Source organism: Taudactylus pleione, unplaced genomic scaffold, assembly GCF_031769625.1.
Source record: "Taudactylus pleione unplaced genomic scaffold, aTauple2 ptg000043l, whole genome shotgun sequence".
NCBI lineage: Eukaryota > Metazoa > Chordata > Amphibia > Anura > Myobatrachidae > Taudactylus > Taudactylus pleione.
This window is the reverse complement of record NW_028284445.1, coordinates 1,196,317-1,484,674: the sequence shown is the minus strand read 5'-3', so window position 1 is coordinate 1,484,674 and position 288,358 is coordinate 1,196,317. Positions and strand designations below refer to the sequence as shown.

General features: G+C 44.5%; 1 protein-coding gene across 1 annotated transcript; it reads left to right on the top strand.

The window, feature by feature from the left end:
* Positions 1-95,827: 95,827 nt before the first annotated feature.
* On the top strand, positions 95,828-232,841 carry COG6 (component of oligomeric golgi complex 6). The gene is made up of 19 exons (XM_088460136.1): positions 95,828-96,064; positions 96,863-97,006; positions 102,799-102,870; positions 114,437-114,495; positions 163,480-163,591; positions 166,401-166,483; positions 168,079-168,149; positions 168,836-168,929; positions 178,243-178,371; positions 180,561-180,652; positions 185,313-185,377; positions 187,899-187,990; positions 189,819-189,936; positions 210,644-210,775; positions 213,588-213,755; positions 215,844-215,951; positions 218,973-219,026; positions 219,883-219,962; positions 232,637-232,841. The coding sequence occupies exons 1-19, from the start codon at positions 95,948-95,950 to the stop codon at positions 232,782-232,784; spliced, it is 1,938 nt and encodes a 645-aa protein (XP_088316262.1). The 5' UTR covers positions 95,828-95,947; the 3' UTR covers positions 232,785-232,841.
* Positions 232,842-288,358: the final 55,517 nt, after the last annotated feature.

Sequence of the window (288,358 nt, the reverse complement as noted above, 5' to 3'; positions counted from 1 at the left end):
TGGCATTTGTGGCCTCTCCCCCTCCGTATGACATCACATGGAGGGGACGTGGCCTGCACCGGGAACACAAGTTACGGCTCTGTGTCTACCTAAATATTATATGAAAGTAATGTTAGATAGTAAGGTCATATTAATGCCTGAGTGGGCCTCTGAGTGGCGCCGCCCCCCCCCCCAAGCCCCATATCTTATCTTGTGTCAGTTAACTGGTCCTTCCGCAGCACCATCTTCCCAGTGATATTCGAGCAGATGGTGCATGCGCACAAGAGCCAAGAGTCTTTGCTTTCATTTTAGGGCACCTTCTTTCCAAAGAGGTCACTGGGAAGATGGCATCAAGGAGGAGAAAGAACCACTTGCCAGCACAAGGTAAGTGTACTAAGGGTGCATGGTGTGCGGTGCAGGCCACTTTGGACCCAGGGGCCCATTTGCACTGCACACCCTTCACCCATTATAAATATAGATAGATATCAGTGTTGAAATGCAGGCAGTTTAATATTTACCACCATAGTAGGCTGATTATGTGACTGGCTAACATTATAAACAGCCTTTGTGATGTCACTCAGCTTTGGTATAAAGTCACTGCTTATTATAGAACTGTCATGTATCTGATGTTATCATACTGTTAAGGTCAACTTATTTCTACCTAAATGATATATCAAAGTAATGTTAGAGATAGATTGATAGATAGATAGATAGATAGATAGATAGATAGATAGACAGATAGATGATAGATATTGCCGATGCCCCTCCCTTATGAAGTTTCCAGTTGCATGAGGATGACCACTGACAATATCACAAGCTAAATAAATCAGCTAAGCTCCAATAGAAGAGATGAGAGCACCAGAGGACTATTCTGAATTGACATCCTGAATATTGTTTCAGCTCACAAAATGGCTGCCTCAATTACGTCTAAATGGGTGACCTTTTAATAAATATTTATTTGGAAGTCTTGGTGCATAATACATCATGGTTTGATGTCTGATAAAAGAATCACAGTTCTAAGTATGACTTACTCTAGGGTCTTAATATACAAGCCCAACCATCTCATTAGAAATAAGAAATTTATGACTGTATCAAATTAATTAATTTTATAGCTGATTGTTATCCACCCATGCTAATTTTCCAGCTGCTGATTTATTATCATGTGTTATTATATTTGATATTCAAATCAACTAAGAATTGCTAAAATGAAGCTACCATGACAACAAAATGGATTTCATAGCTGCTACACACAGACTTTTTTGTTCAGTGCAAAGTTCCTGCTGTAAAGGACCTATAATTGCAATTTAACAAGTTGCTTTTAAGGGTCACTATCATGAAAAAATAAGATAATATTGTATAGGACATTAATCATGAAATCTCTGTCTCTGGTGGAGCACAATAAGTATACAAATAGGGTGGGTATGGTATGTCCCGGGGGCTGGTGTTGTTCTGGAGGCCGGGAGGGGGGGCAGGCGGGGGGTGTACGGCGGGTTACAGGTTTGTTCCAGAGAGTTTGGTGGGGTGGCCTCTGGAACAAACCTGTGCCAGTGCCACCGGTGCCAGTGCCTGGAGCACGACGATACTAACAGCACTCGGAGGTGTCTGGTACCTGGAACAGATGCCAACTTCCATTTTGCGTTCCACAGTGGAATGCAAATCCCGGAAGAGCGGCAGCAGGAGGGCAGACCTATGAATCGGCCTGTCAGGCAGTGTGAGCCCACCCAGCAGGTAGTGTAAGCCAGCGTGGCAGAAGGGAGCATGGGACTGGCCCTGTGTGAACTTTCCAGCTTTCCTAGTGGCCCAATCTGCTCCTGTCTGTACATACTCCCATAAGATAAACATTTTCCAGCTTGAAGATAGTGTGACTGGTTATAATACAATGGACTTTGGGCCAGATTCAGACCCGGTCGCAAGCGCTGAGCGCTCGCAACCGGGTCAATGGTTGCCCAGAGCGCATGTGCACGACGGAGCCGGCTCCGTCGTGCGCATGCGCGAGACCCGGATAGCGACGGGCAATCCGTCGCTCCGGGTCTCGCACCAAAGGGGCCGTGCTGTCGATGTTGAGTGACAGCACGCCCCCTTTGGTGGGCGGGCCGGGGGGGGTGGCTGCCCAGATGGAGGCGTTCCCATGAGAGCGCCTACCATTTGGGGGCGGCCCCACTGACATCACAAGTGATGTCAGTGGGAGAGCTTTCGGCTCTGTTTGAGCTGAAAGCTCTCTGGGGCTTGCGGCAACGAGACCCTACCACAAGGGTCTCGTCGCAAGCCTGATAATCGCGATGGTCTTGACCATCGCGACCATCATCCTGGCAGCTCGAAAAAGACGCGCTGATTCAAAGCGAGCGCTGTCAGAGCGTCCGGCTCTTAATCAGGGCCTTTATTCATATGGTCACCTGAAATATAATCATCGTTGTGTATTTCTGTAATCAAATTAATGTTTAACTATTTATTTATTTATTTATAAGTTATATCATTTTATACACTTTTTTTGTTAGATTTAATTTTTAGCCGAAAAATTACTAAAAGTCTGGAAATTTTTAACTGTATAAATGTTTGGATGAATTACCACAATGCAATGCAGTTTATTGTGGTAAAAGTGTATTTCGCTTTGAACACAATATAACTTTCTAAATAAAGTAAATACTATTTCCCTAAAGCACAGGCTCACTAACAATCCTCTCAGGTCTCCCTCACACACACAACGAGATGCAATTGCTATTTATAAGCTGTGGGCGGAGCAAACATGGCAGAGTTAAAATCTTCCTAATGTAAAAAAAAGGGTGGCAGCGGGAGCACGGAGGGTGCATGGTCATGGGCACAGATCAAGCCCACTGTCTATGTCAAAATAGGCAGGAGGCGGCATGAGTGTGGAAGCCTGACCATGGGCGGAGCCATCTGAATGTGACTGGGCCTAGCTGTATTATGGATGGAGGGTGTGTGGCTATAACACTGTGGACAGAGGCACTCCATTCTTCTCGTAATCCCTAACTGACAAGGGTACAGGAGAAACGGACAATTTCTTCAGTCAGCTGAAGACAGACAGGTGAGTGCGCTTACTGTGTGTATCATGTGTGCTGCACAGTATGGTCACATGACTTCAGTGGGTGTGGTCATGGACAGTTGTGGGAGGAGATTTTTCTGTATGGAAGGGGTGTGTTTTTGTCAGCAGAGTTTCAGTGCTTGTAACTGTTTACATGGATTTGGAGGGGGTATGTTCTCCTCAACAGCAGAAAGGGGGCGTGTCCATGGGCGGAGCCTCACATTAGTATGATGAACGTGATGACATAATAAAAGTAATTCATCAGTTTTATATAGTGGACTAGCTGATGTACCTGATATTTTCATTTCCTTCATACCATCTTAACTTAACTTATATGCTTAGTTTATTTAGCCACCACAGCACGGTGCACAATAGGATTAATCTGCGGATATTTCCTTGCCGCATCCTGAAGTTGCTTCCTCCTCTTAGCGTGGGTGTATCTGGCAGAAGCCGTCTTGGGGACAGTTAGAGGTGATGCTTGTGAGAGGTGTGAGGCAGAGTCTGGCTGGAGGAGGGGTGGTGTGGTGCACACTTTTTGAGATTCATGTGGCAGGCATGCACCACAATCACCACTATAGAGGTCCTGCGTAAAGCGTAGCCTCCTCAAGGGGTGATGTTCAGTACCAAAACTCTCATAGAGCTCACCATTGCAGTAAACCTCAAAGATGAACTCGAACAGTTGCCCAGCCACCATCATATATGCATAAACTACCATAAGTAAAGGGTTGGGACATGTCAAGGAGGTACTTAGCGGAGCTGGTGTAGTTGTCCACCTTGCTGTCGTGGTGGAGAACTCCTTCCAGTTGTCCACCACGTGCCTCACAATTAGTTCACACACCTCCCTAGCTATTAGCTGAGTTTCATACATTAGATAGGAGAAGGACCGGAACAGGCAGGCTCTGTCTCCGGTGATGGGGACAATGGTGTGAGGCACCATCTCCCCCTTTAACATTCAAAAACTCAATTGCCATGTTTGAGAAAATGAAAAATCCAAATATAAAAGCCAGTGAAGTATTCAAATGAAAAAAAAAAAAAAGTCAAAGCGCTAGGTCATTAGCAGTGGCGACTCCAGTGGTGGAGCAGCAGCGCAGTACAATATTCAAATAGGGGAGCCACACCAACTGTCACCTCAACTGCTGCCAAACATCACTGGCAGTTGGTGTGGTTCCTCTATTTGAATATTGTACTGCACTGCAGCCCCACCTCTCAAGCCGCCACTCAACCCAGACAATGAGCTTACAGCCCCACAACACTTGGGATATGTTTTGTCACCGAATCACCTCGGTCACCCAATCACCACTTTTCACCTCCTTAAGGGGTCGAATTTAGAAAATCCCTTCTTAGTGGGTGCTTACATCATGGAAGGATTATTCTCCCTGAATTTCATGTTTCTAGGTACAGGGTTTGGGAAGGGTGTTGATGAGTCAGTCAGTCAGGATATTTGTTTTCATATATATATGCATATAACAAACAGTACTTATCTAGGGTGCAGTGTTACCCTGAATTTGACAGATCCCCTGATTTATCCTGTCCCATAATGCACTTCTCACAACTCCTGCAGCACTAGTGTCATTTTGTGACATCACGTATCTATTTTTTTCACATTTATACTGTACACTGAAAACCTACCTTACAATGAAATGAAGTGTGTAAAATTGAGACATGATGCCATAATTCTCACACTGTCTAGCAAGCCCACACAGATGTATCATTAGGGTTACCACCATAGTTCTGGCAAAGTACAGGACGGGAAGGGGGCGAGGGCAAATCGGAGAGGTGTGGCCATGTCTCCTCCTGGAAAAGATAGGGGTGAATGAGTACTTGCTGGGTGATGATGTATGCATAAACTGATGAAGGTAAGCAGTTAAAGTCAAATAATCCAACAAGCCCAGTTCCCCAGTTTAGGAGTATAGAGTTAATGCCTTATAGAGGTAAACTTGCACCTGCACCAATTATACTGTAGTGTGGTAATTCAATTGATTTAAGAAAGTCAAATATATATTCCTCGATGTCTTGTCAAGCTCTCCTGGTAAAGCAGGGTATGGGGGCGGGTGCTCAATAGCTCCTGTTCACGCTAGTCTGTTAGTATTGCTGGGGTCACTGAAAAGTTGAGGTTGGTGTTTGGGTTGGATGGAGGAGGTGGGAGTGCTGTTAGGTTAAGCAGGCACTTTTCACTAGTCTCCGTATATGGGCCCCGAAATGGATCTTGCAGTAAAGATGAGCAGCTCTGGAGTGCTAAGAAACACTGCTACTTTGATGTTACTGATCGCGGGAACAGCTGTATTACAGATCAGCTGTCCCCGCTTTGGAGCAATATTGAATTGCTCTGGTACTTAAGTTTCCACCGCCCCCAATGATGAATAGGCCTCATGTACATTTAGCTTTAGGTTTTTTTTCCTAGATGTACGATAGGCTTTTCACTTTATTACTAACCACATTGTTAACTTTATGTGTGAAAGCAAAAAGGAACAAAATCTTTAAAGATGTTGAATAAGATAATCAGTATTTCCATGTGACTACACATCTAACTATATTCCACTAAAGAGGTATTGTCTGTGTCAGGCCAGGCAAAATGATGTCCTACAAAATGGATGCCGGGGATCTACAATGTGCGTAGTTCTATGACATTTTAAAGAGCCTGTTACAGGATCAAGTGCTATTTTTACCAAAGTAGCCTTGAAAATGGCCTGTGCTTATTGACTCTGGTCTTTTGCTAAGCTGATATTTGTAATTTATTTATATTTGTATTGATCCCAAGGAAGGAAGTTAATCCTGAGAGCAATTATATTTCAATGAGCAAAATACTTTTTTGAGAGCCAGTAGATAGCAGAGTGTTTTGTTGATCAATATTCAACGTACATTTTATCTTTCCACTGAGCATTAATATGCTATGTAAAAATAGCTCCTTACTTAACCTGTTTAATCTATGTATGGTGTGAGCAGAATGCCTATCAATCAACTCTTCTAGGACAGAATTGGGTAATGAGTGACTTTTTTAAATCTTGTAATTATCATTTTTGCAATAAAATAATAAAGACAGGAGAAAGGTATTACAACATATTTGTTTATTGTCCCGGAATGTCTGTAAGACCACCTGAATTTTGGGGAGTTCTCCACTACTTTGGGGAAGTACACTAGCCTCCTGGATCATGACTTGATTTCACCACCGCCAACTAAATGTATCATGATGGCCCCGTCCCCATCCTTCATATTGCGTCATTGCACAGTGAGGGGGCCACAAGGACAGGTTGCATGGAGCTATGTCCCCCACAGCTCTCACCTTCACCACCTGTCCATGATCTCCCAGATAAAATAACAATGGTAGGTGCGCCTCCCAAATGGTCAATATATCTTTCAAACTAGCTGCCTCAATAAGTAGGAACTGCAGATACTACTAAAAGGTGCACAATACAGAAATAAATGAAAGCGCTTGGTTTTAAATGAATAGAATAATCAAGAGTCAAAGTAAAAAAACATTTATTCATACAATATATTCAGTGCTAATAAAAAACTGTGTGGTGTCTCTCAATCCAGAAATATCCAGCAGGTCTGTGCCAGCTATAAGTCACTCTATGCTCGTTAATGGTGAGACCTCCCAAATCCTTCATACTGAAGCAGAAACTCTCTTAAAGTGCAACTATACACAATAAATGTAACACCTCATATAAGAAGCAACTACTAATTGCTTTCAAGTCATAAGTAGCTAACGCACTATGCAATAATGTAAATCAAAATGGTTTAATTAAACCCCCACTATCTCAGTAAGGTAAAACAAATGAGAATATACATTATATCTCAATGTAGTATCTCTTCAGCGCTTCACTTATAGAGGGTTTTCCTCCTTTAGTTGTCTCTATATGTTATCTTCCTGCAGCTCTTACTAAATACATTCATTTATCTATCTGGCTCCATTAAAGCCATAATATCTTATAGATTTATATTTTTTTGCCTCTTCCTACCCATGGGCACTTCTTCTGTAACAGCCAAACCCACGGGCACTTCTTATGTGACACCTAAAACCACGGGCACTTCTTATGTGACACCTCAAACCACGGGCACTTCTTCTGTAACAGTCAAACCCACGGGCACTTCTTCTGTAACAGCCAAACCCACTGGCACTTCTTATGTGACACCTCAAACCACGGGCACTTCTGTAACAGCCAAACCCACGGGCACTTCTTATGTGACACCTCAAACCACAGGCACTTCTTCTGTAACAGCCAAACCCACGGGCACTTCTTATGTGACACCTCAAACCACGGGCACTTCTTCAGTAACAGCCAAACCCACGGGCACTTCTTCTGTAACAGCCAAACCCACGGGCACTTCTAATGTGACACCTCAAACCATGGGCACTTCTTATGTGACACTTCAAACCACAGGCACTTCTTCTGTAACAGCCAAACCCACGGGCACATCTTCTGTGACAGACAAACCCACGGGCACTTCTTCTGTAACAGCCAAACCCACTGGCACTTCTTATGTGACACCTCAAACCACAGGCACTTCTTCTGTAACAGCCAAACCCACGGGCACTTCTTCTGTAACAGCCAAACCCAGGGGCACTTCTTATGTGACACCTCAAACCACGGACACTTCTTATGTGACACCTCAAGCCATGGGCACTTCTTCTGTAACATCCAAACCCACGGGCACATCTTCTGTAACAGCCAAACCCACGGGCACTTCTTCTGTAACAGCCAAACCCACGGGCACTTCTTATGTGACACCTCAAACCACAGGCACTTCTTCTGTAACAGCCAAACCCACTGGCAATTCTTCTGTAACAGCCAAACCCACAGGCACTTATTATGTGACACCTCAAACCACGGGCACTTCTGTAACAGCCAAACCCTTGGGCACTTCTTATGTGACACCTCAAACCACGGGTACTTCTTCTGTGACACCCCAACACATATGTTCTTCTTCTGTCAGACACTCAACCCATGGGCACTTCTTCTGTGGCACTGCAACCCATTAGCTTTCTGACTTAAGCTGGGTACACACTATACACGGTATCGTACGATATATCGCTCTGACGCTGATCTAAATGATATATCATACACAGCGTATAGTGTGTGTGACTGATACATCATCCATTGCATCGTCCCTGTCTGCTGTTCTGAACGTCAGATGAGATGATGCAATGAATGACGTAGTGCTGTTACATGCAGCGTGTAATATACATTGTGCTATCGTACATTGGATTGTGCACGTTCCATACATCACTTGCCACAGTACTGGGTTGAACAGTTGTATGGTGTGAACCCAGCTTTACACTAGCTACATACAGATTTTTCCCACCACCATCTACATTTGTTATTCCACTACCTTATTTATCAATTTCAAGTAAGAAGACAAGTAATTAAAATGATAATAACAATAGTAGTTCAGTTTGTAATGTATCTTCTATAAATTACTTTTTGGGGGTCTATGAGAAATATTTTGGGCAACTACCTTTATGTCAGGAAAATGGTGGAACAAACAGAATTAAGTTTTACACTTTAATGATCCTCCTTTTTTACTTCCTAATGTGCATTAGCTATATTGTTAGCTGATACTCACACAGTTTACCAGTATTGAATGCACTACCTCAATGAAAGCATATATACCTAATTCTTATATTAAGTGGCAAGGAACGGGAGCATGGTAACGTGACTTGCATTACCTTGGCCCCACCCTTAGCTGCACAATGCAGCAATTCCCTGTAAATTGCATCATAGTACCCTGCCAAATCCAATAGGCGCACTACTCTCCCAGAAGTCCGAGAGAGCTCAACAAAATTTGGGAGTCTTCCGGACATTCCGGGAGAGTAGGCAGTTACGACATAAGTTGGACCTAATTTTTTCATTGTGTATAAGTTTTTGCACCATTTCAACTTACAACTCTGTATATCTCTGGAGAGACGGTGCAGGGGAGGGAGGGTCTGATGAGCGTAGGCAGAGTACAGAATACAGTATGTAATTGCGACTCAATTAGATGTGAATGCATACAACTGCCTGGAGACGTATCTCCTGCAGCTGCTGGGGGGCTGGTACAAATATATGCAATGATGATGAAGATAGTCTGCAGCTCTGTCTAGTCTCTTCTGATCTTGCAGACTGATTCATTAGCATTGCGGCTATGTTAGTAGCTCAGCTAATTAAATTAATTGGTGACCATCCATTCGCATCACTTCATTTTGTTTTCCATTAGTACTGCTGCATGAAAGACAATTCTCATTACATTTAAAGGGATAAACAAGTACGTGAAGTTGCATTTAATCATCTTAAATATGGGGAATGTAATTTCCGCTTTTATTCATTTAACTTATGTATCTCTTTTGTATCTTACGTATCTCTTGTGTATCTTATGTCTCTCTTGTGTATCTTATGTCTCTCTTGTGTATCTTATGTATCTCCTGTGTATCTTATGTATCTCCTGTGTATCTTATGTATATCTTGTGTATCTTATGTATCTCTTGTGTATCTTATGTCTCTCTTGTGTATCTTATGTATCTCTTGTGTATCTTATGTCTCTCTTGTGTATCTTATGTATCTCCTGTGTATCTTATGTATCTCCTGTGTATCTTATGTATATCTTGTGTATCTTATGTATCTCTTGTGTATCTTATGTCTCTCTTGTGTATCTTATGTATCACTTGTGTATCTTATGTCTCTCTGTGTATCTTATGTATCACTTGTGTATCTTATGTCTCTCTGTGTATCTTATGTATCACTTGTGTATCTTATGTCTCTCTGTGTATCTTATGTCTCACTTGTGTATCTTATGTATCTCTTGTGTATCTTATGTATCTCTTGTGTATCTTATGTATCTCTTGTGTATCTTATGTATCTCCTGTGTATCTTATGTATCTCCTGTGTATCTGAGCACATTATACTATTTGCACAGAAGACAGGGCCTGATTTAGAGATGGATGGAATTGCAGAGCAGCACACAAGAGTCTGTATACGAAATGCTACGATGCAGTGGGCGCAGCTTTTTCCCACACCAAGTTCCCTTGTGCTTCGTATACTGGCCCTGATTCAGAGCCGGACGCTCTGACAGAGCGCTCGCTCTGAATCAGGGCCGTCCCTCTGAATTTAAGAGCGGCCTCCTGGCCGCTTGCATAGCTGTGGGTGACCACCCACAGCTATAGCAAGCGGCTAAAATGATGGTCGCGATGGTCAAGATCATCGCGACCATCGGGCTTGCGACGAGACCCTTGCGGTAGGGTCTCGTTGCCGCAAGCCCTGGAGTGCTTTTGGCTCTTTCAGAGCCAAAAGCACTCCCACTGACATCACTTGTGATGTCAGTGGGGCCGGCCCCAGACGGTAGGCGTTCCCATGGGAACGCCTCCGTCTGGGCAGCCACGCCCCCGGCAAGCCCACCAAAGGGGGCGTGCTGTCAATCACCATTGACAGCACGCCCCCTTTGGTGCGAGACCCATAGCGACGGCTTGGCCATCGTTATTCGGGTCTCGCGCATGCGCACGATGGAGCCGCCTCCATCGTGTGCATGCGTACTTGGCCAACATCGACCCGCTTGCGAGCGCTCAGCGCTCGCGAGCGGGTCTGAATTAGGCCCACAGAATCATACATGCACACATTCATGTGAAAAAGACGCCTGGTGTTAGCAAAAAGATGCCCGGCGTTAGCAAAAAGATGCCCTTACGTTACCAAAAAGAAGCAGATGTCAGTCTAACGCCACATGGAATATTGAGGCTAGATGTATGAGGACACATCTGTAATGTATTAAAAAATGTTTGTATTGAGTGCTATCACATACACCTGATGCTTGTGTATCCTACCTTTCCATCATGCGATCATACACACACTGGTATACCTGGCGTAAGTACTACACTCTTTGGGCCTGTTTCTCAGTCTCACTTAATGCAGTGACACTTTGGGACAGCGTTGGTTATTCTAAGTACTATGCGACTACCTGGCCGCATTCTTTGTGATCGTACTGCCCCCATGCCTTCCAGCCTCATGAGCAGTCATCACCACTAGTAAAGTCACTTATACCCCTTTTCCTCCTAAATTCCGGGTCTGACCCGGAGTTGGAACAAAGGGGGTCATTCAGACCCGCTTGCGAGCATCTCCCCCACTGCGCATGCGCACGACGGAGGGAGTTCCATCGTGCGCATGCGCGAGACCCAGCGAGCGACGGCCTCTACATCGCTCCGGGTCTCGCACCAAAGGGGGCGTGCTGTCGATGTTGATTGACAGCACGCCAGCTTTGGTGGGCGTGCCTGCCAGACGGAGGCATTCCCATGGGAACGCCTACCGTCTGAAGCCGGCCCCACTGACATCACTAGTGATGTCAGTGGGAGTGATTTTGGCTCTGATAGAGCCAAAATCACTCCAGGGCTTGCAGCAGCGAGACCCTACCGCAGGGTCTCTGTCGCAAGCCCGATGGTCGCAATGGTCAAGACCATCGCGACCATCATCATGGACGCTCGCATATGCTGTGGGTGGTCACCCACAGCTATGCGAGCGGCCAGGAGGCCGCTACATTTTCATGGAGGAGGGGCCTGATTCAGAGCGAGCGCTCTGGTCAGAGCGTTCGGCTCTGAATCAGGCCCAAAGTTCCTATCCGGATCAGACCAGGAATTTTGCCGGCGCGTCGGCGCCGCTCACACCGGAGTCGGGTCTGCATAGACCCGGCTTTTCCGGAGTGAAAGTGGTCGCTTGGAGATGACGTCATCTCCAAGCGCCACTGAAGCCGGACCAATCGGCCGGCTAGCAGCGCACAGCGCACGCCCGTGTTAAACCCTGCTAGTTACCTCGGTTGGGTTGCTGGGTCGCTCGTCCCGGCGATCCAACCCCCTCCCCTTTTACACCAAGGAGCTGCTCAGGTTAACCCTTCAAAAACCTAAAGGGGTATTACACCTATCCCATGCTAGGTGTGGACTGTGCTTCTGCATGATTTAGAATGGGTATACTCCGACAGGACTTTTACGTGTAAATGCCCCATTGCCACCTAGTCGCTACTCACCAACACCTATTCAGATGCCAATGAAAAAAAAAATGAGATGTGAATGACTCGCACATAGCTGCTCTATATGGCGCATGTCTGCTGCTATATGAAGCAGTTGCATTCGGACTTTGCATGTGACTTAGAAAGAATCAGGCCCTTTGAGTTGTTCGCCTTGCAAGCTATGTCTGACTGCACATCAGTGGTGCAGCAAGGAGCAGCGACAAGTGCGTGTTTCAGGCAAGATTCTAAGGGGTATATTTATTAAAGTGCGGGTTTTTAGAAATGGAGATGTTGCCCATAGCAACCATTCAGATTCTATTTAACATTTATCTAGCCCCTTCTAGAAGATAATAGCTAGAATCTGATTGGTTGCTATGGGCAACATCTCCACTTCTAAAATCTCTCACTTTAGTAAATATACCCCTAACTGTCTGCAGCAACAATTCAACAAAATTGTCACCATAGAAAAATAAATTGAGCCCATTAAAAATACAGGTATATTAGTGTCAGGGCCGTAACTAGGGTAGTGCGACCAGTGCCATGGCACAGGGCACCACGAGGCAGGGAGCGCTGTGTGGGCTTGTCAATTTCCCTGTTTACTATCATTCTCACTTGTAGCTCGCTCATTTTTTATCCCCAGCATCTCCTGGCCCTTCCCATGAGACCATGGCCCTTTTTCAGGTACACTATCTTATGTCACCATTTCAAAAATTTACGGAGGTGGGTGCCAATGCTCTCTGGCACAGGGCACTAAAACGTCTAGCTACGGCTCTGATTAGTGTCATCCCAGCTGTTGTACAGTTGTACATGCATTACTTACAATTAATTATCCCCAATTTCCTCCAGTTGCTGCATCTACATTCAGTTTTAGATACACCATGGCACTGCACAATAACGCAGCATTAAATGTTTATAATATCGGTGACATATTATGTAATGTGTGGCAATTTTGCAAGCATGGTATGAATGCAAATGACACTTAATTGCCTTTAGGAAAATTGAATCAGATGGTTAATGTAAATATTTAAATATACATTATTTTTTCCACTGCAATTTAGAATTGGTTTTACTGCAATAATATTGTCTATTACGCTGCTATGAACAAGGACAGCCAGTTAGAGGAAACCAGTTAGTTTCACAGGGAACAATCCTTAGGCAACACACAATGGTCACAATTTTATCATAAGTGACCACTTTCTTGTGTGAGTTTAATGATCTAAAATCCAAGGCATACAATTGTCCTTGGGAAAATCTGTGTCATAGGCAAGAGAAAATAGAGTAAACCACAAAGCCACATTAGTCTGATGGCTGAGAATCATTCCTGCATTGCTCTCATTATGCCTGCAATTACAGAAGACTATTTTCAGCAGAATTGACCCTATCTCATTACTACTGAGCTATACTATTCTGGCGACCACATTCGCATGATCCTGCCTGCAACATGGGGGCAAAAAGTTATGCCATTAAACAGTGTATTATGGTCCCTTAAGATCTAATAAGGGTAAAAATGACTGTTATGTTAGCGCTGCTATTTGTGAATTGTCTCTTAAGTATCCTAACACCTCTTTAATCAAAAATAAGCATCTGGGGGAATATATACTATTATACAGAGTAGTAGAACCGTGTCAGCTAATGTTTTAGTAGTTTGCAAACTTCAAGATGTACTAAAGGGAAAACCGCTGAAAAACTGCTGGAAAATGTATGTTTTACAAATCAATAAATTAGATGCAGATTGAATTAACCGCAGGACTTACTGCACATCTGCAACTCCCAGGTTTTACGTCTGAAGCTATTCAATCACTTGCTACTTTCCACATTTGGTAAGCCCGCAGCCAACACGTGTTATCTCATAGCTCACAGGTTATGTGCCTGGTGCTATGGAATTACCCCATGCGGTAAGCCCCAGTGGGTGCACTTAATGTGAAAAATGTTGCAGCTCCTCAGGATGTGAGGAAAAAAAACCCTCAGGTGCTTACTGTGCAGGGTAACGGCAGTAATGGAATAGCTCAGGGCAGAGCTGCCGCCTTGCTGTAAGACCCGCTGCTAATTGAATCTGCCCTAGAAATCACTGTTTCAATTTTTTGCATGGTAAGAATACAAAGCATGACATTTATGAAGCTGTGGTTTGATAATCTGCAGGGAAAAAATTACAAATAAAAGTGATTGTGAAATTGCAGCCCATTGGCCTATAATACCCTATTTTCGAGGGGCATGGGCGTTCACGAACCTGGCGTTCAAAATCCCAATGCCGGCATCCCGACAGGGTTAGTATAGCAACTATACTATATATATATAGTATAGTATAGTATAGTTGGTTGGTATCCAAACCCCCCCCCTCTCCCTACTCTAACTCTCCATTCTCTGTGCCTAAACCTAACCTCCCCTTATAGTGCCTAAACCTAACCTCCCCCTCACCGCACCCTAACCTCACCTTCACCGCACCCTAAACCTAACCCTCCCCTAGTACCTAACCCCACAACTTACCTTAAAGATTCCGGCGGTCGGGATGCCGGCACCAGGATTCTGGCAGGTGTCCGTGTCAGGATTCTGTCGCCGGCATTCTGACTGCCGGAATCCCATCTACCGGGAGATTGAATGTATCCCTAACGAGGACAGAAGCAGCATCAGCACCAGGGTTCAAGGAGGCCCTGCAGACAGTGTATTTTGAGAACACATTGCCCTAGATTCTCTTCCAGCTCAGAAGGTTGTGCAAGTGTTTGTTATCAATGACATAAACCTCCTGCATCTTTATGAGTCAGTCAGAGATGATTTGGTTCATTTAACATTACACTCTTATGCAGTGTCTGGGATGCACAAATTATCTTTTTCACCATTTATAGCATACTTGCTGACTTCTTGGTTGTACTGTCCGGAAGGTAGCAGCTAGGTCAGCTCAGTGGGGATGTGGGAGTCTCGGGAAAGTAGGCAGGTCGGTGAGCGTGATGTGATGCCGTGATTACCGGCATTGTGAAGCAGAGGGTGGGGCCACGATAACACAATTCAGCGCGAAATGCATCATCGGCCACCCGAGCTGCCCACTTTCGCTTGGTAAGTGGCGGCTGGCTCCAGGAGACTTCCCCACTCTTCCGGGTGGCCACCTAATTTCTGTAAACCTCCCGGCCATTCCGGGAGAGAAGGCACGTATGATTTATAATCACAGGTACCTTCCAATCTGTCTGCACATACGTAGTAGGCATTACACATCTGACATTTTCAAGGCACTTCTCTTAAGTTGTATGTACTACAAAGACTGTTGCATACATATATCTGCTTCCCCAGTGTGGAGTCACAGTGGTGGGAGCTCATGGTTATCTTCTATAGGCTTGCTGGACTTAGGAGCTATAGACTGCACATACATTATATTGGTCTGTGATAACCTCAGCATAGGGCAGACACACTTATGTCAACCACTGCCACTCATTAGCCATGAATGTGCAGGAGGTCTGTGACGTAAAACAAGTGTATATGAGTTTTGTTGGCAGTTGTCCTGGTTCATGCCATTGCTCCAATTTCATGAGTCCTCTGTATAAAGTTACAGTGAAGGCAATGGTGAGGGTTAATGGGTATCAGAGCCGTCACTAGACTTTTTGGTGCCCTATGCCAGATAGAGATTTGGCGCCACCCCCCCCTCTATTTTTTAAATGGGGACATAAGATAGTGCACCTGAAAAAATGGGGAAGGACCAGGGAAGAGATAGGGGTACTCCTGGGGCAGCCGGGAGATACTGAGGATAAAAGAAGAGGAAGCTACAAGTAAGAATGATAATAAACAGGAAAATTGACAGGCCCAAACAGCGCCCCCTGCCCTGTGGTGCCATGTGCCATGGCACAGGTCGCACTACCCTAGTTACGGCCCTGATGGATATGTAAAACAATCAGTACACTGCTAACTGCAATATATATTGACTAAGGGGAATATTTACTAATTATCAGGTTTCAGGCCCAATAATTATAATTTGTTATCACCACTATTTTCATCAATAAGAAATTATACATCGCCTGAATGTACTATTCATCGCATGCAGGGACAGTGGCTCCAAAAATAGCCTGCCCCTGCGATGTGTAAGAAGTGAAATGATGGTAGAAGCGATTATTTCAGTTCTCCATACGGGGTCTGCTGACCACGCGTGTGCTGCATCCATTGCCAGGAAGGGTTCTGGAGGAACCCTCTCCTGGTGATTTCTGTGATCTGTAGCCCACGGGCTATAGTGGCTAATGCCACCTTCGGATGGCGTTAGCTCTCGGGGCCAAACTCCGGAGTGCTTTGCATGCTCAAGCCTGGTAAATCCTACTGCTTCGCAGCCCCCATAGAAATCTATGGTGGCTGCGGCTGCTGTTGGAAATGGAGGGACCGCAGCAGATCGGGAAATATCTGCTGTGGACCCTCCTTCATAGATTTGGGGGATCCAAAATATTTCTGGTTACCATCAGAAAACTGATGTTTTTGGGGGATATGCCACAAATATTATTTTAAATAGCTTAAATAGGGAGACGCCCGCATTTCCCCGACGCCGGGAGACCGGCGCCCGGCATCACGATCGTAGTGATGCCGGGCGTCGCGAGCGGACAGCCGCGGGGGGGGAGGGTTAGGTTTAGGGCTTCCGGGGGGGACTTAGGGTTAGGCACCCCCCGGGAGGGTTAGGGTTAGGTTAGGGGGAGGGAGGGTTAGGGTTAGGCACCCCCGGGGGGGACTTAGGGTTAGGCACCCCCCCGGGGGACTTAGGTTTAGGTAGCGGGGAAGGGGGTGGTTAGGGTTAGGCACTTAGAGGGGGGATTAGGGTTAGGCACTTGGGGGGGAAGTTAGGGTTAGGCACCCCTAAGGAGGGTTAGGGTTAGGGGGGTTAGGTTAGGTTAGTGGATACTTACCTATCCACGATCGGGATTTCCAGCGCTGTCGGGCTTCCGCTGCATCGCACTCTGCTCCTGTCGGGCTGCCGCTGACGGGAATCGAACCGCCGGCCATACGGCCGCCGGTATTTCATGCCCATTCCATATATATATGTGTATATATATATATATATATATATATATATATATTATTTCTACAAAATCTAACTTGTGCAGTGATAGCATATCTCCCAATGTATCTGTGTGTTTGTGTGTGAGGGGGAATGAGAGAATAATGTGCGGCTGGAGTAAGGTTAGAGGGATGGAGAAGATTGGCGGGAACCCTCGTTCCAGTCTAATATACTAGTAAAACTAAAGCTTCATGTCTTCTTTGAGTTTATTCATATCTTGTATCAGCCTTGGTGCTCCTGCTGTCTGTACAGTGACCACCATAGTCCTGATTTATCTGTGTGTTCAGTATCTAACAGAGTAAAAAGAACAAACTCACATGCAACATTATATATTATGGATAGTGTTGTTTTCTAGGTAAAATGAATTACTTATCATTGAAAGGAAACTAATTTTAGAGCTAGTCATCCACATGGAAGCAGTAAATAGAGTTCTAGAAGCAGAAAAATCTGCTGAATCTCACCTGCAATAGATCTTGTGTTTTAGAAAGTCCCGTGGGCAATGACATTTAGTGTAGCAAGTAATTTGGTAATTAGGTGAATGGCAACCGCAGTAGAGATTTTAGAGAGCTAATAAACACACTTGAAGACAAATATGGGACGAATATTTGAAACTCAGCACAATCCGGGTCAGGAATGAAAAGTGAATCCCCGCCACACTCTCTAAAGCCTTCTCAATCTTCTGTTATTTCACTCTGCAGACAGTTATGTGGTTAGAGATCAAGGAGATTTACTTCTTGGCTAAGAAAAAAAATCAGCTCCACAGTAAACGACTACAGCCTACCATAGCGAAAGTGTAGGGCCTCATTTCTGACAAGAAACAAAGGCAGACGTGCAGTCCGAAATCCTCTCTGGAGATGTCACAAACCTTGATTAGTGTTGGTGCTCCTAAATTTCCACCAAAAGTACAATGGTTGGCGGCATTTACGGAGGAGCACCAATTTGCAGTGGCTGATGAGAACAGTTGGGTGGAATGAGAACAGTCCTCTAAGTGGGGCATAGTTTTTCGGAGCAGTGATAAAAACAAGATTTAATTTTGGAGATTTTTAAAATGAGATAATGGGGCAGAGCACACATTGTTTAGTCTCAAATGCACTTGATTTTTGCACCAGCTCTGAGCAATAGAGACTATACATAAAATTTGGACATGTAAAGCACATTTAAAGTTCACAATTTAGCATGACTATATGCATCTTCATAAAAAAAATTTGTCTGCAAAACAAATAGAAAACATTTTTAAAATCTCACATGGGGGTCTATTCATCATCCCTTAATATCTACAAAAGTGGGTGAAAATTTAAATTTTCCCCTATTTTTGTAAAAATGAAGGATCAGGGCTATTCATTAAGCATGTAACAGGAGATATCACTGGTTCCAATTCTCCTCCGATAATTAACACAGTCCCCACACTTTAGTATGGGGACATAGAAATTATGTAATTCATAAAGTTTCGAAAAAGCTATTTTTTTATAACTCTTGTTGATACTGTACGCCATCCTGAGATGGCGTACAGCACCCGATACCATGCACAAGCCCACTATCTGCAGATGGCGTTATCCTATCAGGGCCAAGCTCTGGAATGTGATGCATTCCGGAGCTTGGTAAATCCGACAGTTTTGCAGCTCCCATAGAAACTCGGAAATGGTCCCTCCTTCATACATTCGGGGAATTCTTAATATTTGTGGGTATCCCTCAAAAACGGATGTATTCGGGGAATATCCTGCAAATATTATTTCTAAATAGTCCCCTATGTATAATATACTTATATAGCCTGTGTTGACACTGTTTGTCTGTCTCTATATCTATGCTCTCTATCTATACTCTCTGTCTCTCTATCTTTCCTCTCTGTCTATCTATGCTCTCTGGCTCGGTCCAGGTCTCTGGAACCTGGTCTGGAAAGAAATTATCCTTCCAAACCAACGCCAAAATGCATTTGGCCCGCGCACCGCAGCTGGTGGCATCATAACGGGGACCGACTCCACGGCACGAGACAAAGCAGGAGCATCCTACACTCCTGCGTGGTTTATCTTACGCCCTCCACCGGCTTCTCTTACTTTCTCCTATGTAAACTGGGACATTTGCACATCCCTAACACAGTTGTCGGTATGCCGGGATGAAAGCCCAAAAAGCAGTATGATCCCGGGAAATCCGGGATGTAGAACATAGCTATTTTATTTTATCATTTTAATGAATGCATCTCATGGTATACAAAAAATTCAAACACGCAATAGTGTCACATGTAATAGATGTCCCCTCATTAATTCATTTAAGCTATAAATGATGCTTATTAAAATAATATTTACTTAATAAAAGTGGTGATTCTTTTGGAGGTAAAATGTTGGACTTTGATGTAACAATTACATTTTTACACAGTAACTCCTTAGCTTTTTCTGCTTCTCTACCCACCTTGGTGCACTTCTTCCAGTTGGCGACAGAGTCTCCAAAGACATGAAAAGACGAGGGGAAGTGATTGGGATCATACTTGGAGACTAAAGTGATTTATGCTGTATAACTTGTACATACCATCGTACATACCATTGAGAGGTCCAAAGCTTTTTTGTGATAACACTTTTGTACTGAATAATTACTTTTTTCATCCCCTCTCCGGGAGAAGCCGGGTGACTTCAGAGGGCGGGGCCAGGATCTTATGTCATTAGACTACGCCCCTTCATGGCAAAATGTCACAATTCAGTAGTCCATAGGGAGCGTGCTGGTCTAAATGATGCGGTTTTACATCATGTATTCTCTGCCCCTCCATACGGACCAGTGATTCCCGTTTTTATATCCCCTATTCTACCCACTTGACTAGGGGGAGGGCAGGATGAGGGAGATCCAGGCACTCTTCTGGGAGTGCAGGGTACTTTCCGAAAAATCGTGAGCCTCCCGCAACTTCCGGTAGGTAAGTATGAGTAGGTCACATAAAGTGTTTGGGCACATTGTACATCTGCCTCCTGTGGATGATAACACAAATACATAACATAGAATAAATAAAAAACAGAAGGCAAAGATGGCCCTGACCAAATGAACTTTTCATCTAAAGGTGAACACACACATACCGATGTCCTCACGATATGATTTTATGGCCAATTTCCTCATGAACTTTCACGGGAGCTCCCTTGCCGTCGTGATCACGATTTTGGAAAAAAGACACCCAATCTGTGTTACGATCTCAACATCTATCGGATCGTACACATCATGAGATTGGCCATAACAAATCGTGAGTAATTAAAAAAAAAAAAACAGGCTCTTTACTATTGGTGGGAAATTTAAATAGCCATAACAATGGGAGGGGCTATCTAGGGAGTATAAAAAGCAGGCACCCTTTAAACTCTGTGTACATTCTGCTCTGCTACTAGATGAGGCTAGGTGTATTCCTGCTGAATCCTGTACATTGCTACTGTGCTCTTTGTATTTGGCTTGCCTTTTACAAAGTTTATTCTACCTGCAAGTGTATGCTACCTACCTGCATTCTATCCTGTCCCTCAATTCTGTACTGATGCATCCCTATCGGTATAGAGTGTTGGTCACTGAAGCTGGGGTCCGGGAGATTAGGAAGAGGGCCCTGCGAAGGAGGACGAGAGCATGCTGGACCAAGGAGTGGCTGCTACAAAGGGATACCCGCTCTCACATGTCCCTGCTGATGGAGATCAAGGAGAACAACCCGGACGACTATCGGAACTACCTGCGCATGGATGACACCAGCTTTCAAGAATTGCTGCATCTGGTGACCCCCCACATCCAGAGACAGGACACAAGATGGCGGAGGGCAATCCCTGCTGAAGACAGACTGGTGGCTACCCTAAGGTACCTCGCTACAGGAAGGTCACTGGAAGACCTGAAGTTTGGGACACTCATCTCACCTCAGTCCTTGGGCGTCATCATTCCGGAGACCTGCAAAGCCATCATAAAAGTGCTACAGTACCAGTATTGCAAGGTAAGTTAAAAAAAAACACCACACATTGGTTTCTTGTGCAAAGAAAAATGTTTATTTTTATTTTTTACTCAACATAAAGCAAAAAATTGCCTTCTTTTAGTACAATGTGCACTGACCTGCAGGCAACTGAAAGTGTGCACTAAACTGTACGCAATATACATTTTTTGTAACAAGTTCACAAAAGAACATTATCACCAAATTTTATGAATCCCAATAGGTAGCCGGCTGTATGTGATAGAGTGGGTCAGACGCCAGTTTGAACAGGCCAATACACATACAGCACAAGAACACATTGTGGCCCAAGCTTCCAGCAATGTGTACTTGTGCCATGTGCGTAGTGACCTTGTCCAAATGGCATCATCACTACCCTATCCCATGCAGCAAGCACCTATTAGAATTCATAAAATTTGGTGACATTAAAAGCAAGACAAAATTTACATCTCTGTATATTGGGGCGACTCATCTGCTGCATCCAGCAGAGCATTATACAAGGTGGTGCTGGTGCTTGGGGTGCTTGGTGGGGGAGTAATATCTAATTGGGCAGGGGGGGGCGGACATACCTATTTGGGGCAGGGGAAAATAGCATTGGATCTGCAATGTATGTAGAATTTGAGATATTTTTGCTCATACAGCGACTCAACAGGTCGTAGTTTAACCTTAAAAAATTTCTTTGGATATCTGTATCCAGATTTCTCAATGTGCTGTTCACATGAGCTGTGAAATCATCTATTGCATCTGGGGGGTTCTGCAGCAGCCGTTCTGCGTTTTGTAAAAAATGGTCCTCACGTTCAGTAAGATTCTCCTATCTCCCTTGTTTTTTTTTTCTTCTTTTTTTGGGGTTGTTGAGAAGATGAGGGTCTAGGTGGAAGTTGAGTTTCCACTTGTGTGGTATTCTCCGGATCACTGTCACCACCGAGCAGACTGAGGTCCGGTGTGGATGCTAAATCAGGGTCTTGAGTGGGAGTCTATATAGGAAAAAAAGATATAAAAAATATTATAGTCATGTTTTAACCCCTTTTTTACTATTTTTACAGTTTCCTAACACTGTGGAGGAGTGGACCAGCATCGCGGAAGATTTTGAACAACGTTGGAATTTCCCTAACTGCGGAGGAGCCATCGATGGGACACACATCCGCATCAACCCAACTGCCAACACCGGATCATACTACGACAACTACAAAGGATTCTTCAGCATCGTTCTAATGGCAGTGGTGAATGCCAACTATGAATTTCTTTTTGTGGATGTCGGCAAGAATGGGCGTGCTTCGGATGGTGGGTCCTTCAAAAAGACTGCTTTCTACCAGAGACTCGCCAACAAAACCCTCAACCTGCCCTCACTGGACCAGACAAAGCACGGCCTAAATTACGTTTTCATTGCAGACGCGGCTTTTGCATTACATGAACATGTGATGAAGCCATTTGCACACAGGGGCCTGACCAGAGCGAAAAGGATATACAACTACCGTCTATCCCGGGCACGGTGCATTGTGGAAAATGCGTTTGGAATAATGAGCAACCGCTTCCGCATTTTCCACACCACCATCAATCTACATGTGGAGAAGATAGACTGGGTCGTGATGGCGTGCTGTGCTGCACAACTTTCTGTGAAGAAAATCTACTCAACGAGGACCAGTCCCAGCTAGAGCAGAAGATGTAGGACTCCTGGGGGACATTGAACATTTGACATCTGTGTCTGCACCACCAACTACAACAACATCCACCGCACATGCCAAAGAAGTGAGGGAGGAGTACATGACCTATTTCAATGGTCCAGGTGCTGTACCATGGCAGGAGGACTGTCTGTGAACTACTGACTAAATTGGACATTTGGGATTTAACAACAAAAACATTAAGGATTTTGGTTTAAACTGTGTCACTACTTACCAAGACTTCTGCAACCTCCTCATCTCCCTCATGCTCAAACATCAAGATGATTGATTCCCTTTGAGGCTCTTGTTCACTGATGAATGACATCATTTGGTAGTACCACAGCGCAGGACTATATATTTCATCTGTGGCCGCTCCTGATTTTTTGGAGTCATCCACCTTCTTTTTTTCTTTGATGTACACTGTCCTGAGATTTTGAATCTTTTGCCGTTTTCAGGTCTGCATCAGATATATATTTTTTCGTATTCACCAAAAGTTCCCCTAGTGCGGCCAACTTGTGCGACTTATTGTGGTACTTCCGAGAACTGATCTTCCACAGACACTCTTTTGAGTGCAGGATTTCAATGAATCCTGTAACTAATTCACGTTCAGAATGCATGGACATTATCTATAAATAAGAAAAAAAAGGACATTTAAATATTTGTGTATATAGGCCCTCATTCAGAGCCGCACGTTAACAACAGTACGCTCGTTGCGTTCCGATGTTGACTAACCGCGCATTCGTCGGTGTTACACTGCGCATGTGCGTACGGCAGATTGCGAGCTTTTTTTCTCTCGTTCCTAAAATAGCGTACAGGAAGTGACATGTCAAATGTGATTGACAGAACAGGGCGTTTTTGGGTGTTGACGGGGGTGGAGATGAAAAAACGCAGGCGTGGCGAGGCGTTTTTGGGGCGTACATACATTAGCAGATGCGAACGTCAAATGTGTTCGGACCGTCTCATACGTCACTGGAACATCCGCTTTCCCTTCAAAATGCTCGCACAGCTTAGGGTCAGGATTACTCGACCACATTGGCGATGGCCTTCTCCTCCGTCTCGGGACTCAACGATGGTGCTGTGATTAATCGCGGCTGGTCAGTAAAGTAATTAGTGTTGGATTGAAAACCGGCTTGGTATGTGTTTGGAAAGCAGTTTATTGGGATAGCACAAAAGCGTACGCAGGTGGAAATCAGAGCTGCTAAGGTCATGATTACACAATCAATTAGCGTACATTTTTGGTGTTTTACTTTGGCCACAATTTGTTGGTTATGGCCTATTGTAACAATAATGTCATCATGTTTTAATTAGCTCCCCTTTTTTTTGGTTTACTGTGGAATTTGCATCGCTATGTGATTTTTTAAACGTTCCTTAAAGAGGCCTTTTTTTTTTTTTAAGAGGGTCAGTTTTTGCCTTTAGGGCCAGGATTAAATGTAACCCATTTGTACAATAATGTCACAATACAATCTCAGTTTTTTGTTTTAAATTTATTGTTTAAACACAAACAAATTGGCCTAATATTTTGTTGCCTTTTTTTTGTGGCAAAGATATTTGTTTAAAAAAAAAAAAAAGCCATAACTGGTAACATAAACGTAAATACCAAAATTAAAAACATTTCACAAGAAAGGAGAGGGAAGTTTTGACCAGAAAGGAATATGAGCCAAGCACAGAAGGAGTGTGGGAAAAGTCGCCATTGCTGTCACCGTTTTCTCGCCCGTTTGGCTGGGTGAGGGTGGGCGCCAGACCGGGTCCGGGATGCCATCGGGCTGGCCTGTCCAGAGGCAGATGTTGTGGCCTCTGGACTAGGCACAGGGCTAGGCACATTTGGAGGATTGGCTGATGTTGTGCCAGAGGTGGAGGATCCGGATGTTCCGGCAGGAAGGGAGGTCGGCTCCACCATGTGCTGGCGAACGAGCTGCTCCAGGGCATCGGCGATGCGGATGTTGGCCCTGGTATTTTCCGCCAGGGCCTGAGCAATGGTCACGTTGGCCGCAGCATTTTGCTCCAGGGCCTCAGCCACCCGTATCAGACTGGCGTCCATCCTCTGCAGAATCTCCGTATGGAAATCCGATTTAAAATTGAGTTCTGTGAGGAGGCCCACTGCCTGCGAGGGGGCACGCCCTGGACTGGCTTCTGCAGGGTCCTCGGCCGGATGTACTGGTTCCTCCCCTGCAGAGCCAGCAGAAATTCTGCGGCCAAGGCTCCCCTCTGGAGCAGACTCATCCGCCTCTGTCTCTGTTAGGAAAAATGCGAAAAGACTCACATTAGAATCTACATATTGGCACAATAGCATTTCAGAGTTGGTGACATCACAAGACTTACCTTGGCCAACATGAGGAGCCGCAAAGTCTGGCATGTCCGTATCCATGTTGGACACGCCAAACACCTCCACAGCCTGCACACACCCCTGTGCCAGCTCTTCTAAGTCTGTCAACTCCAATGACACAGGGGTGGGACCCCCACCTGACCCCCTTGCATGCCTAGCCCTGTCGGCAAGTTTTTGCTTGAGACGATATTTGAAGTCTGCCCATCTGTGGAATGAAATTGGAACCATTATCCTTTTTTTTACAGTGGGGTTTGTTTATAGGATGGGAAAGTGTTTACTTACCGCCGTTTGACATCCCGGGCTAGACGGACATAATCACCCACCCTATTGACAGCAACGGCGACCTCCTCCCACATTCTCCACTTCTGGCTTTGGCTCATATTCCTGGCTGCCTGGGGCAGGATGTCAACGCACTTCTGGATCAAAACCTCCATCTCCTTGCTTGTGAAATGTGGCTGCCTTTTTTTTTTGGCAGCTTTGGCGGGTTGACTGGGGCCAGCAGTCTCTTCCATGTCATCCTCCTCACCTATTTGGGTAAATATGCAGATTTAGCCACTTCACAACTTGCTCAATATTATGTTTTTAAAGAATCATTGAGACAAAATGCATGAAGGCCTTACCGCCGGAATTTTGGCCATTGTTTCCCTGGTCTGAAGCCATGTCTCTGCTTCCAGAATGAAATCAACCAGAAATTAAATGTGATTTCGTGACGTATTTATACATGCGTCCTTAGTTTGTGGCCGCATCATTGATTGTGCGTCCCTATGATTCATCCTTAATTTGTGCGGGAAAATAAACACTATTTATGGCTTGGTGTGTGTGGAGTCGAGGTTGCGTTGTTGGATTGTTGGCGGTTAAGTTGGTTGGATTTGGTTGTTTGCGGTTGGAGGATTTGGCGGTGTTTGTATTTTTTTTGGTTTGCTACAGTTGTTTTGGTTTTCCGTTCGCATTTTTTTGGTTTTTTTTTTGCCATCGTTTCCTGATTTGGTAAGTTTTGTGCAGTCTAATTTGTGGCCAATTGGTGTCTACTTCTGGTTTTTTTTTTTTTTTTTTTTTTTTAACACTAATTTCATCTATTTTAGTTTGTTTTGGCTTTCGGACCCAAAGACCTTTTTGAGGGAAATCTTATATATTCGATTTTGGTAAGTCCATTATTTTTCTTGCATTTGCGAAATAATTAACGCATTTTTGACTGTTGGTGTAGTGACTTGCATTTGCGAACTAATTAACGCATTTTTGACTGTTGGTGTAGTGACTTGCATTTGCAAAATAATTAACGCATTTTTGACTGTTGGTGTAGTGACTTGCATTTGCGAACTAATTAACGCATTTTTGACTGTTGGTGTAGTGACTTGCATTTGCGAAATAATTAACGCATTTTTTACTGTTGGTGTAGTGACTTGCATTTGCGAAATAATTAACGCATTTTTGACTGTTGGTGTAGTGACTTGCATTTGCGAAATAATTAACGCATTTTTGACTGTTGGTGTAGTGACTTGCATTTGCGAAATAATTAACGCATTTTTGACTGTTGGTGTAGTGACTTGCATTTGCGAACTAATTAACGCATTTTTGACTGTTGGTGTAGTGACTTGCATTTGCGAACTAATTAACGCATTTTTGACTGTTGGTGTAGTGACTTGCATTTGCGAAATAATTAACGCATTTTTGACTGTTGGTGTAGTGACTTGCATTTGCGAAATAATTAACGCATTTTTGACTGTTGGTGTAGTGACTTGCATTTGCGAAATAATTAACGCATTTTTGACTGTTGGTGTAGTGACTTGCATTTGCGAAATAATTAACGCATTTTTGACTGTTGGTGTAGTGACTTGCATTTGCGAAATAATTAACGCATTTTTGACTGTTGGTGTAGTGACTTGCATTTGCGAACTAATTAACGCATTTTTGACTGTTGGTGTAGTGACTTGCATTTGCGAAATAATTAACGCATTTTTGACTGTTGGTGTAGTGACTTGCATTTGCGAAATAATTAACGCATTTTTGACTGTTGGTGTAGTGACTTGCATTTGCGAAATAATTAACGCATTTTTCGAGGCTTATTCATCATGTAAACCAGTTTTGCTTTTCCCTTTTCCATTTTTGGGGTCCATTTGACCCCTATTTGACGTACGGTGTGCAATGTCGTTTTCATCGATGGCCAAATGTGTGTTTCGCCTATTTTATGTGTTGGCTTGCACCAATTTGACAAACATAAAATCACCCTCTAAATTTTTGATGTCTCATTTTTGGCTTTTTTACAGTTTATACGTATCATGACAATACCCCGGCATGTAAGCAGCTATGGATGGTATCATAAAGCTAAGTTGTTTTATGTTACTTTTGGGGTGGCTCAAAAGCCTTACATTGTAAACTTTGAATTTCAGGTAGATCTGGGGCGAATTGTTCTGGCCCTGCTCCCGGAAGATGACCAACCTCAAACTCGTCCCAGGCGTAGGCATCGTAGGCATGCAAGGCCCCAGATATTTCGAACACGTGTCACCCTTTTTGGAATGCCCGATGATGAGGTTTTAAGACGCTACCGTCTACCTCCCAAAATCATCATAGACACTCTCTCATTAATAGAAAGTGATCTTGAGCGGCAAATTGACAGTCCAACAGCAATACCACCACTGACGCAATTTATGGCGGTGTTACATTTCTGTGCCTCAGGATCGTTTCAAACAACGGTGGGAATAGTGGCGGGCATCTCCCAATCCTCCTTTTCCCGGATCCTGAGGGCAGTGATGGAGGCACTTTTCAAGCACCTCCATCATTTTATTAAAATGCCTTTGGATATGGGTGCCCTTAGTGTGGCCAAGGCCAATTTTTACCAAATAGCTGGCTTCCCACACATCATAGGGGTTGTGGATGGTACTCACATACCACTATTTAGAAACCGTAAACACTATCACTCCCTGAATGTAATGGTGGTATGTGATGCCTCCCTCCAGATCCTGTCCCTGAATGCTAAATTACCAGGAAGTGCTCATGACTCCTTCGTCATCCGGCAATCAGGGATATGGCAGAAATTAACCAACCTACAAGCTGGTGATGCGTGGCTTCTGGGTAAGTGGAGACCTTTAGTACATAACAATGTTAAGCTTGATACACAGTGTTCCTGATGTTGTCTATTTTTTTTCACAGGAGACAGTGGATACCCTTGCATGTCCTGGCTGCTCACTCCTTATTTGGCTCCCACACCAGGGCCACAAAGTGCGTATAATTCCGCACTTACAGCCACCAGGCAAGTGGTGGAGTGCTGTATCGGCCTTTTAAAAGGCCGATTCAGATGCCTCCACCGCTCTGGTGGCGAGCTCATGTATGTGCCGGATATGGTGTCTAAAATTGTGGTCCTGTGTGGGATATTTCACAACATTGCCATAAGGAGTGGTGTCCCAATGCAGCCAGAGGATGCCTTACCTGAGGATGGCCCCCCCGAGGTTGGTCGGAGGTCAGTATGTGGGGGGGCCATACGCGATGATGTTGTGGCCAGATTTTTTAGGTAAGTTGTAACAAAACTACACTGTTTATACCTAATGTGTTTGTGTTTGTTTGCGAACATTTAATTTTGTGTTTTTTTTCTCACCATCTTCTGTTTGTTCACATAATCTTTGGCACTCCAACGCTCACTACTTCCTGCTACCCTTACCAAACCTGGATCTGGTCCTTTTGGGCATATATTCTGGAACCCATATCGCAACGCCATGTTTGTGGAATCATGTTGGCATGGTCCTTCGTCAACCAGTTCTTGATTTTTTTGTTTTTATTTAATTATTTCTTGGTATGTGTTGTATTTGAATTTATCACTGTGTTCTTTTTTTGGGAGTGACCACTTTGTTTTCTCTGTTATGTTGTGAATAAATGTTTGGAGAGTGAAATGGTCTTCCTTTTTTGGGACGTTAACAGCAAGTGTAACCAGGTTAACACAAGTTACATTTGACTAAGGGGTAATCCAGTACTGACGCCAGTTGAGCTAAACTGAAATATGTTTTCAGCTTCCCAACCCACACCAAAAGGAAGCCTGGCCCAACCTTGGGATTTGTAAGATTGGCCTAAGCAGCTTGCGCACCAACTAGGAACCTGTAAAATGTAGAGATATGTAATTGACACTACACCCAAAAAGGGAAATGACATTGTTACTGTTATGTGTTTCTTGTGTCTGTTTGACATACAAAGACAAAACACAATCTAACTTTTAAAAAAGGGAAATCCTTGCAGGAACAGTCTACTTATGTCATGCTAAACTATCTTGGTTTTGGATTTAAAAAATGAGCCAGAACGTATATTTGTATGAAAAAATTTATTTTGAAAAGTTAACAAAAAAAAAAAAACTACTGGCGAAGGAGGCCAGACAGCCGGTCGAGGGCCACAAGAATGCCAATTACATGTTGGCGCATCTGGCCAACACAATCCGCCACCTCTTGCCGACGCCTCTGTTCCTCTGTGGGTGAGAAAAGTGTGTGGGTTAATACAACAATAGGGAATCCACATTAAAAAAACAAAAACACAACGAAATCACTCCTAAACCTAAAAAAAAATAAAAAAAGGGGGTGCTGCCAAAAATACAAGGCCTATGTACAAATTCCCACAGGTGTGATATGTGTATGTTGAAATCACCAGGAAGAGGTAAAGGCAAACTGCGAAATCACCAAAAGTCAAGCCACAAAAACACGAAGAAAGGCATGACACATGATTACATACAAACAGTTTGTGCTTTAAAAAAAAACAAAATAAAAACATACCGGGAGCCAAAACGGGAGCTCCGGAAATGCCTCCATGATCCTCCTCGGAGGATCCGTCATTCCCCAAAGAATGGGGAGGAGTTATGATGGACTCCGGGGAGGGGGTAATTGGAAGAGGGGTGGGTGGAGGAGAGGGGGAAGTGGGACGGAGGGGAAGGAGGCCCGACATTTCCGGGAGAGGGTCTGGGAAGGATGGGGAGGAGTGGGGAATAGGGGAAAGATTTGGGGTGGAGTGTTGGCTGGGGGTTGGGGATAGTGGCCGGGAACGCCGTCTGGACGGACGGTGACGGCGGAGTCTTGGCTGTCCCCCTAAAATATGTCAAAGAAATTGCGGTTAGTTTATGGACAAATCCGGGGACCAAAACTAAAAAAAAAACACAACCCAAAAAATAAGCCAAATAGGAGTAGAATGAATAAATCAGAAATAGAGGGAAAACATGCACACGCAGATATGAGTACAAATAATAAATAGGACAGACAGGAAAACATGCACACGCAGATATGAGTACAAATAATAAATAGGACAGACAGGAAAACATGCACACGCAGTTTGCCCCACAAACACAAACATTAAAACCACAATACATAACACTTACTTTCCTCGATCTACATGCGAAAGCATGCCAGCAAGCGGGGCGTTCGCCGTTGCAGGTCGGACCACCTGCGCTCCAGCTGCCCGATGTTGCGGCGTGAGCCGAAGGACCGCAGGCGGGACCGTGCCTCCGCATACGCGGAGCGCTTCTGCCGGTTGGTGATGGGTAGAGGCTGGCTGGTGATCCGGCGATCCATGACCTCCGTAAGCACCAGCAGCTCGCGCCTGGTGAATGCGGAGGCTCTCATGATGGCAATGGTGTTTTTCTTAAAAATAATTTTTGATAAAGTGTGTAAAAATTTTCTGATTGGCTAATGTATTTTGGAAATTAACAGGAGCAATTTTATTGGTTAGTGTATGAGTCATGTGTTCGACAGGGCCAGAAATCTCTGGAGAGTTATGATAGGCTTGATGCAGTGACATGCGTAAGCAAATTTAAATAAAGAAATGAACCCAGGGAAATATGCGGGGATCCACAGCAATAGAACAATTGTTTAATTGTGGTTCACATGTTTTTTGAACAATAAAAGCGAATGTTTCATCCGTACGTATTCTGCGGGTAAACACAAACACGGACAAGAGTAAAGTTTCTTGCATTGTGTTGAAAAAAAACAAACAATTAAGCTAATTGATACATTGATTGGCATGATACGATTGATGGAGGTAGGCAGAATAAAGGAGCAGGTAATCGACATCTGACAAGGCCACTTCCTGTTTATACTTGTGCGTGCGTTCCTTTCAAGCCATTTCGGGGATGTACGCTCGCTATTTCGTACGCTCGTTAGTTAGAGGAGGGGTCGTCAGAGTTTAGGGAGGAATTTTAGATGCGAACGAAAATACGAGCGAGCCATTGAATTTAAATATTTTTGTACGTACGCCTAACGTACGTGCGCCCGCTTGCGAGTGGGTCTGAATCAGGGCCATAGTTTTGTTAAATGTAATGTTGTTATAGTTCACATTTTTAATGTTTTAATATTTTCTTTTTTACAGGTTTTTAAAGGTTTGTTATGGTATTCTAATCATGTTTTCTTTTACAGGAATGTTATGTGTTTATTGCTTGGTAATATAATGTTTTTCTTTGTTTGACAGTATGGGTTTTCCACCTTTGGGCCTGTCGTTGTGGTAGAACTACAGGTCCCAGGATGCCCTAAAAACAGTTTCAAAGGTGAGTGGCAGGTCATCCTGGGATCTGTAGTTCCACAACAGCTGGAGACCGAAAGGAAGACCCCCAGCTTTAAATAATGTGTGTTTTTAAATGTAATGTATGGTGATTTTTTTGTAAAATATGTGTTTATTTATTTATTTTTTTGATGTATTACACACATTGGTGGGCAGTGGGGGAGCTTAATGTATGACCCAGCCACCGCCCGCCTCAATACGGCGTGCGGTGGCTGGGTAATGCATTTATTACCTGGGGGCACACATTGGTGGGCAGTGGGAGCTTAATGCATGACCCAGCCATCGCCCACCTCAATACGGCGGGCGGTGGCTGGGTCATGCATTTATTACCTGGGGGCACATATTGGTGGGCAGTGGGGGAGCTTAATGCATGACCCAGCCATCGCCCACCTCAATACGGCGGGCGGTGGCTGGGTCATGCATTTATTACCTGGGGGCACACATTGGTGGGCAGTGGGGAGCACATATTGGTGGTCAGTGTGGTTGCATTTAAACTGTACAAATACTCACCAAATATCCAACAAAACAAGACTTCAGTGTGCAGGCTCCCAAAGTGCGACTGTCTTGCTCCATACACGATGCTGCACAAGATGGCGATGGGGCGTGTCCGGACTTCTGTCAGTCAAATTCCGCATTGTGTGATGAATCGTACGATTCATTGAGAGGGAAAAAACCCTCATGATCTGCTTCCATTGTGTTCATGGTTGGCTAATCTGCCCTACAGCACGGTAGATCAGAAAATGCGATGTACGACGAGCGGGGACGCGCATCGACATCGTGCTCGTGAGTATAAACTCACGATTTGTACTTTTATTTACCTGATTCGTCGTCATGATTCGTCAAAATCGGCCAAATCGTGTAAAATGTCGCTATATGTGTGGGCACCTTAAAGGTGCCCACACACATAACGATGTCCTCACGATACGATGTTATGGCCAATTTCCTCATGAACTTTCACGGGAGCTCCCTTGCTGTCGTGATCACGATTTGGAGTTAAAAATGTCCAATCTGACTAAAGATCTATCTTGCAGCCAATGCATTGTATCCCAGATTGGCTAATCTGCCCTACAGCACGGCAGATCGGAAGATGCGATCTACGACGAGCGGGGACGCGCATCGGCATCGTGCTCGTGAGTTTAAACTCACGATTTGTACTTTTTTTACCCGATTCGTCGTCACGATTTGTCGAAATCGGCCAGATCGTGTAAAATGTCGCTATATGTGTGGGCACCTTAAGAGATGTGGGAAACAATGATACATAAGATAGTGGAATACGAATTACAGCTCTTACATTATTACGACTATCATATGTGAGGGCACAGAGCTGTTACACAGTATAGTCATCTCTAACTGCTGCCAGCCAATGGCATGACTAACCGTTTGCTGCCTGTATGCTCTCTCCCTTGCTCAGTGCACCAATGTCTTACACCCCCAACGTTTTTTAAGCAGAGCTGTGTTGTATGTCTGCCGCTGTGCCCCTCCCTCCCTCTCTTACCTGTCAGTAGCATCTTTCCTAAGCCTAGCAAACGCTGCTGTGTCCTTGGCTGGAGTGGAGCTAGGAAGGATGTTGCCGCTGGGCAGCAGGAGTCTTCTCTGCCTGTGGGAGTTGGGGGGAGCGATCACTCTGAGCCCCCTGCCTCTGGATTTGCCCCTGGCTGAGGGGCTCACAGCACCCTCCTCTTCGCAATAAAATTTTTTAAAAAAAATTTCCGGAAGAGGAAGATGGCCATGCCTCCCATTATTAGGCCCCCCCCCCCCCGAAAATAACAGGGGACCGGCCCGGCTCTCTACTGGCCTGTCTGTGTCTCTAACAAGATATTAGCTTTTTAACTGCTCTTTCCCAATATACAACTCTCCTAACTGTTAATTGTGCTTAGTGGTGATGTACAGACAGCTGTACCTGGAGGATAAATGCATCAGAATGGTCGTTTTTGTGTGTGTGTGTGTGTGTGTGTGTGTGTGTGTGTTTGTGTGTGTGTATATGTGTATATATAAATATATATATATATATATATATATATATACACTAAAAATAAAAACTAAAGCTCCACTAACTATTGAATTTATTCTGTGCTAAGTCTGATTCCTAATAAGCTGCACCTGAGAAACCAAATAAGCTGTATTTGGAGAATATAAAGTATACAGCCTGGGATTTATTTATACATACAGTATATTAAATCGCTTTGTGCTGTGTCTCATTATCAATAGGCTGTTCTGGGAAAATATATACCAACAGTATACAGCACGGAGGTTCAGCTTTACTAACAACTATTTATGTGCAATAGACTGGTGGTATTGATAGTCAGCTATATTGGAAAGTAATTATTTATTTTCCTAGACCATATCGATTTAAAATTATTGTTGCGTATTTCATCGTATCATTGGCCATATGAATTTTTATATGGTATTGGTTTAAATAGACAGCGCTTCTATATTTTTTATTTGTTTTTGTGTTTTATTTCTGCTGGACTCCGCTGTGCTTCCTCTGTGCCTGCTGTTGGTGATACATTTCCTGCCGCAGACGGTGATCCTGTTCGGCAGTGTGCTCAAACGTATAAAAACGGGAGTGAGAAATGTCTGTATTTGTTTTCTTTGCCAAATAGGCCATGTTTTAAATATTGTATTAAAAGAAAAAAATGCAACAATTCAAGCACATTATTATGACTGATAAATCCCTGTTTTTTTCCAGTCTGACAATTCATTGGTTTTATCTGAAGAGAAAAAAGATGTAAGAGGTTAATAACTGTACCAGAGAATGAATAAAATGATCAGGATCTCATTTTCTTATGCGATCTGGAGAACGATAGTCACACAGAGATGAATTTTAATAAACCACATGACACTTTTTTGAAGCTTTAAGCACATTAGCAATTGATTGAACACATATTGATATTGCTTTTCTTCAACATGTGCACCAGCAAAGCAAAGGCTCTGTGAACATATCGGTGCATGAAAAATTAGGCTTGTCGGATGAATATATTGTTATTTAACATTGTGAGATGGAAAATGCTGCATATTTAAGTAATATTTTGATATTTAAAGCTACAGGGATGGGGAACTGGGAACCCTGGACATGGATACACTCAACCTTAAATAACAATATTAAAAAAATAAAAACTTTAGTGACAAATGGTAATAAATAGCATAACTTGGGAATTAGCACCCTTCGACCTTAATACATGGCACAGAACCCCCTATTCTCCTCAGGGTATCCAGACTTTAGATAGACTGTAAAATGGTTGACAGTGTCTAGACAGACACCAGATGTTAGTCAATAGGTTAACAGGGACAAAAGTTCGACACAGAAAAGGTCGACAGGAATGAATGGTTGGCATGGTCAAATGGTTGACACAAAAATGGCCAACACACAAAAAGGTTAGGCACCAGGAGGGAGGCACTTACCGGAGGGTTAGGGTTAGGCACTACCACGCCATTCAGCACTGATGCCGACGTGCACTAGGTGCAGGGCAGGTGCCTATTTAGACACTGTAGACCTTTTTACTGTCTATCTTTTATACCATAAGCCCCCTCAGAACACATTTGCTAGTAAACTGCACAGACAAACCTGTTTCACTGTGGCAAAGACCCACCAAATGCCCAGTCTTGGTACAGCACACACACTCTGTTGCCCCTTTAAACCTCCACCTTGGCAATTTACTACTGAGGTAACCTTTGGCACAACACAGGGTTCCCTTATACATACCGCAAATGTTTTCCCTCTCACACCTTAAGTATCTTTACACTATACTCAGTCTCTTGTCAAACCAATGCAAACGCCCAAGCAGGGCGTCTTTAGAGAGGAGGGGACACGTGTGAATCCCCCGTCACGGGCCCCCTCCTCTCACCCCAGCGGCTGGCAGCCAACTGACGCGGCTGGCCGGCCACTGCAGAATCAGTAGGCTTTGGGCACTAGAGTGTGCCCAGAGTCTACTGCACATGCGCAGATCAGCGGGGAAATGGCGCGGCCGGCGATTTCCTCACAGCCATGCACAATACGCCGGAAAAATGGCTGCGGCGGCCATTTTCCGGCGTTTTGAGCAGTGCTGAGAGACCCGACGTGAGACCTCGGAGAGGTAAGTTTTAGATAATATGGGTGCACGGTGTGTTTGGTGAGGGCCCCTCCCTGGACCCGAGGGCCTGTGTACACCGCACACCCTGCACCCTTTATAGATACGCCCCTGCGCCCAAGCCTTGCAATAATCATGGTAAGTTAGTCAAAGGGGCAGCCTCCAACATTTGAGAGGGGCGCCAGTCAATGTATCGGGGCACACTGAGTGTGTGCACCTTTAAGTCCCATGAGACTTAGCACAAAAGGTCAAAGAGGCATCTGATCCATGAAGGAGATCAGCAGCAGCCTCATGGAATCATTTGCCAAATCGCAGTACATACTAATGTGCAGCTATTCATATCCTACTGAAATCTGTGTTTTTTTTTTAATAAGAACGTATTTTTGTCTTTGGTCTTTCCTCATTATAAGGTGAAGTCTGAGTCGCGGTAATTAATGGGCACCCAATATTGCAGCTCCCATTAATTATCAAGATCTTCACGGATAAAACAACTAAACCTGTCTAAAGTCCGGGTTAGGGCGCCCAAACCAGGATTTATTGTGGATGATTGGTACTACTAGATGCTGGCGAAAAGAAATTAATTGCTCATGAGCACATCTTCCTTTTCTGGGTTAACCATCCCACCATAGTGTGTGTAGGGTTGTCTAATAATATTCCCATTTGGTGCATGAATGCAATGTGTACTGCACCTATTGTGCTAAGCTTAATGCTTTATTAGTTGCTGCATGTATTGCTGGATTGGAGGTATTAGGGGTACACATGTCTGTATTTAGGTGGAGTCTGATATTGTAGTCACTATTTGTGCATGTTCATGTCTGTACATAGGGCACCCAGATGAAGCAAAGTTAGTGGCGTTTGATATGTATATTTTTTTTTTACATCCTTGAATTATTACCTACAGTAAAACTGGTAATAGCAGGGTGCATACATTGGGCTCGATGTGAGTAGGGTCCTGCGAGCCGTTCTCACAACGAACTCACATTGCATGATGGCCTCTGTAGTCCTAGAGCCAGGTTCAGTACTCTGTAGCAAATGCTAAGCTCCTACGCCTATGCCAAACTACAACTCCTGGCACCACACTGGTAACCGTCCTCCTCCTTTGCCGGTACTGGTTGGATAAATTGTCTGTAAGGGACACGCTATTGGCTGCATGTGCTCCTGCGCGGTAGCACTGTGTTAGTGTTGTGTTGTGTCTGTGAGTGAGGAGACTGGGAGAGAGCGGTGAGGTATACTTACAGATGCCAAATCAGCAAAAGCAAAGACCCTCAGGCTCACTGATCTCTGTCATCAGGTGGGTAGTGTGGTGGGTTACTCCAGCTACCCCTGTGGGGGGTGTAATTCAGCAATTTAGGGGTGCCATAATAAAATTATATCTTGGCCCCCCAACCTAAAAACGTTGTGGCACCCCTGTCTATTTTATTTCTCGCCTCCAGGAGAAGCCCAGTGGAGAGATGCAGCTGACCGCTGATAGGGGCAGAGCCAGGCGTTTCTCGCCTTTAGGTTCCATCCCTACGTACCAGAATGCCACCAATCATTTGTCTATGAACAGTGGTCTGACCCCTCCTCATAGTCCTGCAAACTGTCATTATGCTCCCTGTCTTGTGCAGGAAGGCCTCCTACCCTTCTGGGAGACTCCACAATAATTTGGGAGAGTAGTTAAGTATACTATGCACAATACATGAATATACCTCTGCTTTTGTCCAGAGCTTCTCAAACTTACTCCTCAACAGTCCACTGTTTAATTATATCAATGCGGCCTAATTTAGACACAGTAGTTACTAAAGAGACAGGACAGGATTATCCACAAGGCAGTAGAGGCAGCCACCTAGGTCCCGGTGGACCCCAGGGGGCCTTAGGTTTGCCTTAGGTCTGATTCTGCTGTACAGGGTGAACTTACGACTGTCCAATGGGTGGCAGGGTGGGATCACCCCCTAAGCCCCTGAAACACAGTGACAGATCCGTGCCTCCAGGCTCCGCCCACACCATGCTTCCTTCCTGGAAGCACTGATCAGCAGGTGATGGCCCTGTGGCGGGGTGAGATCTGTGACAGTGAGGAGGAGACATCTGTGTGGAAGATGGAGGAGCTGTGTGTAGGTGGGGCTATGTGAGGGAGCAGAGTCTGTATGAGGGGAGGAGAGCTGTGTGAGGGGGCGAGATCTATGTCAGTGGGAAAGCTTTGTGAGGGGGATCTGAGTGCCTGTGCCTGTCTCCCGTCTAGATTTTAGATGCCGGTCATTTATCCCTAGGCGGGATAGAGGATTCGGGAAGCCGGCGATCGGGATTGCGGCCACCGGCTTCCTAAACGTATCCCCCCTGCACATATCACAGGCATACACTGTGAGATATCTCACAGTGTATTGGCCCCGATATCTGTGCTTTTTCCCTGGGGAAGAGACATTTCCCTATTCCTTCCCTTGGAAGGAACAGGGGAAATGTCTGTCGGTCGGCCACGGCTGGGCATACAGTGCCCGATGCAGATGACATTTAACTTACAAAATATCGCACAGACAAGCATACTGGATGATCCAGCATGCCCGACCAATCGATATTTTAGCATCATCAGCCGCATACACAATGCAATTATCGGGGCGAAAATTGTATAGTGTATGCCCAGCATAAGGGGGAAAGCTATGTGAGGGAGATATACTGTTTGTATTCATATATACAGTACATAAATATAAAGCCCCAGGGCAGTTTCTTGCCTATGGCCCTGAGTATTAATCCAGAGCTGTATAGAGATCATTGCTCTCAATGGTAAACCAAATCCACATACTCACTGAATGCAAGCTGCACTTTAAATACAGCATGTTTTGTTTAAGTTTATATTGCCCTAAACAGATACATTGAACACTATTTGGGCTGTGCATTAAGTAGGAGAACGCAGAGACATGATCTCACTACAGAAGTTTATTTATTAATGAACAGTTATTTATATAATACACATGTACTCCATAGCGCTTTACAAAGAAAGAATACAGAGGTAACTTTATATGACCGGCATATCATAAACCTCTAGGTTATGGGTCAGGTCACATTTAGGCACATAAGGGGTTAAGTTGTTAGTTTGGTGTTAATTTTCCTTGGTGCTTTTCCGGTGGGTGAATTGGTGGCTCCTTTGAGGATAGTCCATTCACCTCTGCTTGCATCACATATTTTTTTTTTTTTCATTTCTTTTTTATTATTAATGTTTGACACAAATTCACATTATTACATTTTTACAGAATTTCTTTTAAACAAATTAAACCATTGTACAATCTTTGGACATATTCGTTGACTGTTAAATTATGAATAAATTACTCCAACTGACATCTGGAGTTATAGGGCCAAATGTAATAGGGTGTCAGTTTTAGTAACAGTACAAACTCGCACTTTCTCGCACTTTTAGAAAGTGCGAGTTTGTACTGAAACTCGCAAATTCAATAGCCTGTGAACTTTTCAGCTCGAGGCTACTGCATTTGCGAGTGCAGGCGAGTTTAGGACTATGTAAACTGACACCTTTTAATGCGAGTAGCATTAAAAGGTGCGAGTTTTAGAGAAGCCATCACAGATCAGTGAGATCCGTGATGGCTTCTGTGTGTGTTTAAAAAAAAAACATGCACCCACTCCCCAAAAGCATAACCAGCCCCGAGCTTTATAAAGCCTGTTCTGGTTCTAAAAATACAGGGGCCAAAATGCGTAGGGGGCCCCTGTATATTAAGAACCAGCACAGGGATTTGTTGAGCTGGTCCTGGTTCTGGAAAATCAGGGGACAAAACGAGTAGGGGTCCCCTGAAAATTCCTGAACCAGCACTGAACTCTTTCTAGCAGGGGGATAATGCCACAGCCAGGGAAAACCTTTCACCGGTTTCCCCGGCCAAAGCATTATCCCTGACTGCTAGTCAGTCCAGGCCGGGGATCCCTGGGGAGTTGGGTACCCCCCCAATAAAGGATGTACTCGCTAGCCTGAAGCAGGTCTATTATTTGGGGACTTTTGGTAATCTTTTTTTTGCGAGTCTGAAACAGACACTCTATTACATTGGGCGAGTTGATTGTTTTCAATGTGAAAACATCTGGATGCGAGTTTGAGAATGGAGAGTTTTAGTAACTCTGAAAAATGCGAGTTTTAGTGAACAGACACCCTATTACATTGGAGAGTTGTGAAAAATTGCGAGTTTAGCACCAAACTCGCAATTTACCAAAACAGACTACCTATTACATTTGGCCCATAGTGTCTTATTTAACCTTTATGTTAATCAATGGCTTTATTTGTAAATAATTTCCTCGTAAATCTACCAAAGAGAAAAAGAATAAAAACAAAAACCATACAAATTGTTAAAACTAGGGGTGTGCACCGGCCAATTTTCGTGTTTTGTGTTTTGGATCTGGATCTTTCTTCGTGTTTTGGATCTGGATTGGTTTTGCCAAAACCACCCTTCCGTGTTTTGGGTTCTGGGTTTTGTGTTTTGGATCTGTATTTTTTTTTAAAAAAGCATAAAAACAGCTAAAATCACAGAATGTGTTGGTTTTTCTGCTCCTATGCTATTATTAACCTCAATAACCTCAATTTCCACTAATTTCCAGTCTATTCTGAACACCTCACAATAGTGTTTTTATGTCCAAAAGGTTGCACCGAGGTAGCTGGATGACTATGGTAAGCGACACGAGTGGGCGGCACAAACACGTGACCCATCTAGGAGTGATACTGCAGTGGCAGACAGGATGGCAGTTTGAAAAACTAGGCCCCAAACAGTACATAATGCAAAGAAAAAAAAGAGGTGCAAGATGGAATTGTCCTTGGGCCCTCCGACCCACCCTTATGTTGTATAAACAGGACATGCACACTTTAACAAACCAATCATTTCAGCGCCAGGGTCTGCCACATGACTGTGGCTGAAATGATTGGTTCGTTTGGGCCCCCACAAAACAAGCTGGCAATTGATCTGTCCCTGCACAAACTGGCTCTACGGAGGCAAGATGTCGTCCTCATCCTCCTCAACCACCGATTCCTCACCCTCTTCAGTGTTGTGTACATCCTCATCCTCACAGAGTATTAACTCGTCCCCACTGGAATCCACCACCACAGGTCCCTCTGTACGTTCTGGAGGCTGGTCTCCCTGGAAGAGTTGATCATTCATTTTGATGAACATCATCTTCTCCACATTTTGTGGAAGCAACCTCCTACGCCTTTCGCTGACACGGTTCCCGGCTGCACTAAACACTCTTTTGGAGTACACACTGGAGGGGGGGGCAACTCAGGTAAAATAGAGCCAGTTTGTACAGGGGCCTCCAAATTGCCTCTTTTTCCTGCCAGTACAGGTATGGACTGTCTGACATGCCTACTTGGATGCTGTCACCGATGTAATCCTCCACCATTCTGTCAATGGTGACAATATCATATGTAGTGACAGTAGACATGTCAGAAATTGTTGCCAGGTCCTTCAGTCCGGACCAGATGTCCAAACTTGGTCCTGCCTGCCCTGCATCACCGCCAGCGGGTTGCTTAGGATAGCTAAGTTTTTTCCTGGCAGCCCCAGTTGCGGGAGAAAATGAAGAAGGAGCTGTTGACGTGTCACGTTCCGCTTCAGCTGACAGTGTGTTCACCAGCAGGTCTTTGCACCTCTGCAGGCTTGTGTCGGCCGGAAAGACAGACACCACATAGGCTTTAAACCTAGGATCGAGCACGGTGGCCAAAATGTAGTTGTCTGATTTCAACAGATTGACCACCCTGGAATCCTGGCAAAGGGAATGAAGGGCTTCATCCACAAGTCCCACATGCCGAGCGGAATTGCTCCGTCTTAGCTCCTCCTTCACTTTCTCCAGCTGCTTCTGCAAAAGCCTGATGAGGGGAATAACCTGACTCAAGCTGGCAGTGTCTGAACTGACTTCACGTGTGGCAAGTTCGAAGGGCTGGAGAACCTTGCACAACACAGAAATCATTCTCCACTGCGCTTGAGTCAGGTGCATACCCCCTCCTTTGCCTAAGTCATAGGTGGATGTATAGGCTTGAATGGCCTTTTGCTGCTCCTCCATCCTCTGAGGCATATAGAGGGTTGAGTTCCACCGCATCACAACCTCTTGCTTCAGGTGATGGCGGGGCAGGTTCAAGAGTGTTTGCTGGTGCTCCAGTCTTCGGCATGCAGTCGCTGAATGGCGAAGGTGGCCAGAAATTTTTCGGGCCACCCAAAGCGTCTCCTGCACACCCCTGTCGCTTTTCAGAAAATTCTGCACCACCAAGTTTATTGTGTGAGCAAAACATGGGACGTGCTGGAATTTACTAAGATGTAATGCCCGCACAATATTGGTGGCGTTGTCAGATATCACAAATCCCCAGGAGAGTCTAAGTGGGGTAAACCACTGGGCGATGATTTCCCTCAGTTTCTCTAAGAGGTTGTCGGCGGTGTGCCTCTTACTGAAACCAGTGATACACAGCATAGCCTGCCTTGGAACGAGCTGGCATTTTCTGAGATGCTGCTACTGGTGACGCTGCTGTTGTTGCTGCGTTAGGTGATACATCTACCCAGTGGGCTGTAACAGTCATATAGTCCTTAGTCTGCCCTGTTCCACTTGTCCACATGTCCGTGGTTAAGTGGACATTGGGTACAACGGCATTTTTCAGGACACTGAGGACACTTTTTCTGACGTATCTGTACAGTCTCTGTATCGCCTGCCTAGTGAAGTGGAATCTAGACGGGATTTGGAATGGGGGACACACTACCTCCATCAATTGTCTAAATCCCACTGCACTAATGGCGGACACCGGACGCACGTCTAACACCAACATAGCAGTCAAGGCCTCAGTTATACGTTTTGCTTCAGGATGACTGCTGTCGTACTTCATCCTCCTCGCTAAGGACTGTTGGAGGGTCAATTGTTTAGTAAAAGTAGTGGTGTTCCTACTTCCTCTCTGGGATGATGAACGACTCCCAGCAGCAGCAACAGCAGCAGCGGCAGCAGTAGGCGTAGCAATGCAGGATCCTCCGGAGGAATCCCGGATAGGAGAGTCAGTCATGCCAGTGACATGGCCTGCAGGACTACTTCCGATCCTGACTAAGGAGGAAATTGACGAGGAGGGAGTTGACGGTGTGGTTTGCAGGCACTTGGATACAACAGGACAACGGGATTTAGGTGTCCCTGGACTGCTTACGGTCTTAGCCAAAGTTTCTGAACTTGACAGTAACTTATTATGAACGCGCTGCAGGTGCCGTATAAGGGAGGATGTTCCTAGGTGGTTAACTTCCCTACCCCTACTTATTCCACCTTTACATATGGTACATATGGCAAGACAGTTGTTGTCCGGATTTGGATAGAAATATTGCCAGACCAAAGAGGTGGAATGTTTGGTCTTCTGCCCAGGCATGACCGTGATGGGCTTTTTCATCCAACGGACAACAACTGTCTCCCCCGGAGCCTGATTTAAACAAACCACATAACAATCAGAATCCTCCTCGCCCAACTTCCTCCTCAGCCCCAGCTACACCAGTATCCTCATCCTGTACTTCAACAGTGACATCTTCAATTTGCATATCAGCAAGTGGACTGTGGGTGCTCCTTTCAGCACTTGCAGGGGGCGTGCAAATGGTGGAAAGAGCCACCTCTTCTCGTCCAGTGCTGGGAAGGTCAGGCATCGCAACCGCCACCACACTTGGACTCTCCTTGGGGATTTGTGATATCTTCTTAGAACGCACAGTTCTTTGCTGTGCTTTTGCCAGCTTAACTCATTTGATTTTTTTAGCGGGAGGAGGGCTTCCATCGTCACGTGAAGCCGAACCACTAGTCATGAACATACTAGTCATACTAGTATGACACACACTAGTCATAGGGAAAGACCTTAGCCGTTCCTTGCCACTCCGTGTCATAATTGGCATATTGGCAAGTTTACGTTTCTCTTCAGATGATTTAAATGTTTTTTTTAAGGTCATTTTCCTGAACTTTGTCATTTGGGATTGTATGTGGCTTCTACTATGACATTGGGCATCGGCCTTGGCAGACGACGTTGATGGCATGTTATCGTCTATGTCATGACTAGTGGCAGCAGCTTCAGCACTAGGAGGAAGTGGTTCTTGATCTTTCTCTATTTTATTTTTATCGGAGAAAGCTTGGTCCTCCATTTGTTATATCGATTTGATATATACGTGCGGCTAAGGCGCACACAAACACAGAAAATATTTTATTATTTTTGCTGGAGAGTAGTGCACTTTGTGGGTTACACCACCCTTTAAGAAATGAGCCAGCCGGCTCTTTACTTATGGGACACAGGCGCACGCTTGGCGCTGCTCCTTTGTTGATGCACGTGCGGCTACTGCGCACACAATTCACAAACACAGAAAATATTTTTTTATTTGGTTTGGAGTGTACTTTGGGGGTTACAGCACCCTTTAACGGTGAAGCCAGCCGGCCCTTTACTTATGACACAGGCGCACGCTTGGCACTACTTTGTTGATGCACGTGCGGCTACTGCGCACACAATTCACAAACACAGAAAATATTTTTTTATTTGGTTTGGAGTGTACTTTGGGGGTTACAGCACCCTTTAACGGTCAAGCCAGCCGGCCCTTTACTTATGACACAGGCGCACGCTTGGCACTACTTTGTTGATGCACGTGCGGCTACTGCGCACACAATTCACAAACACAGAAAATATTTTTTTATTTGGTTTGGAGTGTACTTTGGGGGTTACAGCACCCTTTAAAGGTCAAGCCAGCCGGCCCTTTGCTTATGACACAGGCGCACGCTTGGCACTACTTTGTTGATGCACGTGCGGCTACTGCGCACACAATTCACAAACACAGAAAATATTTTTTAATTTGGTTTGGAGTGTACTTTGGGGGTTACAGCACCCTTTAACGGTCAAGCCAGCCGGCCCTTTACTTATGACACAGGCGCACGCTTGGCACTACTTTGTTGATGCACGTGCAGCTACTGCGCACAGAAGTCACAAACACAGAAAATATTTTTTTATTTGGTTTGGAGTGTACTTTGGGGGTTACAGCACCCTTTAATGGTCAAGCCAGCCGGCCCTTTACTTATGACACAGGCGCACGTTTGGCACTACTTTGTTGATGCACGTGCGGCTACTGCGCACACAATTCACAAACACAGAAAATATTTTTTTATTTGGTTTGGAGTGTACTTTGGGGGTTACAGCACCCTTTAACGGTCAAGCCAGCCGGCCCTTTACTTATGACACAGGCGCACGCTTGGCACTACTTTGTTGATGCACGTGCGGCTACTGCGCACACAATTCACAAACACAGAAAATATTTTTTTATTTGGTTTGGAGTGTACTTTGGAGGTTACAGCACCCTTTAACGGTCAAGCTAGCCGGCCCTTTACTTATGACACAGGCGCACGCTTGGCACTGCTTTGTTGAAAAAATATTTTTTTTTTTAGCACTTGGGGGGAGCACCCCTGACAGACAGAGAACCCCCTGGACAACACTACAGCACCCCTTTAGGACTGGGACACTGCACAGGACTTTGGAGTGGACACAGCCCCTATGGACAACTGACTGCACAACACAGTCCAGCCAGCCCCTATGGACTTTGAAGTAGTGGACACAGCCCCTATGAACAACAGCAGCACAGCACAGCACAACACTACTCTGCACTACACTACACTACACTACACAGCCCAGCCAGCCCTAACTCCCACCCTCCCTCTTCACTGTCCACAGCCGAGTGAGAAAATGGCGCCAACGCGGGTACCTTATATAGGATCCAAAACCCGCGAGACCCGGAAGGCGGGATGATGACGTTTTGCCTCGATTTCAGATCCGAGTCAGGCGGATCGGCCTCGGATCGGGGGGGGCTCGGGGGGGTTCGGATTTCAGAAATCCGAACCCGCTCACCCCTAGTTAAAACATTAACATATACACTTGTCTTGTCCTACACATTAAAAAGGTGACTGACCTTCCATAACTGCTAAACTATACCAGGTTGTCCATTGAAAGCTGCGCTTAAGAGATGCCTTCAGTTCAGGAGATAATGTATGAATGAGAGGGAGCCATATTGAAAAAAATTTCCCTGACAATTTTTCTTTGTCAATAGATGTAGAGGACCAATCCATGTTAAACAGATAAATTAATCTTGGCAACATTAGATTAATAGATGGTACATTAGGTTCAACCCAGCAGGATAAAATAGTTTTTTGGCTGTAGCTGCTATTTTAGTCAAAAGACATTTCTCTGATTTAGTCAGTGTATGTGTTGAGGATAATTCGTATCTATTCCTAAAGGCCCATTCGGGGTCATCACAAAATCTATATGTAATGTATTTTTAACATACCAATAAACCTGTTCCCAAAATTGTTGAACATATGTGCATGACCACAGACAGTGATATATATCAGCGTTGGAGCTTACACTTAAAACAATTGGCGTTTGCAGATTTCCCGGTTAAATATTGTAATCTAGGGGTATAGTATGCCCTGTGTAGGATTTTATAATTCATTTCTGCGTAAGAAATTGATATCAATTCTTTGTTTAATCGTCTGGTGGCTTGAGCTAAGAGGGATAAATCCAGCTCTGGAAAATCCTTTTTCCATTTGGCAAGACCTCCTGTTATTTTAGATAAATCTATTGTGGGTCTTATATATGAGTATATATCGGAAGAAGAAAAGGGATCACCCAGTTTTAAACGAAGTTTGTCATCTAGTTTAATTTAAACTGATTATCTGTCTCCATAAACCCTCTCTTTGTTCTTTGTAAATAGCTAGATGCTTGTAAATAAGGAAACATAGGGATAGATAAATTAGGAAATCGCTGTTGAAGTTGACCATGTGAGTAAGGCTGCTGAGTATCAACATCTATCATATGACATAAGTAACGTAAACCCTGAAGGGACCAGGTTTTTGAGTAGGGGGATGTCCATCCACCAGGGAAAAGAGGGTTATCTGATAATGGGAGAAAAAATGTGTGGGACCAAGATATCTTTAACATAGAGCGAGTTTGTCTCCAGGCCACACATGTGGTAGATAAAAGTATATTCTCTTTGATATCTGACGGGAGAGAGGATGGGGACATATGTAATAAAGTTACCAAATGAGTTCCAGGACTAAATGCTTGTTCAATGCCATAATTACTATAATGACTATGACCTCCTAAACAGTCCATGGAAATACGATAATTAGCCGCCAACGAATAGGTTTTAATGCATGGTAAGTTCACCCCACCTAGATCAGTAGTTTGCTGGAGTTTAAAAAGAGAGATTCTGGGTCTCTTTCCAGCCCAGATAAATTTCCTCATCTCCTTGTTCAAAAGATTGAGATCTTTTTTCTTGATTAATAAGGGCAGCATCTGGATTATATATAAAATGCGAGGGAAACTCACCATTTTGATAACCTGACAACGTCCAATGTATGATAAAGGTAGATTGGACCATAACCTGAAGTCATTCAGCATTTGAGTGGCAGCTCCCCCATAGTTAGCTGGGGCGGTAGGACGAAGTTAGAGTAGGATCTCGATTAGGTTTATGGAGGACAATGATACGAGCCACATTAAATTGTGGTGGAGCTGCGTTACCATTCAATATGGAACTAAATAAATCTTTAAGATAAGGGGTAATGTGCGGTAGCACCATCTTGTAATATTCTGCACTCAATCCGTCGGGATCTGGGGTTTTACCTCCTGATAAAGATTTGATAATAGATTTAATTTCCTCTTCAGTTATTGGGGCATTTAAGCTAGAGCGTTCCTCCTCAGTGAGCCTAGGTAACCCTGCTTGACATAAGAAATCTATTCCCAGGTTTTGGTCAGTTGTTGGGGCTTTGTAAAGTTGTTGATGATATTGAAGAAATTCTTCCGCTATTTTATTGGGATCTATAAGGGTTTCTGAAGCAGTAGAGCGAATTGTAGTAATGTGTTTGGGAGACGTGCGTTGTTTAAGCATACTAGCTAGCAATTTGCCAGATCTATTACCCCATTTGAAATACCTATGTTTTTGGAATGTGACATCTAATAAAGCTTGTTCCGTACAGGCATTGTAATATAGCAATTTGGCCTCTTTATACCTATTTTTGTTGTCTTCCGTGGGCTGTCGTAAGAAGCAGGAGTATGTTGCTGATAGTGTCTGTCACATATTTTTTTAAGCAATGACGCTGTGTTGTGTAAGATGCAGGGGTCCAAGACCGACCAGCAGGTTACAGGTCGTTGGATCTCCCTGTATCATTGTCCCGATGCTTGGATTTGTCCGGTGTCTTTGGCTTCGTCTTACTTATAGCATAGAACAAAGTTGTATGGGGCCTGGTTGATGCATTTTGAAGCTTTCCCAATTACTAGATATCAGTCTGGTTGGGTGTTGAAGGGCTGAATCTTGGCTCTTGATCTTCTCCAGTTGAATTTGGTACTCACTAGTTTTGCATTGGCGTGGCTACATCTGCCACGGCAGCAAGCTTGTCCATTCCTGGGCTTGTGCACTTGGCAGATCGAAATCTAATACTTATAGATTCCGTTAAGGTTCTAGTGTCCTAACTTGAGGGCTAGCCACTCATCATCTTTGCTGGGGGTCTTGAGGATTTTTTTTTCCTGCTGGTTTTACTTATCTTATGGCTTGATACCTCTAAGACAGTTTTTTTGTGTTTTACCTCAGGTCAAGTTATGCCCACTCCTCCCCGCCCAAAAACACACTGCCCACTGTATGTTCATATTCTTTGGTTTGCTTTGTTTGATTTGACTGTTGCTGTTTCAATTTGATTTGGGTTGTATTAGTTCCTTTTGAGTTTTATCATCTTTCTTATTAATATATTATTGTTTGTTCCGTTGAAGGGTCTCATGTGGATAGTAGCTTTGTTTAGGTGCTGGGGCACTGTTATGTGTATTGGGCAGTGCAGTCTTCTGTGACAGTGGATTTTGGGGGGTCCCGGAAATTACATTTCTTTCCGTGGATAGGGCATAGAAGGATGCATTGGGATTCCTTTCAAACAGTTTTTAATTGTTAACTTCAGGGGGTATTGATCTTATCTTCTGTACGTCCCTTGAATTTCCGCTCTACCATTAGACAGTATCTTGTGAACTTGGCAGAAAGGTGGCCTTTGTCGGGTGTTCTGGTCCAACATTATTCCCGGGCAAGTATGGTGTTAACGGGATAGTACTGTGGCCCTTGATTTGGAGCGGAAGCACGTGATTGTGGTGGTGGGTCATGCAGTAGCGTCTTTTGGTGGAGTAGTGATCCCTCACCCATTCCTCAGGTTTAAAGTTGGGCATTTGTATTGGCCTGATGGTGTACATCTACATGATGCAGAGATGTCTTTGTTCAGAATGTATTTAAGAGTTTTAGGTTTCAGTAAGTTGTTCTGTATGGTGGTGGCTGTGGTTTGTTGATGGAGTCTTAGTTGGCAGGAAAGAACGGCCCCTTCTTAGCATTCAGAATTTGTACCTAAATTGAAAAAAATAATGGATCAGCAGGGCAAAGGAGACTGTGGAAGACATGCCCCAAAATCCTGCCTTCTATAGTAGTTTGTCATGTTAAGAGGGAGATTCTTCAATCCAAGTAGGGTGAGAGGAACTTACAGGCTTGGATACTTGCTGTGCAGAATGCAATGTGTGGATATGTAGACTCATACACAGGGAGAGTAATGCCACTACAGCTGAATTCATTGTCTTTATTATTTCGACCTTCACCGGATACTATTCAGACATTGGGCCTGATTCAGACCCGCTCGCAAGCGCTATGCACTCGCAAGCGGGTCGATTGTTAGGCAGTGCACATGCGCGGCTTGCGCACTGCACGTACGCAAGCCCCGGAGCGAGAGAGAAATCACTCACTCCGGCGCTCGCATCCCAAAGGGACAGCTGTCGATGTTGATCGACAGCTCGTCCCATTTTGGAGGCGGGCAGGGGGGTGTGGCTGGCCAAACAGAGGCGTTCCCGAAGGAATGCCTGCCGTTTGGGGGCGGCCCCACTGACATCACGAGTGATGTCAGTGGGTGAGCTTCCTGCTCTATTAGAGCCGAAAGCTCACTGGAGCTTGCGGGAACGAGACCCTACCACAAGGGTCTCGTCGCAAGCCTGATGGTCGCGACCATCGCGACCATCACCCGCCCGCTCGCAAAAGCTGTGGGTGGTCACCCACAGCTATGCGAGCGGCCAGGAGGCTGTTTTTTTTTAAAAAAAGTGGCCGCCCTGATTCAGAGCGAGCGCACGCTTTTTGCGTGCGGCTCTGAATCAGACCCATTGTCCCAAAGATGTGGGCGAGGGTGCAGAGTAATACTTTACTTTTTAATAGAACTGTTAATATCCCCGCACATGGGAAGCCGGCGCTTAGAATACAGGCGCTGAAATCCCAACACCTGTCAGAATCTGGGTGCTGGCATCCTGACCATCGGCATCCCAGAGGTAAGCAGCGGGGTTAGGGGGAGGGTTAGGGTTTAGGGTTAGGCACTAGGGGGAGGGTTAGTGTTAAGCACTAGGCAGGGAGGGTTACGGTTATACACTGGGGGGAGGTTAGGTTCAGGGTGCGGGGAGGGAGGGTTTAGAGTTAGGGGTATGAAATGGGTCAGGATACCAACTGACAGGTGTCGGTATCCTAACCCTGTTGTTATGCCGATATCGGAATTTTGACCACCAGGATCCCGAATGCTGACATCCTGTACCCAACCTGTATAGGAAAGTCGAGATAATATAGAATAATGTACAATATTTTACCTTCATTCTTCATATCTGACAATGTCAGTTTATTGGTCATTTAATTTAACCTTTCACTGCACTATGTAACCTTCTCCTCCATTATTGTCAGACCAGTAAAATTAAATCCCATTGTGGATAATCCCATTCCCTACTACAGCAGTTCTCATTCCATCCCTTCACATACTTCAACAATACGTATATAAATTCAATTATTTTCTATTTCATAGCTAGTCGTGTGTATCAATATTATTTCAAGCTCTTCCAACCTATAAAAAGGTTTGCCGGAAGAAATTAAATGTCATATTTGCAGTTGGCAACTACTTTTATTAATATATTGGATATTCAGAAATTGTTGCCTTACTAGAGTATGGGGAAATACCGGAAAAACTGAAGCCTTGCTATAGACTTATTTTTTTATCATTTGTTGATCACATTTTGCAATCATAAAATAAATTTTTTCTTACAAAAAAGGTTTATAAACATTAATCAATTATATGACTATTTTGTGAATGATTGATTACAGACAGAGGGCCTGATTCAGACCCGCTCGCGACGGCAGCTCCGTCGCAAAGGGTCTCGCTACAAGACGGGATGGCTGTCGATGTTGATTGACAGCTCGCCCCTTTTTGTAGGCGGGGAGGAGGGGTGGCTGCACAAACGCAGGCGCTCCCTTAGGAACACCTGGCGTTTGTGGGCGTCCCAACTGACTTCACTCGTGATGTAAGTAGTGGACTTCCTGCTCTATTAGAGCAGGAAGTCCACTCGGGCTTGCGAGAGCTGAGACCCTACCACAGGGTCTCCTCGCAAGCCCGATGGTTACAATAATCGCGACCATCGCCAGGCCGCCCGCAAAAGCTGTGGGTGGTTACCCACAGCTTAGCGAGCAGCCTGGAGGCCGAAAAAAATAAATAAATTCCCCACCCTGATACAGAGCGAGCGCCTCTGAATCAGGCCCAGAATCTTACATATTAATTTCAGCTGCATTACTTACAAGGGTGTTCTCAGACCTGCCACTGAATAAGAACAGGTCTGTACCTACTCTCTACTTCTGTTTTCGGCTATGTGGTTGCATGTTGGGGTCAAATAGTTTAATCCATTACTAACCATACTTTTCTTCGACCACCAGTTTCATCTGCAGGGCTGGCTCTAGCAGGAGCTGCGCCCTGGGCAGAGAGGGACTCCTATGCCACATAACCCTACTTGCGTCTAAAAAAGGGCGTGGCCTAATTAGCGTAGGTCATGCCCCCTAAATGGCACAATTTGGGGGCCGTACTCGTATGGGACGCCTCCCATTTAACGTCAGGCTGGGGGCGAGCCCAGAACTTCGTCAGTAGCTCAGCTGCTCCCAGCCCTCTCCCTGCACTGAATGGATGCCAGGCCTACACCGGTGCCCAACCTCCCGACACTGGCAGGACACTTTGACCTGTGGGTGGAACAGCGGGGCAGTGCCCGAAAAATGGGACTGTCCTGCTGAAATTGGGGTGGTTGGTAGAGGTGCGCACTCTATGGGCGATGCCCCTGTTCAACCGCACGCTCCCACCGCTCATTGCCCCATCCCCTCTCCCCCCGTGAACAAGAATAATAATTTAAATTAAAAAAAAAATACAGTGGGCAGCCTCGTTAGGCCACCTGCTCCTGTGGGACCCTGGTGAGAGCGCAGTGACACCCCAGGGAGCAGTTTGGGAACCACTGCCCTTGGAGGTTTATTTACAATTCTCACTGGGTTTGAGATCAAAGCACGCTGGCTTTTGCACTTAATATTTGTGCCACTTAAAATTTCAAGCTCATACATTCCAAGAAGCAGTGGCTGGTAAAAACCGGCACTCCATAACTACACCCCTCAGTCTTCAGGATTTTCCTATGTTGGCTGCAGACTAGCTTGGCAAACCTAGCAGCTGGGATCTGTGTGAGCCTGACACAAATCCCAAAGCCTCTGGTAAAGACCAAACATCCAATAGACTCACTTGTCAGTCACCTCTCATTTTAATAATGTCCTGGATACATAGCATATAATTGTTATTTAATTACAAAACAAAAGGCACAATGTGGTTTACAATGGCGCAATGTGTTGTTCCATGCGGCACAGCAGATGGAATGATGCGATGAACGACCCGAGGACATGCGTGATTGGGCGTACATACTATGCGATACGCACAATATATCTTTCCGCATAGTGTGTAACTAGCTTTAGTCTCAGGGGTGAGAAATCTGTTCAGCTAATTCTGCAATTTGTTGAGAAAGTATTTGAAGGAGAAACAGCCACCTGTGGATCTTTTAACATGTCAGCCAGTAATGAATACACCTGTGCACCAACCAGGAGATCTGGAAAACATGCACTGTTAGGGGTGCACTGCTATAGAGCATCTATATTAATACTGTTTCCAGTGCATAAGGAGATCAATATGTACATATACTGTATGTCATACTTGCCTACCCTCCCGATTTGGTCGGGAGCCTTCCGAAAATCGGGTGCCGCTCCCGATCTCCTGGGAAGGCAGGCAATCCTCCCGGCTGCCGCCCACTCCTCCTTTCACCCTCGCATTTACCTTAGAAACCCCCACAGCAGGGGGGGCTGCCCCCGCACCGCGCACAAATACACGTCATCTGGCTGGCCCCGCCTTCTCACGATGGCCACGCCCCTTTGTCATGCCGATATGGCTGCTCCCTCCCGGAAGGGGCAGCCAGAAAGTCGGCAAGCCTGCTGTATGTGCAGAGCAGTGCTAGGTTCTCCTGCTGCTCCCACAGACTCCTGTTTTGCTCCCCTGCTCTGGAATGGTGCCTACATGTGAAATAAAAACATTTAGCTCAGGCAGGATGGCCCTACTGTCACATCTAATGACTTACTGTGATCGCTGGTCCTGTTACTGTATGCGTTGGAATGATGACATACACTACACTTTGTATGACGCATATTAAAGCGCTAATTATGTCCTCTTCATGGATTAGCCGCACTCACTCTAAAATCAATCATTTCAAAACCCCACTCTAGAAATGCTGCATTTGCCACTGAGACATGTACAACAAGCTACATCCCCAAGTTTAGTGCAATGTGCTTTCGGACCATAGGAGTATGGCAGGATTTGTTTCTCTAGACCAGGGGTGGCCAACCTGCGGCTCTTTCTTTGTTGTGAAGTGGCTCGGCAGTGGTGTAACAACGCCCCCCGCAAACCCCGCGGTTGCTTGGGGGCGCCGGATTGAGGGGGGAGCACGGGGGCCGTTGCTACACCACTGCAACTGTGAATGCTGGCCTCTGAAGCAATCAGAGGATAAAGAAGCCTTCCCAGTGATGCAGTGCGCATGTGACATCATGAAGCACTGCATAATGGGCACTACTACAGGGTGCATTGCATAATGGGCACTACTAAAGGGTGCATTGCATAACGGGCACTACTACAGGTTGCATTGCATAAGGGGCACTATTACGGGGGTGTGACACAATGTCATGCTCCTGCAAATGTCATACCAAAGGTGTGTGTACAAAAATGGGGCATGGCCTTGTGACAGCTAGGCATGATATCAGCTCTTTAACTTGACTACAGATATATTTTGTCTCTTTGTCTCTGACTGGTTGGACACCCCTGATCTAGAGCAAGCTTAATTTGGAATACATTTTGAATATCAGGGTCTGTACATACAAATCAAATGAAGGTTATGTCAAGCCATATACTGAAATATTTCTAATTGGATACTGATGTCAGATGAGCTTTGGAATTTGAAAAGTTTAGCCTTTTGTCCCTCATAACATGAATACTGTTTAATCGGTGTTCAAAAACAGTTTGTTTAGCGTTATCCAATGTTAAACCTGAGAGAAATCAGATTGAATTGCATTTTTAAGGTCAGAAAAGTTTGAGTACACAAGATAGTTGTTACAACTCACAGTGTGGGTTCCACTCCGGTCCTCAGAAGATCCAGGCGTTCCAGGTAGCTTCCGGACTTCCCTTCCACGTGATTGGTTGCTGGTCCTATTTCTAGGCTTTGGACTCTCTCCGCCATGCCGGCTATAACTCATTCCTCCCACATCCCAGCTGACTGTGTTGTGACTCTGTAGTTCCAGCGTGCTGCTTCCTCAGTTACTGGCTCCGTGGAATTCCTCTGGCATGCTAACTACCTGGAGATGCCTCCGGAGCCTGATCTACACCGTTCTGCTGCTGCTCTCATTCAGCTATACACATTCATCATATGTTTAGTGTGTGAGTATAACACACTATAACTAAACCTGCATGTATAATTATACCAGCTGTACCTTCATTAAGCCTGAACTCACCCTGCAAGTTTGTAATCCCACTTTACTGCTGCAGTTGCTGCTTTAATTTCATCTGTGCACATCCTGCATGTGTTTAGTGACTGAGTGCTGCACACCAGGGCCGAATTAAGGTCTGTGGGGGCCCCTGGGCAACAAACTTGTGGGGGCCCCTATATACCACCATCCCCTGTAAGTAATGCCCCTTATGCAGTGCCCCCAGTAGTGGTCCCCCTATGCAGTGCCCCCAGTAGTGCCCCTTATATAGTACCCCCAGACCCAGTAGTGTCCCCCCCTATGCAGTACCCCTTATATAATGCTCCAGTAGTGGTCCCCCTATACAGTGCCCCCAGTAGTGCCCCCAGACCCAATAGTGGTCCCCCTTATGCAGTGCCCCTTATATAACTCCCCAGTAGTGGTCCCCCTATACAGTGCCCTCAGTAGTGTCCCTTATATAGTGCCCCCAGTAGTCCCCCCTTATGCATTGCCCCAGAAGTAGTCCGCCCCTATACACTGTCCCCAGTAGTAGTCCACCCCTATTCAGTGCCGCCAGTAGTTGTCCTATGCATTGCCCCCATGAAGCGGCCCCCCTTATGCAGTGCCCCTTACACACACACACAAACCCCCCCCCCACAACTTACCTGAAACCTCGCTCCTGACGCGACCGCCGCTGTCCGCTCCGGCTCCTCTTCCTCAGTATGGGAGAGACGTCAGCGTCATTACGTCACTCCCATCATCACCCGGGGGGGGAGCCGGAAGACGGAGCTCACGAGTGAGCTCCAGCCGGCTCCCTCCGTTGAAGCAGCAGCCAATGAAAGTCTGTGTGACTCTCATCGGCTGCTGTAACACACACACAGCTGCCGCCGGCGGGTGTGTGTTTGTCACTGTGTAGTGTGGCCGCGCTTACTGCGCGGTCTACACTACACTAGCAGCGGGTGAAGCCACCGGCTGCACCACTGCTAGTGGGGGACCCTCTGTGTGTGGGGGCCCAGGGATGACCGCCCCTGTCGCCCCCCCCCCCCTTAATCTGGCCCTGCTGCACACCATTACTAAACCTGCATGTTTAATTGTATCAGCTGTACCTTCATCAAATCTGAACTCACTTTGTAAGTTGGAAACCCCACCTTCCTGCTGCAGTTGTTGCTGTCATTTCATCTGTGCACACCCTGCATTTGCTTAGTGACTGAGTTTTACAAACCATTTCTCAACCCACATGTATATTTATACCAGCAGTATCTTCACCAAGTCTGAACTCACTTTGTAAGTTTGTACCCCATTTTACTGCTGCAGTTGTTACTCTCATTTTATTGGTACACATTCTGCATATGCTTAGTGACTGAGGCCCTGATTCAGAGCCGGACGCTCTGACAGAGCGCTCGCTCTGAATCAGGGCCGTCCCTGCTCCTTTTTGGAGCGGCCTCCTGGCCGCTCGCATAGCTGTGGTTGACCACCCACAGCTATAGCGAGCGGCCAAAATGATGGTCGCAATGGTCAAGACCATCGGGCTTGCGACGAGACCCTGCGGTAGAGTCTCGCTGCCGCAAGTCCAGGAGTGCTTTTGGCTCTCTCAGAGCCAAAAGCACTCCCACTGACATCACTAGTGATGTCAGTGGGGCCGGCCCCAGACGGTAGGCGTTCCCATGGGAACGCCTCCGTCTGGGCAGCCACGCCCCCGGCACGCCCACCAAAGGGGGCGTGCTGTCAATCACTATCGACAGCACGCACCCTTTGGTGTGAGACCCTTAACGACGGCTTGGCCGTCGTTATTCGGGTCTCGCGTATGTGCACGACGGAGCCGCCTCTGTCGTGCGCATGCGCACTTGGGCACCATCGAACTGCTTGCGAGCGCTCAGCGCTCGCAAGCGGGTCTGAATCAGGCCCGGAGTTATACACATCATTTCTTTACCTGCATGTATTTCTGAATCAGCTGCATCTTCAAGTCTGGACTACTTTACTAGTTCCTTCTGGGAGTTCAACATACTTGCACTTTCAGCTTCATACTACAGGTACGCACACCTGTTCCGTGAATCTGTTGCTTCCGGCTCAATAGCCACAACTCGGCCGTGCCGCACCAATTGACCCTCAAGGTCCTACGTCCTCACTGGCGCGATCGCCACTTTATTCGGCTTACTAGCCGCAACCCGGCCCGTGCTGCACCAATTGACCCTCAAGGTCCTGTGTCCTCACTGTCACAATCGCCATTTCTACTGGCTCACCAGCCGCAACTCGGCCAGCGCCGCATCAAATTATTTTCTATTTTCAGGACCTTTTGTTTCCTGTACTCTTTTGCTAACTAACATTACCTTTTTATGTTTTACTGCATGTGTGTTCTATTTGTTCATTTATGCCTGTGTTACTCTATATTCATTAAACCTTTATAGGGTTCCAATCACCCTGTGCCTCTGTAAAGCTTTACTCGGTCTACGTACCAGGTAGATCGTAACAACAGTATCATCCACGTAGATATGGGTAGAAGATACTGGAAGAAGATTGACAAAACAAGACACGGACCTGATGGATTGTGTGAGCTGTAGACCAATTTCTTAATCGACACAGATATTAGTCGCTAAATGAATTGGTCATCTCCTGCAGCTATTCCGCCTGGATCAGGTTAGTTTTTATATGCATTATTACTATACGTAACATGTATAACTGCAGGTTAGCTCAGCTTCATACTTACCTCCCACATATTCTTATACAAATATATAAAGCATTTCATATGTTTGAGGAAAACGTGGTAAAGAAGGCAGAATGGTAATGAGTGTCGTCACACTAAAAACAAAGTTATTATGAGGATCTGCTGCAGGGACGTAACAAGGGGTATGGACGTTGCCCCAACGGTATTTGTTTACAGCTTGTGGGTGCATTGGAAGGCACCCTGCTACATAGCAAATGTGGGCCATGCACCCGACTTCCAGGTGTGCCAGTACCCTCGGAGCCCTGCTAAGCACTGATTAATCAACCCTATCTCTATTTAGCTGCGAGACTCACTTAGCTCACATATGATTACTGTTGCCATACTGTATATGTTTATCTTGTCTTTTCACCCCCCAGCTGTTTCCCCATCCTTGCAGCTCTTGGGCAGGGCCCTCTTCCTTCTTATTCCTCCCTTGCACATCTTTTCCATCTGTGCTCCTTGCAGTAGAGTATCTAGGGTCTCTGGAGCCCAGGGCAAGTTGATAAATAGCAACCCCCCCACCACCACCACACACACACAAACACAATGCAAAATATATAAAAAATGGGTGTGGCCACTGAAAATACCAACATGACACGCCACCCATTTCTCATCACTCTGGGAACATTCCTTTCCATTCTATATGCACCATACCTATACAGTAGTTTCTCACAACATGCAACCTCTGAAGAAATATATCCTCCCTGGGAAGACGGCGTCTTCAGTTGGTATTCACTATTTGTGTAGGTCACAGCCTCCGAAAGATGCCTGTTTGTATAGGAATATTAAGAAGGTCATCATCATACAGCAGCGGTTCAACCGGACTCGTTCCCCCTGTGTAACTTCCTGCCACCTGCGTCATCTCTCAGCCACACAATCTCCCTCTGCGTCATCTCTCAGCCACACCATCACCTCCCCCCTGTGTCATCCCAAAAGCCACACCATCGCCTCCCCCCTGCATTGTCTCTCAGCCACACAATCGCCTCCCCCCGGGTTGTCTTTCAGCCACACCATCACCTCCCACCCATGCATTGTCTCTCAGCACACCATTGCCTCTCCCCCCCACATCGTCTCTCAGCCACACCATCGCCTCCCCCCTGTGTCATCTCTCAGCCACACCATTGCCTCCTGCCGTGTCGTCTCAGCATACCATCACAGATACACACACCCACACACACTGACAAAGATACACACACTGACACAAATACACATACAGACACTGACATAGATACACATACACACTGACAAAGATACAAAAACCTCTTTCAAATTCACACAAATGCCCCCCCTCCCTAGGCAGTCCGTGTGGTATAGTATAGTTGCCCTATAATTTACCTGTATATGTCACTCCCTGACTGTGGTTTTACTGCAATGTTTGTAGGTATGATGTGTTCTAATTTTTGTGCATTGTATCTATGTATACCTTGTTTTTACGTCTACCTCTCCTATGGCATTGTATAATAATAATAACCCATCAACACATTTTAAGTATTTGGTACAAATGTACTAGCTACTGTGGCCAATCCCACTGGGATCTCATTGTTTTCTAATAGACAATCTAGCAAGAATGAGGGCTAAGATCTCTTTAAAATATTTAGAGTTTCTGCTGGAAAAATCATCCAAGCTAGGTGGCTTCTTATTCTAAGTACACACTTGGCGATACTTAACTCGATCTATCGATGACCAATATATAGCTAGTACATCGGCAGGTGTATACACCTGATATGTCGTTCAGACATATCAGGTTGGCCCTGCAGCATATCTGCATAGTGTATGGGCGACATGCTGACCGCCAGTACACTGGCTGCGAGGACTACCGACACTGACATCTCAACTGGGCGGGCAAATTTAAATACTGTCAGCTTTTCCAACTGTATTATGTATGGTTAGGTCCTTAAATGCTACTCCTGTCAGACTAGCCAGGTTGCAATTATCTACTGTAGATAAGTGTGGGCCAGCATACTGTAGATGGCTCACCGTTCTGATATACCTCTAGGATAAGTTTCCAAAATGCTGCAGTCGGGTTTTGCCTTTAATAAAATTGCCGCTTTAAAAATTGCTGTTAAAGTTGCATAAAATCTGCAACTTTGCTAAATCTCTACATCATTTACTACATGAAAAAGACCTAAACTTCAAAACTGATTTTCAAATAGGAATTAAAAAATGAATGATACTCTGTGGAAAGTTTTGACATAATTTTTTCTTTACATGTGTTGCACTGATCTGCAGTTGCTTTAAGTGATTGCTGCTACTGTTTAGGCAGCATCAGATTTGCTTTACGTGTCACTCATGCTCATGTTGTTGATACAGAAATAAGTCTTTGGAGTCTTCTGCTGGTGAACTCACCTATAGCAATATATGAAAGGAAGCAACATGGGTTAAATGCAATTTGAAGACCCTTTATTTGCTGTAATTATACACAATAAGCACTGTCAAGGCTTGTTTAATACATTAGTGACTTTTGGGCAAAAATCACAGTAGTGGATCCCCCACCACTTTGTAACACAAAAGGGTTAATTAGCATCTGAATTCCAAGGCTAGAGTATACCACATTTAAGTAATTTAGCAATGCAACAAAAGATGCATGTTTTCTATTTAGTTATTATTATGAATCAAGCTTTTTAGAGTACTGATCTTTTAGCTTCTACTTATGCACAAGTAAGACTATTAATCTCAGCAATTTCCTACAGTGAGCTATATGAGACACTAGCTAATGTACCTGACATTGCCCGGGATTAAATCTTCAAATTATTAAATTTTATTATGTGATTTTTGTCCAAATCCATTCATTGGAAGGCCCAGAGCAGGCTCACTGGGTCAAAGTTCTGCACGGTGCACTCCGCCGTGAGGTCCGACCGGGACCTCAACCACTCCCATTAGGCATCCCAGACCAATTACCACCCCTCTGTGAAGTTTTTATCCAAATCCATCCAGTGGAAGGCCCAGAATAGGCTCTGTCCATCGTCCCTGAGTCAAAGATCTGCCCAGCGTACACCAACGGGAAGTCTGACCGGGGCCTCAACCCCCTAGTATGTCTTCTGGGATCCAATGTTATCACTCTGTGAAGTTTTCGTCCAAATCCATCCAGCAGAAGGCTCAGAACAGGCTCCCCAGGTCAAAGTTCTGCCCAGCATACACCAATGGGAGGTCCAACCAGAGCCCAAACCCCCATAAAACCTGGTCAGGATCCAACTTAACCACCTCGAGTTGGTTTCATCCCAAATGGTGCAGGGGTGTCTGAAAGCATAACCAGACAGACAACCAAACAAACAAACAAACAAACAGACTAATAAATTTTATATATAAGATAGGCCCGAAGTCTATTATAGGGAAGTGGTGTTGGATCTTACTTTTAATTTTTATTTTTTATGCAGGGACAAGAAACCCTTAGCTACTATGGGAGACATTTTGCAGTAGATTGTAAGGTCACACGATCAGGACTTGCACTACCGTACGTCACATTTCTGCATACACTGTTAACCTGCTTGTAACTTTTAGGCTGCGAATTGGAATATTATTCGGCTATGTTCTATATATATATATATATATATATATATATGTATATATATATATGTGTCGAAGCTGATTAATTGGCTGAGACAAGTTCAGTTTAAAATTTAATCGCGGCGACGCCATCTTGCGAATGGCCGCAAGACGCCATCTTGAGAATGAGATCGCAAGACGCCATTTTGCGAATGGCCGCCTAAGCGCCATTTTAGATAAACTCACATTTTAGTACATGTGGCGATAATACTAATAGCACCATGCGATTGCATTTATCATCAATTCCCATACGCACATTAATACACACATTGCGCTGTTAACTAGTCGCATATTAGCGAATGCATAGGACTTTGTTTGAAACCGCTGTTTTATTAGCTTTATGCGCACGCATCTGCCCCAAGTTAACTAGCGTCCTTATTTCAAACCCTGAATACCCATACATTACATTTTCAAACATGAGGTTCAATAAGCTCTAAAGTATATGATTTAAGTTGGTTCAGTTAGTTTAAATGCTGAGATATAAAGATATTTGATAACTAAGGTATTATACATGCTAAACAAGTCATGTTTGGAGTTGTACTGATGCGTATCCTTTTTACAGTATTCCGGTATTATCGGTGGGGAGATCGCATCATGCATTCCCGAGTTATGGATCGCAGAGCCTACAAGCAACAAAATGTATATTTTAGAAACAACTGTTAGGATGCTACGAGAGGCGTGAAGAGGAAGACCCCCAGCTGTTAGAGGCAGGGAGAGTCTGTTTGAACCAGCCTGTTAAATGTGTTGTAACAGATTCTTCACCCCTGAGAACCAATGATATCAGCAACAGACTTCCCTATTGTCCTGTATATTCTGGGGGGTATAAATATGAGTGCACGAACATTGGTTCTGAGTCTTCGTGCTGAATGCTGAATGACGAGGGGTCTCTTGCTGATGCCTATCTCTGAGTCCGGAAGCGCCTGCGTATGTATACTGTACTTGCAGTCTGTATAATTTCCTTTTGCGCCTAAATTGTGTCTTGATCAATTGCGCGTAACTGTCTGAACTTTTACCTGAATATCACTTGTCCTTTGGAACCACAGATTCCACGTCTAAGTCTTTATTTAAGGTATGACTGCGTACGCAAATTAGCATAATCCTTAGAAGGTATAGGCAGGACATTAGAAGGTATAGGCAGGACATTAGAAGGTATAGGAAGGTGTGTGTATAAGGTTCTGATCAATTATCGTTAATATATATATATTATTGTAGTTTTTTGTGGTTTGTGCTTGTCACTGTACCTGTGCAACACATGCTTACATTTGTATCACGTTTTAATTTTTTCAATTAGTACCTATGTATTTGTATGCTGAATGTTCACTGCTTCCAAATTTGTAGTGCCTTACAAATAAATTGTGTGTGTATGTGTGTGTATGTATATGTATATATATATATATATATATATATATATATATAAGCACTTACCTGCATGATCCGGGGCCTCCGGTGCTGTCCTCCATGCGTCCGGTCAGGTGGTATCCCATACTGCACTGGGACCCGATCACCTGATGACCGGGCCGCAGTGCAGTATGGGAGACCAGCTGAACGGAGGGGAGACATCACCGAAGGCCCGATCCCTGGTCCCTGGAGTCAGGAAATTAAAAAAAAATGTTGACAATTTTTTTTCTTTTTTTTACAGTAATCAGCTTGCGGTCTGTTTAGACCACACAGCTGATTACTGGAACCGACTCCCGGCTCTGCTCTCCCCGTTAGAGCGGAGCAGGAGTCCGGTAACCGGGGGAGACCCTGGATAACGCCACCTCCAGGTGGCGTTATTATCACAGGGCCTCCCTAGGTATTTTTTTCACATTTTATTTTTAGTAACTCTGGTCGGATCACATTTCCCATTACAGTTATGGGAAATGCGATCTGGTTACTAAAAATAAGTGATACTTAGGGGTTGGAGTAGAATTTTACTAATTCTACTCCAATTGCCCAGTAATAACTATAGGTGATACTGAAATAATGTGAAAAGAGTGTGAAAACACCCTTTTTCACTTTATTTTAGTAAAAATAATGTTAATAAATAGAGCCCATAATGTTAATATATCAAGCGATAAAAATTAGACCTTGAAAAAGTACATTCTACAGAGTTTTTCTAGTCAATATCCTGATGTTCCTCTGTACTGATAAATGTGCAATATAAATGCATGCCTGCTTTCCGGATTCAACCACTTGATGGAATTTTTATTAAAGTGTACCATGCATTAAAATGAACTAATTCTTGCGATGCTTCAATTTGCTGAATGTTGAGAGCATATGTAGGAGGAAATTCGTATTCAAAAATCCACTATTCAAACCATGCAGAATGCTCGGCTTATTCATTCTTTTCACGTGTAACTTCCTCAGCATTGGGTAAATCAGTAGGACTGTCACATAAGGGACATATGGCTGTTATCAGAATAACAGAGCAGGATACAGATACAGTACATCATTTCAGGGTTTGGTATTTTATTTGCTTCAAACATAGAGGGCCTTGTTAAAGTATTCGTACCCCTGATCAATCATCTTGTTGTGGTATATAAAATTGCTATTAATTTGACATTTGGTTACAAAACATCATGAATAAAAAAAAAATTGTTTATATAGATATTGTATAGTTTTATATTTTGCAGAGCCATTTTTGCAGCAATAACAGGTGTTAAGTCTATTTGAGAGTGATTCGTCCATACTTGTGTACTCCATAGATTCTCAATTTAATTGGGTTTTACTGAGGCATTATAGGATAACCATCCCAATGTTAATTTGGCCTTGTGTCCATCTATATTTGTATAATGAGCTGATGCCTAGGGGTATATTTACTAAAGTGAGAGTTTTTAGAAGTGGAGATGTTGCCCATTGCAACCAATCAGATTCTAGCTATTATCTTCTAGAACAGGGGTCTTCAACCTTTACACAGTGTGGGCCACATTAAAAAATTAAACGAAGCCCGAAGGCCAATAAGCTATACGCCACACAGTAGCACTATCTTGATTCACCCAATTCACATTACACCACATAATCGTGTCCCTTATTCATGTATGACACACAGCAGTGCCCCTTATACACAATGCCCACATTAGTAGTACCCCTTATACAATGCCCACAGCAGTAGTGCCCTTTACACGTAATGCCCACAGCAGCAGTGTACGTAATGCAATACCCACTGTAGTGGTGCCACTAATGCAATGCCCCTTATGCAGTGCCCCCAGTAGTGCTAGTGCCTCTTATGCAGTGCTCCCAGCAGTGGTGCCTCTTATGCCATGCCCTCAGTAGTGATAGTGTCCCATGTGCAGTGCCCCCAGTAGTGGTAGTGCCCCATATGTCGTGCCCAAAGTAGTGGTAGTGCAGTGCCCACAGTGGTAATGCCTCCTATGAAGTGCCCCCAATAGTGGTAGTGCCCCATATGCCGTGCTCCTAGTAGTGGTAGTGCAGTGCCCACAGTGGTAATGCCTCTTATGTAGTGCAACCAGTAGGGGTAATACACCTTATTCAGTGCCCCAGTAGTGGTAGTACCCCTTATTCAGTGCTGCCCATTATGCAGTGCCCACAGTGGTAATGCCTCTTATGTAGTGCCACCAGTAGTGGTGGTACCCCTTATTCAGTGCCCCAGTAGTGCTGCCCCATATGTAGAGCCCACAGTTGTAATGCCTCTTATGCAGTGCCCTTAGTAGTTGTAGTGCCCCGAGGAGTGGTGCCCCCTATGCAATGCCCCCCATTAGTGGTGCCCCATTAGTGGTGCCCCAGTATTAGTGCCCCTGATAGTAATGCCCCCTAGTATTAGTGCCCCTAATAGTAATGCCCACAATAGCAATGCCTCTAGTACTAGTGCCCCTAGCAGAGATGCCCACTAGTAGTAGTACCCCTAATAGTTTTGCCCCCTAGTAGCAGTGCCCGCAGTAGTGAAGCTGCTTACAAAGAAAAAAATTCTGCTACTTACCTTAAACCCTGCTCCCGCATCTTCTGCCTCCGGTCCGCCCGGTTGCTCTTCTGTCTGAACTATGGGAGAGACGTCATGACGTCTCTCCCGTAGTGCACTGAACACACTGCGGAAGCCGGAGCTCAGGAGTGAGCTCCAGCCTCCGGCTGGCGGAGCGGTGCACGTAGGGTGCTGGACGCCCGCTGGTAACAAAATCTCATTGGGCGACCGGCAAATGGAGCCTGTTGGCTGGCCGCAGGGAACAGCTCCTCCTGGTTGGCGGGCCACCCGACAGAGCTCCGCAGGCCACCAGCGGGCCACGGGTTAAAGACCCCTGTTCTAGAAGGTACTAGTTAAATGTTAACTAGAATCTGATTGGTTGCTATGGGCAACATCTCCACTTTTAAAAACTCTCACTTTAGTAAATACAGTCAGGTGCATAAATATTGGGACATTGACGAATTTTCATATTTTGGCCACTATTCACCACCAGAATGAATTTGAAATGAAACAAACAAGATGTGCTTTACCTGTAGAGTTTCAGATTTAATTTGAGGGTAATTACATCCAAATCAGGTGAACGATGTAGGAATTACAACGGTTTCTCTATGTGCCTCCCACTTTTAAGGGGCCATTCCCTTGTTATTTCATTATCAATTAAGCAGGTAAAAGGTCTGGAGTTGATTCTAGGTGTGACATTTGCATTTGGAATCAGTTGCTGTCGACTCTCAATATGAGATCCAAAGAGATGTCACTATCAGTGAAGCAAGCCATCATTAGGCTGAGAAATCAAAACAAACCCATCAGAGAGATAGCAAAAACATTAGGTGTGGCCAAATCAACTGGTTGGAACATTCTTAAAAAGAATATGAAAATTCTGTCAATGTCCCAATATTTATGCACCTGACTGTATACCACCTAGTGAGGCTAGTTCTGGTAACCTCGACTTGTGGGTTCCTCACGGCAGAGTTCATCAGTCCCTCGTGCAGGCAGGGCTGCTATGAGCAGTGGCATCACTTACCTTACTTGTACCCTGTGCAGTGGTCGGTCCCGGGATCCATGTTCTTGTGCGCCAGAGGCGCGTGCGTGGGTGGAAGGGGGCGTGGCTGGAAGGGGGCGTGGCTTCATCCGCAAAGCCACGCCCACTCATGGGTGCACTCTTAGGAGTGTGGCCGCATGTCACGCCCTCCCCCCATTCAATTATTATTATTATTATTATTATTATTATTATTATTATTATTATTATCCTTTATTTATATGGCGCCACAAGTGTTCCGCAGCGCCTTACATAGTACATAGAACTAATAGGTGAACAAGAAACAAGTAACTTACAGTACATTACAGTGCAGGACAAGGACACAACTTATATACATTACTGAAATAGTGATTAAAGCACTCACAATAAGCTGCCGGGAGTTGGCAGTCACGTGTTAGGTGCCCTATGGGGAGTAGAGAGTAGAAGAAAATGTAAAGAGAAGCACATGAGGGAAGAGGTCCCTGCTCATGAGAGCTTACATTCTAAGGGGAGGGGCAGACAGACAGGCGTGACACAGAAGGGGAAGATAGGAAGGAAAGAGCATGAGGTGGGTTAGGATGAGTGCTGGAAGGCCTTGATGAAGTAGTGGGTCTTGAGAGCCCATTTGAAGATTTGTAGAGAGGTGGAGAGTCTGATGGGGAGAGGGAGAGCATTCCAAAGGTAGGGAGCAGCACGGGCAAAATCTCGGATGCGGGAGTGGGAGGAAGTTATCAGTTGGCAAGAGAGGCGGCATGCATTAGTTGAGAGAAGTGGGCGGGCGGTAGTGTGAATGGAGAGAAGGTCAGAAATGTATGCGGGAGAGGATTTGGTGAGGGCTTTGTAGGCGAATGTAAGAACCTTAAATTGGCATCTGAAGGGGAAGGGGAGCCAGTGTAGGGCTTGAAGGAGAGGGGAAGCAGATGTAGAACGTCTGGAGAGGAAGATGAGCCGAGCAGCAGCATTAAGAACAGATTGTAGTGGAGAGAGGTGAGAGACTGGGAGGCCAGCTAGGAGAAGGTTACAGTAGTCCAATCTGGATATGACCAGTGAGTGGATGAGGGTTTTAGTGGCATCCTGGGTGAGGAAGGGTCTAATCCTGGAGATATTTTTTAGGTGAAAACGGCAGGACTGCGAGAGGTGCTGAATGTGCGGTTTAAAGGAGAGGGAGGAGTCTTGGATAACTCCAAGACAGAGCACTTTGGGGCTAGAGGAGATAGTTGAGCCATCAATAGATAATGAAATTGTGGAAAGTGATGTAGTGGAAGAGGGTGGGAAGATGATCAGCTCAGTCTTAGACATGTTAAGTTTAAGAAAGCGCTGGGACATCCACGAAGAGACAGCAGAGAGACAGTTGGAGATACGGGTAAGGAGCTCAGGGGTGAGCTCAGGGGTGGAAAGGTAAATTTGAGTATCATCTGCATACAGATGATATTGGAGGTCAAAGGAGTTAATGAGTTCACCTAAAGAGGATGTATATAGGGAGAAAAGGAGAGGTCCAAGAACAGAACCTTGGGGAACTCCTACTGTTAGTGGAAGTGGAGGGGAAGAGGAGTCATGAGAGGACACAGCGAAGGAATGATCAGAGAGGTAGGAGGAAAGCCAGGAGAGGGCAGTGTCACGTAGACCGAGAGAGTAAAGGATTTGCAGGAGGAGAGGGTGGTCGACAGTGTCAAATGCAGCAGAGAGGTCAAGGAGAATGAGCAGAGAGTAGTGGCCCTTGGATTTGGCAGCAAGGAGGTCGTTGCTGACTTTCGTGAGGGCAGTTTCAGTAGAGTGGAGAGTTCGGAAGCCAGATTGAAATGAGTCAAGGAGGGAGTGGGAGGAAAGAAAGGTGGTAAGGCGGTTGTAGACAATACGCTCAAGGAGTTTGGAAGCAAAAGGGAAAAGAGAGATGGGTCGATAGTTGGAAAGTATGTTAGGATCAAGGGTAGGTTTTTTAAGAATGGGGGAGACAAGAGCATGTTTGAATGCAGAAGGGAAAGTGCCAGATGATAGGGAGAGATTAAGGAGGTGAGCCAGATGGGAACAGGCAGAAGGAGACAGGTGGGAGAGGAGACGGGAAGGGATAGGGTCAAGAGGGGAGGTGGAAGGAAGGGAGGACCGGATGAGGGCCATGACTTCCTCTCCAGAACAAAGGGAGAAGGATGTCAGAGTTGGTGAGACAGAAGGGGAGGGGTGGTAAGGGCAAGGAGGGGGAGGAGTGCTGAGGGTCTGATGGGATATGATGTCCACACGTATGGAGTCAATTTTTGATGTAAAGTAGGTGGCAAAGTCGAGGGCAGAAAGCGAGGAGGGAAGGCAAGGAGGGGAAGGGCAGAGTAGGGAGTTGAAAGTGGCAAAGAGACGGCGGGGGTTTGAGGACTTCAATGGGCAGGGGAGAGGCCAGGCTGCCCAGTAGCTGCTGTGCTGCTCCGCTGAGTAATCCCGAGTCAGCGCAGCAGCAACTGCTGGACAGCCAACAGCCTCTCACTGCAGTGTGGCTGGCTGCTCGGTGACACCATCCGAGGGGGGGACACCAAAATAGCAGAGCAGCTCTGCTATTTTGGTGTCACCCCCTTGGATGGTGTCACCCGGTGCACCCCCCGCACCCGCCTTGTGACGCCAGTGGCATGAGAAATATTGGGCCCCGGTACACCGTGGGTCGTGGCCATGCCACACTGTAAATTTCAGCTCCCCTCCGTAGATGCTGAAAGGGACATGGCAGACTATGGGTCTGCTTCTGAGTTGGATGCTGCAGTATCGCGTGTGCATCTTTTGCCGGTACTGCGTCTGCGACTTTATACAAATACAGCTACAAGCCCTTCCCTGGTGTACAGCTGTATGTCTGACTGTGCAAGGACTGGGATGCCCACTTTGAGTGTCTTTAGATGCTTCAATCCCGCTTAGTGCATCTTTAAATGCAACCATCGATCTCGCCATCAAAACAGCCCCACAGTAGTTGCAGATTGTCTGTCATAGTGTGGCCTCCAATGTGAGTAATTTATGTGTCTGCGTGCGCAACCACTACAGCATCACACCAGGGACACCCCATAACACGCCCATAAGATGGACCATCTCTGCTTAGCCACCTCATGGTCACCACCCAGGAACACTGAAGACATTTCCGAGAATGTGCATCTCAATTGCAACTGCGCACAGACTCTGTATGAATGCACAGTAAAGAAATAAAATCACTTAACTGCATGCGGCATTGACAATTCTCTGACTGAGAATCAAGAACAGTGTTGGGGACAAGGCAGGCCTGGGCTGCCAAACAGTTCTAGGATCTAGAAGGGATGGCCATCGACGGGTCTACCATCGCTGGTGCCATGGGTGGTTTACAATGTGCACAGTTACATTAGTATAGTATTAGCATAAGTGGGAGTGTTTCAGATAAGAAGCACCCCCTAGTACCTCCAACCAGACACATTCTGCATATTTGTTTTGTGGTCAGCATGACATGCATTAAGCGCAAACACGCCCTAGTTGCTACAGTATACTTCCGCTCCCGTTCCTCTTTGTCCCTTAGCACAAGAGGTCATAAGCGCAAAATGTATGCACAACTGAGAAAGTACAATTTGTGGGGGAAAAAGGTGCAAATGTTCTTCAACTATACATGAGCAGGGGCGGATTTAGGGGGTCGACATTAATGCCTGCTGTGCACCAACATAGATGGCTTTAGTTACAAAATAAAGACGTAGAGGCACTGCCACTGGGATATCCACCAGTGCCCCTATGTCTTTATTTTGTGACTAAACGTTACTTTGTCAACCAATGTACTGAGAGGCAATGAAACGTGAACCTAGCTTAACTATGGGCCTGATTCAGCAAGGATCGCAATTGCGATTATAAACGCATTTGGCCGATTGTTGCCAACTGCGCATGCATCGTACTGCGCTTGCGTGAGTTAGCATTGTGACTGCTCTGCGATGAACTACGCAGACAAAAAGACAACTCGGAGAAACGTGCGTGGGTGGTGACAGAGGAGTGGTCCGAGAAACGCAGGCGTGCCGGGCCATTTGAATGGCATTTTATGGGCGTGCATAAATTAGCCACAGCAACGGCATACACAGCTTGAGTACTCACTGCGTGCAGAAAGGTTGCAAGTTATAAGTTGCCTGACTTGTTGCAAGTGTGTGTGGGGGTCTGATGGTTCTCAATGGTACCGATGCGAACGCACAGCTAAAAGAACACCAGTGGAAAGAGCCTGAGAGGAGAATGAGAGCAAGTGCTAACTATCACAGTGACTGTAGGAAGAATGGACCACCGATTACTGCAGAAGAAAAAGCTTTCTCACCGAGGTCATGGACCGCCGTCTGGGACATGCGGTGCCCTATGTGGGTAACCGCACCAAACTTTAGGCGTATCTCCAGCGCATCGGATGCCGCCACACAGTAGTCCAGCTGGAGAGGTGGTGGTCTAACGTGAGGCCCCGCCAGTCGGACCTCCTGACCTGCTTATGGGCCCTCAACATATGCAGTAAGTATGTATAACTAGATGTATGAATGTAAGTGTGAGGTGTGAATACATGCGTCTGCTTATGTATGTACGCACCTCGCGGGCGTACTGCTGATTGCTAGTGTATGCATTTGTGTGCTTTTGGAGCTGTCAGTTGGGTGCTTCCATTTTATGTTTTCTGTGGCCATTTTGAAATTTATTTAGATTGCGGTACTGTGTAGTCCAAATGCAATTTGGGTCATAACACATTAATGGCAGCTATAATAGGCTGTGCTTAATGACATATACGTGTGTGTATATGTATAATTTATAATGAATTTGCATCATACTTGCCTACTCTCCCAGGACTGTCGGGAGCCTCCCGAAAATTGGGTGCCGCTCCCGACACCCCGCAAGACTAGGTAAGTCCCCCGGAATAGATGCCAGCTCCCCGCTAACCCCCGCGCCAGCAACAAAAGTGGGCGGTGCGGGGGTGTGATGATGCGATTCAGCGTGAATCGCGTCATCGTAGCCACGCCCCCTGCCTTATAATGCCAGTAATATTGGCATTACAAAGCGGGGGGCGGGGCCACTATGACGCGATCGCGCCGGCACGCCCCCGCTCCGCCTCTTTGACCCGCCCCCATCCTCCCTGCTGGACGGACCTGCCAGCTCCCTCCCGGATTCCCCTGCCGAGATGTCGGCAAATATGATTTGCATGATATGTAACATTTTATTTGTATATATTTATATATACTGTACACACATAAAAACACCTTTTTTCACATTGATTATTTGTTGTCTAATTATTATAACTTAGATTCGTATGAGTGAGTAGATATTGCGAATACACATTAGACACAACTTTTATATGACATTTTTTTTAATAAAAAAACAATACACTTTAATTAAAATAAAGGCATGTAGGCAGTTATCCAATTTATATAATGCAAATATGCAAATACAGCAGGAGGTGTCTGACACCCCTTGGTGCATTTGCAAGGCCAAGCACTGCAAGCAAGGTCACAGGCTGAGATCAGCATAGCGACCATTGGTTGCAATGGTGTACGGCGTCAGGCCGCCAGCTGAGTAAGACTCCCCTTACTCAGGCTGGCCAGCTTGCAAGACCAAAAAACTGTGTGAACGCAGTTGCGGCCCTTGATACTCTCGGAAAAGATGGTGGACAAATACCCCTTTGGCGGCACACCGGCCAGTCCCATCACCGGAACACCTCTTAAATGCCTCTGCCTGTTAATCAGGCAGAGGTATCAAAGAGGCTGCATTTGTTTATGCACATATGCAGATTTAGGATTATCAGGAATATCCCTAATACTCACAGGGAGGGGAAAATGTATTTATTTTATGAAAAACACTAGACTTTAAGTTAAATAAATTTGTGATTTTGTCTGTTATGGAGCATACACACGGTCAGATTTGTCAGACTTGTCAGATTTGTCAGATGAACGATTGAACGATTGAACGATTTGAACGATTTGAACGATTTGAACGATTGAACGATTTTTGACTGCATTAAAATGAATGGAATCGTCCAAGTCTGACTGCAAACACATCAGATGTCAGAAATCGTTATCTGACAAACGGGAACGCGCATCGTTGATCGTCCATTGTTCAGGCATGTCAGATATGAACGATTTTCCATCAGATATGAACGACTGAACGATTTTTAAATCGTTATCGTCCATATCTGAAGAAAAAATCTGATCGTGTGTATGCACCATTAGGGTTCAGGGGAGGGGGACACCTTTGATGAAGTGATCGCTATTGTCGTAGGAATAATATATAACAATAAAAATTAGTTTTTTTTATAATATCATTGGTCATAATATAATTTAAAATAGGTCTTATGTGTACATGTACATATATATATACACATATCTATCTATGTATGTGTATATATATATATATATTATACATATGTTGTTCACATTTGCACACAACAGATTTATAGGGGGGAAAAAATGGCCTTTGTACAACTAATCTATTCATGTAGGTCATTATCCTATAAATGACTAAATTAGCCAGATCTAAATTAGCATTAATGTGGGTACAGCAAGCATTCATTATAACAATGATTGTTGTGAAAAGCCTGGCTCAGATCCTTAGCTATACAGGGTCTGTGACCTATTCTGATCATTCCTGGTTGCAATTGCAATCGCTATTCTGTTGTAATTGTTATTGCATATGCAACTGCATAAGCAATCGCAAGCACTGCATATGGTGGGTGTGCTCAACATTCCGTCGCAGTCCTGCTGATTATCGCACTTTAGTGCGTGCGTACTCGCAGTTGCGATCCGTAATGAATCAGGCCCCATATTAGATATTTATTTCTATCCTATAAACTACAAATATTTAATATTACTCTAACTGTAAGGGATCTATTTACTAAGCAGTGTTAGGAGACAGAGTGAAAAGTTATAAGGTGCCGGCCAATCCGCTCCCAACTGTCATTTTTCAAACACAGCCTGTGAGATGGCAGTTGGGAGCTGATTAGCTGGCACCTTATCACTTTCTTATCACTTTTTACTCTGTCTCCTAACACTGCTTAGTAAATAGACCCCTAAATGTCTATTTTTGATACAACAACTTTCTCTACCATGGACATTTTCGAATCACCTGCAACAGGGAATGTTACAGATTACTATATCATTCAATAACTTGGAATTCCCACAGTACCCTTGGAAAAACCTTTGTAATAGATGGGATCTCTGGAGGTTATATGTAGATTAGAATTATTCCTCTTTTATGGTAGTGTTCTGCATAATGGACAATTTTACTTATTTATAATACCCAAGTCTTTATACCCTACATCTTAGAATGTCCCTGCTTCAGCATCATGCTCAAGTTGCAGTGCCATGCAGTACTGAGTCCTTCCCTCCCCCCCTTTACTTGCCTACTCTCCCCAAATATTCTGGATAAAATTCTGGTGAATTCTCCGTATACCCGGAAGAGTAGCCCACCCTCCTGGATCCTGTCCTATTCCTGAGTGAAATGGGTGGTATATGATAACACAATTCGCAGTAAATTGCATAATTAAGCCTGCTCCCGCTGTATGATGCTGTGGATCGCTGAATTTTGCAGCGGGGGTCGGGGCTATGAATATGTGCAGCTCATCACCACACCCCCGACACTGGCACCCTGGACATCCCCCTCCAAGAGCTCCCAGATGGGAGCAGCAAATATTAGATAGGTAGGTTCAACGCCATCGTCAATATGACTGTGGCATCGACCTCTTCCAGGATTCCTCTCCTTCTGTGGTCCGAGTATGTCCGGTATCTAGTCCAGACATCCACATTATATTCAAATATAATGAAAATATGGACAGAAGTTTCTGCTATGTAGATCTCCTGCAATAGACTACAGAGGCCTTAACAAATTCATCATTAAAAACAGGCTTTCTGTACTCTTGACTTCTGACCTTCTTGGAAATACTCATGGAATTCTAACAAGTCTTAATTTACATGAAATGTATCATTTAATCCAGAGAAGGAGAAGAATGGAATAAAGGTTTCAATAATTGAGATGGGCATTTTGAATATGTCTTGATCCTTTGACCTCTGTAATGCACCTTTATTATTTCAAACTTTTCTTTCCTATAGTATTTGCCCTCATGTACACTTGGACGTACATCATTTTTTATGGTTTAAATGTACATATTTCTGTAATGTACAGGCATACCAAAATTAGTCTGTGTTAAGACTTGTGCATGTCTTAAGATGGGTACACATTAGGCGATGTGTATCCAGCACGACATCGCCAGCGGCGGGACCCGGCATGCGGCAAGTGCATACACACTTGCCAATGCCAGTTCCGATGGGAGAGAGGGACGTGTCATGCTGCAGCATGACAGCGTTAGCGACATCCCCGTAGGCCCTGCAGTAGGGCGGACTGTTGCTAGTGCCCACAGGAGCGTGCATATCATGGGTACACACTAGACAATGTACACGATATGTCGCTCCGATCCATGTACCAGGGCCGGCAATTTCTGCCCTCAGCCCGCATCACCTTCCCCTGCCCCCAACCCCCTTTATCTTCCTCTGCCCCTTCATCTTCCTCCATCCCCAGGCACCATCACCTTCCTCTGCTTCCAGCCCCTGTCACCTTCTGCCCCCAGCCCCCATCACCTTTCTCTGCCCCAGCCTCCTTCATCTTCCTCTGCCCTCTTCACCTTCCTCTGCTTCCAGCCACTGTCACCTTCTGCCCCAGCCCCCTTCACCTTCCTCTACATCCAGCCCCTGCAACCTTCTGCCCCAACCCCCATCACCTTCCCCTGCGGTCAGCCTCCTTCACCTTCCTTCGTCACCAGGGACCATCACCTTCCTCTGCGTCCAGCCCGTCACCTTCCGCCCCCAGCCCCTGTCACCTTCCTCTGCATCCAGTCTCCTTCACCTTCCTCCGTCACCAGGGACAATCACCTTCCTCTGCATCCAGCCTCTCACCTTCTGCCCCCAGCCTCTGTTACCTTCCTCTGCCCCCTGTACCTTCTTCCGTCCCCAGCCCTAATAGCAGCCTCAACTACTGACCAACTGATGGCAGGGCGGGGATCCATCCACTTATGCCCGGGCAGGGAAGACGTGCGGCTACGTGACTAATGATGTCACGCCACCGCGTTGCAGATGTAAAGGTCATCCCCGCCCGGGCCGCAGCTGAGCCACCTGGAAAAGCCCGGCTACAATGGAGTTGGGGCTGGGCGGCGGTGGCTATGGTTCCCGTCTGGACCTCGGGCTTGCTACAGGTGTCCCCTTAGCCCCCCCTTCCCTGTCGCCGGGCCTGCCATGTACCCAATATTACATTTGCACCTTACCCATTACACCTGGATCGGTGAAGCGTGGACAGGCAAGTGAATGTGAAGTACAGTAAGAGGTCACATAAATGCAACACACCTCCTTGAGATGCAGCATGACCTGGACGCACATCCCCAGAAATAGGATGTTTATCTTTTGTGGATACAGGTTACCAAGTGATGGCATCAGCAGCAATATCTCAACGATTTTGATTGGCTGCTTGTGTTTTGAGATATACTGTACTTCATTAATTTACGTCTGAAATATTCTAGAGCTGTGTCCTTTTAAATGGATTTCTTATTCACCATTTCCATTTGGATTGCTGCAGGAAATTTTTTTTTTTTTTTATAAAGCAATAAACAATGGATAAAGGGGTGTTGGTATTTCATAACATTTTGTAAAGAAAATCCCATTTTCAGAATTAGTAATAATTATTAAAAACACTACTCTCCCCTGTGTATATGACACTCCATGACATTATGTGATGTACAAATAGGGAAATGTGACTTCTGCATTGCTTGCTACTACCCCTACCTGCACTTCTTGCGCTGTCTCTGGCTGAACATATGCAAATATGACTTTTTCTTGCATGCAGCTTTTCCCACATAAGTCCAGGGTGCAAATGTGTCCAGCTCTGAATTAGCCCTATTATGCTCTGCGGAAATACAAATGGAACCTTAATTAAATTAACAAATATTTTAAGTAATCAGAGACAGCATGATTATAATATTATTTAATCAGACCGTTTTCTGTATGGTCAGTGATATAATGGAAATCAATGCTATATTATGGAGTGGAAAGCACTTCTGCTTTTCCATTACATAGAATGCACTGTGACTATAACTTTGAAGTGGACGTTAGCTGTAGAAATCAGTAGCTTCATTTTGTGGTGAAATAAGTCTCTTTCATGTCATTATACACATTGGAATAACACACTGTGCCGCCAATTTGTTACACTCTGCAGAGGAAGACAGGTTTTCTGCCCTATTGTATATGGTGTATAAATCAGACTTCTTATTTACTGTATTCCTGACTGTGATGCCTATTTAATTTTTCCATGCTTTACCTCTGCACAGTACTATGGCGAATTGACGGCCATATAATGATAAACTACCATTTATACTGTAAATAAACTCCCAAAGCTTGGATAATTTATCATTCTCTGTACTCCTCTGTTCTGTGATATATAAATATATATGTGTGTGTGTATACATATATATATATATATATAATATACAGTGGCAAATGCAGGATTTCTAGAGTGGGGTTTCCAAATGCTTGATTTTAGAGTGAGTGGCTAGTCCATGAAGAGGGCTTAATTTGTACTTAACCAACTTTAATATGTGTCATACAAAGTGTATTGTGTGTCTTAATTCCAGCAAATACAGGACCAGCGATCACAGTAAGTTATTTAGATGTGGCAGTAGGGTCATCTTGCCTGAGCTGAATGTTTTTTTTATTTTAGATGTAGGCACCATTACAGAGCATTAGAGTCTGGAGGAGCAGGAGAAGAACCTAGCACTGTCCTGGACATATATGTACAAATTGGTCTCCTTATGCACTGGATAGTGTATTTTATATGGTATTAATAATTAACCCTATTGATGGTGTATAGCAATGCACCCCTAACAGTGCATGTGTCCAGATCTCCTAGTTGGGGCACAGGTGTATTTCTTACTTGCTACACATGTTAAAAGATCCACAGGTTGTGCTAATTATTTAATTTGTGATACTGAGAAGAACATGCAGCACTAGTAAAATTCTATATTACTATTTATATTGTGGTCATGGTGTGGGCTGGGGAGGGGGGTTTCCAGGCAACTGGAAACCCTCCTGCATTTGCCTATGATATATATATCTACATATATATAAATATATACACACATATATATATATATATATATATATATATATATATATATTATTGTGACAAGAATCACATAGACCGGAGTAAAATCCAAGATAAGGTTATTTTTCCACAGGTCGTTTCACAGGCAAGTGCAGGGTTAACAGGACAGGTCAGTTCTCACAGCCAAAACAATGTTCACAGAGTCTTCACAAACAGCAAATACTAGTTCTTCAGTAGACCCTAAGGTCCAGGACCCCTAACACTAGCCACCCCCTGGCCTATCACCTGGGTAACTTATCCACCATCAGGAGTCCTGTTCACACTATGTGACACAGTTTTAAAACAAGCTGACAGATGTTTGCAATCTGCTGCTTCTCAACACTGGCCAAAAGAAACGCCTGGCCTGGATTCTCTCCAGCTACAAGCCTGCACACTCACACACACCTCAGGCATGCTGTCTCTGCCACACACCTTCCCCTTTAGCTTTAACCACCCTGGTGGAGATACTGGTTCTTTAGTCGAACACCTTGATTCGCCTACACCAATTATTACCAAGCATCCCCCTTCCAAAGTTCCTCATCTTAAACACCTCCTTCCCCATCCCCTAGCTTCACCACATGGTTGACTGTGGGATCGGGGTTCAAAAATTTCCTTGACAGGGCATCTGCATTGAAGTGTAGCTTCCCAGGGCAGTGTTGAACCTCGATTTGAATAGTTGTAAAGCCAAAAACCAGCGGGTCACACAAGCATTCACCTCTTTGTTTGTGTGCATCCACTGTAGGGATGCATGGTCTGTAACTATCCAGAATTCTCTCTCCAGTAAATAGTACCTTAGGGACTCTACTGCCCACTTAATTGCCAAGCACTCTTGTTCGATAGTTGAGTACTTGTGCTCCCTGGGTAACAATTTCCTGCTTAAGTGCAAAATGGGTTTTTCCTCAGCATCTACCTCCTGGGAAAGGACTGCACCCAACCTTGTCCCAGTTGCATCAGTCTGCAACACAAACAGTTTTCGAAAGCCTGGAGCATGCAACACAGGTTCTGCACATAAGGCTTGTCTTAACTCTCACCAAGCAGCTTCCGCTAGCTGGGACCAGATTATTTTGTCTGGTGCCTGCTTCTTTAAACACTCAGGCAGTGGAGCTGCTCTATTGGCAAAGTCACGTACAAACCTGAGATAATAGCCCACTAACCCGAGAAATGTTCTAAGCTGAGACTTTCGTTCTGGCTTAGGCCATGTTGCTACTACCTCCACTTTACTGGGTTGTGGTTTAACATGCCCTCTACCTACCAAATATCCCAAGTATTTTGCCTCTACCATTCTGATAGCACACTTTTCCGGGTTAGCCGTAAACCCTTGTGCCCATAGAGACTGCCTCTACCTTCGGAAGTTGAGTTTTCCGGTCGGAGCTAAAGATGACGATGTCATCAAGGTAAGCCACTGCATACTCCCAATGAGCCCTAAGCAACTTGTTCATAGACCTCTGGAAAGTTGCAGGAGCCCCATGCAAACCAAAGGGCAGCATTCTATACTGAAACAATACCTCTGGAGTAGAAAAAGCCATTTTTGCCTTGGCAGCATCAGTTAAAGGTATCTGAGGGTACCCATTTGTCAAATCAAGAGTAGTCAAATATCGTCTTTTTGCTAAATTTTCCACTAGCTTGACAACCCGTGGCATAGAGCAGACATAAAACTGTGAGACTTTATTTAGTTTCCTGAAGTCATTGCAAAACCTCAGGGCTCCCGATGGAATTATTCCATTCACTGTTTGACTCCTCTATGACCCCTAGGCATAGCAACTCTTCTACCTCTTTTTTTTACCGCAGCCCGTTTAGCCTCGGGAATGCAATATGGTCTTTACTTAATCGCAACTTCTGGTAGAGTAACAATATCATGCTGTATTATTTGGGTTTTCCCAGGGATGGCAGAAAAAACATCTTGGTTCCGTACTACTTTTGGTTGGGACTTAACGAGGCTTCAATGGGCACCTGCCAATCCGGGGTTTTAAGGGCCAGCAGAGAAGGTTGACTAACACTTCCCTTCCAGGGTTTTAACAAATTAACATGATAAATATGTATCTCTTTTCTTCTACCCTCCTGGCACACATTATAATTAACAGGTCCCACAGTCTCTATGACCTCATATGGCCTTGTCAGTGGGCATATAGTTTGCTTTCAGGGGTGGGAACTAAAACTAATATCTTGTCCCCCGGTTTAAATGAGCGGTTGACTGCTGTGACATCATAATTACGTTTCTGAAGTTGTTGGGCCCGGTTCATATGCTCTTTTACTAGTGGCTCAATTTGCCTTAGGCGACCATACAACTGTGACACAATTTGCCTTAGGTGACCATACGACTGTGAATAATATTAGGCTATTGAATCGGTTGCTTCTCCCAGCCCTCCTTTAAGAGACCCAAAATCCATCTAGGCTGCCTACCATAAAGGAGATCAAATGGGATAAACTCTGTAGATGACTGATGTACCTCCCATACTGCATTATCATCTGCTTAAGGCAGTGGTTCCCAAACTGGGTGCTGTGGCACCCTGGGGTGCCTTGGGACACTTGCAGGGGTGCCTCAGGATGGTGGTCCAGCACCAAGTCAAATTATTTATGGTCAATGTAATGTAATTATGTGAACAAACAGAAGTGCAAACTTGTCCACGACCGCATAACTGAACCTAAGGATGACAAGTAAGCACAATTGACTTCACTTTACTACATTTTTTCTCAATTTCTCAATAACAAACTGTTGGCTTAGTGGTGCCATGAAAAACACTCTAGGGCGCCATGATTCAAAAAAGTTTGGGAACCACTGGCTTAAGGGTTTGGTTATATAATTCTACCAGTCCGTCTGTTTGTGGGTGATACACTGAGGTGGTAATTCTATCAACCCCCAACAGGCGGCACAGACCCTTCTTTAACTTAGACATAAAAGTGGTACCCTGGTCCGTCAAGACCTCTTTTGGGATTCCCAATTGGGTATATAACATTACCAGCTCCCAGGCGATGGTTCTAGACTTAGTATTCAGTAGCAGTATCGCCTCTGGGTACTTTGTAGCATAATCAACCACCATTAATATATATTGGTGCCCACGAGCAGACTCTTCCACCGGACCTACCAGGTCCATACCAATCTGCTCAAAAGGTATGGACACGATAGGCAGGGGAACCAGGGGTTGCCCTTTTAGCACCACCAACAGTTGTACACAGGGGTACTCTTCCACATCCTTATGGATACACAGTACTTTCACTGAGGGTAATACCTGATCAGCTCCTTTTGGTACCAGGTTAGCCAACACAAGGGAAAGTTCACTACCCATATCAATCAAAGCACAGACCTCCCGGCCTTCAATCTTTATGGACATCCGGAATAAGGTGGTTTCTTCCGGAGGGGCAATGCCTGCCAACATACTGATAACAGGACTTGCCGATTTACCGATGCTACAGTCCATCGGTTCACCCTGGTTTGGGCAGTCCCGGCGTACTTGACCGGGTTCACCACAGTTATAACACACAACTGGAAGCGGGTTGTTTGGCCTAACAGCTGGGACCTGGGTCCTAGGTTTAGGAAAGGGCCTGTACCCTTGCTTGGGTTTATTCAATTTCTCCAGGGTAATAAATTGTTGAAGTACGACTACCAACTCCTCAAATGTTTGGGGGTCAGACTGGACAGCCCATTGTTGAACCCTACGATCCAATGTACAGCATGATCTAAAGCAACTACCTCCACAATACGCTGAGGGGTGATCTCATCCGGCTGTAACCAAGCTTTACTTTGCCGAGCCAGTTCAGCCAGTTGAACCCTTGGGGTCTTCAGAGGCGGTCAGTCGCAGTTCAGGCGCCAAATGTGACAGGAATCACATAGACCGGAGTAAATCCAAGATAAGTTTATTTTTCCACAGGCAGTTTCACAGGCAAGTGCAGGGTTAACAGGACAGGTCAGTTCTCACAGCTAATACAGGTCCTGGACCCCTAACACTAGCCAGCCCCTGGCCTATCACCTGGGCAGCTTATCTACCATCAGGAGTCCTGTTCATACTATTTGACACAGTTATAAAACAAGCTGTCAGGTGTCTGCAATCAGCTGCTTCTCAACACTGGCCAAAAAGAACACCTGGCCTGGATTCTCTCCAGCTACAACTCTGCACACTCACACACGCCTCAGGCATGCTGTCTTTGCCACAATATATATATCTGGTGTTCCGGACGAAGGTGGTTGTTACCCCCGAAACGGCTGTTGGGCTGGCTACTACTGGGATGGCGTGCATTTATACATGGACATGATGAGTACTTTCCTATACTTTATTGAACTGATGCTGATTTATCATGATGCTTTAGTTTGGGATTACATGAAGAGACAGAAGGATTTCAGCAAGCCTAGATCCACAGAAGATCTGTGGCTTGTTTTCCAAGATGTTTGGACCAACCTACCTGCCAAGTTCCTTCAAAAGCTGTGTGTAAGTGTACCTAGAAGAATTGATGCTGTCTTGAAGGCAAAGGGTGGTCACATCAAATATTGATTTGAGTTAGATTTGTCTACTGTTCATTCACTTTGCATTTTGTTAATTGATGAAAATAAACTATTAACACTTCTATTTTTGAAAACATTCTTACTTTGCAGTAATTTGCACAGTACTGTATGTGTATATATATATATATATATATATATATATATATATATATATATGTATATATGAATATATTGTGATAGGATCACTGGTAAAGTGGTCTGTGGCAGGTACATTTGTCCCAGATTCCTGTCTTTTGTGTTTTAAACCCCCAGGAGAAAGTCTGCAGTGTAGCAGGCTTGAGTTTCGGTTTTTTGAAAAGCCGGTTTGGGACCTGGGGGTTGTGGGTGAGAGGAGAGGGAGGGCTCCACCCACGGCCACTCCAGGTTTTGGTTCTCGCAGCCTGGTAACAGGCTTGTTAGTTTTCCACCTGAGAGTGGCCAATATAAGCCTAGTGTGTTTAGGGCGGGGTGTCTCACCTGGGAGAGCAGGCAGGGAGTTTGCTCAGAGACACTTGAAAAACCTATTTGTGAGTACTGTGCTGTGCTTTGTTGCTGGCGAGGGCATTAGGCCCTGCCAGGTTCTGGTAGTGAGGGAACTACCTGTGAAGTTAGTGCCCCGACAGGGCTAGGATTTATATTTATGTTTTCTTTCTATTTCTGTCATTGTACAATAAAGACTGGCGCCGACCAGCTTGTACTTGCATCCAGACTGGTGTGCTGCTTCCCTGCTGCTGTGTGTGTGTGTGTAAGGAAGGAGTCCTCTACCCAGGAGAGGGACCCCCTAACCTAACTGTGTCACAATATGGTGGAGAATGCGGGCAACCACACACACTGAAATTGCAGCAAGAGGAAAACTTTCCGTTTAAAAATTAAAGGGACAGACACCCAATTTGTGAGTGTGGAAATAACACTGTGTCCTTGGAGTCCCATAGAGGAGGCGTCAGCCAATGCTCAGAGAGGCAAGGTTCAGCTTCCAACCTACACCCCAGGACAAAATGGAGGACATGATTAAGGCCTTGCTCCAAGCTACAGTAGCTCAGCAGGAATCTACCAGAGCTCAGCAGGAGACGAACAAACTTCAGCAGGAATCTACCTGGGCTCAGCAGGAATCCACCAGGGTGCAACTGTTGGCCTTGGAGACAGCCCAGAGGCAACAACAGGTCGCCATCGAGGAAACCCGCCAGGCCTTAGCGGAAAACAGCCAGGCCATAAAAGAGGTGGTACAGCACCTGGTCGCCAGGCCCAGAGATGTTGCTACAGGTCCTCCCACCACCACTCACTCCGTACGAGCCAGTCACTTCCTCCAAAAGATGACTTCGGGCGATGATGTGGAGGCCTATCTCGCCGCATTTGAAAGAACGGCCGAAAGGGAGAGCTAGCCCAAGGAGCAGTGGGCAAGTCTGGTGGCACCTTTTTTGTCTGGGGAGCCACAAAAAGCATATTTCGACTTATGCCTGGCTGATGCCAAGGACTATAAAAAACTAAAACAGGAGATCCTAACTCGCTTGGGAGTCACCACCTTTGTTCGTGCCCAACGGGTCCACCGCTGGAAGTTCCATAAGGACAAGCCTCCACGTTCACAGATGCATGACCTTGTCCATCTGTCCTCAAAATGGCTACAGCCCGAGACGCTGACAGGACCACAGATCGTGGAAAGGGTCGTGATGGACCGGTACCTGCAATCATTACCTGTGACTCTGAGCAAGTGGGTGAGCCATGCAGACCCTAAGTCCGCGGACCAGTTGGTCGAGCTGGTGGAGAGGTACGTGGCGGCTGAGGAGCTGATGAGTATGCCCCACCAAGCCCCGATGGCGCACCGGCGAACTCCCAGAGACACTGGTAAGACTGTTCCAGGGGAGAAGGGTGCTGGGCGGTGGAATGTACCTAAGACTGAGGGTGTAGAACCTGGAGACAGGCCTGCCAGGCCGGGAAGGTTCTTGCCCCGTAAACGACTAGACATTAATATGACTCAGTGTTTCCGATGTGGTGGCTTCGGCCATATTGCCGCTAATTGTGCACTTACAACTGAACCTATGCAATGTGATACTGCTCATGTCTACCGCAGGGGGTCTTTCTTTGCACAGATAACCTGTACGGCTGACCGGCAGGCTGAGACTGATAAGCACATGTGTGTACTCACTGTAGATGGCAACCGAGTAGAGGCACTGTTAGACTCTGGTAGCTTGGTGACACTTTTAAAAGCTGAGCTGGTGAACCCCTTGAGGCATACAGGGAAAACTGTTGGTGTGACCTGCATACATGGGGATACTCATGGTCATTATGTTAGGACCGAGGTGAACATCGAGACACCATGTGGCTCTGCTATAGTTTCTGTGGGTTTGGTGCATGGTCTGGTGTACGATGCAATATTGGGGAGAGACTTTGCTCACTTCTGGAAGTTGTGGGAAAGCTGTTTTGTGCCAGAGGTGAACAACCCCGATCCATTTGAGAAGGTTGTCGATGTAGTGGAGGAGGGAGTTTCTTCTGAGTCAGAGTTATTCCCTTTTTCTACTATGGTTGGCGAACTAGAGAATGCGGAACGTGACGGTGGCCCGCCAACTGATGTGCCTCCCATGAGGTGGGAAGTGTTGTTGGGCCAGGTGATTGTCTGCCTGATTTAGAGGTCAGAAGAGAGGTCTTTGCCGTGGAGCAGTTGAATGACCCTACTTTGGTAAAAGCCAGGGAGAATGTAAAAGTAGTTGATGGTAAACCCGTAGACCCTGATAGTCCTTTGTCCTATCCCCACATGGCAATGTGTCAGGATTTGTTATATTAGGTGACTAAGAAGGGGGAAGATGTTGTGGAACAACTAATAGTTCCCAAAGCCTACAGAAGAACAGTGTTGGATCTGGCCCATGGTCATATAACGGCAGGCCATCTAGGGGTAGAGAAAACCACTGAGCGAATAATGCAGAGGTTTTTCTGGCCCGGCTTCATAAAGAGGTATCTGACTTTTGCGCATCCTGCCCTGAGTGTCAGTATCATGCTCCCAGGCCACATTTTAAGGGCCCACTAGTTCCATTGCCTATCATATAGGTGACATTTGAAAGAATAGCGATGGATTTGGTTGGACCCTTAATGAAGTCTGCCAGGGGACACCAGTATATTCTGGTCATAATGGATTACGCTACCAGGTACCCGGAAGCGATCCCGTTGCGCAATACGTCAACCAAGACCATTGCCAGAGAGCTAGTTCATGTCTTTAGCAGGCTGGGTATACCTAAGGAGATACTAACTGACCAGGGTACACCGTTTATGTCCAAAGTCATGAAAGAGTTATGCCGCCTGTTCAAAATCGAACAGTTAAGAACTTCGGTTTATCACCCCCAAACCGATGGGCTGGTCGAGAGGTTTAACAAGACGTTAAAGCACATGCTTAGGAAAGTGGTCGACAAGGATGGTAGGGATTGGGACTACTTATTGCCGTATTTATTGTTGGCCATAAGAGAAGTTCCCCAGTCCTTCACCGGGTTTTCACCCTTCGACTTGTTGTATGGGAGACACCAAAGGGGGTTACTAGACATTGCCAAAGAGACATGGGAGGGGCAGTCTAGTCCTTACAAAACGGTGATTGAGTATGTTTCTCAAATGCAGGAGAGAATTGCTGCGGTAGTGCCGATAGTGAGAGAGCACCTGGAACAGGCTCAACAGGCACAGCAGAGGGTATACAACCGCAATGCTCGGTTACGCAGCTTTGCTCCTGGGGACAGAGTGTTAGTATTGGTTCCCACTGTGGAAAATAAACTTTTGGCTAAATGGTAAGGGCCCTTTGAAATCTTAGAAAGAGTGGGGCAGGTCAATTACAAAGTTTACCAGCCGGGGAAAAGAAAGCCGGAACAGATATACCATATAAATCTGTTAAAGCCCTGGAAAGATAGAATGGTACTGTCGGCCGTCCAAGACCCTCCAGTAAGTCCAGGGCCCTTAGTTCCCGAAGTCGGCAATTCAACAACAAGAGGTCAAGGAGTTTCTGATTAGAAATAGGGTGCTGTTCTCTGACGTACCTGGGAAAACCTCGGTCATTAAACATGACATCATCACTGACCCAGGGGTTAAAGTTAATCTAAAGCCCTATAGGTTACCAGAAGCACAAAGAGAATCGGTGTCGAAAGAAATTAAAAATATGCTAGAGTTAGGGGTTATTGAAGAATCACATAGTGAATGGTCAAGTCCCATTGTGTTAATTCCAAAACCCGACGGGAGTGTGCGTTTCTGCAATGACTTCCGAAAGTTGAACAGTGTTTCAAAATTTGATGCCTACCCGATGCCAAGAGTGGATGACCTGATTGAGAGACTAGGGACGGTAAGGTATTTAACCACTCTTGACCTAACCAAAGGGTATTGGCAAGTACCGTTAACCGAGAGCGCCAAACAAAAGACAGCTTTTTCAGCGCCAGAGGGCTTGTTTCAGTACAAGATGTTGCCCTTCGGGCTACATGGGGCACCTGCTACCTTCCAAAGAATGATGGACAGGATCCTACGGCCCCATAGACGGTATGCGGCTGCTTATCTGGATGACGTGTTCATTCATAGTCCTGATTGGCAGTCTCACTTACTCAGGGTACAAGCAGTGTTGGACTCCATCTATAAGGCAGGTTTGACAGCCAACCCAAAAAAGTGTTGTCTAGGCATGGAGGAAGTAAAATATCTGGGATACACCATTGGCAGAGGCCTGATAAAGCCTCAGCTCAATAAAGTTGATGCCATACAAAACTGGCCACAGCCTCTGAATAAGAAGCAGGTGAGAGCCTTCTTGGGAATTACGGGGTACTACAGGAGGTTTATACCCAACTTTGCCACCATGGCAGTCCCACTGACTGACCTGACCAAAGGCAAACAAAAAGTCATGGTAGAATGGAGTCCTGAGGCAGAGAAAGCTTTTCAGGAGTTGAAAGTAGCGTTGTGTTCCCAACCAGTCCTGATGACTCCTAATTTTGAAAGGGAATTCATAGTACAAACCGATGCATCAGAAGTAGGTATAGGAGCGGTCCTGTCCCAGAACAAGGAGGGTGAGGAACACCCTATTTTCTATCTTAGCAGAAAGTTGAATGTACATGAGAGAAACTATGCCACAGTGGAGAAGGAGGCGTTGGCCATAAAGTGGGCGTTAGAGGCTCTCAGGTACTACTTGGTCGGAAGAAAGTTCAAATTGATCACTGACCATGCCCCTCTGAAGTGGATGTCTGAAAATAAGGACAGTAATGCGAGAATTACAAGATGGTTCTTGGCGTTACAAACTTTTACATTTTCAGTGGAACACAGGCCAGGAAGCCAGCTGGCCAATGCTGACGCGTTGTCACGCGTTCATTGTTTGGGGGCTTCAGTTGTTCCGCCCCACAGGTCGAAACAAAGGCGGGGATATGTGATACTATCACTGGTAAAGTGGTCTGTGGCAGGTACATTTGTCCCAGATTCCTGTCTTTTGTGTTTTAAACCCCCAGGAGAAAGTCTGCAGTGTAGCAGGCTTGAGTTTCGGCTTTTTGAAAAGCCGGTTTGGGACCTGGGGGTTGTGGGTGAGAGGAGAGGGAGGGCTCCACCCACGGCCACTCCAGGTTTTGGTTCTCGCAGCCTGGTAACAGGCTTGTTAGTTTTCCACCTGAGAGTGGCCAATATAAGCCTAGTGTGTTTAGGTCGGGGTGTCTCACCTGGGAGAGCAGGCAGGGAGTTTGCTCAGAGACACTTGAAAAACCTATTTGTGAGTACTGTGCTGTGCTTTGTTGCTGTCCCCTGTATTGTGCTGTCCACCTAATAGACCTGTCCGTACACGCCTGAACGAAGCAATAATTGAATTGCTCCATGAGGCATACAGTGGTCACCGGCGTGCAACACACTTCAATTCCCCCCATAGAGGTGAGGTGCAGTGTTAGCCTGAACATTGGCGCGGCCAAGAAAAGTCCTGTTTCAGCGCTCAAGTGGGTCATTTTTCGGTAATATGTGCTCGCCAGCTCGGGTGGCTGCGAGTAGAAATGTCAGTGCCAGCGGCTGTGCATGCGCGAAACGGAGCACCAATTGAATTTCTCCATTGGGAGTCATCTAGTGGCCGCAGGTGAGCAACACACTTGAATTCCCCCCATAGAGGTGAGGAGCAGCATTAGCCTTTTATATATACAGTATACATACATATATATATATATATATATATACAGTATAAATATATATAAACAGTATATATATATATATATATAATATATATATATTTCTTTTTTTTTTAGTATGTATATAGTGCTAGAACATCAAAGGTACTTCTATTGTGGAAACTTTTGCTATCTGCAAAACCCACATTTACTGTGGTGTCACATCTCCAGGCTTTGTCAAAAGTGCTTCCGTACAAACATTTCCATGGGAAGAGATATAAATCGCTTTCTCCAACCTGTCTTATCTCCTATTTCCGCACTTCTACAGTCAACCAAAGTGTTTGTTGACCGGAGTTTGCCATGATGATCTCTCTCTCAAAGTGGCCAATACTGCAATTTGTATGATGAAAACAGAAAAAAATCCTGACAATTGAAGTGCTTTCCTCTTACACGGTACTGAAGTGAGGCGCAAAAGGCTAAAAATAAAATGAATAAAAATAGAATGCTGCTATACTGTAGTAAACTGTAAGGCTGAAATGGGAATTTACTTATTGCATTCCTCCCGACACTGTAAAGAAAAACAAAAATAATCCTTTGACACCTGTAACCCAATTCTCCCACATTCTGTGAAATTAGCCCTCTGTCCAAGAGGGGTCCGTGACTTGGGACAATTCTGATTTCTGTTAACCAATGTAAAACTATTGTTTCAGTGGCATGGCCTGTTTTCCCCAATTCTTCGTGTTGCAACTTCACACTTGCCAGTTCTCCTACACCTAGAACAGTGGTTCTCAAACTCTGTCCTCAGGCTCCCACACAGGTCACGTTTTCTAGGTCACCCAGCAGGTGCACAGGTGTAGTCATTACTCACTGACACATTTTAAAAGATCCACAGGTGGAGCTAATTATTTCACTTGCGATTCTGAGAGGAGACCAGGAAAACATGCACTGTTTGGGGTCCTGAGGACCGAGTTTGAGAACCTGTGTCCTAGAATATACCTGAGACTCCTGAATTTCACTTTGCTTTCTTTTGAAGTGGGCGGCATCCTAATATGCAAATTGTGTCATCATGACCTGTGAATCGTGTCCTCACGCCCTTACACTAAAAAAAAACCTTTCAATTTATTATTCAATTTCAATTACATGAGTTACCGATAAGCTTCACAAATATATATTCGGTGCACCCTGAGGAAATGTTATACATAAACATTTGAACACACATCATATACTGGATCAGCATTGAGTGCCACCGCGTAATTATGTTTGTTTGGACCACTTAGTGAGTTTAACTTTTGGAGGGCATCTGCATTTATATACTTAAATACAAAAGAGGAGTGCTGCCTTATTATATGTATAGCTTTGTGGAGCTCCCTGGGACTGCAGGGAGACGAAAGGTGAGGCAGAACCAGCTCAGCTTCGCTTCTGTATAGTCAGACACTGTTTGCAGAGATGGGGGCAGGGTCACACCACATGCACTAAGCTGCACAGAAAGAAAGCTAATAGAGGCATACCTCTGAGTATGGAGGATGTACCTTTGAGCACTGATGGACACCTGGGATGTGTCATGTGACCAGGAAGTGCACTGCAGTGTTCACAGGACCTGATTCAGCATGGATCACTATTCTGCTTATACGCACGCAACACAGTTGCTAATATCAGCGGTGATCTATAAATGTTTGCATTCGCATTGCGATCGCAGCCTAACATAAAGATGCCCACTTCCCCTAACTCACATCCGTATACTTGGGCAACATAGCGAAACAATTGGTAACATTGAGTAACATTGGACCCATACGCACAGTTAAGGCAGGTCAGACCTCACTCAGGAATTGCTTACTTCAGCGCACGCTATGAGGCCTCAGGCTGTGTATGGTATAGCAGTGGATAATTTAAGCACACCCCTGAAATGGCGTGCAAACGCCCTGGCATGCATGCGTTCGGCCGACCACCCCCCGTCACCATCCACAAACGCCACTTCCTGTCAATCACTCTGGGTCTGCGTAGCCTCTGTGATCGCAGTCCTGATTGCAGTGGCTAGTGCGCACAGGCACACTGCGATACATACGTATGCGCAGTACGCAAAGGCCGATTGCATGAGCATCAGCAACTGCGATCCTTGCTTAATCAGACCCATAGATCGGAACTCAGTCAGCAGCAAGAGAAGACATAGTGATGCAGGTAGGAGAATCAATGGACACTGAAGCTTAGTGTAGTGAGGGGAGAGTTACAGTAAGACAGGCTCCCAGCACTCAGACCCATCTCCATGTGTGCCTCCCCAGCCATTGACCTCACCGCACTTCACTGTCTTCCTCCCACTGGCACAAAGTTGGCATGCAGTCCTGGAAATGTACTACCTAGAACATTAGCTAATTAGAGAAGTATTTTAGGTGATAAGCTGAGGTGGGTCTACAACACATATGGTCATAGTTTATTATTTATTCTGCATTTATTAACCTTGAGCAATAGCTGCTTACAGTGCTTGGCAAAGGTAAACTTAAATATAGTCAATGTATACTAGTCACTTAGATTGGCTTAGTTATCACGGACAAACAGTCCAATGCTTTTTCGGCTTATATCAAATATGACACTGCACTTGCTTTGTATTATTCTGCGAAACAAGGTTCACCCAACATACTGTAACTTGTTTTAAAAATGTCACAGTATAACATCACAATACTATATAAGGTGTAATTTACACAGTGCTTTTTTCTGGTGATACTCAGCTTTACGTAATACTGGCGCATTTTTTTTTCTGGTGTAATTTTTCATTCTTATTACAAGTTCCAGAAACAGGAAAATCAGTGATTTGATATCAGAAATTAATAAAATGGGCATTTGAACATTTCATCTAGAGTGTGGAAACTACTGTAATCTTGTTCCAGCTGTAACTCTAGGGCAGTGGCTGTTCTAGGGGCAGGTAAGCAGGGTTATTGCCTGGTGCTCTGTGGTCTAAGAACGCGGCCGAAGTCTATGCCGTGGCCCTACTGTTTTTGCCCGCCGTGGCACCACCATCTGGGACATTAATCCGGTGGCACCATGGTGGTAATTTGTTCCTTCCCACTGTCTCTGGGACAGTGAGTAACCGAAGGGGGGGGGGGTAGTCTTTGGGTGGGAGGGAGCATTACAGTGTGGCATTATGTGTAACGTGCATTACACTGTGGCATTATATATGACGGGCATTACAGTGTGGCATTATATGTAATAGGCATTACAGTGTGGCATTATGTGTAGTGGGCGCTACTGTGTGGTATAATTGTAAAGGGCATTACAGTGTGGCATTATATGTAAAGAGCATAACTGTCATTATGTGTAAAAGGGCATTACAGTATGACTTAATGTGTAAGGGGCATTACTGTGTGGGGCATGTGTAAAAGGCATTACTGCATGGCATAATGTGTTATAAAGGGCACTACTACAGTGTGGCATTATGTGTATAAGGAGTACTACTGTGTGGCATAATGTGAATGGACTCTGTGTGGCATAACGTACAAACTCTGGTGGCATCATATTCACAAACTGTGCTGCGCCTCCCATTCCCTCCCAGTCTCCCAGCAGCGGCCACGGGAGAGGATGGGGCATTCCCCCACGAGTGATGCACAGGAGGTGTGTCACAAAGCCACACGCTCTTTTCGGCAGAAGAACACCCGCTTTGATTTTTAAGTGTTTTTTTTTTGGGGGGGGGGGGGTTGCCAAAGGGAACTTTTGCCCTGAGCTACACAAGGTCTAGATCCAGCCCTGCTCTAGGGGAGTACATACACCTTTCTCATTGAAAAAAAACACTGAATATACATATTATATAATGGTTTCTTTTCAATTTATTGCAGTTTCCTTTATTATACCTTCTGTCAAGCCATGGAAACATTTAAACTAGAGATGTGCGCCGGACCATTTTTGCTGGGTTTGGATTTGGCTCTGAATCGTCGTCCGGTTTTGGATTTGCCAAACTGCCGTGACTGGTTTTGGATTTGCTTTTTTTTTAAAAAATTAACAAAAAAAGCAAAAATCACATAATTTGGGCCTTTTTTTGTCCCTAGAGTGTTATTAACCTCAATATAGTTAATTTCCAGTCAATTTTGACCACCTCACAATATTGTTTTCACCAATTATGGCCAAGGGCTGCAATGAGTTGGCTGTTTACCAAGTGACAGAGCAGCGGCACAAACACACAGCAGTTTATAGCACATCTATAAAACATTGCCACATAGCAGAAAAAAAGTGGTGCAAGATGGAATTGTCTTTGAGCCCTCCCACCCACCGTTATGTTGGATATTAAACAGGACATGCGCAGTTTAGCAAACCAAGCACTTCAGTGACAGGAACTACCACTTTGTGGCTGAAATGCATGTTTTGTTTGGGTCCCCACAAAACAAGCTACCAATGGGCTTAAGGCAGCTAAGCTAACAGATCTACTGTGGCAAGATTTAATTGTCTGCCATCCTCATCCTCCTCATTAATGTGTACATCATTCTCACACAATATTAATTAATCCCTGCTGGAATCCACCATTACAGGTACCTTTGTATTTTTTTTACATAATTGGCGGCAAAGGTCTTCCTCATGGAATTTCAAGTTCATTTTGATGAACATCATCTTTTCCACATTATGAGGAAGTAGCCTCCTATGCCGTTTGTTGATAAGGTTCCCAGCTGTGCTGAAACCCTTTCTGAGTACACACTGGAGGGTGGGCAGCTTAAGTAATACAAAGCCAGTTTGTACAAGGGCCTCCAAGTTGCCTTTTTGTCTTTCCACTAGTCCAAGGGACTCTGGACCTTATTCAGAGTCGGTCGCAAGCGCTGATGCGCTCGTAACCGACTCGATGGTTAGTCCAGCGCACGTGCAGCGGCCGCACTGCGTGTGTGCAAGCCCTGGAGCGACAGAGCTCGCTACCAAAGGGGGGCTGTCGATGTTGATCGACAGCTCACCCCGTTTGGTAGGCAGGCCGGGGGGGTGGTTTCCAAAATGGAGGCGTTCCTTAACGAACGCCTACCGTTTTGTGGGCGGCCGCACTGACATCATCAGTGATGTCAGTGGGGAGCTTCCTGCTCCATCAACATAGAGTCAGACCGCTTTTACGCACAATCACTGGGGTAATACAGCGTACTGGAGTGCAGTGCACAGTACAAATACCACAATTTTTATTTTTAAAACTGGCAGCTTGGCTCACTGCGTAGAGTCAGACCGCTTTTATTCACACACTCTGGGGTAATACCCTGCGTGGAGTCAGATGCTTTTACGCACACGCTACGGGGTAATGCAGCGTACTGGGGTGCAGTGCGCAGAACACTACAAATACAACAATTTTTATTTCTTTTTTTTAGTTTTTTTATTATCTTAAAGTTATTTTGCTTGACAAATATCGAGTCACAATATGAACGCATTAGGTGGGGCCTGCGGAGTTAGTGCAGCACCACTGTGATGGAAATTAATTAGACTAAGGGGACTGTACTCAGCTTGCCACTTAGATGGACATAGTGACAGCACAGCCCCTTAGAGATGGACACAGCCCCACTTGGACACCATAGAGCAGAGTGCAGCATGCAGAAGAGTGACTGGACTGGAGTGAATGGCGCTGAGTCCCGGCCACGGCTCCTTATATGGAATCCAAACGCCAGGACAATCCGACCCCGGGAGGATGACGTTCAACCTCGACCTGGCTCGGGAAACCGCAAGCCAGGACTCGGATGTGGCTCAGATTAAGACGTTCAGAGCGGTTCAGATTCAAATAATCTGGACCACTCTTCTCTAATTTAAACACTCTTCTGTTTAGCAAATCCCAAATTTTCAATGGCCATTAGTTGAACAGATGCAGTTTCACTTGTGTTTGTGAACATTGGGAGACATTCCTGGTGGGCTTAGCCTCTGAGTGTTTGCTGATCAAAGCAGCGAAGCTGCACTCTGGAAGACATAAATACATGAAATTAAAATTAAGCCTATTGTACACCTATGCAACTACAATGCAACCAATATAGATACAAAGTAGATGTCAGTAGGTGCTTGCTTAGCTACAAATATCACATGTAGAAATCACTTATTTATTACTAGCTATTTGTAAATCATTTAAAATGTTATATTTTTCTACATTTTGAACTTTTCTATATAGATCCAGAATCCAGTAATATAGATCCAGAATCCAGCCATGTAGCATAATGTATGTTAAGGCCATTTTTTTCTTATCTTGAAACACCATGGATCTAGCTTATTGGTTTATACAGTAGCAGTGGTTCTCAAACTTTGTCCTCGGGACCCCAAACAGTTCATGTTGTCCAGGTCACCTTTACATCTTTAAATTGAGACAGTTGGTAATACACCTGTGCGCCTGCTACATGCTTTGAGAAATGTGACCTGTTATAACCCTTTCACATAAATACCAGGTTGCACCCAGGATTTTGTCTACTGTTCCATCCTGGGTGCGACCTGGCTGAGACCCCTTACAGACTGGCGTCATCGGCCTGTCTTATTTCGGGTCGATGAAGTCACGTGCTGAGCCGATGCTTGAAATTGAGATCATCTCCAAGCGCCGGCTCTTCTTTTGCAGTGAACAGTACCAGGGTCACATTGACCTGGGTTACCCATTCATAGGGCCGGATTAAGGGCTGTGGGGGCCCCTGGGCAACAAACATGTGGGGGCCCCTATTACGTGCCCTTTATGCAGTGCCCCCAGGAGTGTTGCCCCTTATGCAGTGCCCCCTATGCAATGGCCCCTGTAGTTATACCCCCAGTAGTAGTGTTACCAATAGTAATGCCCCCTGTATAAATACCCCCAGTAGTAATACCCCTGTAGTTGTGCCCGCAGTAGTCATGCCCCCTGTGTATGCCCAATAGTAATGCCCTCAGTAGTAATACCCCTGTAGTTGTGCCCCCTGTGGTAGTGGCACCAGTAGTAATGCCCCCTGTGGTAGTGGCACCAGTAGTAATGCCCCCCCCGAGTAATGTCCCCTGTAGTAATGTCCCCCTCGAGTATTTCCCCCAGTAGTAATGCCCCCCCCCGAGTAATGCCCCCAGTAGTAATGCCCCCCCCAGTAGTAATGTCCCCCCCGAGTAATGCCCCCAGAAGTAATGTCCCCCCAGCAGTGGAAAATCTGCTTGCGTTAAAAAGAAAAAAAAATCATAATTACCTTAAGCCCCGCGACCGCTGCCTTCTGATCCGCTCGGCTGGCGCTGCTCCTCTGCACTATGGGAGAGACGCAAGATGTCTCTCCCATAGTTCACTGCCTGAGCCGGAGTTCACTCTAGTCTCTGGCTGCCGCTGCGGGGAGGGAGCCGGGCGCCCGCTGGTTACAATCTCAGCGGGCGCCTGGTGTCTCCGTGTGACACCGGGGTTAGGTGTCCGGAGGAGGCGGACTGGTTCCGTCTCCTCCGGTTCACTTTAACCCCGATGGCTGGGTGTGGGGGCCCTTCAGGTGTGGGGGCCCAGGGATGATCGCCCCTGTCGCCCCCCCTTTAACCCGGCCCTGCCCGTTCACACTACATCACGAGCCTGGGTGAACCCATGTTCAGCCCTTATTGTGACCAGGGTTGAAATGCTCGACTTGGCTTATTTCAACCTGGCCCTTTCACACTGCACAGTAACCTGGGTTGCTGCACGTTCAGGTAATAACCCGGGTTATTGTTTGTGGTGTGAAAGGGGTATTAGTGACCTCAGAGCCGTAACTAGACTTTTTGGTGCCCCTTGCCAGAAAGAGCATTGGCGCCCCCCTCATTTTTCAAAGGGACATAATGCACCCAAAAAATCGCCATGGCTTCATGGGGAAGGGCCAGGAAAGAGACAGGAGAGGCCAGCAGATGCTGGGGATGAAATAAGAGAAAGCTACAAGTAAGAATGATAATAAACAGAAATTTGACAGGGCCAAACAGCGCCCCCTGACCTGTGCGATGGCACCGGCCATACTACCCTAGCTACGGTCCTGAGTGACCTGCTCCGTGCCTGACTCCTGAGAACTGGGGTTGAGAAACACCAGGACTGAGTCAGCGTTGTACACTATAGCTGCTGTAGCTTCGATTTTTTTTCAGCTGAGAATTTGCGAAAATATGCTAATAGGAAGCCAATGGGACTTGTACTGAGACGCCCACCGGAGCCATCGCAGCTGTCTGCAACTGTGTACACAGATGCAACGGACGCAGATCATGCTACCATCGACTCCTTGGTCGCCATAACCGAGATGCCAGAGATCGCAGATAGAGGATGTGATGCCCCGAAACGGTTGAGACACTCCCTGTTGCCTTCCCAAAATGCTCTCTGCCTGTCATAGTGTATGTACATGAATACAGTGTATGTTCGTGAATGATAATTGTACAACACTGCTTGTGTTCGTTTCATTTGATCATCAAACATGTTCGATTGTACTGCTGGTTTCATGCATACAGTGAACTGTACATTGTGCCCACACAGTGTTCTGTGAATAGAAACACGGCTATTAGCAGACCATTTCTCAGCCCTTCTAAAGTTTAGTAACATTTATATAAGTATTTCCATAATTTGAAGATAGGGCTGATTTTGCAATGAGTTCTGCTTTTTTCTTGATGATAGGTGTAAATCTTTGACTTCTCTTTAGTGATGGCTGGCAAACCTGTCTTATGCTAAGCAAAGTGGGTTATGCTGCAGGCCAGAGAACAACACAGCTGCCAGCCTGACTCTTTTACATAATGTCAATGATGTGCCTTCTTGCCCCACTTATCGCTTTGCCTCTGGCGCATGCGCAGTTCGCCCCTACCAGCCGGCTCTGTTTATGGGAGTGACGTTGCTGTTGTGACGTGTCACCTGATACATCCCGGAAGTCCGCGTCTCTCTGCGTTCCACGGCTGCTGTACACGGGGAGGAATTGCATCCTACAGTGAGGGGAGATGGCTGAGGTTGAGGTGAACGGTGCCTCACTCTCCACATCCTCATCCACTTCAAACTCCAATCCCTTGTCCAGGAAGCTCAACAAAATCTTGGAGACCCGGCTGGACAATGACAAGGTGAGGGAGGGAGGACAGCATAGGCCACTGTCAGTTGGCTGTCTCCAACTAGTGGGGAACGACAGGTCCCAGATCGCTTGCCCAGGGCATTCTGATACTTGTAGTTCCAGAACAGCAAAATGGCGACATGTTCCCTAATCTCCTGTAGGAAGAAGGTTTCCCACATGATACATGTCATTTACATGTTCATATGGTGGAGAGAACAGCAGGCTCTGTATGTGAGGGGCTGTATACTGTATATACTTTCATGAGGATGCTACTATTGACAACATCCATTAACATGAATGGCCCCTGCAATAGGACTCCCAGGAAATGTGGGCAATTTGGGGGCTTGATGGAGTGATTTGCAGTGAAATGTGTCATTGCTGCTGCTCAGTGGCACAGTGGCAGAGCAGCAGGTAGGTAGGGATGCATTGACATAAATCATGGCGGCAAGCCTCCCCACAACTCCCACCTGAACTTTGCTCCGGGTTCTCTCAGAAGGGAAAATGACAGTGCAGACAAGTCTGCCATGCACATTTTGGAGGTTGGTGAATGGGGCACACTTATAAATATGGTGTAACCAAAGATTTGTAACTTGGAATGCACCAGAGAACAATTTGGCGCACTTGCGCACAGAATAAAGGTTTGTAAATGTGCCTTAGTGTAATTGTAATATATCTTTTTTTATTAATTTTAATGCCCACAGAAAACCTGAGCTCTCTGTGGGGTGCTTCTTTAGTAAACAATCGCACAAATGTTAATTGTCTGTTAGATTGGAACCATTTTAATGTTCATTGTTGGCATTTGTTTTCACAGGAAATGCTGGAAGCTCTTAAAGCCCTCTCCACTTTCTTTGCTGAGAACAGCCTGAGAAGCCGGAGAAACCTTCGGGGAGATATAGAGCGCAGGAGTTTATCCATAAATGAAGAATTTGTGTCTATATTTAAAAATGTTAAAGAGGTTAGTTGTATAATTCCACTGGTTTTGCTGTCATTTATTTCAAAGCAAGTAGAATACAATATAGATTTTTTCAGTTTTAATTGTTTTTAATTAAAAACAATTAAACTTGAACTTAATGTTAACACAATATCATTGGGTTCTTAAGGTGTTTATACCTCAGACAAAGCATAATTTAAGATAACGCCTTATGTACCAGTAAAGTAAGGGATGTAGTCGGCATCCTGGCGTGCGGGATGCCGAGGGTCTGAACACCGGCGCCGAAATCCCGACAGGTCGGGATACCGGAACCAGTATCCCGGCCGACGGCGCCCTGAAGGTAAATATCGGAGTGTTAGGGGGAGGTTAGGGTTAGGCATCTGGTAGTGAGTGTTAGGATTAGGGTGCGGGGAGGGGGAGGTTAGGTTTAGGCACTAGGGGTGTTAGGTTTAGGGTGCGGGGAGGGGGAGGTTAGGTTTAGGTACATGGGGTGTTAGGTTTAGGGGGAGGGGGAGGTTAGGGTTAGGCATCGGGGAGGGAGTTTTAGGGTAGGGGTTAGAAAAATACTTACCTGTCTTCTTATGGGTGCCGGTATTCTGGCCGTCGGGATGCTGCTGTCGGTATTCAGACCAGCGGCATCCCGAAAGCCGGGATTTCATACCCAACCCGTTAAGTAAGTATATCAGGGATAGTGCCTACGTTGATGCAAATTATCACTGAAATGCCAGTGCTGGCAAATTTACGTATTGGAACATATTACTAGTATATGTCACGACCGTCATTCGGAGTTTTCCAAAGCATGGGATGCTTGGCTTGGCCCACTTTGGACCCCGCATCACTTCTCATAACTAAAGGTGCCTACACACTGTCAGATATTTTGCACGATTTGCCGAATTTGACGCATCGGAACGACAAATCGTGCAAAATATGTGCAAATCGTGAGTGTCCACTCACGATCACGATCAAGATGCTGATGCGTGTACCCGGGGGTTGTACATGGCATCTTCAAATCTTCCCTCTTGCAGGTAAGATCTGGCAATCTCTTTAACGATGCACTGGAAATTGTTAAGGATGCACAATAGGTCGTTAGAACACTTTATGCACGATATCGTCAGTCCAGGACTGCCGGGGAGTTCAAGGGAAATTGTTAACGACATTGCATTGTTTGTGAGTCGTTCAGGCTGTGGACTCCTTCAGCTACTCTCCTTCCTATAGTTTTTCTTTATAACCGATTTGAATGCCAGAGGGTCCCCCCCATTTCTATCCTGTACTAACATGTCAGTGCGTCCCTCCCCTCATAACCTGGTCCCCCCACAACCAATCCTAATCTTGCAGTACATTATTGAACAGTTTTTTGTGGTTATCATTACCGTTACTCAGTGACGTGTGGTGAGGTAAACTGCCTAGTATCAGAGCCAGATTTACAGATACATATATGAACCTGAGAGTTCATATGGGCATTATACAAAAGGGCAGCAGTATAAAGTGCTGGAAATTTTGGTGTGTTTTGATCAGGGTTGTACAGAAAAGGTAGACAGGGGAGGCAGTGCCTCCCCTGTCATACACATTTTGCTCCAGAGTTTTGACTATAAAAATTATTTGAATAATACAAAGAAGAGATTTATAATATTTTCTTTACATTTTTCTTATTTTTATAGTCAAAACTCTGGAGTATGCCTAAGTAGACAGGTGAGGCTCTGCCTCACCTGACCACACATCAATGCCGCTACTTATATGTGCCATACATTGACTCCACTACTGTTCAATCTATGCTGTGCTCCCATCCCCCCCTCTTTTTCCCTTATGTCTGTATCCCCTTCCCCTCCTGACTGTTTCTGCAAAAAAATAATTAAACTTATAGTAAAACAAGATTAAATGAATTTAAGCCATGACTTGGAGAATACGCATTCTGATAAAAGCTCATGGGGGAGATGTACTAAGCCTTGGAGAGAGTTAAAGTACCAACTGATCAGCCTCTAACTGCCATTTTTCAAACACAGCCTGTAAAATGACAGTCAGGAGCTGATTGGTTGGTACCACCCACATTCTTAAAAGGAGGACAGAAATTCTGTGTGGAGCAGTTCAATTGATGCCCCCATACAGGTATAGCATACTCCGCTGTTGTCATCTGCACCATAGTTTACAAATTGTGTATTTCCTTTATTAATGGTTTTCTCCATCAACTTAGGGTCTCCCCATGGAATTTACATCTGGCGCAAACTCAATACTACATTACAAAACATTCATTATAACAGTGCATATAGATTTGTATCATTGTGAAAGATATTTATTTATGAAACGGGAGATGGAGAGATTGGCGTAAATAATGTGCATCATGTAAAGCACATGACAGTTCACATGCTTTAATGACAAAGGGTTGTGGTGGCGTGTCATAGACTGTTGCAGTTATTAGAATAAAAGTGGAAATGGGACATAACATGATGTTGGTAATGGTTATGATATAGGGATGGCCATTGCAAGATGGTTATGGAGTAATGGTGGCAGCCATCGGAACATCCATGTAGCCATCGATGGTTATTTTTTTGTGCAGTCGGAGTTGGGAGTTTGTACATGCACAAAAGGTGCTGCCCTGAAGATATGCACCATTGGATGGGCATCGGAAGGACTCTTGTGATGGTTGGCAACTATCAAATGGAAAAACCTTTTTTATGAAGCTGGAAACATCGATTGTTGATAACCATCGGTTTCTGATGTCCATCCCTTTTATGATATGTAGCGTTCCCGCTAGGATGTTTCAGCGGGGCGCTGCGCCCTGCCCTATTTCTGAAGGGCAGAAAGCATTCTGCCCTCCTGCGCGGCACCCCGCTGAGACAGACTGCGGGTTCTGTCTCCACCTGCGGGATGCAGTTTCCCGCGGGTGGTCAAAACGGCGGCGCAGCGGTCACTGCCGGTGAATGGATACTGGGCGTGTGCGCCCAGCATCCATTCACAGTGATCGCAGCGCTTGGGGGCTGCTCAGCATGTCCATAAGTGCCGGGCGCGCCTCCAGGAGTGGTGAAAAGGGGAACGCGTCATAAAGACATGCCCACTTTTTGGCCACGCAGAAGTGCCCTATCTCTAGGTCCTGCGCCCTGCCTGCTGCCGGACCTAGAGTGAACACTAGATATGCCGAGGTAAAGTGGATGTTGATTTTATAGCATTAATACAATTACAGCATGGGGATAAAGGCAATGAGCAGAGATAGTAATTGGCAGGGTTGGCTGGTTAAAGCCACCTTGGTTTAAAGCATGGTTTAAACAAAATGTTGTTTAAAAAAAAAAAAACACTGGTATTTTTAATATGCTGTGACTACCGGCACTGCACCCTGACTTAAAAAAAGACTATTATAAGGGAATCCCTCTCATATTATTCAACATTCTTGTTGCTTGTGGTCTTCATTTGAGTGAGATGAACCAATACAGTAAATTCACACACACAACAGAGACATATTGAACCAGATCAGAGAGAGACTACATTTGCACTTCTCCCCTAACAATCCTATAGGACAGGAGAAAACCACAACTAACATTCTCAATCTTAAAGGTTAAACAACTCCAACACATTAAAGGGGCAATACACAGATAAACTTCTCATGGTTTAATCTCCTTCAAGTTTATTTCAATTTAAAACCTTCAGTCCTACTGAGATGAGTGGAAGTAAGAAAGGACGAATTGAGATGACATATCGTCAAAATCACCTAATGTGTATGCACATTGTCAGGCCAATCGATTTCATGTTTAGTAGTCAGTTGCATCACCAGGTTGGTCCTACATGCAGCTCAATCTGACAATGTGGGGTAAATTTACTAAAGTGAGAGTTTTTAGAAGTTTTAGAAGAGATGTTGCCCATAGCAACCAATCAGATTCTAGCTATTCTAGAATGTGCTTGATAAATGTTAAGTAGAATTTGGTTGCTATGGGCAACATCTCTTCTAAAACTCACTTCTAAAAACTCTCACTTTAGGAAATTTACCCCTGTGACTGACAAACCCATGCAGTGGGATGCGGCTGGTGCCGATATGTCGGCCCGTCACCAGCTCGGTTTTCTGTTGAAACGCTGGGTACACACATTGGACCTCATTCAAAGGCGGTCGCAAGGAGCGATTGGATGTAGCGAGCGATGTTTTTCTCAACTTCGCATGCGTAAACATGGCAGTGCACGTGCGCAAGCCTGTCTTTCCGACCGCAATCCTCTTGCTCGTTAGTCACTACGAGGTCGTAGCTGTGATTGACATTTCGTGCCATTTGTGGGTGGTTACAGGGGAAGGTGCTTGTGAACGGGGGTGTGGTGGTGCGCACGCAGACGTGGTTGACTTTAAAAAGGGCGTGCATATATTACTGAGCGATTCATCACACACGTCATCTCGTTGCAATAACGGTGCTACTGCTGGTAGTGCTAAAGGTAGTCCAGGGTCTACCTTAAGCTTTGCGAGTGCAGGCGATGGTTTCTGCCTCAATCGATGTCTGTAGGCAATTAACACTGTAACAGGTGTTAATTGTGCTGATGTAGGTTGCCGCCTGCGACCGACTCTGAATTAGGCCGTAGAGATAGGAGGTGTGCTTTCATTGATGTGGGTGTTTCTGCGCTTACGATGTGCGTTGCGATTGAGCGCTCGTTTTGCATATTCTCGGTCACTTTGGGTGCAACCGATTGCTCCCGAGCGACCGCCTCTGAATGAGGTCCATTGTTTAATGTGTAGAATTATTATGTTTTTTTTTTTTAATATTTACGCAGCTTATTCTGGCTTTCTTTGATGAGATAAAAAATCCTAATAATTTTTGATTGCTTATGTTAGAAGCATTAAAACATTGTTGAGCAAGGTTTCTAATACAGAGCAATGTTTCACAGTATTAATATAATACGTAGGATTAATTTTTCTTCCATTTAAACAGTAATGCCAAAAAAAAAAAAAAATGGTTCAAAAAAAGAAAACACTGGTTTAAACCAAAAAAAACAGTGTTGTTTTTTTTTTTTAAGTTATTTTTTTCCATCCCTGGTAATTAGGATATCTGAGGTGTAGTCACTGACTGAGGTTAGTGGGAAGCATATGAGCATGGCAGGTATAGGATAATGGTATGCATTAAGGTTAACTCATTTCTTTTTACCTCTATAATTGCAGCTTGTGCAAGGAGTAGACAATCCTTCAAATAATCAAAAGATCTAAAAACACAGAAATACCAGTGCTAAAATAAACAAACAAAAGATGGACGGTTTCAAAATTAATCAACCAGAATACATTTATTCATTAGTTAAAAGTATGACCCAGGGTTTCGCTGGGTAAAGGGGCACCCAGATTCCTCAAGGGTGCCCCTTTACCCAGCGAAACGTGTTGAGGTGATTTTTCTTGACTCTTGTGAATAACTGGACTTTTATTTGGACTTCAATATCCTCCCTGGGAATGATTGCAGAATTGGAGAAACTCCAGGTGGACTACATACAGCCTATTCATTTCTCCTTGGATGCTAAGGACTGTTTTGGAATCATTTGGCCCACCGTTTGGTAATTTCTTGCTGCTTAAACCTAACTCCATTTCTGGATACAGTGAAGAGAGTCCTAGGTCCAGTTTGAATATACAGGAACAGAGTTGTGTGTTTATTTCCATTCAGTGGACTTTTTATGCTGCTAACATTTTAGGATATTACTTTTGCACAGTGCATACTTTTAACTAATGAATAAATGTATTCTGGTTGATTAATTTGGAACCGTCCATCTTTTGTTTATTTCAGCACTGGTATTCCTGTGTTTTTATATTGTCTGATATAATAACATGGATAACACAGATGTGATAATAATACAACCTGGTGTTCTGTTTTCAGGAGCTAGAGAGCATAAATGAGGATGTGCAGGCGATGAGCAGCTGCTGCCTGGACATGACCAGTCGCTTGCAGGTAACAATCCTACCTCACACAACAATCCATAGATCTATATTCTCACTTGTGTACACTTCCGGGTAATGAATCCTAATAATAGGAGTCATCAGTTCTTCCCTTTTTTTAATTTCATATAAATTCCCATTATGCAGATCCCAGAATTCAGGGAGCTAATGCACATAAGAGAGAACAAAAGTAACTGACTTGAATGTCTAGTTGTTTCCTTCCTTTATATTTGTTGTCAGCTGCTCTCTGATCAGGTGGCCTCAGCCCCCGTGCGGTACAGAATTACTTGGAGGGGTTCAAATGTATCATTTGTTCCCCTCTGAGCAAATGCTGTGAGCGGCGCAGCTTTGGGTGAGAGCTTATTAATAATTACATGATAGAATGACCGTTTATTATTATTATTATTATCATTATTATTTATTTATATGGCGCTACACGTGTTCCGCAGCGCCTTACAAAAGTACATGAACAAATAAGTAACCAGTGACATACAATACAAAGCAGGACATGGACATGTATAATAAACATTGCTATATTAGCGACCTTTACGCCCACATAAGCAGCCGAGTGTTGGTTGCCCTAGTGGGGAGTAAGAGATAAATTAAATTACAGTAGGGAGAAGCACAAGAGGGTAGAGGGCCCTGCTCCAAAGAGCTTACATTCTTTAAGGGAGGAGCAGACGAACAGGAGTGACACAGAATGGGGTAGGCGGGGAGGAAGGAAGGTGTAGCAGCAAGTTAGGATGAGAGCTGGAAGGCTTTAATGAAGTAGTGGGTCTTAAGAGCTTGTTTGAATGATTGTAGAGAGGTGCAGAGTCTGATAGGGAGAGGGAGGGAGTTCCAAAGGTGGGGAGCAGCACGGGCACAATCTTGGAGGCGGGAGTGGGAGGAAGTAATCAATTGGCATGAAAGGCGGCGTGTATTAAGTGAACGAAGAGGGCGAACAGAAGAGTGAAGGGAGAGGCGATCAGAGATGTGAATGGGAGAGGGCTTTGTAAGTGAGTGTGATAGGGGAGGGATGATTGTTATGGTGGGACAGGGTAATGATGATGGGCTAATGGGGGCATCAGTGATTTTGGGGACCTGTTGATTAAGTAGAGATTAGGATGATGAGCAGAGGAGTTACAGAAGAGGAGTGATTGGGTAGTTTTTTTTAGACTGTGTCGTAGATTTGAAAAAATCCTGTTGAAACCCCTGCTATAAGTTATTGGAATGCATCCAGTAGTTGGGTTTTGCCCCCCGTCTCTTTAGCTGTTTATAGCTGGTTTACTGTTGACAGATTTGGGGCTTTTAATTCAAAAAATAATTCATTGTATCATGGCATTCTTATTTAATTGTTTTTAATGCTTAAACTAAATAAAACCCCTAGATACAATTAGTATGGAGGATGAGATCAGTGGCGTAACTTCATCCCAGGTGCCCGGAGGCAAGATAAATGTTGGTACCACCCCCCCAGCACCTATGCCAGCCCCAGCTGCCGCCGCCCCCCTTATGCAGTTCCTTTTATATAATGCCCCCAGTAGTGGTCCGCCTATGTAGTGCTCCCCAGTAATGGTCCCCCTATGCAGTACATCCAGTAGTGAGCCCCTTGTAGTTGCCCCCAGTAGTGAGCCCCTTGTAGTTGCCCCCAGTAGTGAGCCCCTTGTAGTTGCCCCCAGTAGTGAGCCCCTTGTAGTTGCCCCCAGTAGTGAGCCCCTTGTAGTTGCCCCCAGTAGTGAGCCCCTTGTAGTTGCCCCCAGTAGTGAGCCCCTTGTAGTTGCCCCCAGTAGTGAGTCCCTTGTAGTTGCCCCCAGTAGTGAGCCCCTTGTAGTTGCCCCCATTAGTGAGCCCCTTGTAGTTGCCCCCAGTAGTGAGCCCCTTGTAGTTGCCCCCAGTAGTGAGCCCCTTGTAGTTGCCCCCAGTAGTGAGCCCCTTGTAGTTGCCCCCAGTAGTGAGCCCCTTGTAGTTGCCCCCAGTAGTGAGCCCCTTGTAGTTGCCCCCAGTAGTGAGCCCCTTGTAGTTGCCCCCAGTAGTGAGCCCCTTGTAGTTGCCCCCAGTAGTGAGCCCCTTGTAGTTGCCCCCAGTAGTGAGCCCCTTGTAGTTGCCCCCAGTAGTGAGCCCCTTGTAGTTGCCCCCAGTAGTGAGCCCCTTGTAGTTGCCCCCAGTAGTGAGCCCCTTGTAGTTGCCCCCAGTAGTGAGCCCCTTGTAGTTGCCCCCAGTAGTGAGCCCCTTGTAGTTGCCCCCAGTAGTGAGCCCCTTGTAGTTGCCCCCAGTAGTGAGCCCCTTGTAGTTGCCCCCAGTAGTGAGCCCCTTGTAGTTGCCCCCAGTAGTGAGCCCCTTGTAGTTGCCCCCAGTAGTGAGCCCCTTGTAGTTGCCCCCAGTAGTGAGCCCCTTGTAGTTGCCCCCAGTAGTGAGCCCCTTGTAGTTGCCCCCAGTAGTGAGCCCCTTGTAGTTGCCCCCAGTAGTGAGCCCCTTGTAGTTGCCCCCAGTAGTGAGCCCCTTGTAGTTGCCCCCAGTAGTGAGCCCCTTGTAGTTGCCCCCAGTAGTGAGCCCCTTGTAGTTGCCCCCAGTAGTGAGCCCCTTGTAGTTGCCCCCAGTAGTGAGCCCCTTGTAGTTGCCCCCAGTAGTGAGCCCCTTGTAGTTGCCCCCAGTAGTGAGCCCCTTGTAGTTGCCCCCAGTAGTGAGCCCCTTGTAGTTGCCCCCAGTAGTGAGCCCCTTGTAGTTGCCCCCAGTAGTGAGCCCCTTGTAGTTGCCCCCAGTAGTGAGCCCCTTGTAGTTGCCCCCAGTAGTGAGCCCCTTGTAGTTGCCCCCAGTAGTGAGCCCCTTGTAGTTGCCCCCAGTAGTGAGCCCCTTGTAGTTGCCCCCAGTAGTGAGCCCCTTGTAGTTGCCCCCAGTAGTGAGCCCCTTGTAGTTGCCCCCAGTAGTGAGCCCCTTGTAGTTGCCCCCAGTAGTGAGCCCCTTGTAGTTGCCCCCAGTAGTGAGCCCCTTGTAGTTGCCCCCAGTAGTGAGCCCCTTGTAGTTGCCCCCAGTAGTGAGCCCCTTGTAGTTGCCCCCAGTAGTGAGCCCCTTGTAGTTGCCCCCAGTAGTGAGCCCCTTGTAGTTGCCCCCAGTAGTGAGCCCCTTGTAGTTGCCCCCAGTAGTGAGCCCCTTGTAGTTGCCCCCAGTAGTGAGCCCCTTGTAGTTGCCCCCAGTAGTGAGCCCCTTGTAGTTGCCCCCAGTAGTGAGCCCCTTGTAGTTGCCCCCAGTAGTGAGCCCCTTGTAGTTGCCCCCAGTAGTGAGCCCCTTGTAGTTGCCCCCAGTAGTGAGCCCCTTGTAGTTGCCCCCAGTAGTGAGCCCCTTGTAGTTGCCCCCAGTAGTGAGCCCCTTGTAGTTGCCCCCAGTAGTGAGCCCCTTGTAGTTGCCCCCAGTAGTGAGCCCCTTGTAGTTGCCCCCAGTAGTGAGCCCCTTGTAGTTGCCCCCAGTAGTGAGCCCCTTGTAGTTGCCCCCAGTAGTGAGCCCCTTGTAGTTGCCCCCAGTAGTGAGCCCCTTGTAGTTGCCCCCAGTAGTGAGCCCCTTGTAGTTGCCCCCAGTAGTGAGCCCCTTGTAGTTGCCCCCAGTAGTGAGCCCCTTGTAGTTGCCCCCAGTAGTGAGCCCCTTGTAGTTGCCCCCAGTAGTGAGCCCCTTGTAGTTGCCCCCAGTAGTGAGCCCCTTGTAGTTGCCCCCAGTAGTGAGCCCCTTGTAGTTGCCCCCAGTAGTGAGCCCCTTGTAGTTGCCCCCAGTAGTGAGCCCCTTGTAGTTGCCCCCAGTAGTGAGCCCCTTGTAGTTGCCCCCAGTAGTGAGCCCCTTGTAGTTGCCCCCAGTAGTGAGCCCCTTGTAGTTGCCCCCAGTAGTGAGCCCCTTGTAGTTGCCCCCAGTAGTGAGCCCCTTGTAGTTGCCCCCAGTAGTGAGCCCCTTGTAGTTGCCCCCAGTAGTGAGCCCCTTGTAGTTGCCCCCAGTAGTGAGCCCCTTGTAGTTGCCCCCAGTAGTGAGCCCCTTGTAGTTGCCCCCAGTAGTGAGCCCCTTGTAGTTGCCCCCAGTAGTGAGCCCCTTGTAGTTGCCCCCAGTAGTGAGCCCCTTGTAGTTGCCCCCAGTAGTGAGCCCCTTGTAGTTGCCCCCAGTAGTGAGCCCCTTGTAGTTGCCCCCAGTAGTGAGCCCCTTGTAGTTGCCCCCAGTAGTGAGCCCCTTGTAGTTGCCCCCAGTAGTGAGCCCCTTGTAGTTGCCCCCAGTAGTGAGCCCCTTGTAGTTGCCCCCAGTAGTGAGCCCCTTGTAGTTGCCCCCAGTAGTGAGCCCCTTGTAGTTGCCCCCAGTAGTGAGCCCCTTGTAGTTGCCCCCAGTAGTGATGGCCCCCACCGCGCGCGCGCACACAGGCACAAAAAAAACAAACAAGCAAACACTTACCTTTATCCCCGCTCCAGTGCTGCTGCCGTCCATCCCCGGCGTCCGCTCCTCGGCACTATGGGAGTGACGTCATTACGTCAGTCCCATAGTGCACTGCGGGACCCGGAAGAAGGAGCTCACTCCTGAGCTCCTTCCCCAGCATCCGCTCCTCGGCACTATGGGAGTGACGTTATGACGTCACTCCCATAGTACACTGCGGGACCCGGAAGACGGAGGGAGCTCCGTCCTCCGGCTGCCGCCGGGGGTTTGAATAGGAGCCGGGTGCCCGCTGGTAACACACTCAGCGGGCGCCCGGCAAATGGAGGGTGCAGGGGGTGCGACCGCACCCCTTGCACCCTCCGTAGTTACGCTAATGGAGGTGGAGCGCCGATCAGCGGCGCTCCTTCTCCATGCAGCTCCCGGGGACAATGGAGCCAGGTGCCCCCTTCAGGGCTGACGCCCGGCGGCAAATGACTCCATTGTCTCCGGGAGTTCCGTCACTGGATGAGATGCTCTTTTAGATAGTTTATTAGGTTAGTAATGTACATACAGTAAATACACCCAAAACGTGTGCAACACTGTGTCTGGTTATAGTAAAATAGTTATATGTACATAGCTTGCATGTCCCTGATCCGCCTATCTAGTCACAGGGGCCGAAGGTGCAAATCACGCAGATATCATATATCTGTGAAGTAGACTTTGGTGACCTGCAGTTGGTTGTACTAAGAGGCCCTCAGTAGATATTTATATTTACCTCGTATTTTCTAATTTTCTTTTATACTCTAGAATACTCTATACTATCAGACTCTCCACCTTTCTACAAAACTTCAAACGCGCTCTCAAAACCCACTTCTTCATCATTGCCTTCCATCTCTCATCCTAACCCTCTGTCTTATGCCCGCTGTCTACCCCATCTGTGCCACCCCTGTCTGTCTGCACCCTCCCCGTTAGACTGTCAGTTCTCACGATAGGGCTCTCTTCCCTCATGTTTCTCCTTCCCTTACTCATACTATCATGTACTGCACGCTCCCTACAGCAACACCTTACCTTTCATTTCTGCCACCCTGCTGCTTATTTATGTGTTATGAACGCTGTTGCAGCAATGTTTTATACACTATGTCCTTGTCCTGCAATGTATTGTAATGTAAGTCACTGTTTTCTTGTTCTGCTCATTTGTTTACTTACTGTATTAGGCGCTACGGAAGTCTTATGGCGCTACATAAATAAAGGATAATAATAATTGTTCCAATGCACAAAGCACCAGATGGAGACAATGAGCTGTTCACATCACATATGATACAATGAGTACACAACATGTTCAGTAAAATATATGATCTCATTTTCATTATTGTGAAATTACGAAAGGATTTGAGTATAAACAATAATAATAATAGCAAATAGTTGCCTATAGTAAGTGATAATATACAGTATTATAAGATGACTGTCCATGTAGCACATTGTATAGACTGCCAGTTATGTGACACCAATGTTTACCAGGAAATTCCAGCTGTGTTATGTGTCTGCGACATCCCAGGGGACCATCATTTACGCTCATAGCTTTGCTTCTGAATGGAATTTAGCAGGTGAGACCTGTTTCAACATCTAAGCGAATAGGCAGCAACAGCTGAAAGGAAAACATATGGTGGCTGCATCAGTGCAGGGGATACTTGCGTTATCTTTTTAATGATGTCTGTCTGTAGAGTTGTTTGCACTTATCAGCCAAGGGACAAATCTAATGGGGATGTTTCTTTAAAAGCAAAACCAACCTGGTTTTGACTTTAAAAAGTCCAGCTGCAAAATCGTTAAAAAAAATCTTTGACAAATTGTAACCTTACATTTTCCTCCTCGATAGTCCTTGTATATAGACAGTCTTTGTATGGATAGATAGTCCTTGTCTGTGGCGTAACTAGGGTATTTGGAGCCCAGGGCAAATTTGAACATCCCGAGATGTGCGCGGGAAAAAATGGGCGTGGTCACTTAAAAATGGGACGTGTCAACATGACACACCCCTTTATTTTCACGCTGAACATTCCTATCCATATGCACCTTAACCCCAGTAGTACCCCTTATACAGTACTCTCAGTATGAAGTTGTGGTCCCTCTTATGCAGGCCCATAGTAGTGCCCCTTATACAGTATCCCCAGTAGTGGTCCCACAGCCCCCAATTAGTTCCCCTTACTCAGTACCTCCAGTAGTGTCCCCCCCAAATGCAGTGCCCCACGTAGTGTTCCCCCTTATGCAGTGCCCCCAGTAGCAGTCCCCACAATGCAGTGCGCCCAGTAGCGGTATCCCCTTATGCAGTGCCCTTTATATGGTGCCCCCAGTAGTAGTCCCCCCCCCCCCCCATGCAGTGCCCTTTATATAGTGCCCCCAGCAGTAGTCGTCCCCCCCCCCCCCATGCAGTTTTCCCAGTAGTGGCCCCCTTATGCAGGCACCCTGTAGTGATCCCCCCCTATCCAGTGCCCCCTGTAGTGGCCCTTCCTATTATTGCCCCCAGTAGTGGTCCCCCGAGTGCAGTAGTAGTAGGCCCCCTTTATAATGCCCCCAGTGGTAGTTCCCCCCCAAGTAGTAGTCCCCAGCAGAGTAGGTCCACCCAATGGCGCCCCCAGTAGTAGCCACCCCTCCCCCAGTAGAGGTCCCCCCAGTAGTAGCCACTCCCCTCCCCCGTTGTGCAGATAGGTTAAAAAAAAAAAAAATATATATATATATATATATATATATATATATAATATATATATAAAAATATACTTTCCTGAATCTCTGCTCCTGGTCCTGCTCGCGCCGCCGCTCCCGCCCGGGCTGGCGCGCTCAGCATTATGGGACAGACGTCATGACGTCAGTCCCATTACCCACTGCAGGAGCCGTACGGAAGTCCGGCTCTTGCAGTGGGTGCTGCAGCAGTCAATGAGAGTCTTTCTGACTCTCATTGGCTGCTGTTTAACACACGCATCGCCGCCAGCGCTGGCGGCGATGCGTGTGTTATGCACAGCCTGAGCCCGCCTCCTGGCGCTATTGGGCAAGCGTTCAGGGGGAGGGAACGGGCTCAGGCGTGCAGCACAGGACCGGCGCTGGAAGCCTAGCGCCGGTCCTGTGTAAATGTGTAGCGCTGACCGCACTCATTGCGGTTGGCGCTACACTGGCTAACTAGGGCGGGCCGGTACCGTGGCCGGCGGCGCCCCCCCGCGCTGCCGGTCCAACGGCGCCCAGGGCACGCACCCCGCTCACCCTGCCCTAGTTACACCACTGGTCCTTGTATGGATAGATAGACGTCAAGGGCCCTCATTCAGACCCACTCGCGAGCGGCTGTCCACTCGCAAGTGGGTCGATGGTCTGCACTGCGCATGCGCACGACGGAGGGAGCTCCGTCGTGCGCATGCGTGAGACGCGCCGAGCGAAGGATTTTCCTTCGCTCGGAGTGTCTCATCAAAGGGGGCGTGCTGTCGATGTTGACTGACAGCACGCCCCCTTTGGTGGGCGTGCCGGGGGCGTGCCTGCCAGACGGAGGCGTTCCCAAGGGAACGCCTACTGTCTGAAGCCGCCCCCACTGACATCACTAGTGATGGCAGTGGGAGTGATTTTGGCTCTGTTAGAGCCAAAATCACTCCTGGCCTTGCGGTTGAAAACCTCAACCGCAGGCTGTTGCTCGCAGTGGCGATGGTCGCGATGGTCAAGACCATCGCGACCATCATCCTGCACGCTCGTATATGCTGTGGGTGGTGACCTACAGCTATACGAGCGTCCAGGAGGACGCTCCGTATTACTGGAGGTGGGCCCTGATTCAGAGCGAGCGCTCTGGTCAGAGCGTCCGGCTCTGAATCAGGGCCAAGGTTCCCAAGTCTTTGAAAAAGCCTATATTCTGTTGGTATCTAGAACAAATGGACAGCCCATCTGCACTTATATTTCCATAAATGTGCTTTGAGACATACACGTTAATATATGTTGAACATTACATCTAGTTTATAGGTGTCCGGAGCAAATATATTGCAATTATAACCAACAACTTAGAAAACTGCACCCATCTTGCGCAAATGCTAAATGTCATGGTAAGGAATATATTTCGGAGATACGTGTACTTAGAATAAGGTGCAGCTCGCTCAAAGGGCAAAGTTTGCTAAGCGGCAGGTTCTAAACCCTGGCGGTTTGGCGGTGGTTTCGCTATCCGCAGATCTACTAAGGCCAAAACCGCCGTCAAAACACATTTTAGAATAGAACAGGGCTGTCATTTAGAAACCGCCACCAAACCCTCGGGGTTTAGAACCCACCGTCAAACCACCACGAAACTGCCGAGGTTTAGAACCTGCCGCTTAGTAAATTTTGCCCAAAGAGGCTGACTTATCATGCACCTGCATGCCCTCACTGTACTGCATTGCCATGGCCGCTGCTCCTCCGTCACAAGCTCAGCGGATTACAAGGGTCACATCCATGCTGCTCTACAAACCAGTGCAAACTGGACGACTAATTGTATGTGAAAAATGATGTGTTCCATAATGGGATTTAGCCAAGCAAACATGCTGCCTTTTATATGTAGGTAAAATAAAACTTGTCATTTTGGAGGTCTGCAGTGCTGTCATTCTCATGTAGGCCACAGATGGGGAACACATTAGAAGGCTCCATTGTATTGTGTCCGCCTTGCAGCACCTCACTTCCAGATCCTTAGCAATCCTTTGCAGCATACAACCATCAGCTATATAGTTTCTAAGTTAAACTGTTCAAGAATTCACATATTGTGTACCCAGATAAATGTTATATATTTCATAATGCTAGAGTGAGGATGGCGGGCACAAGGTACCAGGGCCAGCCAAGGAGGCGCAAACACACGCACAAGTTAGTGTGGCCATGCCTCATCGAGTTGTGCGCAGACTGCTCAGGTACTACATATTCACGGCAGAACATGGCCACTCGCCACGCACATTCCTGCCTCACCCACTTAAATACTGGGCCGATATTAAAGATTGCTGTTTTTTTTCCCATATAATCCATTTCAAGTTATTTTCATTGCTTAAAAAAAAAAAAAAAAAAAAACAAGGAAAATCCCACTCTGCACCCAGAATTACAATATAACATTAACTTTGATAAAGTAAAAAAAAATATTTCCTGTGTAATAAACATATTGCATAAATCCTTGGACAGCACGGTGGCATAATGGCTAACTTTGTTGCCTCACAGCACTGAGTCCATGAGTTCAGTTCTAAAGATGGCCCTTTCTGAATGGAGGTTGTATGCTCTCCCCAATTTTTTTTTTTTTTTTTTTTTACGTGGCCACTCCAGTTTCCTCCCACAATCCAAAAACGTACTGATAGACATATAGGGTTTGATCCAATTAGTTGCAAATTACTCGTACTTAAGATGTTGTATAGAGGGAGAATAGGAGTGGTCCAAGACAAGAACCTTGGGGCGGGGGCCACCTACCTTTAGTTGAAGTGGGGGGAATCATGAGAGAAGACAGAGAAGGAACGGTCAGAGAGGTAGGAGGACAGCCAGGAGAGGGCAGTGCCACGTTGACCAAGGGAGTGAAAGATTTCCATGAGGAGAGGGTGGTTCACAGTGTCAAAAGCAGCAAAAAGGTCTATGACAATGAGCAGAGAGTAGTGGCCCTTAGATTTGGCAGCAAGGAGGTCATTACTGACTTTTGTGAGGACAGTTTCAGTGGAGTGGAGAGGATGGAAGCCAGACTAGAATGGGTCAAGCAGGGAGTTGGAAGAAAAGAAAGATGGTAAACAATACGCTCAAGGAGTTTGTAGGCAAAAGGTAGGAGAGAGATGGGTCGGTAATTGGAAAGTGTGTTAGGATCAAGGGTAGCTTTTTTAACAATGGGGGAGACAAGTGCATGCTTGAATGCAGAAGGAACAGTGCCAGATGAGAGGGAGAGATTGAAAAGATGGGCAAGATGGGAGCAGGCAGAAGGAGAGAGGTAGCAGAGGAGGCGGAATGGGATATGGTTAAAAGGGGATGTGGAATAGGGGGACTACTGGATGAGGGCCATGACTTCCTCTCCAGATACAGGGGAGAAAGATTTCAGGGTTGGTAAGATGGATGAGGAGGGGTGGTCTGCGAAAGGAGGGGGCGGAGTGCTGAGGGTCTGGTGTGATGCTATGTTCTGACGTATGGAGTCAATTTTACATGTAAAGTAAGTAGCAAAATCAAGGACAGAGAGTGAGGAGGTGGGCAGAGGAGGGAGTTGAAGGTGGTGAAGAGACGCTGGGGTCTGAGGACTGGGAGAAGATGAGGTACTTGAAATATGACTGCTTAGCGAAACAAAGGGCAGCACTGTAGGATGAGCGCATACATTTCAAATGAAGGAAGTCTGCCTTGGAGTGTGAATTCCTCTACTTTCGCTCTGTGGTTCCTGAACACTTTTACAGATATCTGGTACATATGGAATGCCAGGGTTGAGGTGTGGATCTGCGGGGGTGAGTAGTGATTGCCGGAGCAACAGAGTCAAGAGCAGAAGTAAGAGAGGCATTGTCTAGGTAAGTGTCTTGTTTAGTGTAGTAGAAAGAAAGAATAGGGGAGAGAAGTGAGTGGAAAAGGGAGGATAAGGATACGGTGTTTATAGCCTCAATGTTACGCTTAGTGATGTAGTAGAGAATATAGATTGTAACCTCCATTAAAGCATGGACTAAAGTGATTATTCTCTACATAATGTGTCTGCTGTATAAATAACTTAATACATGTGTATGGTCTTGATGTGGGATCAAGGAAAACTGAAGCAGAGTCTAGATTGTCTTGTTCTGTGACCCCTTGCTGTTCAACACTGTTTATTACCTCTTTTTAGGAAAATAAAAATAGGCTCATTCGAAAACCTAGTATTTTGCATACTGGACAACTAACTTACAATCAGTGTAATAAGGGAAACATCATATTTCAGGCAGTGTTGGCAAGTAGTTTTGCAGTTATTTACATGAATTCATATTTTTAATGAATAATTCATGCTGCGTTCATTAAAAAGAGGTAAATAACACGGTCCCCTGATAATGTGGCAGGTGGCTGTAATATGTTTTTGCTCATCATAAACGTATACGTAATTATGTTTTGTTTTTTTCTATTCCCTAAGAAAGCTGAATTTATATATCATGCATTTATTGAAATGATTACTCTCTCTGTTTAACTTCATGTTTTTATTCTTAATACTGAATTTAATTGAATAATTCCAATCATCCTGTGATATATACATTGCAGTGATGCATTTTCTCAATTGTTCCCAGGCAGCAAAGGAACAAACTCAAGATTTGATTGGGAAGACCACAAAACTTCAAGCGGAAAAGTATGTATGACCTTAAATGGCTAATGTTCACAGAATATGACAGTGTCTCCTGGTGATTGTACTGCCGGAATATGAATTAGAGAAGGCAAAGCTGCAAAAATATAAATAGGATTAATACCATGGCAGTGAATGAAAATACGGGAGATGAACAGATTCTGAACCTTTTTCGATTTTCTTTGTAAACTGCAGAAATAAAGAATCTTAGGGATGTTTTTATTGCCGTAGGCCCGAATGACTTCTCTTACTCATTTTAACAACCCCCCCACCCCAGCTGTGTAAGAAATCAGACCTGTGCTTTAACTGTGTTGTTTAACTGTAGTTGTTGTAAGACAACTAGTATTTTATCTTGCAGATGGTCGTAAGTGCAAAATGGGATGGGTACACGGGATGCCGGTGTCGGCATCCCGACAGGGTTGGCATACCGACACCTGTCTGCCCATCTCTCTCCCTATCCTAACGCTAACCCATCCTCCCTGGTGCCTAAACATAACCTCCCCCCTAGTGCCTAAACCTAACCCTCCCCCTAGTGCAGGCCTGGCCAACCTGTGGCTGTCCAGCTGTTGTGAAACTACAAGTCCCAGCATGCCTTGCCAGAGTTTTAGCATTCCCTAATAGCAAAACTGTGGCAAGGCATGCTGGGACTTGTAGCTTAACAACAGCTGGAGAGCCACAGGTTGGCCAGGCCTACCCTAGTGCCTATCCCTAACCCCGCTACTTACCTTCGGGGTGCCGGTGCCAGCATTCTGACCGCCGGGATACCATGTGCCGGGATATTGAACGTATCCTGTACAAAACAATTGGTCACGTGACACAATTGCTGGAGCGGCATCAGTACCGCCCCCTGACCCCTGTGTAATGTCATGCCCATTAAACTGTAACTCTCGCTTCTCCAGGCTGTAAAAGCAGCCAGATTGCAACGCAGTACTATGCTGCATGGGGCGTGCAGTGGTATGTCCATCCTTAGGTGCTGGGTCTTGTAAATGAAACCAATGTTGTGCACTAGTCTCCAGGATTCATGCATTAGTTGTCACATTTCTTATCCCTTCCTGCCACTGTTGAATTAGAACTGATTGGTGGAGTTATTGAGGAAAGATTGAGGGGCATATCCAATTGCAGGCAAAGTATTTAAAAACCCTGAAACTTGGGGTTTTTCCCTCAGCCGCAGGTTCTTTATATTCAGTTGCCGGGTAGAAAGTCAGCTGCAGTAATTTTATATAGGAATTATCGCTACTATAGTCTTGCAGCCCCAGAGCAGGTCTGTAAAAAAAAAACAAAAAAAAAAACCTATAACCTATTGTAAGATTAACATGTCGGGGACCCTTTCAGCATTAACTGGTCACCCCCTAATGACTGATTAGGCAATAGGAAGTTTTCAGTTAGTCTCTAGGTCCAATAATTACATTCGTAATTGTTAAAGCTAATAATGACTTTAAATGACACCAAAATCAACTTTTTTGGTCATTTATTCAATCAAAATTTAATAAAAGCAATTATTTAAATGATAAATAATTGCTTTTTTTTTTTAATAAAATGAAAAAGTTTGCTCTGTTTCAATTTTTACTAAAAAAAAAAAGTAATTTACAAATTATCCACTTGCTGCACTATTTTAAAGAACAATCTATTTTTCTTTGGGACAGTAATAACCATTATTTACTGTTACTCAATCTTTTTTTTGGGGTACAGATAGTTTCCCAAGTTGTTTTTAATTTTCCGCTGGGTTTTGCCCCACAAAATTTTGCAAGCGTTTCTTTTTTTCTATTAGACACCGCAAGTATCGGGCGCACACTTACCCGCGGTAATAATAGATAGAGAATTGGTTGAGTTGCCCATAGAGGGAAAACCGTGCGGAAAACTGGATATGTCCATGAGACTCTGTTGTGGTCATCATGTTTCGGTATAGCCAGTTCATACCACTTGTCTAAAAGAAAAGTGTATTTATAGTAATACAGTATACTGCTTGCAGGTGATATATACATATACATTATTTATAGGCTACACTGACTGTTCACATCATGCTCATAGGCATATATACTCAGATGTATACATGCTGTTAAAAGTCAGTCCCACCCCATAGGCTTGTGGAACCAATCCGTCCATAGTGCTTCACTAGAGCTCTATGAAAGCTTATCCATTGGGGTATATTGAGGTGCTATAAGCAGCTTACAGTGTGCTTGTTTTGGAAACCTACCAAAATGACTAGGAAGCTGAAGCTCAAATTCATTATCCAAGGGTGCAGGGTCTGGATATCTATCTGCCATCTTTAGGTGGCAGGTCTGATAGAGTGGACAACCACTTTGATATATGTCATCACAACAGAAGATGCACTCTTTGACACTTTAGCATTAGTTGAGGCATGAATGGATAAGATCTAGAGCTCATTGATCTCGATGGGAAGCTTGCTGTTGGTGCGCACTGACATTTATTCCAAGTACCGGCCGGGCCTGAGTGCTTCTTGTATTTCCAGTGCAGCTGGCGTTTGAAACAAATGTTGGTGTGTGCTGAAGCATGCTTCCCATAGGGAGCCAGGGTCTCTGTGATCAGTGTTGTTGAAGCCTTTGCAGGACGCCACCATGTGGTTTCACATGGGGACTGCAGTCAATATTCTAAAGTGATCTTTATATTGACAAACGTGACACTATTCCTGCCTTTTCCATTCAGCTTTTCTTGGGTTGTAGAGAAAGAAGATATATGTTCACATAGTTGAGTGATTTTTTTTACAACTGTGAACATTTCTAAAAACTCCTATGGAGCATGCATTACACAGAGTGGCTATGTTGCGATTGAGACGAACAGAATCAGAAATATTGTTAGTGTTCATTCTAGCACCCTGCACCTGTCGCATCCCCTACATGTTCTCTTTCCTGCCTGGGGTATTGCTGTCTGCTCTGGTGCTTCTAGCACACTCTGATCTCAGCAGTTTGTAGCATCAGCAGGGATGTGACAGGTGCAGGGTGCTAGAATGAGCACTATGTTGTGGAAAAGAGATGGGTGTTCCTGGGCAATGACTGGGAGGTGGATAGAAATGCACACAAATATGGTCCGCTCAGTGGGTGGGTGTCATGCAAGCAGCTGCATTTGCAGACATAAGAGGCCATGGTTAGGCAGAGACACTGCATGTGACATAAGGCTGGTGCAATCGATGGTGGCATATAAGGATGCACCAGCCGCTAAAAGTGGGCGTCTCAGTCCTTGCACAGTCAGCTGCTCGGATTCACATGAGGGTAGGAGTTTGTAGCGGCATTTGCATAAAGTCACAGATGAGTGACCCCCTATATACACTGTTGTGCGCAACTGAGAATCGGGCCCCTTGTGCGTTACTGTGCATCTTCAGCTGTAGTGTAACTGCTGGTATACCACTATGGATACCTATGGCTTCTAGCTTTGCAGTATTCTAACCACAGTGCCCAGTAAGACAACACATGTAGAAGCTATAAACAACCCAAATATTTATTTCTACTTCAGGGTCCATAGGGTATCCACAGGATACCTTGGGGGTATAGGTGTGACGTCAGTCGCTGGGCACCATAGAGTTAAGCTTTTCAGCCTCCCAGGATGCACTAGGGTCCCCCTCCTATACCCCGCCCCCGAGCCAAGGCACCTCAGTTTAGTTTGGTGCCCGGCCGGCGTCGGGTGCACCTGTCGGAGTGGGGGGCTAGAAGAGCCCCTGAAGCTTTCTTCAGTGCAGCTGTGGCTGCACATCTGGATGTACATCATGGACAGTCAGTCCTGACGTCCATGCTGTCTTCCCTACACCCCCGCCGGTACCAGAACGCCGGTACCGATCCGGGGATGCTGGTGAGCATCTGGGGTCACAGCTAGCGGTGACCCCAGATGTTCCGGACCATGGCCGGATCCAAGGGGGACAAAGGTAAGCAGCGGGGTCCCGCGGTGGGTCCCCGCTGGTCACATGGTCCTAAGTCCCCAGGCAGGGGGCTCCCTGGGGACTGGCTGCAGTGTGGAGCCAGGCGACCAACCTGCGCTTTCCACTACCCCCTGGGACAGCGGACCGCAGCAGAGCGGTAGCGCTGCGGCGTCCCAGGGGTTAAATGCATGCCAGGGAAGCGCGCCTTCCCTGTCTCACAGCCGGCGCCTCCCCCGCTGCACACAGCCCTCTCTGCATGCTGCCGACTGGTCCTGTGGCAGCGCTCCTCCCCCAGGCCAGCCTCCTCTCTGCTCCTCGGCGGCCATCTTCTCCAGAACGCATGGTGAACGCTGCTGGAAGCGCTGGACGGAAGCATCGTGGTCTGGGTCCCCCCGCATACCTCTCCTCCGCTGTGGCTCAGGTCTGTGTATGCAGCGCTGTGTCCTACCAGGCCCTGTGTCTGTGTAGTTGAGTGATCAGCGCTGTTAGTGCAGGAATTGTTATTTCTCTGCATTGTATGTGACTGTGCTAGCGCTGCCTGTAACTTTTCTTCTCTAAACTGTCAGCTTTATTACTGTCCCTGTTCTTCTGCTAAAGCCCTTGCGGTGCGGTGCTGCAGGGTGGTCTCTCGCCTATTTAATACTTATTTGGTGAGAGAGGTCACATACGTGGTGCCATCATGTCTGAAAGTGATTTTCCCCTCCGGCTACAGTGTACCACGTGCAAAGTACCGTTAGCGGAGGGGGAGGGTAGCGCGGAGGGCCTTTGCCGGCAGTGTTTGTCCATGGCGCGGCCTATTACGGTTACAGTACCGGTACAGGAGCCGCCCTGGGCTTGTTTCGCTCAGGCGTTAACAGCTTTAGTGGGCCAGTTAGCTCCGCAGCCCGCGTTTACTCCGATGGGTTTGTCCCAGCAGTCTGTGGTGTCGTCACCCATGCAGGGGTTCCCACGACAATTGGTGGTACCCCACAGTCTCCCTATTTCCCCGCTCCCGGGTTCTCAGGAGCCAGCGTGGGTTAACTCCCTGACGAGTTCTGTACAGCACTTGTCGGATGTGTTGCAAGGGGAGTCTGTGATGCGGCCTCATAAAAGGCCGGTGGCGTCTCTGTCCGCTCCTTATGAGGATGACGAAGGGACGTCTGATGATGGGGAGATTCTGGATCCTTACGATCAGGAACCTCTCCATACTAAGGACGCTGATGCTAAGTCCAAAGTATATATTCCTGGACTTATTCGGGCGGTCCGCACAGCCTTGGTGATTGAGGACGAAGTTCCCCCAGCGGCTAAATCTAAGTATGCCTTTTTCAAAGATGTGAAGGGCGATGCCACAGTCTTTCCTCTTTCGGGTCAGTTGGTGGACCATTTAGAGGAGGCGTGGAAACAACCTGGCAAAAGATACCAGCCGCAGAGACGCCTGGCGGTGGCTTATCCGTTCGCGGATAATTATTTTGCTAAGTGGGAATCCCCTCCACAGGTGGATTCTCACGTGACCCGTCTTGTCCGTAGTGCCACATTGCCGATGCCATCCATGTCCTCCCTTAAGGATGCTACGGACCGCAAGGTAGAAATCTGCCTGAAGTCCGCTTATTCCCTTGCAGGGGGGGCAGCACGGCCGGCTATGGCCATTTGCTGGGTTGCCAGAGCGATGGAGCGCTGGGCGGATTCATTAGAGGCTTCTTTTGAATCCGACTGTCCGGCCGAACAGGCGGAGTTGATTGGCAATCTCCGTGATTCGGCCACCTACATCAACGAGGCGGCTCTAGACATTAGTGCTCTGGTGTCTAGAATTTCTTCAGCAGCGGTAGCTGCTCGTCGCACCTTGTGGCTGCGATCCTGGAAGGCGGACGCAGATTCCAAGAAAGGTCTGGAAGCGTTGCCGTTTACCGGAGAAGTTCTCTTCGGTCCGGATCTGGATAAGATTGTGGCCACGCTGGCGGCAGCCAAATCTGCTTGTCTCCCGTCGGCCGCTGCTCCTTCTGGTTCGGGACCATCGTCCTTTCGGTCATCTAGGGCCCAGGGCAGGCCCAAACCACAGTCGTTTCCTCGACAGGCTGGCCCTAAGAAATCGGTCAAGCCCCGGAAGCAGGCATGGAGTACCAGACGTCCGGTCCCCAAGCCAGATGACAAGCCTGCGGCCTGACGGTCCGGGCCTCCCTTTGGGGGATCCCAGGGTGGGAGGCCGCCTGCTACAGTTCGCCCAGTGTTGGTCGACCACTACGACAGACACTTGGGTTCTGGAGGTGGTTTCCCACGGATACGCCCTCTCCTTCCGGCACAGACCACCGGCTCGCTTCTTCACCACCGGTCTCCCATCAGACCGGAACAAGGCTACGGAGCTGCGGAAGGTATTGCACACTATGCTCCAGGCTGGAGTTATAGTGCCTGTTCCATTCTCCCAGAGGGGCCAGGGTTTCTATTCAAATCTATTTTTGGTACAGAAACCCAGTGGGTCATATCGTCCGATTCTCAACCTCAAAGCACTCAACAAGTCTTTGCGGGTCCCGAAGTTTCGGATGGAGACCCTACGGTCCATCATTCTGGCACTGGAACCTGGGGACTACTTGGTGTCATTGGACATACAGGACGCTTACCTGCATGTCCCTATTCTTTTGCGCCATCAACAGTTCCTCAGGTTTGCAATCCGCAGCGACCACTTCCAGTTTCGGGCGTTACCTTTTGGCCTGGCAACAGCACCACGTGTTTTCACCAAGGTGATGGCGGTCATGGCGGCTTCTCTGCGGCTGCAGGGAGTCCGCATGTTGCCGTATTTGGACGACCTGTTATTGGTGGCAGGATCTCCAGAGCTCCTGTTACGCCACTTGGACCTGACCATTGCACTGCTGCAACGGCACGGCTGGCTAATCAACTGGCAGAAGTCCACTCTAATCCCGTCTCGGAGGATTCTGCATCTTGGAGCCTTATTGGACTCGGGACAGCAAAGGATCTTCGTGACGGAGGACAAGATCTCTGCTTTACAGTCAAGGGTGCGCAGTTGCCTGCACAGCCGCCGGGTGTCCTTACACTCGGCGATGAGGTTACTGGGCTCCATGGTGTCGGTGTTCGACATGGTGGAATACGCCCAGTTTCACTCCAGACCTCTGCAGCACCTGATCCTGTACAAGTGGAACGGGCTGCCTCAGTCTCTGAAGTCCCAGACGATTGTGCTCACCCAGGAGGTTCGCCTGTCCCTTGCGTGGTGGTTACAGACGACCCACCTCAACAAGGGACGTCCGTTCTGGGTTCCAAATTGGGTCCTGTTGACAACGGACACCAGTCTTCGGGGCGGGGGAGCAGTTTCGGGTCCACACTTGTTCCAGGGCAGGTGGACGCCGACAGAAGCGGAGCTTCCAATAAATATCTTGGAACTCCGTGCGGTCTTCAATGCTCTCCAGCAGGCACAGCGGTTTCTCCAGGGTCGCCCGGTGCAGGTCCAGTCGGACAACGCTACCACCGTGGCCTACATAAACAGGCAAGGAGGAACTCGCAGTCGGGCGGCTCTCGTAGAGGTCTCTCGGATCCTGGTTTGGGCGGAGCGCAATCTTCCGGCCATATCAGCGGTCTTCATCCCGGGAGTGCTAAATTGGGAGGCGGACTTTCTAAGTCGCCAGGACGTTCATCCGGGGGAATGGTCCCTGCACCCGGACGTTTTTCAACTACTGGTGGACAGGTGGGGTCTTCCAGAAATCGACCTCATGGCGTCCCGGCACAACAACAAGTTGCCGGTGTACGGGTCTCGCACAAGAGACGAAGGGGCGTCTCTGGTGGATGCTCTGTCCGTCCGGTGGACGTTCCGGTTCGCATACCTGTTCCCTCCGGTCTCCCTTCTTCCACGGGTAATCCGGAAATTCAAACAGGAAGGAGGGACGCTCCTGTTGATAGCTCCCGCGTGGCCCAGACGGCACTGGTTCTCAGACCTTCAGGGTCTGTCCGTGGACAGTCCTCTGCGGTTGCCGCTACGACCGGACCTTCTGTCTCAGGGTCCTTGCCTTCACCCGGACCTGACTCGGCTGTCTTTGACGGCGTGGCTGTTGAGACGGCCATGCTGAGGTCCCGGGGGTTTTCCAGCTCTGTGGTGCGTACCATGTTACGAGCTCGGAAACCGTCTTCCGCGAGGATATACCATCGCGTGTGGCATACGTTCTTCCAGTGGTGTCGACCGAGAGGTTATGCACCGCGGGAGTTTCATCTGTCTCGGATTCTCGCCTTCCTGCAAGCGGGACTAGATCATGGGCTTCGCCTTGCTTCTTTGAAGGTACAGGTTTCGGCCCTATCTGTCTGGTTTCACCGTAGGATTGCTACAATCCCGGATGTGCGCACCATTATGCAGGGTGTTCTCCGCATTCAGCCGCCCTTTGTTCCACCTGTGGCGCCTTGGGATTTGGCTGTGGTCCTGAGGGCTCTCCAAGGACCGCCGTTTGAACCACTGGGCTCAGTGGATCTTAAATGGCTAACAGCTAAGACTGTTTTCCTTCTGGCCATTGCTTCGGCCAGACGTGTTTCTGAGTTAGGGGCTCTTTCTTGTAGACCCCCTTTCTTGGTTTTTTATGGGAACAGGGCAGTGCTCCGCACTCGGCCCGAGTTTCTTCCCAAAGTTGTTTCCCAGTTTCATGTTAACGAGGAAATAGTTGTTCCGGCCTTTAACTCACCGGGTCTTTCCGTGGGTGAGGCCTCTTTGGATGTTGTGCGGGCCTTAAGGACTTATGTTGACCGCACTTCTTCGTTTAGGAAGTCGGACGCTTTGTTTGTCCTCTATGGCCTGCTTCAAAGCAAACTTTGGCAGCCTGGATCCGTATGGCTATTTCTGAAGCTTATCTTCATGAAGGCCTACCGGTCCCTCTTCTCTGAAGGCTCATTCCACTAGGTCTGTGGGTCCTTCGTGGGCAGCTCGACGTGGTGCCTCGGCAGTTCAGATCTGCAAGGCTGCTACGTGGTCCTCTGTCCATACCTTCGTGAGGTATTACAGGTTTGACACCTTCGCCTCTCAGGATGCTTCCTTCGGGCAGCGGATTCTCCTTTCTGCACAGGAGCGTCCCCACCCTTAAAGGATACTGCTTTGGGACATCCCCAAGGTATCCTGTGGATACCCTATGGACCCTGAAGTAGAAAATATGAGATATGGTAAGAACTTACCCTTGTTATCTCTATTTCTACGAAGTCCATAGGGTTCCACAGGACTCCCGCCCTGTCGCACCTGTGCTGCAGATGGGCTTTGCTCTGGTCACCGGTTTTCCGTCTCCCTCTGGTGAGAATGTGATTCTTGTATGTGGCCAGATCTTTTTTCTCTCTCTTCCTTCTCCTCCTCCGGCCTATGGCTTGATAACTAACTGAGGTGCCTTGGCTCGGGGGCGGGGTATAGGAGGGGGACCCTAGTGCATCCTGGGAGGCTGAAAAGCTTAACTCTATGGTGCCCAGCGACTGACGTCACACCTATACCCCCAAGGTATCCTGTGGAACCCTATGGACTTCGTAGAAATAGAGATAACAAGGGTAAGTTCTTACCATATCTCATATTTTTGGAATAATGTTCCTTATTTTATATAAATGCTCATGATGATTTCCCAGCCAGCGGAGGTAATTTGTTAGCTTAGAGGTAAATCTGCACTATAAGAACCCCCATAGCAACCAATCACTGATGGCTTTTTATCAGTCTTAGTGCACTGCAGACTTACTGAAAACAAGCGTCTGATTGGTGACTATGCTCTATGCAAGGTTGTAACTACGGGCCTGGTTCAGAGTTGAATGCTATGTCGATGTTTTCGCAGTTGAGCGATAATCGTCAATCTGTGCATGTGTCAGGGTACATTACCGTAGTCGCTCGCAGCTATATTTACTAACCGTGTGATTGACAGAGTGTTTGGGGGAGGTAACGGGGAGTGGCATCAAAGAAAGCAGGCACGCTGCAACAGTTTTGGGGGCGTGTTACAGTCCGAGACTGCAATCCCATACGCAAGAAATGTGGCTCCAGCGTCTGTGTTCCCACTGCCAATCTGTGGGACCATAGGCTTACTCAGGACTCCAACAATCAAATGATCTTTGACCTTTGCTGCATCTTTGTATGCAGCTGCTGTGACAGTTTATGCAGATGCTTGGATTTGCAAAGCCATAGGTGGGCGGTCTCGATACATCTCCCAGTGGCTGCGACATATTTTCCCATCGCAGCTGCGTACAGTTTCGCAGCAGCAACGGGGGCATTAGCATACAACTCTGAATAAGGCATTATGTTAATACAGACCTAGTGTTCACAGGCATGGCGCTGGACCTAGAGCTAGGACACTTCTGCGTACGCCAGAATAGCGGGCATGGCCAAAGAAAAGGGGGCGTGTCTTTGACGCGTCCCCTTTTCGTAACTCCTGGGGGTGTGCCCGCCACTTACGGACATGCTGGGCAGCCCCCCAAGCGCTGCGGTCATACTGGGCAGCCCCCAAGCGCTGCAGTCACACTGAATGCACACGGCATCCTTTCACCGGCGGTGACTACTGCGCCGCCATTTTGACCACCTGCGGGACACCGTGACCCGCGGATGGAGACGGAACCCGCAGGGTGCTTTCTGCTCTTCAGAAATAGGCCTAGCGGGAACACTACAGACCTGGATAAGTGTGTTGGCACCCTTACATCTCATTAAAACAATGCTTCATTCCTAAAATTAAAATCTATTGTCTCATGTCTCTATCTGCATGCTTGTGGTATGTCACAGAATAAAGCACATAAGCTGTGAAAAGAGATAAATTATTGCTTATTTTCCAAAGATATTTTAACATGGACCCCTTAGAAAAGATAGTAAATAATTGGATTATAGTGATATTTCAGACTAATTGTTTTTTTCTGTTGAAGTAGCATCACTCATGTCTTCAATCTTCTAATAAGTCATTCAGCCTATATAAATGTAGAAAAGTAGTCACTATGCTGTTTGGTATTATCGCTTGCACCACACTGTACACGGACACGAGAAAGGAAAGGAGAGAGTTGTCTAAGGAGATCAGAAAGAAAATGATAGACAAACATGTTCTAGGTAAAGGCTAAAAGACCATCTCCAAACAGCCTGATCGACGTTCCTGTGACTACAGTTGCAACTATTAAGAAGTTTTAAGTCTATGGGACTGAAGCCAACCTCTCACAGCAAGAGGAAATCTCCCCCAGATTAAACAGAAAGATAGTGAGAATGTTAGAAAAAGAGCCAAGGAAAAGAAAAGAGATACAAGGTGAACTCAAAGGTCAAGATACGTCAGTGTCTGATCGCACCAGCTGACGTGTGTGTGTGCGTGGTCATGGGGGCAATGTGTGTGCGGCTATGGGGGTGTGTGTGTGTGTTAAATTGCATGCAGTTTAGGAAGTGGTGCCCCAAACTGATATCTTGCTTAGGGTCCTATGAGGTCTAAATCCGGCTCTGAAGAGTACCAACAAACTTGTCCAGATCTGTAAGTAGTCTTCACTGTTTTTCTATAATAAAGGCGTGCTAGTAGTCCACATCCATCTCATCCATACTTCATTTTGACTGCTCAGTGTACTAAACTTTGCAGCAGCCATGTTTCATAGCTCACATGAATGTATAGTCTGTGTAAATCACCTCTGGTATAATGTTCCCTCACACAGATGTGTTTTCAGAGTTCAGTACAACAGATTCATCACAGGCCTACGACACTATGGCCATAATGGAGATTTAATGACAGACTGGCTGGCCGCAGTGCACTTATATGATGAAGCTTTTCTTTTTGTGGTCAAATTTAACTACACAATGGCTTGTGCTAAACAAACAGTTCTCAGCTGGCAGTCCATAATGTTTAATTTTTAATAGAATACTGGCATATAGTGGTTGTTATCTTACATTAATCTCTGTAATGGCTGCTTGAGGAAAAACAAATATAGATACATCATTTGTCGTTTTGCTTTGAGAAAGGAATGCTTGTACAGCATGACTTATTGGGCCAAATTAAATTCAGCGCAATGTTGAATAGCCACTGGAGGGAGCTCCCGCAGCTATTCAATTCAACGCGCTGTTAGCGTTGTCGGGAATGGGTTAAGTCTAAGAACGCCGGTTATTGTGACTTAACCTGGGTGTTAAGGGGCGGTAACCGGCATTCTCTGACTAAAGTGCAGAGCGCGTGGCTATTAGTGCCGTGCTAAGTCGGCAAACAGCTGCACGCCCGGCACTTTTGTCGGATTTAGCCACCCAAACAGCACGGTGTATTTAATAGCTTCGGGCCATTCATCATCGCACTGAATTGAATTCGGGCCCACTGAACTTAATTTTTGCTTGATCCTTATTTTGTTTTTGGAGTAGATCATTCAGCAGCCACAACAGCAGTTTTCTGTTGCAGAATTGAGCTGCAAGTTAATTGTGAGGCACACATACTGGAGCACACCCTTTGGCTACACACAGGTGGCCATTTTGTGTGCTTAGTAAATTTATAGGCTGCATTCTCCGAAAAATTGGTTAACTCATTGACATTACTGATGCGTGAAGTAAAAAAAAGATGGCACCCCCAACATATAGGAGTTTGGTACATTTTAAAATCATTTGTGTTCCATGTTGCCTCACTAGATGGATAGACTAATTTGGTTGTATTTGTATGGTTTGTATGAGTAAATAGTATGGACTCATAAGAGGGAATTATTTCCTAGCAACAGGTTAAAGGCATTCATTTAAGGGCTACTAAAGCAATCCTAACCAAGGGCCTGATTCAGAGCCGCTCGTAAGCGGCTGCTCGTTCGCTCTGAGCGATGTTCGCACAACTGCGCATGCGTACGGGTCTTAATGCGCATGCGCAAACCAGTCATTGCGGTCGGAAATCGAGCGCTCACAAAACAGCGAGGGGCTGCTAATTTGACAGAATGTACCGTTTGTGGGTGGTAACAGGGGAAGGTGCTTGAAAACGGGGGAGTGGAGATCCGAACGCAGGCGTACCTAACTGTAGAAAGGGCGTTTAATGGGAGTGCATAATTAGTAAAGCAGCGTCATCGACCACGTCACTTGGTTGTCTTTTAGCCTGAACTGCTCGCAGTGATTGCGGTAGGAAAAACCAACCACAAGCACTGCGAGCAGTTCAGATGCCTTTCGATGTATCCGATTAATCTAATAAATACCGGAGATGACGTGTGATGCAAACGGCAAAGGGGCGTCTTTACAAATTAGCGAGCACATTTTTCGTTCGCTCGCTCAGACATAGAGGTGTCAACAAACCATAAAGAGCGAGCACTCAATTTAAATAGTCTGCCCCTTTTTTGGAACGACCGTCCGCAAATAGCGTCCGGCTCTGAATCAGGCCCCAAGTTTCATCAGTAACAATCTCATATAGGCTTTATAATATTGTTCTTCAACTCTTTTTATTGTGTTTGTGGAAGTATTTGTCTGGTTTGCTGGCGTGCTTTCAGAAACTTTGCATTTTAAACTTGTGTCCAATACTGATGCAAATGAATGAGATGAACTTGTCTATCTTTACCCAATTTCAAGGTAAGCTCTCATTTTATCCGTGACTATGGATGTTACTATAAGGTCCATTCAATATTTTCTCACTAAGGCAGTGGTTCCCAAACTGTGCGCCGCGACACTTGCAGGGGTGCCTCAGGTTCGTGGTCCAGCACCAAATCAAATTCTTTATGGTCAGTGTAATGTAAATATGTGCACAAACAGAAGCGCAAACCTGTCCCCCACTATATAACCAAACCTAAGGATGACAGGTAAGCACAATTTACTTTCTGTACTACTTCACTGCATTTTTTTCTGAATTTCTCAATATCAAACTGTTGGCTTAGGGGTGCCGTGAAAACAATCCTGATACTCTAGGGCGCCGTGATTCAAAAAAGTTTGGGAACATCTGCACTAAGGAGTTGTATGAGAGACACACACTACTTTCACAGTGGGATAAATGATGCTTAGGATGTCATAAATGGCCTTGCACAGTATGAACCACACTACCTGTGTTCAGAGTCTGCACTCATTCTTGGTCTTATAATACAGTATGTATGTAGGAGCATTACTGCCAAAATCTAAAGTTCATATAATACACGTTCTTACATGAGAATTAAGTGCTTACTGACTACTGTTACAGTATTTATGTCATACAGCAAAGCTTATTGAGGTTGTTGGATATGATCTAAGCCACAAAAAAAGCCATCTGTCCCTTGGGCCACTAGTAAAGGTTGCATACACACGGTCAGATTTTTCTTCAGATCTGAACGATAACGATTTCAAAAATCATTCAGTCGTTCGTATCTGAAGGAAAATCTGACATATCTGACATGTTTGAACGATGTGCGTTCCCAATGGTCAGATAACGATATCTGACATCTGATGTGTTTGCAGTCAGATTTGGACGATTCCTTTCATTTTAATGCAGTCAAAAATAGTTCAAATCGTTGGTCAAATCGTTCATCTGACAAATCTGACCGTGTGTATGCACCTTAAAGGTGTTAAAAAATCTCTCCCAGTGGTTCCCAACCGTTCTCCGTTTATGTATCAGCAATTTTCTCATAGCACTCCTAGACCAAAGGTTTCCTTCTGAAATACTTTGCAAAAATGATTAATATCAGAACATTGTGCTTATTTGGCCTCCGTCGGGTCAGTGATGTTGGATGTGATTCTGCTTCTGTTGGTCCTCGTAGCTTCTGATCAGCTGACATTAGCTCTGGTTTTGCCTATCATATTGAGCATCAGAGCAGGAGATAAAGCCGTGGAGAGAGGAGGAGTGGGAATATCAGCAGCGAGAAGGAGAGGACATTAGGTTGTTGGTGCAGATGGGAAAAAAAGGAGGTGAAAATATGGCCAGAAAAGGAGGGGGAGATATATGGGGATGGGGTACAATAGGAGACATTCACACAAAGGGGGAGACAGAGAGACAGGTACATATACAAAATTGGAGACAGACTAACACAAAGTGACTGAGACAAAGGCAGAGGATGGTACAGATATGGGTGTGGGGCGGAATAGAGTCGGGGATGGGCAAGGGAGGAGAAGAGAACCTACTTCTATTCACCCTTCTGCTGGGTACCCAGGACTCTGTGGAGGGGAAGTGGGGACAGGTTTGGATTACAGGAGGGTTTTTTTTGTTCACTTCAGGGATGCGCATTTCTGATTTAGATAAGTATAAGATAATATGTCTCCTAATTATGTCTGTTATGAATAAGATACATATTGTACAGTGAAGTTTAATTTGCACAAATGAATATTTACCATTTACAGGTCTAGCAAATGGTCCCATGACCTGAGTGTTCTAATGACATTTGTAAATGCATGTTCACAAAGATAATTGATTTCATTGTGAATAACAAAATAAATGGTAACACTGGCAACAAATAATCAGATTTAACAGATCTGTTTAATTAGATAGTTTTACGCCCACAGCAGTCTGAAAATAATGTAATCAATGTTCATTTATGTGTTTCTTGTTTTTTTTTTTTTTTTTTTTAATACATAGCCAAGAATTATAATTAGCGGCATCTTGCAGAAAATAATAATTATGGTAACAATGCATCATGCAAAGCAGTTGAGTGTAGTAAACTATTCAGCTCCCCTCGTTTCACACTTTAGACTCACAGGATTTTTTATTTTTGAGAAAGGGAATTTATTTGAAAGTAACTTGTGCATCTTCACTGAGTTTTCTCAAACAAATTGAGAGAGTAGTAAACCATATAATAACAGTAATAACACAAGACTGAAATATAATCACATAAAACTGCAGTACAATTAGCCAAAATACTTTAGTTCGGTTCCCCTATCCTTTGCCCCCAGGCTATTACATGCAAATGTTTTTTCTTCTTCCTCCATAGGGGACACAGGCTCTACGATGGGTATAGGTTGGTGGGTTGGAGTCTGGGCTCCCTCCCCCCCTATAGCCCGCCTCCAGCAACAGCAACTTCAGTTTTTTGTTGGTGCCTGAAACAGCTTCAAACTTTTCTTTTATTTTTGAGTTGACAGCGCTCGGTGTCCTGCAGGATGCCCATACTGCCGCTCCACCACCCCAACGCTGGTGGCTGCAGCACTGGCGACTGGGTCAGCGTCTTCGGCCGGAGCTCCACGGTTAGGGAGACACCGGCGGTGCTGGCTGTGGGGACCTAGATCCTCTCCGCATCCCCACTAGACCACAAGGGCAGCTGGGCACCGCGGTGTAAGCGACAATTTGCCTTGGGGTCCATGCCAGAAGGGGGAGGTAGGCTCTCCTCATTGGCTCCTCCCCTACCCCTGGGCGCTATCCCTTAAGAGGCATTCCATCCCAGGTTGTCTCCTCCTCTCTCCCCTCCTTCAGAGACGCTGTGCAACCATTTTCACAGTGTCTGCTAGTGCAGTTCGACTCCAGAGAGTGCAGGCTCCTAGTCTCCCTGTTTTCCTCGCCCTCAGCTGTGAGGTTATACTATACAGCTCCTTCCTCCCCTCTTGTTCTGTTTTTGTGACTATTTTGTGCACTTTGAATAGTCTTAGGCCTTTGCAAAGCCCCACTCATTCTTTTATTTGTGGTGCATTAACATTCATTGGTTATAGGTCGGGTGCACCCTTCTTGTGGATAGTGGATTTGCTGGGAGTTGAGGTGTGATGAACTAGGGGTAGTATTTTTGTGTGATGAAGGTGGCGAAGAGTGTGATGTGTAGTTCCGTAAAGTATGACAGACATTCAAAATAATGGGGCAAAATCGCTTATTGCGAGACACGATTCTGCTCCGACATGGTGGGGGGATTGTGGAGTAGGGTAGAGGGGTGGATGTGGTGGGTGAGGTGTGTTGAGTTGAGCTCCGGTGGGAAGATAGGTGGACTCTTTCAGGGGGCTCCTTGCCATGCGGTTACTGACCAGCACGTTATCCCTGCTGGACCTGGTCTACAGTCTTAGGGAGGCGGCTAACGGCAGGGATAACGTGCTATCCACAAGAAGAGCGCACCCGACCTATAACTAACGACTCTACCAATATCAGGACCTGACACTCCTGTAAGACAGCTTCACCCACCTGTAATACAAACACTCCCTCCCCCACAACTCCGCTCTCCCTTCCCCATCTACCCTCTGCCCCCATACCCCCGTTTCACTTTCCACCCAAATTCCCCCCCCCCCCCCCCCCAACACCATCCAACCATCTACACACAAGTACCCCATTCCTCAATCCCCTCCACACCACTCCCCTACAACATCACACCCTGGATGTGCGTAGTTCACCCCAACCAACTGCAGCCTTTAACATTCATTGTTCTACCCATTATTGGCACATAACAGTTCCTGCTTTGGTGTGGGGACTTCCTGGGATTTCTATACTGTATGTCTTCCAGGGGAAAAGCTCCCATGGAGGTGGGTTCTTATGTGCTGCGTAATTGTAGGGCTTGTACTGCTGTGTTTTCTTCACAGGTTCCGGACCACGATGGTCTCTGTGTTCGCTGTTTTACAACTTTACAGCAGGATGTTCCTTCAATTTCACCTGCTTCTAAGCATAAGCCTTCTAGATGGGACAGCTCTACACCTTTGATATTGATTCAGACTCTGAGGTTTTCTCAGACCATGAGGAAAATGTTTCCTTAGCCTCTGATGTTGAAACCTCTTCTACTCCAGAGAATTCCCAACCTCAGGTAGATGTAGTTTCTTTGATTAAAGCGTTAAATCGGTACTGCTAATCAAGGATGTTTAAGCGTCAAAATAAGGCAGTTTCAGAGTTTCTTTCCTCTGCGTAGCTTGAGGACCTTTTTAGGGAGGCATTGTCCCACCCTAATAGGCGGTTCCAGGTTTCTAAGCGCATTACTTCCTTTTATCCTCTGCCTGCTAAAGGATGGCCTCACTTAAGGTACAGGTACTCAGCGGGGCATGGGCTTCTATGACAGTCTCTTCCTAGTGCGGAAAGCCGAACGGTTCCTTCCGGACGATTCTCAACCTGAAGTCTCTCAACAGGTACTTGAGAATTCCCAAGTTCCGCATGGAACCGCTTTGCTCCATTATACTAGCCATGGAGCCAGGGGGACTTCATGACCTCCTTAGAAATCCAGGATGCCTATTTGTATGTCCCCATTTGTTTAAGTTACCAGCGATTCCTCAGGTTTGCTGTCCAGGAGGAACATTTCCGTCTCAGGAGATGGAGCATTTGGGGGCCTTGTTGGACTCCAGGGTTTAGCGAGTGTTCCTCCCGGCAGACAAAGTTCCGGACTTGCAGGCCAAAATTTTATTATTTCTGCATCATCACTGGGTGTCAATACACTCTTGCATGCAGATCCTGGGCTCTCTGGTCTCCACCGGCCTCTCCAGTTAGAGATTTTGGCCCAGTGGAACAGATCCCATCTGCGGCTCAGGTCTCAGGTGATTGTCCTCTCTCAGGAAGTGTGTAATTCCCTCTTGTGGTGGCTCCAGGGGTTCCATCTGATCAGGGGACGGGTGCTCTCTGTCTACCTCTGCCTCTCATCCAGCGTTGTCCAGTCCAACAACACAACGGCTGTCGCCTATATAAACCATCAGGGTAGCACTCGCAGTGGGGGCGCCATGAGGGAGGGAAGTCGCATAATCCTTTGGGCGGAGAGACATCTTCCATCTCTGTCGGCAGTCTATATTCCCGAGTGCAAAATTGGGAAGCGGATTTCCTAAGACCCCAGGATGTTCGGGTGAATTGGTTCTTTGCTGGGGTTTGCCGGACATCCACATGATGGCATCTCGGCACAATCGCCAGCTTCCCAGGTACTGCTCTCGCACCAGAAATCCGTGGGCCTTTTCTGGTGGATGCCTTGGCAGTTCAGTGGACCTTCCCGCTCTTTTACATCTTCCCTCCAATCTCTCTGATTCCGCGTGTCCTCCGTAAGTTGAAGTTGGAGGGCGGCACGGTGATCCTAATGGCTACCAATTAGCTGCGAAGGGCTTAGTACACTGATCTTCAGGGTCTCTCCATCGACGCTCCTCTGCGTCTTCTACTGCGGCTAGATCTTCTGTCTCAGGGCCCGCGTTTCTATCCAGTTCTGGCCCATCTCACTTTGACGGAGTGGCTCTTGAAACATCCGTCCTGAGAGCTAAGGCGTTCTCCAGGTCTATTATTAACACTATGCTCAATGCCTGTAAGCACTCTTCGACTAGAATTTACAATCAGGTCTGGAGGAGGAGGAATTTTAAGCCCAGGTCATTCCGACTCTCTTGAGTTCTTTCTGCAGTCGGGGCTGGATTTGGGCCTCTTCTTACTTCACTGAAGATACAGGTTTCAGCCCTCTCTGTACTCTTTCTTACCTACAGGGTGTACTCCATGTACAGCCTCCATTTGTACCACTTGTGGCTCCTTGAAATATGTCTTTGGTTCTTAGGACTCTTCAGTATTCCACTTTTGAGCCTTTCGACACATTGGACATTTGTTGGCTTACCTGGAAGATTGTCTTCCTTCTTGCCATAGCTTCTGCCTGACGTGTCGGATTTGAGCGTATTGTCCTGTCGCTCTCTGTTTCTGATGTTTTACAAGAACAGGGATGTCCTTCGAACACTTTAGGCTACCTTCCTAAAGTTGCTTCCAGGTTCCACATCAATCAAGAGTTTGTGGTCCCTTCTTTTCAGGTTCCGGATTCTACACCGGAGGTGGTCTCCTTGGATGTCGTGCAGGCCATCTGGATTTATGTGGACAGGACAAAGGACCTTCGTAGGACAGATGCTCTCTTTTGTCCCGTACGATTTTCACGGGGCTGAGTCTTTGGCCAGATGGATTAGTTTGACTATACCCTACGCTTGTGCTGATTTGGACCTTCTGCCACTGCCCGTGGTGACTGCTCATTCTATCCGGTCGGTGGGAACTTCGTGGGCAGTGCGACTTGGTACCTCTGCGGAGCAGCTGTATAAAGTGGCCTCGTGATCCTCTGTCCATACGTTTCTGAGGTTCTAGTTTTTTGTTATCCTCGCCTCCTCTGATTCGGCTTTTGGGCAAAGAGTTCTTGGTGCAGCCCGGGAGCGTCCCCTGCATTAGGGGATTAGCTTTGGGATGTCCCAGCATAGAGCCTGTGACCCCTATGGAGGAAGAAGAAAAGGAGATTCATGTGCTTATTGTAAATCCTTTTCTTCTATTCAATAGGGGACACAAGGCGCCCACCCTGACCACCTGGTTTGCAGAGCTTTGCTCTGCTTTTGGTTCTCCTGGCCACATCTGCTGTGTGTTTTGGACCTGGGTGGATGCCGGCCTCCCTTCTCCTCCTTCTTGCTCCTTGCCTTAGGCTTGCAAACTTAACTGTAGTGCCTGTGGCTGGGGGCAGGTTAGGGGGGGAGGGAGCCTTTGCTGATGGATTACAAGTGTTAACTATGTGGTGCCCAACCTACCAACCTATACCCAGCGTAGAGCCTGTGTACCAGCGTGAATTATTGAATAGGTCAGCTATTAAGGGTAAAAGACCCCCTAATTCAATTACATTCGTCATATTGTGAATCTAAAGGAAAGCTGTGAAAATGAAGACCAAAGAGGATTCTAAGAAAATTGAACAAGATAAGGAAAAATCAAAATAGTTATTTAGTGCTTGTATATCCCAGTGACCACTTTTGGATTGGAATCTGCAGCATACCACCCAGGCACTGCCTAGACAAGGTGTGCCTCTAAACTCAGCATCTGTGCTTGAAGGAGACTTGTGGGGGAAGCCACAGAGGGGCTACTGTCACTATGAAGTTGCTACAGAGTTTAGTGGCTGAGATTGGAGTGAAGTTGCACCCGTTACACATATCAAGACCCCTGCATACAGCATGCCTGTATGGGAAGCATTTATTGAAGTATATCACATCAAAGCACATCTGGATTTTACCAGGAAACATCAGTTTAACTGAAAACACTATGGGGTAAATTTACTAAAGTGAGCGTTTTTAGAAGTGAGTTTTAGAAGAGATGTTGCCCATAGCAACCTAATAGATTCTACTTAACATTTAATTAGCACCTTCTAGAAGATAATAGCTAGAATCTGGTTGCTATGGGCAACATCTCTTCTAAAACTGACTTCTAAAAACTCTCACTGTAGTGAATTTACCCCTATGTGTTGCTTAAACCTAAACACATTGGCTCCCAACAATTTCTCAACAATAACCATCCCTACAGTGGAGTATGGGAGGCAGCATGATGTTGTGGGAATAATTTTCCTCAGCAGGGGACAGCTGGTTAAAATTGATGGACCAATGGATGGTGTCTATTACAGGGAGATACTGCAATACAACTGCTTCAGTCAGCTACAAAACTAAAATTTGGGAGCACGTTTGCCGTTCAGCAGGATAGTGTGCCTGATTCAGAGTTGTATGCTATGTCTGCTTATGCGGTTGACTGATTATCGGCCAACTGCTCATGCTGTCACAGACACAATGCGCATGCGTGGCGATTGAATTGCGAATATGCTAGCCCAGAGGATTTATCAACATGTGGTTGACTGACAGGGGCCGGTTTATGGGAACTAACAGGAAGTGGGGAGAAAAACACAGGCGTGTCGCAATCGTTTTGGGGGCGTGTACCAGCCGCTGACTGTGATCCCGTACGCAGGAAAAATGGCTCCGGCGTCTCTGTTTCAGTGGCCCTTGTGAGTGACCATAGACTTGCTCAGGAAGTCGATGTTTGCATGACCTGTGTCTCATGCTGCGTTTGTGTTCGCAGTGCAGACAGCTGCGACTGCTCAGGTGGGTGTCTCAGTACAAGTCCAGGCGACTGTTACATTAGCATATCTCTGCACAGCTGCGGAAGCATTAGCATTCATCTGAGAATCAGGCCCAGTGATCCTGCGGCCATAGCAACAATGTGAGTTTGCATACAGCCCAACATTTGTTAGAGGAGATGCAGGACTTCGGCACACGGCCGAAAAGGGGGCGTGGCCTGATGGCACACATCTCCGAGATGCTGGTCTGCCTCCGGGCTTCCCCCCCGTGCTGTGAATACAGCATCTATTCTCGCTCAGCATACCCGCAGCGGTGTATGCTTCCCCCAACTTCCCGCCCCCACCGCGGGACACTCCCAGAAAAACGGGTCTGTCCCGCTGAATGCGGGAGAGTAGGGAGGTATGAGTTTGAACAACAAAAAGGTGAATGTTCTACAATGGCCAAGTCAAAGTCCAGATCTCAGACCAAATGAGAATCTGTGGCACTATTTGGGCAAATATCACTCCCAAATAGTGTGCAAACATGATAGAAACTTATCTCTGTGTATATGACAGCATGGATGGCGTAATGGTTAGCAGGGCCATAACTAGGGTGGTGCGACCAGTGACATGGCACAGGGCACCGCAGGGCAGAGGGCGCTTCTCGGGCCTGTCAATTTTTTATCATTCTCACTTGTAGCTTCCTCTTCTTTTATCCCCATCATCTCCTGGCCTCCCCTATCTCTTCCCTGGCCCTTCCCCATGGGGCAATGGCCCTTTTTCAGGTGCACTCTTTTATGTCCCTATTTGAAAAATGATTGGGGGGGGCGCCGACGCTCTTTCAGGCACAGGGCACCAAAAAGTCTAGTTACGGCTCTGATGGTTAGCATTACTGTCTCACAGCACTGAGGTCATGGGTTCGTTTCCCACCACGGCCCTAACTGTGTGGAGTTTGTATATTCTCCCCATGCTTGCGTGGGTTTCCTCCCACACTCCAAAATATACTGGTAGGTTAATTGGCTCCCAACAAAAAATAACCGTAGACTTTGTATATGTGGTAGGGAATATAGATTGTACGCACCACTGGGGCAAGAAGTGCAGAATATGTGTGCGCTACAGTATATAAATAACTGGTAAATACATAAGTACATAATATGTGTGTGTGTATGTATATATAATTATATAATATAATTTTCCAAAGTAATGCGGCACTCTCCTGTAGATTAATCAGTTTACTGCGTGCTCTTGCTCCTTATGTATATGTCCCTTTAGGTAGGTAAAAACAAACACACCCTTAACCTTAACCCTCCCATAGTGAAGCCTAACCCTAACTTCCCCTCCCCGCAGCCTAACCCTCCCCGGGGGAGGGGGGCTAATCCTAATTTTCCCCAGGGGTCCCTAAACCTAACCCCCCCCCCCTCATGCCCCGGGCTACAAAATCGGGCTCGTGTGCGGGAAAAATCAAATGATTCTGCAGTGTACGCGGTATCAGCAAACCCCGCAGCTAATTGAATACCCCCCTTTATTTGCTGTTTAAAACTTACCTACGGTTAGTAGAGCATGAAATGTCTGGTTTCAATGCCACTAGGAGATATGATAACTTAACGCATACACAGAGACCAGCCCCAACAGGGTTGATGCACGATGATGCAGTGGTAATACATTAGGCCGACAAAGCTGGAGCTGTGATGGTTCAGGACTGGCATGTATACGATAGTGAGGTACACCGCCAGCTTAGTGATGTACGCACCTATGCCAAGGTGGCTACCAATGTTTGAGGTTAAACGTAGGGTCGACCAAGTAGTTAGTAGGGCAGTACAATGTATGTGGATCGATGAAGGGGTGGCAGCATATTTATCAGTGCAGCATCCGATATGCCCTATTATCTACTTATTACCTAAAATTCAGAAGTCATTGGTCGACCCACCTGGGTGTCCCATTATATCTACCAGGGGCTCTGTGTTACAACCTCTGGCCGTCTTTGTAGATGGTTTCTTCCAACTCCAACCACTGATTTTCTTGATAAAATTCTGATTCTGAATGACCTTACCGATGATATGTGGCTAGCCACCATGGACGCATCATCCCTTTATACGGTGATACCCCATCAAGAGGGTATAGAAGCGGTGAGAACCATTCTAAGCACTGGTACACATGTGGGACCCTCAATTGAGTTCCCATGTGTACTGATTGAGTTGTTATTGGGATCTAACCACTTCTGCTATGGTGGCAACCACTATATCCAGCAGTCAGACACGGCGATGGGGTCCAATTTGGCCCCATCGTATGCCAATCTCTATATGCAGCTATATGAACAAAAGTACATTTTGGGTCAATTTGGTTCAAAGATTATTTGCTATAAGCGATACATCGACAATCTGTTCTTAATTTGGAATGGAACTGACAGCGAGTTTTTGGATATGGTCTCTGCCCGCAATGCACTTGACAGCTCTATACGCTTCACTGCCAGTGTAGATAAATATACTCCATAAATTTTCTCGACGGGACTATTTCACGTAAAGGCACTCTATACCGCAAATCAATAGATCGCAACACACTGCTTCACACATCAAGCCATCATGCGAGTAACCAGAAGGAGTCTCTCCCCATATCACAATTTGGTCGGGTCCTACGAAACAACACAGCTCCTGATGTGGCTGAAGTACAACTGTTGGAGATGTGTGCCAGATTTCTTGCAAGGGGTTACTCACCATCAGTAGTTGATAGGTGCTTGACAAAAGCACGAAGACGACATCTTCAAATTACCACTAAGAAAACTATATATCCAGCCACCTATGATTTGGCAGCCATGGCAACTAACAAAGCCATTAAACGATGGCCTGTTATAGCCACAGATCTGGCCCTTAAGTATATCGGTAAACAACCACCTATGATGGCATATCGCCGTGGTCCTAATCTACGTCAATTATTTATGCGGCCCACTAAACAACCTAAGGTGCCACAGACACATTGGTTGTCTACTCGCCGTTTCGGCTGTTACAGATGCACAGATAGTATCACCTGCCGTTCACTGACAACTGGGATCCACTTCCCCCATCCTCATAGCAGGAAGAGTATAGTGATTTGCCATAGGTTACACTGCACTTTAGATTTTGTTGTTTATATTCTGATGTGTCCATGCGGTCTCTACTACATTGGTATGACAACAAGACCATTTAGGGATCGCATGGCTAACCACCGTTCAACGATCAGGGCTGCCTTGCAATCTAAAATCTTTGATAAGCCAGTGGCTAAACATTTTGCGGCTCTGGGCCACTCTGCGGCTACCTTGAAATGTATGTTGATTAATTATGTCCCACAGCCGATTTGTGGTGGTGACCGGGAGCTACTCCTGAAGAAATGTGAGGTCAGATGGATATTCAAGTTGGACACTGTGGCCACAAAAGGCCTGAATGAATATCACCCTTATAATATTTTTTTGCAGTGAATGCATACTACATTTTGGCGGTGAAGCGTATTATAAGTGTTTGGCACATATTTAGATATATATATATATTTTATTTTTTTAGGTTGTCGCAAACACCGTGTGATGATTGATTCAATGACATAATCACTGGTGTTGACTGCCTTGTATGCATCTTTATGGTGTACCTTATTTTGTTGGCACATTAGTAGTATATATTTTGTTGGTATATCTTCCATATATGTCTGTTTTAGTATTGTATTTGTTGAGCGTTTTTACATGTGTTTCTACATGTTGTGTGTTATGTCTAAGATTATGATTAAGATTCTTCCTCCCTGATGCTGATTGATTTAGCCACTTCAATTATTATCCTGATTGTTTGTTGCCATTTGTTTAGTGTCCCCGCGCTGGTTGTCTTGTGACCAGCGCTTGATAGCTTTAGCCCATGTATTCTTATGAACTAGGTCTGTTCGAGACCTTTGTTTATCTTCGGGCGCTTGTGAGTGCTGGCAGCAGTGTGTAGTAGCGCTGCCTAGCAACTACACATGTGACATGTTAGCTTGGTCCGCCACGTCACTCCCGGTTGGGATGCGTTTCCACTTCCGGTTTGTGGCGCCGCGGGTCTTATCTGTTCATACACTGCCTTCGGGGGCTGTTGTGCCTTCTCTATAGGCGGTGGTCATGCTGTTAAAGTTGTGAGTATTATTATTTACATTTGAGCTGTTGCTCAGCATATATGCTCCTACTTCTGGGTTTTGGCTGGGGGTGGAGCCTGTTTAATTGGTGTGGCTATTTCAGGCAGCTGGCGGGTAGCTGGGTTATGGGTCTTCTTGGTGGTAGCTCTGTGGTGGCGAATCTGTCTTGACAAAGGTCCTTGCGGGACTAAAACGTCGACTTAATTATGTGATCCGTGAGTAATTAAAAAGACTTTCTTTTTTTATTGCACTTTTTAGAGTGGCTCATGGATGTCCGCTTACAACAGTGTTAGAATAGGAGTAAGACAGCATTGTGTAACGGTCAGTGCCTTTTGTACCACGAATTGTAACATCAGAGGTCAATTGATGTACTGCAGGACTTAAAGTGGTCCTGGAGAGGTGGTGGAACTCATCTCCCCCTCCGTCTACTCCCCCCTCCTCCCCGCCATGCTACTCTGACAGGCCAAAACAAGTGTGAAAACTGTTCTTTACACATACACACACTATTGTGTATAGGAAACGGTAAAGTGAATGGCTGGGGGTCGTCTAGGCCCCAGAAGCTTTCGGGGCTATGACAGTGTGAAATACATTTTAGATGCTTTTTTTAGCACTCCTGCCATCAACTGAGACTACAATGTTAGATCACTTAAAAAGAAAAAAAAGTTCTATGTCATCAGTGTTATTTTTCTGCCGTGCCTCGTGAGGTTTTTTTAGGGGTCCCCACAAACTAGTCTGTCACTTGAATGCCTAATGTTTTTTGCAACCCCCTATGTATTGCCTTTGCTTGATTCTTTCCTTGCCTATATGCTGATTTCTCTGAAATGAGAGACTTCTGAAGAAATTGAGACTCCCTAGGCAGACAGTGAGTGGCTCTCTGTCTGTGGGACTTCTGTGCAGGGACTTGGTGGAGGTGGAACTAGTTCCACCTACCATTAGAGGTGACGGAACTAAGTTTCACCCCGTCCTGCCCACTTTAACCCCTGATGTACTGTACACACCTCAGAATGGTACTTCTCTTGAATCTAACGCACTTTTGGAAGTAAATTTACAAAGCGTAGGGTTTGACCTCAAAATTTAAAGCGGGGCTTTTAGAAACCCTCTTTGTACATATACCCCTTTACTTGAATTACTGGGAAACTTTGGGATATGGCTAGAATAGAAAACAAGAGAAAAGAGTTCTTTAAGCCATATTAAACTTGAAATGTTTAGATATTTTAACTTTTTATAAGGTGTCATGTAACCCATAGCAACCAGTGAGCTTTTATGCCTTTTTTGGTGCAGGTTAAAAAATGAAAGCAAGCGTCTGATTGGTTGATAGAGATAAAGGTACAAGACTTTTAGGAGAGAGAAGCTCAGTGTTGTATTGGAGCATTCAGAGGAACTCGACTGGGATATATTAGTACCTACTTGCAGAAGTTACATTTTACTTTGTCCATCTAAAAAATTTTTGTTTTAGAAAATAAGCAACTTCCCAATACTCAACCAGCACTACTGGGATAACCCCATGTCTATGGACTCTCACCAGTACCAGCACTAATTATGGTAATTTTTTCAAGATTGTTACCTTAGAAAACATTAAACAAATGCACCCCTTAGTGCATTATCTAGATATATCTGATTCACTGAGTAACGACAGCTTTCTAGTCATCCTCCTCAACACATTGTCCTGGGCATTGTTGTCAGTCACGGTTCTCCAGGGTGTCCGCTCTGAAGAAGTGAACTTTACAATGTTGGCAATGGTAAGGTTACGTGGAAATGTAGATTTCGGAACATGGGATTGCTTCGGTTCTAGGTTGGTAGAGGGGTGGCTCATCTGTAAAATAAACATTTTGGATGGACATCTTTAAGAATATGCCTTTTGAAGTCAATACTTGTCTGCAGGATTATTTAAAAGTGGAACTAGTTTTAATACTCTAACATTAAAAGACCTCAAAAGTGAACATCTTCCTACCATGCTTGTGACGACCAACCTGTTCTCCAGGCACCTACTTTTTAATGCCTCCATTGGTATTAAAGATCCAGAGGGGCACTACAGTATGTTCTTTGCAGACCTGAATAACACTGCATATACTTTGTTAAATGCTTGGGTTCTTAGACCTGAACAACTTAATCTTTTTTTGTGCTCTTAGTGATCTACTATCACAGCACAGGAGAGGTAGGGTGCTCCTGGTGGGAGATTTTAACACCACTCTTGATCCCCAGCAAATTGTCCTCATTAATACTACAACCCTACTGGTACTTCTCACCCAGCACCTTCTATCTGACGCATGGCAAGTGAAATGAGACAAAGTGGACAGGCTGCTGGCATCAAGGCTGGGGGCCAGAATGTTGCAGGGTTATGTCCTAAAGATTACATCGAACTCAGGAAAGCCCAGCCCAATGTGATCTCCATTGTGTATACTCTAGTTCTCACAAATCACTAAGCTGCTAGATTGCAGTGCATGTGACACATCAGATATGATAAATTAACTGAAGTCGAAAACGGCCCCAGGACCAGATGGCTTCACGCCACTTAGTACAAAATATTTAATTCCATGCTTTCTCTCTATCTTGCTGAGGCCAACAGTTTTATATCCGGCTCTTTCACCAAAGAAGCCCTTGAGGCCAGCATTGTATTTATACCATACAAATAAATTGTGCTCACTACAAACCCATCTCATTGTTGGACAGTGATCTACAGGAAGATCCTTGCAACATGTCTGAATGTGGTTCTACCCCATCTTATTCACAGCAACCAAGTGGGCTTTCCTGGGAGGCAAGCCCACTCACACAAGACAATTCATAATCCTTATCCATCATATCTGCTCCATTTAACTAGACACATTTTGGCCATGGTGCACTCTCTTAAAGTGGAGAAGCCATTTGACCTGATTAGCCGGCCTCTTATTATGAAGACCTTTAGACAGTTTGCATTTGGGAGTGATTTTCTCCAGGAGGATTCAGGCCTTCTACTCAGTTCTTTCTATTATGGTCTTGGTGAACGACCTTTTATTAATAACCTTTTTTATAACATGCAGCACTGTACAGGGGTGCTCTCTGTCATCCCTGATCTTTCTACTGGTAAATAAGCCCTAGGAAGATGTGTCCACGTACATCTTACTTCCGTGTGCTACAAATAGCGTTAAAAATAACACATGTGCGCCGTGCGACTTTCAGATACATCTTATTTGCAAGGCTATGTGAACAGGATGCACAAGCAGCTTCTGCTGATTAAAATGTTATGCGGAATTCTCTGTGCGACTTCGTGTGTATCTGCATGCAAAATGCTACCTTACAGTGGCAGCGACTGTGACACTGTAACGTAGCTTTTTTTGCGTGCAGATACACCTGCAGTTGAATACAGAATATAAGCATTCAGCATGTTATTTTAATCAGCGGAAGCTGCTTGTGCATCCTGTTTGCAACGCTTTGTGAATAAGATGCATTTAAAGGTAAAAAGTTGCACAAAAAGACACTTGGCGCTACTGAATCATGGCATGGCTCGGCTAGAAGGACTGTTTAACGCTCAAGGAAGTAAGATGTATTTGGACACGTCTGTATATCGGAATGTCCTGCAATACCCGAGGAACCTCCTGATCGTGGGTGTGGAGAACGCTAATCAGATTCTTCTCCCTCTGAAATTTCCCTTTGAATAGTGGCATTTGCATATAGATCCAGATCATATAGGCAATCTTTAAGATAACACAGGTGGGCTGCATAAGAGTACAATTGGGCACTAGGAAAGCCAATTCCCACTTGACACCTAAAGGCCCCCATACATCAGCAATTGATTGTGGCAATTCTGCAATTTGCAGATGATTGTGTATAAAAATCTGCAATGTATGGGCTTCACAGATCGCAGATTGCAACCAAAAAGTGATTGGAATTGTTAAATCAGATTGTCCAACATGTTGGATTTCACAGATGGATTGGGGCTGTAGATTGCTAGTGTATGGACATGATCAGCAGGTTTGCAGACCGTTACTAGTAAAAGGATGGGCCTTTCAAGATTGGCAGATCTGTATTTGCTGCAATCGATCTGCAAATCACTGAAAATGATCTGTAATGTATGGGCGCAGAGTGCTAGATTGTTAACATCGGGCAATAAATCTTCAAATAATTCAATTGTGGATTTCAGATTGCAGATGTATGGGGACCTTAAATTGTTCGAGTTTGTTCAGACTAAAGGCCCCCATACATCAGAAATTGATTGCAGCAATCGTGCAATTTGCAATCGATTGTGTATAAAAATATTTCCCTTTTTCAATCGATTGTGTAGAAAAATATTTCCCTTTTTCAATCGATTGTGTATAAAAATATTTCCCTTTTTCAATTGATTGTGTATAAAAATATTTCCCTTTCTACTTCAGGGTCCATAGGGGGTCCACAGGGTTGACCTTGGGGTACAGCTGGATCTGGATCCATGGGCACCACGCAGTTAAAGCTTTGCTGCTCCCAGGATGCACTTGGGTCCGTCCTCCTCTATACCCCGCCCCGGCCACAGGCACCTCAGTTTTTAGTTGGTGCCCGGCCGGAGTCGGGTCACCCTGCGCTGTGGGGCTGCATAAGCAGCCCCTAAGCTTTATTCTTTATTTAAAAAAAAAAAAAGAAGATTTTATTATTTTATTTTTACTATCTTCAGAGCGGCAGCATCAGACTGTCCATCTGGACGTCTATGCTGCCGCTCCAACAGCCCCGCTGGCGCTGCGACGCCGGTACTGATCCGGGGATCGCAGCGAGACCCCGGAGTCAGTGCTAGCGTGGCTCCGGGACCACCCAAGGACTGCTGCCGGACTGAAGGGGCCAGGTAAGCCGCGTGCAGCGCTGTCAGCGCTGCACGCGGGGAAAATGCAGTCTTCATGCCGCCGGTCTCTGGGGACAGACCGGCGGCGCTAGTAGCGGCGGCGGGCTCCCCCTCTTCAGGCATACCCCGCGTGTCCGCTGGCCCCCGGGGTGTAAGTACCGGCGGGGAACCGGCTTCCCCGGGGGTTTAGTACTAGCAGGGGAGGCAGCCTTCCCTGCTTTAGCGCTCCTCCCCCCAGCCCAGCGCGCCTTCTCTCATGTGTGCTGGCGTCGCTGGGCTGTAATCTCCTGGCCACTCCTCCTCAGAGCTCTCCGGCGGCCATCTTCCTCAGGCAGCATCGCAGAGCTCCCAGGCAGGCTTCCAGTGGACCAGTCCCCCTGCGTACCTCTCCCCCTGCAAAGGACAGTGTGCGCAGCGCTATAGCCCTCCCAGACACTGAATCTGGGAGGTTGATTGTAGCGGAAGGTGCAGTGAGTATAACTTCTCTGCATGGTATGTGACTTTTGCTAGTGCTGCTGTCTGTGCTTATTTTCTACTTACTGTCAGCTTTTTACCTATCCCTTTCCTTCTCCTACGGCCCGCAGGTGCGTGGGGGAGGGGTGTTCTTTCTGTGTACCTCACTTATATAAATCTACGTATTTGTGAGGTCCGTCACATACTGCGGTGTGCTCCTCAGTACCATATTGTGGGCTGTTTGGGTTGCATACTTGGGAGTGCGTGGGTGTTATACGCCTTACCTCGTTTCGGTGAGACACTTTTTTTGCAAAAAAGTTTGTGTCATGTCTGATGAGGGGAATGAGCGCTCCGAGGCTCCTGTGTTGTTTTCCTGCCGACGCTGTTCGGCAGGGGTTGACGGGGCAGAATTGTCTCAGGACAGTCTGTGCGGGCGGTGCCAGTTGGTACCTGGACCCTCTAAACCCCCGGTGGCGCAGGATCCTCCGTGGGCAATGTTTACGCAAGTGCTGGCGTCAATCGCGGACCGACTTGCGGTCCCGACTGCGGCCCCTTCTAGGGCGTTGCCCCAGCCTACCATGCCCCGTTCCCCGGGTGTGACTCGTCTGGTGCAGTCTCCTCCCGGGTCTCAGACTGTGGGTCCTTATGCGGGTTTGCCGGTATACGTGCAAACCCCCACGGTGCTGCAGCAGTCGATGGTACCTTTTCAGGGGTATCCTCAGGCAGTACCCCCGCCTTGGGTGGACGTCCTCTCCAGCTCTGTTCAGAGTCTGGCGGCTTCGTCAACGGCTTTTCAACATATGGTGCACAGTGATTTGCCCCCACGGGCGTCCAAGCGTTCCGTTCCGGCTTCACTGGCGGCTCAGTTCACGGACACGGACGTGTCTTCGGATGACGGGGAGATCCATGAAGACTCTGACTCGGATGCCGGGGCCCAGGAGATGGAGGCTAAGTCTTCCATTAATGTGCCGGCATTGGTTAGGGCGGTGCGGGCCATCCTTCACATTGAGGAGGATGTGCCCGCCCCCAGGTCAAAATACCCAAATTTTAAAAAGGCCAAGGTAGCTTCGACAATTTTTCCCCTGTCCGATCAATTGACGGATCATATGGCAGGGGCCTGGCAGTTGCCCAGCAAGAGGTTCCAACCGCAGAAGCGGTTGGCTTCGAACTATCCGTTTCCGGAGGCTCATTGCAGGAAGTGGGAAACTCCTCCAGCGGTGGATTCCCACGTTACCCGCTTAATTAAAAGCGCTACGCTGCCTTTGCCGTCGATCTCCTCCCTGAAGGATCCCACGGACAGGAAGGTGGAGACTTGTTTGAAGTCTATCTACTCTGTCTCGGGGGCGGTGGCCCGTCCGTCCATGGCCATCTCTTGGGTGGCTAATGCCATCGAGAGCTGGGCCAATGCTTTGGAGGATACCTTTCCGGAAGATGCTCCGGAGATCCAGAGAGCGTTGATAGGTCAAATGAGGGATGCGGCTTCCTACATTGGGGAAGCATCGTTAGACGCAAGCCTGCTAACCTCTCGGGTGTCAGCTGCGGCTGTGTCAGCGCGTCGGTCCTTGTGGCTGAGGTCTTGGAGAGCTGACGCTGACTCCAAAAAGGGACTGGAGGCCTTACCTTTTAATGGGGAGTTGCTTTTTGGTCCAGACTTGGACAAAATTGTGGATACTCTGGCTAAGTCTAAATCAGCCTTCCTCCCTTCGGCTTCTGCTCCTACCAAGGTACGGAGCTCTGCTTTTCGGTCCTTTCGGGTTCAGGGCAAGGCAAAAGGTTAGTCCTTCCCGAGGCAGTCGACGACCAAGGCCGCTTCTAAGCCCAAGAAGCAGCCCTGGAGTGCCAGGCGCCCTTCTTCCAAGCAGGAAGATAAACCTTCTGCCTGATGGGACGGGCCTCCCTCTGGGGGACCCCAGAGTGGGAGGCCGACTTCTTCTATTTGCCCAGTGCTGGCACAATACCACCACGGATGCCTGGGTTCGAGAAGTGGTCTCCCAGGGGTACGCCCTGTCTTTTCGGCACAGACCGCCCCACCAGTTTTTCTGCACGAGTCTTTCTCAGGATACGACCAAGTCTTTACAGATTCAGGAAGCTATAGAGTCCTTGCTGACAGCAGGGGTCATTGTTCCCGTTCCTCAATTACAACGAGGGACGGGGTTCTATTCTTCTCTGTTTCTGGTGCGGAAACCCAATGGTTCTCATCGCCCTATCCTCAACTTGAAGTCTCTGAACAAATTCCTCAGAGTTCCCAAGTTCAGGATGGAAACGTTACGTTCCATCATTCTGGCGATGGAACCGGGGGATTACATGGTGTCCCTGGATATCCAGGACGCCTACCTCCATGTTCCGATAGCACCTTCGCACCAGCGGTATCTGAGGTTCGCTATCCTTCAACACCATTACCAGTTCCGGGCGCTACCCTTTGGTCTCTCCACGGCACCGAGGGTGTTCACGAAGATTATGGCGGTCATGGCCGCACATCTTCGGAACCAGAATGTACGGCTACTACCGTATCTGGACGACCTCCTGTTGCTGGCGAGTTCCCCGGAGGTACTGCTTCATCATCTCCACTTGATGGTCGCTTGCCTGCAAGCGCACGGGTGGCTGATAAATTGGAAAAAGTCCTCCCTGATTCCATCTCATTTGGGAGCCCTGCTGGATTCTCGGCAGCAAAGGATCTTCCTGACCCCGGAGAAGGTCTCCTCCCTGCAGCTGAGGATACACAGTTGCCTGAGCAGTTGCCGCCTGTTGGTCCATTCGGCTATGAGGGTTTTGGGCTCCATGGTGTCAACATTCGACATGGTGGAATTTGCCCAGTTCCATTCCCGGCCTCTGCAGGGGCTGATTCTATCGGAATGGAACGGGTTACCTCACCGGATCCGCTCTCAGTTGCTGGTGTTGTCCCCGGAGGTTCGGCAGTCTTTGGCTTGGTGGCTTCAGACAGCTCATCTGGTCGAGGGGCGTCCCTTTTGGATCCCGGACTGGGTCCTGCTCACGACGGATGCCAGTCTTCGGGGTTGGGGGGCAGTGACCGGCTCGTTGTCACTTCAGGGTCGTTGGTCTGCGGAAGAAGCTCTTCTTCCCATCAACATTCTGGAACTGCGGGCGGTTTATCGGGCCCTGCAGTCGTCCGGTCCCGCTCTTTACGGACGGGCGGTTCAGGTGCAGTCCGACAACGCCACCACGGTGGCGTATATCAACCACCAAGGAGGAACTCGAAGTCGGGCAGCAATGTCGGAGGTGTCTCGCATCCTTGCTTGGGCGGAGTGTCACATTCCAGCGATCTCGGCAGTCTTCATTCCCGGAGTCCTCAATTGGGAGGCGGACTTCCTCAGCCGTCACGACGTGCATCCCGGGGAATGGTCACTTCACCCAGAGGTGTTTCAGCTACTCGTGGACAGGTGGGGGCTGCTGGAGCTGGACTTGATGGCCTCACGTCACAATCACAAGTTGCCCGTTTACGGGTCAAGGACAAGAGACGCAGGTGCCAGTCTGGTAGACGCGCTGTCGGTGAAATGGACGTTTCACCTGGCGTATCTGTTTCCTCCGATATCCTTACTGCCTCGGGTTCTGCGGAAATTCAAGCAGGACGGCGGCACGCTCGTGCTGGTTGCTCCGGCGTGGCCCAGACGTCCTTGGTACTCCGATCTGAGGTGTCTCTCCATCGACGCTCCGTGCCTTCTTCCTCAGCGTCGGGACCTGTTGTCTCAAGGGCCCTGCCTTTACCCGGATCTGGGTCGGCTGTCTTTGACGGCGTGGCTCTTGAGACAGCCGTCTTGAGGTCTAGGGGTTTCTCCAGTTCAGTCATTGGTACCATGCTTAGGGCATGCAAGCCTGCCTCCGCACGGATTTACCACAGGGTGTGGCGCACTTACTTTCAGTGGTGTGAATCCAGAAACTATGATCCTCAGGTGTTCCGGGTTTCCAGAATCTTGGAGTTCCTTCAATCAGGTTTGGACCTCGGCTTACGCCTGGCCTCTCTGAAGGTTCATGTGTCTGCATTGTCCGTGTGGTTTCAGCGACGGATTGCTACACTACCGGATGTTCACACCTTTTTCCAGGGTGTTCTCAGGATACAGCCTCCCTTCGTGCCTCCTGTGGCTCCTTGGGACTTGGCGGTGGTGCTACGGGTCTTGCAGGGTCATCTTTTTGAGCCTCTTGAGGCGGTGGACCTCAAGTGGCTGACGTTCAAGACCGTTTTTCTCCTAGCAATTGCTTCTGCCAGGAGGATGTCAGAGTTGGGGGCGCTTTCCTGTCGCCCTCCTTTTCTGATTTTTCATCAGGACAGAGCGGTGCTCCGCACTCGTCCTGAGTTTTTGCCCAAAGTGGTCTCGAAGTTCCACATTAATCAGGAACTTGTTGTGCCAGCTTTTCAGTCCCCTGATCTTTCAGCTGGTGAGGCTTCCTTAGATGTAGTCCGGGCACTTAGAATCTATGTGGATCGGACTGCTTCGGTTAGGAAGTCGGATTCTTTGTTTGTCCTCTTCGGTTTTCACAAGAGGGGTTGGCCTGCCAACAAGCAAACGTTAGCCCGTTGGCTCCGTTATTTGTGAGGCTTATGCACAGGAGGGTTTACCTGTGCCAGCCTCTGTTAAGGCTCATTCCACTCGTTCTGTGGGTCCCTCTTGGGCTGCTAGACATGGCGCCTCCGCTGTTCAGCTGTGTAAGGCGGCCACTTGGTCTTCAATTCAAACGTTTTTGAGGTTCTATGCGTTTGACACCTTCGCCTCTCAGGATGCATCCTTCGGGCGCCGGGTACTCCTTTCAGCACAGGAGCATCCCCGCCCTTAGTTGAACTGCTTTGGGACATCCCCAAGGTCAACCCTGTGGACCCCCTATGGACCCTGAAGTAGAAAACAAAAGATATGGTAAGAACTTACCTTTGTTATCTCTGTTTCTACGAAGTCCATAGGGTCCACAGGGCGCCCGCCCTGACGCACCTGGCTTCAAATGGGCTGTGTGGCTGGTCACCGGTTTTCCGTCTCCCATTTCTGTGAGTATGGTTTCTTGTGTGTTCCAGTCTTCCTTCTCTCTGTTTAGTCTCCTCCTCCGGCCTTAGCTGCTTACCAACTGAGGTGCCTGTGGCCGGGGCGGGGTATAGAGGAGGACGGACCCAAGTGCATCCTGGGAGCAGCAAAGCTTTAACTGCGTGGTGCCCATGGATCCAGATCCAGCTATACCCCAAGGTCCACCCTGTGGACCCTATGGACTTCGTAGAAACAGAGATAACAAAGGTAAGTTCTTACCATATCTCTTGTTTTTTCAATTGATTGAAAAAGGGAAATATTTTTATACACAATCGATTGCAAATTGCACGATTGCTGCAATCAATTTCTGATGTATGGTGGCCTTAATATGTGGTCGTTTTCCATTCGAAATACATTTTCTAAATGTGTAATTAACCAATTGTGCATCTTTGTTATAGAGGAGAAAGGGGTGAACCTGAATAGGATACTTAATTTGGGGAATAAGATCTTCCTTATGAGGCTTGCCCTGCCTAAATAGGACAAAGGCAAATTTCTCCATCCCTCTAGATCAACCAATGTGGAACGAATAATGAAGAAAAATGATGCCTGTTATATCTTATTCTCCATATCATTATTTATATTTTGAAAATGATGTGTAGCCTCGTTCTTTGTTGGCCATGGCTATGTTAAGCTCATTTTATATATAGTTTACGGAGCTCTCTTACACTGTTGTGTTCCAGTTGCTACATGAGCTCTGTTTATCTCCAGATCCTTTTATGTTTACTTTGTTGACAATGTGGCTTATGATAACTCTGTATTTTCAGATTTAAAAAATAAAAATGAACTCATAAAAATTGCCCATGTTATACATAACATAACTGTGCTGTAACCCATATCAACCAATCAGACGATTGCTTCTAGCCTGCCCTTACAGACACACATTGTATCTCTATATGCCACAAACCTTGGATTTCCCAGCCTATCTAATAATATCTAATCTATTGGACCAGATATTAATTAATAAGACAGTCATCTGATTCTACCATGATGACCTGGTTTTGTTTAAATCAGGGGGGCGGAACCTTTTTTCTGCTGAGGGCCATTTTGATATATATAATATTATTTGCGGACCTGGTGCAGGCCACGCCGCCTCCGTGTGACATCACACAGGGGCGGGGTCACAATCGCCGGTGTTTACAGCAATGCCCAGAGCATCCCAAGGATGCTCCAGAGAGCTGTAAGGGCAGCGGTGTGAACAGTCTGAAGCATCCTAAGGACGCTCCAGGCGGCACTGCTGCATAGATTCTGGATGCAGGGTGCCATTCTAGGCACTCTTCAAGCCAGATGAGGCTAGCAGAAAAAAGCTCAGAGGACCAGACCAAATGATTCCGGGGGCCTTATACAGCCCCCGGGCCTGAGGTTCCCCATCCCTGGTTTAAATCATCCAGATCGGACCGCATCATCGCTGCTTGTTAAGCCTTAAGTATTACTTACATGGGACTGATCAAATCTGATGGATGGATGCTGTAGCTTTTACATTTTTGTGTTATTTAGACCACTTTCATGAATATTTTGGAGAATGTGCCTGTGCTTTGCTGACCTGGGTCTTTAGATCCAGCGGTGTGCCCCCGCGCTTCAGTGCTGTAGGAGGAGTCTCAAGGACACTAAAGTTAATAGAGTAGAGCTTGTGAAAGATACAACATTGCTTCATACTGCAGATGTGATATGCTTTGTATTATATTATTTGGGCGCCATTTAATTCATTTGCGGGAATTTAGCTCCTGGACTAAGGCCCTCATTTATCAACGAGTTTTATCATTCACAACGAGTGATAAAACTCGTTACGTAGGATAAATGGTACTCCAGCCAATCAGCTCCCAACTGTCATTTTTCAAACAGATAACAGCTGAGAGCTGATTGGCTGGAGCACCATTTATCACATGCAACAAGTTCTATCAATCATTGTGAATTATAAAATTTGTTGATGTATGAGGCCGTGCCCGGAAGGCAATACAATTACTTCCTGCGACTAGCCCTGAGGCTGCATGTATCGTGGATTTTTCCACGCACCCACTTGAGGCGTGAGCATAAATCTGCATTAAGTAGGGCTTCGGGATGGTTTACGACCTGACGGCTGCATCACGCCCACGAGCAGCAGTTTAACAAGGCTAATTCCGGGCTTTATTGCAGGAAAAAGAAGCCGTTGTGGGAAGTAGTTCCACAGCTCCTGCAAATTAATGGAATCGCCCCCTTTTTGTTAATTTGTTGTAGAAGAGAACTAACAAGGCTGCATCCATAGAGCTCCTGTGTCATTACCAGTCTGCAGAGATGTTATCTAGTGGTTCTTCACCTTTGATAGAATTGTATTCGTTACTTTATTGGTAAAGTGTTCACGGCTTCACACCAGATAAAAATACTATTGATGTGAAAGCAACAGAACAAAACCTGAAAGCTATAATTACTTACTCCATCTAAACTTTAATTCATTTCAGTGCTTGCAGTTGAGACTTATTACAAAGTTAAATGAGGCAAAAGGTGAGAACACAGTATGACGACTTTAAAAATTGCTTTCAGTGTGTGTATTGTTTGTGTGTGTATTGTGAGGATGGTAGTTAATTTGGGTATCAGATCATTACCTTTTTCCCTTGCAATAAGAACACTGACTGACTCTGACGGGGAAATGTATCAAATTTTCGAGAGAGATAAAGTGGAGAAGTTAGCCATAGCAACCAATCGGCTTCTAACTGCCATTTATCTAGCACTGTTTATAAAAATGAGTTCTAAGCTGATTGGTTGCTATGGGTAACTTCTCCTCTTTATCTCTTTCAAAAGTTTGATACATCTCCCCCTTAGTGTCTTACGACTTTTAACCCATTTTAGTTGAGAAAACAAGACGCCCTTCTCATGCTGGGCATGACACCATGGGGGACATGTAATAAACAATGGAGATAAATAAAGTACCAACCAATCAGCTCCTGTCTTTTTTTTTCAAACTCAGCCTGTAAAGTGCCAGATAGAAGGTGGTTGTCTCTCTGTCTCTCTCTCTCTCTCTTCCCCCCCTTCCCCCCCCCCCCTTCCTCCTAAGCACATTTTCTATTCAGATCCATTGTCCTCAGTGTTTCCATCCGCACTTGCTGTCCCCCAGGAAATGTATCCTAACCTGTATCACTAAAGCCAAACCAGGAGCATTACCGGTCTATCAGCACTTGTGCAGGTCACTGACATCTCTCAAAGGAAGTTAGACCGTCACTGCTGCCAATGTCCAACTTGCACTTCAAATAAAAGCGAACTGCTGATTATACAGATAACGGTAAAACATTGCATGTCCAGTCTCATGTCTGTACTGAAGCTGCAAAGAGCAATGCAGAGTCCACTGTTGCATCTTACCTTGGACAATAACTTACAATGGAAACATTGAGTTTGGTCTTAGTGTAGAGCAGTGGTCGCCAACCTTTATTGGGGTGTGAGTTACTCGAGAAAAATTAAACCTCCTGAAAAGCTACTAAAATTACAGGAAGAAAAAATCTGGCTAATATCCGAATAATTAAAGGTAATTTTCATGAAAATAAAATAAAATGTTTCATAGAAAACAACAATGCATTTTATTAACACAATGAAATTGTAAATAAAGTTTAAGAATAGGCACATTTCACTGTTAAATACCGGCTGCAAGGAGGAAAGTACAATAGAGGAGCAAACAATATAGACAGGGCTGCTGTGTAATTTCCGGCAGGGCTGGGCGGGAGTCACTTGCGGTGTCCGTCACATATTGTGCCGCTCCTCCATGTTGTAGACGCTGCAGGTGGAACCACGGGAAAGCACGTCAGGGTGATTGCCGTATTGGCTACAGCATTCCCTTGACGTGCTCCGCCCACAGGGTCGACACCACAGGGAAGCGTGCTTCAGAGGTCACTCCCTCCTAGTTGACTCCTAGCTGACTTGGCAGTAGTGTAGCTAGGTGAGCTACCCTCCTAGGTGACTCTGCAGTACTGAAGCTAGGCGAGCTGCTAAAATTAAGACCACGAGCTATCAGTAGCTCTGGAGCTATGGGTTGGCGACCACTGGCGTAGAGCCTCCTGCGTATATATTTGTAAAATGGCAAGCTGCCGGCTGCAGCCAAAGCCTAGGAGGGATTCCTGCAGTCCTTGGGTAGCCTGTTGTCCATCACTGGTTTAGACTGCGGCAGAATTTTTAAATACTGTCTTCAAATTTGATTCTGTTTTGCGCTAATACCTGTTCTAACATAGTTGTGTAGAGTAATGGGTATTCCTGTGAGCAGACCTTGGGGTTAGCAGCCCTACATTTCTGTTTTTGCTGTTGTACATAATACAGATGGTGAACCAGCGTGTTCATAGAGAATTGATGGAGTTGTCTATTGGGAATGGTGCTGGCATGGTGGGGCTGTATGGCATCTTAAAGATTAATCACGGCATGTGTTAAGTTTCAAATAAAAAATAACTGACCTACTTGTTTCCACATAATTAATAACCAGGGTGACTTATTCGGGCTTTCTATATCTAATAAATATTTGCTTTAACTAATACGTTAAGCATGTCATTGCAAACAGTGGATCTTATACACAGGCTGCAGAGTTTTGTCTCCTTATTTGCTCAGCTTGTCCAGATTAGGTTGTGATTTAGAATCTGAAGCCCACAATGAAGCACCCTCCTGTACAACTGATAAGTACAGTGCCTACGCTCTCCAGTACAGTGATGGTGCTCTCCTGTACAGCTCACAACTAACAAGTACAGTGATGGTGCTCTCCTGTACAGCTCACAACTAACAAGTACAGTGATGGTGCTCTCCTGTACAGCTCACAACTAACAAATACAGTGATGGTGCTCTCCTGTACAGCCCACAACTGACAGTACAGTGATAGTGCTCTCCTGTACAGCTCACAACTGACAGTACAGTGATAGTGCTCTCCTGTACAGCTCACAACTGACAGTACAGTGATGGCACTCTCCTGTACAGCTCACAACTGACAGTACAGTGATGGCACTCTCCTGTACAGCTCACAACTGACAGTACAGTGATAGTGCTCTCCTGTACAGCTCACAACTGACAGTACAGTGTCTGCGCTGTCCTGTACAGCTCACAACTAACAGTACAGTGATAGTGCTCTCCTGTACAGCTCACAACTGACAGTACAGTGATGGCACTCTCCTGTACAGCTCACAACTGACAGTACAGTGATAGTGCTCTCCTGTACAGCTCACAACTGACAGTACAGTGATGGCACTCTCCTGTACAGCTCACAACTGACAGTACAGTGATAGTGCTCTCCTGTACAGCTCACAACTGACAGTACAGTGCCTACGCTCTCCTGTACAGCTCACAACTGACAGTACAGTGATAGTGCTCTCCTGTACAGCTCACAACTGACAGTACAGTGTCTGCGCTGTCCTGTACAGCTCACAACTGACAGTACAGTGTCTGCGCTCTCCTGTACAGCTCACAACTAACAAGTACAGTGATGCTGCTCTCCTGTACAGCTCACAACTGACAGTACAGTGCCTGTGCTCTCCTGTACAGAATTGGCGCTCACAACTGAGAAGTACAGTGATGGCGCTCTCATATACAGCTCACAACTGAGAAGTACAGTGATGGCGCTCTCCTGTACAGCTCACAACTGAGAAGTACAGTGATGGCACTCTCCTGTACAGCTCACAACTGACAGTACAGTGATAGTGCTCTCCAGTACAGCTCACAACTGACCGTACAGTGTCTGCGCTCTCCTGTACAGCTCACAACTAACAAGTACAGTGATGGTGCTCTCCTGTACAGCTCACAACTGACAGTACAGTGATGGCGCTCACAACTGAGAAGTACAGTGATGGCGCTCTCATATACAGCTCACAACTGAGAAGTACAGTGATAGCGCTCTCCTGTACAGCTCACAACTGAGAAGTACAGTGATGGCGCTCTCCTGTGAAAATACAAAATGCTTTGCTCCTGGACTTTTCACTTTTTAAAAAAAATACCAGTGTTTGTACCTGGTGGAAAGGTTTATGTTGTAGGGCCTGTATGGTGTTTATGAGCAGGGGAACCAATGAGAAGTCACTATCGCTCACAGTCCCCTTCCGCAGGGTAACAAACATGATTTTTTTGTGTCGATGAGCTTTAAATGCAAAATATGCAATACACTATATCTTCACATAACTTTTATCGCAGAATTGCAAAAAAAATAAAAACTCCATTTAAGCAAGTGTCTGGTTAGTGGCTGGGATTGAGTGCAAACTGTGCAATGTCAATGAGGCCTAGGGGTATATTTACTAAAGTGTGGGTTTATAGAAGTGGAGATGTTGCCCATAGCAACCAATCAGATTCTACTTATTTATCTAGCACCTCCTAGAAGATAATAGCTAGAATCTGATAGGTTGCTATGGGCAACATGTCCACTTCTATACACTTTAGTAAATATACCACTCAGCATCTGAGAAACTATGCAGGTTTTGCTATAAAAAGGCAGATATCCAATTATAAATATATTGCCTCAATTGTGCCGATCTATTTGCTCCAGATTATTGGCACAATTGCCCTGGGTTTTAGAAATGTTCTCTGATAAGTTCTGTGCTCTTTCCTCACATGGTGTAATATCTCTGTCCTCCTTGTCTAAAGTATTGACAGGGCTTTTAAATCATTACAAATAAATAAATAAAAAGTTAAATAACCAAGCAGCACCAGCACTAGTAACAAGCCTGCAAGTAAATGAATTAAACTTAATTTGGTCTCCATTGTATTCTTAAAGAACAGTGCTCTGTTGTACCCTTTCCTACAGAAAATGGACCATCATTTCCTTAGCAGCATGAGGGCCCTCGCACCGGAATCTGGTTTCTGTGGCAACGAGTGAGACAGGGGAATAGGACTTCATTAGGGCCCTCCTGAGATCAGAACGCGGGCCTGTGCAATGAGACATTCCCATGATCTGTTACCTTTGTCTTCCTGGGGCATGTCTTTACTTTTCAATGGAACTTTTGTTCCCCCTCATTTTTATACGCATAATTATGCCCCCGTGCAGTACACTTCTGTACATTCCTCATCTCTGTAAGCTAAACACACCCATGAACTGTGTATATTAAAGAAGCCAACTACTGACTGCACTTTTTTTTTATTTATCTTTACACAATCTTTATAAGATTTGTAATGACTGTATTCGAGTTCTCTCTGTCAGTGCCCATCCGCTGCAGCCTGGGAAGTGCATTAATATTGTATTGTATGGCCTTGTTTGCACCATTGCATTCTAACATTTAGTGCCGCATTTACAAATTTTCAAGCATGCCAACAGTATCCTAAATGAGGGTGGAAAAAAGCACAGTATATGAAAGCACACGGAACCACCCATGTAATGCTTTCAATGAGCTTGTTAGTTTTTATCCATTTTTCCAGCATGTATGTGTGAATGAACCTTTAATGTGCCATTGTTGGCCTAGTGGTTAGCATTGCTGTCTCATAGCACTGAGGTCCTAGGGCCTTGTTGACAATGGAACCCATATGTGTGGAGTTTATATATTCTCCCCGTATTTACGTGGTTTCTCTCTGGGTGCTCCAGTTTCTTACCACAAGCCACAAAGTTAATTGGATTCTGACAAAATAATTAACATTAGAATTAACATTATATGTGTCTGTGTAATGGGGAATATTGGGGGAGATTTTTCAAAGCTTGAAGAGAGATAAAGTACTAACCAATCCGCTTCTGTCATTATACAGGCTGTGAGGTCTATGTACTAAGCTTTGGGGAGAGATAAAGTGCCAACCAATCAGCTCCTAACAATTATTTTTCAAGTACAGCCTGTAACGTGACAGGAGCTGATTGGTTGGTACGTTATCTCTCTCCGTTTTAACTCTCTCCATGGCCGCGATCAGTTCAAAGCGATGCTGAATTGCTGGGGAGGGTGCTCCCTGATTCATTCCATTCAGCACGCTGTTGAGTCGGAGAATGCTGGTTCTAGCGACTTAACCTGGGTGTTTACTTGCGTCACCCGACTAAAGTGCCGGCCGCTAGGCTGCTAGCGCTCAGCGCTAAGCCGGCAAACAGCTGCGCAGCTGGCACTTTAGTCTGGTTTCTCGTCAGGAGGGTGCGAGAAGAAATCATTTAGTCCGACTTTACATTGCGCTGAATTGAATAGCTCTGGGAGCTCCCTCCCGGGGCAATTCAGCATTGCTTTGATTTGAATCGTGGCCCATGATTTGCTAAATCTCCCTCATAGGGGGCGCAATGTTAAATAGCCCCGGAAAGGAGTTCCCGGAGGGACTGATGTGAATGACTTAATATTCTCTGTAACGAGCTGTGGAATGTGTGCGCTAAATGAATATAAATCTAAATAACTTAATAACTCTTCCTGATTCTCATTTAAGAGACTTTTTCGATCTTTTGCAGCAGAGATAGTGATACAGTTATGGTGCTTTTATATAAAGTGATTGTGTGAATGTAATGGGGTGTGCTTTAGCAGTACAGTCTGTTATTGTGTGTTACCTACATTTTATACTGGGTGTTATGCGTGAACTATATATTATCAGCTGTTACCCTTGCTCCTGACAAGGCAGCGCAGTGAAGATAACTGTGTACTACAGTGATGTTTTGCTGCCACCTAGTGAGTGCAGAGAACTTTACAGGTAATTTTTGTGATCTGTTTGCAGTAAATGTAATTCTGGAATAGGGGGGACCTTAACAAGCTACTCAATGTTTTGGGGATTACAAAGGTGTTTTCTTCCTTACTAAAGGCCTTGTACTCTCTGCCACCTCTGCATAAAAGTGAAGGATTTAACATCCTCATGTGTTGCTATTTATAAATTATCTTATTTGTGTTTAGTTAGCAATTTTTTTGCTTAATAACAAAGGTAAATTGAAAGCAAACGCCATATGTTTCAGGCATGACATCATGCATTTTTAAAGATTGTCAGACTATATATTTAACAGTATACACTTCCACATAATCACGTTATCAGCTTGTTCTAAAACTGGGTACTCACTATAGGATGTATTGTTCGATATATCGTCCTGATGTGGATCGGATCAATATATATCGTATACATCACACCATCGAATGACGGATCGTGCAGCGAGTAAGGCCATGCCATGTATTGTTTCACCGCATCGTCTCATTGCTGGGTAGCACTGTCGTATGGTGTGCACCCAGTTTAAGACACACACCACTAGTTTCTGGGGTTCCCATAAATCCTGTCACACTTGTGTTATCAGTAATCCCCTCCCTGCTGGTGATTTGTGCTGCTAATACTATAGCACTTGTGTTATCAGTAATCCCCTCCCTGCTGGTGATTTGTGCTGCTAATACTATAGCACTTGTGTTATCAGTAATCCCCTCCCTGCTGGTGGTTTGTGCTGCTAATACTATAGCACTTGTGTTATCAGTATTCCCCTCCCTGCTGGTGATTTGTGCTGCTAATACTATAGCACTTGTGTTATCAGTAATCCCCTCCCTGCTGGTGATTTGTGCTGCTAATACTATAGCACTTGTGTTATCAGTAATCACCTCCCTGCTGGTGATTTGTGCTGCTAATACTATAGCACTTGTGTTATCAGTAATCCCCTCCCTGCTGGTGATTTGTGCTGCTAATACTATAGCACTTGTGTTATCAGTAATCCCCTCCCTGCTGGTGGTTTGTGCTGCTAATACTATAGCACTTGTGTTATCAGTAACCCCCTCCCTGCTGGTGATTTGTGCTGCTAATACTATAGCACTTGTGTTATCAGTAACCCCCTCCCTGCTGGTGATTTGTGCTGCTAATACTATAGCACTTGTGTTATCAGTAATCCCCTCCCTGCTGGTGATTTGTGCTGCTAATACTATAGCACTTGTATTATCAGTAATCCCCTCCCTGCTGGTGGTTTGTGCTGCTAATACTATAGCACTTGTATTATCAGTAATCCCCTCCCTGCTGGTGATTTGTGCTGCTAATACTATAGCACTTGTGTTATCAGTAATCCCCTCCCTGCTGGTGATTTGTGCTGCTAATACTATAGCACTTGTGTTATCAGTAATCCCCTCCCTGCTGGTGATTTGTGCTGCTAATACTATAGCACTTGTGTTATCAGTAATCCCCTCCCTGCTGGTGATTTGTGCTGCTAATACTATAGCACTTGTGTTATCAGTATTCCCCTCCCTGCTGGTGGTTTGTGCTGCTAATACTATAGCACTTGTGTTATCAGTAATCCCCTCCCTGCTGGTGGTTTGTGCTGCTAATACTATAGCACTTGTGTTATCAGTAATCCCCTCCCTGCTGATGATTTGTGCTGCTTAATACTATAGCACTTGTGTTATCAGTAATCCCCTCCCTGCTGGTGATTTGTGCTGCTAATACTATAGCACTTGTGTTATCAGTAATCCCCTCCCTGCTGGTGATTTGTGCTGCTAATACTATAGCACTTGTGTTATCAGTAATCCCCTCCCTGCTGGTGATTTGTGCTGCTAATACTATAGCACTTGTGTTATCAGTAATCCCCTCCCTGCTGATGGTTTGTGCTGCTAATACTATATCACTTGGGTGGCAGATCTACAATATCAGAGTGTAGAGTTTGGTTATGGGTCATTCCATGTCAAGTGGTCCAGGGGTCCCCACCTCACCATCTCCAATGTTGATAACATTTTACATGAAGATTGGCATACAGTATATGTTACCTGAAGGTTGGCATAGAGTATATGTTACCTGAAGGATTGCATACAGTATATGTTACATGAAGGTTGGCATACAGTATATGTTACATGAAGGATGGCATACAGTATATGTTACCTGAAGGATGGCATACAGTATATGTTACCTGAAGGTTGGCATACAGTATATGTTACATGAAGGATGGCATACAGTATGTGTTACACGAAGGTTGGCATACAGTATGTGTTACATGAAAGTGGGCATACAGTATATGTTACATGAAGGTGGGCATACAGTATATGTTACATGAAGGTGGGCATACAGTATATGTTACATGAAGGTGGGCATACAGTATGTGTTACATGAAGGAAGGCATACAGTATATGTTACATGAAGGAAGGCATACAGTATATGTTACATGAAGGAAGGCATACAGTATGTGTTACATGAAGGAAGGCATACAGTATGTGTTACATGAAGGTGGGCATACAGTATATGTTACATGAAGGTGGGCATACAGTATGTGTTACATGAAGGAAGGCATACAGTATGTGTTACATGAAGGAGGCCATACAGTATATGTTACATGAAGGAAGGCATACAGTATGTGTTACATGAAGGTGGGCATACAGTATGTGTTACATGAAGGAAGGCATACAGTATATGTTACATGAAGGTGGGCATACAGTATATGTCAGACTAACTTTGGGAAAATTTAGGGCCTGATTCAGAACCGCTCGCTATTTGCGAGCGCACGGTCTGAATCAGGGTGGGTAGTATTTATTTATTTATTTTTTCCTGTCCGCTCGCTAAGCTATGGGTGCCCACCCACAGCTAGTGCGAGCTGGCAGGAGATTATCGCGATTATCGCGACCATCGGCATTGCGAAGAGACCCTAAGGTAGGGTCTCAGCACTCGAAATGCTGAGCGGACTTCCAGCTCTAATAGAGTAGGGACGCTCACAAACGGCAGGCATTCCTTCGGGAACGCCTCCGTTTGTTCAGCCACCCCCCCCCTACCTGCCTACAAAACGGGGCGAGCTGTAGATCAACATCGACAGCCACCCTGTTATTTTGCTGCGAGCTCCAGACCGAATGAAAGTCTCGCTCGCTACGGGCCTCGCTTGTTGCGCACACTGCCACCATCGACCCGCTTGCGAGCGGGTCTGAATCAGGCCCTTAGTTCACAATATGCAATAGTAGCAAAACTATGATCCTCAAAGTGAGGTGGGTGCAGCTGTTGGGTTTGGTATAAAAGATAGACAAGAATAAGATAGACAATATCATGGGCGTATATCGACAAGTACAAAAGATCGAAGGGGTCAAAAGGTCGACACAAAAATGGTTGACACATTTTTTTTTGTTTATTTTCTAACCTTAGTCTTTACCCTAACCCTCACCGTCTTGGTAAGTGCCTAACGCTAACCGTCCCTTCTAATACCTAACCGTCCGATAAGTACCTAACCCTCAGGTAAGTGCCTGACCCTCTGTTCTGGTTCCTAACCGTTGGGGTAAGTGCCTAACCCTAACCATCCTTTCTAATACCTAACCCTCCGTAAGTGCCTAACCAAAACAAAAAAATGTCAACCATTTTTGTGTGGACCTTATGACCCTGTCGAACTTTGTATCTGTCGACCTTCATCCATGTTGACCTTTTGTCCCTGTCGACCTATTGCCTGTCTAACAGTGTTGTCTATCTAGACATTGACTATTGACTGGAACCCCAAATGTTATCGAGTCTGCAGTGCACAAACAGCAGGTGGGGATGATACGTGGAATGACCTATATGTAGTTGACAACATTGCATTAATGTTTTAATGAAGCAAACTTAATGTTTCAATGCTTTGTAACATTAAAAATCCAATGTAATTATGATTTTTATTTCATCAAAAGACAGACAAACAGAAGCCGCGTACATACTAAACGATTCAATCCATGAGCGATATCGTTTAGTGTTTCCCCGGCAGTGATGTGCTCAATGTCGTTTACACACTGAACGATTAAGTGCCTATCGCTCAGTGCCGGCACCCTCCCTCTTCCTCGAAGGTCACGTTGGACAGCAGGTTCGGACAATGAACAATGTCATCAACGACCAGCGGGAGCGACACTGGCCGATATAGGAGTGCTAGGGGAGGAGTTTGTTGTCTTAACAGAGAAATAGGGAGGGTGAACCAGATCAGAGAGGTACTAAATCTACCTAGCATCAGCTGTGTGTGAATTTACTGTATTGGTACAGCTCACTCAAATGAAGATCACAAGCAACAAGAATGTACAATAATACCAGGGGAATTCCTTTATATGAGGTTTATTTTAAGAAGTCACAGCGCCATTGTTTAAAAAAACTAAATCATTTGGTTTAAACCAGCCAACCCTGTTTGACAATATTAAACCATTTATTTCTCACCTCACCATAACGTGCTAATGAGGAAATACATTTATTGTGACTGTAGCAATGACAGTTTAGCACATTTATAATTATATGTATATCATTTATAAATTATATCTGAATAGATTTTGTACACCATTTTACTTGTGTTTAGCTTCTATACTGTCTTTAACTTCTAGTCTGTTTTTACATTGCATGATTATGTGAGAAGCTAAACGAAAATAGGTCTTTCTCATGTTCTGGACACTGATTAAAATGACTTAATTAATACTGTGGATTTTTTAATGCAGTCAGCGACTAGAGATTCGAGCTCAAGTTGCAAATGCTTTCTTGGCAAAGTTCCAGCTTACGTCTGATGAAATTAACATCCTTCGTGGAACTCGTGAAGGTCCCTTAACTGAGGTAATGAGACAGTCTCACTGATTATAACCATTAATAACACATATTGTTAGATAAATATATGTGTACATTTTTAGCAAAAGCGCTGCATTTGTAGTGAAAACTCACATCGGAAGTCTTCAATTAAGTATTTTGCTTGCTGTAGGCGTGTATTGTATTCAGTGACAGATGCGCGTTCTGTATTAGTGTACAACGTAATAAAGAATGACCAGGAGATCAGTGGGAGGAACAAAACACAGACTTCTAACTGCGATCATCTCTTTCCATCAGGTATTGTTAGAGGAGTGCAGGTGGGAACATACTAGTGTACCTGCTAAGCCAGATTTCCTTTTGTGGGGTGAGAAATAAAAGCCTTCCTGCTGCCCGAGAGGTGGGGGAATGTTTTACAGATACAGAAGTGTTCACATACATCTTCCTTGCACTTTAAACAGCCCTTCCAGTCATGCTATGGCGTGCCGTGACTCAGTAGCGCAGAACATCTTTTCACGCAACTTTTTACCTTCAAATGTGTCTCGTTTGCAAAGTGATGCGACACTGTAACGTAGCTTTTCACATGCAGATGCAGTAGCACACAGAATATAGGCATGCCGCATATCATTTTAATCAGCAGAAGGCCTACAAACGCCAGCAGACTCTTAAGGTGCCCACACACTAGGCGTTCAGGTCACGCTCCGATATTGTGTCCGATTTCTCCCCCTGCATTCGTGGGCACGATTTGGTGTTAAAAACTATCCAAATTGACCCACGATCTATCATGCATCCTATACTATTCCAGTGCATCGTGACTGAGATTTTCAGATCTTGCCTGCAGCAGGCAAGATCTGAAGATGTGAGGTACGACCATTGGGTACGCGCATCGGCATCGTAATCGTGAGTAGAGACTCACGATTAGGACATATTTTACACGATCTGTTGTCCCGATGCGTCGGAATCGGGCTGATCGTGTAAAATATTGCCTGGTGTGTGGGCACCTTTAACCACTTGCCTGGCATGGTCGTATCAGATACGACCATACCAGACTGGGCTTCCCCTGACATGGTCGTATCTGATACGACCAGTCAGAAACGCCCAGTGGGCGGCTTGCTGGAAGCAGCCGCCCATCTCAGAGGGACCTCCCTCTGCTCCCTTAGCTCCTACCCCTATGGCCGATCACTGCTGGAAGCAGTGCTCGGGCAGCCCCGTGCCGACGGCTCCCTTTACCCGGCGGCTGTAGATTAGATGGAGCAGCCGCCGGGCACATCACAGTGACAGCCTGTGGTGCTCCAGGAAGGAGCAGCCGCTGGGCAAATTCTCCCCTCCGCCTAACCACACAGCCGACTAAAGGTAAAATTCTCCCCCCGCCGCTGTAGAGAACGCGGCAGCCTGGCGGCTGAAGAGACTGCGCTGCCGCCGGGCAAATCCTCCCCCGTATGCCACCCACACTGTGAGCCTCTCCCCAGCATCACACCCATACCCGGCGGCTGCAGAGGGAAAGGAGCAGCCGCCGGGCAGATCCTCCTCTCCAGCCGCCGTATAGATAGCGGCAGCTCGGCGGCTGAAGAAACAGCACATCCGCAGGGCAAATCCTCCCTCCTTTGGAACCCGCACCCGGCGGCTGGAGAGGGAATGGAGCAGCCGCCGGGTAAATACACAAGGCTGTCCTCCTCCTCCCTCTCGTACACCAGCAGCTGCTCTAGCCGCTGGATATAGGTCCCGCCGGGCAGCAAGCATAGTGCTATCCCTCCCACTTACCCTCCCACCAATGTATATACACAGAAGAGCCCTGCCTATATATATGTGTTTGTGTGTGTGTGTATATATATATATATATATATATATATATATATATATATATATATAAAATATGTTTATATTGGTGTTATAGGCAATTTTGTTTTGATTATGGCGGTCCTGTATCGATCAAGATTCGATACAGGGCCTCTGATTAGGGATGGTATACTATACAGTACACTAGGGATGGTCACTGACCATCGATGGTTTACAAACTATCGATGGTCTATGACCAATAACAAGTTGTTGTGCCATTCCTGATGGTCATCGATACTGTACCATCGATGGCAGCCTGAACCGATTCTAAGGAAACATCGGTGGCTGGAGTCTAAAACAAGTGATGATTTTTTTATCGATGGTTGCCACATCGATAGATAATCATCAATTGCTTGAAACTGCAGTCATCAATGTTTCCTTAACATTGGTTGGGGCTGCCATCGATTGTGCAGCTGTCAATAACCATCACTACAGTATACCATAAATTTTGATATATTTATGGTATACTGTGTTTAAAAAAAAAAATTCATAAAATCATGTTGGATAAGTTTTAAAAACATGTTCTTGACCTAATTCAGCCATAAAAAAAACTACAATTTTGGAGCGGTTTTTGGAAACAAAATTCGTCAGTTAAGTGGTTAATGTCCGGGGACACTCTTACACTTGTAGTTCTACACCAGGGGGCAGGCTTTCTGGGGCTTGTAGGCCACCTGTAAAGTACAATATTATTAATTAATAATTACTATTACTTGCACATATTTATTTTTGTAGACTGCTTTTTATAATGTGTGAAATTTAGTTAGCAAATAATGATACATCAGCAGGTAACTATCTTGTAATGTATTGTGCACCAGACATTTATAATAAATATATATATATACGCTCTCTTGAAAGCTTGCAGTGTATTGTAGTATAAAAACTTATACACTACTATTTATGTGAAAGTATAGTGATACAGTAAACTGTTCCTTGATTATAATGCATACAGAAATTTTCATTGTTTATTCTGTTAATGGATCTTTTTTGTTTTTTTTGTAATTTGAAGGATTTTTTCAAGGTGTTGGAAAAAGTTAAACAAATTCACAATGATGTAAAACTGCTTCTGCGCACAAACCAGCAGACTGCGGGGTAAGTCTTCCATCTATCACTGCTAATATAAATATCTTACTGTTCTATAAAGATTATGATGACCATTTCTGTACATCTTCCTTATCAGAGCTTGTTGGGGGTTTTCTAACTGAGGGAGGGAGAGAGACCTCACACAGACTCCTCCTTTCTCAGATGTCCATTGCCTTCTGCGCATTGCAGGCTTTTTCCAAAATGTACTAATATTGTGACTTACTATAGAGTTATGCCTGGGAATGTATAAGCTGACAATGTGCACTGCTTGCAGTGAATTGAACTGGCCCACACTAAAGCATTTATTGTCCCAAGTTTTTACAGATGTGTCCTTGCTCATCTAGCCTCAATACGCCATGCAGCGCAGTATGTCTGGCGTGAGTGAGCCGCCGAGTCCTGTGTAACTCTGCTAGAGTCTGGCGACTTTTTTTTTTTTGCTGAAAACGAGTCTAAGGGCAGTTTCCAATTAGCCCTGAACATAGTTCGGACGCTAATGGATCCCCGCGATCGTCGAAAAACGGGGATTTTTTGCTGTTTATCCCGTTTTTCGCCGATGGTTTTTTTTCACCCTATCTTATTATTTCGAACTAAATAATAGGATATATCTCCTGAAAACACATAGGGTCTGCGATAAGCTCGCAGAACTATGTGTTTTCGCCTTTTTTGTGGTGAAAAACGACGCTTATCGTGGATTAATTTTCAGGACACATTAGGTCCCGAAAAATATCCACAATAAGTGCCGGCGTCATGTGGCACTTCGGTGGCCCCGATCAATTAGCAGCGCTTCTAATGCAATGCAGTGCAACTAAGACTCACCAATTTGACGTGGAAAAATGCTGCGGCCGCTGCACCGTAGCACTTTGCGTGCTGATTCAGAGACTCTGATGCACACAGATATACAAGTGCCGCATATTGGCAAAAAAAAAGACGCCCGGCACTAGCAGCGTCTCACAGGACCAGGTGCGCCAAGAGGGGCTATTTGGCGTGACTGCAGCAAATACGAGTGAGGACACATCTGTACATTGGATGACCAGAATGAGTGGTTGCCGTAGTCTCACACACGCTACTGCCAGTGTCTCACGTGCACACACACGCTACTGCCAGTGTCTCACGTGCACAAACATACACACGCTACTGCCAGTGTCTCACGGGCGCACACACACACACACACACACTATTAGCTGTGTCCCTGCCTGCCACACAATGTAAAGCATAATCGCTTTTGCCAACCATTTATATATCGTGGTATCTCTTTTCTTCAATTACATTTTTTCTAATAAATAAGCTTTATCCGTATTAAGAAGTCTCTTAACTTCCTTTTTTCCCAGCGCCAAGTTTGTGTGAGCTTGTTTTCATTTAAAGATGATCTGGAAAATAAAATTTAACGAGGCGGAAATATATATGTGCACACAAGTACATGATCAGTGGGAACATATATTAATACCAACGCTATACGACCCAGAGTGTATTGTTTGTTTGTTTGTAATATAGAGGGATATTTTTTGTTATGATGGTTTTAGTCTCAGTTTCTTCCTCCCCTTGCCATGGAGAGACGAATGGCTTAATTGCCTATAATAGTGATGGTTTTGTGCTGTTATTGTCAGGCTTGAAATTATGGAGCAGATGGCTTTACTCCAAGAGACGTCTTATGAGCGATTGTACCGATGGACTCAGAGTAAGTGTTTATCTGATCACATGTTGCTAGGGGTTTTGTTTTTTTCTTTGTAAACCTGAAAGTGGTCTAGTTAATATAAGTCTGTGCTCGTCTTATTAGTTAGATGCAATTTCTAGTAGAATATCTAAATGTGACCCCACAGGTGCAACTCTTTTCTGAGCCTCTATGAAAATATATTCATTGGGACTTAAAAGAATATTTGTAATACATGTGGTGCACAAAGAAATCCAATTTATTCAATCAAATCTTAGAGAGATTACAGGAATCTGATAAAACAAGTTTAATGATTTTGCTTGCCCAGTACTTGAACATATTGTATTGCTGTGTGTGGGCAGATTGAATAATCATTTATTATGTGATCTCTGTTCCACACAAGATCAATGTAACAAGCTAATACGTTTTAAATAGTTCTATGTATACAGGTAGATCTGTCAAAAAAACATATATATATAAAAAAAGATCTTTAAATTCAACTTCATTGGGCACTTTTACATGACTGGTATCTGCAGGATATTTTTTTTTACAGGTGTAGTGATGTCATCACTTATGTTTGGAGAGTAGTGATGTCACTCCTGTAAAATGTGGTGCTGGTAGTGCAGTGATGTCACTTTGCCACATGACTCATTTTGAAAGTATTATTTGATGCACATACAAATACATTTATCGTCATGTTTGCTTCATGCCAGATGAGTGCAGGACATTGACTCAAGAATCGTGTGACATTTCTCCCATTCTGTCTCAGGCGATGGTTGCTCTGCAAGACAGGCCCGTCCTGTACAAGTAAGTAACAGTGTTCTTTATAGCCGTATATATTTAAGAAATAATTGAAACACTATTTATTTTCCAATTTGTTTTTCTTAGAAAACAGAGCATTCATTACATTTGTCCTATCTTCAATGGGAAATCTGTCAGTGATCTTTTCCCCTAAACACACAGACTCTTCTATAGTAATTTTTTTTCTTGTTTTCTCGGCAGCACGTATAAAATGTGACATAAATTTCTGATTACATGGCATCTTGCTCTTTGTTGACGTATGCACAGTAACGACTATACGACTATCGTATTATACAGCATAAGCTGCTTGTGCGTCAGATTCACATGACTTTGCGAATAAGACTCATTTTAAGGGAAAAAGTTTCACGAAAAGACGCTTGGCGCTACCAAGATACTCCATGACATGGTGAGACTAGAAGAGCTGTTTAACCGCATGGAGGCTAGATGTATTTGGACACATCTATACATTAAGGTTCTGGTCTACCTCCGCTATTTGGAAATGACAGCCCAAACTCGAAGTGCACCTACTTTTAAAATTTTTAGAGGACCACTGAGCAAGAGTAAATATTAAGCTCCATCTGCTTCCCACATAAGAAGTGCTCCTTTCATTATATAACCTTTTTTTTATTTTTCTCCCACTGCTCAGTTTATCCTTATTTATGGTTTAAATCAGTGTTTCCAAAATCCAGTCCTCACGCCCCACTATGAACTCATGTTACAGAATACAGGTAGAGTAATTACTGATCCAGACAAGCAGATTAAAGCCCATATTAATCAATGAGTGATATTCTTGTTATCACTTGTTACTAATTTCAGATGGTGCTCCAACCAATCAGCTCCTAGTTGTCATGTGTTTGAAAAATGACAGGAGCTGATTGGTTGGAGCACCATTTAAGATTATTAACGAGTGATAAGAATATCACTCATTGATAAATCTGGGCGTACGTCAGCCAAGCACTACATGAATAAAGAAATCCTGAAAACATGACCTGTTGGGTGTGCGTGAGGTTTGGATTGGGACAAATTGGTTTAAAATAATGACAAGGAGCGACATTAGGACTGTCACATGTGACACTTTTGTGTTTTTGTAGATTTGCTTTAAAATGCGCCAAGGAATACTTTTCTGCAGCGTGGCTTAAGGGGAAGGTGCTACATAATTGGGCATCTTTAGAGTGTAGGACACAATCCTGTCTCCCCCAACTCAGAGCTGGTGATAGTGTTTTTACGGAGGAAAGCTGAATGTTCACCTTTCCACAAAGCAAGGAAGGAATGTTCAAATGTGCATTCTTGATTCCTTTATGTTATTTCAGTAATCTCGCTCCTCAAAGTGAAATCGAATTTTTACACTGCTTTACAAAATGAATGTGCTTGCTTTGTATTTGGCAAGGAACACCCTCCGTACACTCCTTCTATCAGCCACAGCAAAATTCTGCTCTTCTGCATAGATTTTTTTGGCATCCTTCGTAAATCAATGTTCTGTGAAGATCTTGGCACACTATTGCAGATTTACTGTAACATGCATGTGATGTCCCCAAATATGTTTGCACTTTGTGGCTTGACCGTATAAGTGAGGCCAACTGTCTGCAGTTTGGTTGCTGATTCAAAGTTGAACACAAATCAGGCACCTTGTGTGCACAGAAATGAATGTCTATATTCACTCCTATGCAGTGTTGAATGAATGTTTGTGATGCAGCTGCACACTATTCATATGCTTGGTTTCACTCTCATTATCATCATGAACCTTGCATCAACCTATACGTGGTGTAAATCATATGCCTGGAAATAGGCACATTTATACTGACATCCAGTCTGCATAGCCACAGTTGCATTGACATTTAATCACTGAACTTTGCCTACGTGAGACCGCCGGTCTGCCCAGTTCTGGCGACTTATCGCCCGTATTTGTGTGCGCTCAGCTTTGGGGCATGTGTGAAAACACACATAATGTACTACGCAAATAAGTGTACGTGGAACTCTGAATCAGCCACTTGGAGTGCAATGCTATTGTAAGTTTTACGGAAAATATGTGCCCACTATATTCATGTAATGTAATAGGCTGCTTTTAAACTTTTTTTTTTAATTCTTCTTCCACTAAGGGGCACAGGGATTACACTGGGTATAGCATGGAGAGGAGAGTCTGGGCACCAAATAGTTGAGCATAAATTCCCAACAGCCCGGGCTCCCTCTCATCTATAACCCGCCCATAGTCACCGGCAGCCAGTTTGAGTTTGGTACTGGCAGGAGTGGGCACCATTTTTATTGGGGGCTGCTTTAGGCGGTCCCCCACTGTTTCTTTTCTTTTTTTCGTTAGTAAGAGCGGGCAGTGATAGATGTCCTATAGGACGCCCTCATTGCAGCTCCACTGCCCCAGCACCGGTGGCCGCAGCACTGGCGACTAGGTCAGTGCCTACAGCCGTGGACTCCGGACCTCCCAGAGTGGAAGCAGCACCCAGACTTGTAAAAGCTGCTCCCTGGGGGCCCTCAAGATGCAGGTTCTCCTCCCCTGAGAGGTTTGTTTCTCTCTCCTGTGGTGGCTCCAGCGCTCACACTGGGACAGGAGTCATCCCTTTTGGAATCAAGACTGGGTCCTACTTACCACCAATGCAAGTCTTTGGGCGTGGGGGCCAGTCACATGTCATCAGACCTTCCAGGGTCGTTGGACATTTCAAGAAAGTCAACTGTCAATCAATGCCCTGGAGCTCTGTGCAGTGTACAGTGCTCTTTGTCAGGCGCTGGTTCTTCTCCAGGGATCTCCCGTCAAAGTATATTTGGAAAATGCAACAGCCATCGCCAACATAAACCACCAGGGTGGCACTCACAGTCGTGGCGCCATGAAGGAGGTCAGCAGCATTCGCTGATGGGCAGAGTATCATCTTCCGGCTGTCAGCGGTTTTCATCCCCAGAGTCCAGAATTGGGAGGCGGACTTCCTGAGCCACCAGGACGTTCACGCAGGTGAATGTGCTCTACATTTGGGCATCTTTCAGCTGGTCGGCCATTGGGCCGTATAGACATGATGGCGTCTCGTCACTACAACTTGTTGCCGAGATACTGCTCTCGCACCAGGGATCCCAGCGCTCTCCTGTTGGACGCTCTAGTGGTTCCATTTAGTTTCCTCCAATGTACGTCTTCCTTCAATTCTTAATGATTGCACTGGTCCTCCACAAATTCAAGTTCAAGCTGGAGACACTGTGATCCTGGTTGCGCCAGATTGGCCACGGCGGTTATGATATGCAGATCTACTGGGCCTCTCCATAGACATCCTAATCATCAAGACCTGTGGCCGGATCTTTTGTCTAAGAGCCTATGTTTCCATCTGGATCTGGCTTGTCTCGCTTTGACGGGGTGGCTCTTGAGACATCCATCTTGAGAACGAAGGGGTTTTCCAGAAGGGTCATTTGGACCATACTTAATGCTAGGCACCCCACTTCGGTGAGAATCTATCACCAAGTTTGGTGTACCTATTTTACTTGGTGTTCGACAAGGGTCCTTTATGACAGGTCTCTTTGCATCTCCTGCATCCTTACCTGATATGCGGACCTTCTTCTAGGGCAGTGTTGGCTAACCTTGACACTCCAGCTGTTATGGAACTACATAACCCAGCATGCACTGCTACAGTTTTGCTAAAACTGTGGCAGGGCATGCTGGGATATATAGTTACACAACAGCTGGAGTGTCAAGGTTAGCCAACACTGTTCTAGGGAGTTCTCCGTGTTCAACCACTATTTGTGGCTCCCTGGGACATGTGTCTGGTTCCCTTGGGCTCTGCAGTCTGCTCCCTTCAAGCCCTTGGATACGGTTGAGCTGCGTTGGCTTACGCGGAAGATCGTCTTTCTACTTGACATCACATCGGCCCGGAGGGTGTCTGACTTGAGTGCCTTGTCGTGTCGCTCCCCGTCCCTGGTTTTCCACTCAGATTAGGCAGTGCTGAGGACTCGCCCGGGTTATCTTCCCAAGGTTGTGTCTCTATTCCACATCAACCAGGGGATCGTGGTACTGTCTTTCTGGGGTCCGGACTCTTCACAGGAGGAGACCTCTTTGGATGTTCTGAGAGCTCTCCGCATTTATATGGACCGGACCAGTGATATCCAAAAGTCAGATTCTCTGTTTGTCCACCATGATTTTCACAAGCGGGGCTGGGTGGGTACGAAACAGTCCTTGGCTCGCTGGCTCCATTTGACTGTTCGCCAGGCTTACTCTTTGGTCGAGCTTCCTGCCCCTGCCGTGGTGAATGCCCATTCCACCTGGTCAGTGGGAGCCTCTTGGGCATCTTCAGATGCTGCCTTCGGTTGTTCTGTTCTCACTGCAGCTCAGAAGCGTCCCCACCCATAAAGGGACTGCTTTAGGACATCCCAGTGTTATCCCTGTGCTCCTTAGTGGAGGAAGAAGAAAAGCAGATTTATGTTCTTACCTGTTTCTCTTTCTTCGACTCCATAGGGGGCACATGGCACCCACTCTGAAGCACCTGGCTGCGGGGATGCGTTTCCTTGGCAACTGGTTCTGCTCGCCTCGTGCGTGTGTGCGTGTGTGTCGGTCTTCCCTCTCCTCCTTCTCTGCTGCACTCCTTGCCGTGGGCTGTCTGACTATACCCCAGCCACCGGCAGCCAGTTTAGATGAGAGGGTGCCTGGTGGGCTGTTAGGAATTGATGCTGAACTATTTGGTGTCCAGACTCTCCTCTCCAGGCTATACCCAGTTATCCTTGTGCCCCCTATGAAGTCGAAGAAAGAAATTTAACAGGTAAGAACATAAATCTGTTTTTTTTCCTGGCCTATTTCGCATTCCACCACAAGATGGCGGTAGCATGTTATATTCAGAAATTCTGTAACCTGCTGTCCTTGCCACATGCATTTATCATTTAGTAATGCCTGTTTTCCTATCAAGAGTAAACTAATGACAAGAGTCTGAAATTACTGAAATATTTCACATGCATTTTTCTGTATATTATAGAAACATTTTGTTCATTATCCATTTTTCTCAATCTTTCCTGGAAACTTCATTCTCTTTTGCAAAACAGCAATCCGTACACGTTCATAATATTGTGTCTGGAAAGTGGGTACAAGGTCGTTATTGGAGAGCAGTAAATTATGATTTTTAGAATGATGCTGTCCCGCCCCAATTCCAGCTCTCGGTGTTATACTTCTATAAAGTGTCAAATCACCCCGGGTTATCCTAACAGTGTACATGGGATTCATCCTGATTCTGCGGTCATGACTTGCTGTGAAATTCCTGCCCTGCATCTGTGTATGTGCCTACTAGGCTACACAGAGCAATCCTGTAACACAGGTCTGCAAACCTGTCTGCCACCCAGTATGTGATGTGAGAAGCACCTCTCTCGTACATGGCTCCCTCCTGCAGAGGAGTAACCGAGAGCCGGGGGGAGTTTATTAAGTCATAATTAATAAGTATTAACACTCAGTGACATACGTATTATTTAGCTCCATTATAAGTGACGTTTCATCTATATTAATGTCAGACAGTGGCATTACTTGCTCTTCAACTCCAGGGCAAATATTGAGGTGTTCTTATAAGCACAATTGCAAAACTTGTACCAAAAGCAAAGATCACACAGCCTAGGGCAGGTGTCTTCAACCTTGGCCCTGCAGCTGCTGTGGAACTACACATACCAGCATGCACTGCCATAGTTTTAGCATGCTGTTATATAAAAAAGGTGGCAATGCATGCTGGGATGTGTAGTTCCACAGCAGCTGGAGGGCCAAGGTTGAAGACCCCTGGCCTAGGGGATGTGTGGAAGGAAATAAGAGATAACAAATATGCTGATTAGTAAAATCCATCAGCAGCAGAAAAAGCTTTATTTTCCAAATTGTATTCATTTGCAAATATTAACTGTTGAAATGTAACAAATGGATGTAACAAATCCTTTTCCTTGTCATGCAAATGAATTGGGCAAACGCATCCTATAGTTTCTGGTGTGAAGATCGTCCCAACTAGCCTTGTGTAGAAAGTTATTAATATGCGATGTGAAGTCACAGGAGGTATATTATTGTTAACGATGAGTCAGGTGTTAAGCGAAGGGAATACATGGTGTTAGCAGAAGCTTTCTCTCTTATCGGCTATGGTAGATGAGGTAGGATCAGAGCTAGAAAACAAATGTAACTATGTACTGTGGAGTATACTCTTATAGTGTGCAGAGGCACGCTAAAATATGTTAAGAGAATTCTTAATAGACAGGACAGTTTGTGGGAAGGCCTGAGATAAAATAGGGATGGGTATGATATCCCGACACGTGATGCCAGCTGTCACTAAACAGACAGCGGCATCCCAATGGAGGCAATCCCGACAGGGGAACGGTAAGTAGTGTTCCACTGTCCTATTTACCCCCTAACCATCGTTGCCTGTACCCTGATACTAACCCTCCCCACCCCGCACCCTAACCCTCCCGGTAAGTGCCTAACCCTCCACCCTTAGTGCCTAACCCTCCCCCTTAGTGCCTAATCCCTCCTGTTTAGACCCTAACCCTAACCTCCCGCAGCCTAAGCCTAAATCCCCTCGGGCGTCTAATCCTAACCCTCCCCCCTTCTCCCGCGGCTAACACCTACCCGGCCCCGCTATACTTACATTCAGGAAACCGGCTGTCTGGATTCTGGCGTTGGTATCTCCAGCCATGTTGGGATTCCGTGGCCGGTCCTCCAACGCTGATCTCTATCCCGGCAGTTGGCATCCCGGGTGTTGGTAAATTGACCGTATCCCGATAAAATAATAGCATCCTCTATACCATGCTAAATAAAGTTGTTCTAGAGCTATCATTATGTTGATGTGAAAGCAATAACTGTGACTGTGGCTCTTAGAGTAATTCTAACACTTGGTGTATTCCAAGTTTAGTAGAAAGAGGCATAGGGGAATATTTACTAAAGGTTAATTTTGTGTATAGGTCATGATATCTTGTTCAACCTCTATCACCCCTTTGTAACGAAGGTTATTCCTGCTACTGAAATCACCAGGTGCATGTTTCATTAAACACACGTGGTAGTACAGGTTGAGTCTCCCATATCCAAACATTCCGAAATACGGAATTATTTTGGCATGACTGAGATAATGAAACCTTTGATTTTTGATGGTTCAATGTACAGAAACTTTGTCTAAGGCACAAATTATTAATAATATTGTATAAAATTACCATCAGGCTGTGTGTATAAGGTGTTTATGAAACATAAATGAATTTCATGTATGTACACAAACTTTGCTTGAGCCACAAAATTATTGAAATTATTGTATAAAATGAGCTGCAGGCTGTGTGTATAAGGTGTATATAAAGCATAAATGCTTTCTGTGTGTATATTTGGGTCCCATTCCTAAGATATTTCATTATGATATGCAATTATTCCAAATTACGGAATATTCCATTATCCAAAACACCCCTGGTCGAAAAGTATTTTGGATATGGGAGACTCCATCTGTATACCGTAAGTATAATGTCCTTGGCAGCCTTAATTTAGAGGTCTTGTCATTTATTTATATATTTACAGCTTTGGTGACACTAAGCAGATGCAGTAAGGTGTCAGCCAATACTTTATCCAGGTCTGAAAGAAATAATTGAGATTCCCCAGTAAACAATAGATACTGTACTGGAGCCAAGGAAGGAACACTGCGTGAGTCCGTGTGCCCTTATATCTTGTCACGCTTATGGTGCATACACACGGTCAGACTTTCTAGATCAACGATGAACGATTTTACCAACGATTTCATGAACGATTTCTGACAGTATTTAAATGAATGATATTGTCCAGATCTGACTGCAAACACAGTCGATATCAGATATCGTTGTCTGACATGCGGGCATCGTTCGTCGATGCATGCCAACGATATGAACGATGTAGCAATTTTTACAATCGTTATCGTTCATATCTTCCAGAAAATCTGACCGTGTGTAGCCTCCATTACCTGCGTGTGTTTGTGTGTAATATTATACATTCTGTGAAATCGCACCTAAAGCGTCTCTATTAAATGGAGCACTTAGGCTTTTTATTTTTACATAACTTTACAAATCGCTACTAGTTTCCTGACATGTTAGTAAGCAACGTTTCTGTAAGAAGATTCCTTCAGCTGGATAGCTGACACTGCGCCTGAATCAGAGTTGTACGCTAATGTCGCTGCTGCGTCTTTCTTTGAGACACTGGAGCTATGTTTTCTTGCGTACCGGATCGAAGACGCAGTATGTGACACGGCCCCAAATTGGTGAGAAACGCTTGCTGCGAGTAACTACGGCATTGTATCCTGACACATGCGCAGTGCAACTTAGATGCATGTGCAGTTTATCGTTAATTGCTGAACTCCCTAAATATATTCATAGCGTCAATCTCTAAATCAGGCCCACTACTCGCTGAGAGCCACATCTGACTTGCAGAATCTGAGCGATATTCCAATACTTTTTTTTCTTTTATTCAATAACTGCTCTGCTTTCAGTCTGAGACATCTGAAATGTCAGAGCTAGCTAAAGAGCCCGCATTCATATAAAAATGTGTTATTGAATCAATAATGGGCGCTCAGTAAATTGCAGAGTAGCGCAGTCAAATCAAACATTTTAGGGAATATTGAGATTTTTTTTTTTTTTTTCAGATTTAGTAAAATCTTCAAATTGGCACTTTAAAAGCCATCACAAGTTATTTTGTGAGCATTTGCCGATTGTTAAATTGTATTGTATCAACATGAAAATGATTCATGGATTATGAACTATATATGTTTTGTTCCAGTGCGTAGGTTGACAACATCATGATTCACAGCTTTACTTTACTGTGATTATTTTGGTCTTTTATGTATTTTTATTTTTTTTTAACGCAATCACTCACAACAAAAGCAGCTCTAGCACCTAATACCATGATCAGAAGAATTATGTGGGGTTCAGGTTTGGTAAATGCTGCTCTTTATAAATGTGCTGTACAATGGATAAATAAGCAGTCGAATTACTAGGGGGATGATGTGAGCAATTTAGCTTGTCCTTGTTATGTGGTGAATGTGCAAATGGATTTACTGTCTCTGACTCTCACTCCCACTGCGTCTCCTAAAACAGAACAATTGAAAAATCTCTTTTTATTGTCATTTGGCACCCCATATAAAGAAGGTCTGAGATTTAAAAGAATTACAGAGATTTTGTTAAAAGCTTTTTTTTTTTTTTTTCTTCCAAGGCCAACTTTAATGTGTTTTTTCTTTTATATATTTTCTTTTTAAAGCAGTAAACTACAATTGTGGGTACACCATATTATTGTATTCATATTGCTTGGACATAATTGCAAATTATTACTTAAGTAAATCATTTTATTAATGAATGTTTAAATCTTGCTTCCTTTTTTTTTTAATGTTGGCAGATACACATTGGATGAATTTGGAACTGCGAGGAGGAGCGCAGTGGTGCGTGGTTTTATTGATGCACTAACTAGAGGAGGTGTGGGGGGAACCCCGCGACCTATTGAGATGCATTCACATGATCCACTAAGGTAATGAATAGACATACACACAGCTGCAAACCTATATATTACAGAGGTTTACTTTATACAAGGCATCTGTCGCCGTGGTCACCTCTTAAAAGTACTTGTTACTGTCACAGCAGACTAATAGCCAGGAAATATACTAATGACCATTTAATAACTAGTCTGATTGATTACCCACTCACAAATGCAGTCTTCAATTTCTCCAAGAAGTACTCCTATATAATGCAGACCTAACATATTAGTTAGCCAAGACATTGGATTTACTGTACAATAATTATCATTTATTTCCAGCCCATTACACCTAGATTCTGCTTTACATTTATTCAGAATGACTAGACCACCATATACGCTTTGATACACATCACAAGGACAATGATATTTGAGATGCCCTCATATATTTCGCCTGAATACGCAGTGTGCCGCGAGATGCCCAGGGCGAGTTAGGCGCCAAGTTCCGACGACTCTACTAGCGCCAGGCATCTTTTTTGCCCCCCCCCCCACACCCCCCACCTGTTGGCTAAGTGCTAAGGACGGCCAGATTTACCTCATTTACTCTGGCAACCTTCGGCATTCCAGCGTCTGGATTAAGATAGGTGTCAGTATTTCGATGTCTGTCTTAAGTCCCTTGTCGGGCTTCTGCTGTCGGGATATAAACCGGCACCATTTAGTCCGCCGGTCTATAAACTACATCCTGTACAATACATCATCAGATGTCCTATACTCTCAATTCTCTCATTGTTTCACATATGTACTGTATATGTTCCTTAGTCTGTGTGTGTTTGTGTATAGGTATGTATGACAGGTTCATTTGCAATTCCCATTTTAACCACTTTAGCTCAACATTCATATGTACTATTGCAGCTGTATCCAAGTTTAACAATCTAGTGCAGATTCTTTATATCGCTTGAACTCAATATATCACTGCTACCATATATATCGTGCTCAGGACAATATTACTGCTGCCAGGATATAGCTCTTCATTATATATACAGAAAGAATTAGTTCTGATCCCACACTCTCAGCCAATCAGTGCTTCCCGGTCACAGGGCGGTGCGTTTCAAGTCTGACGGTTTATTATTTTCCCAAGATGTCTGGATGCCTACATGGAGAAGAGGACGTTATCCCTGCATTTTGTGAATGCTGGGAAGAGCCCTGGGCAGTTGTCCCATGGGAGGGGGGACCCCACTTTCTGAGACATTCCAGCCCTGGGCTGACCAGTTTGGGGCTGGATAACACTATTGCAGGGAGCCCAGAGCTATTCCTAACACCACTGGGCGGTGGGTGTGGGATTAATGGTTTATGAATAGTTAAATAGTATTGTTCTTTACAGGCGACATACAAGTGCCGGCAAGCCTGCCCTGGCATGACAGACACACAATAATAGTTTTATACCCTTATTGAAAAATACACTCTCTTGTAAATAAAGATATATAAAGTCCATAATCCTATTCTCCTATATGTGTCAGGGGAACAAGGAATGTGCTTCAAAAAACAAATGAACATAATAGTCCGTTCACATATGTATAGCCTGTATTCATACCAGAGGGAGTGAAACAGCTCGTGTGTATCTCCTGATGTAGTGGGGATGGAACAGCTGCTGGCCGGTGATCCCACTTCTTCTGAGTACTGGTCCCGAATCTCGCAGCTCACAGAGTCTGAGTAGTAATTTATGATATTAAAAAAACGTACTTCACATGCTACTGGTAAACAATGTATCCAGCCGTCCACATGACATAAAAGAAAACGTGATTCATCAGACCAGGACACCTACTTCCATTGCTCCATGGTCTAGTTCTGACACTCACATGCCCATTGTAGGAGCTTTCGGTGTTATACAGGTATCGGCATTGGCACCCTGACCAGTCTGCGGCTACACAGCAAGCTGAGATGCCCGGTGTGTTCTGACACCTTCCTGTCATAGCCAGCATTAACACTTTCAGCAGTCTGTGCTACAGTAGCTCAGTGTGATAGGACTAGACGGGCTAGCGTTTGCTTCCCATACGCATCAATGAGCCTTGGACGCCCATGACCCTGACACCAGTTCACTTTACAGATATTTGGGGGTGCTTATGTAGTAATACAGATTGAGGGGGGGGGGAGGCAGACTTTGCAGAAATGTTTTGCAAGGGTCACATTTAGCTTTTTTTTCTAATATGAAATTGGATTTTTTTGAATTGTTTCTATTTTCTGTAAAGGTATGTTGGGGATATGCTGGCCTGGCTGCATCAAGCTACCGCGTCTGAAAAAGAACACCTGGAGTCTCTGTTAAAGCTAGTAAGCATCCAAGGTATGACCACTCGTTGTTTCTCATTACCATTTCTGCACACAGGTGTTCTACACTTGTCCGCTACTCCCGAGTCACCACCGATTATCATCGTCCTCAGCGTTTATTCATAAGGTGACTTTGCAGCACTGTACAGAGTAATGCAGATATGCTACAGATGTGTCCACATACGCTTAACCTCAAATCTCACCCCATAGCCCCGGTTAGCACGCCTCGGACTTTGCTCTTGTGCTTAGCTGAGCCAAAACACTAATCTTTAGTACCTAGTACACTATAAGATAAGAAAATGCAAAATTGAGGTAAAAGTAGCACAATGAAGGAAAAAGTAGCAAAGTTGAAGAAACGGTAGACAATCCAGGCAAAAGACAGGTCGGATACGTTATGCTTCAATTGCGACTTTATACCAATTTCTTTGCGACAAAATTATCCTAAGTGCCTAGTACACTATGGGCCTGATTCACTACGGAACGCAATTCTGCTTATACACACGCACTGCAGTTGCTAATATCAGTGGTGATATTTAAATGTTTGCATTCACATTGCGTACGCAGCCTGACATAAAGACGCCCACTTCCCCTTACTCACATCCGTATACTAGGGCAACATAGCGGAAAAATCGGTAACATCGGACGCATACCCACAGTTAAGGAAACCCAGATCTCACTCAGAAATTGCTAACTTCTGCACATGCTGTGAGACGTTTGGTTTCGCAGTGGCTAAATTATGCACGCCCATGCAACGACGTTGAAACGCACTGGCACGCCTGCATTGGCACGGCAACACCCCTCTCTCACCACCCACAACCGGCACTTCCTGTCAGTCACTCTGTCATAAGTCTGCGAAGCCTCTGCGTACGCAGTTCTGACTGCAGCGTCTGGCTCGCGCACGCACACCGATGCATGTGCAGTGCAAATTAATCGACCGCTGCGTGCGCATTAGCAACTGTGTTCCTTGCTGAATCAGGCCCTGTGTGTGAACTAAGCCACAAAATGGAGCATGGGAATAGCACCGAGGGTCTTGCGCCATTTGACACATAAGGGGTAAGTGTATGAGAACACCTCTATATACAGAGAAACAGTTTAAATATATAGAATAAATCTATAGAAATAAAAAATACATGGATTTAATTTTGCCCGAATCACGTGGTAAATAGAAAAATGAAACATAAGATGTGACAGGAAATGCAGGACAAAGAGTGGACAGATGCAAGACAATGGGGTTAGATGACCAATGCATGGATGCAATTAACGGAACATATTACATGGCCAACAGAAGAGGTTCAGCATAAGACATGTCAGGGACACGTAAAGGAGAGTAGATTCACATATAAGACATAGGGGTAGATTTACTATCCGTCAGGCTAGCAAAGCCGCCAGTGATTAGCAGCTTGGCGGGTGGATTTCTAAGCTTGGTCTAGCATCAATTACTATTGGTCTTTTTAATCCATCTTTGCAAAACTGCTGCAAAGTAAAGCTCCCCCATAGTGTAGAAGACCGTGTACATAAGACCTTACATTCAAAAGGAAGGGATCAATGTGAGACAATAGAAGCAAATGGGACTATAGGCATAGTGATGTCCAATATGGTGCAAAGGTCCGCAAGATGTAGATGCCAGGATTGTGCAGACACTTACAAGTGCTACAAGGACCTGATGGTGCAGAGGCCAAGATGGTAGCAGGTTAGAGGTAGTGCAGAAGGCTGGATGGAGCAGCCCGATAGGGGCATCAATGCAGTGAGATGGTAGTGTCACAGCTGTCCAAGCCTGCAACCAGCAAATAATCTGGTGTGGTACAGGGTGGAAGTGACAAGGACCTAGCCACGATGTAACGTTCCCCTCTAGATGATGGTCAGTAGTCAGAGCCCAACTAGTGTGTCAGACAGGTGACTAGCCTGCAGTGTTGTTCTAAATTAGTGATTGTGAGCCAGACCTGGAAATAGACTGGATTGGACTCTGCAATTGGATTCTGCAGATGGCAGGTATATCGGTAGTTTTCAGAGCAGGGCATGGGCTACTCCTAATTTATTTGTGGCCTAACGTGTAGAAAGAGAGTTTATTTTCTTTGGAGCACTGCTTGGTATTTGCAATTGAGACACAGCTCTGTAGATTCTTAATTGTGTTCTAACACATAAAACTGATTCTCACCTGGAATAAAGGATATACAGTATATGTTTTTTCTTTTCTACAATAAAAATAGAAATCTTTATGCTTGAGAAGGGGAGCCGGAGGCCCGTATGTGCACCCAACACAATGCAAGGAGTAGTGAATAGTGACCTGACTGTACTTTTGCAAATACCCAATACCCACATGTGGTATTAGTGAGTGGAAGCAATAGAAAGTCCTGTATCTCTGATTATAATTACTTGAATTTGCGCTGCATGTTGTGAACAAAACAGAGGAATGCTGTGCGTGCGGGGCATTTTTGTTGTGGCCTTATCAGGCCTCAAGGAAGGAGTCTTATCTCCTGCAACCTGAAGTTAGGGTAAAGCTCTCCCGATCAGCCGTGCAGTCTGTCCCCAGTGTGACCCCTTGTCAGCTGCCGCAGTGCACTGTGCAGACATAGCACAGTGTGTATGGGATCGGGAGGTCGAGCCGTCAAATATTAAACAGAACATAAGATGCGACCTCCCTATCCCAATCGTTGCAGGAGCGTTAAAAGCTGTTTATCGGCTAGCGCTCCTCCATAGGGAAAGCGTACGTACCTATACAATCCAACGGCCGTTTTCTTGATATGGAAAGAACGGCCCTACGATTGTATAGGTGTGGACCCAGTTTTACACAGACGTATAAAAAAATCTTCTTGGTGCAGCCCTAAGGACATTTAAGACTGGAGATGCAGATCAGAGAAAGCGAGAGTGGAGAATAGATGGATATAGTTATTAAGGTTCATGACCTCAGTCATCAATTTAAAGCGGAACTCACATTAAATGTGAATCCCGGCATGCTTTACATTTAATGTTAGTGTCGCTTTCAATTTTCATGTGAAAACCCGCTGAGAAGCTGCCACTTCTAAAAGCTGCCTCTCCCTAAATATAACCCTAAGTGAGGAAATTGTTCTGTGATCTGTCGTGTTTCAATGAATTTGCTTAGAAGGATGAATAGGGAAGGAAGGAACAGGGATTAAATCATCTCTTTTGATTTTAATGCTTTACACATGGGACTGTGTATATCATCTATTCAGTATTAATGACTGCAATAGAACATATTCATTTTACCAACTCTGACATCCTTCTCCCCTCTATCTGGAGAGGAAGTCATGAACCTCATCCGGTCCTCCCCCCCCTTTCACTTCCCCCCTTGACCCTATCCCTTCCTGTCTCCTCCGCTACCTCTCTACTTGTGCCTGTTCCCATTTTTACCACCTCCTTAATCTCTTCCTCTCATCAGGCACTGTCCCTTCTGCTATCAAACATGCCTTTGTCTCCCCCATTCTTAAAAAACTTACCCTTGATCCCAATACTCTCTCCAATTACCGACCCATCTCTCTCCTCCCTTTTGCCTCCAAACTCCTTGAGCGTATTGTTTACAACTATCTTACCGCCTTTCTTTCCTCCCACTCTCTCCTTGACCCTTTTCAGTCTGGCTTCCGTTCTCTCCACTAAAACTGCCCTCGCAAAAGTCAGCAATGAAATCCTTGCTGCCATATCCGAGGGCCGCTACTCTCTGCTCATTCTCCTTTCTCACCCAGGATGCTACTAAATTCCTCATACACTCACTGTGGTCATCTCCAGATTAAACTACTGTATCCTCCTCCTATCTGGCCTCCCCAACTCCCATCTCTCTCTTCTCCAGTCTGTCCTCAATGCTACTGCTGCTTGGCTCATCTTCCTCTCCAAATGTACTACATCTGCCTCCACTGTCTCTCTTTCCCCTTCAGATCCCAATTCAAGAATCTTGCAGTCGCTTACAAAGCCTCACCCATTCCTCTCCCATTTAAATATCTGACCTCATTTCCCTTCACTCTCCTGTCCGCCCTCTTTGTTCAACTAATGCACGCCGACTCTGATGCCAAATCAAGATTCAAGATTTTGCCCGTGCTACTCCTTACATTTGTAACGCTCTCCCTCTTCCCATTAAACTCTCCACCTCTCTACAATCCTTCAAACTGGCTCTCAAGACCCACTACTTCATCAAAGCCTTCCAGCTCTTATCCTAACTTGCTGCTACATGCTCCTTCATCCCGGTCTATTCCATCTATCACGTCTCTGGCCTTTCCCTTTTAGAATGTAAGGTCTTACGAGCAGGGCCCTCTACCCTCTTCTGCTTCTCTTTACTTTCATCTACTCATTACTCCCAACTAGGGCACCTAACACTTGGTTGCTTATGCTCTGTTGCTTATTTGGGTGTTATGGTCGCTAATGTAGCAATATATATTATCAATGTCCTTGTCCTGCATTGTATTGTATTGTTCTGTAAGTCACTGGTCACTTATTGGTGTATGTACTTTGTAAGGTGATGTGGAACACTTGTGGCGCCATATAAATAAATGATGATAATATCTTGTCTATTTAATTGAAAACAAACATCTGTAAATTAAATGACATTCTATTGCAATGAAAATGTATAAATCTAAAAATATGTATAAAACAATATGCTGAAACCAGCCCGTTTTTAATAACTCGTGTGCAAAATATAGTGCCTTGAAAGTTGATTTGGTTTCTTGCAGGGGTTGAAGATCATATCCAGGAGGTGGTAGGACATGTCACAGAGGGTGTCTGCAGACCATTAAAGGTTAATGATTGTTTAATTACTTCATCAGGTGTTTAACATAATTTTTTAATAGAGAATACATTTTAACAACCATTGGGTTTACAATTTTGTTAACTGCGTTTAGATATAAATGTACTTAACACTCCTATTAATTGAAATGGCCAAGCATGTTAAAGTACGGATATTTGTAGAATAAACTACTTTGAACCTTAAAGGAGAACCTTATTCTAACCTTCAATTGCTGATGTAAGTGTCCTTCCATATTCTGATGATGCCACTTAGGTAGCCTTAAGGGCCCTATCCATTACCCGACTTGGGTGAACAATCTGACCAAAACCAGGAGGTTATGGTCAGATTGTTCACAAAGTCGGGTAATGGATAGCCGGCAAGGACCAGCGATGGGCGTGCACGCTGGGTCCTTGCTGTCCCTGACTATCTACTGAACATGCCTGTTCAGAGATAGGAGGTCGGGCTCATTCACTGAATGGCGTTCAGTGTGGGCACTGCGCCTCTGCGACCTGAAGGTCTGAACGCTAGACCTTCAGTCTTTCAGGTCGCCTAGTGGATAGGCCCCTTTACACTGTTGACCTACATTTGCTGCATGTTTGCTCCCAAAGACTGCTACTTCCACACAATGGGCTTTATTTACAAAGCAGCAGCACTTGTGAGCCGCTGCTTCCCGTCGAGTTGCAGGTGAGAATTTATAACATTACATGCAATCAGTGTAAAACCTAGCGTGCTTTACACTGACCGCAGGGGCCATTTTAGATATTCACCTGCATCCCCCCAGGAAGCAGAGACTCACAAAAGCCGCTGCTTAGTAAATAAAGCCCAACATCTGATTAGGAAAATCGTTCTAGACAATGAATGTGCCTGACTGCTTGTTCGAGCATAGTCTGTCCACTCTGAGGGTGGCTTTCCACTGGAGTGACACCACCTGTCAAGTGCAATTGGTGATTTCGGGAAGAGTAGATAAATGGGGTGTACATTACCACTACAGACTACAGGCAAAAGTGGATGAGGTGTTTTGCAATTGAAAGCTTATATTGGGTTAGAGTGGTTAATTGGCCTAGCTATGCTTCAAGGGATACAGGTTCCCCCTCCCCCTTAATTAGGTGTCTGAGACTTGATTCGAGTGGCCAGATTTGCCCACATACGGGCTGTTTAAACCCATCTCTTCCAAGTACAAAAATGGCATGGTCTTTTGTCCAGTACACCTGCCATTATTCTGATACCCAATTATATAACAGTCTGTTATTCTGCTATAGGCTACAATGTCTGCCACTAGTTAGGCTTCAGCGTAGACCGTTTCACTTTATCAATTATGGTCAGCGTGATTTTTTCTTATTTTGTAGTGAAATTCATATTACTGGGTGTTTTTATATTTCTGAGTCTATTAGCGATGGTTTGCATCATAGCAGTCTACTATCACTAGTGTCATGTTTGTTCATTCATTTCCTCCATGTGATGATAATAAAATGTGGCTCCTCTGCAGAACATATGGTTAACTGTTTTGCAAAATACAAAGACTTTGCAAATTATATTGTAGTGACGGAGGAATAAAGCAACAATTGGGTGATTTGAATGAAGGAAAATATACGGTTCTGTGTTAAACCATCAGTGCATGTAGATTAGCCTAGTGTGTAATACAGCTTCATGTGCTGTAGTTGTAGCTTACACAGGAGTTTATATGATCTACAGTACTGTGCACATTTGCAGCAATATTAGCTCAGCTTCCTGGGTAAGACAAGAATTTGTGGTTTTGTGTGAAATGTTTTGTATCAATTCCTCAAAAACAGCAGAAGGTCACATTCTAATGTTATCTTTTTTATTTTAATTGTCATATTTATGGATTGTGAAGCCTGAAGGAAAGACTGATAAGACAATCAGTTGCTCAAGGTTGTTTTTCCACGTAACCATTCTGTACAGAAACATAAATACATACAGTTGTAGTGGGAATCTTCATTTTAGAGAATGTGGCTTCCAATATCTGATAACATTGGCTGTCTTTCCTCTCAGTTGCTTTATACCATTCCACAGTGTAGCTTTTGAAGTTTACCGTAACCTGAATTTCTAAGAATAAACAAAGTACAGTGTTTACACTACAGGGCAGGTTCAGTTACCCTTGGGCAATGTCACACAGTCTCTTCTCCCTGGTCAAGTGCCTGGAGTTATTCACTTAGAGAGACGCAATTAACCCGCGATCAGACCCTGAGGCATCATTAAACACTTACTGTATACTGGGTACACACCTATTAGATATATCTGTAGATGATGGTCGTTCATACACACTCATCTTCCAGGCAGCCGCGGGTCCTGCTGGCCTGGGGGCCGCCCATACACACTTGCCGATGGACAGATATGTCTGCAGATATATCTGTCCATCGGCTATGCAGCACAGCCAATGCTATATGTCTGTGAAAAAACGTGAAATTGATCAGAGACATGTACAGTACTTGACATAAATATGCATTCCTAATGTGCTTCAATAACACATATTCTGGTTCTTTTTTCTTCGTTTTTTTTTTATTTTTATTTTAAGGTCCGTATTGAGCAAGTTATTATTGCTGAGCCTGGTGCAGTGTTGCTGTATAAAATCTCTAACCTACTGAAATTTTACCACAACACAATAAGGTGAGTAGAGTTTGAGACTTTGTTCATTTGTGCCGTCATCCGGAATTATTACAGATGGTTCCCCAGACACCTAGCCTCACGAGACACCTGGCATGAGTGAGCTGCGCCGAGTGGTGTGGTGGCTTTTTCGTGTCTTTTCTGCTGGAATGTGCGTCTTAGTCACGACCCGCATTACGACAAAACCGCTTCAAGAGACTGCACTCGTTCATTTGATATGCGACACTATCTGTGTGTGACTGAGTCCCAGGATCTCTATAACTGCACTTTGCGTGAAAAAAGCAGCAGTTGCCGCATGGTAGCACTTTCTGTACAGATTCAGAGACTCGGTCGCACACATACAAGTGTCGCATGTCAAATTCATCAGTGCAGTCTCGTCTAGCGGTTTTGTGGCATCGAGTTGCAACTAAGGTGCGCATTCGAGCGGAAAGATGCTAGGCGCAAGCCGAGTGTCACCAGACCTGGCGAGCTGAGAAGGGCTGCTTTTGGTGCTACTGCGGGAATAGTGTTATGAGGACTCATCTGTGGATGAAGAAATTATATAGTAAATATCTTTGAACAGAAACAGGATTATGGGATATGATGGCAGCTTTCAAATATTTCAAGGCTTTAGCAAGGTACAGGAGGCAAGCGTTCCCCAGAGGATGGTAGTGTCAGAACAAGACAAGACATTTACACTTGGAGGGCAGCAGGTTTCAGGCAAATCTGAGGAAAAATAAGTTAGTGAATTGGTGGAATACAGGGAATTTAAACATGCTTGGGTAGATATAAGATTTCTTACATTTGAAAAGGTCCTCAGTAAAGAAAATGGGCTGACGAGATGGGCCAAATAGTTCTGATATGCCCCAAATTCGGTGTTTTAGAAGAGCTGCAATGTTTGATTACTGTAATAAGTCATTCGGGCAAAATTTAGTAAGAGGTGGTTTGACGGCGGGTGCTATTCTGTTCTAAACCCCGAGGGTTTGGTGGCGGTTTTGCAGCAGTTTCTAAATGACAGCCCTGTTCTATTCTATTACAAAATGTGTTTTGATGGCAGTTTTCCAGCGGTTTTGACCTTAGTAAATCTGCAGATAGCAAAACTGCCGCCAAACCACAGTCAAAACACATTTTAGAATAGAGTAGAATAGGGCTGTCATTTAGAAACTGCTGCAAAACTGCCACCAAACCGCCGGGGTTTAGAACAGAATAGAAGCCGCCACCAAACCGCCGGGGTTTAGAATAGAATAGAAACTGCCACCAAACCGCCGAGGTTTAGAATAGAATAGAAACTGCCACCAAACCGCCGGGGTTTAGAATAGAATAGAAACTGCCACCAAACCGCCGGGGTTTAGAATAGAATAGAAACTGCCACCAAACCGCCGGGGTTTAGAATAGAATAGAAACTGCCAACAAACCGCCGGGGTTTAGAATAGAATAGAAACTGCCACCAAACCGCCGGGGTTTAGAATAGAATAGGACCCGCCGTCAAACCGCCGCTTAGTAAATTTTGCCCCTCAGCTCCAAAACATAGATACAAATTTTAATACATAATAATGCTCTAATGTGTTATTACAGGAATAAGGTTATGTAGCTTTTAACATAATGACACCCCCTTATCTCCATCTCAGGGCTCCCCTTCTCACCCGTTACATGGAATGCTGCGCGCAGTGGATCAGTTACAGCATTCTCCATTGTGTTTCTCATACTGGGAAATGCTGGTTTGCACTTAGTGACAGTGCCTCTATCTTGCTATAATTTACTAATTTACTGCAATTTATTGCTGAAATGTTTTCTGTTAAATTCTCAAAAAACTAAAATAATAAGTATATTCTCAAATGTGTCTCTTTTTCAGTGGAATAGTTGGCACAAGCGCATCTACACTGTTGACTACAATTGAAGAGATGCACTTATTGAGCAAAAATATATTCTTCAACAGCCTGAGTTTGCATGCAAGTAAATTGCTGGACAAGGTATGTACACACGAGACACTGGTCTACAAAGTGCTTCAGTGAATCGTTTTGTTGAACTGTCTTCTGAAAACTCTGGCAAAGCAAAAAAGAAAAAATAGAGGTTGTTGTCGCCTATAGCAACCATTCAGCTATTGGCTTTTATTTTCTAGATTGTACTAGGAACAGGACAGTTGGTATTTATTTAGTTCTATCGGCAAAAACATCTTATTCCTTTTCGGTTGTGTTTCCATTGAAGGTACTGTCCTATATATGTCTATTTGCAAAAATAGTCACAAACATTGGACTTAGAGCCTGATTCACTGCGGAATCCCAATATAGCGTACGCACACAGTTCAACTGCGATAGTATGCTAATCCATAGCGATGCCGCTGCAGCACTACATAAGGACGCCCACTTCACCTACACGCAGATCCATAAAGGTTAGCAAGACTGCAAAAACATTGGTACAATCGAGTACCATCGCAGCCTCACGCACAGTTAAGGCAGGTCAGACCTTACTCAGGATTTGCTTACTTCAGCGCAGGCTATGAGGCTTCGGGCTGCGTATGGTATTGCAGTGGCTAATATATGCACGCCGTTGAAAGGCTTTGGAGCGCCTGCGTTCAGCCGACCTCCCCCCATTGTCACCACCCACAAATGGCACTTCCTGTCCATCATTCTGCGATTAGTCGCGTAGTCTGCAGTCCCGTTTGCAGTGGGTGGTTCGCACACTACGATGTATGCACAGAATGCAACAATCGTCCGTTTGCATGCGTATAAGCAACGGCGTTCCTTGCTGAATCAGGCTCATAGACTTGTCTGCAAAGGGGAAGCTTCCCAAGTGCCGTGTACAGCAACAAGATTACTTGTCCCCTAACCATAGAGGAGGCAGCCATACTATAGGCCGAAAAAGCCCAGATAACCTTTCCACCTCCCCTCAAAAGTATCATTATTTGTAAGCGATGGTGGTGTTATAAGCAGATGGTATACATACACAGCACTGCATTGCTTTTTTTTTTATTTGCCTTTATTTTTTTTGTGGGTTAAAAAGCTGACAACACACCATTAGCTCTTAAGCAATGGACATTTTCTGTTTATATAAGCTGCTATGCAAAGATGAAAAATAATGCATCTATTAGTCTTCCATCTTGTATTTTATGTGTAGAAAAGTCAGTGCGTTTACTGAGGTACATTGTGTGCATCTGGTGTCACTACACACGACACGGTCTCCGCTTCTACCTAGATTATCATTGGTATTGATTGTGCTGTGAGCAAGCTGTTCTTAGTCTTGTGCCGTGTTCAGGGGTATTTTTACTTTCATTTAAAACTAAAGTATGATGATGTTTTCACCCGCCAATTGCACGGTGCACACGTCAGGTAAAGCTTTTAGCTTACTGCTTTGCGTGTCCACTTGACTTTGTAAAAGTCTGTAGTGAATGATCATAAATTAAGCACTTGTCTTTCATTAACTGCAAATGGTCATCCAAATGAAGGAGTGTATAGAGCACACACTGCAGTCCCTGTGACGCTGTTTGTTTTCCCTGTGAAAATAGAACATTTGTTAAATCTTTTTTGTTTTGTTTTTGTGATACTACGTTAAGCTTTTTTATTCTAATCTAATTACAGCAATAGCTACACATAGGTCAAAAATAGGGATAATTAAAACGTAACTACATTATTGTTTATTCTTTCATAGTTTAAGTTGTAGATGAATTAGTCGTAATTAATTGTAAAGTATATAAACACTAGAGACCTGCCCCGGCTTTGCACGGGAGCAGTTTTGAGTTTACGACGATAGTCTTTTTCAGCTGAGGTCTTCTTATAAGATTGTAGATGAATTAATCGTTTTTCCTCCTGACGTCAACGCGAAAAGTTTTAGTTTGCCCATGACACGCAAAAAGGCCACGTAAAGTTGTCTACTTAGGTCTACTCCAGCCACGTTAAGTGTCTGTCCCTGGGCTTTATTAACCGTCATGCCAAAGCAGACTCTCACCGGGAATTGGACTCGTTTGAAATTGAAGAATCGTTTTTCACATAAATGAAATGAACAGTTACAAAAGGGAAAAACTGAAATTTTGTATCCGTAAACCGTGTTTACATCAAATTTTCTGGAGAAACCGGATAATACGTAAAAATCTCTGCCTGGTCCATTGTTGTGATATATATCTAATGGTTTAGGCAGCATAAACCAAGTAAGCGCTTGGATGTCCAATTTTTCATTGACTTGCTTCGCTATAATAGTCACTGTTTGGCTCCCTTTTGTCCTACTTTAATGTTTCATACACCTAAAACTTCCTCGACAAATGCTCTATAGAATAGTGAAAGTTGTATCAACATCCATCCAGTGGTTCTCGAGATTAGCCCGACCAAACCCAGACCCCCTACCAGGGACTTTAGTTTATACTATGTATAGATAAAGGTAGAGAGGAAAAGGAGAAACTAAAAAAGGGATTGAGGAAGACAATTGTAGGACTGAGATGGGCATGGAGATAAAAGGAGGGCTGGGGAGGGCTCGTGGTAGGAAATAACTAGGAAACTGATTATATACTGTACAATTACCAAATTAAAGTGATCAGAGTGAATCACTGTTGTTGAAACTGGCACAAGATCCGCTGTGAACATTTTTTTTCATGAGGCCCAATAAGGATAGTGGAGAGATTTCTCTTTACCCTCATCCAGCTGATTCAATTTGTAACCTGTACAATGTGACCTATGAATTTACCAAGATATGGACTTAATCAAAATTAAATTGCTGTTCGCTCCTAAATTATTTTAATTTAATAATGGCCTACCATAGTTTTGCTTAGATCCTGATATTAGGGACCATGTGATTGTAGGTCATATCTTATACTCTAATCCTAAATTTCTTCAGACAAGGGGATTTCAAAGAGATATGGAGCACATTTTCTAATTCTAAACCACTTTGAAAGTTCATACTCCTTGAGACAGGATGAGCGATTGTAGTTACCATCAAAATAGGACTATGGGGGGAGATAAACTACCAACCAATCAGCTTCTAAGGCCTGGTGCACACTTGCACAATATCGTCCCGATTTAGGCAAATCAGAGCGTCAAATTGGGCCTATCGTGCAGTGTGTATACTTGCGTGCTCCCGCAGGTCGCATGCGACATCGTGTAATTGGCTGTGCTGCATGGCCAATTACACAATATCGCATGCAGGGCTGTGTAGTTTAATGAAGGACTGAACGAGCTATCGTTCCGTTCTAGTGTGTACCGGCAATCTTGCATGGTCTGGGACAAAGGGTAGTCTCACCGAATGCCGTTTTCATGGGTCTGACCGCATTTCTCATATGTATCAAGCCCCAGAATGTATCGCTTTGATGTGTGGGCAATGCCATCTTAAGATGCCTATAGGCTTCTATTTGCGACACCAACCCCTTCCCTGGAGTGAGCCGATCTGATTCCTTCCACCACCCCCCGTGGCGCGCGTTCTGTGCATGCGCAGAGTGATGCTAGAGGGACTTCTGGGTCATAGACTTGGAAGTCCCTCATTCACAGAGGACTGCTCTTACCGAGAGAGAGCGGCCCTTTGCCCTTTCCTTCATGCATACCGTCGTAATCAATGCCAGCATGCATGCGAAGAGTGGCGGGATGCATGGCATCCCAAATGAGATGCCATCCCGATCCAAATCCACCAGGTGCCACAAAGTACAGCTTTGTGTTTAATTTCCATACATATGACTTTAATAAGTAAATAAACTGATGTTTAACTTGTAAGTACATAAATATCTCTCTGCAGATGTGTTCTGTGAGACAGTCCGGCTCCTGCCATCTGATTGGCTGGCAACCTGTTACTTACACAAAGGGGCAGATATATTAATCCTTCGAGAGAGATAAAGTGGGGATGTTGCCCATAGTAACCTATCAGCTTTTAACTGTAATTTTTTAAACGGTTCTAGAGCAATGACAGATAGAAGCTATGAGCAACGTCTCCACTTTAAAGCTGGCCACACACATAGCAATGTGCACAAGATCAGCCGATGTGTACGATTTGTGTATGATTTCCCTTGAAACTCTCCCCGGCAGCTCTCCACACGATCTGCACACAATTTGGTGTCCAATCTTCATACGATCTCTCCTGCATCCAGACTTTTTACAGTGCATCGCCTCCTAGATTGTCAGATCTGCCCTACTGCACGGCAGATCTGACGATGCGATGTGCGACCAGCGGGGACGCGTATCGCATCGTGATCGTGAGTGGTGATCATGAGTGGGGGACTCACGATTTACTCTCAATTTGGCCATATTTTACACGATTTGTCGTTCCAATGTGTCGGAATCGACCAAATCAAGTAAAATATCGCTGTGTGTGTGGCCAGCATTACTCTGAAAGGTTTGATACATCTCCTCTACAGTCATGGATCTGTTCTGTTAGAGACTGGATCAGAGAGTGAATTGGACCTGGCAAAGAAGAAGCCGTTGCTGATAGAGGGAACAATGGGGACATAATCTGTAGCATAGTCAAGTCAGTGGGGACGGGTCAATTCGGGGAGGGGGTGACATGGAGCGTTCTCGGTACATGGGGGTATAATATGTGACATGACCAGGGACAATATCAGTACAGTGAGGGACCTGACATGGGGCAGTATCAGTACAGGAGATGACGTGACATGGGGCAGTATCAGTACAGGAGAGGACGTGACATGGGGCAGTATCAGTACAGTAGAGGACGTGACATGGGGCAGTATCAGTACAGGAGAGGACGTGACATGGGGCAGTATCAGTACAGGAGAGGACGTGACATGGGGCAGTATCAGTACAGGAGAGGACGTGACATGGGGCAGTATCAGTACAGGAGAGGACGTGACTTGGGGCAGTATCAGTACAGGAAAGGACGTGACATGGGGCAGTATCAGTACAGGAGAGGACGTGACTTGGGGCAGTATCAGTACAGGAAAGGACGTGACATGGGGCAGTATCAGTACAGGAGAGGACGTGACATGGGGCAGTATCAGTACAGGAGAGGACGTGACATGGGGCAGTATCAGTACAGGAGAGGACGTGACATGGGGCAGTATCAGTACAGGAGAGGACGTGACATGGGGCAGTATCAGTACAGGAGAGGACGTGACTTGGGGCAGTATCAGTACAGGAAAGGACGTGACATGGGGCAGTATCAGTACAGGAGAGGACGTGACATGGGGCAGTATCAGTACAGGAGAGGACGTGACATGGGGCAGTATCAGTACAGGAGAGGACGTAACATGGGGCAGTATCAGTACAGGAGAGGACGTGACATGGGGCAGTATCAGTACAGGAGAGGACGTGACTTGGGGCAGTATCAGTACAGGAAAGGACGTGACATGGGGCAGTATCAGTACAGGAGAGGACGTGACATGGGGCAGTATCAGTACAGTAGAGGACGTGACATGGGGCAGTATCAGTACAGGAGAGGACGTGACATGGGGCAGTATCAGTACAGGAGAGGACGTGACATGGGGCAGTATCAGTACAGTGAGGGACCTGACATGGGGCAGTATCAGTACAGGAGAGGACATGACATGGGGCAGTATCAGTACAGTGAGGGACATGACATGGGGCAGTATCAGTACAGTGAGGGACATGACATGGGGCAGTATCAGTACAGTGAGGGACCTGACATGGGGCAGTATCAGTACAGTGAGGGACCTGACATGGGGCAGTATCAGTACAGTGAGGGACCTGACATGGGGCAGTATCAGTACAGGAGAGGACGTGACATGGGGCAGTATCGGTACAGGAGAGGACGTGACATGGGGCAGTATCGGTACAGGAGAGGACGTGACATGGGGCAGTATCGGTACAGGAGAGGACGTGACATGGGGCAGTATCAGTACAGGAGAGGACGTGACATGGGGCAGTATCAGTACAGGAAAGGACGTGACATGGGCACAATATAAATGTGAGGTAATATGATAAGGGGCATTTTCTAGTTGGACAAATAAAGGAAATGTTCTGAAGGTTGTGAGTATTTAGGCCGTGAAATAACCATTTTATGTTACTATAATGACCGCTTATATCTGTTGTCATTCCCGCTCATTGCAGAGGATGTGTTAGTGTGACAGCTGAATATTTTAACTGAGATTTTGTGCATGGTTACTAACGACAATAACGTATGTGTATCGGTGTGCAGAGATCCCCTTTGTGGAGCCTTGTTGTTTATACAGACGCGGGTAAATTGCACTTTATCAGTATCACCACTGTGCTGAGTTATTTAGTTGATTATTGAATACAGTAGTTGGAAGGTAGAACAATGGAACAGATGTGTGTAATTTGGCCTGACAGTTGCGTCCCCATTACACCGACGCATCATCCCGCCCTTCTGTACAAGGTAGTAAATTATCCTCATTCATTTCCACAGTTCTCATGTGACATTTTAAAAATGATGAGCTGCTATCGTAGGATCATCTAAATGAAATCTTGGAACATAAATCTTTGGTTATATATCTGCATTATTCAAAGCTGTTTCACGGTTTACAGAGACCAGATTGTTGCTGGACACATTGGAGCTTGCCATTGTGAAGGGAAAATCCTGCATTTAGAAGCCACAGCGGTATTTCTGTGAGAAGGCATATACCAACCCAGATTCCTTAGTGGTACATCTGTCTAGATACATTTTAATAAGCATATTCAGCATAGTACAATAGATGAGTATTTTTATATATTGGCAGTTTAAAAGAATTTTAACCCGTTAAGGACAACCTAAACAAAAAATATATAAAATTACTACTAATAATGGAACGAAAATGTTCCTGCTATATTCATTTTGTATGATCTATTCATACTCATAGGTTTACACATGATTGTAAAGCATATAAGAAACTGAAGTAATGTTCGTTTTATAAATATATTTCTGGCTTGGAGCTTATATATAAAATTCTCGTTTTTGTATGGACTCAGGAGATAGGTCTACTTCGAAATATTCAATTAATTAGGTCATATTTCTTTTTTCACTATTGTCCAAGAATTTTGTTTGTTCATTATTCAAAAACTGTCTCATAAATTCTGATCCTGGAAATAGGTGCAGTCTATTTAGGAATGGTGACTGAGGTCTCAATTCACTTCCTCCGATAATGGTTCAAATTCGTCTGGAGTTCTTCATACCAAGGTTACCTATATACCCCAATATATTCAACTACAGCACTCAGACTTCCTAGGAGGTCTCCCAACCAAGTACTAACCAAGCCCCACCACTCTTAGCTTCCAAGATCGGACGAGATTGGGCGTTAAGAACAACCTATGTCACCTGAGGTCAAACCAAAAAAAGGGGGACGACTCCAGTCGACACCCGGCACTAAAAAGAACCAATATGTACGTAGAATATCTAAAAAGTGCTGTTTGTGTATCTCAGTTCACAGTGCTGCAAAGTCTAAATGTCAGTTGCTTTTCTGACATAAAGAACACAACCATAGAAAAAGAAGGAAAAAGTAGACTGCGCTGCCGTGACTGGATACTAACATGTGCTTGATTAATCAAATGAATAACACTTTAGCCTCTCTGAATCAAAAAATAATCAACAACATATGGGAAGATGAATATGGGCCACCCCAGAGGTATTCCTCCTCGAAGCGACCCATATAGAGATTGGCGAAACTAGTGCTTGTAAATAATAAGTGGAGTCAAACAAAAAGTTGTGTGTCAAAATAAATAAAATGGCGTCAAGAACAAGGTCACGTCGCCCCTTACTCAGAGAGTTATCCTGATTCAACAATAGTTATAAAATCTGCTGACAAGGGGGGTGGCCCATATGGAGAGAACCTGGTCCTCTATGGCCGTTATATAGATGATTTATTTATTATTTGGAATGGGGGTATTGATTTAGCACTTGAGTTTGTGGATTATTTGAACACTAACACTTTTAATTTTAAATTTACACATTCTTTTGATTTAAAACAAACCAACTTCCTAGATGTCTCTTTCACCATAGGAGAAGATAACATTGTGATAGCATCTAATCATATTAAAAATTTAGGAGTGGGTAATTATCTCCACTATACTAGTGGTCATTATAGACCGTGGATATCTAATATACCAAAAAATCTACTTTTGAGATTGAGACGGAATTGTGAAAGGGAAGATGAATTTTACAGGCAGATGGAATTTATGCTGAATGATTTTGAAAGAAGAGGGTATCCAAAAGTACTTCTGGAAGAAGCTAAAGTTTATGCTGTGTCCCTCTCTAGATCACAACTATTGGGAGTACAGGGCCCTAAACAATATATGAGAGATAACTTCCTGATAGATGAGAGAAGAATAATTAAACCTAAAATCTCCCAATCCAAGGAAAAGGAATTTATTCCTTTTATCTCTAAATATAATAGGAAATCTGGTCAAATAAAAAAGATAATTAAAGCAAACTATAATATTCTAAAATAAGACCCAATATTGGGACAATGTATTCAAGAAAATCCGAATATTATATTCAAAAAGAATCAGAACATAAAAACATTCTGGCTCCTAATGAATTAAGATCAATAGTCACTGTAAAAGAGAACTCCTGGCTTCCATCTAGACCTTTGGGGTGTTACAAATGCAATAGGGGAGTATGTCTTACATGTAGATATATATCAAATAGATGCATCCAGTTAGTATCTAGTTCCACTGCACAGGTTTACCCTATTGCACAGTTTCTTAACTGTGAGTCGATTTATTGCGTCTATGTTCTCGAGTGTCCATGTTCATTACAATATGTGGGAAGAACCACAAGGGCCATTAAGACCAAATTTAGAGAACATAGACATAATATTTTGAACAGATTACAAAGTCATAGTGTATCAAGACATTTTTCCCTGATGCATGGGGGTGATCCATCAGGACTCAAGTTAACAGTGGTAGAACACTTCCAAGGAACCAGAAGAGGAGGAGATAGGTTCAAAAAATTGTGTTTAGGAGAATCCTCTTGGATTCTCAAATTGGATACACTTCACCCTAAGGGTATAAATATAGCGGTAGACTATACATGTATGGACTAGGTATTTACTGGGGTTGTTGTCTTATTCAAGAGTTTTAGATGGTAGAACAATATTTTCTGGATAGTACTACCAGGGGAGACTTGTGTGATGCAGGGAGATAAAAGTAGACGACTGTCGCTGTACTCTCTGCATCTGTACGGGTCTGCCTCTGGTTTTAGTACTAATAACATGATATATTTTGTAGATTCCACTGTGTTTGATTAAGTAGATTTGTGTCTACGGAATAAGAGCACCTCTGTAGGTGTTAATACAAATGAGAAATGGTGAATGTGGTTTGGGGCTGTTATAGATGAATTATTTTATGAATTCATGGTTATTATGGGTTGTAGGTATTGAGTTGGGGTCTGTATGTCAATAATAGAAATAATAAAAATAATAATAATGAAAATAAAAAGAATATATGAAAATAAAATATAATACAAATTATACATTTGTCGATGTTTTTAGAAGATAGATTTAATGAAAGAAGAAATAGGGTTATATGGAATAATGATATAATGGGTAATATATATCTGTGCAGAATAATATTAAAAACATTAAAATAGAAAAAGAAAAATAATGATAGATTCGATATCAAATTATTTATTTATAGGTATATGGTTTGTGGTATGCTCATTATTCCTATTAACATGTATTTACTTATGTATATTTTGGCTAGTGTAACAATTAGTGTTATACATCTATATGAGTATACTATTTAGTTATTATTTTATTGTATATTTAATATTGTTATACCTTTATTTATGTGTTGAGATTAATGAATAGCAAGTAGTCAAATGGTTAATAGCCTCTGTGAATCAACATAAGAGATAATTGAAGTGATTAAGAACTCAGCTGATTGTAGTTGCTCAATTGAAAACCCTATTTAAGGGTAAGATATGGATGGATTACCCCTATCTTGAAACTGCTCCAACAGAGGAGCGAAACGCGTTGAAGGGGTTAAACACTGTGAACAGTGTTCAGCAACTCAGCAGTTTTGTTCCTGCCACCATTATCCACAAGGCGCGGAGAGACGGGAGCTCCCAGTATATCGGAGAGCATCAGGCTGGCAGCATAGGTGCTGGTGTTGTACCGCTCTACACATTGTTTGCCGGTAACAGGGGAGTGACCTGGGTCTGCGGCGCAGGACGGGCACCAGTCCCAACACAGCCGCCACACTACCATCTCCTCCAAGTAATAAAAAACGGCTCCGTTACCATTGAGGGCTACGTCCAGCAAAACGGGGGATTTACCCGGGACTGTGATACAGAGCGGACATCAGTCCCAGTTCAGCAGCCACTTTACCTTATCGCCAGGTGGCATTTCACGGCTTTGTTACTACTGAAGGCTACCCAGCCTTGCAAATATTTTATTTCCAACGATATTTATTCCCAAGCACAGTCCAGTGCACTACAAGTACCAACTGGATATCCATTTACATCAAGCCTTTTGTCGAATACTTCTATTTGTGTATGTGAGTAATGGTGAGCATTTGAACCGTTATTTTTCATTAATTGAACTTACAACAAAGTACTATCCCGTATTGGGTAAAGATCTACAATCGTATACTTTTAAATGGCCATATGAGTTGTTGTAACAACTGTATTATTGTGATATATACTCATATTTATGAGTTACATTTTATCTGTTTTTATTATTGTATGTCTAATAAATGTTGATTATTTTTTGATTCAGAGAGGCTAAAGTGTTATTCATTTGATTAATCAAGCACATGTTAGTATCCAGTCACAGCAGCGCAGTCTACATTTTCCTTCTTTTTCTGAGATTGGGCGTTAAGAAGTGGGTATGGCTGTAGATATCTACATGAGTATAGTTACCTAGGTACTGGTCTTCTTCGTGGTTCATAATTGCCGATGCGCTAGTAGAGGGGATAAAATGTGGGCATCATTGATTGTAGAGACTGTTCCAGTTCTTCTATGATTCTAATGTAGTTAATTCATTTTCTTATAATTCAGGTCCACATATTCTAAATACCTCCAGAAAAATTACTACAGCACCCGGACTTCCCAGGGGGTCTCCCATCCAAGTACTAACCGGGCCCAACCCCTCTTAGCTTCCAAGATCAGACGAGATTCGTAGATATCCATGGTCCATAGACCCCAAAATAACCGCAATATTATAAAAAAGGTGCTATTTCATAGCTATCGTTGAAGCCTTCCGGAGTCATAGTTCTTAGTTCAAAAATCCAGAACATCTAGCATTGGGATAATTTCTTGGCTAGATCTCCTCCTCTCTCTCCCATTGTAACTTGTTCAATAGCTTTGACGCTTAGTTCCTCCGGGTCCGAGTTATGATGCATAGTAAAGTGTTGGGAGACTGCATGTCCTTCCACCTTATTCTTAATGTTTCTAATGTGTTCCTGGATCCTGATTTTTAAAGGTCTCTTAGTTTTCCCAACATATTTTGTCCCACATGAACATTCCAGTAAATATATGACAGAGGTCGAATTACAATTCATATAGTGTTTAATTTTGTATTCTTTCCTGCCCGTGGAATCCGAGAACACCCTTCTTTGTGGATGTACATATTTACCGATGTTACATTTTCCACATTTGTAGCATCCTAGGCACCTGGGCAAAGATCTTTTATCTTGTGTTGTTACAGGCCTAGTCATGCTTGGTGCCAATACTTCTTTAAGACTACGGGCTTTCTTGGAGGAAGAATATCCTTCAACACTGGGTCCATTAGTAGGATATTACAGTGTTTGGTAAGTGTATTCTTGATTACTTTTCATGACCATTATATGTAGTAATAAATGGTTCACTTTGGCTCCAAATTTCTCGTTTTCTTCATACTCCAAAAGTGTTGTTCTTTCTAGATTCTTGGTTCTATTCGCTGCTTTACATAATAGAAGAAAGAACAACACTTTTGGAGTATAAAGAAAAGGAGACATTTGAAGCCAAAGTGACACCATTTATTACTACATATAATGGTCATGAAAAAGTAATCAAGAATACGCTTACCAAACACTGGAATATCCTACTAATGGACACAGTGTTGAAGGATATTCTTCCTCCAAGACCGCCTATTGTATTTAAGAAAGCCCGTAGTCTTAAAGAAATATTGGCACCAAGCATGACTAGGCCTGTAACAACACAAGATAAAAGATCTTTGCCCAGGTGCCTAGGATGCTACAAATGTGGAAAATGTAACATCTGTAAATATGTACATCCACAAAGAAGGGTGTTTTCGGATTCCACGGGCAGGAAAGAATACAAAATTAAACAATATATGAATTGTAATTCGACCTCTGTCATATATTTACTGGAATGTTCATGTGGGACAAAATATGTTGGGAAAACTAAGAGACCTTTAAAAATCAGGATCCAGGAACACATTAGAAACATTAAGAATAAGGTGGAAGGACTTGAAGTCTCCCAACACTTTACTATGCATCATAACTCGGACCCGGAGGAACTAAGCTTCAAAGCTATTGAACAAGTTACAATGGGAGAGAGAGGAGGAGATCTAGCCAAGAAATTATCCCAACACGAGATGTTCTGGATTTTTGAACTAAGAACTATGACTCCGGAAGGCTTCAACGATAGCTATGAAATAGCACCTTTTTTGTAATATTGCTGTTATTTTGGGTTCTATGGACCATGGATATCTACAGCCATGCCTACCTCCTAACGCCCAATCTTGTCTGATCTTGGAAGCTAAGAGGGGTTGGCCCGGTTAGTACTTGGATGGGAGACCCTCTGGGAAGTCCGAGTGCTGTAGTAATTTTTCTGGAGGTATTTAGAATATGTGGACCTGAATTATAAGAAAAATGAATTAACTACATTAGAATCATAGAAGAACTGGAACAGTCTCTACAATCAATATGATGCCCACATTTTATCCCCTCTACTAGCGCATCGGCAATTATGAACCATGAAGAAGACCAGTACCTAGGTAACTACTCGTGTAGATATCTACAGCCATACCCACTTCTTAACGCCCAATCTCGTCCGATCTTGGAAGCTAAGAGTGGTAGGGCTTGGTTGGGAGACCTCCTAGGAAGTCTGAGTGCTGTAGTTGAATATATTGGGGTATATAGGTAACCTTGGTATGAAGAACTCCAGACGAATTGGAACTATTATCGGAGGAAGTGAATTGAGACCTCAGTCACCATTCCTAAACAGACTGCACCTATTTCCAGGATCAGAATTTATGAGACAGTTTTTGAATAATGAACAAACAAAATTCTTGGACAATAGTGAAAAAAGAACTATGACCTAATTAATTGAATATTTCAAAGTAGACCTATTTCCTGAGTCCATACAAAACCGAGAATTTTATATATAAGCTCCAAGCCAGAAATATATTTATAAAACGAACATTATTTCAGTGTGTAAACCTATGAATATGAATATATCATACATAATGAATATAGCAGGAACATTTTCGTTCCATTATTAGTAGTAATTTTATATATTTTTTGTTTAGGTTGTCCTTAACGGGTTAAAATTCTTTTAAACTGCCAATATATAAAAATACTCATCTATTGTACTATGCTGAATATGCTTGTTAAAATGTATCTATATTAACTGAGGCAAAATAGTGATTAGATGACAACATTATGCTAATAGATTATGCATTAAGATATGTTAAATTAAACGTTTTGGACTTATAATTTGTTTTAACCAACTGAAATTATGCATCTCTGAAACGCATTTACAAAACAACTATTGGGGACATAACCCAGTATAGTGAATTCTTAAATTACTGCCATGAACGTGGTTGAAATTAAAGACAGGGGATGATGACGTTACGCCAGTGGGGAAAGGGCGGAAGTGACGTGAAAGGATCCACAGAGAGAAGGGGCGGAAGTGATGTAGATAGCCATCGGGCGCAACACATACACTCAGGAAACCAGAGATCGCATCAACAGGATATGATGCGCGCGGAGAAGGACACGTGAAACGCCAACCGGATACGATGTGTGTAGAGTGAGGGCGGAAGTGACAAATATACCCGATCAATATGGACAGAAACACTTTCAACTAAGAGCGGAAATCCCCTGGCCCCCGATGTTATAAAGATAAAAAGAGGAGAAATTTGATAACTGACTAAAAATAACTATTAGACAAGCGTCTAGCTTGAATATATGCTAAACAGTATGATACATTTGTTCATTTATAAGTTTTAGCTAAATCAGGACATCACTACTCAGATGAAGTGATGTCATTGATTACCACTAATGAACACCTAGTGTGGTATATATAGTCCCTAAATCTTTAATGGAGCCACATTACCCTTGAAGAAGTCTGGGAGACAGACGAAACGCGTTGGTAGCTCCATACCTGCTTTACATGAACCTGCCAGAATAAGATCTATCTATTTAAAAGATAAGCACTTGGCACTTTCTATCACTGATTGATTTTAATACAAAATTTAATATTTATTTTATGTATTGTGCTGATTATGAAATCATTTTTTATAATATCCTGCTATATCTTTGTGTATATATTGTTATGTATATTTTGTATTTTTTATTTCATTAAATAATATTTTCCTTTTAAACTGGTCATAATATATGTTATCTAAGTCAGCTATATAGAGATCTATGAGAGAATTTTTATCTATCCCAGAAGCTGTACTATTTAGCACGGTTTTATACATTTCTGCACTGGCACTTTATTAATATAAACTTTAAGCGTTACTATTATTTCTCCTTCTTTGGGAATTAATTCATCACTTTTTTACAAAATCTTTCTTTTATTCACCTAAAATTGTTTTATTCACTTTTATATTTATTTCTAGAATAATTTATGTATTGTACCTGAGCACGATTGTCGCCTTGCACCGTCAACTTTAAACATATATATATATATATATATATATATATATATATATATATATATAAATATAAAATATATATATATAAAATATTTTTACAATATCAATAGGTTTGTAATTATAATACTATAAAAAAATGATAGTGTTCATTTACATTAAAGCCCTTCTGATTTATCTTTGTCTATTATGTAGATATGTACATTTAAGTTAATTCTATAGCTCCACTCAGCAGAATAATACAGTATAGTGACTACTATCCTACAGAAGTGCATTGAGAGACCATTGAAACCATTTAATGTGACCTATTTGGACCAAAGACTTTTTCCTTGTAAGAAGGCAAACAATAACTATTATGCAGCATGCTGGATGGATGTTAAGCGGGATATAAAATCATAGTATAATACATGCCGACTATCTAGCAACCCCTTTCCGGGGCTGCCAGGTAACTATACACGTGTAGATATTACCGGCATTACAAACCAGGGAGAGGGGTTACGATGACGAGATTTCGCGCGAATCGCGTTGTCACCCGAACAGCCCACTTTTACATGCGGACGATGTGGGAGACTTGCCTCCTCTTGCAGGGTGTCGGGAGTGGCACCCGATTTTCGGGACGCTCCCGACAGTCCCGGGAGAGTACTTTAATGTTATAGATATTTGAAGCATCCGAGAAGTTCTGTGACCTTTATTATTATTATTTAACATAAAATAGAGGAAATATCACTGGGCTAGGGACGTCAATCTGGATTATCCGGTATCAACCAGTTTCGAATGCCTAAATTCCCCGGGATTTTCGGCACCAAATCCCGTGTATTAACTGGATTCTCGCGGTCACTGAGAGAGCCACTCACAGACAGCCACTTACAGTGACTGCTTACTGCCTCAGTGACCACATCTGCGAGCAGCACAGTTTGGGATGCAGGGCCGTGTGTGTGTGTGTGTGTGTGTGTGTGTGTGTGTCACACGCTGACATGCTGCCGCTGTTACTCATTAAAGATGACAGGGCCAGACTTCTGCCTGGAAAGGAGTGAGTGAGTGAAGTGTATGGTAGTATATAAAGCATGCCACTTTCTTCTGCTGTGTCTTCTTAGCTAGCTAGCTAGCTACACAGAGAGACACTCACTGGAGTCTGCAATAGACAGTAGTAGTAGTAGTAGGGAGAGGAGACAGACTGAGAGAGTGTCAGAGTGGAGTGTGGGGGACCTGGTGATAGTTGTATTTCTTCCAGTTGCAGGTTTGCAGAAGCACTTTCAACAGAAGGACTCCTAAGTACAGGAGTCAGGAATAAAGTTGTGTAAAAAAAAAAAATAAATCACACAGACATAGCCAGGGAGACTGAGGCAGCCTTTGCATTGCCCTGCCCTTGTTTTAAGAATTAGAATAACCAGCTTACCACAAAATAGTTGTATTACATTTGTGGTGCACTGTCTGAGTGACCCATTTAAAATACACTATTATTTTGTATATATATATATATATATATATATATATCTATGTGTCTATATATACATATATATGTGTGTGTGTGTGTGTACATATATATATATATATATATATATATATATTATATATATTTATATAAATAAATAATATACACAGAGCCGTAATTAGACTTTTTGGTGCCCTGTGCCAGAGAGAGCATTGATGCACCCCCGCCCCCCTTTTTTTAAATAGGGACATAAGATAGAGCACCTGAAAAAGGGCCAGGGCCTCATGGGGAAGGGCCAGGGAAGAGGAAGCTACAAGTGAGAATGATAATAAACAGGAAAACAGACAGGCCCAAATAGTGCCCCCTGCCCTGCGGTGCCATGGCACTGGTCGCACCACCCTAGTTACTGCCCTGTATGTGTACATATGTATATATATGTGTGTGTATGTATATATATAATATATATTTTTTTTAACTACAGTTTGTAGGTAATAGTAATAATGTTACCGGTGTGTCTAAAATAATTAAAATGCTATCTTTATCTTGCGAACTGTATTTCAAAGTCTGGCAGTAGTACTATTGTGGAATTTTATTTGCAGTCTGGTGGTGCTTAACAGCAGCAAACTGACATAAAAAAATAAGACCAATATTAAATGTTTTCTTGAAAGTCCGGTAATAGTACAATTGTGGTATTTTATTTGTGGACGTGGGGCCTGATGCTGAGCGCTCGCCAGCGGGTCGATGGTGCCCAAGTGCGCATGCGCATGACGGAGGCGGCTCCATCGTGCGCATGCGCGAGACCCGAATAACGACGGCCAAGCTGTCGTTATGGGTCTCGCACCAAAGGGGGCGTGCTGTCGATGGTGAGTGACAGCACGCCCCCTTTGGTGGGCGTGCCGGGGGCGTGGCTGCCCAGATGGAGGCATTCCCATGGGAACGCCTACCGTCTGGGTCCGGCCCCACTGACATCACTAGTGATGTCAGTGGGAGTGCTTTTGGCTCTGATAGAGCCAAAAGCACTCCTGGGATTGCGGCAGCGAGACCCTACCGCAGGGTCTCATTGCAGGCCCGATGGTCTTGACCATCGCGACCATCTTTTTGGCCGCTCGCATAATCTGTGGGTGGGCACCCACAGCTATGCGAGCGGCCAGGAGGCCGCTCCAATAATAGGTAGGACGGCCCTTGTCAGAGCGTCTGGCTCTGAATCAGGCCCTTGGTGCGCTGTTGTCTTATGGTGCTTAATAGCAGCAAATTGATATAAAAAAGACAACTACTAAACTGACTCTCTGGTATCATAGTGCTACCATTCATATACCTACGGAAGGTAATAATAGAAAATATTTAGAACACACACACTTTTTGTTCTTGCAGACTGCACTTCAAAGTGCGACAGTACCTTTGTGGAAATTTATTTGGGGACTACAAAAAGTTTGCATACACAAATTATAAAAGTACGAACGAAAGAGGCCATCGTCCTACCAAGTTCAAGTCAAGTGGCTATTGAGGTTGTTCAAATGTAAAAGTAAAGCTTGAATAAGCTTTTTTGAGGTTCCTTAACTGACGAGGTAGTAGCTGCTGTAGTAGTGGCAATCGTTTTAAAGGCGAAACCAAACTGGTTATGCCTTTAAAATAATTGCCCCTTTAAAAATGCGGGAAAACTCGCAGGAGTTCCCACAGTGACACCAGATCACACCCTATTACATAAGCCCCGATGACTTAAAAACAGCTGTCCACTGTAGTGGCCTCTACGTGTATAAGGGCTTGCAGCTGTGTGGTCACTGGAGCTCATTCAGAGCCGCTCGCACCCAGCGTATGCAAATTCGGCAAAGTGATGGCATGGCAGGCGATCGCTCGGAAAGGCATAAGCACGCCCACTTTTTGTTGGTGAGCGATCACTTTGTGACATTAGCGTCTGTAGAGACGCCCACTAGCGCACATCTTCTCCTGGAAGTGTATTAAAACATTGGTACATCGAGGGCCATTTGAAGGGCTCGCAGTGCTTGTGGGTTGCCTTACCTTACCGCAAGCTCTGCGAGGACTTCAGTGTAAAAAAACAGGCAGGTGACGTGTACTATGATGCCTACTGATAATTATGCACGCCTCTGAAACGGTGTTGCTACACTCAGACACGCCTGCGTTCGCACCTCCACTCCCCCGTTAGTAGTGCCCTGCCCCTGTTACCACCCACAAACGGCCTCTCTGGTCACTCATTCAGATGGGCTGTCTATGCTGTGCAAGCGAGCCCTTCCAGACCACTCGCAGTGGTTCACGCACGTGCATTGGGATGCATACACATGCGCAGTTTGGAAATATCGCCTGCGAACGATCGAGCGGCCGCTTGTGAGTGGGTCTGAATCAGGTCCACTGTGCGACTACCACAAGCAATTTGAAGCCATAGAATGTTGTGCGAGTTGACATTCTGGGACTCAGGCGGCAGCATGCAGCAGAGCAAGATGAGGCTATTTAGAGGGAAAGGAAGGGATGTTTCTAGCTTGGAGGCACCTTCAAAATTGTGCTATGGGGTCTCCACAGTTCTCCTTAAGCCCCTGTGGGTGATGGACATAAATTTGTATTTTGGCTTTCACTAACCAAACATGATCCTGTTCGCATAATTTGTCAAAATAAAAAAAAATATGAATCTTTTACACATACAGTAGATCTGGGAGATTAGCTTTTATAGTAGATATGAGTGGTTTTCTTTGAAATATAAAGTAATCTGGGCTTGAAATGGTAATAATAGTACAAATTGTTTACTTACCTACCAAACTTTCAGTTGTGAAAACATATTAATAAAGAATGTGTCTATACGGACATACACACCAGTCTAATGGATATATATTATTTTATACATTACAATGCTGTTTATTACGAGGCGGCATGCTCCTAATTAACCTCATACAGGGGTATTCAATATGGGAGCGAAAACATCGTTTTTACGTTAATATCGCACCTATGACGTCATTATCGCAGGTTTTACTTTTACACCGTATTCAATTTCAAAGACTTTTCGCAGATTCGAAAAGTCTTTGATAAAAAACGGGGGTAACTTTTCACCATTGAATAGGTGTCGAAAAAAAGTGCAGAATTGGGGTTTAGGGGTGCAGGCTTAAAAAAAAATAGCCTGCACCCCTGGGAATGACATTTAAAAAAGAACTGTGTCAAAAAAAGTAAAAAAAAAAAAAAATAGGGACACCCCCAAAACTTTATTTAAAAATTGGGGTGGAAAAAATTGTTTAACAATAGGGAAATAGGTTCAGGGCTATTCTGCAAGTATGCGGCAGGTGTTTTCTAGAATAGATTTATAGCGGCAGGTGCACAATTGCAGTGTTTTTAAAAACTTACTTTAGGGACTTAAAAATATGCTAGTACCCATTTTCATGTACCCCAAATTTGATGGGACCACTTAAAAAAACGAAAAAAATAACCTAAGTGCTCCTCTGCAACACTTCTTCAATGTCGGGAAAAAACACCTGCTGCGGCTATTTAAATCCCCGACTTTCATTTAATGGCTAAAACGGGGGTACCCATAGTGATCCCCCATGTTTTTACAACTTTAGGGGGGTCCTACAATTTTTTTAAGGAAAAATTTGTAACTTTACGCAAATCCAACTTCGCAGGCTCCCGTTTTCGTTAATTTCATATTGAATACGGGGATAAGCGGGCGCGCACCCGATACTTTAACGCAGGTAAAAGCTCCGATATGAAGCGTAAACTTCGACAGCGAAGTTTACGCTTCATATTGAATACCGCTCATAGTATTTAGTCATATCTTTTCTTTTACTTTTTAATTTACTACAAGAACAAGAGACTACATTATTTCTTGCTTCCCAATGCCTTAACAGACAATGTAGCAGGCAGGAATAAGCTCTTGGGCTCATTGATACTGTTAGGTTCAGATTCAATTAGCTGCGGAAGATAGCGTGTTTAGACTCATAGGGGTATTCAATATGAAACGTAAACTTCGCTGTCGAAGTTTACGTTTAATATCTGAGCTTTTACTTGCGTTAAAGTATCGGGCGCTCGCCCGCTTATCCCCGTATTCAATATGAAATGAACAAAAACGGGAGCCTGCGAAGTTGGATTTGCGTAAAGTTACGAATTTTTCCTTAAAAAAATTGCACTTTTTTTCGACACCTATTCAATGGTGAAAAGTTATCCCCGTTTTTTTATCAAATACTTTTCGAACCTGCGAAAAGTCTTTGAAATTGAATACGGTGTAAAAGTAAAGCCTGCGATAATGACGTCATAGGTGCGATATTAACGCAAAAACGATGTTTTCGCTCCCATATTGAATACCCCTATCAGAAGGCTGATTCTGTTTGCAGATTACTGTAATCACCAATAACAGCTCACTGAATCCGGACCCTAGATGAAAACAGTTTATTCTAGAGAATTTGTTTCTGTTTTATATTTTTAATAAAATTGAGGCAAATTATTTTGTATTGTGTATTTTTCCTTTTTCACTAATCTATCATATAAGAAAAATGTATTAATAGAGGATCATTTCAATGTATAAGCATTAATTATATATATATATACCTAGGTGGAGCTGCCGCCTGCAGATCTTGGTCCGAGTTCTACCCTAAATCAGACACTCACACTTCTACGTGAAGTTCTTGTTTCCCATGATTCTTCTGTGGTTCCCCTTGATGCCCGACAAGCTGACTTTGTGCAGGTAACTCTATTGTGCATTGTGCATTTAACTGTAGTATTGCTTTTGTATGAGATTTGTGTATTTAAAAGACAAGTATCAATTTGGGTAATCTTTAACTACGAATATCAGGTAAAATAAAGGTGCACTGAGCACTTTCAACTGCAGCTTTTCTGTCAACGTTTCTTCCCAATTTCAGTCTATTCCTTGTGAATATAGCACAGTACTAGCTGGTGTTTTTTCCAGTGGAACTAACACAAACCCATTTTTGTCAAAGTGAAAAAACACAGACTATAAGATCCCTGAAAAAATCGTGTAGATTATCTACAGTGTATGTTGTATGGGTAACTTGACTTTAATTTTGTTTTACTAAACATAGGTATTTTATATTTCTCCTTATTTCAGGACTGCCCAACTGAATATCCTGTTCTATACTCAGTTTGTTGTTTTTTATTGCTCTACTGTGATATCACAGTGTTTACTGTAGCACTTGATAAATATGATGGATTATATATGTGTTGTTTTTCACTACATATCTTTCCAGCAACAGGTAATAATAACAGTTGTATCTATTGCCAGTGGCATATAAATTAGCGTGATTTGTACATTGTTACCCCACGATATTTTATAAAATATGCTCACGGCAGATTACGATTAGAAAAGTTTATTTTTTTTTGTACTATTCTCTCTGGACATTTTTATCTGTTTTCTATGCTTTTTTAGTGCACGGCACCAAGATCAAATTAACATGGAATATAAAACCAGTTCATATATGTCTTCAAACTGAAATCCATTTTTGTACAATTAATTAACTCTGTAGTTTTGATGCAGATATTGTGGACTTTCTCAATAAGCTACTTACTAGCATGTATAGATGATGTAGTCTTCATTGCAGCACATAATCTATCGTTTACGATTTGGTAAACAAAGTCAGCTGTCACATATATTCTAAAAGGAGTGATTGGGGACCAATCAGGAGATTTGTAAAATCCCATACAGATGTGCCCCGTTACATTGTGGCTGATCGCGCCACAAACGTGCGCAAACGCATCGCGCCATGCGATTTCCCGCGCTGGCTTATGCTGCGATACGCTATGGTGCACACTGCAATCGCACCATCAATTTCTAAGGAGGCACTGTCGCGTATCTGCTCACGGGCGCGCCTCTCGTGATATATACGTTGCACGATTTGCCGCGTCAAGGATATAGCTGGGCATATCTGTAGCAACCAATGAGAGTGTAGCGCTCATTTTGAAGTGTACCCATGAAATCTCAGACCTTTGACATTTCATGGGTACAAAATAAGGAGATTTACAGTTTACATAATTTTATAGAATGCACTAGAGAGAGGCCAGATAGAAGCTGATTGGTTGCTATGAGCAACAGCTCTACTTGTCGTCTTATACGTTTTGATAAATCCCCCCCCCCCCCCCCCCCATTTGTTATGTGCACCGCAGGAATTGGACTGATAGAGTCCCATTTACTAATAATGCTGGATGCTCACTGCAAATAATTTGTGCGTCAAAAGTGTGTCCAGCATACTTCAGGCTGTAGCCCTGCACTCCGCTTTTGGGAGATGCCTCTGTAACCTGGAAGGATCTTCTTTAATAATATCAATGTGCAAAGTAAAGTCTTGTGTTCGCACTTCTCTGCAGTACAATACACCAGTGCTGCTTCTTCATACACTTATGCAAACCCATGCAATCTATGCACCTGAGCGCAAACTCGGGATGTCACCTCAGATACTTTGTAAATGACCTCTGAGGACCACCCAATTATGTAAATATATTATAATTGCTGCGGCTACAATCTAATAGCAAATTGCAGTGTACTGACCACTTGCTTTATTTTATTTTTTTTAAATCTTGTTTCCTACTCCGTTTTAGGAAGAGGAAAACTGCTGCTATGTTTGTTATAGTAAAATTAAAAAATAAATAATTAAGATGGTTATATTTGCATCTTGATTTGCTTTTGAAAGATCCATTGTGGCTTCTACACTTTCTGGGCAATTGCTGTATTGTGTAAGAATTGTATACTGAGTGTGTGAGTACCTCTTGTACTTACAGAATAGCCACACCCCCTGTCCTACCACTGGCTCATCTGCTCTTGCTATTTGCAGGCGGGGGCACATTTTACATTTGTGTTAAGCTGGACACATATCTAAACAAGATTATCTGTCCAACCAGCCAACTAGTTGATTGGTTGGAATGAAAATATGGTAACGTATGGGAGTAACTGATGATCAGCTATTTGCTCCTAAATGCCAGAAAACAGATGAAAATGGTCGTCAGACAAGTTTGTTAAATGTTTGATCTAAACAATTTGTTCAAACAACAGTTTTTGTCCATTTTCCAGCATTTGAGAGCAAATTGCTGATTGTCATTTGTTTTCATACCTTACCAGATTTTCATTCCAACCAATCAACTGGTTGGACAGATGTGTGGCCAGCTTTAGGATGCAAATTGCATTCAACTCTGAATCATATCCAGAAAGTGTAACTGTGATTCAAAGTTTAATTTCTTGATAACATAATAAAGAAACATCTGGGATGAGACACCAGAAATATCAGCTATTTCCACATTTTTTTTTTTTTTTTTTTAAAGAAAGGACAATAACAGTACTTTTATAATTAGACTGGCAACCTGTATTTGTGTTGTACGTTTCCCGTTAGGATGGTTTGCATAGCATTTGTGGGATTCTTTCTGTGCCTCTATTACAGTTTTTGTTCCCATGATCTTGCCTGGAATTAAATAGAACAATGTGCTCCAGCAGAATTGGAAATGATTTGCTCTTTCCAGAAAGGTAACATGATGTTCTGTGCTCTATTTCCTTGTAGGTTCTCTCTTGTGTTCTGGATCCATTGTTACAGATGTGTACGGTATCTGCCAGTAACCTAGGGACAGCGGACATGGCCACGTACATGGTCAATTGCCTGTATGTAATGAAGACCACTCTGGCTCTCTTTGAATTTACTGACAAGCGCCTGGAGATGCTGCAGTTCCAGGCAAGTTCTAGTGAAGGTCACCCTGAATGTAAATGTGAGACATTGTAGAATTCTTCTCTTCCATCAGTAATTTTGAGCAAGTTTTATGGAAGTATCTCAGGCTGAGCCCAAGATTATTCAGTTCAAACACAACACAAGCTTAATCTATATAAGTGTGAAGAGCCGCATCCACTTCGGTTATGGATGAAGCTGCCAGTGGACATGGCCAATTCCCAACACCACCATCTCCCAGTCATACCTCTTACTTCTCCTACTAAGTAACACCACACGTCCCAGGCAATCCTGCATCTTCCCCCTCTTCTCCCCACCACTAGACCCTTTCCTGCTCTCTCCGTCCCCACTATACCCACAGCATGCTGTCTTCCTGCTCCTTTCCCCAGCTCTGACCACCCTCTTAGACAGTGGTATACAAGTGTAAGAGCCATGCAGGGACATTGGTCATATAGTACATTTAACACACACCATCCACTGTTACTGTTCGTTCACACTCTGCAGAATTCCTGCCAGTCACCGCTCTTATACACCCGCCCCCCATAATCATTTATTGTCCTGTGTAACGATCCCTCTGTATCAAACAGCAAATTGATCTTATTGCCATTGTCTATAGGTGCTGTGGTGCAGGCACCCGTCTAACCTTCTGTCATGCCACTAAGCTGCTAGGAAGTGGATGGCATAAGATTCGTGCGCTGCGACCTCGCTGCTAATCAGCTGTGATAAAGTGGCGCAGGGCGGTCACTCTGTTCAGTAGAATGCAGCTTTTGAGCAGCTCATATGTAAATATTATTATTATTAATATTATAAATGCAGCAGCTCTGTCCTGTAGCGCTCGCTGTGATTAGCTGCGAGAGTACAAGATAACTACAAAGATTAGTACAAAGATAACTACATTTGTTTTTGTTGTGGTCCTAAGCATCTATGGAATAAATGGAGTGTTTTCTGCGTGCATCAAATCCATTATGCTTACAGCACTATTACTCAGCATTATATAACATTAAAGATATTCAGTTTAATCTTGCTGTCCAGACATCTCAATTTTATGGTTTGTATTTGCTTATTATGTGTAATTTGCCGTTGTCAGCTAATCATTTGTTATAGCATGCTAACACACATGGGGAGATGTGTCAAAGCTTGGAGAGAAAGTACCAGCCAATCAGCTCCCAACTGTCTTTTTTTTCAAACCACCCTGTAAAATGAAAGTCAGGAGCTGATTGGTTGTTTCTTTATCTCTGTCCACTTTATCTCTCTCCAAGGTTTGATACATCGCCCCCATAGTGCTATAATAAAGAGAACATAATATTTCTACTGAACATACTTGGGGCAGATTTACCAAATCTCCTAAATTGGACAAGTTGAGGTGTTGTCAGAGTAACTAATCAGCTTCTTCTTATCATATTTGTAGTACATGATATAAAATGTTAGCTAGAATCTAATTGGTTGCTATAAGAAACACCTACATTTGCTGTCTTTAGAAGGTTTGATAAATCTGGCCGAATTGCAGGAAGGGATTGGGCGTTTTTCTGCTATATTCTTTCAGTAACCTGTAATAAGTAATAAAGACAAACAAATCAAAATAATAGGTGTAAGGGTATATGTGTGGGGTTGTACTAACTGCATGAAAATAAGAAAGGACAGAATACAGGCTGCAGTAAGTTCACTGTTTTCTATCTGTGCTTCTTTTCCTTAACATAATCCCATACAAAAGCATATTGTATATTCCAATGTGCATAAAAAGATCATCTCTTTTCTCCATACAAACCCCCCAAACAATCTAAATTTCACCAGGATAGACTTTGATTAATAGACTGTTCTCCTTATAACCTGCGCTGTCCGTGGAGATATCTGGTGCTGCCACCTGAGGCACAAAGTCGTCACAGACCCCGGGTAGTCTTAACAGTTATATAGACTGTCTGAGGAGTTCCTGTTCTGTCTTCTAAGTACAGGACAGTGAGAAATTGTTTCATTGTCGGGAACAGACTGTCTCTTTCATTTTTGTTTTGGCTGGTAATGTAATGAAAAACAGAGATTACGGAGAGAGGTTTCTTTCAATATATATTATGGTTAACGTAATTATTATTCACCTTCTCACAGATTGAAGCTCATCTGGATACTCTGATCAATGAACAGGCCTCTTACGTGTTGACTAGAGCTGGACTTAGCCAAATCTACAGCTGCGTGCAGCAACACAAGCCAGAGCAGGTGAGCCATAGGAATAATGACAGCTGACCGTCTCTTTATAGACTGATAAAGAAGATTCTGTGAATGGCTCCACAGACTCCTGCTCATTGGTATACCACTATCTGCAAATGAAAAGTCACAGCATAGAAATACATACAACATGTGAATTCACCTTGTGCCATGTCAATTTACAGAAGAGTACATTTAATAATACTGATATAAAGCAAAAAATAAAATCAGTAATTATATGATACTGTTACTGAAAACATAATTTTTTTCTACCAGGTACTAATGAATAAAATGTATTCTGGATATGTATTCTCAATGAGAAGTCCGGCTACCTGTTGGGAGTGATAGTCCTGGATAAAAATAAATGATTTGGACCAAGAAAAAGTTCATAGCTTCTGGAATGAAGCGCGATGACTTGTTAGTGCTCTCCTGTCTGCATTACTTTATGCGGTGTATACTGTCACCATCCATCACCGCCTGTACAGCCATCTGCTATGGACGCCTCCCGCTGCCTTCCCATCATGCATTGCTCATATGGAGGAGCAGCGGTGTCCGGCCACTTCCAGTGGCACATTGTGTACACAGCTGTGACAGCAAACTTCAGAGGTTCACCCTGTCTGTATAACTAAAGGCAGTGTTACACTCATCAACCCGTGCACCCGCTTTGCCCCCTAACTCATTGGACTAAAGTTATTTACAAGGGCCAGTTTAATTGATATGTACCAGCAATTTCAAAATCACTAGCTCTTATTTAAGACTACCACTCACAACAGGGATTTGGACTTACCATTGAGAGTACATATCCAGATCACATTTTATTCATTCCTGCCTAGTAGAAAAAAAAAGACGCTGCTATATGATTTCAGCCACAGAATCACTGGATAATGACGGATTTTATTAATGTTTGTTTAATATCAGATTTGTCTGTTAAATGTTTCTATGTGTCAATTGAGAAATTGTCTTTATATTTACATGACACAAGGTAATTATTACAAATTTAATTCTAGACCCTCCAGTGCAGTGAATTCATGTTTAATTTGACTGTCCCATTACATTTTGTGTGAAGTGTTTAAGCATTTGTGACCGCATGATGTAGTGTCTATTGTATGTAGATACATGGAGAGTCATTGGGCGCTTGGCAACAATAACTAAGAAATCACTGAATATTTCTCTTGTACTTTCATTAAAGCCTAAGGTGTGCATTAACTCACCATGATCTGGTCCACTCACTGTACTCTCTGAGCTAAACAGTGTACAGTGCAATAGTTTGTCCATGGCAGTGGCTGCTAGCTAGACACAGACCATCCTCACTTCTCCATCCTCCAGATAACGGCTCCACCCCCCCATCCTCGCCCCCTCCCAGCGATCTCCCATTTCCCACTTGCGGGCTTACTACAATCACTGCCACCCCATCACACTCACTCTCTAACCCCCATAATCACCCACTCCTGTGGTTTTCTCAGTTGCAACCCCATGCTATCACTCCCTGCGGAGATTAGAGAGATGGTGGGGAAGCAGGGATGACTCAGGCAGGGTGACAGATGAGAGATGGAGGGAGGGGAGATAACAAAGAGGATGGAGGGGGGGAGGAGAAGAAAAAGGGGAGGGGACAGACAAGAGGGACAGATCAAAGAGAGGTTGGGGACAGAGGGGGAGCGGGGAAGAGATGAAAGAAAGAGGGGAAGCAGATATAAGCAAGGTGGGGGAGGGTGGGGGGAGACCTGTGAAAAGCGAGTTGACAGATACAAAAGGAGAGGTGGGGCAGAGATTAAAGACAGGGGGAGGATGGGTACAGAGATGAAACAGAGAAGTGCAGGGGGGCAGAGATGAAACAGAGAGGTGCAGGGGGGCAGAGATGAAACAGGGTGGTGCAGGGGGACAGAGATGAAACGGAGAGGTGTAGGGGGCAGAGATGAAACAGGGAGGTGCAGGGGGACAGAGATGAAACAGAGAGGTGTAGGGGGGCAGAGATGAAACAGAGAGGTGCAGGGGGACAGAGATGAAACAGAAAGGTGTAGGGGGCAGAGATGAAACAGGGAGTTCAGGGGGCAGAGATGAAACGGGGAGGTGCAGGGGGACAGAGATGAAACAGAGAGGTGTAGGGGCAGAGATGAAACAGGGAGGTGCAGGGGGACAGAGATGAAACAGAGAGGTGTAGGGGGCAGAGATGAAACAGAGTTGCAGGGGGGCAGAGATGAAACAGGGAGTTGCAGGGGGGCAGAGATGAAACAGACAGTTGCAGGGGGGCAGAGATGAAACAGAGAGGTGTAGGGGGCAGAGATGAAACAGAGAGGTGTAGGGGGCAGAGATGAAACAGGGAGTTCAGGGGGCAGAGATGAAACAGAGGTGTAGGGGGCAGAGATGAAACAGGGAGGTGCAGGGGGACAGAGATGAAACAGAGAGGTGTAGGGGGCAGAGATGAAACAGGGAGTTCAGGGGGCAGAGATGAAACAGAGAGGTGTAGGGGGCAGAGATGAAACAGGGAGGTGCAGGGGGACAGAGATGAAACAGAGAGGTGCAGGGGGACAGAGATGAAACAGAGAGGTGCAGGGGGGCAGAGATGAAACAGAGAGGTGCAGGGGGACAGAGATGAAACAGAGGTGCAGGGGGCAGAGATGAAACAAACTACTTGTAATGTTTTTTTTTTAAATGTCCTTGTTTTGTAAGTACTTTCACATTGTGTCATTCTGTTTTCTGTAGTACTTTGGAAATAATAGCAGTTCTCACACAATAACTACTGTCTCCTAGTGACACCATCACATTACATTGCCTCTTATGCCTGCTGGCACAATGGTTACTGTAATTATTGTCTGTATAACTTCTGCTATTTACAAAATGCTAAAGAAAATTACATATTTAAATTTAGGAGAACTGAAGGAAGCATTACATACATACATACATACATACATACATATTTCAGAACAGAATGAGTCTCGTAGGGTTCACTCTGCAAATTCCTTTACCTGGTATGTTTAATGTACAGTAATTGAATAATACAGACTGTAACTTTCCTTATTTTGGTTCTTGTTGCAGGGTCCCCTGTCCAACCTACCCAGTATGGACTCTGTATCACTGAAGGCCGCAATGGTACAGTATTGCTCTTTGGCTCTTTGCAGTGCATAATGAGATTTATTATTTCATTACTGGAATAAAAAGTGTCACTAACGTCTTGCAGCCAAATAGGGGACCTTACCCACCAGGGTCTAAGCACTCTGACTTGTGATACGCCTGCAAACATGTGACTGAAATTCATTCTGTTCAGTGTTTCCATAACCATTTGTGTTCCTTCTTGCATTGTGGGGGCCTTTTTGTTGTGTCTTGTGTTTTGGGAGTTTGACTTAATTTCACTGTGTTCAACGCTTATCACCAACGGTTTTGTAGGTGCATTTATTTCTGATGGAGTGAATCATGTACATACCCAGTAGTCGTTTGCACGAGCTGTTGTGCTATGTTTTTAATTTTCATGTCAATGGCTCATTCTTCCAGTGGTACTGTACGCTGTAGATACACCTTTAAAATGAATTGTAACTGACATGACTGGAGCTAAACGGTATTTTTACTTTTTTTTTCCCCTCATGTCACTAGACATTAAATTATCTTCTATTATATTTGTGAGTATAGCAGGGTGTCCTTTTGACTCCCCACAACTCCGGCCAATAACATTGAAGCCACTTGTGATTGGCTGAGCGGCTAATTACACTCCATTCATTCGGTTTTATTTAATATCTCAAATTAAAGCAAGATATGACATTCGGTTAAAGTCAAAGTTGAAGTTTGTAGAAGGGGAAGTTTTTGTGATTTAAATGTGTATATTCCAATCTTGAAAAGACATGCTTATGCTGGTCACAATGTCTATCCATCTGGCAGAAAAGGGGTTAATAACGAAATGTACTTTCCTCTACCGTCACAGTATTATACACTTACATTTACATCCTGTGGTTAGGCGCAGTTTGACCGCTACCTGGCGGCTCCTGACAATCTGCAGATGCCGCAGCTGAATTTCTTCCTGAGCGCTACAGTGAAGTAAGTGACATTTAGATATCATAATGCATCCAATACTGCAATTAAAGAGGATTTAATGATGAATTCTGCTCCTGTGAACTTTTGTATGAAAGACATCATTTAATTGATGAATAGTATGTCCCAAGCACTTATATCTACAGATGTACAGACTGAGCCACTCCGAGCTGTGTAGCATAGCGACTATTTCTTTACATTTGGTTCCTATTTGCATCGCAGACGCAGTGAAACACCAATCAAAGTTTAATACAGAGGCTGCGCTGCGACTTAAACCGCACAGGAATCCATTAAAAAAATATACATAGTTGCAGATGAAACGCAACGGAACTTGGCAAGAGAAAAAGTCACGGCCGCTGCATGGTAGCATTTCATATACAGATTCAGACCCTGGCGCAAAGTAGTTTTGTCGCTTCCAGTTGTTTTATTTTAAGACACACATTTTTGGCAAAAAAGACGCTTGGCGTGGCCGATTCGCTCAGCACCTGACGTACCGAGAGGGGCTGTTTGGTGCGACTGAAGCCACAATGTATGAGGACACATCTATACTTCTGTGGACAAAGGACATAACTAACTTATCGGGCAATAGGCATTGGATAAATGAAAGGATCTCATGCAGAAGTTAATGACCTCTGTAGACATGGCAGGTGACAGAGTAGCGATGTGGGAAAGTAGAGCCATCTCCATCCTTCTCTATGTATCGCATTAGAGAGACAGCCATGTAATGATCATTGCATATGGTTCACCTGTGAGAAATGGAGTGGAGGGGAGACAGACTACGTACGTGTCCTCATACCTTTAGCCTCACAACTTGCATGGCGTTTGTGAGCCGCCAGATCCTGTGCAGCTCTGCTAGCGCCGGGCATCTTCTTTATGTCGTAAATGCATCTGAGTGGCAATGCGATGTATTAGGACGCACCAGGAGACTGTGCTGATTAATGTGATATGTGACACTTGTATATCTGGGTGCTCCTGAGTCCGTGATGAAGCACGACGGAACTTGGAATGAAGAAAGCTGTGGCTGCAGCATTGTAGCACTTTGTATACAGATTCAGAGACTCAGGCGCACACAGATATACAAGTGTCACATATCACATTAATCAGCACAGTCTCCTGGTGCGTCCTGGTCACATCGCATTGCAACTTAGACACATTTTCAGTGAAAAATACATCCGGCGCTAGCTGAGTCTTGCGGGACCTGACGTGCTGAGAGGGGCTGTTTGGCGCAGCTGAAGCAAAGATGTGTGAGGGCACACCTGTACCTAACAGTCACGTGCACAGAGCTGATCATTTCAGTTGCTTGCCATATAAAATATTTTCCAACATTTTACCTTCAAAATGAAGGGAATGGTGAGAACAGTCCCTTTTTGCTCTGTGGCACCCAGTATATGATTTGCAAATTCCGTTTCATTCTTTGGTGCTAGAACATGAGGCCACATGCAATAGGTTCCCATTTGGGAAAAAAAGGGCTGATTTTTGGTGTGGGATTTTAAAACTACACTTTTATTTTTTATTTTTTGAAAAACAAACCTGGTTTAGCTTGTAAATGATTGCCGCTTTAAGTCCTGTGAAAACTTTTTTTTTTCTCTTTAGATTAACTGGGGCTTTGTTCCATTTGGTAACATGAGGTCAGTCAGTCGTACAGAGGGTCAGTTACAAGGGCTGTGAAATTGGCATGAACCTGGAAATCCCCGTTGTGGACATATAGGAAATATGGAAAGGATTGTCCATAGAGTTTGATACAGTGACATACGGTACCTGGAATGTGGACGCCTGCTATACGCTGATGAGAATTATTCATATGCTAATATGTCACTGAATTTTTTTGTACGTCACCTATATTAGAGTGGTTAATGAACGAGCCTTAAAAATACTTCACTATGAGCCTGATCCAGAGGTGGATGCAGAAGTGCCCGCAGCTGCATCTATTGGAAGTCGACGGTCTGCCACTTTATGCCAATGCCGCTATAAAGTCTCTCCATTGTGTGACACCCCCATTTTTTGAGAACACTGGCTGGCCCCGTCCCTAAATGATTGACATGCTGCGGCTTAGGGACACTGCCAGCATACATGCGCAGTGCCCATCTCTAACAATCCCATGGTTTGCGTACAAGTCTGAATAGACCCTTAGAGCACAGAGTACTATACAGCTTGCCTTGGTATACATTGACTTCTAATTGTGACTAAGGGGTTAATGTTCCCATAACTTAATAAAATGCTATGGTATTAGTAATACTTACGCTTGATGAACCTTTAAATTGGACTCCTGTAAATATACTAACCAGCTCCTTCTGTGGTTGTAACCTTTGGAGCTCTTGTACGTAATGGACTGACATGCTGCTTAATGGAGTCAGTATCTCAGCATGGCTTAATGGGCATCGCCAGTTGATCTAGTGGGAAATAAAGACGTGTATGTTTAAAAGCATTGTTCAGAACATAAGTGCTCATGGTTAACAGCATTGCTGGAGTGATGAGTGCTCAGGATTAGAACTGGGTAATTTCTTTCATCCTCATTATTACAGGAACAGATTTTCTGCTGTCACCAACATAAGTGGTGTGTGGCTGAAGGGTAGACGTTACTCTCCTAAAATAATATTCACCAGGATGTACAATGCGGTTGCCCATCGGCTGAATTTAGCCTTCCAAAGCTCTTTATAAGCTTCCACGTCCATTACTGCAGATATAGGATTGCCTGGGCATGAAATAGTTCTGTTTTGTTTTACTAATTGGCAGTTTGGGATTTTATTTTTCGTATCTTTTATCTAAAAAGTTCTGACTTTTTAAGCAAACAAAGTGTTTAATATACAATAAACTGTTATATGTGTATAAAACACACAAGATTAATCTGGATAATCTGCTCAATACTAGTAAACAGCCAATACCACACCAGAAAACCAAATGGAGGACTGAGCTATACGTGGTGAATCTTGTCCTACAATCTCTTGCTTACAACAGGTCCAATTAGAAAGGAAATCATTCAGCTGGACATAAGGTGGCCATCTTCTTATAGGTCTTCTGATACTATCGGCATCGCTGTCTCTGGGACATATAGTACATAAAGCCATATCTGTATGGGTCTGTCTGTAACATTTTTTCCGAGTGAATGGATGTGGTATTTTGACCTATTGGGAATGATGGAGGGTCAAAGTTGATGTTTAGAACAACCCTAATTCCAACGGCTATTAATGTGGGGGGCTGCAATCTAGCAACCGGTGGACATTACAATTCTGTAATACATTGGGGGTAGATTTATTAAAGCTTATAAAACAGACAAGTGGAGATGTTGCCCAAAAACTAATCAGATTCTGTCTATCTAGGATGCAATGGAGGAATGATGGCTAGTATCTGTTTGTTTGCTATGGGCAACACCCCCATTTTTGATTTTTAGAAACTTTAGTAAATCTACCCCATAGTCTTTTTTCCGAACTACAACTCCTATCCTCTGCGGCCAGACTATGAGAGCATTTGGAGTTCCAAGATTTATTGGAAATAGATTTTAGTTGACATATGGATGATTGCATTTCTGGTATGAACGTTTAAACACTCTAACTAAATGTTTCTTTATACACAGTGTTGTTGCAATGAGTTAGTATTATTTATGATGATCAGCGGTGGCTCTTGGCACATTGCCGATAAAGGATGCTGGTTAATCCTTGTACTTATTTCACAGCCATGTTCATGAAAGACAATATCTGTGTGTGACTGGTGTTTTGCATTTTAATCTGAGCTGTATCACTTGTGGCTTAAATACCTTTATAACAAGGATTGTGGGGTTTTTTGTTAATAATTGAAACTGCATGTTAAAAAAAATAGAAATGCCGTAAGTGTTCTCCTCACTTGTTCCGACATGCGCACAACCAGCATTGCTCTGTCAGCTATTCGCACCCTGTCATTTAGAATTGTTCTTGCATTGCCCCCAGAGTTTTCAAGAGTTCCGTCAGACCTCCTGCGCTCTGCTTCCAACGTCACCATGTTAGGAGCTAATGACGCAGCTCCATCGGGGATGTAAGAGTCTTCATACTGGCTGTCTGCTCTCTTCAAATTTTGCCAAAACACTGTTAGCTCCATTTTAGCATTCCGGTAATAGTGGTGTTAGTGTATGGTGTGTAGGCCTTTCTTCTCCGACCTGGGATCCTCTTCTTTTTTCCATATAGCATTCCTTTCTCTCCTGGCAACCTGTCCCGATACCGTCCTCTGTTTCCTGGCTCCGTCTTTTGTATCCTTTGCCTTAACCTCCTATGCTCTTTTCTCTGACACCCTCCCCTTCCACCCTGTCTCATGGGACTCCCTGTCTGGCATCCTGGCTCCTGACACCCTCCCCTTACACCATGTCTCATGGGACTCTCTGCTTGGTATCCTGACTCCTTGCACCCTGTCTAATGGGACTCATTGCTTAGCATCCTGACCTCTGACACCCTCCCCTTACACCCTGCCTCATGGGACTCATTGCTTAGCATCCTGACCTCTGACACCCTCCCCTTACACCCTGTCTCATGGGAATCACTCCCTGGCATCCTGACCCCTGACACCCTCCCCGTATACCTGGTCTCATGGGACTGTCTGCTTGGCATCCTGACTCCCTCCCCTTACACCCTGTCTCATGGGACTCCTTGGCATCCTGACACCCTCCCCGTATACCTGCCTCATAGGACTCACTCCTTGGCATCCTGACACCCTCCCCGTATACATGCCTCATGGGACTCACTCCTTGGCATCCTGACTTCTGACACCCTCCCCTTACACCCTGTCTCATGGGACTCACTCCTTGGCATCCTGACACCCTCCCCGTATACCTGCCTCATGGGACTCACTCCTTGGCATCCTGACACCCTCCCCGTATACCTGCCTCATGGGACTCACTCCTTGGCATCCTGACTTCTGACACCCTCCCCTTACACCCTGTCTCATGGGACTCACTCCTTGGCATCCTGACACCCTCCCCGTATACCTGCCTCATGGGACTCACTCCTTGGCATCCTGACACCCTCCCCGTATACCTGCCTCATGGGACTCACTCCTTGGCATCCTGACACCCTCCCCGTATACCTGCCTCATGGGACTCACTCCTTGGCATCCTGACACCCTCCCCGTATACCTGCCTCATGGGACTCACTCCTTGGCATCCTGACTCCCTCCCCTTACACCCTGTCTCATGGGACTCACTCCTTGGCATCCTGACACCCTCCCCGTATACCTGCCTCATAGGACTCACTCCTTGGCATCCTGACTTCTGACACCCTCCCCTTACACCCTGTCTCATGGGACACTCCTTGGCATCCTGACACCCTCCCCGTATACCTGCCTCATGGGACTCACTCCTTGGCATCCTGACACCCTCCCCGTATACCTGCCTCATGGGACTTACTCCTTGGCATCCTGACTTCTGACACCCTCCCCTTACACCCTGTCTCATGGGACTCACTCCTTGGCATCCTGACACCCTCCCCTTACACCCTGTCTCATGGGACTCACTCCTTGGCATCCTGACACCCTCCCCGTATACCTGCCTCATGGGACTCACTCCTTGGCATCCTGACACCCTCCCCGTATACCTGCCTCATGAGACTCACTCCTTAAATAACTAACAAATCTGGTTTTTAAGTTTATTATAAAATATTAATTTAATTAACATTGAAAAACCTTTTTAATTTACGTGTAAAAAAAGAACTAACCTAAACCAGAAAAAAGTATTTTTAACCCTAAATATCTGCAGTGTTCTTAGACAGATTCAACCTTTTATTTAATTTTTCTTTTACTACAATGTGGTTGCGTTTTGTGTCAAACAGTAACTGACTGGCAGTGTGTTAGTTCAGCTCTCACAGCCTGGAAGGTTACATTTGATTTAAAGGGCATACATGGAAATGCATAGCACTTACTGTGAGCTTCATCACAAGCTAGAAATACAGTATGAGATGTGGTATCTGCATAATACATTAGAAAGGACCCATTCGTGTACTTATCATGCTTGTACCAAAAGATCAGGACACATTAATGATGAACTCTGTACACTGCTGTGCTCTTATGGAGTATCTGATATTTAATGGATGTATTCTGCTTTTCAGTTAATGAGATGACATTTAACAAAAACTTGAACTCTGTATATTGTCACTAATGAATTCATCTTTACTTGACATTTCTCTTGCTTGTACGTCTAAATCCTCCAGAGCTTTTAGCTAAGGGCCTCATTCCGAGGTGGACGCAGTTGCAGCCCTGACTGCACCTTTTTACTCAATGGCGTCTGCATCTTTATGCAACCTGATTCTCAGCCCACTAGCAACAGTGGTATTCTGTCGCCACACTTACTAAGAATCACCATCATGGCACTATCATCTGCAACATTACACATTGCACAGACCCTATGGGAGGTCCAATTTTGCCGTCTGAACATGGCCGTTGGTGTCTGTGCCACTGCTTCTTTGGACCCTGTCGCTGACCGCAACATGCCGTTATCTGGCTAGCCACACCTGTTACCTCCATGAAACGCCCACCGTCTTAGAGCAATCGGGACGCATGTGCAGTGTGATTCGGACGCACAAACTAATAACATCGAGAGCTGTCTGACAGGATAAACGTGTGGCCAAACGGGAAGAGACCCAGCCATTTGGCTGCTTAGGCTGATAAGCCAGATCACCTGCATGACTGGGGGTCTGTTAATGTGGTCAGGGCATGATATTACAGTGATAATAATTATTATCGAGCATCGCAGTCTTTTCCAAGCCACTTGTGCTGCGATTTAGCTCCAGCTCCTTATGAAGGAGCAGGGGAAATGTCCGTCAGTCGGCCGTAGCAGTGTATACACTGCCCGATGCAGATGACTTGTAACTTCAAAATATCCCATTGGACATACGTGCTGGACGATTCGGTATGCCTGACTGATCAATATTTTGGGAACGGGCTCGCGCATGCATAGTTCAATTATCTGGGTGACCCGCTGATATTAGGCCCAGCATAAGTGTAATCCTGCATGAACACATTTGTATTTGTTATTGTGATACAGACTGTTATGGTTGCCCAAAGAGAAGTGTTTTTTTGTTTTTTTTATGTTGATAATTAAACATTTTTGTATTATTGATACATCTTTTACAGTTGTGTCCCCATACATCTTACTTCCTTGCACGTTAAACAGCCCTTCTAGTAGGGCCATGATGTGGCTTGACTTGGTAGCGCCAAGTATTTTTTCGTACGACTATACCTTCAAATGCATCTTATTGCAAATAGAAAGCACAAGCGGCTTCTGCTGATTAAAATGATATGCAGCATGCCTATGTTCTGTGTGTGACTGCGAGTGTATCTGCATGCGAAATGCTACGTTACAGTGTCACAGCCGCTACTACTGTAACAAAGCATTTCGCATGTAGATACATCTGCAGTCACACACAGAACATAGGTATGCGGCATATCATTTTAATCAGCAGAAGCTGCTTGTGCTATCTATTCCCGTTCACGTTGCTATGTGAATAAGACGCAATTGAAGGTAAAAATTTGCACGAAAAACGCTTTGCGCTACCGAGTTGCAAAGCGCTCACACGTTATGTTTAGCGTGACTTGTAGCCCATGGAGGTAAGATGTATGTAGACACATCTGTATGAGCTAAATTTGTCATGAATAGAGAAAGTAGTCTCCATCTCCTACAATTTACATTGAATTTCCGCCTCTCATTTAATGTTAAGGCTCCAGACAAATGTCGTTTTGTGGTATTTAAATGTGAATAATGTACAGTAGGACCACACAAAATGACAAAGAAAACCAACATTCAGCATACATATATTTATAGTTTTCAGACTGAAATAACATAAGCTTTAAATAGCACATAACATGTGTACGTAGCACGACAGTATAGCATTTATCTTCACTTAGAAAACAGTGATCCTTTGAGTATATATAGCAGCCTAATGCCGAAACATTGTGCTAGAAATCTGTTAAATATGGCAGGATAAATTTTAAAGAAACATTTACATATTACAGTAGATATATAGGTCATTACAAATTTATGGTTAGAGAGGAAATAACGATACTCTGTTCTAATAAAGTGTTTCCATCTCACCTGGGGGGTGGGCCTGGTAGCCCTCAATGACCAATCATTAATAGTTTAACAATTTTATGCCAAACTATAATTTTTTTTAATTAGAGTTACATGAGCCTGCATTTATAGATTATTGTGATACAGACCATAGCCCGGCACTCCAAGCAGTTGTAAAACAATGGGCCTGATTCAGCAGCGATTGCAAGTGCAACTACGTACGCTGATTGAGCGGTTGTTTACCATTGCGCATGCATATAAGCTGCACTGCGCATGTGCTGCGATCGCACAGAGGAATCCATCGCAGAGTGAGTGACAGGATGTCAGCATTTGGGGGTGGTGAAGGGGGAGTGGTCGGGAAAAATGCAGGCGCGCCTGTCTGTTTAAATGCCGTTGCATGGGCGTGCATAAATTAGCCGCTGCGATTGCATACGCAGCTTGAGAGCCCACTGCGTGCGAAGAGACTTGCAGTGCCTGCGGCTGGTCAGACCTGCTGTAAATGCTGAGTGAGTGGTCCATGTGTGTCGATGGTACCGATGTTTACACAGAAGTGCGACAGTGGACGGATGTGAGAAAGCAGCAGCGGGAGTCTTTATGTCAGCGGTGCTTTGGCAAGCATTAGCATATTCTTGCAGCTGCGATCGCAGTAGCAAATGCTGCTGAATCGGGCCCAATGCCCGCTCCGTTGCCTTCCTTAGGTTCTTGTGCCAAACCGTACACATGAAGCAGACAAAAGTACTCAGGAGACTTGTTAAATAAGATGTGCAAACTTATTTATTGTTTCCAACGTTTGGAGCCTCAGCTCGTCATCAGGGACAATGTGATTAATGTCAACAAATATATACAGGTGTGCATTTCCCATGTAATTATTCTGATTACATTCACCTGTGGGACGCCACTGTGCCGCTCATCCGGATGCCCGCGGGAAAACCCAGCAGTGTTAGCTGGATAGCGTCATCAGATAGTGCCCATCAGGTGACTTGCCGGAGCCCTGCATGTGTAGCCATGGCAACCCGTGATATAAACATTTATAATATTCATATGCATTAGTTCATGTGCAATAGAGTAAAAAAGAGACAAAGTAATTAAATATCGAACCTACATGATCAGTTAATATATAGCATATTTAAGCAAATATAATAAAAATGTATCATATGAAAAAATTGTATAGAGAAAGATATCATATACAGATTAATAAGTCGAAGACTAAGAAAGCACTGTAGCACAAGGGTCTCATTCAGACCCCTAGGAGCCAAAGTATCCAAGCGAAAAATCCATTTACTTTCTAGTTGTAGTAATTGCTTATCTCTGTCACCTGCTCTAGCAGATAAAGGTATATGGTCAGTAATCCTTCACCTGATACTGGCAACATTATGTCCAGCTAACAAGCAATGAGCCTGATTCACTACCGATCGCAACTCCGATTACGCACGCAATCGTCCGATTCTTGCATTCTGCGCATGCATAAGCAGCGCAGTGCGAATGGGCCACTGCGATTGGGACTGCAATCGCAGTGACTGCGCAGTCCCATCGCAGAGTGATTGACAGAAATGCCGTTTGTGGGTGGTGATGGGTGGGTGTACGGCAAAACGCAGACGCGTCAGCACCTTCGAATGCCGTCTCGGGCGTGCATAAATTAGCTACTGCGATAGCCTACGCAGCTTGTGTACTCACAGCATGCGCTGAAGTTAGCAATTCCTGAGTAAGGTCAGAGCTTATGCAAGTGTGCGCGAGGCTGCGATGGTACTCGATGCTACCGATGGTTTCGTAGTCTTGCTAAACATTATGGACGGAACATAAATTACAAAACGAGAAATGCAGGTTAATGTGTAGCCAGTGTATGTATGGCAGACGGAATCACCTACTTGAAGTGATCTACAAGTCCCACAACCCAAGCATCGATAACATCCCGGGATGTGGGTTGCTTGCTCTTATTTAAATAGTATCATCTAATTTCACCAAAAGGCCTTTCAAATGTTTCCTTTAGTATAACCAGGCATTAATCTTGTATTACTCAATGCTGGCAGATCCCTATCAGTATTGACAATAGACCATAACTTCTTTGCCCATTTATTAATAATATCACTTAATATTGACCCAATGGACGGCATTAGATAGAGATTTACCTTCAACCCAGGAATGCACGGTTTCTTCCCTAGTGATATGCATCACTTTGTTTTTAGTTTGTATCAATAATGCCTTCTCATAGCCTCTTTGTAAAAATGTCTCACCCATATTATCTAATGCCTTTTCCACCTCAGAGGCATCACTAGTGATGCGCTTAACTCGCAACATCTGGGAATAAGGGAGACCATGGTGAACAGGTAATGGATGGAGGCTTTTATCTTTCAATAAGGTATTTCTATCAGTCTCTTTCACATGAAGTGAGATAGACAGAATATTATTGGCCAAACTAATATTCAGATCTAGCAAGTTTATATCTGACAAGATTATATAGTAAGTAAGTTGTACTACACTTCATGACCTAGTATGAGTATCAAGAACCTGCAATTAAAAGCTGTTAGGGGCATGCATTAAAGAAGTGAGACAAAGTGAAGTGAGTTAATTTACAAATCACTTGCAGTCATGCACTAAGCAATGAGACTACTGGGGAGGGTATCACATGTGTCAATATAGGGATATTCATTGAAGTTCTTTAGGTGTTTCGAGACACTGGAGCTGGAGTTTAAAGGACTGGTGGCCGAAATAAGCAAATTCAAGATTAGTAATTGGTAAGTGATTACTGTATTTTAACAGTTTGCAATAGGTGATGAAAGACAGAGGCGAGTAAGCATTCTCCTATGGGCCAGTCAGCCCTTTACAGGATGACTCTGTGTCCAGCAGTTAGCAGGCATTAATACCCTGGCTACCCTACTGCTGTGGGGCCACCAGTTTAAGCAGAGACTGGCTGGTCACCTTGGAACTTATAGTTCCACAGCAGTTGGATTGAATGTAGTGACTGTGCTGTACCGGAATGATCAGGTAAAGCAGTGCATACTTGACATCCCCAGGCTATAGAAATCCATGGCATCTGGGTGTGAGAGCACCCATAATAAAAGTATTAATTATGGACATCAGGGGTGGAGGGGACGCCATCATTTCTTGCACCGGGTGCTAGTAGACCTGAATACAACCATTTTGACTCCATTATGTGAGAGAATAAAATGTGAAAAATGCCAAAAGGGAGCAAAGTGGGTGGGATGCGGGTCTTGATGCTGCGATTTGCTGTGGATAGCGTCATGCCCCAGCATAGCTGATTCCCTAAGGATCGCAATATGGCGTACGCACGCAGTTCAACTGCAATAGCAAGCTAATTCATTGCAATCGTAATGCAAACTCATTACAAAATAAGGACACCGACTTTACCACACACATTCGTAATGCTTAGCAGAATAGCGAAACCATCGGTACAATCTAGTATCATCGCAGCCTCACGCACACTTGCACAAGCCCTGCCCTCAGAAATTGCTAACTTCCATGCACGCTATCAGGCCTCAGGCTGCTTAGGCTATCGCAGTGGCTAATTAACGCAATGGCACCGCCTGCGTTTCCCTGACCACCCCCCCATCACCACCAACCAACGGCACTTCCTGTCAATCACTCTGCGAGGGGTCTGCGTAGCCTCTGCGATCACAGTCCCGATTGCAATAGCTAGTTTGTGCACTGTGATGTATACACATGCGCAGAATGCAACAATCGCCCGATTACGTGCGTATTAGCAACTGCGATCCAAGCTGAATCAGGCCTTATGTAACCATGTCATTAAATTGCCTAGCTAATCTCATCAATGTGTTTATTGCCTTTCACAGTACGATGCTTTGTAGGAAGGCTCGGGGTCTTTGGACAATGTACTCTGGATTCAGTAGACATTATTCTGTCCATTCTCTGTGATGAGTGGTGTTTATTTAAGCACAGCTTACTATATGGTCACTTATACTGCTGTTTGTATATGTTTTTTTTATATCTATACTTTTATAAAGGATTATCTTTAGATGCGTTGGTTTTATAGAATTGTATGTATAGAGTATTTTGTTTTTCATGGTTCTTACATTTAAGCTGAAGGTCATTATCCTGCAATCTGCAATTGTTGTTATCCTAGAGAGTATATTCTTTTATGTGAGTGTTTACCATTTAATTGCTTTATATTCTATAAATTGCATGGCATGAATTGGCCTTCTATCTCCATAGTAATGTAAATGCCACGACGTAACCTAGAAAGCAGTCTTTACTTATTCGTGCCTGTATGTATTTCATTTTTACTACTTCTATCATAAGAAGAAGTGAATTGTGGTTTTTGTATTATTTTCCTATAGTGCTGCTGCTATTCTTCAAAAATGTATTACCAGTATCCTTTATAACCTGCAGATGGCACTGTTGCTATAGCTGTTTTAAACTACTAACAACATCATAAGAAGAAATAATTATATATATTCAACAATGCATTTTTGTCTTTGTTGTTTGATATTAACATTATATTGAAATGTTTGACTAATATGAGTGCATATAGATATGTACACAAATAGGTAGCCATTTGGATCCTCAATCCCTAGGGCAACTACCCAGAAAGCCTGCACGTTTCGATTTTAGCACACGAAAATGGCAAAATATGTATTTAAGACTGTATAATCTGAGTTAATTTTTTCCTTTTTCTTTTCTTTAGAGAACAGATAATTAAACAGTCCACCGAGCTTGTTTGCCGAGCTTACAGTGAACTTTACGAGGCTGTCATGAGTCCCATTAATGGCTACAAGGAACCCACTAGCATCCTACATAGATCTCCACAGCAAGTTCAGAGCCTGCTCTCATAAATCCTGCTCACTTTCATGTGTACATTATATGTTTTAAATAAACAAAATTGAGAATGATTGTTGTATATATTTAAATCAGTCTTGTTTTTTTTTTTATTATTTATTATACTTAATGTTGTTAGCTGTTTTATATTGTAGAGATTTCTGGGTGCCAGGAAGACATTTGTAATATTTAATAGTGTTCAATTCGCTTACTGCATGTAACAGATCATCACACACAGGTCTGTATGCTTTATCACAGGACTGCATAGATTGATGGGTGTGAAATGACATGCCGGCGGTTAGGATGTCGCCTGTCAAAAGACTGACAACGGCATTCATAGCTCCGTAAGTACACTAACCCTTCCTCTTCACCCCCTAACTCTCCCTTCCTGCACCCTAACCCTCCCCCTTAGTGCCTAAACCTAACCTCCCCCACCCAGAGCCTAACCCCCACCCCCCGCCCTACCCCCCATGGTACCTATAGCGGTGTAAAACTATACTTACCCGCTATACCAACGTTCGGGATGCCGGCTGTCAGGGTTCAGGCATTGGGATCTTAAACCATGTCGAGATTCCGACGCCGGACTTCTGGCCGTGGTTCAGGATGCAGGTGTCAGGATTTCGACGTGCGGCATATTAACTACAGTAAATCCTAGACTGATTGATTGATATATATATATATATATATATATATATATATATATATATTAATCAATCAAAAATAAATTATATATATATATATATATATACAGTGTGTGTATGTATGTATGTATGTATATAAATCAATCAAATATACACAGTACTGTGCAAAGTTAAAGGCAGTTGTGGAAAAAATGCTGCAAAATAAGAATGCTTTCCAAAATGGAAGTGTTAATAGTTTATTTTTATCAATTAACAAAGTGAATGAACAGAAGAGAACACTAAATCAAATCAATATTTGGTGCGACCACCCTTTGCCTTCAAAACAGCTTCCAATCTTTGAGGTACACTTGCACACAGTTTTTGAAGGAACTCGGCAGGGAGGTTGTTCAAAACATCTTGGAGAACTAACCACAGATCTGCTGTGGATGTTTTCTTGCTCAAATCCTTCTGTCTCTTCATGTAAACCCAGTCAGACTCGATGATGTTGAGATCAGATCTCTGTGGGAGCCATATTATCACTTCCAGGACTCCTTGTTCTTCTTTACACTGAAGATAGTTCTTAATGACATTGGCTGTATGTTTGGGGTCTGTGTCCTGCTGCAGAATAATCCTGACCAAATCTGCATCTCCATTTGCTGAAATGCAGCCCCAAACTTGCAAGGAACCTCCACCATGCTTCACTGTTGCCTGCAGACACTCATTATTGTATCGCTCTCCAGCCCTTCAGCGAACAAACTGCCTTCTGCTACAGCCAAATATTTCACATTTTGACTCATCAGTCCAGAGCACCTGCTACCATTTTTCTGCACCCCAGTTCCTATGATTTCATGCATAGTTGAGTCGCTTGGCCTTGTTACCACTTCAAAGGTATGGCTTTTTGGCGTCAATTCTTTCATGAAGACCACTTCTGGACACACTTCTGTGAACAGTAGATGGGTGTACCTGGGTCCCACTGGTTTCTACCAGTTCTGAGCCGAAGGGCTCGAGAGCGGTACAATATTGAGTGACAAAAATAATGAGGGACAAATTCACCAAAAAATTGTGTTAAATTGGTTTTTAAGTATCGTGTGTTTTTTTTTTTTTAGCTAAAATCATAAATGCTTTAGACTACATTTGTGAATTGGGAGATTTAGAGTAAATTATTTTAGAAGGAAGTATACAGAAAAACATTCAAAAAATTATCCAAATGTACTTAAATCTTGAGATAAATTGGAAATGTCTCATAAGATCACTGTTGCTATTTAGAATGTAACTATTAGAAAAAGTACTTTAAACATAGTCAGGTGCATAAATATTGGGACATTGACAGAATTTTCATATTTTGGCCTCTATTCACCACCACAATGGCTTTCAAATGAAACAAACAAGATGTGCTTTAACTGCAGACTTTCAGATTTAATTTGAGGGTAATTACATCCAAATCAGGTGAACGGTGTAGGAATTACAACGGTTTCTATATGTGCCTCCCACTTTTTTTTTTTTTTCATCATTAAATTTTTATTGAATATAGTACAAAATTTTTATGGGGTACAGAAAGAGAAAAAAAAAAAAAAAAAGGGGGGGAACATACATAAAATAAAAGGATGTGGCAGTACACTTGAAGACATCAAACAAACAAGAAAAAAAAAAAAGGAACCAATAAAGGAACCATAGCTGCCTGAACATGTACTTAGATGTGCTAGTCCCGCTCTGGAGTCTCATTTAGATCAAAAGGAGAGGGACCCTGAGGAACCGGAGAGGGTAGGTATAGGGGTGGCGGTCCTCCATTTGTGACATACAGATACCAAGGATACCATTTTACAGTAGGGGATGAAATAGTCATAGAGTGAGGAACCTCCCTCGTCTCCATTTCAAAGTGGGATTGTGTTTTAGTTATGACTTTGGCAAATGGGGGAGGGGAAGGGGATTTCCAACTCTGAGCGATAGTAGCTTTGGCAGAAATCAGAATATGGCCAAGAACATATCGGTCGGATTTGGGTACAGAGATTGGGTACCAGTGGAGAAGGGCGAGGGAAGGATCTGGGATTAAGGTGAGACCCAGGACATCTTTAATAAGATTGAACACTTCCTCCCAAAAGGGGCGTATTACAGGGCAATCCCAGAAGACATGAAAAATAGATCCTTCAGAATGACAGAGACGCCAACAGAACTTTGAGACTGTAGGCCAAATTTTATGCAATCTAGAGGGTGTCAAATATAATCTATTTAAAAGTTTTACATACATCTCAATATGGTTAGTGCATTTAGATATAGAGAAGGTAGAGAAATAGATAGTCTCCCATTGGGAGAAGGTAAAGGTACGTTGAAGATCTGCCTCCCACCGGAGCTGAGCAGGGGACTTAACCGTCGGGGCTATGGGGGAGAGTACGGAATACCAAAAAGATATTGCACCCCTAGAGGAGGGGTTATTAAATTTACTCAGAATTAGATGTGGTGGAGTCTGGAATACGGTAGGGCCGGTGTTCATCAGAGCATACCAATGTGTGAGTTGGAGATAGTAAAACCAGGCTGATGATCCCAATGGGTACTTAATGCACAAATCTGTGTATGATATTAAAGAGGACGGGGAAAGAAAGTCTGCGAAAGACACCATGCCCAAGGACATCCAGTAGGACAAATTGAGATTAGGCAAGATCCTGCTCAGCGCCCGAAGGGAAACATTTCTGGTAGGTAAGGCAAAATCGAAATGGGCCAAGAGACTGTTATCCCAAACTTTTAAAGTGTCCAATATTGTTTTAGGGAATAAAGGGGGTTGTGGTCGCAATCTATAAGGTATCCATAAAAGGTCAGGGAGGGGAAAGTGCCGCAGGAGTGCATGCTCCAGATCAACCCAGGGTTTAACTGCAGGGGGGAGAGACCAGTCACATATTTGAGAAAGAAGGGCCGCTTCATGATATCTAGTCAGGTCAGGGAGATTAAGGCCTCCCTGAGGTTTAGGACGAACCATGCGACTATAAGCCATTTTATGAGCTTTGCCTTTCCAGACATATGAAACCATCAAGCGGCGCATCTGTTGCAGTAGCCTCCCTGGGACATCATATGGAATAGCACGGAATAGGTACATCAGTTTTGGTAAGAGCATCATTTTGAACGCCGCTATACGGCCCAACCAGGAGATCTCGTGGCTCATCCAGGCAGTGGCTAGAGAGGACAATTGCAGCAAAAGGGGAGCATAATTTTCAGTAAAGACACCATCAATAGAGGAAGGTATATTAATTCCCAAATAGGATAGGGAAGACTTTTTCCAAATAAAAGGATAACGACTCTTTAATGATCGTAAATAAGAAGGTGAAATATTAATAGGTAAAGCTTCAGTTTTTGTAACATTCAATTTATAATAGGATGCTGCGCTGTAAGTGTCTAAAATGCCTTGGAGCGATGGCAGCGAAATCTCCGGGTCGGTGACAAACAACAAAACGTCATCTGCAAACAGACATAACTTATGGGAGGTATCATAAACAGAGAGCCCTGGGAACTCAGATGATTGTCGAATCTTTTGCGCAAGAGGTTCTATGGCCAACACGTATATTAGTGGAGAGAGTGGGCACCCCTGTCTTGTGCCGTTAGAGATTGAGAAGGGTGAGGAGAGAAATCCATTACTAAAGACACGAGCAGAGGGATCAGAGTAAAGGGCCTTAATGGATCGGAGAATATCGCCCCGAAATCCATACCGATGTAAAACCTGACGCATATAGTCCCAGTGAAGCCGATCAAACGCCTTCTCAGCGTCAAGGGATAAAAGAAGGCATTGTCCCTTATTGAACGATACCCATTCCACTAAATCCAAAACCCTTCGGGTGTTATCAGGAGTCTGGCGCCCATGGACAAACCCAACTTGATCAGGATGTATCAGACGGGGGAGCAGTGGGTTTAAACGATTGGCGATTAATTTAGCAAAAATTTTCACATCCGTATTAAGGAGCGCGATGGGTCTATAATTTTTACTCTCAGAGGGGTCTTTACCAGGCTTCGGGATGGTGACTATTTGAGCTTCTACCATTTCGGGTGGGAAGGATCCAATATCGGAAGCTTCCGTAAATAAATTTAGCAAAATTGGGGAGAGGGCTTCAGTAAATACAGAGTAAAAGGAGTTTGAAAAGCCATCAGGACCAGGGGCTTTGCCCCTGGGTAGTTTCTGAATGACTTCCTGAATTTCCTTCAAGGACCAAGGGTCGTCCGCATCCAGGGAGGGAAAAGATAGGTTATCTAAGAAAGAGGATATAACAGTAGCTGAAGGTTGGGGGATTGAGGGATCCTCACGTAGATTATATAATTTTGCATAATAATCCGAAAATAAATTGGCAATGTCAAGAGGATTAAGGCATTTCGCTCCCGAGGGGGTTAATAAACATTTAATTCTATTGCGAGCTTGCTGGCCCCTCAGCTTCCGGGCTAGTAGGCGGGAGGCTTTATTACCGGCCGTATAGAACTTGTGTCGTAAACGTGAAAAAGCCGCCTGCATACGTGAGATAAAGAGCTTTTGGAGTTGCGTTCGCACTTCTTGGAGTTGTTTGCGCAATGCTCTAGTGGGATGATTTTGATTTTGGGACTCTAAGGACCGAAGGGACGTTTCCAGATTATTCTGTAATTCACGAGAGCGAGCCTTAAATTGAGCTCCTTTTTGAATGGAAGTACCACGGAGTACTGCTTTTAAGGCACACCAATGTGTGAAAACAGAAGTATCGGTAGGGGAATTAGTCTGAATATATAATTTAAGAGAATCTGTTAGGGCCTGCCGAGTCTCTGAGTCTTTTAATTGATACTCAGGAAGGCGCCAGGGACGCTTAGAGGAAATGTGTTGGCCTATACTCCAAATCCACAGGACAGGCGCGTGGTCAGACCAAGCAATAGGGAGGATTTTAACCTTTTTAGTAGATTGTAAAGTTCGTTTATCCAGAAGGACTAAATCGATTCTGGAGTAACTATTGTGGACCGAAGAGTAAAAGGTATAATCCCTCTCATCAGGTAGATAAGTACGCCAAGCGTCATACAAATCATATTCCGCCAATAATTTCTTAAAGGCCAGCGATGGGCCCGTTACACGAGGGGAAGAGGAATGTCCCTGCGGCGAGGACCTGTCTAGTTTAGGATCGAGGACTAAATTAAAGTCGCCCAGCAAAATGAGAGCACCTTGTCTAACTTTAGATATTTCCTCAAAGGTGTCTCGTAAAAAGGGAACCTGTCGGGAATTGGGGGCATATAAAGATACTAAAGTAACTAAAGTCTCCTCAACTTTCCCAATGAGAATAAGAAACCTGCCATTCCCATCTTCCACTTTCCTATGTAATTCAAATGGAGTGTTAACATGGAACAGTATAGCAACTCCATTACGTTTGAGAGGGCTTTTAGCAGTATAACATACAGGGTATCTATGATCCTTAAATACGGGGGGGGCTGAGGATGAGAAGTGTGTCTCCTGGAGAGCTACAATATTAGCCTTATGATGATGAAAAGTAGAAAGAGCCAAGCGTCTCTTTTGTGGGGAATTAAGCCCCTTGACATTTAGCGAAAGAACCTTAACCATTGGGACATTGAAAACAGTGCATAATGTAAGCTCCTCCAAGTATACATGTCAGACAGCAGCAAAACAAAAAAGAAAAGTTACAGATGTACATAAAAAAAAAAAAGAAGGAGAAAAATAAAAAACAAAGGTAAAAAAGAAAAATAGAGAACCCAAAAGGCCCGGTATATCGGGCCACAGTAGTTGCCGTGAGAAAACAATACGGCAACATGGTTAACATGTGGGGCGGGTCGTGACAATACCCATCCCTGAGACCTATTATGAGACATAATATAAACATATAATGATATAACATATTTACCTACCCCTCTCCACCCTAACAACAGGGAGATAGTCCCAATACATATTATGATGGAAAAGAGGATAGGAGGAGGGGAAAGGGATTATTGTAGTCAAACAGTAAACCACTTATTGTAACAAAACAATACACAGAAGTTGTAAATAAACAACAGACCTTTACACCAGTAAGTTCTTATGAAACGACATAACATGAAACGACTGCAAAAGAAATCCAAATCTGTATCTATGAAAGAAACAGAGTTCTGACGTTGGGAAAAAAGAAAAATGGAAGGGATTTCAGAAAAAGGAAACAAAAATCGGCTTCATCCCACTCGAGACCACTCCGATTGGATAGGGAGAGCTTGTGAAGGTGTAGGGATCGAGACCGGAATCTCCCATTCTGCTAGTAATTTAACGCCAGCTTCCGGGGAAGAGATGACAAATGTCGAGCCATCTTTTCGTACTAGGAGCTTCACCGGGAACCCCCATCTATACTGGATGTCGTTATCCCGAAGCGCCTTCGTAAGAGGTTGGAATGTCCTCCGTGTATTTATAGTATGAATCGAGAAATCAGGAAACAACTGTAGGTTATTAAGGACTTCCACATCTGTCGAATCACGTGCCGCCCTGAGTATCTCTTCTTTGATGTGAAAGAAGTGAAGTCGCAGGAGAACGTCTCTGGGAGAACCTGCTGGAGCTGAGCGGGGCTTAGGTAGGCGATGAATGCGGTCGATCAATAAGTCCCGAACTTCTACAGATGGCAATAGCTTCTGAAAGATATTTAAAGCAAAGGACTGGAGTTCTGAATTTGATACCGATTCCGGGACGCCTCTAATTTTAACGTTGTTCCTCCGGGATCTATCTTCTAAATCTGCCAATTTGTTTTTGACCGCCGTCAACTCCGTAAGGACCGAATTGTGAGAGGTTAGAAGGTCATTATGCGAGGAGACTAGTTCTTGCATCTTAGTCTCCAAGTTATTCGTGCGGTCTCCAATACCTGTCACTTCAGTAGTGAGTTGCTTAATAGACACTTGAAAGTCAGAGGTAAGGTCCGTGCGGAATGCCTGAAGCATTTGGTGAAGAGTGCGGACAGTAAGCGGAGCATCAGCAGAAATATCAAGGTTGACGTCAGGGACAGGAGAAGGAACAGCCTTAGTTGTCAGCGGAGATTTCCCAGTAGAGGAAGAATCGGTGGTTCTCTGTGCTACAAATTTAATAGGAGGCGCGAGAGTAGACAACTTGCCTCTTTTGTTGGGCATACTGGCGTCTTCGTATAGCAAATATGAGAAGATAGATGGTTACTGTTACTAACAGTGTAGTATTAGGTAAATATGGGCTGTGGAGGTCTCATAGGGATGAGAAAGTAAATCACTGAAAAAACATGACAGCAATGTATGCTATTATCCTGGTATGAGGAAGATATAGAGGAATGCAATGTTCATCCAATAGGGGGATTGTAGTATTGGAATGGATAGGGCATACAGAAAGTTGATAAGTGCAGAACCAGCAAGAAGCAAGTATGTTATGGGCATGTAGCCCTGATCCAAAATGGCGCCCTCGGCCTCCTCAGAGGCGTCTAATGGAGTCTGGTTATCAGCAGCCCTGGGAGAGGAGAGAACCGGCACAGCTGAGGAAAGCAAGGGCCAGGGGACGCACTCACCGCGACCAGGAGCGCCGGGCAGCGCCCGTTACAGCAGCGCCACGCGGGACCCCGCCGGAGCTCCAGGCCACGATCCGCGGCACCCGGATGGTAAGTAGATCCACTCAGAGGAATAAGGTCGGCCGGCGGGGGACAGCGGCTAGTAGAAGGCGACCCGGCATCCACGGCAGCCGCAGGGCAGCTCCGTGTGGAGTTTCGTTAAGCCGCGCGGCACTCCACGATCCGCCGCGGGCAGATGACCCAAAATTTAGGCCGCGGCTTCTGGCGCGAGAAGGCCTCTGGTCTCCCGCCTCCGCACCAACGATTCCGGGAAGGCTAATTTCACTTCCCCTGCACCTAGCTCCACCACAGCCAGTATGTGGGGAAAAAAAAAAGTCCCTTTATATGCTGAGGAAGGGGTTTACAGGCTTCCTCGGACGGAGCTCCCGTACAGTGCTGCCACTCAGGTCTGCAGTCAGGCCACACCCCCCGTGCCTCCCACTTTTTAAGGGGCCAAAAGTAATGGGACTATCAACTCAAAAGCTATTTCACGGACAGGTGTGGGCTATTCCCTCGTTATTTCATTATCAATTAAGCAGGTAAAAGGTCTGGAGTTGATTCTAGGTGTGACATTTGCATTTGGGATCAGGTGCTGTCGACTCTCAATATGAGATCCAAAGAGCTGTCACTATCAGTGAAGCAAGCCATCATTAGGCTGAAAAATCAAAACAAACCCATCAGAGAGATAGCAAAAACATTAGGTGTGGCCAAATCAACTGTTTGGAACATTCTTAAAAAGAAAGAACGCACCGGAGAGCTCAGCAACACCAAAAGACCCAGAAGACCACGGAAAACAACTGTGGTGGATGACAGAAGAATTATTTCCCTGGTGAAGAAAAACCCCTTCACAACAGTTGGCCAAATCAAGAACACTCTCCAGGAGGTAGGTTTATATGTGTCAAAGTCAACAATCAAGAGAAGACTTCACAAGAGTGAATATAGAGGGTTCACCACAAGATGTAAACCATTAGTGAGCCTCAAAAACAGGAAGACCAGATTAGAGTTTGCCAAACAACATCTAAAAAAGCCATTACAGTTCTGGAACAACATCCTATGGACAGATGAGACAAAGATCAACTTGTACCAGAGTGATGGGAAGAGAAGAGTATGGAGAAGGAAAGGAACTGCTCATGATCTAAAACATACGACCTCATCAGTGAAGCATGGTGGTGGTAGTGTCATGGCGTGGGCATGTATGGCTGCCAATGGAACTGGTTCCCTTGTATTTATTGATGATGTGACTGCTGACAAAAGCAGCAGAATTAATTCTAAAGTGTTTCGGGCAATATATGCTCATATTCAGTCAAATGCTTCAGAACTCATTGGATGGCGCTTCACAGTGCAGATGGACAATGACCCGAAGCATACTACAAGAGCAACCAAAGAGTTTTTTTAAGGCTAAAAAGTGGAATGTTATGCAATGGCCAAGTCAATCCCCTGACCTGAATCCGATTGAGCATGCATTTCACTTGATGAAGACAAAACTGAAGGGAAAATGTCCCAAGAACAAGCAGGAACTGAAGACATTTGCAGTAAAGGCCTGGCAGAGCATCACCAGGGATGAAACCCAGCGTCTGGTGATGTCTATGCGTTCCAGACTTCAGGCTGTAATTGCTTCCAAAGGATTTGCAACGAAGTATTAAAAAGTGAAAGTTAGATTTAGGATTGTTTACTTTGTCCCATTACTTTTGGCCCCTTAAAAAGTGGGAGGCACATATAGAAACCGTTGTAATTCCTACACCGTTCACCTGATTTGGATGTATTTACCCTCAAATTAAATCTGAAAGTCTGCAGTTAAAGCATATCTTGTTTGTTTCATTTTCAAAGCCATTGTGGGGGTGAATAGAGGCCAAAATATGAAAATTCTGTCAATGTCCCAATATTTATGCACCTGCCTCTATTTGAATATGGAATTTCAAATATTATAGAAAAAAATTATACATTTGTATTTAAGCACTTTTTTTTGCTTTTGTGAATTTTTCATCAAGCTGTACAGAATGTACTGATCAACCTAATTTGCATAGCAGACATGGTAGACCTCTACATTGGCACTTAGATCAACATTGCATCTGGGATAGCTCGTTTGGGGTGAACCTGGTGCTCTATGGCAGATATATTGATGACTTGTTTCATCATTTGGAGGATGATTCACTTTAATTTGATCACTTTTTTTACTCTCATTATTAACTAGCTGAGATAACCGGCATTACCCTTGTTGAAGAATGGATCTTGAAGTACATCTGCAGCTTTCATTTTTACATTGCAGACCGACATTGGAGACCATGGCATATGAAAATGTGCTTGGAGGACGTTAGTAACTGTCAGTGCAGGTGCAGTATGACATTTGATCCTCCGACTCACTGCTCTTCCGTTGGAGCTCTGCCTGCCCCCTACTGGTACATATCAGCCTGTGCCTTCAGATCAGTGCAGTTTTAGGCACTGGAAGACATCCTGAGCGAACTTGCTTAAACCAAAATTCCAAATCAGAGACTCCACAGCTAATCCTGGTCAAACTACACCACCATGCCAAATTTGGTGGCGCTGGGTATAGAACTCTAGCTGTTTGTCCTTTATGCACGGCCAGACACACAAACTTTCTCGCTTATTATATAGATAATGCAATCTCAAATTCATTTGCACTTGTTATAATAGGAATTATAAATTTATCAAAAAAAAAGTAGACACTAATAACTTTTTGTATTTTTGCCATTGTATTCAGTGTCTCAGAAATTTTTATTTTTGGAAAGAGCCCACTTTTATACGTTTGTAGAACCTGTAGGACAGAAGTGGACGCTTTTTTTTTTTTTTTTTTAGACAGGCGAAAATTCTGATAACTGCATGAAAAAGGGCACGGCAATTCTCAAACGCGTGTGCCCCAAGCACTCAGGGCCTGATTCAAAAGCGCATACGCTGCAGATGTTTATGTAGTTGAGTGATTATTTGCAACTGCGCATGTGCGATCAGTTCATAAATCCCCTACAGCACATGTGTTCGAGATAGTGTACTCAGAAGCTCTTTCGATGGTGCAGACATCATCAGATATGGGGTGGCAAAGTTATGGGCATTCCTGGGTGGTGACTGGGAGGTGGCCTGAAGTGAACACAAAACAAGGCGGTCTCATGGGCTTGCTATGGGAGTGTCAGCGATGGTGGCTGTGTAATCAGAAGCAGGGCCGCAGCCACAGAGCCCATGTTCAGACGGAAGAACGGCACCTGCCATAGGGCTAGTGCAAGTGCCGATGGTGGGGTGTCAAGAAACAGTGGTTAGCTCATTCAGACGCAGGCTACTATACCAGGGTAAGGCAGAAACTAGTATTTACATATTATTGCTGCCACGACTTCAGCAATCGGGCCCTTAATGAGATTGAGTCAAGAGTGACTTGATAAAGATCTGTTACTGGTTCCTAGATTAAGACCCAGGGGCGTATCTATAATGGGTGCAGGACACCCCAAACCCTGCACCTATAGTATACTTCCCTCTCCTGAGTGCCACGTCGGCGCATGAGGGGGGGGTGACGCTGGACAATGGCCGCCACGGCCATTTTCCCGGGGACTCGTGCATGCGATATAGACTCCGGGCACACTCTAGTGCCCAGAGTCTATAAGTGTATAGTATAAAAATTTAGTGAAAATTGGCGCTGCTAGTGTTTAGTGCTTATTGAAACAGATGGAGAAAAAATACTTATCCGTTAAGATGCAGTATTAAACGTCAATCCTAGTGTTCTTTCTTTATCTTTACCCAAGGTCCCAGGAACATGGGGAAAAGGGATTATATATGACGTCAGTGTGAAATGTGAAATAAATTTGGTGATACACAATTTATCCGAGTTTTAAATGGATTAAATCTAGGCGTACCCCAACTCACTATTCAAAGAAATGGGGATACTCCTATCATGGTATCTTTAGTACAACGTGAAGTGTGTAAACACACCTAGAACTTACAGTCCTTTATATGTTGGTACACAACATATAAAGGTATCTTTGATGCTACATGGAAATGAAGGAGCGTACCAGTACTCACAGGACTCCAAATGGTTATATGCATGTAAAGGTATCTTTTTCAATCCTCCATAACTGACAATAGATATTTCTCTTTTTCCATAAAATTGTAATTTAATATAACAATACTTGAGGCAAATAAATATTAAAATATACAGAGCATTCTCTAGGAAATGGAAAACTGCACTGTGGGCAACTGAGGTATAATGGGTGTGGAGGTAGTGGGGGTCCGGATCCCCAACAATAGTGAATAGATGGAAAAATTACACAACCCTCCGCACCTACCTCTGGTATATACACAGTTGCAGTGGTCCAGATGAGAATGTCCCCTCCTCAGCCAACGCGTTTCGAGACGTAGTCTCTTTTTCAAGGCATAAAGGTGAGTGCTGTAATTCTTGCTTTTATACTCCTCTCAGAATCTCCAAAATGGCGGCATCGGCGCTTCCGGTCCACGTATAAGTGCACTGCTGGCTGCGCACTGCTCAGTGCACTGCGGGCCGCCGGAGGGAGAGGAGGGGTCCGTGTCAGAGACTGCACACGGGCCCCCTCCTCTGTAGAAATGCTCCTGTTAAATAAAGATACAAATTATAAATACATTATTTTACAAGTAAAGTGTCATGGTGTAAACTTGGGGAATATAAACTATTAGCTAGCTATACTTGTTAACACGTGTTTGCAGTTGATTCTCTGATCTTCTGACCTTTAATCAGATCTACAACATAGGCTTTGGCAATTAGAGATATTTTGGCTTTTCTCTTATCGATCTTTATAGAGCCGTTTGTCTTATTAAATGGGTCAGTATAGCAATCATTAAATAAGACTGGTCAAATTTATGACAGATAGATAAGATATATTCAACATACAATATTTATCAGAAAAATGTACATATTGCATATTATTATTATTATCCTTTATTTATATGGCGCCACAAAGGTTCCGCAGCGCCTTACACAGTAGATAAATGAGAACACAAGAAAAACAGTTAAAAGTAATACAAAACAATACAGGACAAGGACAAGGTTATAAACATAGCTGCATAACACAAGCAGCAGGACATCAGCAACCAGGTGTTAGGTGCCGTTGTGGGGAGTTAGGAGTAAATTATACTATAAGTAGGGGGAGGAGAAGCACATGAGGGACGAGGGCCCTGCTCGTGAGAGCTTACATTCTAAAGGGGAGGGGCAGACAGACAGGGATGACACATATGGGGTAGATAGTGAGGAAGTAGCATGGAGCATTGGGTTAGGATATGTGCTGCGGAATGTGTGTGTATAAGATGATCTGATGTTATGTCAAAATTATGTCCTTCATTCATCTATCTCTACAACAGAAAATAGATTTTAATTATGTGTTATTTACATGAGAGATGTACAAAATAAAGTAGTAGCGCTTTAATTATTGTGTGTTACATTTTACCATCTAAATACATCCAGATAAAAATGCAGCTATTATGGGACTGTCCTGCCATCCTAATACAGTAGTGAATACTTTAGTCCAAGCTGCTGGGTGCTATGCCATGCTCCTGTGAGTGGGTGCATCTCACATACTAGACCCACCCACAAATGGGTGCAGCCATGCCCATCATGATGTGGTCCCACAGTATGTTGCAGTACCCAAGCCCAGAATTTCTCTTGGCAGCCCTGGAGGTGACAGGCAGAACCAGGTGAGCATAGTGGTGGGTTAACAAGGCCATGGAGGGAGGGAGATGGCTGAGAGTGGAGGAACAGGAAAGGCGGGGGAAAGAAGCAGAGGGTTGGAAGGGAGACTGATGAGAGAAAAAAGGGGAAACAGCAAGTGGAGGAGACAAGAGGGGGAGGATGGGGGTGGATAAAGTAGAGGATTATGTGTGCACTGAATATGGGAGGTGTTTGAAGTAAGGGTGTTCATGCTGTGAATGAGGTAATAAGTGAGATGAAAACTGTACTGGCGGCTGTGTGATGTAGAGACTGTGGATAAAAGTTGTTAAATGTTAAAAAATAGAGATAATAGAACAGTGCTGCTAATGTATGAGCGCAGCTCCAAAAGTGATATATAAAGAGAGGTGTGTGAGTAGTGGGTGCAGGAATTAGTTATTAAACAAATGATTAAAGTGGACAGATGTGACGCAATGGGAAAAGGCAATACAAACAAGAATTTATGTAGCATGAGGGCAAAATTACAATGTACCGAGCCAATCCAGTCCAAAGTGTTATGATCAACAAAGATCAATCAACCATAGCAGCACACAGATAGGGGAGTACTTGCAATGTCCAAGCAGTGAGTGCAGTAAGGAGTTTCCTGGATATTCTTAAAGCAGAAGATGGTGATTTTGGTTATTCACCTAAATATGTTGCTTGTTGTCATTCAGAAAGTGTTCTGGTTTTGAGGTTGTTTGTCCTCCTTTTTCCTCCAGTTTAACTCCAGCGTAACTCCGACTTAGTTATCAAACTGTAATTACACTTATAATCTAACACTTTGAATCTAATATAGCCTACATCTATGCAGCCTTAGTGAGCACTAATAACTAAAGTTACAAACCGGTCTCTGTCTGCTCACTGATTGGGACCCCACCGCCAGAGCTCAACACACATTAAATTGGGATGCAATAAAAGTCTAAGATAAACAATTTGTGAGAAGGGAGTGGACCATCACAGATTCACAATATATTCCTAACTTTCTTTATAGAAATTGATCTTAATATAGTAGTAGTGATAATTTACCTAGTAGGAATTTTTCAAAACTGTGCTGAGACAATCAATAAAATATATGACCGTTGGTTCCAGAATAAAAGTATCAAAGACTTTTTTTTTATGTATTAAAAAAAATTAGCCAATGTGACCTTGTGCAAATACTTCAAATTACATTTGTTGCTGATTGTTTGTCTGATTCAGCAAGGATCGCAGTTGCGAAAATGCACGCAATCGCAGTGCGCGTGCTTGAACTAGCAATTGCGATGGGAAATGCATTTGCAGAGGCAACGCCGAGCACAGTGATTGACCGGAAGGGCCGTTTGTTGGTGGTGACGGGGGTGGTTGAGCGAACGCAGGTTTGCCAGTTCGTTGGGACGGTGTTGAAGGGGCGTGCATAAATTATCCATTGCAAATCCATATGCAGCCTGAGCCCTCATAGCGTGACCTGAAGTTAGCATTTCCTGAGTGAGGTCTGCCCTGCCTTACCTGTGCGCAGGGCTGCCATCAGAAATTGTGGGGCCCAGGACTGACAAAATGGGCATGGCCCCCCCTCAATATCCCTCAACCCCCCTTCTCCCGCCCCCCCACCCACAAGCCCCCTACCACCGCCAACCCCACACCCCCTCATAGTGTCATCAGTATAATATATTTTGAGTGCTGGTATCTTCTTCTGAAATATATATATTATATATATATATATATATATATATATATATAAATAATGTAAGATATAACATTATATGGATGGCACCTGGGATAAATATAGCCCGGGTGACATCTATACTATTAAGCAATACATAGCAGGGAATGGTTGGCGGTAATCATGGCGTATATAAAATACAACCTATATAGTTTGTTTCAGTCTTTATATAGTTTTGTCGGGAAGTGAAATGTTGAACTAGATAAGTTGTTTTTTATATGTGCCATGAGTGCCGCCCCAAATATTCCCTGCCGTGAGTGTGTATAAATATATATATATATATATATATATATATATATATATAGACATATACATACACACACATACATATATTATACACATTATATACATATATAAACATATATATATGTATATACATACATATATATATATATATATATATATATATATATACATACATACACATTCAAAGTAATAGACCCTGGTGCCTTTAATTTATTACATTTCAATTGATAACAAAACTAAGTGCACTACTGTGTGTCTTACTTACCTTATTCATCTGTTAAGATGATCCCTTTTGAACACAGAAGAGCTGCACTGCACAGCCCGTTTCTCCTCTGCAGATCATCTTCTGTGTGCCTCTTCTTCCCTGCAGCCTTTGCGCTGGCCGGCCAATCACTGAAAGCCTCAGGCTGCTACATCGCTTTCTATTGGACGGCCGCCAGCATCCCTGCAGTGCACTGCGGCGCTGTGATGACGGCAGTCAGGTCAGTGTGGTACTGTAAGTTAGCTGGTGCGCTGGCTGGCGGGGCCCTCTCAGAAGGGGAAGGGGGGGGGCGCGGAGGTACTTGCACCCAGAGTTTCCCCTGTATTCAGCCATGCGGCTGAGTAATAAGTGACTTACTGGTCACTTTTTATTGTGCGGCGGGGGGATAGCACTGGACGCGGGCAGCCGAGTGATAAGCAGACGGGCGGGCCCCTGAAGTGTCCGGGCCCGGGACTAAAGGCCCGGCAGTCCCCCTCTGATGGCGGCCCTGACTGTGCGTGTGGGTCGGATGTTACCAATTATTTTGCTATGTTGCCCAAGTATGCGGATGTGTGTAAGGGGAAGTGGGCGTCCTTATTGTAAGCTGTGATCGCAATGCGATTGCAAACATTTGCATTTCACCGTTAATATTAGCAACTGCGGTGCTTGCGTTCTAGCAGAATAGCGATCCTTGCTGGCCCTATGTTTGTTCTGATTGTAATATTGTATGACATTGAAGCTGAAGCAGGTACCACTTTAACAAATAATACTTGGTATGTCTAAAATTCTCTATTGGTGAACTGAGGGCCTGATTCAGAGATGAACGCTAATGCGATCGCAACTGCATTTCCGTACGCAGCGTAGTTGCAAAAATATGCAAATGTTAGCAAAGATTACCCGAGCATAAAGACGCCCACTGCTACCTTCTCACCTGCGTATGACTACGCATACCTACATAAACATCAGTACCATCGAAGTTAAACGGCAGCCATTTTACCCTTGCAGCAGGTCTGACCTGACGCATGCCAGGGAGCTCTTCTGCCACGCAGAGCTACGTATGCAATTGTGGTTAATTTATGCACACCCACGTAACAGCGTTCAAACAGCCAGGCACGCCTACGATTCGCTAACCACCCCCTGTCAACACCCACAAACAGTCACTTCCTGTCAATCTGCAATGGGCCTCCGTGGTCTGTGTGAACGCAGGGCGATGCATACGCAATGGCAAACCATCACTCAATCTGCGTGCGATTTGCAGTTGCGTTCATCTTTGAATCAATCCCTGAGTCTGCTTCAGTCACATAGTGCCAGCTCATTGATCAGCATTAGATTTGGGTAGGTTTACCAAAGCTTTGCAATTGTTCTAATTATACTGTTATATGTAACAATTGTGTATGTATTTCTTATAGTGTTTCATTGTTTGAACACAACAAAACAACTTCTTGTCACCTTGACAATCTGCTCAATCAGAATAATAATAGATCTACAGATGAACTTTTGGCCTTGTTCTGTATGGTTTTCAATAGAGTTGTCCACCAATGCACACGCCTTTGATGGTTTCTAACATTCGGTTAATGGGTCACCGTGCAGGCCACAGCGGAACTCTTTCACTGATAAGCAGCATCATATCTCACCCATCGATGGCGAAACCATCTACCATCAGCCGCAAACCATCAAGGATTAGTAAGATCTTTGGTCGATACCCATTCCTAGTTTACAGATGCCCTTGATTGCATCTCAATGGTGATTTTAAGGGCATTGTTGCTTTTTAGCTTTTAAGCCCCCAATAATTTAGATGGGATGCAGCTGGTAATCGGATTAAAGAAGTGGGGCCATGGTACATGGTTCTGAGTGACTCCCTTTCATCACAACGATTTTCTTATTCCAGAAGTGGAACTGACTAGTCCCTGATTTTCGTAGAGCTCATTTGCTGCTTTTCTGTATTCTGTGTATATACGGTCATTTATGGTTTTTAAGCTAACAGGTTTCACATACAAAATATTATATTATCCACACATCCTATAAGAAAGTGTGAAATAAACGTATATACGTTCTGCAGTGATTACAAGTAATGTGTTGACCATCTTCACTCTGCAAAAACTCCCAGTAGACTGTAATAACTGTTACTCAAATGGAGTATTATATTGCTGGTTGTTGGAGGTTATGTCCACTGGCACAGATCGCGAAAGTTGCATTAGATCATACAGAATAGTTCTGGATATTGTTGTTTACTGTTCAGTGTTTTTTAGTAATACATGAGGGGATTAAAATTACTTATTGATTGGATTCCTTGCTTTTGATTTGTGTGGCGTCTTAGTGTGGCGTTATTGTGCGTTGTTGTTTTTTTAAACATTTATAATATAGATACGTTGCAAACTGTGGAACAATCCAACCTCACGATCTCTCCCCTTCGAACAAACCAGGGATACCCATCCACCATTACTTGAGCAGCCAACCTTCAACAAGAGGTTTATAAAGCAGTTTAACCTGTTTGAGAAGAATCAGGCCTGGTAATTCCTAAAGGATTGAAAATGAGGAATTGAATACAGCACATGATTGTTTGGTTCCTGCAGCTATAAAAGCAGGTGCTGCAGTCATTGAACACCCCTATTTTTAGCTAGCTGATTTGCGTGTGTATCATCAGCCATGGAAGGATGCATTGGCGTTCCTTGTGACAAATAGTTGTTTGGATGCTTGCATGAAGCAGTTATACCCCTTTCAGACATCTCTAGAATTCCGGGAATTTGGCCTGTCTGAAAGGTACCTACCCGGGAACACGTTCCCGGGTAGCCTCCCCTTTAATCGACCAGGGTTTTTCCTGGGACTTAAGTCCCAGGAAATTACCCTGCTCATGTCTGAATGGTGCTACCCGGGAATTTACTACTCCCGAGCAGCACCAAGTAGCTTTTACATGGAGTTGACAGCGCAGAGCGTCCTATAGGACGCTCAGCGCTGCTGCTCACCACCCCCAGCGCTGGCCGGCTGTGTACAGAGAACCCCAGCCAGACGTGGGGACACTCGCCAGCGGGTCTCTGCCACAGCGGGCCGCCCGCCACCCCGGTCGGTGTGTCAGGAAAACAGGACCCCAGCCGGACGCCGGGCCACCCGCACTCCCGCTGGACCACAAGGGAATTAAAAGAAATTTGAAAAAAATAATAATAAAAAAAAAAAAAATCTGCATTATGATTGACCGGCTTCCGGCAGCTGAATGATGACATCATCATCATCAGCCAGAGAGGGGATAGGCTAGGAGGAGCAGACGGCAGAAAAGAGGCAGGTAAGCAGAAAAACCCTGTTCTTGTCTGAAAGGGGTCTACACTGTAGTGTGAAAGGGGGGTCTCGACCAAATACCCGGGAATTTGCACAGGAGAAATTCCCGGGTCTGAGCAGGAAATTTCCCGGGTTGTATATCTGAAAGGGGTATGAATAACATTTTCATTAGTGTCAATTATTATCTTTCAAGAATATAACAAAACCAGCTTAACCTACTAATACAATTAGCTGTTAGATTGATAATTGGTACATTATGACACAATGTGATCATAGGATCTAAAGCTGCGTACACACTTTGTGTGTACGCAGCGACGTGTGTACGCAGCGATCCGACCCACGATCTCCCTGCCGAAGGGGCCGACATATCGGGCGGTCCGTACACACTGAGCGTTTCGGTGCCCGATATGCCGCTCCCCCTCACATAGCGCTGCATGGGATTGTCAGCAGCATCGCCAAATCTAACAATGCTGCACATAAGATCAAGCGATGAGGCTGACGACCCCACGGGAGAGCGCACTGCATGATGTACTGCATACACACTACACATTTTTTTACGTTTTGTCATCCAATGTGTTGGAATCGGCCAGATCATTAAAGATATAGGGGCATATGTATCAAAGCTTGATGTGAGATAAAATTGTGAAATATATATCACCAACCAATCCGCTCCAAACTATCATTTCTTAAACACAGCCTGCAAAATGTAAGTTAGAAGCTGATTGGTTGGTGATATGTATCTCACAATTTTATCTCACATATCAAGCTTTGATACATATGCCCCATAGTGTAGTAGTGTGTACACAGCTTAACTCTAAGTAGCTTGGCATTCTATATTTTGGGGTTTGACCGTTGGGAATTCAGTTCTGAAATAACTCTACTACTTTGGTTATTTGAGCCATATGCCCTAATAAGGAGATATAAGTGAGTACCTGTCTCAGTAACAAAAAGCACAACATCATCCTCAGATGTAATGTTCATATTCTATCCGCCTGGTCTCTTCCTTGACAGTTTTGCTGTCTGTCTCCCCTCTTTCTTTTCTTTGACCTTCCCTCCCTTAACATGAGCGACTTCAACATCCCAATTGATAATCTCACATATTCTGCTGCTTCTAAACTTTTCTTCCCTGAAACTCACTTCATTCAGACACAAAGAGGACAATGCATCAAATCATGGTAGAAATAAGAACGCACTATAGGCGTGGAAGATTAGTAGCTTATACAAACGTGCAGCACTTAATAACAGCTATCACAAAATAGAGGACCAACAAAGAGATATAGAGCATCGGCAGCCCCTCCCCTAAAATTACCATGTCTGTGCTATAAAAACCTTGGCTAAAAAGAGCTGTTTAAAAACATATTTGTACGTTAGGACATTAAAAGATTCATCAAGGGAGAAACCAAAAAGGCATTTGAGCGGGTCAAGAGGGGGCAATTCAGGTAAAGTAGCACGGATATAGAACCTCATTCAGACTCAGTCGCAATTGCTGCGCGCTCGCAACCGGGTCGATGTTTTGGTCCTGCGCAGCAGCCGCACTGCCCTCGCGCAAGCCCCGGAGCGAGAGAGAAACTCGCTCCGTAGCTCACTACAAAAGGGCCGGCTGTCAATGTTGATCGACAGCTCGCCCCATTTTGTAGGCGGGGCGGGGGGGTGGTTTCACTAATAGAGCCGAAAGCTCACTGGGGCTTGCGGAAGATGAGACCCTACTGGAAGGGTCTCGTCGCAAGCCCTGATGGTCGCGATGATCTTGACTATCGTGACCATCAACCTGGCCGCTCGCCAAAGCTGTGGGTGGTCACCCACAGCCTAGCGAGCGGCCAGGAGGCCGGCCTGGAAAATAGATGAGGCCGCCCTCATTCAGAGCGAGGTCCTCGGTCTCTAGCTACTGCCACATCTCTATCCTATGTTTGACCTTAAAACTAGACATCTTGCACATAGTAAAAATGTAATAAATATTTAATAAGCTGTACTACACTATGGGGCTTATTACGGGGTGGGTATGGGATGCTGGCGCTAAGGATCCCGGTGGTCAGAATCTTGACGCCTACATTTCGACAGGGTTAGGATTGGTGGCGGACTGGGTCAGGGGGCAGGGTGTCATTTGCCCCCCGGGCCGGTATAACTTCAATGTTATGGGGCCGGTCCAGTGGTCGAAGTGTCAAGTGTGTGACATAATGTGTATAAGGGGTACTACAGTGTGGTGCACTACATTGATGAAAAGGGGCACGTCTTACGGACACGCCTGTCTGAGGGGTCACACCCCCTACAACCTTAAATTTTACATACCCCCCCACTTCTAAATTCCCACTTCGACCACTGGGCCGGTTAATACGTCGATCGAGATCTACCGGTAGCTCGCAGAGCTCTTGCCGGTAGATCGCGACCGACTTGCTGCAGTAACTGGGAATGCTGATCTCTAAAGTGATCAGAGACTATCATATATCTTATCATATTCAGAGGCCAGCGTTCCCAGTAATGCAGTGCGCGGATGACGTCACCCGCATCTCCCATGATGTGAAGAGCCTGCGCCTGCTGGATCTAATTAGATCCAGGCAGCGGCGGGCAGCGGATGTCTATGCGGGAGCGCTGACCAGCGTGAAGTACTGCACAGGGGAGGGGGCACAGCATAAAGGGCATTCATGGGGGAACAGCATAACAGGCACTACTAAAGCTTAAGGGGCACTACTGGGGCACTGCATAAAAGGCACTACTGAAGGCACTGCAACACTATTGGGGGCATTCTTGTGTGGATATTTTTTTGCTGTAATGTGTGTTTTGAGAAAAGGGTAATAGCCGAATCCATTCTAAGTATACTGAATGCTGATACACACACATGCAAGATCGACTCTAAGGGGTCTGTGCACTGTCTTAGAGAGAGATCAAGTGGATGGAGATAAAGTACCAACCAATCAGCTCCTGTCATTTTACAGGCTGTGTTTGAAAAGTGACAGGAGCTGATTGGTTGATACTTTATCTTCATCCACTTTAACTCTCTCCAGGGCTTAGTACTGTGCATTGTGATCTGCAGTCACTTAGTCCTTGATGCTACAGTGTGACGGTGCTGCCAGTGGCTGAGGGCAAGGGGGGAGATTTGGAACTCCTCTCTCTATTCCGCTCTTTCAGCGCCTGCACCTAGTAATTTTGCTGTGTGAATCTGACAGGTCAGGTCAGACTTTTGTAGGGCGGCATCGGTAATGAATGTGTGTTTTATTTTTTTTTCTGTGAGGGCTATTGTGTTCACGTGCACCCTCTAGTTGGGGTTAACAACACCAGGGCAACTTGCTTGTGTTGTCCCCCCAGGTTGACAGTTGCCAGCCAGCCCCTGGTTAGGATACCAACACCTGCAGGTAAGTATCCTAACCCTACCCCTAAACCTGGTGCGTAAACCTATCCCTCCCCCTAACCCCAATACTTACCATCGGTGTGCCGGCATTGCAATTCCAACCTGTGCTGAATCGGGCCCTAAGTACCAAATGTGGTAAGTGAAGAGAAAAAAAGGGTTTTTGGTCTGTTAAAACAGGAGATAATGAATTCAGTCATCAACTGTTGAATTAAGCAAACTCTCAGCTTGACAATGATGCTTTTCAGCTGCATTCATAGACATGGTAATGTGTCATTTTCCTGATGGCTTATTTTTAGACTATTAGAAGCTATTAATAGAATCCTCATAAATTATCCTGGAGGACCGATGTGCCAAACATAGATTTGTTTGTGATTGATCACAATGGTCTCTGTTCCATTCTCAATGCCACAGTCATTGCTGTATTTTATGCATGATATCGGCATTAAACAAGATCTCTTAAGGCAGAGGCCTTTCTAACTCGTGTTATTTGTTTTAATAAAACATATTGGCTTATATAGACATTACACAGGAAAGGGTAGAAATTGGGGTTTTGTGTTTCTAGAATTTGATAATGAATGAATTACAATATATATTACAGTGGCCCGGGGAGCGCTCGCAATTTGCTGGGCGAATCATGACACGACCACACCTACTGCTGCTGAGTGCCCTGGCGCAGGATCACAGGTACAGGATCCCGACGGTCAGAATACCAATAGCAGCATCCTGACAGAATCCAGACGCCTGAAGGTAAGTAGCCTAACCCTCCCCCAAACCTACCTTTCCTGCAGCCAAACCCTAATACTTAAGGGGTACATCCACTAGACGATCTACTCCCTGTCCAATCTCTAAATGATTTTCCCTTGATTTTTTTCCCTTGAAATTATATCTTTCAGTCTGAACGATTTGCAAACGATCAAGAGAAATTGACCTGCATGTTCGGTCGACTGACGGGACGATCAAACGACCAGCGGTACCGCGCATCGTTGATTGTTAATGACCAAACACTGCACAATTTATAAACGATTTTTAAACGATTGAACGATAACGACGTCGTTATTGTTCAATCGCCTGCTAAAATCGTGTAGTGGATGCCCCCCTTTACTGTCTGGATGCCGGAGCTGTGATTCCGACTGCTTTTGGGATTCCGGCGCCGGTATCCCGTCCACCGGGATAGTGACTACAGCCTCTGGCGCATTGTGATAAATATTGCAGCTATGTTTTTCCATACCTTTCAGGCTGCTTACTTTATAGCTACTTGTAAATTGGACATGCAGCATAGGGAGGGAAGGGAATGAAATGGGGCGTCCCAGCACATTGGAAGTGGATGCGGCTCCCGTTGTGCACCCTGTTACACGCTGTATTTCCAGGAACACTGGACATCCCCGCCTCCACACCGCCCCTTACATACCTCTGCCTGTCAATCAGGCTGGGACTGGCAAAACGACCCGGCACGCAAATGCTGGGTAAAAGCCATGTTCTTGACATTTGTCTGAAAGTGGTATACAGTAATTGGTTTTCTGTCTGAAAAGGGTATAAGTACTCAAAGTAGTATTAAAAAACTACTCTGTATAACCAAAAGATCCTAACTCTAAAATGGTACAGACAGGGTTGTCTTAACAGCAGTGAGGGCCCTGGGCAAAGCAATGCACTGGGGCCCCTACCCACCCATTCACGGGAAAAAATTTTAAATTGTCAATTAAACCCTCCTTCATGCCCATCAGACCTCCTACACATGCAGAGAGATTCTGTCTGACTAGTCTGAAGCTGGCGGATGAAGTGAAACTGGGACTAAGGTGAGTACTCGTCACCGGGGAAGGAGGAAGGTTATAGTGCACCAGCGGCCAACTTATAAAAATATCACAAATTTTCCTACTGGCCGCGGCTGCGGGGGGGCAGGTTGGTGGGCCCTTGGGCAACTGCCCAACAAGCCCAATGGAAGAGATGGCCCTGGGTACAGGTCACAGGTGTAAAATCTTTACAGCCATAAAAGGGTTGGGTATGAAATCCCAGTTGTCGGGATGCCGCTGGTCAGAATATCAACAGCGACATCCTGACAGCCAGAATCCCGACACCCGTAAAGAACAATGGTAAGTGTTTTCCTAACCCTCCCTCCCTGATGCCTAACCCTAACCTCCCCCCTAGTGCCTAAGCCTAACCTCCCCGCACCCTAAACCTAACACTCCCTCCCTGGTGCCTAACCTCCCCCCTAGTGCCTAAGCCAAACCTCCACCTCCCCGCACCCTAAACCGAACACTCCCTCCCTGGTGCCTAACCTCCCCCCTAGTGCCTAAGCCTAACCTCCACCCACCCGCACCCTAAACCGAACACTCCCTCCCTGGTGCCTAAACCTAACCTCCCCCCTAGTGCCTAAGCCTAACCTCCACCCCCCCCCCCGCACCCTAAACCGCACACTCCCTCCCTGGTGCCTAAACCTAACCTCCCCCATAGTGCCTAAACCTAACCTCCCCCTCCCCGGACCCTAATCCTAACCCTCCCTGATGCTTAACCCCGCACCCTAACCTCCCCCTAAGACCCCGATACCTACCATAGGGATGCTGGCGGTCGGGATACTGTTGCCGGGATCCCGACCTGTCGGGACTTCGGCGCCAGTATTTAGACCGTCGGCATCCCGCACACCGGAATGCTGACTACATCCCCCGTAAAAGGGGCTATATATAAACCAGACACAGACCAGCTTTTATGTCATTTCTTCCTATGGAAATTTAAGCATGAGTCTTATATTCGATGTTTGGTGATTTTTCATGTTACACGGATGAGTATTGTGTCTAATCAGGTACCAGTATCATAAAATAAAACTCATTGATTATTACTGTATGGCTGTACATGCACAATAAAAGCTGTGGCAATGCTATATAGTGAAAGATACTGTATAAAAATATGTCTGGAAGACACCAGCAGGAAGAGCACACCTGCAGGTTGTGAGAAGTACTACATCCTACACTGGTTTTATTTTTTAAATCCACTCCTTCTAACACATAAAAACTTGTTACATCTACAGAAGTATGGTCAGTTTCATTCTCTCTCATAAATACATATGGAAAAAAAATTATCTTTGTTGTTAATATATATTAGATATATATTTTTTAAATGCATCTCTTTACTATATTGAGCCCAGCCAAGAAGTTTTTCTGTGCACAGGCTGCCGCTACAGTAAAACTGCTGGATTGGCATATGTTGATTGTAAATGAATACAAATGGGGAATGTAAGACTAGGGTCTCGAATAGAACTGATGTCATGGAAACCATGATAATAAAGACTTGGATGATGGAACGATGAATGGAGATTTCAAAAAGAGAATAATTAAAATAACATTATATCAAGCCATGAGGACTGCGAGCACACACTGTGATTTCCTATATCTATTCTTTGGCTGTTGGATTCCATGATGCCAGTTTGAAATCTGTATTTCCGCAGTATAGGGACTTCTGAAGACCATCAAAATAACCTACATGAAATGTGTGTCTGATAACAAACAGCAAAGCTACATAAAGATTTTAGTTGAACCCAGGCAAAGTGTAGATTCTTTCTCAAACAATTAATTTTCCCATTGATTTGTTTCCCATTGATTTATCAAACCATTCAGAGTTTTTTTTTACTTCTATGCTGCCCTTTGAAGGTTATGCTGGGGCTTTGACCCCAGGACTAGTGTATTCTGTGGGGTGTGGTATATTGTGTAGAAATCCATCATGTCGACATGGTCATAATGTCTACATACTTGGCATGTCAACGTTGGCCACGTCAACATTCATTTTGTCGACACTTATGTAGGGGTATATTTATTAAAAGACAATTTTAATTAATTTTGATCAATTTCAAACTGATCAAAATTCAATTAACATTGTCATTGTGTGTCTGGGGTTAAATTGGGAAGCCTGCGGACTATTTCTGGTGCCAGAAAAGAGATTAGTTCCAGGTGCAGAACACACACGAAAAAGTCTATGAAAAGGTACTTTCTTCCAGAATAACTGTATCTGTGTATAATTTTATATATACTGTACATAAACATTATAATTTCCAAACTATCATATAATTTATTTATGAAATATGTGCTTTTTTAAACTTGAGAGAGCAAAAAAACCTGATCTGCTGATTGAGCTAAATGAGTTAAAACTCAGACCAGTGTAATAAGCTATTACACGCCTTTTATACAGAATGGATGTTGCATGTCTGAATAATGTACTCGGTGCGACCAATGAGGAACATCTGTGTCTGTACGGCCACCTGATTACAGTCTAGCACAAGTTCAACTGTAAGCACATAAAGGACATGTTTTCCTTGCCCATGAGTCTCAATATGCTAAATAAATGATGCAATTCCTTTTTTTTTACATTTCTATTCATTATCAATTATGTAAGCCCTTTGATTCAAGGACTTCTTTCCTGATTATAATATGGTTGGAATGGTACAATTGCATGTAGGACCCATTGCTTATTTGGGCTGCGTACCTCTTAATATTACTATTATGTCTATCATGCAATGTTTTGAGTTTTTGTTTTTAAGCGTTATGGGGGGCATCCACTAGACGATTTTATCCCTGTCCAACCTCTTAACGATTTTCCCTTGACGTTTCCCTTGAAATATGATCTTCCACTCTGAACAATTTGCAAAAGATTTGCAAAAGATCTAACAATAAACTATGTTGTTTTAATCTGTGATTGAGAGCTTTCAGCTATAGTGGGCAGACAGTGGTTCATCGTTTGATCGTTCAGCGTGAACGATGTTTAAACAATGTGTAAACGATTTGTAAGCAATCAAGTGAAATTGACCTGCATGTTCAGTCGATGGAGGAGACGATCAAACGACCAGCGGGAGCGCGCATCGTACATCGTTAGAAACAATTACTGCACGATTTGCAAACGATGTTCAAACGAAGTTTGAACGATTATCGAACGATTTTATCATTATCGTTCAATCGTTCAACTTTATCGTCTAGTGGATACCCCCCATTAGTGTTTCCAACCACATCACATTGCCCTTCATGCCTATGTGTAGGTTTATTCTCATGTTACTTTAGTCTCTTGCTTGGACTGCAGCTACAAAGTACCAATACTTTTGTGTGTACCCACCATTAGAATGCTGGAGAAACCAGCAATCAGGATATAATGGCGTAAAACCATCTCTACTGCTCTCACTGTGGGCCTGATTCAGAGCCGCACGCTATTTGCGCTCGCTCGGTCAGAAAAAGGGGCCGGCTATTTAAATTGAGCACTCGCTCTTTGTGGTCTGTTGACGCCTCTATGTCTGAGCGAGCGAACGAAACATGCGCTCGCTATTTTGTAAAGACGCCCCCTGGCCGCTCGCATCCTACGTCATCTCCGCTATTTATTAGATTAATCGAGTACATCGAAAGGCATCTGAACTGCTCGCAGTGCTTGTGGTAGGTTTATCCTACCGCAATCATGCGAACAGTTCAGGCTAAGAGACAACCAAGTGACGTGGTCGATGACGCTGCTTTGTTAATTATGCACACCCTTAAAACGCCCGTTTTGACCGTTTCGCACGCCTGCGTTCGGATCTCCACTCCCCGTTTTCAAGCACCTTCCCCTGTTACCACCCACAAACGCCTCATCCTGTCACTCAAATTAGCAGGTACTTGCTATTTGGCGAGCGCTCGATTTCCGATCGCACTGACTGGTTGGCGCATGCGCATTACGACCCATACGCATGCACAGTTGTGCGAACATCGCTCAGAGCGAACGAGCGGCCGCTTACGAGCGGCTCTGAATCAGGCCCTGTGTTCCTTGTGCATTGATTCAGTGGGGGGCTGGCAATCAGCTGACGCTCTCTCCTACTATTGCATGATAGCTATAAGTTAGCCATAAAGAGACATACTGTATACATTCTCACTGAGGTAAAGCTATTGCAGCCTTTTGTAGAAATTACTGCATATACAGTAGCATGGTGCTATTGACAAATATTTTGTATTGAACTGTTATTCTGTAAGATAAAACTACATAAACACACTTCATTTAGTGCTCTTGTAAAATCAAAGTTAAAGCAATTTCTTCTGATGATTGGTTGTTTAAAAAAAAAACAATTAGCTAGAACGCTATCTACTATTTACCAATTTACTATTGAGGTATATCTTCTAAATAGTCCCATACAACACTAATCTAAATTAGCAGACAACAAGGGAGATGTAGAAAATAAATTATTCTCTCATTTAAACAAGACTCACAGTATGTTCTGCTTCCTGAATTCTATTCTATAATTCTTTTGAAAAGATTTATTAGCTGGAACGGTTTGCTTGGAAACACTATGGATACTTCATGTTCATTCAAAAGCTTTTAGCAAATATATCCTCAAACACCGAATGCAGGCTCTGTAGAAAAAAACTTCCGATGTTTACAAACAGACAATGACGTTCTCCATGACGAGCCGGAATGATATACGTGGCTCAGATAACAGAAGCTTATCAAAATTCAGGGACGAATTGAAAGTAGTGTTTGAAAATGGATAATGTGTGCATTACAGAGTAATTTCCTGTAATCCAGTGTATTTTATTGTAGGGTTCCAATCCAAAACAAACCTGGCCTTAGAAAACAAATCAGACTGAATTTATTTTTATATCATTTCGCAATGAAAAAAAGCTCTATTGCGGCATTTGGTTTTATAGATGTATTTTATTTTGTAGGTTGCTGCTTTTGTGGACAGAGGTCAGTGGTACGTTCTTTAAATGGGAGCACCATGTTGAAAAATTACAGCTTGATTATATGCAGGAGGATATGGAAGACAAGTTGTCAATGTTTACTCTCTTTCTTAATGTTTATGAAGGCATCAGATGATAACAGAAAAAAACGAGGGAAAGAGGGGGGGGGGAACCTCAGACATCGCAACATAGTGGAGGAGAAATGGGGGCAGAAAATAGCCTTCAACCTTGTGAATGGACAGGAGGAACATTATAAAAGGGAAGAGCCGGGACATGGTTGTTGTAAACCCAGTCATTTTGTCGACTGTAATATGCCCAATCCAAGAAATAAAATGTTTGCTCCAGAATGTATCCGATTTAATAGCACAGCGGACTATAGTTAGCTTTATTAAGAGATGCTATATGCCTTGTGGCATAAATCCCTAGATATTTAATCCTACCAGGTTGACAGTGGAAATGAAAGTTGAGGCCCTGGAGCTTTTTAATCAATGGGGGAAGGAGGAAGTCCAATATTTCTGTTTTTTTCTGGAAAAAGAGCCAAATTGGAGGATTTTGTTGAATGTTTGGAAGGGAGGTAAGGGGTTTGGTTGCAGTGAGCAAAGCATATTCAGCATAAAGAGCAACTTTATGCTGCTAAGGCAGAGATTACCAAACGGGGTCCTCAAGGCTCCCCAACAGTTCAGGTTTTAGAGATATCCATGGTTGAGCACAGGTGGTTAAATCAAATTGACTGAGTTACTAATTAAGTCACCTGTGCTAAACCATGGATATCTCCAAAACCTGAACTGTTGGAGAGCGTTGGGGACCACGTTTGGGAACCTCTGTCCTAGGGACCAAGTCTAACACGGTAAATATCAGGGTTACTCTGTAGGCAAGCTGCCAGAAGTTACATGATAAAGGCAAAAATCAGCGGGGAGAACGGGCAACCTTGGTGGGTACCATTAGATATCGTGAAAGGGTGCGACAAAGAGTCGTTGATCAGAATGGATGCTGAGGAATTATCGTAGAGGGCAGAAATGCCAGTTATAAATGCCCCCTCAAGGCTATAAGTATCAAGGACCCACATCATGAAAGACCAGTCTTTCTCAGCATCCAAAGCTATGACATGGGTATGCACTACGCGATGTGTACCCGGACGATATGTCAGCCCGACAGGCCAACATAGTGTACCGTGGGTACACATTGAGCGATGTAATTACCTTCAGTGATGCCGCATGCATTATCGTTTGGTTGGCTGTGAAGCCAACCGGATATTATCACATGCGACCGCGAGAGTGCCAAGGTAGTTCATACACACTATGCGATCCACGCAATCTATCAGTCCGATCTGCAATGGAGCGATAGATCGTTGAATGGATCGCATAGTAGTGTGTACCCGGCTTTAGTGGAATTGATTTAATGAACCAGGTCGATCATTCTCTGGATGTTGTCTACAGTCTGGTGGCCAGGAACAAAGCCAACTTGGTCAGGATGAATTAGTTGGGGTATCCAACTAATTAACTAATTGAATGCCCTAATGGCATTAATGGCATTAAATAAAGCAGTGAGTCTAGGGGAGGGGACAGCAGAGAATAGTATGTAGTATTAGTGGAAAAGCTGTCCAGGCCTGGAGCCGAGGACAATTTCTTGATGGCAGACTTGACTTCTTTCTCTCTAAATGGAGCATTAAGAGCATTAACAGCAGCTGGGGTGATTTGAGGGGATGGAAGCAGCAAGATAAGACTCCAGTGAAGGGGAGATGTGATGATGGGGAGGGAGGGGCTTTGGTAAATAATACAGGGCTTGATAAAAGCATCCAAATTCAGCCTCTATGTCCCAGGGATCAAAGGACAGATGTCCCACGGCATTCCTTATGGAGACAATGGCTTTACGCGAGTGAAATTACTGTAGTTTACTAGCCATAAGAGAGTGAGCTTTGTCACTTTTCTCATATAACTTTTTGTCCAGCTACTTAAGTTGGTTAGCCGCTATGTCTGACATGATCGCATAGAGCTGGCCTCTCATGGACACAAGCCGCTTCAGGATATCAGTAGAGGTGGCTTCCTGAGTCTAAGGGAGAGAACATGAGGCTCAAGATCTGCTACTAGGGTGCACTTCTGTCTCCTCCAAGCAGCAGAAAAACTAACCAGTTGGCCCTGAATTGTAAACTTATGGGCATCCCAGAGGGTATGTTGTCAGGAAGCCGGCAGACCTAATCCCGACAGCTGGCTTCCCAACTGTCATATCCCGGCAAGGGTCTAAAGACAGGTGTCAATATGCTGATGCCTGTCATTAGACATACGTAGGGAGCCCGACACCTGGCATCCCGATCGATGCCGAGCGCGGATAGCCGTGGGGGGGAGGGAGGATTAGGTTTAGGGTTCCTGGGGGGGATTTAGAGTTAGGCACCTCACTGGGAGGTTAGGTTTAGGCGGCGTGGAAGGGGGGTTAGCATTAGGCACCCCTGACTTAGGTTAGGTGGCAGGGAAGAGGGGGTTAGTTTTAGGCACTTAGAGGCAGGATTAGGGTTAGGCACTGGGGGGGAAGGTTAGGGTTAGGCACCCCTAATGGAGGGTTAGGGGGTAGAAATTGGTTAGTATATACTTACTTTTGACGATCGGGATTTCCTCCTCTGCCGGGATGCCGCTGATGGGATTCCAACCACCGGACATGGGTCCGGCGGTAAATCATACTAATTCCTCCCAGAGGATAGAGGGAGAAACATCACTTGTGTCCTTCACCATCCAATCTCCATAAGAAAGATCTAGGGGCTGAATGATGGAGATTACATAGGCAGTGTTGCCCATCCTTGAGAATGGGACAATATCTGAGTACTATGGCAGAGAGTGTATAGTTAACATACATCTAGTTTATGCTGGGAATATTTTTTTGTGTGTGTGGGGGGGGGGAGTGTAATCCCTGGCCTCCCCACCATTATCCATGTGCCAACTATTAACCAGCAAGTGATCCTTCAAAATGTAGCAGACCCACGCAGAAAGGGCAGTAGTCAGATCTACGCGGCCCAACTTAGGGCCGGATGATTTATCCAGGGTTGGATCAAGTATTAGGTTACAGTCCTCTCCCAAGTATCAGCTAACCTCATGTGTGAAGATCAATCTGATGGAAAAGCGAGGAAAGGTAGGAAAGCTTCCCAGTGTTGGGGTCATAGCAAGAGATTACGGAGACCAGTGTTGCACCTAAGGAACCAACTAATATTAGAAATCTGCCTTCAGGATCCAAAACAGTGAAGGGAACCCTATAGTGAATAAGAATTGCAACACATTTACGTTTAACAGGGACGGAGGAATGAAAGGTCTGCGTAAAAGCCCTGGTTTTCAGCAAAGAATGAGGAGGGGGGAGAGGGGTGTTTCCTGTAGCATGTCAAAACGGGCACTCTGCAGGACAGACAATAAGGTGGAGTCCTTCTTGGGAGAGTTTATGCCATTATCATACACTGAGACTAACCTCAGAGGAATTTGGAATACCAGAACACAACCACGAGCCACTACAATTTCTTGAGGGTCATAGCAGAGAATACTGAGGCAAGGGAGAGTCGAATGCGAGCATCCAGGGGGGAACGGGAGGGGGGAACGGGAGATGAAGAGGGAAGGGGAGATGGAGAGAAAGAAATAGAACATATAAAAATAAAATACAAACAAGGGAACAATTATGAACAAGCTAAGGGGACAGGAGCAACCCTTTTCAAAAAACCAGGGGTTAAAAAACAGGACAAGGGGAGAAAATTTAACAAAAGACTATAATAAGTAGGGGAACCATGAGGAGAAATAGGCTGGGATCTTGCCTCTAGTGCTTGTTACGGTCAGGGTTGACAAAGCACAATCTGGGCAGCTGAGCTAAAAAGAGGGGAGGGAAGGGCAAGGGCGGAGGCCCGGAGGAAAGGGAGTGAAACATAACTGAACATAGAGGGAAGGCGAAAGCGAAAAAGGGCAAATTAATAATAAATCACAAAAGTTGCATAAATATAACAAAGGCAAGGCAAATGTCAAATGCAAATAGAATGATAAACTTAGTTATTTCAAAACATCTGGAAATCAGGAGGAGGACTGCAACCTGTCTCGCAGGCAAAAGAGGAACCAGCTTAAGGAGGAGATCTCAATGAGGAATAAAGTGCTATCTTCTGAAGAGAGCAACGTCTTCCAGGCTTTGTCAAAGAGAGGTCTGGTCTCGGTGAAGACTTGGAGCTGAAAAGGGAAACAATAGTCAATGGGTCTCATTCAGACCCGCTCGCGAGCGCAGGACGCTCGCAAGCGGGTTGATGGTACCCAAATGCGCATGCGCACGATGGAGGGAGCTCCATCGTGCGCATGCGCGAGGCCTGGATAGCGACAGACAAGCTGTCGCTCCGGGTCTCACACCAAAGGGGGCGTGCTGTCGATGGTGAGTGACAGCATGCCCCCTTTGGTGGGCGTGCCGGGGGCGTGGCTGCCAGACGGAGGCGTTCCCATGGGAATGCCTACCGTCTGGGTCCGGCCCCACTGACATCACTAGTGATGTCAGTGGGAGTGATTTTGGCTCTGACAGAGCCAAAATCACTCCTGGGCTTGCGGCAGCGAGACCCTACCGCAGGGTCTCGTCGGAAGCCCGATGGTCGCGATGGTCTTGACCATCGTGACCATCATCAGGGACGCTCACATAAGCTGTGGGTGGTAACCCACAGCTATGTGAGCGTCCAAGAGGCCGCTCCAAGTTAAGGTAGGAGGGCCCTGATTCAGAGCGAGCGCTGTGGTCAGAGCGTCCGGCTCTGAATCAGGCCCTATTTTTCATAGAGTAAAGTTTTGGTGACATCCTGCTTTCCTTTTCTGGATAGTGGAAGGAGCAATATCGTTGAAAAATCACACCTTGGTGTTGTCATAACAGTAACAGGAGGAGGCCCAGGAGGCGGCCATCAGTCATTCCTTAACATGTTAGAAATGCAACCGGGGGATGACATCACATGGTGGCTGGCCAGAAGGAGGGCAACGGCATGCTGAGAAGGAGGTCAGAGTCCACCACACCTGGAAGAATCGACTTGAAGAGGTCATGTAAGTAAGTAGGGAGAGTGGCATTGTCAATAGATTCAGGAACATCTTTAATATGAACGTTGTTCCAGTTGGCTCTATTCTCCATGTCTTTTTGATTTTTCACCATCAAGAGCATGTTTTGGTGACCTCCTGCTTTCCCTTTCACCTTAATGTCAGAGACCAAAGATGCCACAAGATTACGGGCCCCCGGGGAAACATCCTCAGAGTCAGGATCAAGAGAGGAAAGGATCCCAGGAAGCAGAATGCTGTAGGCAGGTGTAGAGCAGAACCTTGAAAACCACAGGGCTGAGGCAGTAGCAGGAACCCAGGAGTATTGTGGCAGCCTCAGAGGAAAACCAAGATGGCGTATGCCTGGAGCTGGAGCCAAACTCCTTGCCCCAATCAGGCCTAAAAAATAAAGTAATAGCATTCACGTTTAACCAATATTTTCTTCTGGGTAGCGTTAAAACCACAAGGAACCGGGGTTAGCACTTTGCTAATTATATGAGATGATGATACTAGTCTGTATCTGCTGAGAAGCTGTTGAAAAATGGGGCCTATATGCCTGGATGAGAAGTTGGTGATGGATGGCATTGCAAGATAAAAATAACACGAACATACCAGTAAACTACAGTAATATAAAGTACACTGCCTGTCAAACACACACAATATTGGCAAAGTCCATAATAAAAAGTGGTGCACGATGCAATTGTCCATGGGCCCTCCCAATCACCCTTATGTTGTGTATTAAAAAAGACATGCAGAAATTAATAAACCAAGCACTTGAGTGACAGGGACTGTCACTTATGTGGCTGAAGTGCTTACTTTGCTTGGGCCTCCACAAAACAATCTATCGCTGGGCTAAAAGTGACTATCAGTGTTGTTAATCATGTCTACAGTTGGAAGTTGTCATTATGATCCCCACCCTCATCCTCATCAGTTTTGTTAATATCATCATCACACAATATTAGCTCATCTCCACTGGAATCCACCATTACAGAAGTTTTGGTCTCTTGTGAAAGGTCAGTTTTTTTCCCTGGCAGCAGCATTTGCTGCAGAAACTGAAGCAGCAGACATTGGGCCCGATTCAGACTCAGACGCTAAGCCACGGATGCATGCTATGGGCGATTGTCAACCGTCTGCTCATGAGTGTGCATCACAGTGCGTGTGCTCGAACCAGTCATTGCGATCGGGAATCACGCACTCTAACCCAAAGACTGAGCGCTACTTTGAGTGACAGATAGTGCCGTTTGTGGGTGGTAACAGGGGAAGGTGCTTGTGAACTGGGAAGCGGTGCTGCGAACGCAGGCATGTCTGGGCATCAAAACTGAGTTTTATGGGTTTGCATAATTAGCATGGAAGTGTCATTGTACATGTCACTTGGTTGTATTTCAGCCTGTAGTGCTCGCAGTGCTTGCGGTGGGGTACTACCTCAAGTGCTGCGTGCAGCTCTGATGGCTCTCAATGGTTCTGATTAATAATACACTTCCTGGAGATGACGTGTGTTAAGAAAGAAAAAAGGGCATCCTTACACCAGACAGTGAGATCGCTGGATTTGGATACCCAGCCCCTTTTGGCAGCGAGAGAGCATAGCTTAGTGTCCGGGTCTGAATCGACCCCATTGTTGTGTCATGTGCCACTTGAGATGACAACTTGCTTGCAAGGAGCTCTTTGCTCCTGTTCTGAGTCAGTTGGAAAGAAAACCATTACGTATTTAAACCTAGGATCAAGCCTAAATGTTGTGATCCAATTGCAAAATTTTGCATACCCTTTGGTTCTGGTGAAGTGAATAAAAAACTTGAGCTACAAGTCCAACATACTTTGCAGAAACGCTTCATTTAATTTCATCCTTCAGTTCATCTAGCTGTTTTCCAGTAGTCTAATTATCAGTATCATTTGACTCAGGCTGCCAGTGTCTGAACATATTTTATTTTATTGGTTACTATTTCAAATTGTTTCAGTATCTTGTATAAAATGGAGAATGTTCTCCACTGTGCCGGACTAAGGTACAATGCCTCCCCACTCCCAGTCCATATGTCATGGCTTGTGTAGGTTTGGATGGCTTGTTGCTGTTCCTCCAGTCGTTGAAGCATATAAAGAGTGGTATGGCAAATTGAACTGTTCTTGCAGCTGCTGCAATCTTTTACATTAGGTTGCTGAATGCTGATAATGCCCAGACATTTTACGAGCCACAGACAGCATGTCCTGCACGTACCTGTAGAAACAATTTTTTTTAGCCACCAAGTTTATTGGTATGTGTTCAAAGTCACCCAGGTGTAATGGTCATATAATGTTACTTGCGTAATCAGAAATGACAAATCCTGAGGAGAGTCTTAGCAGGGTAAACCATTTGGCTATCACATCCCTGAGTTTTTCCAACAACTTGACACTGGCATGCCTCTTAGTGAAGCAGGTGATGAAGAGAGTAGACTGCCTGTGAATGAGCTGTGTCAGGTTACGGCCATTACTCATCACAGCTCTGGCTTCCCCTGATCTCCCGGGCAGTCAGATGTCAGGTGCAACGGCGAGTAACGTGCTGAAGGTTATTCCTAGGGTCTAGGCCTAGGCTAGGACTTTCATGGGTTGCGCTGTGACTTGGTTCCTGCTGGTGCCGTCATGGACGCAGCCATGACAGTCCAAATTACCTGACTACCTTTGTCCTGTGGTAGCGTTGTTAGCTGCCAGCGGATGTGGTCCTCCAATGGACTGCTACCTTCGGGTATTTAGCCAGGTTCCGTGCAACAGGAAGTTGCCTGAACAACTTCGCTAATTGAGTATTGGTTCACTGTGGTTTTGTTCCAGGCTCCACATTGGTCTGTGCTGAGTTTATTCGCAGTATCCTCCAGTGTGTCTTCCAGTGTTACCCCCGTCCCAAATTCTGAGTGTGTTACATCTCCTCTCGAGTTTATTTTTTCTTTGTCCAGTCTCTCCCTACTTGTGGCTACTCTATACACCACCCTGTACCAGAGACCAGCGCTTTAGACTAGAACTCTATCTGCATCTGTATCCTCAGTGCACTACAACATCTACTTGTGTCTGAATCCCCAGTGCCCTTGTGAACTCTATCTGTGTCTGGATCCCCAGTTCACTTAATATATCTATTGACGTCGGGATCCCCAGTGCACTTATAACCTCTATTTGCATCTGGATCCCCAGTGTACTTGTTCACTACCTGCGACTGTGACTTTCCCTGAGTGCCAGAGCTATTATACTCTCCCAGCACCTATCCTGTGACTTCCTGTGTCCTTGTTTCTTTCCCACTAGTACCGGATACCTGACCAAAGGGCCGCGATCTGCATGCCGGGTGCAGCTAAGCCCAAATCCCAATTGGAGGGGTCACTGGCGAACACTTCCCAGTAAGTTTGACCGCACCTTTGATCAGGTCTCATCAACATCCGGTGCTAGTGGACGAGAAAGACAAATACAGGCCCCCCATCTCCTGCTATCTCCATTCCCCAGGGCCCTCGGCTCCAGGCCCTCCGGCTGAGGATCCCGAAAATGTAAGCATGACAAGCTGGTGTGGTTTGTCAGAATATGCTTCTGCTGATGAAGATGATACATCCACCCAATGGACTGTCACAGCCGTGAAATATTTCGTTTGACTAGTGCCACTTGTGGACACCCTTAGACTTTCCTCAGGGTTCTGTGAAGTTTGTGCTTAAGCCTTAATGTTGTTTTTGTGCCAAGATATGCCTGTTTTAAAGGTGATACATCTAGGCGGTGTGAGAAAGTGTTGCATGCGAGGTGTTGAAACAGCAGTAGCAGGACCACCACTTGCAAAGGAAGGCCATGGTCTGAGCCTTTTCTTGCCCCTGCGTGTCGTGTACTGTATGGCAATTTTTAATTTTTCAGCAATAAATTTTCCCTCTATTGTTAGAAGTGATGTTGTTTTCTTTACATTGTTACATTTTATTTAGAATTTTTAGGTGCCCTTTCTTAAACTTTCTTTCCTCTTACCCCTTGAGCACCTTTAGTAGATGTTAAAGTACTATGACCGCCAGCAGCCGCAGCATTAGTACTGGGTTGCTGCTCCTGCTCTTCAGTCAACTGATTCATGATTGGTATTATTTTTGACACCAGTCAAGAAATATTTTCACAATAGAGAGTTTTTTTGGGTGCAGATATAGGGGGGATACCACCGCAGACACTGTTGCCTACACTGGAAGAAAATCAAACTATGCAATTTAAAAAAAAAAAAATATATATATATATATATATTTTTTTTTTGCGCAAACACTGAAAATAGTTTTCACACACAAGGATGAATAGTTCTCTTTTGTGAGAATTGTTTTGTGATGCAGATGATGGGGGGATGCCACCTCAAAGGAAAGCACACTGTGCAATTTTTTTTTTTCAATATTTTTTTTATACAAAAACTGAGAATTGTTTTTACACACTAAGAGGAACAAGTCTACATTGTGAAAATTGTTTGGGGGGAGATACCACCTCACATAGGTCAGTAATATACGCTGCGTTGCTCATCTGAGCACATACTTCTTGAAATACACAAAATTTCAAATTTATTTAGAATAGACTGTAGGTTTTTTGTTTTAGACAACAGGAAAAAATATATTTTTTTTCAATTTTTTTTATATCAGGAAAACTCTCAAAACAAAGCGGTTTCCTTGGGATGCGGCAGCCTCAGACACGGTAGAGTATTTATATAGTATACTGCAATGATATATTTCCTAGAGAAAAAAAAGGTGCATGTTCACTTTAACAAACAACAAGAAATAAAAACAACACAACGCACAATATTCTGTTTGTTTGGACTGCAGTGTGTGAGTGTGCTGTCAGTGTGTGTGTCAAACACACATACACTAACGATGATGCCTGCAGTTCCCCTTTCCTATCCAGTCACCTGCTCCACTAGGACTACTACTTCTATTAATGATAAAACTATTTGCACTCCTACCTAAGTTCCTCCTAATGGCGAGCTAGTGGTGTTTTCTTTTTCTCACAACTCCAGCCACAGTCCCACGCCCTCTCCCTCCGCTCTCCTGTGTGAAATGGGGCTCGATCACGATGGAGGGTCTTTATATACAATCCATAACATGCAAGTGCCAATGCTGGAAGATGATGTTTTGCTTCGTTTTGGGATCTGAACTTGGCGGGAGACTCAGATCCACTCAGAACCCTTAAGTTCAGGTGTACAGTTCCCGGGGAAAACCGATCCGATCATCTTTATTAATAAGGCTTTTATATAATTTTTTGTTTTTAATTTAAATTTCATTTTGGTTTACTGTTTTACTGGCCCCTGTCCACATTTATGTATTGTCAAACCTGACGCTTCTGTTATTGTACTTAATAAGTATCTGGGTCAGGTGTTGTTCTAATAGTCAATCATATCGCAGTTTGGATCTTCTTTATTATTTCTTTAACAGTAAAAGAGCAGCCAGTCCATAACAACAGATATATTTTAAAATATATATATTTTTTTTACCCCAAATTGTTTCAAAACAACTTACAGGGCGCTAGTCACGATGATTGCCGATACTTGGCAGCTTTTTGTGTGCATGTCTGAACTTGATTTAGTGTATTTGCAGATTCAGAATTGAAATGGGAAGCCTTTTACATCGGAGGAAGAATAATGCGATAAATGGAAGCCACAAACGGATTTCGCCAGGGCAGCAGGTTTTGTAAAAGCTATACATTACATTGAAAACATGTTTCATTCATTATTCCTTACAAATCAGTTCTAGTCATTTTCACTTAAGCCTTTCCCATCTCCGAAATCATTGTTTACATTCATACACATATATTTCCTTTCAATTTTACACCGTATATTGTAGATAAATGATATACCGAGGAAATGTCATATTACTGGTAATAGGTCATCTCTTTTATAGTATTCTTGGAAACCTGAAAGACTCATCTTCAGTTTCCACTTCGTAGAACCTCGTACTGTTCAATTACATAACACTTAGAGACAGTTATTCCACAATAATTTCATGATAATGGTAAAGAGGAAATTACCAGTAAACTGTTGCAGCAGCATGTAAATATAATAACATGATTATCGCACACACTTATGGTGTTATGATGATTTGGTGAGCATGTACTATAGTCTGCTTGACTGCCAGGTTATGCTATTACTCACCAGAAAGTAGAATTTTTATCACCAAAATTGTCTTTTTCTTAGATGGATGCACTGAGAAATCACAACATACAAGATCACTTAATGATGCATAGAAATTCCGATACAGTACTATAAGGGCAGCACTAAAATTACATATATATAATGCATATAGCAATGATATATCGGCTCGGGGATAAGTGAAGTTGCAGCATCATTTTGAAAATTACATTTTTAAAATAACTTTGAATCCCAGTAGACTGTTTTGCAGAGGTGCGCTGTGCCAGCAATACAATCTATAGATCCTGATTTTGTTTTTTTCATTCAGAAAGACAATGAATGTATCAATTAATTCTACTGTGTGGTGTGTTTGGGGTAGAATTGGGGACATTTGAGGCCAAATTTATCAGGCAGAACGTGCATATGTCATGGCTGAATGCGGAAGGAGGCCAAAAGACCATGAAACCATTTTGAAAAAGTCTTCCCCTGCTAGATCATGGCACCCCTCAGTGTTCCCAGCATAGCTAACTGGTTTCTACTGGTGGTATCCTCTTACTAGTTGGTAACTACGTGGTTATAGAGCAATACTATGACATGGGTAATTGGTAGGATTTTCCAATAAATGTTCAAGCTGTGTGATAATGGTTAAGTAGTAGGATTGAGCCATTTTACTCCTTGCTAGATAGAGAGGTACCACAAAGATCACTTCTAGACAGTCACTAGGTCTAGCTATATAGCTTTGTTCTCTACTGAATACTGCCACCAAGTTATATTGGTTAATTTAACCCAAGTGGATCATTGGTTATTTATGCTTAAGTAATGGATTTACATTGTTTCATTATTTAGTATCCATCCTTTTTCCAAACAGGACCCAACATTCCGCCAGGCAGTGCAAGCTGCAAGAACAGGTAGGAGAGAGACTGTTAGCTTTCACGATTGTGTTGCAGCTTTATCACACACTTATTAATGTCCGAGCTGCAGGGAACTATGGACCTCTTTATGGTGGCCTCAGTTTTGTCGAAAGCTGGATTATTGGCTGAGACAAGATCAGTTTAAAATTGAATCGCAGCGACACCATCTTGCGACTGGCCACAAGACGCCATCTTGGAAATGAGATCACAAGACGCCATTTTGCGAATGGCCGCCTAAGCGCCATTTTAGATAAATTCACACTTTAGTACATGTGGCGATATTACTATTAGCATCATGCGATTGCATCTGTGACCATCGCCATAAGTTACGGCGATTCATCAAAAGCCCATTTCATGACTTTACGTAGTTTGGTTGCTCTGGATAAAGTGTATATTATTATAATTCCCCTAAAGGATATATTTCAGAAATGGCTGTACAGTATGTCAAAATTGGATTGCATTAGCTAAACAGAGCAAATGGCCACGTGACAACTAGCCTGTGTAGACAAGCTTCATGGACATAACGTCTGCTCTCACTCCAGGTGGCCCTGCTCAAATACAGCAAGAGGGTCGTTTGTAGCACCTTACATTAGCAGGCTTCCTACAATAAAATACCTTCAAAGCCAAGAGTGTTATCTGAGGTTTGGGTCTTGTAGCTGTGCTAATTTGCATCCACACAGGCCCTGGGAGAACAAAGACCAGTATTTTGGAGCCTGAAAAGGGTGGGGGCTGCTGGGGCATGAGCAAGTCATGGAACTATAAGGCTCAGCATTCCACACTGCTAGGTGTTCACTTAGTTTAAGTGAGATTTAAGTGCACCATTTCTCATACACACATTAGTACGCACAATTGCGCTGTTAACTAATCGCATATTAGCGAATGCATAAGATCCTGTATGAAAACGCTGTTTATTAGCTTCATGCGCTTGCATCTGCCCCAAGTTAACTAGCGTCTTTACATCACACCCCGCATACTTACACATTACATATTCACATAAAAGGTTTAATAAGCTTTAAAGTATAAGATTTAAGTTTGTTCATTTAGCATAAATGCTGTGAAATAAAGATTATTTGGTAACTAAGGTTTTATACATGATAAGTAAACCGTAATTGGTATTGTACTGATGCGTACTCTTTTAACAGTATTCCGGTACCATCGGTGTGGTGATTGCATCATGCATTCTCAACTTATGGATCGCAGAGACTTCAAGCAACAAAATGTACATTATATGAACAACTGTTAGGGTGTTGCATGAGGCATGAAACCAAAGACCCCCAGTTGTTAGAGGCTGGGTTGTGTCTATTTGAATCAACCTGTTAAATGCCTTGTAACATATGCCCTCTCCTTTAGGACCAATGGTATTAGCAACATACTTCTCTATTGTGTTGTTTATTTCTGGGGGGTATAAATATGTGCTCTGACCCTGGGTTCCTAGTCTGTGTGCTGAATGCTGATTGACGAGGTGTTTCTTGCTGATGCCTAACATCTGGACCAGAGAGCGCTGCGTATGTATAATTGTACTTGGGTCTGTATTATCTCTTTGCGCTAAGATTATATGAGGCTCATAGCGTGTAACTGCTGTACTTTTACTTGAATAATACTTTGTGCTTTAGAACCACAGGTTCTAGGTCTGGAATCTTTATTTACTGTATGACTGCGTGCGCAAATTAGCGTCATCCTTAGAGGTTTTTAGGCAGGATATTAGAAGGTATAGGCAGGGGTGTATAGAGGTTCAAAGGCAGTATCCTTAGTTTCCTAAAGTACCATCCTCACAAGGTTACCACTATTATGTCTGTTGTAATCCAAATTAGTGAAGAGTTTCTCTAGTTGCTATAGATCCTTTAGGAGCTGCAAAGTAAGAATTAATTATATGGTATCTGATGATACCATCATAATTCCTTTTAGAAATTATAACTAATGTGCAACCAGTGCAATTTGCAACTATGTGATTATGCACTCAGTCTTACTATGAAAATATGCTAATGATTGCAATCGCAATGCCGTCGCAGGCAAACATAAGGATACCCACTTTACCTTACACACATCCGTAATACTTAGCAAGTCTGCGGAACCATCAGTATCGTCGAATACCATCGGAGCCTCACGCACACTTGCAGAAGATCTGACCTTACTCAGGAATTGCTAACCTCATCGCACACAGTGAAAGCCCAAGCTGCGTATGGCATCGCATTGGCTAATGTATGCACGCCACTGCAACAGTGTTCAAATACACTGGCCCGTCTGCATTTCGCCGACCACTCCCCCGTCACCACCCTCAAATGGTCACTTCCTGTCAATCACTCTGTGATGGGTCTGTGTAGCCACTGCGATGCATGCGCAGAATGCATCAATCGGCTGATTTCGTGCGTAATCGCAGGACCAATATAATTATTTATTATTTTAGGGATGTAGTGCTAACATAAACAGGAGGTTGACATGCTGAATGTTGACAGTCACATGTCCACATTGACATAATATCAGTATTGTAAATGTCGACCATGCGGTTTTCCATTGCTGAGGAGAGTATCCCTAACTCTAATCGCAGCCTAACCCTATCTCTAACCCTAATAGCACCCTAACCCTATCCCTAATTCCAATCCTAATCGCAGCATAACCCTATCTCTAACCCTAATAGCACCCTAACCCTATCCCTAATTCCAATCCTAATCGCAGCCTAACCCTAATAGCAGCCTAACACTAAACCTATCCCTAACCCTAATCGCAGCCTAACCCTAATCACAGCCTAACCCTTTCTCTAACCCTAATAGCACCCTAACCCTATCCCTAACTCCAATCTTAATCGCAGCCTAACCCTAACACTAATCGCAGCCTAACCCTATCCCTATTCCTAATCGCAGCCTAACAATAAGTATATTGCCAACCCTACTTGCAGTCTAACCCTATTCCTAACCCTAATCGCAGCCTAACCCTAATCACAGCCTAACCCTTTCTCTAACCCTAATAGCACCCTAACCCTATCCCTAACTCCAATCCTAATCGCAGCCTAACCCTAATAGCAGCCTAACCCTAACACTAATCGCAGCCTAACCCTATCCCTATTCCTAATCGCAGCCTAACAATAAGTATATTGCCAACCCTACTTGCAGTCTAACCCTATTCCTAACCCTAATCGCAGCCTAACCCTAACCCTATCACCAATCCTACTCGCAGCTCACCCTAACCCTATCCATAACCCTATCCTTAACCCTAAAATTGTAAATAATAAAAAAAAAACACCCCTGCTATCGACATTCTATTGTCGATATTCACAATGTCAACATGTTGACATTGTCCATGTTGACATTCCGACCATGTCAAAATTCAGACCACGGCGACATTCTGAATGTATACCCTTTTAGGTTTATGAATTTTGACTAATTCATCTTGAGTTGAATGTGAATAAAAACATATTTGTTAATACAGGTTGTGTCTCCCACATCCAAAATTCTGAAATTGGGAATATTCCAAAATACAGAATTTTTGGAGCATGGCAGATTTGATTTCTGATGGTTCAATGTACACAAACTTTGTTTAATGCACAAAATTATTACAAATATTGTAGAAAATTAACTTCAGGCTGTGTGTATAAGGTGTAGAGCAGGGGTCTTTAACGCGTGGCCCATGGAGCTGTTCCCCGTGGCCTGCCGATGGTGTACACAGGCACACCCTAATGTCACCCCCTCACCAGTGGTGCGGTCCAGGTCTGTTTCAGTTAGTGCAGTGCGGACCGCAGGGAGGATAGGCACTGTAGCGTGTGTCTGCTCCAGGCACCATGGCTCCAAGGTTAGTTGAAAGTGTATGCTTTCTGACTATCTTGCTTTTAGAACTTGTTAAAAAAATTATAAAATAAAGAAATTAAAAAAATAAGAAAAAAACACATTACCCCAATGCATTGGCCCAATTTATTCAGTCCGGACACTGTGCAAATTCAGTCGCCTACGGATCGCAATTGCTAAAATATGCTAATGCTTGTCAAAGCACAGCCGACATAAAGACTCCCACTTCTGCCTTCTCATATACGTCGCTCATCTGCGTAAACATCGATACCATCGACGCACATCAGGCAATCACACTGCGTTTACAACAGTCTTACCAGCTACAGACACTACAAGTCTCCTCGCACGTAGAGAGCTCTCAAGCTGCGTATGCAATCGCAGTGGCCCATGAAACGGCGTTCAAATGAACAGACAGGCTTTTGTTTTTATGACCCCACTGTCACCATCCCCAAACCCTAACAGCTTGTCACTCACTTTGCAATGGATTCCTCTGTACGTCCGTAATCACAATGCGATCGCTGGGCATGCGCAGGGCAGCTTATACGCATGCGTGATGGCAGACAATTACTCGATCTGCATCCATACTCGCCATTGTATACGCTGCTGAATTAGGACCACTATTATTTATATCATCAGCAAGGACACTATAATATATTGGTTTATTATTGAGTAAACATTTTAACAGTATTTACTATTTTTCTGGAACCCAACAGCCAGGGTTACCAATAGGGGCCCCTACTTCGAAAATCCACAACAATTTAAGTAAATAATGCTGTTGTATTATCCTATTGCCTTAACATTCTTATTTAGGGGTTATATTGGTTTAAATTATTATTATTAATAATAATTCTAAGTATTTGTTATTTTTATATTACTAACAATATTCTCAATATTAAGGTTAGCATGTTTAGCAAATCTGTGTTGACTAATCATATATCAGCAACAGTGTTCCAAATATCTAATGATTGTAAATATTCTTGTCTCTCTAGTTGTCAGCTGAGACTAAATTGCAAAATTAAATGTCATTGTTTCAATGCACTATGCGATATACCAGCCATCACCTTATTATATCTCACTGCGTTGTCCCTCCCTGCCTCTAACAAATGAAAGGTTACACCTAAATCTATATTTTACATGAAGTTAATACTGCATCAAAGGTGAAGTAGTTGAGAAAAAGCAATGAAATCTGATGCGTTTCGCTGTATCCGTTTTGTGAAGCAGATAAGGAAAATCAATGAAGTGGTGTTAGGATTTTATATCACCATATGGGTTTGGCATATTTGTTAGACATTCACAATCTCAATATTTAATATAGTTCTATTTTCAGTCAGACCATTGCTTTCAAAATGGTAAGTGGAAGAAAATTAAAAATTCCCAAAAATTTGCAGAATGAGATTCAAAATGTAGAATTAATTTGGGATTCCCCAGTGCCTGGCAGAAAGGCTGTGTGCCCCGGTCTGCCATCCCCCGTCCCCCACACAGGTGACATCATGGTATCACACAGCATGTGCCAGAGAGCTGCAGAGGGGCAGGGTTTTCTTGTAGCAGACTAAGCAGGGTGCATCTCCACAAAGCGGTGAGGATGCTATCGGGGAGCAACCTTGCTGGTCACCCCGGCCTCGCTTCCTTGACACCTGAATATTAGATCTACAAATCTCATGGCCCATTGTTTGACAGAAGTTTAAAGGTGCAAAAAAAATAGGAATAAAGTCAGACATTTTGATAAAGTGTTCTATGACTACTCAAATAATGGTGATGGAGGCAAATTAACAATGCAATCTGTGGATATATGCATCTATATAGGTTTATAGATGGGCAAAGGTTGAAGCAGAGCAAACTGAGCGGAGCAGAAGTCTCGTGGCAAACAGACAGGCACGCCTGCCTTTCTCCAACCACTCCCCAGTCACCACCCCCAAATTCTTACATCCGTAATCACAATGCGATCACCCCGCATGTGCAGTGCTGCTTATATGCATGCGCAATGGCTAACAATCGCTCAATCTGCGTACGCAGTTGCAATTGCGATCCGTGCTGTATCAGGCCCGCTCTCTGGACTTGTTGAATTTGATAGCTCTGGGTGAAGTTTTATAAACCTCATGTTTCTTGGTGCTTTTATGTATAATTTGTAAACCATGAAGTTTACTTCATGTAAAACTGCAGACAAAACTGCATTGCTCTGAAACTGCCATCCTGCTTAGATAATGTACCTCCTGGACTCAGAGCAGCAATTATTTGGTCAGTAGGAACAATGTGAAAATACTTTATGTATATCGCTTCACTTACAATAAACACTGAGGTAGAGCTTTGATTTTCTCAGTCCCTGGTCAATAGTTGATTTTAAAGTTGAACCGTCTGGCTTGCTGGGATTGATTATTTTAGCTACTGTAAGCCATGGTTAAGTTTTTATGACCATTATATACCTTGCAAGGTTTTATAGCGCCTTTTATCCAGTGGTACCATTCATCAACTGCTAGCAGTTCTTGGGTATCTACTGTATGTGGTAATTCTTTTCAGTAGAGAAGTTCCGGAAGAAATAAATACATGGATGAGGCATTTTTTTTAATTCCAGACTATTGAAAGAGGACAGTATTAACATAAATCTTTGAGCCATCAAGCTGTGGAACAGAGATGGACTGGGGCTTTAAATAGACCTTGGCAGTACTCCCAAAAGGGGGTGTATCCTGAGTCACAGGGGTGTGGCCTCACAGCACTTCCCGCCGAGTGCCGAGAGGTGGAGCAGATGGCCTGACCAGCCCATCAGACCATCGGGCCTTCTGACATTTGCCAAAATTGCCAAATGGCCAGTCTGGCTATAGAATGAAAGGTTACAGAATACCTTTTATTTAACTTCTTGTCATCCTTCTTAACTAGTCTTAACCACTAACAAAACAGAATTCCTCTAAATACATACGGGATGCCGGTGTTTGGGATCCCAGTGGTCAGAATCCCGACGCCGGCATCCCGACAGGATTAGAATGCCGACACTTGTCAGTAGGTATTCTAACCCTCCTCCTCTCCCTACCCTAACCCTAGCCCTCCCTCCCTGGTGCCTGAACCTAATCTCCTCCCCTAGTGCCTAAACTTAACCTCCCCCTCCCCGCACCCTAAACCTAACCCTCCCCCCTTAGTGCCTAACCCTAACTCTCCCCCTAGTGCCTAACCCAACCCCTAACCCTGCCCCTAGTGCAGGGGTTCCCAACCACGGTCCTCAAGGCACACTAACAGTCCAGGTTTTAGGGATAGCCATACTTGAGCACAAGTGACTTAATTAGTACGTCAGTTATTTTGATTTAACCATCTGTGCACAATCATGGATATCACTAAAACCAGGACTGTTATACCCCTTTTCCACTTAAATTCCGGGTCTGACCCGGAGTTGGAACAAAGTTCCTATCCGGATCAGACCCGGAATTTTGCCGGCACCGACTCGGGATAGTCCCGAGTCAGCGCCGCTCACACCGCAGTCTGGTCTGCATAGAACCGGCTTTTGCGGAGTGAAAGTGGTCGCTTGGAGATGACGTCATCTCCAAGCGCCACTGAAGCCGGACCAATCGGCCGGCTAGCAGCGCACTCCAGGTCATCGTGACCCGGAGTTCGCTGTTCTCACAGCAGGGTTTCACAGGCTACGCCCGTGTTAAACCCTGCTAGTTACCTGGGTTGGATTGCCGGGTCACTCGACCCGGCGATCCAACTCTCTCCCCTTTTACACCAGGGAGCTGCCCGGGTTAACCCTTCAAAAACCCGGGTTTTAGCTCCGGTGTAAAAGGGGTATTAGTGTGCCTTGAGGACCGAGGTTGGGAATCACTGCCCTAGTGCCTAACTTCTAACCCTCCCCCTAACCCCAGTAGTTACCTTTGGGATCCCGGCAGTCGGTATATTGACTGCATCCCGAATTTCTCATTAAGAACCATTTCCCTAGAACCAGGATGCAATCAATCTTTCTTGCACAATGTCTTATCCTTTTAAACTCTACTGCAATGATTGACAAATCCGAACCCTTTTCTTTCCCCCATTTTATAAATCAAGTATTAAAGTGCAAATGGAATAGTCGACACTTTTGTAGACACTTCCTTCTATTGCCAGTAGCAACTTTAGTTTAAATTTCAATAACACGTAACACTGGTTAGACAGTAGTTACTGTGGGCTTTGTTGATGCAATGTGTAAGGTATTTATTAAGCACTTCTAATTTAGCTGCAACTAATCTTGGTTTAGGTTTCAGCATCACACTCCAGTTACCAGGGTGTTTAACAACAAGCTTGTTGTATTTTGTTACTTAACACTCCAGGTGAACAATACTTACTGATGCTTGCACAATGCCTGATTGTTTTTATTGATAGAATTAAGGCTCTCCTTTGTGCTAATATAGAAGTCATAAAACTAGATTCATGTTATTACTTAATTTAAATTGTTTGATATAATCTAAAAAACTGATTATTGCAAGAAATGTAGCAAATTATATAAAAAACAAATAACTTAATCTTCATGGTGGTTGCAAATACAATTTAGGTAATTATAGGTGTGTGTATATATAATGTCACAGGCTATTCTAATATTAACTGTAATTCTACACTTAATTCTGCAGCTAGTCTGTATGTTACCATACAAAGCTTCCATGATTACATAAAATATGTGCTTTCAAGCGACATTGTGCCAACTACTTTTGTTCCCTTTCATATTAATGAAAATTATGTTTAATAATTATATAAGAGACGAAAATACCAAAGCTTGAGTGGAATGAATAAATTGATATAAGAGGATATTTATTACAAAAATACACTGAAGTTCCAAAAGTCATGGGATAGCAGTATGTAAAGGTAATGGTAGGTGGCGTCACTGTACTGTGACATATTGGAAATGCCCAGACCTGCATCAGTTGTAATCTGACATCTTGTGCGTCGGTTTGAACACCGACTAGGCTGCTCATGGCAAGGCGACTTGAATTTCCGGAGTTCCAATGGGGAATGATAGTGGGTGCCCGACATGTGGGATATTCCATTTCTGAAGTTGTGTGGCCATTCAACATTCCTGGATATATGGAGTCACATGTGTACCGGTTATCCAGAATTGGTTCATGAAGCAATCTGGAGAGTTCCGTCGATTAGTGTGGCCACCACATTCACCCGACATTAGCCCAACTGAGCCAGGGACGTTTTGAAGAGGTGCATTCGCACCCACGATCCTGCACCTAGAAATGTCAGAGAGCTGTGAATCTATCTAGACGTCATGGGACAACATCTCTCCACAGGTCTTTCGTCCATTTGTGGAATTGATGCCACGGTGAGTTGAGGGTCATACACAATGCTGGCATCTATCTCATGACTTTTGGCACATAACCATATTTTAAAATACATAAAATATGGTTAGGTAAAGTTAAGCTCATCTAAATCTACAGATCACACTTTATCCAACACTGCAAATGAAGTTGATGTGCTGTGGTCAGTATACATGAATGTGAGAATAAGGGGTGTGGTATGAAATGTCGACATTCAGAATTTCCACACCAGGATCTCGACATGGTGTGAATGTCCACATTGCCAGAATGATGAGATTGTGAATGTTGACTCTTCGCAGTTTTAGTGTATTTCAAGGCTAACCCTAACGTAATCAGGCAAAAACATTGACTTCTCTCTGTACAAACATAATCCTCACAGGATATTTCAACTAAAGTCCAATGAATGATTTAAGAATATATGGAATTGTTTCTACACACAAAATAAATCACATGGACAGGATTAAGTGAACTCATACAGCTAGAATAGACACTGTGCAACATTGTATATTTTTACCAGTGTTCTGTAACAGTTGCCAGTCATTCATTAACTTTATATGATGATATGGCATAAAAAAACTAATTATTAGGGGTATATTTACTAAAGTGCAGGTTTTTAGAAGTTGAGATGTTGCCCATAGTAACCAATCAGATTCTACTTAACATTTATCTAGCACCTTCTAGATGATAATAGCTAGAATGTAATTGGTTGCTATATACCCCTAAGAGATATTTCACCCACATCGGTTTTCACCGGCCGGCAATAAACTGTCCAATGCAGGCCATTTTTTCTGCCTGTGGATATGTCCCTTTCACACACAACTGTTTTGTGCTGTGTGTGCCGGTTTTCCCATGTGTATGATTTTTCCCCTATCTTTAACACTGAAACTGTGGATGGCAGCCGTCCTTGTCAGTGGATATTCCCGGCTGTAATACAGCGGCCGTGCCATGTCTGTGCCGTCTGAAAGGACCCATCTGCTTACATACTTTGTTAAAATTACTATACGTCAAAAAAAGGGCAGGTTTTTTGCCGGCCGGTGAAAACCGGTCTGTGTGAAATAGCCCTAAGTGTATTAGCTATGGATACACACATACACGGGCAAAATATATATTCTGATCTCTCTCTCTTGTATTGTTACAGTCCCCGGCACTCATTTTATATTTCACTCTAATAATTAAATTTTTAATATTTCACCATTGAATGTATATCGTGTGCTCTAATTAAGAATAATGTGTGACCAGTTCACCATATCACATATGGAATTATGTTGTAAACAAAAAAGTGTTAAACAAATGAAAATATGTTTTATATTTTAGATTCCTCAAAGTAGCCCCCTTTTGCTTGGATGACAGCTTTGCACACTCCTGGCATTCTCTCAATCAGCTTCATGAGGTAGTCTCCTGGAATGGTTTTCCAACAGTCTTGAAGGAATTCCCAGAGGCTGCTTTTCCTTCAAAAGGTGCTGAGCACTTGTTGGCTGCTTTTCCTTCACTCTGCGGTCCAACTCATCCCAAACCAGCTCAATTGGGTTTAGGTCGGGTGATTGTGGAGGCCAGGTCATCTGACGCAGCACTCCATCACTTTCCTTCTTGGTCAAGTAGCCCTTACATAGCCTGGAGGTGTGTTTGGGGTCATTGTCTTGTTGAAGTACAAATGATTGTCCCAGTAAGCGCAAACCAGATGGGATGGCATGGCGCTGCAGAATGCTGTGGTAGCCATGCTGGTTAAGTGTGCCTTGAATTTTGAATAAATCACCAACAGTGTCACCAGCAAAGCACCCCCCACACCATCACACTTCCTCCTCCATGCTTCACAGTGGGAACCACACATGCAGAAACCATCCGCTTACCTTCTCTGCTTCTCACAAAGAGACGGCGATTGGAACCAAAAATCTCAAATTTGGAATCCTCAGACCAAAGTACAGATTACCACTGGTCTAATGTCCATTCTTTGTGTTTCTTGGCCCATACAATTTTCTTCTTCTTGTTGTTCATCCTCAGTAGTGGCTTCTTCGCAGCAATACGACCATGAAGGCCTGATTCACACAGTCTCCTCTGAACAGTTGATGTTGAGATTTGTCTGCTACTTGAACTCTGTGAAGACTTTATGTGGTCTCTAATCTGAGGTGCTGTTAAGTAGCGGTTTCTGAGGCTGGTAACTCTAATGAACTTATCCTCTGCAGCAGAGGTAACTCTTGGTCTTCCTTTCCTGGGGCGGTCCTCATGAGAGCCAGTTTCATCATAGCGTTTGATGGTTTTTGCAACTGCACTTGAGGATACATTGAAAGTTCTTGAAATTTTCTGTATTGACTGACCTTCATGTCTTAAAGTAATGATGGACTGTCATTTTTCTTTACTGAGTTGAGTGGTTGGTGCCATAATATGGATTACAACAGTAGTCAAATAGTGGTGTCCACTGTGTACTAACCCTACCTCTGTTCAACACAACTGATGGTCTCAAACACATTAAGAAGGCAAGTAATTCCACAGATTGACTCTTGACAAGGCACACCTGTTAATTCAAAACCATTCCAGGAGACTACCTCATGAAGCTGATTGAGAGAATGCCAAGAGTGTGCAAAGCTGTCATCAATGCAAAATGGAATCTAAAATCTAAAACATATTTTGATTTGTTTAACACTAAACATAATTCCATATGTGTTCTTTCATAGTTTTGATGTCTTCAGTATTAATCTACTATGTTGAAAATAATTAAAATAAACAAAACCATTGAATGAAAAGGTGTGTCCAAACTTTTGACTGGTACTGTATATACAGCGGGTAAAATAAGTATTGAACACATCAACATTTTTCTCAGTAAATATATTTGTAATGGGGCTATTGTAATGAAATTTTCACCAAATGTCAGCAACAACCCACGCAATCCACACATGCAAAGAAATCAAACCATAGATGTCCATAAATTAAGTTATGTGTAATAATGTAAAATGACACAGGGAAAAAGTATTAAACACGCTTTCTAAAATTTATTTAATACTTTGTACAAAAGCCTTTGTTGGTAATGACAGCTTCAAGATGCCTCCTGTATGGAGAAACTAGTCGCATGCATTGCTCAGGTGTGATATTGGCCCATTCTTCCACACAAACAGGCTTCAAATCTTGAAGGTTCCGTGGGCCTCCTCTATGAACTCTGATCTTTAGTTCTTTCCATAGATGTTCAATTGGATTCAAGTCAGGTGATTGGCTGGGCCATGCTAGCAGCTTTATTTTCTTTCTCTGAAACCAATTGAGAGTGTCCTTGGCTGTGTGTTTGGGATCATTGTCTTGCTGAAATGTCCACCCTCGTTCCATCTTATTTTTATCAAGAAAAACAAACTTTAAACGAGCTTCAACATACTTTTTCTATAGCAATGGAGTCTTGCGTGGTGAGCGTGCATACATGCCATGTCGGTTGAGTGCATTACTTATTGTTTTCTTTGAAACAATTGTACCTGCTAATTCTATGTCTTTCTAAAGCTCTCCACAAGTGTTCCTTGGCTCTTGGACAACTCTTCTGATAATTATTTTCACTCCTCTGTCAGAAATCTTGCGAAGGGCACCTGGTCTGGGCCGGTTTTTGGTGAAATGATGTTCTTTCCACTACCAGATTATGGCCACAACAGTGCTCACTGAACATTCAGAAGTTTATAAATCCTTCTGTAACCAATGCCATCAGTATGTTTTACAACAATAAGGTTGCGAAGGTCTCGAGAGAGCTCTTTGCTTTTACCCATCATGAGATATTTCTTGTGTGACACCTTGGTAATGAGACACCTTTTTATAGGCCATCAGTTGGGACTGAACCAGCTTATATTAATTTGCACTGACTGACAAGGAGAAGGATTGCTTTCTAATTACTGATAGATTTCAGCTGGTGTCTTGGCTTTCCATGCCTTTTTGCACCTCCCTTTCTTAATGTGTTCAATACGTTATCCCATGTGTCATTTCACATTATTACACATAACTTAATTTATGGACATCTATGGTTTGATTTCTTTGCATGTGTGGATTGTATGGGTTGTTGCTGACATTTGATGAAAACTTCATTACAATAGCCCCATTACAAATATATTTACTGAAAAAATGTTGATGTGTTCAATACTTATTTTACCTGCTGTGTGTGCTGTTAGTAATTTTTATGTAACTGACATTTTTATACATTTATATTAAACTAATGTGTTTTTAGACATGCTGTCAGATTTTAGTTATGTTACAGGCCTAAGGCCATTTGTGTGCTGTTTCTATCCTACTATAAACCTAACTCTGTTGGATGAGGAGCGCAAACACCGCAAATACACAATATCACCAATGATATAATGTGTGTGGAATATTCCTAACATCTGCTGGTGCATTTACCGTTCAGATGCCCGGCACACTACAGAACCAGAGATACCCTAAAGCTCCAGCCTGTTTCTACAGTATATGCTACAGTTATACCTGTCATATCCGTGTCTTATGCTACTTGTTGTTTTACCTGGTTTAATGAAGCTAAGAACTGGTTAAGCTGTACCACGTGTGGACTAAGCGCCACCAGCACCAAACCACTGCGCAACACACTCAACATCTTACAGTATATACTTTGGTCAAGTGTATTCCATCCTGGTGGGTAAATTGTCTGGGGCCCAACTAATTGTACATGCCAGGATAAATGTAATAGATTTCTGACATTGAGCTGTTAGATTTCAAGCAGCAATAATTTAAAAGGCAAAACCAAACTGGTTAAATATAGTGATTTACTGTATGCTGATATCCTGAGGCTGTCTGCAACTCGCTGGCTATTACATTTACCCTGGAATGTTTTTTTCTACTATAAGACCATTGGGCCTGATTCAGAGCCGCTCATAAGGGGCCGCTCGTTCGCTCTGAGCGATGTTCGCACAACTGCGCATGTGTATGGGTCGTAATGCACGTGCGCAAACCAGTCAGTGCGGTTGGAAATCGTGTGCTCGCATAACAGCGAGGGGCTGCTAATTTGATTGACAGAATGTACCGTTTGTGGGTGGTAACAGGGGAAGGTGCTTGAAAACGGGGGAGTGGAGATCCGAACGCAGGCGTGCCTAACGGTCAAAAGGGCGTTTAATGGGAGTGCATAATTAGTAAAGGAGCGTCATCAACCACGTCACTTGGTTGTCTTTTAGCCTGAACGTCTTGCAGTGATAGCGGTAAGAAAAACCTACCACAAGCACTGCGAGCAGTTCAGATGCCTTTCGATGTACCTGATTAATCTAATAAATACCGGAGATGACGTGTCATGCGAATGGCAAAGGGGCGTCTTTACAA

Excerpts from the sequence above, each read along its gene's own strand:
- COG6 (XM_088460136.1), top strand. The coding sequence starts at position 95,948 with ATGGCTGAGGTTGAGGTGAACGGTGCCTCACTCTCCACATCCTCATCC. Across the intron at positions 114,496-163,479 it reads ACAAAACTTCAAGCGGAAAA|TCAGCGACTAGAGATTCGAG; the intron begins GTATGTATGACC and ends TTTTTAATGCAG. Across the intron at positions 168,150-168,835 it reads ATTGTACCGATGGACTCAGA|ATGAGTGCAGGACATTGACT; the intron begins GTAAGTGTTTAT and ends GCTTCATGCCAG.